Genomic DNA, 243,793 nt, shown 5'->3' with positions numbered 1-243,793 from the left:
ATCACCCACAGATTCAATCGCAAAAGGGGAGGAAGCTTCCCAGCCCGCACCCCTGCACTCTGGAACTCTAGAACGAGCTCTGTGGCCACCTCTGTGAAGAACCATCCAACGGCAACTTCAGGAAGAAGCTTAAAACCTACCTCTTCAACTAAAACTCTTATTGCCCACCTCTGGTGTCCGTTGCCTCCATTTATGTTCTCCCTTCCTAATGTAACCACGCCCTGATGCCCTTGGGCTTGGCACCTTCATATAAATGCCTAATTAAAAATAAATAAAATAATAAATATATGGCATAAGGCCTGACACTCATTTGCTCCATTTGTTAAATATCATATGTTCCCTTTTTATGTCTGCAAGCCCTAATACAGTCATCACCAATATGTTCTCAATAACTACGTAAAGAGTCTTATAATGGGATGCCCACCACTTGCTGTAAAGGACATTTGGTTGAAGAGGATGCTTTAAATAATATAAATACAACGGACCAACAAAAGTAACATGCAGATGGGGGCAAATGGTAATAGCAAAGAAAATGATGTATACACATTTATTTCAGAAATACTTCTGTCATACTTCTGTCATACATATACAAACTATTTCAACCACATAAATAAACTATAACAAATTATACAAAATGCAAAATAAAAGTAGCACATCAAGAACAGGAGATACACATGTATTTGTTAATTAGGCAGCGTAACAAAGACACATAAATATAATATATACACTTTTATATTACATGGGAACCAGTGATGTACACCACAAAGCAACATGTAAGAAGGCTTGACGTATATCAAGCAAAAGAGAAAACATTTAAGAATGTTTGTTTTTATTGCTTTGACCCGTTTCCCTGCCCATGAGGTATTCCCTTGTATTCATCTCTGGTCTTAACAAAATAATGTAACATTTTGGAATAAATATACAGAAAACCAATGCAGAGCTGGAAGTCAAGATGGCAAAGATCTCCATGGCCACCATATATTTTCCCTTTGTGCTGAGATAAGCTGGAATAAAAGAGATCCAGACACTGAGGAAGGCCAGCATGCTGAAGGTGATGAATTTTGCTTCGTTGAAGCTGTCGGGCAATTTTCTGGCAAGGAAGGCCACTATGAAACTAATGGCAGATAAAAGTCCAAGGTACCCAAGCATGCACCAGAATGCAATGGGAGATCCCTCATTGCATTCAAGGATTATCATTCCAGGTTGAGATAGAATATTGTATTGTGAGAAAGGAGGAGAGACACTTAACCAAGAGACACATAGGAGAATCTGAATCAGTGTACCAACACTGGTGACCATGTACGATAATTGTGGTCCCACCCACCTCCTAAGATCACTGTTGGGTTTTGTGGCATTGAAGGCAATTACAACCATGATTGTTTTGGCCAAGATGCAAGAGATGCACTGAGTAAATGTGATTCCAAAGGCCACCTGCTGGATGAGGCACTTCTCTCTTGTTGGATAGCCAATGAAAGCGAATGAGCAGAGAAAGCATAGGGTAAGAGACATGAGCAGGAAGTAACTGAGGGAACGGTTGTTGGCTTTAACAATTGGGGTATTACTGTGATTAATGAAAAGAACCAATATTGCTGCAGGCATCAATGAACACAAAATGCAAATAACGGCTAATATGATGGCTAGAGTCTCCTCATAGGAAAGGTACTCAGTGGTCTTCGGAATACATTTGTCCTGCTGAGCATTGGGCCACCTATCCCATTGGCATTTGAAGCAATCAGCTGCATCTGAAAGACAGAATCAGAAAATAAATACACAGCACACTAAAATAATATTTCATTGATGGAGAGTACCAGTGGGGCATAAAATACAAGAGGCACGCACTGGACACTGGTTTATAAGATAAGAGAACATGGGATTGAATGCATGTGCAGTATAGAGACCAAAGAGAAACTAGTACAACTGATTGCCATTTCAGTGCTTATAATGTCTAACAGGGTTCTTCCTTGTTCCCCTACCACTTAAGTCCCCTCCCCTTTTCCAACAGTCATCTCAAGATGTCCCAACAACCTATTGTCATCTCTTCCCAAGGTGAAACATTTCTAGTCTTCATCTAGAATGATATGGAAGAAACAGACACAAAAAGGTTGAGTTTGTAATCTTCCTCATCTGCCAAATTTTCATGTGGCCGCTGGGATTCCCCACACAGTGTAGAGTGAGTCACAAAGCCAGTGCAATGAGATCAGTCTCTTGCACCATGGGGAAGTTTAATTTCTCTGTAGAAATCAATAAGTACCTTACAGTCACAGACCATCATGGCTGATGCATGCCATGCCCATAGACACACATAGAAGATCACTCCCAATTTAAAGAATGCAGTGTTGGAATGTATATGAACCTCCTATCCACCAAGGTTTTGGCGTCTTTCACTGCAGTATGTAGTTAATCATCAGAATTCAATTGAAAGAGCCTCATCCTGCAGTAGCACTCAGGCTCCATCACCCTGTCTCTCCTGCCCCAATAAAAATGAGGCTATTCATTTACTGCCTATTTATGTATAATCAAATAATGTAGGGCTTGGGCAGACCAACAAATAATGGAACAGTTAGACAGAGTGGTTGAGATTGAGGCACACAATAGACAACCTCTGATTATTATATTGGGAGATCTTAATGCCATGATTTCTTACCCGGAATTAGTTGAACAAGAGATAGCATTGAATACACCATTGACCCAACTAAGGCAAGACAAGAGCAATGGTAATGGACAGAAATGGCTTCATTGTGTCATGAGTCCTGAATTCCTAATGCATAACGGCAGATGTAAGCGGGACATCCCAGGAGGATTTTCTAGGTTACATAGCAGAGTGCATCCACTTGGATTACTGTTTCATACCATCATGATATTTTTCACTTATCACTGCACCAAATATTGTACCCAGAGAAGAAAGCGCCCATCTTCTGTTCATGATATACTGACTATCGGAGGCCATTAATGATGATCAGGAACTTATTGGTTAGTTATATATCAACAAAGGCAGTAATCGAATCATCAGGAAACCAGGCAAGTGAGAGGATGATAACAGATTCTTAGATAATTTGGAAAGGAATTGTGGAAATCTGAAGAACCATCTAAAATCTATCGATATATTACTGTTACTAAGGGTCATTGCATAGCCCAGACAGCAAAAAGACATTAAGTGAATGTGTAGGGAATAAAAGGAGAATTATGAAAATCTCATTGCCACTTTGATCATGGCTTCCTTCCCTAATAAGAAGCCCATAGGCATAGGATTTCAGCATCATGATTGGAATAACAAACAGAATCATAGTAATATCTATGAGAGCTACATCAGAGACAAAATCACATAAAAGTTGGCAGGATTCTTTGCGATCCAGTGCTGCTTCCGGAAGTGGCCAAACATCTTAAAAAACAATATTGTTGCTGGCTACATAAGCACAGAAGTAGCATAAAACTCTAAAGCTGGCAGGCAACCTATCCAGATCTGTAATAGTAATCATGCTTGGACCTTATGGAGACTACTGAATGGAAATGGGGCTTGGCCCAAGCTTGTAGAGTGGGCCACTGAAGAGACATGGGCTAATCATATTAAAGACAGAGTTACTGAACACAGTGGGAAGGGAGGAAATGGAAACAAAAATCTCAACACAAATGAGATGCAAGGAGTAAAAACTCGAAGGCTCCAGGCCCAGATGGTTCATGTAATGTATTCATGAAAAAGAATCCAGAAGTAAGGGGAGGGATACTGTCACTGCTTTTCCCTACTATAAGTTGTAAAGGAGTTCTTCCTGTTCCTTGGACCAAAAGTATAGTAACAGTAAAAGTTACCACATTCTAGCTATGATAGGTGCATTGGCTTAGATCTATGCCATGGTGCTGCTGGTGGAACTGAATGAGTTGGTTAATCAACTAGAGATTCAGCCTTTTAATCAGACTGGGTGTAAAAAAAGCAACTCTGGCCTTCACTACCCTGGTTGAAAGCGCTTGGAACTTTCCGAAACAAGCAGTTTATTTGGCCTATGTGGACATTAGTGCTGCATTCAGCACGGTAAATAGAAAAAAACTCTGGGCCAAGTTCAATGATTGGGGGGATCCAGGAGGTCTGCTCAATGAAATTAGCCCTTTATATAGATATACAACGGTAAAGATAAGACGTAATACCAAAGGTTCCCTTTCAACCTCGTTGTGGACATCACAAGGGTTGAAAAATGGCTGCATCTTGGTTCTGTTACTATTTAATTTATATATGTCAAATCTAACAGCACAAATTGCCAGAACAAAACACATGAATCTAAGCTTGGGAATACGCATATCTCTTGGCTCAGATATGCAGATGATTTAATGTTGATAAATCTAACCCCAAGGGGATTGCAGGCTCCCCTAGATCAATTAACTACTGTCATGATCCTTGCCCCTGGCCCTCACTGGCAAGTCAGCCTTCCAGTTAGGGCCAGGTCAAAGGCCTTAAAACCTCATCCAAGACTCTTTTGGAGTCAGTCCTGGCGCCTTTGGCGCCAGGCTCATAACCATCATAATGACCAACATTATAATGGGACTATTTACTTGGGACTATTTAACTAGGGGGGGTTCAGCCAACATGGAGGCACACACATAGCTCAGTTACAAGGAACTGAGCTATGCGGTCTAGTATTTTTGGTGTGGCAGGCCTGGGACTACTTTACCTGGACTACTTTGGGTGTGGCAGGCCTGAGACTATTTTACCTGGACTACTTTACCTGAGACTATTTAAACCACACCCAAACAGAAGAACATGCTTTGCGTTATTCTGCTGTGGGCAGCGTAACGCCCACCGTGTCCAGTTATTTGATGCCAGCTTAACTGAAACCAAGGACCTGCTGAGAGAGAAAGAACACTACGAAACTCTCATAAACGGACAAAGTTTTGACCTGATCAATGCCCTTAATTCCCACCCCCTCCTCCTCCTCACCTGTAATTGCTTCTTCAGAGGAGCTCTCGGTCGATATCGTTCTTCTTTCTCTCCAGGTGATGACCGGCTGTTTTTTGTGGAGTTTAGGACGGGCTCTACTGGAGGCCACCTTGCCAACTAGCTATATGCTTGGCAGTGGGACCCACAGGGAGTCACCTCACTACCAGGGAAAAGCGTGGCTGAAAAACCCTGGACGACTGGATGTATTACCAGTACTGTTGGTATTTGATGGTGTTGCTTGAATTGAGAACTCCAATTCCCAGAAGGCACTCCAGAAATTCAAAGAATGTTATTCCAGAGAGGGTGTAAAGATTCAAGGATGACATGAAGCCCAAAGAATCACGGAAAGCGAGGATAATTGCTTCAGTGGAGGAGGAGAGAATAGGAAGACTGGAGCCCGCTAACTAATACAGTAAAGCGGACAGAGCCAAAAACCCTGGGAAGGAAGCAAAGGACATTACTGCACGGAAGGGAAGAGCCTGTACTGAGCCGGCAGTAGTGAAGCTCGAAACACGGGGAAAACACAAAACAGGAGACCGGGCTGGAGGGAGGGAAAGGACAGAGAAGGAAACTGCAGCGGAGAGGATACACTTACTTCGGAGCTCGAAGGAAGTAGAACACAGCGTGTTAACCCGTAGAGGAAGCCGCGTTGCAACGCACCGGTGCTACTGATAGACGCGTACTTGTACGCGTCTCTCCGTGCATGCGTCAGAAGACTAGACCGCTGCATTTGCCGATACCAGGTTAGCCCCTCCTCCATCGCCGCCACAGTTTCCATGGCGTGCGTGTCATGACAGTATGACCCCTTCGCCAAGGACCCTGTCCTGGCTTCCCTGGATGAGTTTGATGGAAGAGGCGCAGGAGTCTGGGTGCACTAAGGTTTCTTGCTGGTTCTCATGATCTTTCTGTCCAAGGGTATCCCTTCCAGAGAATGAGATATTGAAGCACTCCGTGTTTGTATCGGGAGTCTAAGATGCGGGATACTTCATACTCTTGGGTGTCATTCAGGCTTGGAATTCTTCTCTTGATCTTCTTTTATAAGGATCGGGTTTGTATTCCTTAAGAAAGGAGGCGTGAAATACTGGATGTATCTTAAGTAGGGAGGGTGGCAGGTTTAACCTGGATTAACTTGTCAATTAATGGTGAAAGGACCAATATATCGTGGAGTGAATTTTCCTGGATTTATTCGCCTGGGTAGGTATTTGGTGGATAGCCAGACCTTATCCCCGATTCTCCATGCTAGGTTTAGCCTTCTGTTTTTGTCTGGCCATTTCTTATAAGCCTGGCGACTGGCAGACAGGGTTTGCTGGGCCTTCTTATGGGTTCGTTTCAGAGAGTTCAACAACTGATCAATGGTGGGAACATTGGTGGATTGAATTGCGGAGAAAGGTATATTTCTGGGTTCGTACCCATAGGTACACGTGAAGGACTCATTCCGATAGCTGAGTGTGTGGTATTATTATAAGAAAACTCAGCCACCGATAAGAGATGACACCAATTGTCCTGTGTTTGATTGCAGTAGCATCTGAGATACTGCTCAAGCGTGGCATTCAGGCGTTCCGTTTGTCCGTTACTCTCTGGATGGAACGCAGATGACAATACCCTCTCGATATGTAATTGTTTACACAACATAGTCCAAAACTTGGAAGTGAATTGTGTTCCTCCATCAGGTACAATCGTGTGTGGTAATCCATGCAGTGGTACAATCTCTTTGATGAATATCTCAGCCGTGACAGTGGCAGATGGAGTACCTTTGAGAGGAGAAAAATATGCTAGTTTACTGAAAGAGTCGATAACTACCATGATTGCTGTGCACCCTTCTGATTCAGGTAGTTCCATAATGAAATCCATTGATAAGTGTTGCCAGGGTCCTGCGGGAGGTTTCTCTTGTTGGAGGAGGCCCAAGGGTCTTGCTGTACTGTACTTGCTCTGTGCGCATGTAGGACAAGAAGAGACGTACTCCAAGGTATCTTTGGCCATTGTTGGCCACCAAAAGTGTTGTCTCAGTAATTCCAGTGTGGCTGAGCGACCTTTGTGTCCCACAAAGGTCGCTCAGCCTCCCAAGCCATTACCTGGTGTCATGACCTACATTGGTAGGTCATGACACCAGGTAATGGCTTGGGACTGCAGGACTTGAGTCGGTAAGTATAGCAAGTTCTCCTTAAACAGGAACTCCCCCTTGTGGATCAAAGACAGTATTTGGGTATTAGATGATGTCTTCTGTGCTTCCAGTACCTGTTGCAGAAAGGTGTTAATGGCCCTGATGAATCTCTTCCCATTTAACAAGTACTCGTGTTCGGAGTATTTTCCTGATTCTTCACCAAAACTTCGTGAGAGGGCATCAGCTAAGTGATGCTCCTTCCCTGGTAAGTATGTGAGTTCAAAATCAAATTGGTAGAAGAAATTTGCCCTTCTGGCATGTTGTGAATTTCTGCATTCCATTTGTCGTAGGATACTGAGATTCCTGTGATCTGTGCGAACCTGAAACGGGTACTTGGCTCCCTGTTGCAGATGTCGCCACTCTTCACAAACTTGTCTGATAGCCAGCAGCTCCTTTTCAATCACTGCATAGTTTTTTTCGCTGGAAGTAAGAGTCCTTGAGTAATAGGCTATTGGATGTTCCAGCTGGTCTTCCTTTCTTTGCAGAAGTGCAGCCCCGATGGCTCCCTGTGAGGCGTCTGTCTCTACAATAAATGGCAAGGCTTGATAGGGTTGCCTGAGGATGGGCGCAGAAGTAAAGGCTTCTTTGAGCTGATTAAAAGCAAGGTCAGCTTCTTGATTCCAGCTAAATTTCGTCCCTTTCTTCAACAGGGTAGTGATAGGTAGGACTATGTTGGAGAATCTGGTGACGAATTTACGATAAACATTGGCTAGGCCTAAGAACCTCTGAATGTCTTTCACTGAGTTGGGAGTAGGCCAGTTATTAATGGCTGCAGTTTTATTGGGGTCCATTTCTATTCGATTTTCTGAAAGAATAAAGCCCAAATAGGGAACCGTAGAAACCTCAAACAGGCATTTTTCTGGTTTTGCCAATAAAGTATGGTTTCAGAGACTTCTGAGTACCTCCCTTACATGTTGACAATGTTGTTCTAATGTCGCTGAATAAATCAAGATGTCATCTAAATATAACACTACAGAGTTGAACAAAAGATCACTAAATCTCTGAAACTGGGCTGGTGCGTTGACTAACCCAAGGGCATTACCTTGTACTCGTAATGGCCTAAGGGAGTCCGAAAGGCGGTTTTCCATTTGTCCCTTTTCCGTATTCTTAGGAGATGGTATGCTCCTCTGAGGTCCAGTTTGGTAAACCACTTTGCTCCTTGTACTGCTTCCATGATATCCTTTATCAAGGGCATAGGGTATCTGTCTCTGATTGTTAGACTATTAAGACCTCGAAAGTCAATGCAAGGTCTGAGTTCCTTCATTCCCTTTTTTGGAATAAAGAACAAGGACGCCCCAGCTGAAGAGGTGGATTCTTGTATAAGGCCGTTCTGAAGATTGGTTGCTAGATATTCTCTTAAGGCTTCCTTCTCCGGAAGGGACAACGGGAACATCCTCCCGAATGGGACCACAGCTTCTGGAATGAGGTTGATTTTGCAATCTTGGGTACGGTGTGGTGGTAGTGGTCTGGACTGTGTGTCAGCAAATACGTCTACAAATTCTTGGTATGCCACTGCAGAGTTGATACTCCTCGCTGGTTTTGCACTCCCTTGGTGGTATTGCTTTTCTTCGTTGGATAGACAGGACTGAAAACAAAGTTCAGATCGGAATTCCACAGTGTTGGTACCCCAGTCTATGCCAGGATGGTGTTTTCTCAGCCACGGGATACCCAGGATCACCGGGAAGTGGGCTGCCTTTATTAAATTGAATACAATTCTTTCATGGTGTGTTTTCATCTTGACCATGACCTCCTGAGTCTCTTGTCTGATAAGACCTGAAGATAGAGGGGTGCCGTCAACACCTTCTACAGGAATCGGTTGTTGCTTTTCTCTTCTTGGAACAGCATGTCCTCTTGCCCATTGGTCGTCCATAAAATTCCCAGCTGCTCCACAATCCAGCATGGCGAGACATTCAACTGTTTGGTTCTTTGTCCATTCCATAACCACCTTAAAGACCATTAACTGGTGGGAGGGATCCAAAGCTACGGGTGGATTAGTAACACAAGGATTGGCCAGTGAAGCCCCTTCCGTGTGCCTGTTCAGGGTCGAGGTCTTTTGTTTCCCGACCTCCTAGGAGGCACTTCGGGACAATCGTGCAGAAGATGTTTCTCAGAGCCACAGTACATAAGTAGACTCAAGTCCTTTCGACATTTTCTTTCAGCAGCAGTCAGGGGACCCCTGGCTGTACCTATTTGCATAGGTTCTTTGGTCTGAGGTTGGAGTCTTTCGGAGGTAACAGGTGGGTAGGAGAGGGGAGCCTGCGGAATGCTTGGTTTGAATTTCCTTCTTTCTGCCCGTCGCTCAGAAATACGGTATTCAATTTGAAGAGCTAAGGCAACCAGTTCTTGAAAGGAAGCTGGTATAGCCACCCTGGAGGGTTCATCTTTTATCTCCTCATGTAATCCTCTTCTGAAGAGCGTTTGCTTGGCCGAATCCGGCCATCCGGTCTCCAGCGCAATTCTCTGGAAGTTTGAGACGTACGTCTGTACGTCCGAAGGACCTTGTTTGTTGTCCAAGAGGTTCTCATATGATGTTTATAACACTTCTGGTCTTTCAAACCTAGTGCGTAATTGTTGTAAGAAGGTTTCATAGTCATTCAAAACAGGGTCTGAATCTGTAACCAGCGGGGTTGCCCCATGCAAGAGCATTACCCCCTAGATTCGAGATGAGAAATCAGACTTTCGCCCGGTCCAACTCATACATCTTTGGGGGGAAAGTAAAGTAAACCCGACATGCGTCGAGGAGTTATTTTATTCTTTTGGGGTTACCCTCGTATTTACCACAGGGTAAAGGCATAGGTAGAAGATCGCCACGAACATCGTCTCTTTGAGTGATCTGTTGCCTCAAGGAAGCGTTGTCTGCTTTAAGCACATTGTTCTCTGCTTTCATCGTCTGAAGTTCGGCAGTGATTCCTTGTATGGCATTGACCAGTTCTTGGTATTGTTCTAGGCTGGCCATCTTGGGTGTTGCAAACTCTCAGAAACTGACAAAGTTTTGACATGATCAATGCCCTTAATTCCCACCTCCTCCTCCTCCTCACCTGTAATTGCTTCTTTAGAGGAGCTCTCGGTCAATATCGTTCTTCTTTCTCTCCAGGTAATGTCCAGCCTTTTTTTGTGGAGTTTAGGACAGGCTCTACTGGAGGCCACCTTGTCAACTAGCTATATGCTTGGCAGTGGGCCCCCCAGGCAGGCCGCCCCACTACCAGGGAAAAGCGTGGCTGAAAAACCCTGGAGGACTGGATGTATTGCCAGTACTGCAGGTGTTTGACGATGTTGCTTGAAGTGAGAACTCCAATTCCCAGAAGGCACTCCAGAAACTCGAAGAATATTATTCCAAAGGATTCGAGGATGACGTGAAGCCCAAAGCATCACGGAAAGCGAGGATAATTGCTTCCGTGGAGGAGGAGCCAATAGGAAGACTGGAGCCCGCTAATTAATACAGTAAAGCGGACGGAGCCAAAAACCCCAGGAAGGAAGCAAAGGACAATACTGCACGGAAGGGAAGAGCCTGTACCGAGCCGGCAGAGGTGAAGCTCGAAACACGGGGGGAAACACAAAACAGGAGAGCGGGCTGGAGGGAGGGAAAGGACAGAGAAAGAAACTGCGGCGGAGAGGATACACTTACTTTGGAGCACGAAAGAAGTAGAACACAGAGTGTTAACCCGTAGAGGAAGCAGGGTTGCAACGCACCGGTGCTACTGATAGACGCATACTTGTACGCGTCTCTGCGTGCGTACGTAAGAAGACTAGACAGCTGCATTTGCCGATACCAGGTTAGCCCCTCTTCCATCGCCTCCACAGTTTCCATGGTGTGCGCGTCATGACAGAAACTTACCTGGAACAGTATCCTGTCTTCAATCCATCTCTGACTTCAGTTCCACTCACCTGAAGGTACGAACTCCATCATCCGGCACCGCATGCATCCTGGAATACCATAACCTGGAAAGAGGAGAAAGAAAAACAGTATTAGTAAGCGTTTACTCACGTTTCCTCCCGAATGAAGAAAGCCACACAATTCTTACCTGGGTAGTCATCTCCTGGTCAGTATCATTGCTGGAACATTACGGCGCTCGGCGAGGAACATCGCAACCTGCAAGGAGAGAAAAGACACAGGTTAGCAATATAAAAGGCGAAACAGCGCCACCCATTGTGCATTACTCACCGGACAGCATCGCGCACACCGCGCTTTCACCTACCGGCCCATGCTCATCTTCAAACTGCATGACAACACCAAAATACCTTTCCATACCTAAAAGGAAAGAAGCAAGACATTATTATTCGAACTAAGAGGAACATAAGAACTGCATATAAAGACTGTAAAGCAGCAAACCTACGGAGTCGCAGCAGGCCTGGATTCCCACAGGGGGGCTTGCACCAGTGAAGTAACTTGCTCGCTGCTCGCCCCACACATCTACGCACTCCTGCCACGTGGAGCAGGACGGAGAATCCACCTTTTACAATATTAAGGTGAGGAGAAGGCCCAAGGGGGGGGAAGGAGTTCAGGCCAAGGGAGGTGGTAAAACATAACAACAATCTGGTATTGAATCCAGCTCTCCTATATTGCAGACCCATCTTTAACCAGAGGCCTTACCAAGGGACCGGGAGAGGGTTCAAGAGTGCAAATCATCCAACCAGGGCTGGGTGGCATCCCTGTGGATACCAGGTGAGCGTAACAACTACATACAGGAGTGAACATAACCTTATCATCAATACCGCAAAAACTAAGGCGATGACCTTCTACCAGGTTGAAGGAGGGTCATAACCAACTACATTTGGAAATGGAATGGTTTGTGCCATAGAACGTGTAAACCAATATCATTATTTGGGAGTGATCATAGATGAAAATTTGACAAGAGTGTGGGTGCCCCTTTACTGAGACCAAACAGGGTTCAAATAACCTCAAACTTGAAATGGGGTCCTCAGTTTGAAAAAAAAGGGAATTACAGCAACAGGTTGGTGTAGTTTAGCAACACAACGTGCTGGCTATACCTTGGTGTCAGTTGTGACCGTGTATAATATGAAGATCATTCCCAAAATGACATATGGCATGGAGGTTTGGGGGAGAAAAAGGGTCAAAGAGTTAGGCAAAATTGAGAGCCATTCCATTAAGAAGATATAAGCATGCCAGTTAGAACACCTTTGGAAAACATAAATGGGGAATTTAACATTTGTTCTTTGGAGGCGCTAATAACAAATCGGCAAGTAATGACTTATTGGAAGATGAATAACTCAAATACGAACACCTTGCTTTACTATACATAGGGAGAAGCACAGAGGATGCAGAACTATTCTAAGCATGCCATTAGTATTGAAATTATCCAAAAGGGAATTAGGTGGGAGCAGCGGCTCAACTTATTTGAGATATCAACTGCCAGGGTTAATTTAAACAAATCATTGAAACTGGCACTAGTAGAACTTGATAGAGCAACATTGGATAAATTTAGCCAGTTAAGCACGTAGTAGAGAACGTATTGGCAACCGAAAACCACCCACCGCCCTTGCAAAGTATTTAAATGAATTCCCGAATTATCTCCCTTGATTCAGCTTTGGCCGATTTCTGCAATCCCTTCTTCGCCACTGGATCTTTCCTGTCACTCCTCATACATTCCCTTGTGCACCCTCTCCTCAAAAAGCCTTTTTCCGACCCTTTCTGTGCAGCTAACTACCACCCTATCTCTATCACCCCCTTCCTGGGCAAACTCTTGGAGAAGCTGGCCCTCTCCCAGCTTACCCACCACACTGAATCTGTTGGTTGTCTCCATGATCACCAGGCTGGTTTCAGAGCTGCAAGAGGCACAGAAACTGCACTTGTGAACACCTGTGAACACTTGCTCTCTAATCTCGATTCCAACTCTGCTTCCGTTCTCATCCTTCTTGACCTTTCCTCTGCCTTTGATATAGTCAATCATGCCACTCTTGTAAATCAGGTTTGTGATACCCTTGGCATCACAGACCTGGCTCTGGACTGGCTGACCTCCTTCCTCTCTGAATGACCTTCCCAGGTTCAACTGGGCCCTTTTCTCTGCTCCATCTCACTCACCACCTGCGGTGTCCCTCAAGGCTCTATTCTCTCACCTTGGCTTCCAGTGTTATGCAGATGACACCCAACTCTCCTTCAAGCTTCCCTCCTCTGCCTCCTCCTCTTACTTTCTCATACCTGACTGTCTGTCTGCTATTCAGGCATGGTGCACAGCTAACAATCTCTGCCATAATGCCAGGAAGACTAGGATCCTTCTCGTTGGGACTCGAGATTCCTCACTTCCCCTTAAATTCTGGCCGCCCTCCATGGGCCCCCTCCCTGCACCCCTTCAGTGAGGCAAACATTCTTGGTGTCATCTTTGACACCTCTCTCTCCTTCTTTCCTCATATCACGGAACTCGCCAAGGAGACTCACTTTCAGCTTCACCTCCTCCCCTTCCCCCAGAAACTCAATGGGCCTCATTACAATAGTGGCGATCCGGAAACAAGAGTTCCGGTAAGACTACCGGCACCCTTTTTTTTCAGACCGCCACATTCTGAGTCTGCTTCCCGGGGTCGCCTGATCCCGACAGGTCGGATCCTGCCGTGTGCAGCGGTCAGAGTAGGCAGACTGATCACGGAAGCACCTACACCATTAGTAATGGTGCCGGTGCTTCAGTGTCCTCACTCCCATAGAGTCCTATGGGACTCTATGGGAATGGGGATTAACAAAATTAATTATTTATGGGTCCGGCTGGAAACACACCGGTAGCACCGGAAGGGTAGACACCAGACCTGTATTGAGGCTCAATGTTTCTAGTGCTCTGGTCCTCTCCAAGCTGGACTACTGTAACAGCCTATTCCTCAACCTTCCTAACTGCTCCCTTGACCCCCTTCAACTAATCCAGAATAAGACTACAAGATTTATCCTTGGCCTCAATCCCAGGGACCGCAAATCTCCAGCCCTAAAATCTCTCCACTGGCTGCCGGTTGCTGAGAGGATCAAATTCAAAACCCTCAGCTTCATCCACAAGATTTTCTGGGACCTGGGACCCCACTACATCCAACTCTCTCTGCATAAATACCTCCCTGCTAGAGCCCTTCGTTCTTCTAGCTCCAACTCTCTACAGATCATACGCTTCTCCAAGCAGAGCATGGGGGCTAGATCTCTCTCCTCTGCAGGTACCTTCCTCTGGAATGGTGTGCCTGACCCTCTCAGACTTCAGCCGGATCTCCTTAAATTCTGGAAGCCTCTCAAGACCCTCCTTTTCTCTTCCTCCTTCCCTCTCCCCCTCCCCTTGTCATTTCCTCTCCCTCTGCCTGGCTGCCTGGTCCCTTCAGATTTGCACAGGGCACCAGACCCTCCCCTACTAGTCTACCCCTTGCCTTCTGGGCTCCTATGCCCTTCACTAGCCTGGCTGGCCCAGCACCCCATTATCCCTTGCATCCCATTGCTCACAATTAGCATGTAGACCTTTCTGCCCTGCAGTCTCTTCTCCCTGGGCTCTGTTCACCTGGCTCCCCTGGCACTCGTGTAACCCTCTGGCACTCCCCCAACCCTCTGGCACTCCCCCCTCCCCTGCACTTCTTTTACTGCACTTTCATGATATGAATGTCACAAGGCCTAGTAGGACTGTATGTCCCCCCTTTCCTGAAACACATTGTGTATAGGCACATTATAAAAACCAATAAATAAAAATACAAAATAAAAGGAACATATCTAAGATATCATTATATGAGAGTTCAGTTTAATTTGGTAGACACTCTAGATGTTATAGGTCCCAGAATGGCTCTTTCCCAAGAGGAGAGATCTTGTAGATTATGTTCAAGAGGGGCTATTGGAACAACTCAACATCCTTTGTGTGCTTGACCTGCATTAAGCGGGATAAGAAACATAATGCTTGAGGCAGTGGGAATCGGAAAGAATGATTTAGGAGAATCAATGAATTGGTGGAACCTGCATATGGATGGCAAATGTATACCCTATGTATACCCTATGTATACCCTATGTATACCCTATGTATACCATATGACAACATTGTAGATGTGCATACACTCATTCTTAGAGGGAAGAGGACAATTATAATGATGAACGCGATTAATGTCAACATGTAGTGCAGGGGGAGTGAATTGTAGGGGAATGAGGGCTCTTTTTAGTGTTGTTTTTAGTGTGATGTATTTTTATTGTGAATGGGGATATTCAACTGAAGATTGAATTGCAATATTATTTATTTGTTGGAAATTTGATTAAAAGCCACTTTATTGGCTGTAAGATAATAATAAAAATAAAAATAAAAGAAATGTGATGCTTTACTCTTGATGTGCCTAAAGGTGTTTTGTTTTGGCATTTGTTGAATGTAATGTTTACACTAATATGCTGAGCTTTAACGTTGGACATTAGCGACATTGTGGAAACAATGATCATTCTTACATTTTGTTTGGCTGCTCTAGTATTAGCTAAAGGAGAAACTCAAAGCTTCTGCACTGCTTACCGGTTTGATTTGAAATCTCCCCTAGTGGGCAAGGGATGCACAGGTAACAGCAGACTGGTTCGCCCTCTCTCACAGCTTTCCTGGAGCCCGGCAGACAGCTTTGGGTGCACACAGAGGCTGGAATCTGCAAGATTTGAATGGATATAGTATAACACTCTAGAATGGATACGATGTGAGTTTAAACATTGCATCATTAAGTCCAGAATGGTTTGATTACTCCCAAATATGAATTTCCAAACACTAGCCAGTTACATAAATCTGTGCTTGACAGGGTATTTGTCCATGTGTGGCTCACAGCTAGCTTTTTGCAGATAATAGCTTGTTGCATAAGCCTACCTAAAATAACAGTTTTCCTTCAGCTGCTTGAGCTTATGGATGAATCTGATATATTGTCTGAGTTGCTAGTACATTTTGGCAAAGTCATTTCGTTAATTCGTTCTGAATTGACATCCCACCATTTTAGGCGATCGCCCTTTGTTGGCTCAACAAAGGCATTTTAGTTATGTGTTTACATATGTATTTTGTAGAGTTATACGATCTGAATGTATTGCAAATGGTACAAACCATAAGAGATATGCTATATTGTGTCCTGTCGCGGGTGGGCAGGGATTTTCAGAGTAAAAGGAACATTAAGGCAGATTTGCTGTTTGGTTTTCAGTGCAGGCATGTGTTTCTTCCAAATGCGTTGTATAAGCATGTACAGTACCAATCTGTCTAGCAAACAGTTTTAGGATCACAGAAAACCCCATTATATTTTTCAAGTTGCCCAACGAATAAGGCTTGAGTCTGGTAATGCACATTTTAGGTCATTTTACGTGGCAGTCCTGCAAAACATTATGCATTTGACCCTTTAAAGGGAACTTGTGATTTTCATTCAACGAATTAGTAATTCAGTATAAACCTTGTCCCTGGTATTTCCAATGTAGACAATACGCCTTTTCCCCGTACCCATTGTATAATGCAATGTGGATAACTGGATCTAGATCGCAGCAACATCCTCCTTGTGATGTTGTGAAAAATTAATGGTCCCCAAAATAGACTAATAATCAATGCAACCCAAGAGGATGTGGTTGAACTTGCAACCTCTATTGGTAAAGGTTATGGAACAAAAATATATGAGCTTCAAATAACTGTGTGGGCATGTAAGGGCATTGCAGCAAAAATGTACAGATGTGATTCCTGGCGTTGCTAGAAGGACATCATGTCTCTGGCTCAAGGCAATAAAAGTCTGCTTTCCACTAGAATCTGACTCTCAGAACAGACGGCAGGCAGATGTAAGAGACCTACTTACGAAAAAGGAGCAGAGCATTTTGAGTAAGCAAAGGTGTCTACATGAGGCCGATATTACCCCAAATTGAGCCTGTTAAACAGCATGAGTCTTAACCCTGCCAATCATGCCACAGAAACAGCACACTCTTTTGGAACACTTGGTGCTGGTACCTGAAGATTGTCCAATGTTCAGTAATGATTTGGCACTTACCTCTTTCTGATCCACAAAAAAATAGAATGCTGACCAGGGTCTAGATATTGGGTTGATTCTGAAATATAAAGGCAATTAGCCTCCTGTTTTGTTGTAACATGGCTAACAACTTTTGCAACATATTTGTCAGGTGAAAGCAGCTTAAGGTTTACCTTGATTTAGAAAGATGGAAACCTTGTGATATTCCTGGTGTTGGTCAACATCCTCAAAGGATTGCACTACTGTATTGTCTAGACTGTCCCCTGATTATTCATGAACATGAATAACTTTTAATTACACTGTGGGCCTCATTACGAGGTGCGTGGTAAGGGATTACCGGCACCGGTAAGGACACCGGTGCCGGTAATCCCTTACCACCCTATTCCGAGGTCCCTTAGCGGGTCCCTTCCTTAACGCCTGGTTTTACCACGCGTTATGGAAGGGACCCGTTAAGGGACTTCAGAGCTAATAACGGGCCCGCTAATAGCGGGTCCGTTATTAGCTCCATCCCCATTCCCATTGAGCCCTATGGGGGCTCAAATGGGAATGGGGAATGGTTCCCGGAAAGGGGACTTACCGGGTCCTCCAAGGTCGGAATGACCCGGTAAGTCCCTATTCCTGGAACACGGACCCGGAATGCGGTAAGGGGGTAGCCATGGCGCTAATAGCGCCATGGCTACCTCCTACCCGTAATGAGGCCCTATGTCTTCTGTTCCCAAATTAGCACAGCTCTCTGTGGGTCACCACCAAACTTCACAGGGAAGATGTATGATAATAAGCCCAAAGATACACATTGCAAGGAGGGGATCACAAACGTGTGCACTTATGGGCATTGTAGGGAGGTTGTGTGCCAATAATCTTGACATATACTAATAGTGCAATACATGTGTATAGATGGGTTACAAACATGAATTACTAACATGGATTACTAACAAAGCCATCTAGTGATAGCCGTGGGTCAAGGCCTTTCACCCTTTCCGCAGCTCTGCTGCGAGCTGCTCTCTCAGATGCCAGTGAAAATGCAGTTGTGAAGAATCCGGGGGCACCGGACTGCTCCCTTTCATCATCAGCGTCTGCTTGCTCCCAGGTTGCCGTAGCAACCAACAACAACATATAGGGAACAACGAGCCTCACCGCCGCGGCCCGGACCCCTGATAGGCTCCCCAGGCCTGCCAGCCCGCCCCTCCTGCCTTAAAGGGAAAGAAAGCAGACCGCTAGACAAAGCTGTCTGGTGAAGGCTGTGGGTCAAGGCCTTTCACCCTCTCCACAGCTCTGTTGCGAGCTGCCCTCTCAGATGCCTGTGAAAATGCAGCCGTGAAGAATCCAGGGGCAACGGAGTGCTCCCTTTCTTCATCAGCGTCATCTTGCTCCCAGAAGGCCATCCCGATGCCTAAAATGGGGGCCACGGTTGCCGTAGCAACCAACAACAACATTCAGGAAACAACGAGCCTCACCGCCGCAGCCCGGAACCCTGACAGGCTCCCCAGGCATGACAGCCTGTCCCCTCCTGCCTTAAAGGGACAGGAGGCAGACCGGCAGGCAAAGCTGTCTGGTGAAGGCCGTGGGTCAAGCCCTTTCACCCTCTCCACAGCTCTCTGCTGCTCACGGCGGCCGACGGCGGTCACTACACAAGGAAACATACCTTCAGCCCACAAAGGTAAGCAGCCTCTATTGTCAGCTGTTTGGCGGCCGGCAGCCATCCCCGTTGTATTCCCAACACTTATCCCTCTCCATGACTTCCTTGCTACCAGAGTTAGACGCCTAAGAGCGCGTACCCCATGTCAGCACCTTTCATCAGAACCCCCCTCCATTCCGGTCAGAAATGCTTGCTTGTGCACTTGCTCCATATGCATTTCAAGGACCCAGCGTCCTGTGCAAAGACACACCTACCACCCAACTTCAGCTGCCCTACACCAGTTGAGACTGTACCCAACACAGTCATATGTGTGCCAAGAAAGGAGAGTGCCCAGGTGCAGGGGCGTAGGAGACACTTCAAATCTGGGGTGGACAGGGGACATCTTGGGGACTTTGTTTTATTTAGTTATTTATTTATTGTGTTTTAGTCAAAGAACTCGACTTTTCACAAAATTAGAATTAAAATAGCAGTACGTATTAAATTACAAATATCACTGTATAAAACAAGAGAAAAGAAGAAAAGAAAACAGAAGAAAATTAAAGGATGCAGCAGCAAAGAACATGTCTTTGTATGTTGCATTTCTGGATTTTTCATCTGACTATGAGCTCAAGGTAAGAGAGAGGAAATAACAATTACTTCCAGTGGGCCACAGCTAGGACACCAGCTCGTTAAGAGGCAGATCACCTGTAAGTGGACTCCTGCCAAATAAAGGAGTTGAAGCCTTTTTCTACCAACTGCAAGTTACTACTTTTTTTGTGTGGGGCAAGGAGACTTGTATGTCTCTTGGAAAGGAAAGATGGGGGTTTCAAAGAAAGAGGAAATCTTGTTTGTACCTCTGAGTAAGCTCTGAGTAAGCCCTGTTATGGGAGTAGAGGGACCAGGTGTGTGATGTTGCTGCTTTGACTGTCCTCGGGGGGGTACAGCAAACAAGGAGGATGAGCGATCGCAAGCCCACCCCCTTATAAGCACTCCCCAGGTCCGCGGCCGGATGTGTCGGACCCGGGAGATGCCTAGTGGGGTGTATGTGGACCCAGGGGGTGGTCAGAAGGTCAGCGTGCTATGTGGGCTGCCCCTTTAGCGCCCCTGCGAGGGCCGGGTTAGCCTCTCACAATGAGTCTGTTCCCTCTTATTCCATCTCATGCTGGCTTCAGAGCCTAGCCTTTCTTTGCCTTTGTTATTCTGAATGCAGAGCTGGACTCTGTTCCTTTCTCGTTTAACATTTGCTGCAAAGCCTGATCGATTTGATTCTCTCATATGTTACTAGGACGGCAGAGCATGGGTCCTCTGCCTTGTTACATTATTCAAAGAGCCCCTCTGGCCTTTCTTTGCATCTCCCTTGTCTCACTGCTTGCTTGATTAATACATACCTCCTTGCTTGAACACTCAACATATTCTCCCTAACACAGCAAAGGCAGCTGCAGTCTTTCTTCACTTCTATTTGTTCCGTGCCTTGAATTGGCACCTTATTTCTGCTTTTCTGTCTGCATGGGAAAGGCAATTGCCAGTCACTGCCCTGATGGTTCTACTTGCCCATAAGAGGGCAACAGCTAGCCAATATTGGAAGAAGATGGGCATATTATGTTCCTAATGCCTAAACAAGACACACAACTCTTGCCTTTGTTTCTAACAGTAATTCAGTGGATGAAGAAACGCAAGAGCACACATATTGCTTATAAAGGAAGGGGATGATGTCACACTTGGTTAAGACATTTTGATCACGCCAGAAGCTAATTTCCAGCTGCAATTAAGCAATTACCCTTTAGACTTCTGGCTTTAAATAATGTTAGTATCACCTGGAAAGCACAGAGGTTGCTAAACAGGGTTGCTGGAGCACGAGGGATACCCTACTCGTGGGAATGGATGATTCGAGGGCATTCTTGCCCTGTTTTGGTGCCTGGCCCCTACAGCCATGATGGGGGGAGGGGCCTATTACTTTTGGTTGTACGTACCCTTTGAGGGTGGGCAGACATTGCCTCCTGCTTTAGCCCACTAACAGCTCGGCTTTGCAACTTTATCACACATACCTGTCAGGTGGCATGTAACTCAATGCTACTAATGTTATCAGCCTCAGAAGTCTTGAATCCTTTGCCACATCAATTAGGGTACAGGCTTGCCACCTGAGACTTACCCATGTCTGAGTCTGCATCTGTCGCCCTGTGGGGAATTCCCAAGAAAACAGCACATACATAGAATCACATTAGAAGTTTCCAAAAGTTTTATATTTGGATAGAATTTAAATTTTTGTATTTTACATTCTGAACATCATATTAAAGAACATGCACATAAGTAAACATAATTTGCATTATCAGAACAAAACGGAAGCTAGATACTGTTCTTGAATAATAATATTGTTGGACAAACGTAATGCAATCACTACTGTCGCTACTGAGAGTAGACGACAGGCGTCGTACAGAGAGTGAACAAATAAATAAACAGGTCAGTAGAGTATATATACATGGGAACAAACAGTTGACATTGGTAATGTTGTGTATTGGTGAAAAGCGTCTACACCAGGTGGTTTGGCCCTATAACCAGGCTAGGTGAGCCATTTATTCCTAGGGCCTTCATCTGTCAAGGGTTTCGACCCATGTTGAATCAATAGACTGGGTAGATGTGGGGATGAGCTGTCGCCGCCCATTATTCTATCCCAGAACAACCTAAATCAATAGACTGGGTGGATGTGGGGATGAGCTGTCGCCGCCCACATTCACGCCAGAATCCAGGAGAACTGCACAGTTGGCACAAGACCACTCCAAAGATACAACCTTCTTATGGGGGGTTCCACATCACCACTCTACTGTAAGGATGCCATCAAAACAATGTTAAGCAAGGGTCCTATTCTATCAAGCAAAAGACCACTCTATTGAAATGCAGTAATTCAAGACAGATCCCAAAAATGGATGCAGTACCGACAAATTCCCCAAGGTGGCGCTAGCGGTCTAAACTCTGACAGGAGAACTGGCTGACAAAGGGACCTGAGTCAACTGGACTTCAAAGGCCTGTTGGTTAATTAAAAAAACCTTAGCCACCTGCTTTTCCCAGAGGCCAAGAGGCTGGGAAACCTTAACACCTGAGAGATTCCCACACCAGGAGGCAGGATATCACATGACCCTGTTGATTGATTGAGGAGAGACTTCCAGGCAGCCTGCTGGAACCCACACAAAAGGCTCTTTCAGTTGAATGGGGTATGTTAATTTTGAGTGTTTCCTGTCAACAGCCCTCTGCCAGCAAGGAGAGACATGTGATCACTGACCCACCCAGACTTCTGGAGGTGGACCCAAGCACTTTGGGGAGTTGAATTGCAACAAATATATATTTTATAGAAACCATGATAACTTATTGTAACCAAATGACAGGAATGTACAACTTTGAGAGTCTTAGTATGGAAAATGCCCTCACGATTTGAGTCCAAACTCCGATGTGTACCATGTTCTGGGGCAAAACCCCGCTAATTATGATTATTGTAGACACTGTATTTAAGCTAGAGACATGGAAAGTTACTGGGATATATGTGGAAGGGAAATACACCTTTGTATAATTTTTGATGAAAACCAATGTTGCAAAACCCACTAAAATCGAAAATAAGTTGGCATTTTTGAATGCAAGCTCCTAGAAACGCCAGAGTCGTGACAGGAGCTATCTTTAGTAATATATGATGTGTGTATGTGATGTCAAACAACTGTGTACCTGGGAAATATGTATTTGGATCAGGAATAGATTTGTGTGCACATTGACCAGGGGAGTGTCATTTCTGCAGGTCATAAAAATGACATCACTCTGACACACTATCCCTTCCCAAATCAGGGACCAAAGAATCTATTGACCTATCAAATCAAGAGAGGGGCAGGCTTAGTGATGCTAGCCTCTCCACTCACTTTTTAAAACACATAAAAAGAGACTGCTGGGACAGGTAGAGACATTCAATTCCATTTTCTGCGGGACGCTCTGCCGGGAGACTCCAGACTTCACATCCATCAATCTCCAAAGACCAGAACTTTACTTCAGAACTTAAAGAAAGTGTCTAAACCCACAAACTGAGAACTCTTCTCAGCAGGCCTCAGCATCCTTAAAATAATTTGCAAACTATTCCACAGCCGGGCGAGCTGTCTGAATTATTTTGCCAAGAACTTTTGCCAGTACCCAGAAAGCAGTGTTACATCCAGAATCCACTTGATCCGGACCGGAAAGCAGAGCAGTATCCAGAACCAGAGGATGTTGTATCCAGAGAGGCTAGACCAGCAGAGCAGAGCTGACCCAGACCACTGTGAGCAGAACCAGAGATCTAGATCGCTGTGAGCAGAACCGGTGCCTGATTGACCAGCCGAGCAGACAAAACCGCCGCCGGACGTGTTGACCAGATCCGTGACGAGGCCTATTTTCAAATTTATATTGTGAGTACCTAGCAGAACTGTGCAGAACCAATCTCTTAGTTAAAATAATCTAATTCAAGGTATTTTAACCTAAGTAGAACTGCCTCCTAGAAATCGTGTCATCTGTCATTTTTAAAGCTGCACAACTGCCACCTGTCAATTCTGCAGCTGCAAGCTGTCACCTGTCATTTTGAGTTTTACTTTAAATCCGAAAATCTACCTTTATTAAATTGTCCGTATCTCTGGAACCGTTTGGGCTAGGAACGACATTTTCATTTTAAAGCTGTGATTCTAGGCTTTCCAACGAACCTAGAACCGACTACTTACTCCCTACACTTTTTCCGCAATTGCGAGTTACGCACTGGCGAAATTTACTGCGATTTGCGATTTTGGCTCAATTTCTCCACTTGTCAACATAGCAGCTCCATTCTTTCCTTTGTTAAAAATCCGTTTGCAACCTGGTAATAACTCATAGAGCATTGCTAAAGTGAGCCTGAACTAATACCAACAAGCATCTCTCACTCACCCTGAATCTCTAGAGGGAGTTAAAATCAGTTAGCACATTTTCCCATCCATTGCCATCACATTTAAAAGCATTTTGGGCCTGTGTTTCAAACTTCTACCTGTTTCCTCTAAGCTTGCTGGGGGGGAACTGGATTCCGTATTGTATTTGATTGTATTCCTGAAGACTGTGTGTGTTACCTCCATCTCCTTGCATTGCATATAGGGGGGTGGTGAATTGCCATCAGGGGAAAAGTGAACATATTATCTCTTGTGAAACCATATCAGTTTATTTTCTGTACTGCATTTATTCCACCTTGCATTTCCTTGAAACCATAAAGCATTTCAGCTACCTCATCCTCTATACTACTTCTAAGTAACCCAAATCAGTTTACCAGTAGAACGTTATCCATTGTTGATCACTGTCATATTTTAAGTGTGATATCCAATATTAATTTATTATAAAAGTGTGATAGATATATATTGTTATATTTCTCAAATAAACCTTTAAATTTGCAAAACAGACCTACTTCTTGGCTCAGTGGGGTCAGGGGGATTCTAAGAGAGGGGTGTTATATAAGGGTTGTCATCCAGAGTACATGAACTGGACCGAAAAATATATCAATAAGGGTTTCCCTCAGCATCCCAGGCTAGGCATTGACTTAGCTGTAGTGTTGAAGTGAAGCCGCTTAACAAAGTGGGGGCTCGTCCGGGATTCTGGGTTAGATCTATCACTTGTGCAGATTAATACAGTGTGCTAACTGACAGGAGACATACATCCCGTCGGATCACCACGCTGTGTTACGCTGTAAAGCACTCCTCAAAGGAACGCTCTAAGGAAACGGTCTGTTTTGCAAAAATAAAATACAAACTTCTGTAAGTCAGGAAGGAACTCAAATTCCAGAATGACGACACTGGTAGACATCAAAATAGCCAGAGAGCACTTCTTACATAAGCTATTTGTGAGAGGTGAGTGGACTCATCAGGACCAAACGGTCTGGTTGCAGGCAATCGCGCAACAGGTCACTGGATCAGGGTCAGATATATGGAGAGATCAGGGTCCCCGACATGTGGCCCTGAGTGAACTATATATGGCCCCTAAAGCCAAAGATGAACATAATAAGATTGCCAGGATAGCGGCATATTTGTACCTATATATGGGAGCCATGCAGGACAAATGTGCTGAAGGCCAAGATCTGGCAAATAGGCAACAGATGGCGTTAGAGAAGGCCCAATCTGATCTAGTCTCTTCTGAGCAGAGGCTGCTCAGGAGTCAGAAAATGACAGCAGACAGTACATCACTAAAATAAAGGAGGATATGGATGTGCTTCAACAGGAAAAGGCGGACCAGGATACCAGATTTCTGGCCTTGCAGAAGGAGTACCAAGAAGGTTTGGACTCCCTACTGCAGAGCCAGAAAAAGCTGGAGCAACAGTTAGACTACATCAGGGCATGGGCTGAGCAGGTAGTCACCCTGCAAAGCCACCTAGATAGGGAGAAGGCAGAGAGCAATAAACTGATTTTGAAAGACCTGGATACCCAGGCAGAGTTTGACCAAGAGCGCCAGAAAGCTGGTGCCTTCCAAAGGCAAAGGGACGGCCTGGTGGCATAGATGCAGGCTCTTAGTCAGGAAAGGGATACCTTAGGACAGGAAGTCGGCCACTTAAAAAGGAAAATGGAAGAAAATCACCTGACCCTCCAGGGACTGGGCGACCTCCAAAAAGAACACCAGAACTTGTTAGAGCACACCAGGAGGGTGGAGGATGCTCTGGCAAGAAAGGAGCATGCCAATAGGGACACAGCTCAGGAGGTAACCCTCCTGCAGCAAAGACTGGCCCAGTACTCCAGGCCCAATCAGGAGGTACAGAGAGAGAATGAGGCTCTCTGCCAGCACAATGATAGGCTCCAGCAACAGGTAGCGATGCAGGAGAGACTGATAGAGTCTAGTAAGGCCTTAACTGAGGAACTGAAAGCGCAGGCTCTTGCATTGCAACAGGGAACAGGGGCTGATAGAGATGAGGTTCGCTGGGAAAGAGAAACCCCTGAGCATAACATCAGGAGCCCTAGTACCAGTGGCCTTCATTTCTCTGAGTCCCTGGACTCTGCCACCCCCATGTCCCCTCGCGCACATGAGCCCAGGGCCATGGGGATGGCAGATTACTATCCAGCTAGAAGTATGGGGCTCATAGGCCAGTACTTCCCAGGAATGGATGGGCGGGCATCCGGGTACGGGCACCCAAGCACAGTGCAATTTAGTGGGGAACCCCAGGAGAGTAGGCCCATTATGGGCATCCTGAAAACCTCTGCCCAGTTAGGTCAGTGGGTGGGGGGTACCCATCAAATCCTGGCAGCAAGGAGGGATCTGAAGACTCCTCTGAGCATTACAGGACACAGGAGACCAGGTCCCCACATTCTGCCAGCCATTCCCAGGCTTGCAGAATCCAGGAAAACCTGGAAGATCAGACGGGCACCTCTGGGAGCAGTGCTTCTGATTCAGAGGATGAATGGACCAGGGTTACCCAAACCAAAAAGGCCAATAAGGTAAAAAGGGCCTTGCTTAAGGACCCATTGAAACAAATAAAGGCAATACAGAGTGTCATCACACCTTATCATAAGAACGCCAAGTATTCTGTTTGGGAACACTTGGAGCTCTATGAGCAAATGATGGAGACTTTCCATTTGAAGGACAGCAGTGGCTGCATCCAGTACGTCAAATGGACCTTCTCACCAGAATACTCCAGTTTCTTTGCAGGGCTGGAGGATCAAAACCATTCAAGGTGGTCCACATACAGGGCGGCCATCTTGAAACATTTTTCTGTGCACAGAAATCCTCAAGAGGCTCGCAAGGCAGCCTACAATTTGCAATGTGGGGAGGATCAGGCCCCACAAGAGTTTGTGCAAGAATTAAAGCGTGCCTTTGCGCAGACCACCAGAAGGGTGCGCACGGACAGCAGAGAATTTGTCAATACTTTTTTCCATGCCTTGCCCAAATACATAATGACCCAGCTCGTGAGAGATTTTCATGAGAAAAGATCTTTAGACTGGGTCATTGAACAGGCTACCCAGATCTATGAGGTGCAGAAGCCCATCGAAAATAAAAATAATGCGCAGAAAAACCCCAAAACCAACAACACCCCTACTGCTGCCAAGGTGGCAGAGGTAAAGGTCACCCCCGTTTTGGATTTGGAGATGGGGGGCCTAAAAAACCTACCTGCACCTAATAATGCCAAGCCCAGAGGGCCCTCGGGCCAGTCACAGACAGGGAGTCGAGGAGGTAGTCCCACAAATGGGGTCCTTCGCTCCCCTGATTATGTAAGTCCCCGCTACAAGGGAAACCGACCCATCCTGGGTTATGTGTGGACTCCTCCAGCCAAAGGGGGGGATCCAGCCAAGCACCTGACCCAGGGAACTTCCCTCCTAACGTCCCCCAGGAGGGCAGAAATTCACCAAATCCTCGGCAGAACTTTTTCCCCAGGTATCCACCCAATTTCCAGCCCCAAAATCATCCATCCTTCTTTCCCCAATTCCCTGAGCCCAGACAACCTAATCCGGGAGAGGGGAGGCCAAGGGTGGAGGGGTACCCAAATCTTCCCAACCCAGGGTATTACCAGAGAAGGGATAGCTACCCTTCCCGGGATCAGCCCAGGGGAGAAAATAGAGCCCCATATCAGCCTGAGCGGGTTTCCCTGTTAGAGCGCCAGGTCCAAAATATGGCACGAGATCTGGGTCACATACTGAGGGCTCAACAAAACACTCAGATGAGCATGCCACCGCAGAATGCCCCAAACTCTGGACCTGGTGCTCCAGAACAATGACGGGGGCAGCACCCCGATAACCCACCGGTTCCCAGGGAGGAGGCACAAGGGGAGGGGGGTGTAAAGCCTTGGAGGAAGCTTCCTTCCCAACTTGTAAACAGCCCCTGGAAAACCAGGAACCGGAAACAAAATCTCCTGCCCCTGAAAGTCTGCCACCGAAGGAGCAGAGGGGGGGTAGGAGAAACAAAGGACCCAAACAGACCCACCTTGTGGAGGAGGTAAAGGTCTTCCAATTTGAGGGAGAGGGATCCCAAGAGGATCCTGGGGAAAGGATCTTCTCCTTCAGAGATGGGGGAACTCCTCCCAAGGAAAAATGGGTCCCAAGGGATGCCAATTCAGACTGGGGAGATGTGGAGACTGAGCTACCGCCGCCCATCATCTCACCCCAGAACCCACAATACCGAAATCCCCTGGTTCAAACCCATCCTGGTGACTGCCTCCAAAAAGGGGGGGGGCGGCGCAGAACCGGAACCAGGGGAACCCAAAATGGCTCTGATCTCCAGTTGACAACGTTTTCTTTCAGATTCCCAAGACGCTCCACAGAATTCTGCCCAAATCTCTTCTCTCACCATGTCCAAAACCAGAAAGTTAGCCCACCAGTTGTCCAAAAATGTGCATTATCTGTGCCCCCTTGAGGAGAAGGAGGGAAGATATTATGCCCCGGTACAAGTACAGGGGCAGGGTACAATTTCGGCTCTGGTGGACACTGGATCCCAAGCTACCATTCTGTCCAAAAGGGCCTTTGATGAACTAAATGCAGGAAGGGGGGAGAATTACCGTATTCCTCTCACCTCTCTTCCTGGACAACTTCAGAACTTTGACGGGAAGGAAATTCCTTTCGAGGGGACTGCAGATTTGGACATCAAAATTGGGCGACACAAGGTGAAACACCCGGTCATAGTAGCGACTCCAGAGGGCACCCCTTGTTTACTAGGGAATGACCTCCTGAGAAGGTTGTCACCCTTAATAGATTGCGTAAACAAGGTCCTCTGGACCCAGACTAGCCGACCAATAAAATTAAAACAGAGTGTCAACCATGTTAGTTTAAACGGCACCTGCCACATGGTTGAACAAAAATCTGATCAAGTAGAATTTCACTTCCAGAACAACCAAATTCCAGACGTGACAGTAATAGCAGTAGGACAACAGACTGGTGATGGGGTGTCCTCTCTACTTCTGAAAATCAACCTTCCTTCCAGTTTAAGGTGGTATTCCACACTGGAAGGAAACACTCTGAAATTCTTTACCAATCCACAATCAGACACTCCCACTCCTATAGTCCAGAAACAGGTGAAATCAGCTCAGAGCCTGGCTGATATTCAGCAAATTGGAGAGCAGTTGTTCATCCCTGTTCAGTTAAATGATGGGAAGGACTCTGTTCTCGCCCGAGTGTGTGTGAACAACGGTAAGAGCTTCATCAGCGAAGCCATGTTCCGCCAACTCCCAAAAGATCCAGCCATTCCCACATTCAAACTGATAGACAAATGGGAAATGGACCTGGAAGCACCCAATTCGAAACATCTCCTGCCAAGCAGGTGTATGCTCAAAATCTCCATTGGCAACAAGAGCATAGTCCATAATTGTAGGGTCGTGCGAGACTTCACTGTCGCCTTTTACTTAGGCAGTGACATTCTCAATCGCTTCGCCATTAGTTTGGACCTAATAAACTTCAAAGCTTGGTCCCGATTAGCGGATAATCCCATGGGCTTTGATGATTCAGAAAAAGCATTTAGGTCAGCTCAATTGCTACCTTATGCAGTTGAAATTCAGATTAAAGAGGAAGTCACCATCCCAGAAAGGACCCGACAATTCTCCCTGGAAGTGAAAGTTAAAAGAGGACAAAAATTCAAAAACCCTGATGCTTATATACATCTAAATGCTTCTCTCCAACAGCAAGGGTTGGGGGTAAACCCAACTCCATTAGTCAACATAGAACATGACACCATTCCAATAGATGTGGATAACAGCGACTTAAAGAGTATTACTCTAGCCGCAGCCACCTTTATTGGAATGGCGGTTGATGACCGACATTTCTCCATTGATTTAGGAAATTAACTGTAAGGACCAATCCCCAAGGACTGTTTTGACAGTGACAGTGATGACAACACAACATCAGACAGGATTTTCACCCGGCACGGGGGGAACTTCCTGGTGTACACTTCTTGCCCTTATTGTAAGGAAGATGTGACTTGTGACTTAAGGAGGGATGAGGTGATTTTTCAGGTCCATGAAGGCTGCCTTACCCACCTGAAGCCGCCAGTCCAAATCAGCACTCTGACCAGGGACTTCTCCACCCAGCTGGAGGAGGCCGCTGAGATAGCCAAACCAGAAGTCTTTCCAGGCTTCAGGCAGATGGTGGAAGAGAGAGTCAACCTAGCTGATGCCTGTGTGACTCTAGAACAGAAGCAAAAGTTGAAACAAGTTTTCTTGGATTTCCAAGATCTCTTTACGGTAGACTCATATGACTGTGATCGCACCGACATCCACACCACAACAATTCCCACGGACCCTGGCATGACTCCAGTGTTTGTGAAGCAATATCGCTTGCCTCTCGCATCCATGGAGTCCCTTACTGAAATAATTAAGAACCTTGAGTCCCGGGGAATAATACGTCCAGTCCACAGCACTTTCAATAATCCGGTGCTGGGAATAGTGAAGCCAAACGGCCAGTGGAGACTCTGTGCCGACCTTAGGGAACTCAACAAACGCATCCATACTTCCCGATGGCCTCTGCCCTACATTGACCAAGGGCTGGCCCAGATTCAGGGGTCACAGGTATTCACAGCAATAGACCTGACCAATGGATACTGGACCGTGCCTGTCAGTAGGGAGGACCAATACAAAGGGGCTTTTACCTTTGGGGGCCAGCAGTACACATGGACCTGGACTCCATTCAGATACCTCAACTCCGGCAATGAATTCAACATTTTTCTACATAAGGCCATGCCCGACCTGGGTGCGAGGGGTAACCTGGCTTATGTAGATGATGTCCTCATCAAAAGTTCATCTGTGGAAGAACACATAGCGGAGATCCGTTATGTTCTGACGCAGTTGAGGGCCGCCGGAGCAAAACTTTCCTTTCAGAAAGCACAGTGGTGTAGAACCCGTGTTAATTTCTTGGGGCATGAGATTACTCCTCAGGGTCTCTGTCCCCAAGAAAAGAAAGTGGAAGCACTTCAGAAACTGAAAGACCCCACAACTCTTGCGGGAACTAAGGAGCCTCCTTGGACTGACTAATTACAGCAGAAAGTTCATTGAAGGCTACGCAGAGATCACCAGACCCCTGATTCATCTTTTGAATGGGGGGTCAAGTGGGAATGGGGTCCAGAACAATCCGAGGCAGTAAGACAACTCAGGAGAAGCCTCTCACAAGCGCCTTGCCTAGCTTACCCTGTTAGAAACAAGGAGTTCTTCCCGGAGACAGGGTTCTCTAATACGTGCTTGACGGCAGTATTATACCAAAAGCATGACAAGGTCAATAAAGTAATCTCCTATGCGAGCAAAACTTTATCCTCTGTGGAGGAAAAATTCAACGATTGTGAGAAGGCACTCCTGGCAACGGTGTGGGCATTGAAGAATTACCGCCCGTTTATCCAGGGGGAACACATCAAAGTGGAGACTCCACACCAGCCTCTGCAATATCTCCAGAGTGACAGAATCCGGGCCGGAAATGTTAGTAATTCAATAATTACTTCCTGGATTCTGTCAATGCAAGGCTTTCCTGTGTAGGTCAGATATGGCCAAAACAAGAAGAGTCCCCTCGCGCAAGGTCTGGCTGACTTGCATGATTGTGCCAGAAAAAACTGTCTCGAGGACGAAAGTCTAAAAATCAAGGACAACATGGAGGCATACCTTAATTCCCCACACAAAGTCTTTGAAGAAGACAAGTGTGAGGGAATGCCAACTGTCTATGTGGATGGATGCTCTTACCATGTTGACAACAATGGGGAGAAAGAACTGGTGGCCGGCGTAGGGAATGCATGGGTGAAGGAGTTTCCAGAACCCTCCGCTGGATACAAAATTGGTCCCCGAAGTAGTCAGGAGGCAGAATTGATGGCTGTGCATCAGGCCATCCTCACTGCTGTCCAGCATCAACTCCACGAACTGGTCATAATCACAGATTCGGATTATGTACGGAACGGGTTCGTGGAGCACCTGGTCAAATGGAAAACCAGAGGCATGTTATGTGCTAATAACAAACCCCTGAAACATGGGAAGCTAATCCAAAATATTGATGATCTGGTCACATCGAATGGGATGACCATCTACTGGAAAAAGATCAAGGGTCATTCCAAAGTAGAGGGACCAAACAAAACTGGAAATGACTTAGCTGATCAGCTGGCCAAAACCGGGGCCATCCAAGGGGATCTAATAGAAATAGAGTCCCTGTTGAGGGAAATCCAGGTCACTGCAATCACTAGGTCCCAGACAAATGCTCACAATGATCTTTCAACTGCACAATGGAGTAAGGAGACCCCTGATGCTGATTTAATTACAGCTCAGAAGGGGGATCCAATTATTGGTAAGTTTTACCAACACCTTGAGGACCCTGACGGATACCGATTACATTGGGAAAGAGGACCTAAGAGTGTTAATGACATGTCCAAAGATGTTCCGAATCCAAGACGGTTTGTTGGTAAGGAAATCCCAAGCTGGCCATGATCAGTGGGTGGTTCCTACCTCATTCCGAAGCCTGATGTTAAGTCACGCCCATGATGCGGCCACCGCCGGTCATAGGGGGTTTCACACAACACTGGAAATATTAAGAGAGGTTGCATACTGGCCACACATGAAGGGGTGTCTTGTGTGTGCACAATTTCAGCCATCATCCCTCACGCACCGTGCTCCTCTCCAAAAGAGGGGGATGACACTGCCATGGTCAGATTTGCAAATTGACTTTGTAGGCCCTGTAATTCGCTCATCTAGAGGAAACATGTACATGTTGACCGTTACATGCGTGTTTACCAAGTGGGTGGAATGTTTCCCAGCCCCAAACTGCAAGGCAGAAACAGCAGCTGCCCTGCTGATTAACCACATCTTTTCCCGTTTTGGTCTACCTCAAAGGATTGAGTCAGACAGAGGTAGCCACTTCACCAGCGAAGTAATGACAAAGATGTGGGAGATACTGGAGGTTAAAAGGAAGCTACACATTGCTTACAGGCCAGCTTTTTCTGGAGCAGTGGAGAGATACAACTGAACCATTGTGAGCATATTAAAAAAGTTTGTGGCAGATTCTGGGCCAAGTTGGGATGTCCGACTACCTCTGGTCCTAATGGCCATCAGATCTACCCCGTCATCTGCAACTAAAATGTCACCATTTGAGTTGATGACTGGACGCAAGATGGTGCTTCCCCAGCATCTGCTCTACAGGACCCAAGAGCAGACACTGATAAATGCCTCCACAACTTATGAGTATGTGGAGAATTTAAGGAAACACCTTCAGCATGCTTTTGCATATTCTCAGCTGAATCTAGAAAGATCAGCTGATAGCATGAAATCCCACTACGACCTGAAGACCACCAGGAAGGAGTATACTGTGGGGGACCGGGTCTATCTATACAATTTCCAAAGGAACCAGGCCAAACAGCGAAAACTTTTGCCTACATGGAAGGGACCGTTTGAAATTATAGACAAGATCTCCCCTGTAGCGTACAAGATCCGCATCCCCAAAGGCAGTTTGGCAGAGGGGGAAGACAAGTGGGTACATATAAATCAGCTAAAGTGTTGCCATCCAAGGCACACCCTGAAGCAACTGGAGGAGTCCTCTGCAATACCAGAGGGGGCTGCTCCAGAGTAAGTCAGTTCAAACTCTAAAATATTCCACATATCAAAAATATAGTAACATAATGCAAATGTTCCCTGTTATATATTGTTTTTAAAATCAGACTGCAAAATGCATTCGGATGTATAAAATGTACATGTTCGCCACACCATTAATATTGGTGGAAAAATGTCTAGGAATGTGTATTGCCGCTTTTGCTTTATCATCCTAGGAGAGAGGAAACCATGGAGACTGACCAAGGAGGACGACGGGGGACCGGGAGGAGAGACCCGAGGGGTCCGGGGTACCGCCCAATATTCCCATCAGGACCGGCGAGGAGAACCGATCGATCCAACTGGGTGGAGGAAAAGATGCTGAACTGTGCCATCCACAGAATTGGAAGAAGATAATGGGGACATACCAGCTCAAGGGCTCAAAACCTCCTTTGCACCCGACTTCCCCTCGACTTGAATCAAAGCGTAGTCGGGCGGGGGGGTTTTGTCAAGGGTTTTGACCCATGTTGAATCAATAGACTGGGTAGATGTGGGGATGAGCTGTCGCCGCCCATTATTCTATCCCAGAACAACCTAAATCAATAGACTGGGTGAATGTGGGGATGAGCTGTCGCCGCCCACATTCACGCCAGAATCCAGGAGAACTGCGCAGTTGGCACAAGACCACTCCAAATATACAACCTTCTTGTGGGGGGTTCCACATCACCACTCTACTGTAAGGATGCCATCAAAACAATGTTAAGCAAGGGTCCTATTCTATCAAGCAAAAGACCACTCTATTGAAATGCAGTAATTCAAGACAGATCCCAAAAATGGATGCAGTACCGACAAATTCCCCAAGGCGGCACTAGCGGTCTAAACTCTGACAGGAGAACTGGCTGACAAAGGGACCTGAGTCAACTGGACTTCAAAGGCCTGTTGGTTAATTAAAAAATCTTAGCCACCTGCTGTTCCCAGAGGCCAAGAGGCTGGGAAACCTTAACACCTCAGGGATTCCCACACCAGGAGGCAGGATATCACATGACCCTGTTGATTGATTGAGGAGAGACTTACAGGCAGCCTGCTGGAGCCCACACAAAAGGCTCTTTCAGTTGAATGGGGTATGTTAATTTTGAGTGTTTCCTGTCAACAGCCCTCTGCCAGCAAGGAGAGACATGTGATCACTGACCCACCTAGACTTCTGGAGGCGGACCCAAACACTTTGGGGAGTTGAATTGTAAAAAATATATATTTTATAGAAACAATTTTAACTTATTGTAACCAAATGACAGGAATGTACAACTTTGAGAGTCTTCGTATGGAAAATGCCCTCACGATTTGAGTCCAAACTCCGATTTGTACCATGTTCTGGGGCAAAACCCCGCTAATTATGATTATTGTAGACACTGTATTTAAGCTAGAGACATGGAAAGTTACTGGGATATATGTGGAAGGGAAATGTACCTTTGTATAATTTTTGATGAAAAACCAATGTTGCAAAACCCACTAAAATCGAAAATAAGTTGGCATTTTTGAATGCAAGCTCCTAGAAACACCAGAGTCATGACAGGGACTATCTTTAGTAATATATGATGTGTGTATGTGATGTCAAACAACTGTGTACCTGGGAAATATGTATTTGGATCAGGAATAGATTTGTGTGCACATTGACCAGGGGAGTGTCATTTCTGCAGGTCATAAAAATGACATCACTCTGAAACACTATCCCTTCCCAAATCAGGGACCAAAGCATCTATTGACCTATCAAATCAAGAGAGGGGCAGGCTTAGTGATGCTAGCCTCTCCACCCACATTTTAAAACACATAAAAAGAGACTGCTGGGACAGGTAGAGACATTCAATTCCATTTTCTGCGGGACGCTCTGCCGGGAGACTCCAGACTTCACATCCATCAATCTCCAAAGACCAGAACTTTAAACCCACAAACTGAGAACTCTTCTCAGCAGGCCTCAGCATCCTTAAAATCATTTGCAAACTATTCCACACCCGGGCGAGCTGTCTGAATTCTTTTGCCCAGAACCTTTGCCAGTACCCAGAAAGCAGTCTTACATCCAGAATCCATTTGATCTGGACCGGAAAGCAGAGCAGTATCCAGAACCAGAGGCCGCTGTATCTAGAGAGGCTAGACCAGCAGAGCAGAGCTGACCCAGACCGCTGTGAGCAGAACCAGAGATCCAGATCGCTGTGAGCAGAACCGGTTCCTGATTGACCCGCCGAGCAGACAGAACCACCGCCGGACGTGTTGACAAGATCCGTGACGAGGCCTATTTCAAATTTATATTGTGAGTACCTAGCAGAACTGTGCAGAACCAATCTCTTAGTTAAAATAATCTAATTCAAGCTATTTTAACCTAAGTAGAACTGCCTCCTATAAATCGTGTCATCTGTCATTTTTAAAGCTGCACAACTGTCACCTGTCAATTCTGCAGCTGCAAGCTGTCACCTGTCATTTTGAGTTTTACTTTAAATCCAAAATCTACCTTTATTAAATCGGCCGTATCTCTGGAACCGTTTGGGCTAGTCCTATACTTTTTCCGCAATCGCGATTTACGCACTTGACAAATTTACCGCGATTTGCGATGTTGGCTCAATTTCTCCACTTGTCAACATAGCAGCTCCATTCTTTCCTTTGTTAAAAATCCGTTTGCAACCTGGTAATAACTCATAGAGCATTGCTAAAGTGAGTCTGAACTAATTCCAACAAGCATCTCTACTCACCCTGAATCTCTAGAGGGAATTAAAATCAGTTAGCACATTTTCCCATCTATTGCCATCACATTTAAAAGGAGTTTGGGCCTGTGTTTCAAACTTCTACCTGTTTCCTCTAAGCTTGCTGGCGGGGAACTGAATTCCGTATTGTATTTGATTGTATTCCTGAAGACTGTGTGTGTTACCTCCATCTCCTTGCATTGCATATAGCGGGGGGGTGAATTGCCACCAGGGGAAAAGTGAACATATTATCTCTTGTGAAACCATATCAGTTTATTTTCTGTACTGTATTTATTCCACCTTGCATTTCCTTGAAACCATAAAGCATTTCAGCTACCTCATCCTCTATACTACTTCTAAGTAACCCAAATCAGTTTACCAGTAGAACGTTATCCATTGTTGATCACTGTCATATTTTAAGTGTGATATCCAATATTAATTTATTATAAAAGTGTGATAGATATATATTGTTATATTTCTCAAATAAACCTTTAAAATTGCAAAACAGACCTACTTCTTGGCTCAGTGGGGTCAGGGGGATTCTAAGAGAGGGGTGTTATATAAGGGTTGTCATCCAGAGTACATGAACTGGACCTAAAAATATATCAATAAGGGTTTCCCTCAGCATCCCAGACTAGGCATTGACTTAGCTGTAGTGTTGAAGTGAAGCCGCTTAACACATCAGGACGAAGGGAAGATAGTGTGGTCAGGATGTTCAGGAAGTGCTGAAACACGAATGGAGGACATTGATAAGGGGAGGCTCAATATAAATTGACTATAGAGAGTGATACAAATCACTGAATGCCTATCAAATAAATAGAACGTCATTGCTTACCTATGGGGACGAGAGTCAAACCACAGGTGGAGGTAACGTAGGTAACCTAATCGGAAAATGGACAATACCGTGTAACTAAATCTGGTATTATAAAGCTCAAGACTAAAAAGTGTGGGTCCACATGACTGTTCTGTGGATTTTACCTATTAATGGTAGCTGTGTATCCAAAATCAACGTAATGGGACAGCTATATCTTCACATGTATTGCTAAACGTAAAGACAAAACAGATATTGCTATAGTCACTTTCAATGTGAGGATTTAAAAATGTATTAGGTGCACTCAGGTTTTGTGGAGCCGTATAGACGTGCTTACCCAGTGCGAAGTCTCAAAGTGGCATCAAATTACGCCCAAAAATATGTCCATCTGAGGGAAAAGATCTGGAATGTGGTCATAAAATAACTCTCGTAATAGCGAAGCGTGAAAATTGCACGGACTACTCTGTGTGGGGAGAGCGTTCGCTTGTTACCTGTGTCTGCGAGCGCTGATCGCAGCTGTAACGCAGTCCACGGAAGACAGGCGCGCGAAAAGTGCTTGCGCGGCTCTGCCAGTAGAGGAGATCTCACAAGAACAACCTCTGACGAGACTGTCCGAGTCGGAAAAGCACATGCGTACAGCGAAGACACCGCTGCTAACCGCTGCATACTGATATAGCGGGCGCCATTTTGGAATGGGAAAAAAATAGTAGCGCAGAAAAACTCGAATGTACAAGACAAACAGGGCATTAAGCACGTATTATTAACAAGGGTTTAATATTGTAACTTCCAAGGAAATTAGGTGAATTAAAAACAGTATGTTGGTGGACGTTGCCATGGCAACCGGGTATTGTAACTTCCAAGGAAATTAGGTGAATTAAAAACAGTATTTTGGTGGACGTTGCCATGGCAACCGGGTCGTGTTGTCAAGTCTGTACAACAGGAGTGAGGCCAGCAAGCTCTAGGTGTGTTGGTCATGTCATGTCACTAGGATGACCAAAGGTGGCTGGATGGACATGAAACTAAAAAGGGTGCTCAATGTCTCAAAAGGACGTAATGGCAATGTGCCTGGTAATCGTCCTGATAACTACTGGTATGTCGATTAGCTCCTATATATAGGGCACCGAGGTAATGATTCGGCATGAACAACATGTGGAAAAATGATGCATATCACAGGGTCATTTAACCTGCTAGTATATATCAATCTATTGAGGGCCAACATTCATATGTACCATTATTTAAATACACATTGCCGTGGTGAATCAATAGCATAGAAAAACATGATAATTCATAAAACCACATTTGGAACAATCCCCTAAGAATTCAGTCCTGATCGAGTAAATCATAACAGAGAGACAGTCTGAATCAAACAGTTTGGCTTCTTACATTGGGACTCGTGGAGGCATCTAGGTGTATACAATACAAACAAAAACTCCATCTTACATGAAAGATTTCCATTCTACGGAAATATTAAGACCAGTTTTGACCGTGTCTAGTCTGTGCACCCAACGTTGCTCCAGCTGGGTGAGGGCTCTATTTTGGTCTCCTTCTCTAACATTTGGTTCAAGTTTTTGGATAATGAACCATCTAAGGTCCACGTCCTTGTGTTTAAAAAGGCAGAAATGATCCACAAGTGGTTTGTCTGGAACACTGTTCTAGATACAGGGCTCTATTTTGGTCTCCTCCTCTAACATTTGGTTCAAGTTTTTGGATAATGAACCATCTAAGGTCCACGTCCTTGTGTTTTAAAAGGCAGAAATGATCCACAAGTGGTTTGTCTGGAACACTGTTCTAGATACAGGAGCGATGTTCGGAGATACGCATTTTTATCGGGCGGATAGTCTTGCTCACATATAAGAGGCCGCATGGGCACTCGATGATGTAGATGACTCCTTTCGAGTTACAATTCGTGTATGTTTTTAAAGTCCATTTCAAGTTCTTGTACTCAAAGACTTTTTTCTGTAGGGTTAAAGGACATACCACACAATGGCCACATTTGTAGTCTCCCACTATAGCTGGTAGGTTCCATAATGTGTTTTCAATCGGTCGTGTTGGTTCCACAAAAGTATGGACAAGGGTGTCCCTCAGATTCGTATTCTTTTTGTATGCAAAACACAGGACTTTGCTGAGCGTCCCTTCTTGTTTGACTAGATGCCAGTTTTTCTTGACCACTTTTTGGATAATGTCACTTAAAGGGCTGAATGTGGTGACACAAATCAATCTTTCTAGTTCTTTTTTAGGTTTGGTCTCGAGGCAGATTTCCCTGGGGGTGTATGTTGCTCTCTTCTTGGCATCCCTTATGGCTTTGCAGGGCTATCCTCTTTCAGTCAATCTTTTGTGTAGATCTTCTGCATGTTTTTTCAACTTGTCGACCTCGGTACAGTTCCTTCGAATTCTCAAAAATTGTCCATAAGGTAAGTTGTATTTTAGACTGTGTGGGTGGTAACTGAGAAAGTGAAGTAAACTATTCTGATCTGTCGGCTTGCGGAATAGTTCCGTCTTGAGTTGGTCTCCTGTTCTGTATATGTGTAAATCTAGAAAATCGATCTGGTGGTGGTCCCACTGAATGGTGAACTTGATGAATTGGTTGTGCTGGTTGATCCAACGGTCAAAGTCCAGAAGAGTGGCTGATGTGCCATTCCAGATCAGGATCACGTCATCAATGTAACGTTACCAAAGGGCAATATGGCCGGGAAAGGGATTGTCCACACAGTAGATGTTGTCCTTTTCATACTGAGCCATATAGAGGTTAGCAATATCGGGGGCAAAGGTAGCCCCCATGCTAACTCCTTGTATCTGTTTATAAATCTGCTTGTGGAAGAGGAAGTGATTTTCTGACATCACTAGCCCGGTACACTCCAAGATGAAATTGGTAGGAGTCGTGGTGGTGTCGTTTCTCTGGTCTAGGACCAGACGGATGGCCTCTAGGCCTTCAGCTTGGGGGATGGAGGTGTAAAGAGCCTCAACATCCACGGTGACAAGGAGGCTATTCTGCTGTAGATCGACATGATTGAGTAGATTGATGGTACTGGTAGTGTCCTTAAGGTAGGATGGCATCTTGATGACGAAAGGTTTAAGGAAAAAATCAGTGTACAAGGACAATGCTTCTAAAAGGGAATCACACGCGGTTATGATGGGTCTACCAGGAGGGTGAGTGGCGTGCTTGTGAATCTTGGGCAAGATGTAAAAGGCTGGAGTCCGGGGGTGTGTTTTGTTGAGGAAACGTTGTTCATCCTCGCAGATCTAGCCTTCCTCAACAGCATGTTTTGTGAGGCTTTTGATTCCTTCTTGTAGAGTAGAGGTGGGATTATGATTAAGTGGTCTGTAGGCTTTTTGGTTCTCGAGCACGTGTAAACATTCCTTATCATAATCTGAGGTGTCTATGATAACAATACCCCCACCTTTGTTTGCCAGTTTTATGGTAATGCTAGTGTCTAGGCGTAGGGTCTCTAAAGCTCTTCTTTCTTCTTTTTCCAGGTTGTCTCTGTAAAAATGTTGTTTATGGAATCCAGTCATCACCGTCTTCAAAACTGTTTTTTCAAAGGCCTCAATTTCACTGGGGATGGTGTGTGGAGGCGGGTAGAACGTGGTTTTTGGTTCCAAGCCAGTCTTGTTGTCTTTTTTATCTTGCTCTGCTCTTCCAGTTTGTCCTTGGTTAGATAGTAGATAGACCTCGAAGAAAAATTTAAGTCGGATGTTTCTAAAAAATCTATGTAGTTCCAGTTCAGTCTTAAATGGTTGTGCATTTTGGGCAGGTACAAACGAAAGGCCTTTACCACTGAGTCTTTCTTCAGCTACCGTGATTAGGCGTTTGGATATGTTGAAGATGGGTATCCGCCTGTTGTCCCTGATTTTGATACCATTGGCGGGTGTGCATCTGCTGATTCGATGGTGTTGGTCCATTTCCCATTAGGTTACCTACGTTACCTCCACCTGTGGTTTGACTCTCGTCCCCATAGGTAAGCAATGTCGTTCTATTTATTTGATAGACATTCAGTGATTTGTATCACTCTCTATAGTCAATTTATATTGAGCCTCCCCTTATCAATGTCCTCCATTCCTGTTTCAGCACTTCCTGAACATCCTGACCACACTATCTTCCCTTTGTCCCGATGAAGGCCCTAGAAAGAAAGGGCACACCTAGCTCGGTTATAGGACCGAAACACCTGGTGTAGATGCTTTTCACCAATACACAACATTACCAATGTCAACAGTTTGTTCCCATGTAGCTATGCACTACTGACCTGTTTGTTTATTTGTTCACTCTTTGTACGACGCCTGTCGTCTACTCTCAGTAGCGACAGTAGTGATTGCATTATGTTTGTCCAACAATATTATTATGCAAGAACAGTATCTTGCTTCCGTTTTGTACTGATAATGGAAATTATGTTTGCTTATGTGCATGTTCTTTAATATGATGTTCAGAATGTAAAATACAGAAATTTAAATTCTATCCAAACATAAAACTTTTGGAAACTTCTAATGTGATTCTATACACATGTATGTGCTGTTTTCTTTGGAATGAAACAGAAGGGAGGAGTTGTCATAGTAAGATTGTTTCCAACCCATTCATTTTTGTTCTAGCAACTTAAGACTTCCTGGGCAGAATAGGGTTGCACCCACCAGGAGCCCTTTTTGATACAATTTAGCCCTGTGGGGAAGACACACACAGAAAGAGCAGGGCACAGTGCCCTTGTGGGTTTTTCACACTTCTTCCTCGGGGTGGGCACAATTCACTCCGCAGAGAAAGTGGCACATGCTGGGCAACATTCTCCCACTTTGACAATGTCACCCAAAGAGCGAAATTGGTCATTTGAAATACCTCTGTCGACTTATTATTGCGCAATCCACACTGATGGGTTTCAGTACCTGCTTAACGCGGGATGGCAATTAGGGGCATTTGACAACGCACTCATGAAGCACAGGACACCCTCTTACCAGCGACATGCCATACTCACTCATTCAGATCACGAATTGGCATTTATCTGGGGTCATGTTAAATGTATTTATTTATTTATTACATGTGTAGCATCACGCAAAACCCCAAGCATCAAGGCGCAAAGTAAACTGCATGGAGTGGACCACTTCCATTGGCACAAATTTTTACTTTTCTGCCACAAAATGGAAGATTTTAGCATAAAAGGCAGGTGAAATCACATTGCATTTCCACTTTGGAACAGTATAAATACCTCACACAATCAGCGATTGCTGGCGTAATTGACAATGGCTTCCTATGGACTCCGCCCGCTTTTACCAGGTTTCATTTCCAAGCAGATCCCAGAGGAATCCCTTTCCTTATTTCCCGCATGAGAATCCATGCTGGCATTAAGGCTGCATTTGTCTGGTGGAGCGGGAAATACAGGGGGTCCTGGTGTGTCCACTCAGCTCCCGAACTCCTCCCAGAAAATGCACGAAAATCTGGCTAATTGGAAAAAGCAACAGTAATAGTGTTTACACCACCTTTACTGAACCAATTGACCGGGAAAATGCTGTGGTGCATTGGAAGCTGAATGCATTCACTCTGCCTATTATCCCACTGGAAGATTAAGCCAGGTGCTGAACACAGGTTTTACCTATTTCTGTGCACAATCTGCATTTGGAGAATTAACTAACTGAGCTACCTTACAAATGATATCTCCTCTGGGGCTTTACCGTCTTAACCCCTTAAATGCCTTGGGTATTTCCCCCCAGTGCTAAGGCCTTTTTTGGTGATTTCGGTATGTCGCCATTCAATCCCTTGTAACTTCTTTGTTACATGAGATATCTCGGCCAAAGTTCGCCCCTTTTTTTCCCACATGGAGGTGGTCATAACGCCACCCAGGAATCCTAGTTTGCTGTAGAGGGGTGAGAGAAAATAACCAAAAAGGAGAAATTTTTTTTTTCTCCAGAAAATGCCAATAAAATGTTGTACAAAGAAGCATGTGGTGTTTTCCTTGTAAGAGCTAGGAACAAATGGTTTGCTGTGCTGGATTTTCCATTTTCCAGGCTTTCAAGAACAGATTGAGTGGAAGCCAAAATAACATATTTTGATATGCTAATCAGCCGTTTTGTGAGTGGTAGGCGTTTTTGGTGTTTTTTGTCCAATAAGACATGCGTGGACGGGATGGAAGAAAAGGGTAGGAAAGCTGAATGGGAAGCTAGAAAGGCATACATTTCTGAAAGGTAGACAATATTCCAAGTTTAGGAAGGGTTGATTTGCACAGGTCAGGCAACAACTGTGTAGGGAAAGATTCCATAGTTTGGGGGGAAATCGGGAAAATGACAGAAAAAACCACAATTTCCGCACATTTCACTCTGGTCACACACCGAAACACGCAGCCAACAACACATGGCCTACCTTCCCACAGGTTTCCCGATGAAAACGGTACCTCACATGTGTGGGTGCACCTACCTGGGTGCAAAGGGAAAAGCCTAAAACACTGGTAACCCCAAGTCTTTTCACACAGCAGACTTTCAGGAATTTTGCTCATGTGAACAACCTACAGATTTGGGCCTAGGGTGTCGAAGCCACGAAGGAAAACATGGAACCCCATGCATTTCCGAAAAGAAGACACCCGTTGGATTCCACAGAGGTTTGACTTGCGCAAATCGCCCCATAATTTATGACCCACAATCCTTGACAAAATCTGAAATTTAGTGGCCCTCTCCCCCCTACCCCACATTCTGGGGCAATTTGCGCAAGTCAGACCTCTGTGGATTCCCACGGGTGTCCTCTTTTTGGAAATGCATGGGGTTCTCTGTTTTCCTTGGTGGCTTGGACTCTGTAGTCCAAAATCTGTATGTTTTCCACATGAGCAAAATCTGATCTGCCGTAAGGCTTGGGGTTACCAGTGGGTTAGCCTTTTCCCTTTGCGCCCAGGTAGGTGCACCCACACATGTGAGGTACCGTTTTTGTTGGGACACCTGTGGGAATGCAGGATGGTAGGACATGTGTTGTTGGCGGCGTGTTTCAGTGGGTGGCCAGAGTGAAATGTCTGAAAATTGTGTTTTTTTCCACTAAATTTCAGAGACATTTCCCTCTGCCCACCCACGAATCACGCTGCCAACAACAGATGTCCTACCTTCCGCGTACCCACAGGTGTCCCGATGAAAACGGTACCTCACATGTGTGGATCCACCTACCTCAGCGCAAAGGGAAAAGGCCAACCCACTGATAACCCCAAGCCTTTCGGCAAAGCAGATTTTGCTCATGTGGACAACCTACAGATTTGGGCCTAGGGTATCGAAGCCACAAAGGAAAACAGAGAACCCCATGCATTTCCTAAAAGAAGACACTCGTGGGCACCCCCCTTTCCACTTATAACATCCATGGCGGTTTAGTGACCCCCACACCCACCCAAAACAAGTTATAATTTTTTTTTATTTTTGTTTTTGTTTTGCTTCTTTCCTAGTCGAAGATTGTGCTAGCAATCTGCCACCAGGGAGGGCTACATAAGATGCCCCCATCCATTTGGGGTGGGGGGAGAGGGCCACCCCCATTTCCACTAAAAACATCCATGGTGCTTCAATGGCCCCCCACACCCACCCAAAACAAGTTATAATTTGTTTTATTTTTGTTTTGCCCCTTTCCTAGGAGCAGATGGGCACATGTGTGTGGCCATCTGCCCCCCAGGGGGGCAAAACGTACTGCCCCAGCTTGGGGGGTGGCTCTGCCAATATTCGCAGTGGCCCTCTCCCCCCACCCCAAATGGATGGGGCATCTCATGTACCCCTTCCTAGGGCCAGAAATCTGACCCCAGGGAAGTCTACATATGGTGCCCCCATCCACTTGGGGTGGGGGGAGAGGGCCACCCCCCTTTCAAACATAAAAAATCCTGGTGGTCTACTGGGCCCCCACCCAAAACAAGTTAACATATATATATATATATATATATATATATATATATCAATATATCAATATATATATATATATATATATACATATATATATATATATATATATATATATATATATGTATATATATATATATATATATATTATTTTTTTGCCCTTACCTAGGGGCAGATGGGCACATGTGTGTGGCCATCTGCCCCCAGGGGGGTGTCAAAACGTACTGCCCCAGGCTTGGGAGGGGTGGCTCTGCAAATATTTGCAGTGGCCTCTCCCCCTCTCCCCAAATGGATGGAAGGCATCTCATGTACCCCTTCCTAGGGGCAGATATCTGCCCCCAGGGAGGGCTACATAAGGTGACCCCCATCCACTTAGGGTGGGAGGAAGAGGGCCACCCCCCTTGCAAAAATCCCTGGTGGCTAGTGGTCCCACCTGCACCCACCCCACCCAAAACTACGTTTTAAAAAAAATAATCTTTTTTTTTGTTTGCCCCCCTTCCCTGGGGGCAGATGATCACCCATCTGCCCCCAGGGTATTGCCCCCATGCTTTCAGGGCCAGGGGGAAAGGGCAGCTTACATAGTAAGCAGCCCCTCCCCTCACTTCAAAAACAGATCCCTGCACGACACACCAAACACATATTCTGGGGGGGATAAAGGACAAATTGTGGGGGGGATTTGTCCCCCCTGTCCCTCCCATGTCCTACGCCCATGCCCAGATGGTCATCGACCAACTCACGTCCGACAACAACGTCTCCACAAGGCACACACATCTTCAATACGACTCGCTTGCTATTCACCATGCAGCGTAATCAGCCATCCCAGAAGAAAGAGTCCACTGACAATCGTTTGTAACATTTCTCCCTCGCCTGCCCTGCTCAAATAACTCCATATATTCTTGATGCCACCAGATCGCCACCCTTTACCCATAATGTTGGCAAAGGTCATCCACAGGCCATAGTATGCCGCAAGATGTCACCAAGGCTGAGACCTTATTACCTACTGAGATTGTATTTCAGGATGTTCATGCAGTGAGTGTAGTTAGTTCTGGTCGGTCTAGTCGATACTTTTCTGGTGAATTTACTTGTTAAATATTTAGGGGCTGCGTTGTTGAGGCACTTGTGGGTGATCATGAGAGTTCTAAAGGTGATCCTATCTTGGATAGGGAGGCAGTTGGTGTTTCGTTGTGTATGTGAGATGTGGTTGTCTCGCAGGATATTAAGGGCACATCTGAACGTGTTATTTTGCAGGGCTTGTAGCTTGTGGAGATTCTTTTGGCTGGTGCCCAGATAGAGCATATTACAATAGTCCAGTTAGAACAATATAAGAGCTTGCCAGGGTGATGCAGGTGCTGGGAGTCAAGAAAGGTCTGTAGGCATTTATCAGTTTTGCTGTGTAGGCATTTGAGGATGAGGTGGCATTGACTTGTCTTTGAAGGGTTAAGGCCAAGTCTAGGTAAAAACCTAGGGTTTTGGCATCTTTGTCTACTGTGATGAGGTTGCCGACAATGTTAAAGGAGGAGTATTTTGGGCCTAGTTTATTGAGTCTTAACTTCGAATCGATGAGTAGGAGTTTGGTTTTGTTGTCATTAAGACTAAGGCCTTGGTAGGCCATCCAGGTATGTATTTCACTGAAAATTTCATTTAGGTAGGTGGAGTCTGATTGGTAGTCGCCTGATAGAGTGATCAATATTTGTCTGTCGTCCGCGTAGTTTGTGTATGATATTTCAAGCTCAGCTAGATGGTCGAATCGGAGCTTGGTGAATATATTGTAGATGGTGGAGGATACACACGAGCCCCTTTGGACTCCGCATGTGATAGGGGAAGGGTTAGCTGCAGCGATAGAGGAGAGAAAACCCTCATGGATCTATCAGCCAAGAAGGAGTGGACTCAAGCTGCAGCTTTGCTGGAGAAGGAGGCGGCTGTAGTGAGGTGGTTCGTTAGGATATTGTGGTCGACTAAATCGAATGCTGCCGATAAGTCTAATAGTAAGAGTAGAGCAGGTTTTCCATTATCCCTAGCCTCAACCATTTGGATTTTTAGGTCCCATGCTTAGCTCTGAAACCCGAATGTGTGAGGCTCAGGAGGTTGCTAGTTTCAAGATGGTTTTGAATTTGGATATATGCAGCTTTATCCAGAATTTTTAGTAGAACAGCACACTGGTGATTGGCCTGAAATTGATGGGGATATTTGGATCAATCTTAGGTTTTTTGATGAGAGGCATGACCCAAGCGTCTTTGAGGTTTTTAGGGACCGTACAGGAGGCAAAGGCCGCATTTATAAAGGAGGTGATAATAGGGGCAAACTTTTTTGCTACTTCTTTTATGATAGAGGCAGGGCAAATGTCACCTTGGCATCTAGATGGTTTAAGACTTCTGATGATGGCTTCAACTTCTAGTGCGGTGACAGAGGAGAATTCAAATGCTTTGATAGTTTTAGAGAGTGACGCAGTTTGGGTGATTGAATTAGTCAGAATAGTGTTTGAGTTTTAAGTTTCGCCGTGGTGGTTAGGCTTGATCTTTTCGCTTTGATTTCCGATTGCAATAGGGTGATTTTATTGAGTAGGGCCTTTTGGGTGCTAGTGCACCAAGGGGCATCCTTTTTGCAAGAGTCCAGAAGGGTGCAGGGAGATTCAAGTTCTTTAAGGATCGTAAAAAGCTCCTTAGTGCTAGATTCAGCGATTTAGATTCTAGTATTGTAATTTAACCTTTTTGTTTCCAAGATGGCCATTTTATAGGTAGTGGAGGCGGTTGTGAATTTAACCTTGTTCTGCATGGAGTTTTTTTTTCTCCAGGACTCCTTTGTGTCTCTTTTGGCTTTGCGAAGTGTTTTTACTTCTTAGGTGAACCATTTGTTAAGGTGTGCTCGGGGTTTAGCTTTCCTTGATTTAAGTGGGTTGTTTGGTCAAGGGACTTCAGTAGACTTTGGTTTAATCTCAATCGTTCTATCGTTCGATAATTCTTTCAGAATTCTATGTTGATGTTTCCTGAGGTTTCGTTGTTTAGTGTCTGCAAACTTCATTGATCTCAGGTCTTTTCTCATTTTGGTTTGGAAAAAATCCAGGGTTGGATTTTTTACATTTGGATAAAAAGTACTCTTTGGTTTCATTTCTAGAGATTCAAATGTCGTTGATCTCTCTTGTGTCGGTGGTATGGAATCAAAAAATAATTTTAATTTTATTTTCCTAATCAATTTAAATAGATTGACTTCTTCTTGAAACAAATTCGTATAGTTGGTTGGAACGAAGGATAATCCTAAACTCAGGAGATCCAATTGTTGTTTAGTGAACGTTTTGTTGGAGATATTTACAATCAAGTTTGAGTTTTCTTTTTGCTCCTTAATTTTCTTCCTTCCCCGTCGCGTTCGACGTCTTCTAAAAAAGGGGCTGCGCCTGATTGATTCTCTTCACTCTGTGGTGTTGGGATAATTCCTGATGTTGTGGGTGGTGATGATGTTGGATGACTAGACGTTGGGTCTCTTCCTTCACTAGAGGCGTACCTTGAGGGATCTGTACTTTTACTACCTCTTCTTGGTGTTTTTGGAGCTGGTGTTCTGGGTCTGAAGTTTTGAAATTGCTGATTCTGTTGGTGATAATATTCCTGCCACGTATAGACTATATCCCTTGAGTAATCCAAAGTGTCTCTGCGGTATTTACGGATTTTCCTCTGTTCGATGTCTTTCTTATAGGCGTCTAATTTCTCATTAGTTAATGCCAAGATATTTTTAAGTTCTTCCACAGAAGTTAATGAGACTAACTGCTCTCTGAATCGCGTTACAACACAGGATTCTGGGAAACGTAGTGCCTCTCGTTGTGAAGGCTAATTCGTTTCATTTAGGTGTTCTTTCCATTATCCCATAGTCAAAACAACATAATTCAAATTGTCCTAATATAGTTCTTGCTAGGATTTTGTTTATATATCCACATTTCACCAGTTTTGAACAGTTCTAAGTATGTAAAGGTCTATGCATATTGGCATGTTTTTTGGCTCCAAGTATTTTGTAAAATCAACAAAAATACCTCTTACCCAAAAATAGGTGTGCAGTCTCTCTCGCATATGTTCCATGGGCTATGGAGTCTCACCCACTCCATGGGCATCATCTTTTTACTGTGTGTCACACAGCACCTTCAGTGCAGTGACACAGGATTGCCTTTTCCGACTTCCCACTTTAAACTACATTTTTTGGGACTGACTACTGTCTCCCAGAACATGTAAAGTTGCCATTGACTTTACTCGTCTTTTTAAATGTACAGACCCAGTACAACCTATCTTTCAATAGAGTACTGGAGGGGTTAATAGTTATCCCCTTTTGTCTGATTCTCATGGGACATTTTATGTTCCCCTTTCTCTATCATTTGGCTGGTGGCAGTGGTATCTACCATTTTCATTCTACCGCAAGCTATGAAAATAGCCTCGGTAACGTTAGAGGCTATGGTAAGCCTCAAACTGTAACCCGCAGGACACCTTTTATTTTTATTTGGTTCCGGTTGGGTTTATTAGCCATTTCTTTTTCTAAAGGTCTTTCTCGTGTTTTACTCTGCGCGCCAAACCAGGTTTGGTTCCTTTGTTCGTCGTCATTTGGCGGGCTTCTGCACAGAAGCCCTCATTAGGCGCCTGAGTATCTAGGTGGACAGGATGTGAGGGAGGGGTTCTACCATGGAGGCGGGGTCTGAATTGGGTGATGCCTGATGATGGGTGATGGGTTGCAGTAGGGAGAGCATGTTTTCTAATGTGATTAGTCGATTATTCCTTGTTAGAGCTGGCAAGGCTAGCAGGCCCTTAGAGGACGCTTGTTTGGTGTCATTGATTTCAAAGGAGATCACATTGTGGTCTGACCATGCACAAGGTGAATTAGCGAGGATTTTAGTATTGCAATTGAGGTCTAATACCCAGTCTAGAATTATGCCTTCGTAGTGTGTTGGGTCAGCAATCCGTAGCGAGAGACCCAATTCTAAGATGGTATTTTGGATGACTGAGGCATTAGTGTCAGAGTTGTCGTGGAGTCCAAGGTTTAAGTCGTCTAAGAGTAGGATTTGTGAATTAGGTTTTGTGTTTAGGGGGAGGAGGCAAGCTATGTCTCCTCGAAGGGGGATAGTGGACCTGGAGGAGGTCTATGTATGGAGTGAATGAGGAATGTCTGCTCTGATGAGAGCGGGCGTTTCACCGAGAGGAGTTCTCCTGAAGGGAAGCTGGTGCTATCTACTTCTCTGAGGGCTAGGGAGTTTTTAGCAATAATGGCTACTCCACCGCCCCTCTTAGTGATTCTATCGGATCTGATGATGTTGTATTCATCAGGGACTGTTAGCATAAGAGCAGGACCTGCTGTGGGGTAGAGCCATGTTTCGGTAATCTCACATCTAAATTGTTGGTGGTGATGAGGTCAGAGATTTCTAGGGTATGCGCAATTAAAGATCTAGCGCTGATAAGGGCCCCCTTGACTGTGGCTACTTCAGGTTGGGGAGGCACAGTAGGGGCATTTGGCGTGAGATTAGGGATGATAGGTAGTTGAAGTCTGTGATGATAGTTAGTGGTTGTGTTAGGTTCGTTGATCTTAGAGGTTATGGATTGGGCACAGCACTTAGTGGCTGTGGTAAAGCTGGAGCCAAGTTTCCTATTTCTATGGGAAGTGGAGCAAGGTGAAAACAAGGTTTTGAGAATGGTATTCATGTTTGGGTTATAGGTGCAGGTCGGGTGAGGCGAAGCAATGCGGTACAGGGCACCTGGACCTGTTAAAGAAATGTAGGTGTGAGTGTACAACTCTTTAAAGGCACTAAGGTAGTACTCGTGCTCAGAAGGATCAAGAGGCCAATATGGAGGATGATGCAGTACATATAGAAAGTATAACAAGGGGTCACCATAGGGATGGACGGACAAAAGTTTTGGTTAACGTGCTGACATAGTGAGTATAACGGTGGAGTAATGTTAAGCAACACCAGAGTTAAATACCAATATGAGGTTGACTATGTTTAAATCACAGTATCCTGTATAAACATACTCAATATGCAGTAGTGATGTGAACTGTGTGTGCTATTCAAAATGACAAACAGTGACGGGCTAACTAGGAGTAGCAGCCTGTGTTGTCAAGCGAAAACTATGAATAATGACCTACCTACGCCTAACACTGCGCAGCCTAACCTGCCCATGTGTAACGCTGCTAATGATGACCTGCCTGTGTTTAATGTTTCTAATTATGATTTAGCCAATATATATCATGATATGTCAGTTGTCAGTACCCCCATTGTGCCTTTGAGTCAAAGTACACCATTGCATGTCCTGCTGCGCCCAAATCCACCAAATGCCATTCTGCCTTCACCCCATACTATGAAGGATGACCTGTCTATGCCTAACACTGCACAGCCTGACCTGCCCATGCCCAATGTTGTTAATGATGACCTGCCTATGCCTAATACCATGCCTAATGTTACCAATGATGACCTGCCTATGCCTAACTCTGTGATTACTGATCTGCCTGAATCAAATTTTGATAGCTCTGTATATAGTCCCTCCAATTATGCCCTACCCTTTGCTCCTCTTAAATGTGCCCTCATTAACGCCCGCTCCCTCCCGGCACATGCTCTTGATGTCCATGATCTAATTTCAAGCTGCGATACTGACATGTTAATAATTACTGAAACATGACTCTCAGAGGTCTCCGGCCCAGCCCTTGCCCTCACCATCCCACCGGGATACAATATCTTTAGGCAAGACCACCCTCTTAAAAAAGGCAGAGGAGTAGCTCTTATTGCCAAGAATATTGCTGTAAGAAAGATGGAAGGGGACCTTGGCCATAACTGTGAGTATCTTCCTCTTAAAGTTAAGGTTTACCCTAACTGCACCATTGCACTCCATATTATTTATGGACCACCAGGGCCGGTCTCAGCCTTCCAGGATGCCCTGATTCATGCTCTGTCTGATAACCTCAAAAAAACCTCCCAATCTATTCTATTGGGAGATCTCAATCTCAGCTTCAATGACTTGAACGACACCGAAGCAGCCTCCCATTGTAAAGCACTATCTACCTTAGGGTTCACTAACGCCGTCAGGGAACCCACCCATAATAAAGGTTGCACCCTTGATTAGGTTGCCTACCACAACTGTTCCCTCAAAGTCACGGACATCTCCCATATCCCGTGGTCTGATCACCACTCCATTCATTTTGAACTTAATGCATCTAGGAGCTCAGTTAAACAACAAACCCCCTCACTTCAGGACAGGCTAGAAGCTTCCGCCAACTCACAAAGGAAAAGCTCACACCGAACCTCCTAGTACCGGCCCTTCAGGCCCCCTTCTCCAGTGACCAAGAAATTCTTGCCAATGCGTTCAAAACCGTCATCACTTATGCAGTTGATGCCATTGCCCCGCTCACCTTGAGAAAAGCCAAGCGTTCCAATCATTCTAACTCCTGGTTTTCCCAAGAACTGCTTGAGCTGCAGGCCAAGAAAAGGACAGCACTCTCCCATTGGAAAGCAAACCCAAATGACTCACCTAAGTTAGTTTTTAAGACTATCTCCAAAGAATATAAAACTGCCATTATCAAAGCAAAATCCTCCTCGTTCAACTCATGGATAGCAAATGCTAATTCAGGAACAAAGGAAATGTTTGCCATCTTCAGGGAGTTGGAAACCCCTACCACCCCCTGCCATCACTCCACAAAGATGAAGACTGGTGTAACACTATCCAAACTGCTATGTGGGACAAACTCAACACGCTCCAGAATAAAATCTTAGCCCCTCAACAGGCCCTTAGCCACCAAATATCTCAATCACAAAATAGCACTGCTGGTAATTCCCCCCTTTTGTGTTCAAGGACTCGAGCGAACAAGAAGTTATCTCCCTCCTAAAATCAATCAAACCATCCTTCTGTAAAGGGAATGCATGCCCGGCTCAACTGATTAAAGATTGTGCCCTTCCCCTTGCCCCATTCCTCACAGCATTCATTAACGCCTCCTTCCAGTCAGGCCAAGTCCATACTGGCCTCAAGGAAGCATGGGTATGTTCTCTCCTCAAAAAGCCAACACTTGACCCAACGGTCCCAGGGAACTACAGACCCATTACAGCAGTCCCATTCCTTGGGACTAACAACTTGCCCGCCCTCTGGCAGTCAGGATTCTGCCCGGGGCACGCTACCGAAACTGCACTCCTAGATTTACAAAATCAAACGGACGATTTCAGAGATGCAGGAAAACCTGCCCCCCTTTTGCTCCTTGATTTGTCTGCAGTGTTTGATTTGGAGGATCATAATACACTATGTCACCATCTCTCCTCCGCTGCCAATTTCTCCCCTACGGCTATTGCTTGGATCACCTTGTTTCTCCGGGAAAGGGTTAAGAAAGTCTTCTCTGACTCAGCCTGTTCCCACTCAAGCTTCATAAAATGAGGAGTCCCACAGGGCTCCTGCATCTCACCCACCCTGTACAGCCTGTTTACCAAGCCTTTTTTCCACATCCTGGACGCTTTGGGCATCACATACACTATTTATGCTGATGATAGACAGGTCTTCATCCCTCTTACCGGTGACTATGAAGCCGATATGGCTACCGTCAAGTCTATATATTCCACCATCCAAACCTGGATGGCAGAAAACTGGTTATGCCTTAACAGTGACAAAACGGAGCTTCTGCTAATTGGATCTCCTGCCACCCTCAAGAAACCGGACAAACAATACAGTTCTTTTACAATTGACAACTTGCCAATCCCTGTATCGCAAGTTGTAAAGACACTGGGGGGGTCTACCTGGACTCTGACCTCTCTATGAACAGGCAGGTCAATGCCATTGCATCAACCTCAGCCTACCACTCTAAATTGATGAACGCAGCCAGACCCTTTCTATCAGAACAGAACTGTCTCACCATCGCAAGAGCAATAATTGGATCTAGGCTGGACTATTGCAATGCCCTCTTTTTGGGGACCTCAACTAAAAACCTTACCAAACTGCAGATAGGTTCCTACCAGACCCACAAGAATGTCCTATACTAATAGGATATCCGTTCTTAAATCCCTTAAAGTGCGGGCAGGAGGATCTAGTGTCCCAGTTTTAGCAGCGACGCACTGGAACTACTTCTCCCTCCAGGTTAGAAATGTTGAGTCACACTTAGCCTTCAGGAAATTAATTAAAACCATGTTGTTTAGCTAACTAATTACCTTCTTCACCACTGTTCCTATGAATACTGCATTCTCCAGACTGACTATTTTTGTACCTTTCACTGTAACTGTAACATTCTCACTGTAACAAAGAGCCAAGTATCCCTATGTAACTAACTCAATATCATGTAACTAAGTAAATTTCATGCAACAGAGCCTCGATGCCCTTGGGCTGCTAGTGCGCTTTACAAATCCAAATAAATAAATAAATAAATAAATAAACAACAGCAGTGGCTGTAGTATTAGGAACTGAAATGGGGGTGATTTCAACCAAACAGCTGATGTAGGGGTTAGATTTGTGGGCTGCAAGCCTTGACATAGTAGCATTGTGTCAGGTATATGAACAAATATGCTGTTTGTGGGTGCCGGTTTCAGAAAATAAAGCGTATATTGAAAACTGCATTTGCAGGTGAGATTCAAAGCTGGTGCTGTGAGATTGCAAAAAAGGGGCATTCATGATGAATGCCTATTGCTCCGAGCAGAAAAGAAGAAGGTAGGAATATGTTACTTTATGGGGTGATGTACCGAATGCTGCCCAAAGGTCGCTTGGAAAATTACACAAGATGGGTGCAAGAAGGGCTGGTAGATTTACGAAGGCTCTGTCACGTGTTGAAGTTAGAAATGACGCAGGAAAGGGGCTGGAGCTTGTTCATTATATCTAATCTTATACTAACTTGACCGGGCTAAAGGACAAGGAGTAAATGGGGATTGAAGCTGTATCTATAGTGCATTTGCCTTCATAGTCAAAGTGCAGATAAGGTATCTTTTAATCTCTTTCCTAACTCAATAATAAGTTGAGGTGGGCACAGCTAAGGCCGTGTTCACTCAATATTAATACATGTCAGTTTGGGTTGTTCCAGAACCTGAAAGAAATGTGTCATTGTGGAATTGCATGTTTTGTTTTCCCTTCTCTCCAACACCATGCACTGATGAAATTTTAGTGTTGCTTGTTCATACATATCACCAATGCGAAAGTCTGAAATGTGTGTCTCTTGTTGCTACAAAGGTAAACAGTTTTCACCTTAAATAGTAAGGCTATGAGCATCTCTGGTGGTTTTGCTATTGTGTGGCCTGCTCAATTCATGGTATAAAGTGTTACTGGAATCTGGTGTGTGCCTGCCACAGTACTAAGTCTTCTGGTGTCTAGCCAAAGAGCCCAACTGTGATGAATATATCTACGAAAACACAGTGATGTCCTCATAATTTTCTGAAGTGCAAGCAATGCATGGTAATCTGGACAGACCCGGGATCCAATTAATTGCACTTAGCAACACAAGCAATTGTTAATCATCTAAAAAGTCCTGGTTAATAAAACGGTATGCATTTTATAAATCAAAAAATAAAAAGTGACCTTCAAAAGGGTTGTTAGTCAGTAAATAATGTATTCATGGTCATGATAGCATTTGTTGTGGAAAATCTTGCAGTTTTCATTTTGGTCTCTTAATAATTGTACTGAGAGGCTAGTAGTTTTGTTTTTAAATATTTGGTACATAGAGATACATAGTCTACAAACGCTATTTATGGAAACATTAGGAATAAAAGTACCTTGACACTAAAAGATGTGTTGTTAATAAAACTGCAAGAGTGGACAGACCCTACAATGATTCCTTATTGGAATTCAGGAAGGACATACACTTCCTTAGCACTTAAGGGGTACACACGTTGAGACCATACTTTGCCTCGTTGAGCCCAACCACAGTACCAGGTAAGACTTCAAGTTCAAAGCCATTCTCTTGCTGATCTAACCGTATCCAGCTGATTTGGCAAATCCACACATTTCAGCTGAATATACCTGATTCATCAACTTTCAAGTTGCTCGTCAACACATTCACGCAATACCAACGTCAACCACCACCTGCAGTGGATCTATCCCCTGCCTTCGACACAGTCAACTATGCCATCCTACTCAATTGTCTGGGTATCTCTGGTCAGGCCCTAGCCTGGTTGACCTATTTTCTCTCAGATCGACTCACTCCGTTCCAACTTGGGTATTTCCTCTCTTCTATCTCTCCCTCTACATGTGTGTTCCCCAGGGGTCTAACCTCTCCCCCTTGCTCTTTAACCACTACCTGGCACCTCTGGCCCACTGTATCTGTACCTTCTGTTCTATCTTTCAGTGTTATATGGATGACACCCAGCTCTCCTTCAGGCTCCTCTCAGCCTCTTCAGATCCTTTTTTCATACCTGACTGTCTGGCCGCAATTCAGGAATGGAGTGCCTCCAACAATCTCTGTCTTAATGCCAGTAAGACTGAGATCCTCCTCATTAAGACACCTGCTCCTGACTTCCCTCTCCCACTCTGGCCGCCCACCCTGGGCCCTCTACCTGCACCTTCCTGTGAGGCTAAGAACCTTGGTGTCATCTTTGACTCAACCCTCTCCTTCTCTCCTCACATCATTGATGTTACTAAGAAGTCGCACTGTCAGCAGCACCTCCTCAAAGGTATTCTTCCTTTTCTCACTTTCCTCCACTGTCTCCAGAGCCCTGGTCCTCTCTAGGCTGGAATACTGCAACAACCTCTTTCTAAATCTGTCTGCCTCTACTCTTCGCCCTTTACAACTAATCCAGAACAGGACTGCAAGACTTGTCCTTGGCCTCAAGCCCAGGAATCGTACCTCTCCAGCCCTGAAATCTCTCCACTGGCTCCCTGTGGCTGCAAGGATCAAGTTCACGACCCTCTGCATTGTCAACAAGGCTTTCTTGGGCCAGGGACCACACTACATCCAACTTTCTCTTCCTAAGCATCTTGCTTCTTGAGCCTTCCGCTCATCCACCTCCAAGTCTCTGAGAGTCAGACGCTTCTCCAGGCAGAGAGTGGGGGGTAGATCTCTGTCCTCTGCTGGTATCTCGCTCTGAAACAGCCTCCCTGCCGTTCTCAAACTTGAGCAGGACCACCTAAGGTTCCGGAAGCAACTCAAGACCTTCCTTATAGCTTCTGCTTTCTCTCTCACTCTCCCTTGCTGATGTCCCTGTCTGCTGCGCATACTAGTTACCTGGCCAACCACTGAACCTACGGGACCAGACTCCTGCACGACCAGTTGCCTTTGCACTGCCTCTGGGCAACTTAACCACTTAGGAACTGTATCGGCAAACCTTAAGTCCCCTGACTCTCTGCATTTATGAGCCACCTCCCTGGCAGCACTTAAGAGTTCCTTTGCACTTTCCCCTCTCCTCTCCACCACACCCCCCTTGGCAATTCCCCCCGACCTCCGCACCTGCACGATCTGTATGACACAAGGCCTAGTAAGACTGTTGTTTTGTCCTCCTTCTGTCTTCCCTTCTTTGTCTTGTCGTGCATAGAAACACTTGTGTACAGGCGTGTTATAAATGACTTATGTCATATTAATAATAGCTTGAAAGTAACCATTTATGTTTTACCATTTTATTAATGTGTGCCTACAATTTTCCTTCCTGCCATATACTTCCAAGAATGTACAATATGTATTATATATATGGACCTACCCAGAATTATCAATGTGCTCTTCTTTACGGAGGTGAGTTTTTAGTATTTTGGTTGTTATCTGTGTTTGGGTAAACAACATAGAATTAAAAGAACCTTGCTTAGACATTCCTTTCAATGTATTATTTACTGAACTATTGTTGACTCCTTCTGCTGACTCACATCTCTGAAGAAGAAATCCTGCTCTCAATCCATGCTACAATTATAAGGGCGACGGAGGGATCCTATTTAATGTCTACCTGTTTTTCCTTTATGTATAACTGAAATACCTTTGAGCCATTTTGTGGTACACATTAGGGCACAGTATGCGGAAGTCTAAGCTTTCCCTTGTACTTCTTCTAGGAAGAATGGGTTGTTATCTCACTCCTGTCCAGAGGGAGGTATCTCTTGATCATTCAGTTTCAGATTTTCTTCCGCTTTAATGTGACCTTCTAGATCAAAATTTGGTGAACCTCTGCTTAGAGTTGGAATTATACAGCAACATATTCTACGAACTTGCAGAGTGTGCTCAATTACTTGTTAAATAACTGTGGGGACAGAGCCGAGGTAAGAACCCGCCAGAATGGGCCTCATTATGACCCTGGCGGCCGCGGTTTGAATGGTGCCGGTAAGGTTCCAGCACGGTTCATTCCGGGCCACCACATTATGAGTTTGCTCGCGGGTGGTGGTATGCATGTCTGGTCCTGCCAGACATGCATAGCGGCACCCGCGAGCAGACCAGGATGCTAACAGCGGACCCATCATTAACGGGTCCTTTGTTAGCATCCTCCCCGTTCCCATTGAGCGCTATGGGAATTCAAATGGGAATGGGGACGTACCGGGTCCGGGTCCCGAAAATGGGAATTACCGGGCCTGCAAAAGTCAGAATGGCCCGGTAATTACCTTTTTTCAGTTCCCGGACACGAGTTTGGAAGTAGCCATGCCGGTAATGACGGCATGGCTACCTCCAAACTCATAATGAGGCCCAATGAGTGGTGGGGCAATCCAGTGACTTGGCCATCACCAACAATGATGACCAGACTGTTGCCTACCGTTTGAGATCCATGGTGGTGCAGGATGGCATTGTGCAAGTGTGCATGCATAGACCCTAATGGAGCACTTTATTACTGTTTAATGCCCGATAATTTGTCTCCTCTAGAACTGGTCAAAATACTCCAAACCAGGCTTCCAAATCTGGACACAGTAATTCAAACTTGACTAGCAGCACTGGAGACAAAGAGTCAGATGAGGTCTCCAGGACTGAACTCAATTCTTCAGGTTTACCAGCTGTTTGATCGTATGACTGGTCATTCATTAACCAAAGAAACTTGCGTTAAAATAATGAAGTGTCGAAACTGTTACATAATAGAAAATTGCAGGAGATCACATAATATCACAGATTCAATCAGGCCACTAGAGATGATCACCAATGGTAAATAATGACTCTATTATTAGTATGCCCCACCCCCCAACTATCCAAACATGCTGCTATAAGTCAACCTATGCATTCATTCACTATCCTCCAAACAACCTCAGAGTCCACACTTCTTCTGTGTTCCGATTGTTGGGGTGTTTCACGAAGATTTCCTGAGCAAAATATGAATTACAAATGCATGAGATATTCATGAATTGTACATTAATCCCATGAGATGTATGAACTCAAGGACTGAACGAATTGGTTGAATTAAGCCCATTGCAAAACCTGTGTGGTCGGAACCTTGCCATTATTATCACCCATCTCTAGAATAATTTAATATACTTTCCTTTCCGTTTACATAATCATGTTTCATGTAAATATTAGTGGTTACAGCAAACATTGTGACAACAAAAGAACAAATGAGTTCACATTTCCTCATATTTCAACAATTCTCATCACATAGAGCACAACGCAATGGTGTCTATCACATGTCTGGGTGTTTTACAATTTGATGGCATGTTTGGAGTAGGAAGGAACAAGAAACCGAGATGGAGTAGGTCTGTGAATACATAGGGATTTTACAAGGCCAATATAATTGAACAAATAAGGGGGAGAGGAAAAACTGCTACACCTAGCCTATCAGACTGAGGGGAGAGTGAGGGAGGGGAGTGAGAGGAGAACGAGGTGAAGCCAGTGGGATTTTGTTCACAGGGAGGAGTGGTGGGTAAAATCGGAACCGGTAAGTGCAGAATTGGGAACAGAAAGTGTAGTGGTATAGCCAACGAGGTTCTGCCTGCAGCATATCAGCTTTAGAGTAAATGCACCCCATTGTAGGTTATCCTTACCTGAGTGATCCCCGAAGCCCATAAGACCTTACTGGCATTGAAGATAAGGGTCTGTCCTTCAGGGGCGCTGGAGTCGTACTTGCCAACTATCACGTGCTTGAGGGAGCCCTCTGCGTTTTGTTGAAAATTGATAATGTCGTACTGAGCAGGAACTTCACCATTTTGATTGAAAAATACTTCACCACCTCCATTCTTTCTAAACCGAACATTCTTCAGATAATGTATGAGCTAGAAACAAAATGGACAAATACAGTTTTGGAACACACCTTGCCAATATCAAGCTACTTTCACTTATTACTTTACAGAAAATGAAGAACTGATCACACCAACTTTAGTCACTCACAATGGGGTACACACTAGCTAGCCTGCAATGTTTAAAATGCTAACTTCTCTATGCCATCTTGTTTTTCCATCACTTTCTTTTATGAAGTGAGTCAGCACCTACAGGCAACTCCTTGCATTACACTACCGATAGAAACACAACAACATTAGCAAAATCAGCAGTTCTGGCTTTTCAGAACTGTTTCAGACACTGATTTTTCCTATCAGCTCAGGGAGCTTTGGTGCAAAGAGACAGGTCCTGATTCTAAGCAAAATCCACCCCAATGTGCCCTGGGAGTGGGTAGGAAGCAAAGTTTGCCTCTGCTATTGGAACACTCCTTCTTCACCTCAATGGACAGGAAGATCAACTCTTCTAAAAGAGGTCCAAGTTAACTCTTCCTTATGTCCTAGACGGTCCAAAAGTGAATGAAAAAAGAGGTTGGACACTCCATTTTATTTTAGACGAGGGACCACAGGAGATTGTGGAAAGCAAGCATACCTAGATTGCCCTTTAGTGCAGTAATTGGAGGGGACAGGAAAGAAAGACAAGCCAGCCAAAAGACAAATAGAGGAACCCTTATCCCAACTTATCTGTGTTTCCTGGTTGTCCGAACACACCCCTTCTCAGCCTGCAACTTTAAATGATCTATGTTGAGCAGCCCCTTTGTGTGATGCAGTCTTTTGTTATGTTATCAGGACTTATTAAGCGCAAATACCCCCAAAGGCATCATGGCACTGGTGGCATGAAAGGAGATTTTAATGATATGTCAGATTCTAGAATATTGTCGTTTTCAGTATCCAGTGCAAGTCAAGATAGTCAGCAGTCCCAAGTAGAGCAAGGGGAAGGTCATTCCAAGCTTTAGCAGCTGCCACAGGGAAGGCTTGCTCCCCGATCGATGCCTGAACCGGGGAACCACTACAAGAAGAGCTGCCTGTGATCGGAGAGAGTGAGTGGGCACATAGTGCAAGAATTTAGCTTGCAGATATTCTGCCCCGAGGCCATGAAAAACCTGATGTAAAATGCACATGGCCTTAACAATGGAGACATATGGTCTCTGAAAAGGGGGGCGAAGAATAGATCTGGCAGCAGCATTCTGGAGTAGTTCTAGACGCTTGATGAAATAGCAAGGCTGTGCCAGATAGAGCGAATTGTAATTGTCCAGTACACTCAAAACCAAAGCTGCGACCACCGGGGCCTCACATGCTATGGGAAAGAATGGGAAGACCTTCCGGAGAATGAAGAGCAATTAGCTATTTGATGCCCTGCTCTCCTTTTTGTCTCGTTGGGAGATCCCAGGCCTGACAAGAGGGTGTTACTTTCCCTTCTACAGAGTCAAGTGATGCCCTTTTGTCTAATTCACAGGAATGCAAAGAGGCAGGATCATGGAATCCACACAGACTCCGAGGGATTTCTGAGCTCACAGGATTGAAACTGGTATGCTATAAATCAGATGTGGCTTTACTAATGATGTGAACCTTCAGCCACCAGACCCTTGTATGGCGTATGATTATAGAGTAAACTGTCACCTGGATAACGGTTCATGATAATTATGTAGGTTTAGAACAGATGTGCGTATCTTCCCTACACCCCCTGTGTTGCAGTGACATTGCTGTCCCATCCGCAGTCAAATTGGGCCCTGCAACCTTTCAGCCTGCTCTGTGCCACTGGAGAGCGGGTGCCACAGATCACGAGACTCATTCAGCAGGGCACACATGTTAGCATGTATTTGGCATGGAGTTTGGCTAAAGGGAGGATCTGGTTAGCAGACCACCCTTTTTGAGCTAGAAATACCTGAATCATTTTATTAGTTATTAAACATCATAACAATCAGGGCTTCTACACTCTTGACATATGTGTATACTTGCCTCTGCGCGACCCTTCCTTTGTGTATGATGCTGAGTGCCTTTGTGTATGATTCGTGTGTGCCCAATGCCTCTGACTTGTACCTGCCTGAATAATAGTGTTAGTGTTAGTGTGCATGTGTGTGTGTGTGTGTCCTGTACTTTTTGGTGTCTCTGTACAGGTCATCCCCTTGTGTGAGTGAGCCTGCCAGTGTGTTTGCCTCTACTTCCTCTACTTGCCCGCATGTGAGGAAGGGGATTGAATACTTGCAGCATTTTTAGGATGTACTTGGCATAAGCGCATCCTGTCCTGAATGGGGAATGTAAGGGAGCTTGGGGGGGGGCGGGTGTTGTTGTCCAAGAGCCTTTGTGAATGAGGCGCTGGTGAGTCCAACCCATGCAAATTAGTTCCAATGTCAGGGCTATTTTACTTTTTCAGACCAAGTGAAAAACTATGCTTTAGGAACATCGATATCAACCCTGTACCAGTCTAGGACTGGGCCACAGTCATTCCCACGTCAGACTTTCCTGGGTCTGCTTTCAACGTTTAGAGAATGTAAGATGTCTATCAGAATATTGGGAATTCATGCAGGCACGTACCTCTAAAGGCTGATACAGCGGGGACAGATTAGCAACATTTTGATATCCTTCTGAGTTGGGCGACATGTGGTAGGAAGGAACATTTACAATAGAGAGTGTTTTTGGCTGCCACACAATTAACTTGGAAAGGCCAATGGGGGTAGAGAAGAGTCAGAAACATGTCAAGTATGCATGATGGAGGTCTTCATCGTTCTGATGCTCCTTACATCATCACTATTGAGGTTTATGAAGAAACTTTCAAAACAAGTTAGTGGCAGGAATTTACTTGCTCACAGACCTGGCAGACGGTGACGCAGGCAGTCACATGCCAAGCATGTAAGAATCAGACATGCATACCTCTGACATCGCTTAAATTGTTACTATTTAACATTTGGATGTGCAATATTGCCATGGTAAGGTTGGATGGCTGTTCTGTACCTTGAACACAAAATAAAACATAACTCACTTCAGGAAGTTTAAAGGATTACGTTTTTACCAGCTGGAAACTAAGTGTTAATTTCCCTTTCTATAACTGTAGACGAGCACTTTCTTTGACTTTACTGTTTACAAAAACTGAAAGTGACAGGCACTTAACCTGAATGTAACACCTGCATTAACTGAAAATTAAGCGACTTGTGTTTCGGGCAACCCGACTCCTCTAAGACACATATGCATAAGTATTGTTAGGGATTTATTTTCTGTGTACTGTTTTCCTGCACTGACTTCTATGGTGGCCCCCAGATTATCTCTTTTTATCTGGATCTAGGATGATTTGAAGTGAGAGTGGGGCCTTTTTGCCTCACTTGCTTCATTTAGTTTAGGGTGCACTGGTAAGTCCCTATATCTATCTATGGGTCAAGTGAATGTGTCTCCTTTACTCTTTCATCTTTGTTTTTACAATCAATCAAACAGCTTTATTTCAGCCATGAAAGCACAAACAATCAAAAACATCATCAGCAATAACATACAAATATGAGGATCTTAAATACATCATGTATGCGGTACAAGTAATCTCTGTTTTAAATTGAGGGCAACATCCCCATCATATGGGTACACAGCATTTAAAGGCAGGTTCCTGAGTTAAAAAAAGCTGGCAGAAGTATTGACATATCACATTAAAACGAACGCATAATAAGATCACCTAATTTCGGAACACATTATCTAATCTACTGAAAACATCATGAGCTTTGTCATAAAGGCCAGATAACATGTTAAGGGCAACCTAGCGGATTGATGGGGCTCATATGTAATGTCAATATAATTTTAGACATCCTCCTCCTCCATGCTCTAGAAATGCTCTAGAAATATTTTAGCCACACGGAGTGAGCCGCTAAGCTGTCTGCGAAGTCACATCAACGTTTCAGTCCTATTCAGCAGTTCGGATTAGTCTTGCCAGAATTAAAGAATTTACAAATGTTATCCTGAGGTCTGAGTATCCTGGGCAGATTAGAATAAAATGAATAGCACTGTCAGGTGTTATTCGACATAGTGGGCATGCATCCATTCCCCAATCATTTCATTTGCCAGTCCATTGCCTTACTGCTGAGATACACAGTCACAATAAAACATATTATGTTCTCAGGTACTTAGGATGCACAACATCAGGGTACTGGTCAAACCCAAAGATGAATTTGCAGTCCCAATAATACCTTAGTCTGGGCTTCTGATTCACCAGATTCAGGAGGCCTCATTTAGCTTTGGTCTTCAGTGCTTATTTGATCAACAGCATGAATAAAGAATTCATCAAATCTGGTTGAGACCAAAAGGCACTTAACCCTATGAATGCAATTGTTTTTCTTGTGTGCTGAGACCATGGTAAGGAGGTCTCTCCTGTGTGGTCGGTGAGGTCCATCACTGCCTCCCTGCATTAAAGCAATCTTTCTGTTGTCCATAGTTTTGCCCAAAACTACATCGGTTTGGACATGCACAGTATATCCAACCTCTGAAGGCCCATCACCATGAAAACTGTCAGGTTAGGGGCACTTGTTGGCAAAACTAATACATTCTTAACAACATTATTTTCAATTACTGAAAGCGAATCACAATTTGCATGCCCCCCAAAGCTCAGCACCGTTCAGAGCTGCCTGCCTCGACTACAGCTCGATGGACACATTAACTGGCCCACTTCCATTCTCATGGGTGAACCTAGCGATCGCACCATTATACCTTGTACCTGGCTATTTGTGAAGCCCATCGCCAATCATCTCACTCTTAAACCAAGTTAATCATAAATAGCCACTTGTTGAATGGGCTCTCCATTCAATTCCAGTTTTATCCTAGATTTGTGCTTGGTTCGATTCCCTTTAACTAGCAAGGTTTTCGACTTGCCTGTGTTAATTGTTGGTCCACTGTCTTGTTAAAATTCACAGACTCAGCTAGTTGCAACTTGAGTCCACCTGGGGAAAGTGAAATAACAAGAGAATCAGAATTTGATCGCCCGCCAGCGATGGGGGTATCCGATGGGAACTCCAGCAACCTCATGCACACCTCATTTATACATAAACAGAACACCTAACCTTTCCTCATGCCCATCTCTGTTGCTATGGGCTTGATGGTACTCCCATCTATCTCCCACCTGACCACCGTCACATTGCCAGTTCAATAGCACAGCGAGTAGAGTGCTCCTTTTGACATCTGTGCTAGAGCCTGCTGAGGCAGGTTCAAATCCCGGCAGGGCCAAACTCAGCCTTTCGTTTTTCTGAGCTCGATAAATGAGCACCACACACCGTGGATAATAATAAGCAGCGCTCAGATGCCTGAGGGTTTGTAGCGCTATATAAATGCTAAATTATTATTATCATTATTATTGTTCTGAGATAAGCCCTGAATGGCTCTTAACAGAGATGGTGGCATGGACATACTCTCCAGCATGTCCCATAGCTTTGCCCTAGGAACTCTGCCATAGGCTGTTTTTAGGACAATAAATACATTTTCTGCAAGGGCAAATATTTACTACATACTAGCCGGAGACTGAGGCTTTGGTGGATTGTGCTTCTACTAGACTGAAACCCTGCTTGCAAATGGTGGATCGCACTGTGCTCATTGATCCAGATCTCCAGAAGCCCTAGTACAGCCATGGCAAAAATGTTCCCATTCGCGTCAGGTAATGATATCAGCCTGTAGTTGCCCGGTAGTTCTCTACACCCCTTCTTGTATATGACATGCATTAATCACTGTAATAGCATTTCTGATGATTATATCTGCTTAGATTCACATGCTGTGCATATAGTCTGACATCCAGTGGTAACCGCAGAGTATTGCATCTTGTCTTTCGAGAATCGAAAGGGGACGTCGACATGGGCGTGCCTCTAACACTATCCCTAACATGACGTGTAGTGTACCCAAAATCCCTCACGTGTCGAGGTGCCTCCGATTGTATTTTTTCTGCCATGAGGGAGCCTAATGACTATTGTGAATACATAAAAGAGAGAAAGTAGTAAGACATCTATGTACCTTCCATCTCAGCGGGGAGGAAGGGTGGGCGCATGTGAATCTAAGCAGATAAAATCATCAGAAATTATTTTACAGTACGTAATGCATGTCTTCTGATGCTTGTTAATCTGCTTAGAACCACATGCTGTTCATAGACTAGCGAGCAGTACCCGGAGCTGGAGGAGGGTTGTGAGAAGGAACAGTAGTGAAAAGATGTCTCAGTACTGCTTGTCCCACCTGAGAATCAGATCTAGAATGAGTGTCTAGGCAATAGTGTTTTGTAAAGGTGTGTACAGAACTCCAGGTTGCCGCTTTGCAAATGGACTTTAGGGGAACATTTGAAATGAATGCTACAGAAGCCCGAGTGCCTCGAGTAGAATGTGCTCTAGGCTTGAAGGGCAGTTCTCTCTTCGCAAGAGTGTAACAAAGTGTGATGCATTTGACTATCCACCTTGAGATAGCTGACTTAGAGACAGGATCCCCTTCTCCGCCAGCTGCCACTGAAACTGAAAATTGGTTTGTTTTTCTCAGTGGTCTAGTTCTTTCAGGTAAAACATGACTGCCCTGCGCACATCTAATGTGTGTAAGCTTCTTTTGGCCCCCTTAGTGGGGTTCTGGAAGAAAGTAGGCAGTTCTATGGGTTTACATGAAACTTGGAAAAAAATGTAGGTGCAAATCTAGGGTGAGTCCTCAGAACCACCTTATCTCTGTGAATTGTAACAAAATGGTCTAGAACTGAAAGGGCCTGTATTTCACAAACTCTCCTTATAGAAGTGATATCCACTAGGAAGGTTGTTTTATAGGTAAGATCTTTGAGACTTGCCTTATGCATAGGCTCAAAAGGAGACCCTATAAGTCTAGTCAATACCACATTTAGGTCCCATCCGGGAGCCGGTTTAGAAATGGGGGGATGAATCCTTTTAACCCCTTCTATGAAAGCCTATATAACTGGTATTTTTCACCACAACACCTTCTGTTGTGACGTAGTCTAGGCTGAGAGAGCAGCTAAGTGAACCTTCAGGGAATTAAAAACCAGGCCTGAGTCTAGTAGATAAGTCAGGTACAATACAATGTGAGTAGGAGAGCAGTCAATTGGATTGACGCCCTTCGAATTGAACCAGATAACAAAGCACTTTCATTTACTTGAGTAGCAATATCAGCTGTTAGGTTTTCACACCTCCCTAAGTATGTCCATGCATCTCTGAGGAAGTTGGAGATGCCCGAAATCTATGACCTCAGGAGCCAGGTCGCTAAATTCAGAGTTTGCGGGCATGGGTGCAGTGTTTCCCCCTTTTCCTGAGATAACATGTTGTATGGGCAAGGCAGTTTCATTGGAGGAGTTAGGGACATCTCCATCAGATGAGAGAACCAGGGTTGGCGGGCCCACACGGGGGCCACCAATATCATGGTGATTGGTTCCTGGTGAATCTAGTGCACGATCTTGTTGAGTAGGGGACTTGGTGGACAGGTGTAAACAAATTTCCCTGACCATGTTATCTAGAGACCGTTCCTCTTGGATCGGTTTGGGGAGTATCTGGAGGCATAATATTGGTATTGAGCATTCTCCAGAAGTGCAAACAAGTCGATCTCTGCGAAACCCCATTGTGCGAAAACTTTGGTGACGATGTCTCCGTGTAGTTGCCATTCGTACTGTACGGGCAGTGGGAAGTCTCTGCTGAGCACGTCCGCTAGAAGATTGAGTTCCCCTGGAACATGTTGAGACAACAGGAATATCCTGTGTTTGAGAGACCATTTCCAAATGTTCTGGGACAGCTTGGATAGCCCTGGAGAGTGTGTGCCCCCTTGCTTGTTTAAGTAGTAAATGGCCGTGGTGCTGTCTGTGAGAATCAAGACTGTCTTCCCCTGTAACTGTGTCTGAAAGGTTTTCAGTGCTTTGAATACGGCTAACAGCTCCAACAGATTTATGTGTTTGGATGCTACTTATGGGGACCACACAGCGTGCGCTGTCTGTTGAAGCAGATGAGCCCCCCACCCCGTGAGAGATGCGTCTGCCATGAGAGTGGCATCCACTGCAGGGGTGGTGAAGGCCTTTCCCTTCAAGAGGTTTTCCCTCGACTACCACTGCCGAGAGAGAATGAGGGCTGGCAAGAGAACTACCAGATCTTCCCATTGTCCGCTGGCCTGACACCACAGGCTGTTGAGCCACTCTTGCATAGGATGCATGCGCAGATGCGCGTGAGGAACTAAATAAATGCAGGACTCCATCATTCCTAACAGTCGCATGGCTTTGTGTACCGTCATCTCTTGAACGGCTACATATTGAAGGACCTGTAACAGCATGTTTAGAACCCTCTCATTGGAGGGGAAGACAATGTTTTATGTTCGAATTAGAGCTCCAAGGAACTGTTTAATTTGAATGGGGTCTAGGCTGGATTTCTTCTCATTGATGGAGAATCCCAGGCTGAATAAGACGTCTATCGTCTTTTGCGTGTTCAACAGGCATGTTGCACAGGAATCCCCTATTATGAGCCAGTCATCGAGGTAAGGGTAAACCGGAATGGATTCTCTGCACAGGTGCGCTGCTGCCACTGCCAGTACCTTTGTAAACACCCTTGGCACTGAGGCAATGCCAAAGGGGAGTACTTTGAACTGATAGTGCTTGTACTCTATCATGAAACTTCAGTATTTTCTGTGTGCTGGCAACATTGAAATAGGAAAGTATGCATCTTTCATATCAAGTGTTGCCTTATAAGCCCCCATGTTTCAGCAGAGGGATTACCTCCTGCAAAGTGACCATAACAAATATTTGAGGTTTGACAAATTTGCTCGCTGGGTGCAAGTCTAGCACAGGGCGTCTGGTGAGATCCTTTTTGGGTACAAGGAAGTACACTGAATAAATACCCTTGTTTAACTGTAGAAGAGGGGCAACTTCTATGGCCTCTTTTCCTGCAGGATCTCAACCTCTAGCAACAGGATGCATAGGTGTTCTGGCATCAGGTGTCTTGATTTTGCCGGCCTGAATTGAGGTAGTCAGCAAAATTCTATGCAGTACCCGTGGACAATGGTCTTGAGCACCCACTGGTCTGTTGTTATCCCCTCCCATGTATGAAGGAATGATGTTAGATGTCCCCCGACCGGGGAGGCATGGAAGGGGACCCGGATTTGAGGGCAATTTCTGACCTGAGGCCGGGGAGCCTCTGGGGGTGGAAATCCGGCCTCTACTTTTTCCACGGCGTTGTCCTCTAGGAGGATACATGGTGGTGGTGTTAGAACCTTGTTCTAATGGCCAGTTGTTTCCTAACCATACTGGTTTTGAGGGGAGCGAGTTTGCCCAAGAAAGGAACGACGAGAGCCGCTCCCCCTCTGTTGTGAAGGCCTTTGGGTAATCTGGTTTAAAGGAATGGTGCAGTCAGAAATATTATTGTCCCTATGGTTCGGCCATGTGCTTTTAACCATAATTCGAACGATCGTACAAACATTTCCTATGCACCTTACCCGAGTTTTCGTCTCTTGAACACAAGCAAAATCAGGCAGCAGGACATGGCCATCTTGTGATAATCTTAGCACTTGCCGCATCGCCCTGGGTGACCTGCGTTTGCAGCACTAAATCATATCCCCCTGACATCACCAAATCATTGATATTTTCCGCCTCTCTCCATGACGTTACTGGGCAGCGTAGCCAAACGCGCCCAGTCGTCATTAACTCGACTAGACTCTGAACCCGGAAAACAACACACATCGTCTCACAGCACAGGGTGTCCCAATTAGGAATATGAAACTGTACTTTAAAAGGAAACAGCAAGACTGTACAATTGGTAAAGTACATTTATTTCACATTAAATGTTTCGATAACATTCGGCGTCTGACATAATCAATGTAAACTGAACTTTTTTCTTTGCTCTCATTCCATAAATCCGCACATGTTTATCGTGAGTCACACGCTGTTCTTTTTGGGTACACAGGGAGTTCGTTTTGTCTAAATGAAGCACTTCGCTCACTCGGTGAATTAAAAAGCTGGTGCATGAACTTGGCACTAGACCACCGTAAAGGTTATGTTGCTCCTAATCGCCGGTACCGTGTACGGGCATATTGGACCTTGTCTGTCGTCTCAAAGTACGGTTAAGTAGATCCAGTGATTGACAAGTAGCTGCAGCTGGCGGTTGGAGAAGCCATCGGTCAGGGTCCGGAATAGATGACAATCGCAGAACAGCAGAGAACAGCGCAGAATGTACCCGTTTGCAAAAGATAAAAATAGAAATGTGTCTCAGTAGCCGATCTTTATTACAATTAATCATTTTCTTTATTAGCGCGGAAGTGACACAATGTGAACCGAGAGAATACAAAGTGGAATATCAAAGTACTCTGCTATTAGCTTCCGAGGATAGTGCGATCGAGAATGTTGAGCTCTAAACGTAATGCGTAAACAGGGACAAGAATTCGAGGTGCAAAAACAATGTAATGATTTATTAGCGTAGGACCAGGGAGAAACGAGTGGTGGTCTACATGCGTCTCAATGCTGGCCTGCTCATGTGCCCGGTAGATAGCCCAAGACACAAAGGTTGTACTAGCACTTCATTGCAATATGCCACACAGAACGAACAAGTACAATGTCACCAAGCAATAACGGACAGCTATTCGTATTTCGAATAGTTCTGGTATGAAATCGTCTAAAGAGAAACTTACATTATATTCGGCATTTCCATTTTCTTGGCGTAATGCAGACCATAATGCAGACTCCTCTCTTCGTGTTAACGATTTTTCATAAACTGAACTTATATGTAACTTGGTCCAGTTTCGGAATGGGCAACCTTATCATATCATATGTTATCACACACCCCCCTTCAATTCAATCCCTTTCGGAATGGTCCCTGTCACTCAAGGTCAAAAAACAATAGAACCTTATACTGTGCGCGGGACGCGTGGGCCTCCCAGCTCCCAAGAAAAAATTTGGTGACCTTCACTCAAAACGAACATACATTCTTACTTTGCAACATCCTGTCAGGCTGAGAGGTCCTGTATCCGCGGAAGCTGCTGAACCCCCGACAATCCCCCTGAAATGTAATTGTCAGAACTAGGTTTCAATTCAGCTCGGCAAACTACACCCCAAAGGGAAAGGGGGAAGTGGATAACAAAACAACACCAGGCTGACTGCGGCAAGGCTAACCAAAGCTGAACCTGCAGAGGATATAAGAAAAGCAGATACAAATCCTTTTATTACTTACTCAACCTTAAGAGTGGAAAGACTTTAAATCCTTAACTAATAATTAAGAATCATACCTGGTTCTTCTCTTGAAATTTCTTAGAGAAGCTTGTAAAGAAGCTGAAAATCTCTCTTACTTGAGACTCTTGAAATTCACAGCAACTTCTTAATTTGAGTAAACCTGGAAAGTTTTGCTCTTTGCCTTTTTTCCAAAATTCACTGGCTGTCCAGTTAAATTGTCTTTATTTTTTCTTTCTTTTCTTTCTAACTTTTCTTTTGTTTTCAAACTTTTTACAATTCAATAAAGTTTGTGAATTCTTGAAGAAACACGTGCAAAACACACACGCGGATAATCTCAATACAGAAGATTTGCACGTTAGAAACTTCCTGCGTTGAAGAACACGCACACTGTAAGGAAAGTCCACGCGCCAAAAAACACACGCGCTTGTAAAAACACGCGAAGCAGAATTCACGTGCAAACGGAATCACGCGCAGATAACACACGCACTTGTAAACTCCACGCTGAATGAATTTCCGCGCCTATACACACGCGCCTTATAACCCACGCGCAAAAGAGTTCACACGCGGTCGAGTACACGCGTTAAAACACACACGCAGGTAACCACACGCGCAATTGAGTTCTCCCGCTGAAGCACACACGCTTGAAAACACACGAGGTATAGAGTTCTCACGCGGCAAATAGATCCTCGCGCTTGGAAGCACACGTGCTAAGAAAATACACGCGCTATAGAGTTCTCACGCGGCAAACAGATCCTCGTGCTTGGAAGCACACGCGCTAAGATAACACACGCGCTATAGAGTTCTCACGCGGCAAGCCGATCCTTGTGCTTGGAAGCACACGCGCTAAGAAAACACACGCGTTATAGAGTTCTCACGCGGAAAGCCGATTCTCGCGCTAGGAATTACACGCGCTGGAAAGCACACGCGCTATAGAGTTCTAACGCGACGAGTCGATTCTCGCGCTACGAATCACACGCGCTGGAAAACACTCGCTCGCGCTAAGTTCAAAAATATAAATTCAAAGGTTAAATTTTACGAGTTCTCACTTAAATGTCATTAAGATAAACAGAGCTGCAGTAAAAACAAAGTCATTTATCTCCAGCACAATTTCTTAAAGATCTTCAGAGTTTCCTGTCTTCAAAACGAATTCCTGCCAGCTGATAGCTTCTCCTGAAACCCCCAAGAAAGTAGCCGCTCAACTGCTAACGCCTGAAGGATAAAATCCACCAGGCCCAAGCCTAAAGCAGGAGCAGCCACTAAACACGTCCTCTCAGCTGGGGTTTAGATGATGAAAGGCAAAGAGTGACAGTTTAGAATGTTCATTGTTGTTCAGCAGTGTTTTCCAACCAATCAGAGCTGTCACTGTGAAACTCCATTTTGCCTTGGGTCAGAACCAGGATTCTGAATCAGGAAGTTAAGGCCAAATCAACTACAATAGAAAACTTCCCACCCACACAAGGCTAATCTAAAAAGGATAATAAAAGAGAAATAATGGGAAAGAAACTTGAATAAGGGAAAATAGCCTGAATAGGGGAAGGAAACCTGACACATCCCGTGTCAACTCATCCATGAGAACATGAATTTTGAAGCATGGGCAGAGGGAATTGGGGGCTATCACTGCTCATTTTTCGTGGCACTGCTGAGCTGTAGGGGAAAAATTGCCAACAACAGAATGTCCCCTATTCCCAAATTATAGTCGATGTAACACATAAAATGAGTCAAAATGTGTCTAGTGATAGGCCCACCTCTGCTTATCTCATGGCCTCGTACCCCATGGCATGTTTGCACAGTCAGTACTTCTTGTGTGCCTAGAATGTTTTGTGACATAGGTCTGATCCCTTTTGTAGGACGAGCAGATATTCAGCTTTTTGCTGAACTTTATTGCAAGGAGACTGCCAAATCCCAAATATTCTTACACACTGTTACCCCTTGGTCATTAACTCGCAAAATGAAGGTCCCACAGTAGCTCGACTAAACTGTGAAATGTGAAAGCAATCATAATAATTGTAATATTGTTTTTAAGAAAAGGAATGAGAGGATAGATTTCAAAAGACAAATTGCATACTTTATTTGTACAGTTTATAGAAACATTTTTTGGAAAAATAAAAACAGACGGTAATCATTTCAACCGGTATTTGAACGATTTAACAAGCTCTGCTTTGGGTGGACATGGAACGCTTGCAATGTTTTGTGGCAATGTATGTGTGCTCTGAACCGATTTGTGCGCAATTCGATGAGTATGCATCTCGACGACATTAACAATAAGATCTTTCACAAAATCGAATTCCATTTTCTCATATACTGGTTTGACAACCCATTTTTTGCTTCTTTTCGTAAAAGGCCATAGTGTAGCGAAGCATCCCTAAGTTTCCTGCAGTCCTAGATTGTTCCCGACCTACATTCTCGTTATGCGCTAATACCTCTAGTAAAGTCCTAGATTTCATCCCTTTGATGCCAAAATGCAATCTCTTTGGCCTGTACTTTAGGCACATATTTTGGAACACCTCCAAATCTCCTGTGTGACAGAATTCTGTGAGTTCCTTAAGATCTCTTGATAGAGTATTATCAAACACAATCTTCTCAAGGGCTTTGTGTGGAGGTGAAAGTGGGATAAACCACTTCTTCTTCCGTGCCTGCTCTGGGGACAAAGGGCCATGTTCACATTGGTGGAAATGTTGGTTTTCTGTTCAGTGGTGAACGTTGGAACAGTGGTGCATTACTGACCACCATTTTTCCAGTAGAATTTCCACAGACCAATCACATGTTTTGGAACTCCACCAAAGATGGTTGCTGAAAGACTGGGACCATTGTGAAATACTTTCCAAACCTTTTTTTTCTCTGCAGTCGAGATTTTTTTATTAATTGATTTGGCAACATGCCATACATCAAATTGATGTTTAATATTTGGATACTGCTCTCTCATTGTCTTGGCTATTGAAATGTGTCTGTCCGTGGCTATGAGGTCGATTTGCATTCCGTTCAACTGTAGATCTTCCAGTGATTTTATAAAACCAAGTTTCTCCATGGCCACCTGCATAACCACCAAACTCACAATTCTCTTACTTTCCTTGTCCTGAAAATGGTAGGTGCAGTACTTAGCAGAAAATCCGGGGCTGTCACACTGTCCATCGTCGGCTAGCCTGAAACGTTTGCCGTGGAATGTACTTTGAATAGCCCATTGTTCAATTTTCCAAGCATCACTAATGGCAGGGAATAGATCATCATGTTGATATTTGTAGTATTGCGTTTTAGAAATGAAATGTAGTCCCACAAACTGAAAGAAACTGGATAACTTCGTGAAAAGTAAAGCTGCTGCACACAGTAGATTGCCCGCTGGCAGTTTCCCCAGCATCGGTTGAGCGGACCATGAAAATGTTGTATGTGACTTTTCACAGGTGGCATGTATTTTGAGGTTACTGCCTTGTGTTAGACGAGTCATGCTCACAAATGGCTTTCCACATACTTCCCCTCCCACTTAACACACACATTTCAGCATCTTTATAATCTCCATCAAGCTGCTGTCGAATACTATGTATTTGGCCTCTTTAATTAAACTGTCATCCGGCAACACTGTTGTTTCGGACTGCACTGTTGTGGACATATCACCCAAACTGGACATACTATAGTCAATATCTTTATCTGTTTCGTTGGTCAATAGTGTTGATGCTTCAGTCTCTGTCATTTCAACATCTATTACTTGACCATGGATTGGAGAAAACATCAATGTGGACTGTTTTTTGCAGGGCATTTTTTTGGCGGGTGTCGATTGTGTCAAGTGCTCATTGAGTAATGTAAAACTATCTACTATAAATTCACTTTCACCTTCATTTTGCGGAGCAGGCGCATTGTAGCAATGGTCCAAAAACACTTTGTTGGATTCGCCGGTCATATTAAATTCATTTTCTGGCCATTGGACATAGGCATCTCGAGTGTAAACACGCCGTGTCTCAATGGTGAAAACAGTTTGGCAAGCAGCATCTGTCATTTGTATCGCTGTATGTGTCTGCATAGTCTGTACTCCATCAGGCAACTATAGGACAGATAGGAAAAGGGATGTTCAGTGTAACTCCAATATACAATGTTGTACAATTTACATTAAAAAAAGCATATAATGAAGGCCTCAGCACAAAAAAATTGCCAAAAATATAAAGTGTTTATAACTAACCTTATTTTTATTTCTTTTCTTTGAAACCTTCAGCAAGCTGGCGCACCGACTCAGATCCACGTGCCTCCGGTTCAATATACGGATCTTGTATACATCCCTATAAAAAAAAGTATCCATTTAAATAAGTCATTTGCATTACACATATAATTAGACCGACTTTCTCTCATTAGATGGTACTGTCAGTATGCATAACTCTGGCTCTGGATCAACTGCAAGGTCTGGTTCCGGAACAACTACAAGGGCTAATGTAATTGTAGAGGACACTGCAGCATCTCCCTGAAACACAGTATTTGCATTAGTAAGGACGAAATGATTGGAAACTGGACACACAATTTGGAAAATGACGACAAAGGTACATATCAACAATTACACGATATGTAAATATGATCAGATTATCTTGTCCTATTGAAATGTGAAGACACATACCTCTGGCACCGGATCTACTACGAGGGATGTTGTAATTGAAGTGGACGCTTCAGCATCTCCCTGAAACACAGTACTTGCATTAGTAATGCAAGTACTTGCATTAGTAATGCCCCCTGTGAGTGTCTGTCTGCCCCCTTTGCCCCCCGTGAGTGTCCGTCTGCCCCTTGCCCCCGTGTATTGCCTGTCAGCCCCATCGCCCCTTGATTTACTGCTGTACCACCTGTCGCCTTGCCCCCTCGTTTAGGTCCGTGTACCCCCCTGCCCCCTTTAAATTGCCTTCCACCCCTCCCCCCTCCACTGCCCCCTTCTATGCCACTTTCCTACTCCTCACCCCTCTTTCTTTCTCCCTCCTCTCCTTCTTCCCCCCACTTAGCACTTACTCCTATCATTTGTTCCCATGACTTCTGATAGCAGCTTGTCTGTCTCTCCTCCTCCTCCTCCCCTTGTCTCCTCCTTTCCTCCCCTCACCCCCTGCTCTACTAATTTGCTGCCAGCAAATTTGTACTGTAGTGTGTCTGTTCATCTCCTTTCTCCCCACTCATATCCCCCCCCAACCCCCTTCCCTCCTCCTGTTTACCTTTTGCACTACATCAATTGTTGTCAGGCATAGTAATGTTACTGCTTGTTTTGTTCTCCTTCTTTCCCTTCCCTCTTTGCCCTATCTGTTCTATGCACTTGCACTATCCGAAATGTCGTCAGGCCTATTACGATAGCTATTTTTCACATTCTGTATTATTTCAAGGACTTTTATTGAATGTAACTATATTTTCCTATGTTCTCTCCCTCCTTGAAGCGCTTTGAAACACTTTGTGTATAGGCGCTATATAAATAAACAATCAATCAATCAATCAATCAAACCTTAATATGACAGTTGAATAGATGTATCACTAAGAGCTCCCCCCCATTAAGCTGAGATGCAGTTCCAAGAGAGCGCCACAGACATTAACAGCACATCTAACAGATGTGAACAATGATGGCTTGACCCAGATCAATCCACCTCCAGCTGGCCTTCCTCCCTTGCCCTGTCGAGCCGGGCAAGAGAAGGTGGCATAGCCCTGAATATGCAGGGGATTTAGAGCCCATGTTTCTTGCATACATATAACATTGTGTGTACAAAAGAAACATAGCCATCCTCATCATGGATATATTTCCCCAACCCTGCAAAATTCCAGGAAATAATATGCCCTATCTCACCTCCAGAAGAGAAAACCTTTATAATGCTTAGGGTTGGGCCCAGAACCAGCATGAACACCTTGTCAGTGAACATCCTCTGTCGCATTTATCATGTCAGGGACTACACAGCTACAAGACTGAATGGATTCCTGCTACCCAATCTTGTCCACAAGCTGTGGCCCTACAATATTCCACTCAGGACCACGACTAATCACCCCCGAATTAACAGCGCCCCGAGGGAACTTGCCACTGAACTGGCATTCGAGGTCCTAAATTGATTGTTGCTAGTTTCACTAGAAATTGGACCATATTCTCCTCCTCTAATCTTGTTGCTCTTCCAGTTGAACTAGCTATTGCAATTGGTGCACTAAACCTAATGGTTTCTTCTAGCCTGCACCGTGGGAGAGATCTCTGTTCCATTTCCAGGAGTCCTTCAACAAGTTCTTTTGCCCTGAATACTATCTAAATAAAGTCCCTCTGCTTATCGGCAGGGCTAGAATAGCGTTCACATGTCAGTATATCCCTATGGATAATCGGGCAGTAGCCTCTCTTAAACCTAAACTAGTGAATCACTTTATTGGTGAGAGCATCCTGGGAATCCCAAAATTTCCTCTCAACCTTGGGTAGATTCACAAGATACACAGAATTCCCTCCTACTGTCTCATGAGACTCCAGAGATTATTTACAAATTCAGTAGCATCCACGCAGCTGTGGGTTCTACTGGCAGTAAACATCTCTGGAAAAATACTGCAGAATATTTGGAGGGAAAAGATATCACAGAGACACTACACTTCTTACTTTGAACTCCGGCTGAGCTGACTGAAGCAGATGTATTTCCGTTAGCCTGTTCCCATTGGTGAAGGATTCTCTATCCCACCCTGGTGATTCCCAGTGAAGGTTTGGCAGAGATGAATGTTAGAGAAATGCTAAAGCGATAATAAAGAGACCTGAGACAGGTCTATTTCAAACTACAAGTGGGAATTAATTATTTGCGTTCCAAGACAAAGCCCATTGCCTTGTAGCATTTTGTTAAGTGCAGAGTGGAACCCTTTAAATTAAAAAAAATCTATTACATTACTGATAAAACAGGCAGGCAAAACAAGGGGTCACTCTCCAACTTTGCAGGGTCACTGAACAAATATTCTGTGATCTCCTACCTGGTGGGGGTTTAGATACAAAATTATCAATCACCCTCTAGATCTTGCTATCTATACTTGCCCCCACATTCTCCTCGGGCCTGGCCAGTATATTAACAGATTCCTTAGTCCCACTGAGCCTTATTTCAGACAGGCCTCCTCAACCATCAATATCTTTAACCTTCTGCCCTAATGCATCTAGGTCACTGCATAGCATCCTGTTTTCTGCTTTAAGCAATGCCATCAGTGGGTATAATGACTTGCATCCCTTGCAATGGACATGGGGTTGCACCCCTCTTGTCATTTATAGGCTTTAGACAATGTTCCCTATGAAGATGCTACCTCAGTTATCCTGCCAACATTAGCCGGACCGCTGGCGCTAATAATTCCCATAAGCGGGTTGAATCTATTTTCAATAATTACCTCAAATGGGTAGATTAGTTGCGTTGTGACTGGTACCAGATATTAAGCCAACTTCAATGTGTGGTGACATTTGCCACAACCCCTCGTGGGGATTACCATTGAAATTGGTGCAAATAATCTCAACAGGTATTTTATGATGGTCCCCACACCCCTCAAACTGGGCTAGTGAATTGGGTACCTCATAACCTGGGAGGATCTGCCCCATGTTAAGGAGAACTGGTAGTGGGACCTTCCTCAATCTAAATGCAAAAATCTCTAATTGGTCATTTGTGAGGTTAGCCACACAATTTGACCCATTTTGCTTTCTATTGTAGATTACCATCTGATTGGTGCCCATACACTTCTATGGAGCTTCAATTTAATGCAATAAACTAGCAAACAAGCTAATCATCATATTAGCCTCATTAATATGTTTGGTAAATTGGAGATACTGCACCTCACTCCCACTAATTGGGGATCTCATTGCTTACCTTTTCACCATAATGCACCATAATGTATTAAACCACCAATGGACTAGTACCAATACAAACAGATTTAAAAAAGGAGTGGGCAAGTAATATTCAATAATTCCAGACACACAATGTTCAATATACTATTATCCAAGACTGGACAAAATCCTAGGCATATTTAGAGATCGAATAGAACACAGACTTAGTTAAAACCGGAACACACAAGATAGAAAATACATAAAAAGCCGGTATGCAATGATTTTAAACCGATTCAAAACTGTGATCTGATATAAAAAAAGGTCATGCATAACTATTATAACACATAAAAATGAAAGGAAGATTTAAAATGTTAGAAATGTGCAAACCGCTGGGGATTAAATTCCAGGAAGTATACAGGATGCCAGTAGAGCTATAAAGCTGCAAGTTAGTTGCTACCTCAAAGCATTACAGCTGGTGAGTACAGTAAAGCCGGCAAGATTACTAAATTGGTCAGAGCAGGGCAAGGTGCAGATAAAGGGTATGTATTCAGTAGAGCCCTGGTACAGGTCACAAAACAAAGCTGATAGCTAATGTCTCGAAAACGTGGATCCAGACACACGGGGCCAGGAAGAGTCTCACAGTTGTGGACCGTTTAACCCATTCTCATTAAGGGGTTAACGGCACCGTAAAAGGTTGCAGCGCCATTAACCCCTTAACACATTACTACGAGGTCCCTTTGCGACCTTGAAGGGACCTTGAAGGTAATTACGGTACCGCAATTTGCCGCCTTCCCCATTCTCATTGAGCCCTATGGGGCAAAAATGGGAATGGGGAAGGGCCAATGGTAAATGGGGAATTACCGGCCGCCAACCTTGGAATGGGGCGGTAATTCCCCATTTACCATTGGCGGAATCGGTAAAATACCGGTGGCAACCATGGCGCAACTAGAGACATGGTTACCGCCTGGGTCGTGATGACCCCATTGTCTTCTACGTCACCAGAAGACCTGATGCCACAATGCCCTGTGGTAGCCAACACAAGCCCTTGCACCATGCAAGCTTTCACTGCTGCGGGCCGGCCTCCACGATTTTACAGCCTGGCGTTAGTGGAACCAGGTCTAGGATCGGTAGATCATAATTTCTACTTTAACGGGTTCAGATATATGTAGAAACCCTGCATCTGGGGGTATAAAGTCTTAATAACGAAAATGTTATGTAGACATGCACATATAACTAAAAATATGACGAAAACGTATGTGGGGTGGCATAAAGGGTTACATCTTGTGGGGAATCGGTTGTGGTGGGTTTTTAGGGGTTGCAAACAGGGGATTAGAGGAACACAAAAAAGTGTTATGTTTTGTCGTTGTAAAATATTCGGTATATGTGCATTCTGCATAAAATGTGTGCATCTGGGGGTCTTGTTAAATAATGGAATGACACACACTGTCACGAGCCCTTACCGGGGATTGTTGCCCTCGGACTGCTAATGTTTTTACATTGTGGCACAAGACCTGCAGCTGAGTACTTTTTAAAATTTCTCCAAGTGGCATCCCAGTTATTTTTGGCTTGTTGAAGTGAACTGATTTCCACTTCTATTTTTTTATTGCACTAATGCTATGTCTTAGTCTAGTGATACAAGACAGATTATTTGTGTCAGACCTTTTTGTTGTAAATCTTCCTTCCTCTTCAGGTGGGAAATTGCCATATAAGGACATGCATTTTCACGGTTGTCACGTCAATGACCAATTGACCTCTTGTTTGTGCTTTGTGTGGGTGAACTGGATGAAACTGGGTGTGAACTTGTCTGGTTCCAAACCACACTCAGCCACAGTATGTCAAGCTGCTGGGAAGATTGTGGGTTGGTGAGCTCCCTCTTTAAAAGTTGCAGGTCTCATGTATTGGTGGGCTAGGATATCCCGTAAACTCGAATTATTGATAAATGCAGAGGACCTGGAGCTATTCAAGTTCATCAACCACAATAGCTAAGCATTTGAAGCCGATAGGCCACTAAAGGCTCTACTTACGACTGCTGCAGCAACCAACATTGACAAGGCCAACCTCCATGTATGAGACCTCGGCCTGCAAGGAATTGCATTCTGGCAAAGGTGCAAAGCCCTGGCTTTTAGATTTTTCCATAAAAAGATGAGGGTGATTACTTCTCCAAAGATGTAATCTGCTAACCAGAAATCACGGTTTTGCAACTCCATGCCAAAGCATAATGTACTTTTGCCTTGCCGCATCAGTAGCCTGAACTGCAGCACCCGCTCAGCTCATGCAGCAGAACATGTTCAAAGGTCACAAGATGTCCACTCGCCCCATGCAGCGGCAGCAAAGTCACTGCAGTACAGGGGCATCATTTAAGATATGTCCCCTGTTCCCAAACTACCCAGTGCTGGTGGCAGGGTGATCTCTAAGAATTTGCTATGCTTGAGTTTAGGCATAGAGCATGGCGATACTTATGCTGATGGCGGACATTACCCAATTCGATTTTGCACATGTGTCATCTCCTGTGAATCTGTGAATCAGCCCTGCTGTGGAAGGGAATGACTATTTTGGTCAGATGGGACGGTACTTCCCCAGAGCAGGACAGACACCCTGAGCATCCAGTCTCTCTTTGTTTCTCTTTGTGAGGGCTGGTAACCCGCTCCTCCAGAGACAGCAGCACTGCAGAAATCATTCCTGGTTTCAGGTATGAAAAGAGAACACCCATTCAGGACGAGTAGCCTCACACCTCGGTGCTGCATATCCAATATTCATTGTTTGTCAATAGGAGGGAAGGGAGCGAGAGTAGGATAGGCAGGGGTGCTGTGGATACTGGAAGAAGACTTCCACCATCTTGTTTCTCACAGTCTCTCTTTCCCTTTCCTGTCTCTCCACTTCCTATGGTGTAAAGCACTTTGGGTTCAAGATCAAAAGGGCAATGTGCAGGATCAGGGATTGGTCCCCTAAAGCCGAGTAGCTTTAGACCAATCACCTTAAGATGTGTGCCCTTAAAAGAAGAATTCTCACACCCTCCTTCAGCAGAATTACCTCAGTTCCCCAAGGATCCATTAGGGCCAAAGAGACGTTCTGAACATTCTCACCTGGAGTACATTTGGGGCAGTTGTACTGCCCAAAGTCCTCTGCCAGAGGTGAAGAAGGAGCCGTCCAAGACAGAAAGAAGATCTGTCCCCTAACCACTCCCAGGGAACCTCGGGAGTGACCAGTGCTGTGGACAAGGACCAAACATTCTGCAACAGATCTACTCTGCTAGAAGAGCAGACCCTGAACTGGCACATCTTTTCTTTGTTTCCTTTGCAAAAGCCTCCAAGCAATTGGAGGGCCAGACCAGCCAAAGCTCCTTGTTCTATCGCACTGAACCGGTCACTCTGTGTTCCCCGCATCTTGAACAATAGGGAAGGTGCTGGTGCTTCCTGCAACCAGCCAAACTATTGCACTGCATCTAAAACAGCTAGACACAGCATCGTATCCTAGAGAAATATGCCAACTTCTTGGCCCGAAGAGACTGCTCTTCGGGCCAAGTCTCTTTGGGCTCAAGAGTTTGGTTGGAACCCAAACCAAATCTCTGGAACATCACTCGCCGACTCCAACTGGGGGTTACAGCACATCTTGGCCCAGCTAGCCTGAGAACCACCGACTTTGACTGTACATCGATGCACCCTCGATCACCACTTCAACGACCATCGCTCACCGACTCGAACTGCTGGAGCGTCACTTGCCGACCTCTCCCAGCAGCCAAAGCAAGACCTAACCTGGCCAACTGTCAATCGTTTTTGGGACTGCCCCGACCTGCATCATTGAACTGCAGCCGTTAATCCGCACAGAGCACTGGCATTCGACCCTCCTCAGTGCCCGCTTGCTGCAAGGTCCTCCACGATCCTAATTGCCCGACTGAGCCCGATCAGCTTGCATCAAAGTTCGATACTGGGCCTGATGCATCAGCCCACCAAGAACTGAATCCAGGTACTATGAAGCTGAACTGCAGCCACAGTCCACTGGAACCCTAGAGAATGATTAGGTCACAATTGCTCTTGTTTTCAACCCAATATCCTTTTAAGGTAGTACCTTACCTACCAACCCAGGAACTACACTCAAAGTGCTACTTTCTTCAGTCTGTTGCAGTTTTTCTGTCCTTCCTTTGTGTGGTTTTTGTATAGTAATCTTGTTTTGTTCGAATTGCAGATGGTGTGTGTTATTAAACAGTTTATATTTTTATAGAACCTTGATTGAACATTCACTTTATTTTGGACTGTGATACTGTGTTGTTTGCATCACTACTTGTTCACCTTCACCCCACTCTTCCCTCGTACTGCATTACCACAAAAGGTGAAGGAGGTATATCTCTTGACTGTCCCTATTTTACCTTTATGATTGTGTTGTGTTTTGATTTGCAGATGTGTGAGGGCTGAAGCTGACTTTAATTCATACGGTGGACTCCCCGTTTCAAGATGTCCTACACTGTTACAAAGCGTAACCATAGAGTCGCTGTTCTGCATTTTTTCTTGTGGAATGAGCCCCTCTATCCATGAGTGTAGCGTTTCCATAGAGAGTGCTGAATTTGTTAAACCCAGCTTCCTGGTGATTGCTCACGTGAGATTTTCATGCAACGGGATGTGATAAACCCACTTTAAAGTGAGCCTTCTAAAATTAGTGGGCAAGTGTGCTTTGAGCTTCGGCTAGAATGTTCGGCGGGTTACCTTGAACGAATTAACACGCATTGTGTTTGTTTATAGCATTGTTCGTTGTGTCAGCTCCAGATCGCAAGTCAAACCAAGGTCATATGTGCATCGGAAAAAGTTACAGCGGTTTTGGGAAATAGAGTTTAAATACTACATAAGTACACTTGCTGAGGGCCATCTTGGATTTCCACCTGTTTAAATGTTTTTGCACTATACGCATCTCCCAGATCTTTTTAGTTGGTGGTTCAAAGTGTATTTGTTGTCTTCTTACTAGTGCTGGCTACAATGGCGTTATGAAATACTGCTGCAAATAGATGATGCATGTTTACTAAATGAAGACACAGCGCTTTAAGAGTCCACCACTGTGTAAGTGTTATTTAGTGTTACCTATCCTTGTTTGTTACCGTGGATCCTGATTCTAAGGAACTAATGTTCTTATTCAAATTGCTAGTCACAGATTGACTAGCCTTGAAAGATACAACAACAAAAATGTACCTCTGGCTAGAGAATTTAGATTTGGTATTAGTATGCAATGATTGAGCGAGGTTTATTTCTTGCTGGAGCTCAATGAGTCTCTATTGTTCTCACTTTTCTAAAGTAAATTCATGTGGTGTTTTTATGAAGAGTGAACAGATTGTGTTCAGATGTGTTGTTATGGGTTTTATGGGGAGTTTGTGGTTCACTCACCACACCATTGTTGCTTCCAATTGTTTACACAGGCCCACGCCTAATTATAAGGCGTCCTGATCCCACCGCAATACACATCATTTAGAGCGTTTGCGGCGAGTACCCTTCAAGTTATGTAATCTCTTGTTGAGTGCAAATTAAAATAAAATAACAGCACTAATTGAAGCTGTTTGCACTGTGTTCTTTAGGTGGGGTACCTCCTAAACATCACAGAATCTGTCTCCTGTACTTCTGTACTTTTGAATAAGGTCATCTGGTTTAAGAGTGTCCGGAGCTGAAAACCAGTCCCGACGTTACTAGAATCTTTTATAGAAGTTATTTTATCGATACATAAATATGTTTAAGAATGAAACATGGTTTCCTTTTATGCAATACTAATTAACAACTACTACTAACTTTGTATTATTGTTGAGTGGCCTGAAAACGGGCTACCATTTTACAAATTGTTTGTTTTAGTAAAGTACTTAGTGGTATTTTGAAGTACTTACTTATTTTGCTATTAACATATTGGTGCATTAATTAGGTTTTACCAAAAGTGCTCCCTGTTAGAAATCCTTTTTATATGTATTTTTAGTTTGATAAAGAGCACTAGTCACTTAAAACTAATTATAAATGTATGTTAACTGTATTTTTATGACTTGGATTTAAACAATAATTTTATTACCTTATATTTGGGATAGACTAGCACCAATGGCTATGAACTACTAACTGAGTTATGGTGGTCGAATCATCAGAATAATTTGTTTAACTGTTGATTTGATGCCACAGATAGAAGTGGGTACAGGAGGTACTAACAGTGCAAGGTTGTTGGGATCTTGTTATGGTTTTTGTACTTTACTCAGGGTGTGATCCCTCTGACCATTACAATACCCTTTGTCTCTTTTGAGTTTTTTTAGGGCTGAGTGGGCAATTCTACCCTTACTGACCCATATACTCCAGCGAGGCAGAATCCAATTTCTCACACTGCCTTCATCTCAGCTGGTGCCTTCCTCTTTTGCAGAGGCCAACCAGCTATAAGCCCTAGTCTACATAGATTGCATCCCTAAGATCAGAGTTGTGCATTTGGCCTGTGCCTGCCTACCCTGCACTGTTGCATGTCCGCCTTCCCGCATAATCACCCAAAACTTTGCTGGCATCTCTACAGCTCTTTTGGGACCCAGGAAAATCTCTGGCCGATGTCATGTCTCAGTGCGTTATACAACAAAGATAGTATAGGATGAGAGGCAGAGAAGCTCAGACTTTCTTTACTTCATTTGGCTATCGCCAAGCACATTTCTATCTGATATGTTGTGTGGATGTGTTAAAGTGTCACTTCACGTAAAGTAAAAACATGTGTTTGGCTTTCTGGTATGTTGTAAATTCTTTGCTTACACAATTTGGGTAGAGGTAGACATTGGAGGAATTCTTCTGCAGAATTCTTACGACTAATTATGCTGAATACCACATGGCCTATGGTCAGGTTGGCAGTAAAACAGCAGTATGTTAAGTACCTCCTGTGCTTACCGTTGTCACCTGACTCCTAATGAGGCATGACATGTCCTCATATTTGAGTTTTGATCAGAATTTCCTGCATTTGAAGTGAAATTACTTACATGTTTATTTTACTGAGAACATACCATAATTTACTCTAAATCTGATGTGAGCAGACTATGCTTTAATTCCTATACATTTTACCTCTTTTTTTTTACCTGTGTAACTAGATCTAATCCATACCAGTTCATTGCAATTCAGCCGCCTCATATATACCTGGCGGCCAGCAATACTGCTTGCTTCCTGCTGGGGTAGGAAAAAGGCGTTGAAACCCAGAACCACTCTGATTCTCCTGCCTTGTTCTCGCCCTTGTAATGAAACTATAACAATTCTACAGAGAGGGCCATGGCCAAATAAGTGTTAAGCGAAGTGGTTGTTTCTTTAGAATGTACAATTATTTAAATGGGACCATATTACTACTTTACTTAAAGTGTGTTATTGCATACATTCATTTGGATTTTCTGAGATTTGGCACAGTTTTCTTAAAATGAATAACATAATCCAGAGAACTGGCATAGTGGAGCCCCTGCAGCCCCCTCGTCGCCCCATATCCTGGGGAGGCCCACCTCAGCCAACACCTTGACTAAAATCAGGGTGAGCGGTGGGCTGGAGAAAACTGCTGGTGGCTGGCCGGAAGGGGGCACACCTTTTCTGGCTTACCTTGTGAGACCTACTCAAGTGTTAAAACAAGGACCAAGAGTAAGTAGAGATGGTGGGCTCACAACCTCATGCCCTTTAGACAAGTAGTAAAATGAAAGAATATATAACTCCCTCATGGATTTGTGTTTGCCTAGTATTGACCACGGTTTTGGTTAGATACTTTTTTCCAGTTAACCTCTCTTTCTACAGAGTCCCCTTCAGCCGTACTTCCTGCCCAATACATACTTGGCGTGAATAAAGAGAGAAGAGTGAACCAAAATATTTGTATTGAGTCATCTATCTATCCCTTGGCCATGACAGTACACATAGTATGACTATGCTCATCAGGTCAAACTCCTAAATTCACACAAATAAACATTCTTACTGTACCTGCCATGGTTGGAAGTTCAACCTATCTGCACACAACAAACTTATAGATGACTGTAACTCCTTTTTGCAGGTGTTCAGATTATGCAGAGTCCATGCACTTGCATACACGGCAGTGTAGGCATTGTACTGTCCCCTTAATTGTGAAACGTCATTGTAGTCAATGTGAAGTGAATCCAGTTTCTCATTACCAGTGCAGAGTTTTGATGTATTATCCCATAGGAGTGTCACATTTTTCTCATCTGGCCATTTACAGCCAAATGCTTCCTCCCAGAACCTCTTTACGAAGACATTGTCTGTTGAACTTGAAGGATGAACACTGTTCAGATGGTTTTCAAAGCCTGGAATCTCTCCACTGTATGTTGCAAACCCAATGGCACCGGCAAGGATCTGAGAATACTTGTCCACTGCTAAGACTGTTGATGTGGACCAACCCTCACTGGCAATCCAGACTCTCCCAGTCAAATTGTGTCTCATCATCTCATCCATCAAAGGGGTAAGTCCAGCATCACTGGAGAAGATGACAATGGCATTGGTAGTTGAGTTCTTTATCACCTGGATAATATGCTTGGCGTTTCTGTCTTTCCGGCTCAGGATGATGTTCTCAGAGAAGGCAATACAAGCCCCAGCATTAGCCAGCTCTTGCTTTAGTGCACTGGCACCTTGTTGACCATAGTCATTGTCTTCAATAAGGAGACCAACCCAAGTCCAGCCGAGGTGCATCAGAAGGTAGGCTAGACCCTTGGACTGGAAGTTATCATTGGGAATAGTGCGGAAGAAGGAAGGGAATTGGATTCTGTCACTCAGAAGTGGGCTGGATGAAACATAGCTGATCTGTAAAGGAGCACAGTTGTATCAAAATATAGTATGCTTTCAAATGTAGAAGTGAAATATGGTAAATCGTTCTTTTTGCAACAGTTTATCATAACAGTTCTCGCATCTACCCCTAGTGCTTCTATTTCTCAGACTCAGCATCACTATCCTTCTACATCAAACTTTCTTTCTATTGCTCTTAGGAATGCACAGTCTGTCTGCAATAAAACCTCCTTTACGTCTGACTTCTTCTTTTCTCATTCTGCTTCCATGGACCTTGTTACACTTACTGAAACCTGCATCCCCCCTCTAACTCTGCAACACTTGCTGCTCTTCATGACCCTGCCTACACCGTCACTGACTTTCCACATTCCACTGGTAGGGGAGGTGGGGTAGGACTGCTTTCATCCTCCAAACCTCCTATCTGTCTCAATCCATCTACCGCTAACTTTCCCACATTTGAATACACTATCTCCACAATCACTGCACCTTATTGCTTATATAGTACCTGTCTCTACTCTACTATCTCTATCAAATATTGGATGGCATCTCATTCATTCATGCTCAACTCCACTAAGACTGAAATTCTCTACTTCACAGCCAAACAGGCTATCTTATCCTCTTCTCACCAGATTAGATTCCTTACTCTGCTTCAGATGGAACTTTGGTGTCATAGTCAACTCATCACAATCTTCTCGCTCTTCATCTACGTATCTGCCATTGCAGCCAGACTCAACTTTCTCAATAGCAGAGAAATCCATCATTTTCATCCTTTCAATACTGCTAAATAGCAAATTTCCTCCTTAGTCCTTTCTATATCTGACTACTGTGCCAGTCTGCTCTATAGCCTTTCCAAGTATGCTTTTTCACCTCTGGACAAACTTCTCAAATTCGTAGTCCGCACACATTTAAACCTTTCTTTCTTTACCTCTACCTCCTCTTCCGGTCGCCAGATCGGCTGGATATCTATGAAACAAAGAGCTTAGTATAAACCTCTTTTCATCATCTTCAAAACGACCCATGGACTTGCCCTATCCTACCCATCTGCTCATCTTACTCCCTACTCTCCTCCTCGCTCATTAAGATCATCCTCAGCTCAACACCTTACCACCACTCGAGCCCCCTGTGCATGCTCTCATTTCCTATCTCTCTCTTCTCAATACCCTACTCTTGAATGCTCTTCCTCTCCCTCTCTGTACTACTCCAAATCTACCACTATTTAAATTCAACTTCAAAGGTCTCCTTCTTTCTGAAGAACCTGTTTCCCAGCACTCTACGCAACTGCATCACCCTGTTTTCCTCTCTCCCCCCCTTCATGGACAACCCTACAGCACTTTTCCATCACCCTTTCATTCAAAATTCAGCAATTTTGGCATCATCCCGTTCCTATGTCATTCTGTCCTGTTCTCATCCCTGGTTTATCTTTCCAAATTCCCCTGCAACATCTGGTCTTCTTGTCACATCCTCTCACCCCTTTGTAAAGGACCCATGTCCTCCACTCTGTTATCAATGGTACATTCAGTAAGCATGTTTGTACCAAAAATGCATTGCTTTCCCTGTGATTTGTATTAATATATTGAATGAAATAAATAAATACAATAAATAATACATTTCGTATTTCTAACAGGAGCACCACAAAACATTTAAAATATCTAAAAAGGGCAATTTTTAAGATAAAATAAAATGGCATTAGGAGTCATTGAAAGATAAAATGAAGAAAAGATAAAAGATAAAGAAAGACATGGGGATCATTTTGTATTGTTCACAGGAAGTAAACCACTTGCCGGTGCTGATCTTCTATGGCTCAGGATTTGATGTCAGTTTACTTGTCAAAAACTGAAATGAGTCTGTGACACTGGAGCAGAGGTACTGAAATACGTTCTATGTTATATGCTCAAAAATAGCTTAAGGGGTGCATTGAGTAATATTCCACAAGATAACTAAATGGGCACTATCATAAAGGCACTTCTGGAAAAAGGAGAAGAGTTCAAGCTTTACTCTATCTCCAAGGAAAACTAGTTGAGGACTCTGTGTTTGAAGTTTAACTTCAGCAATTCATTTAACAAAGATGAACACTTTTTCTCTGGTTTGAAGCATAGGATAAACCTCCAGAAACAAGACATATAAAAAACAATCCTCTAAGGAAAAAGGCCCGGGGGACCTATTTGCAAGTAAATCAAATTTGATTTCGTAATCAAAAAGGAAAAATGTGTTATAAATCCCAATGCCACAGAGCTCTCTGGCTACTTCAAAGGGCACATCTCGTTTTAAGTACAGAAATCATCATCCGCGACGCACACAATATACAGTGTAAATACCTCACCATCATTAGCTACCACCTATATACATACTAACAATTGTGTATATTGCACTGGCCTATTGGCCACAACCTGATCAGCCCCCCACCGTCTAACATGTGGTCATCAACTCTATCACCTTTAATGATAGATCGCTTGATGGGTTTTTAAATGATTACCCTTCCCTGTGGGCCTAATCACGTGATGTACATTTGGTAGGCAACATGAGCTCAGAAGATACCTTCAAGGTCATACTGGTCCTCTGCAATAATGCAATGCATCTCTCCTTCCCAGACACCTAAGCGCCTCCACCATGCCTCCCCATCGCAATCTCGGATTTGTTGGCATCACCTCTTGCTCCTCTGTGGTATAAATCACTGGCTGGTTCACTCTGCTCTCCCCCTTATCAGCTGACCCTCTGTACAGTTTTTTTGGGCCTCTTGGAGGCTGCACTAATCAGCCAAATCATGAAGGATTTAGGTTTTCTGTTTGTAGCATCTGGCAGTTCAAATAGGGTGACCATTATTCTGAGGGGCGCTAGTGTCTTAAATCATGGGTTAGGCTTTTTGGCAGCTCAAGACCTCTGCCCCTCTCCCATGGGTTTGTCCTTCAGGGTCGGCTGCAGCCCTACTCTTACTCGGCCATTCACATTCCTTTCTAGCTTTGCAAGAATCTAACAAGGTACAATTATGTCTCCCACTGGGCCTGAAGGCTCTCATGCTCAGTTTTCCTCCTGGGGCATGGGGTAGGAATGGAATGTCAAACTTGACACCAAGCTGCTCTACTGTTCTCATTGCGGCCTGCAGCTATCCAGGCCTCACTGTAAATATGTCTGTGTTCAGTTTTTTTTATCGCCATGAGGATTGGGGCCTATTTTTGCATTACTATGCAAAGTATACATAGTTGCTGCTATTTCACTACAGTGTCCCCCGTGCCATATACAGGAGCCTACCTAGATTCCTGTAATTACTACAATCCACTTCATCAGCTATCCCCGTGCTATTTCTCTGCCCCCACTGCTGCGCACCTTCATTTTATCGTGTGCACTAACATATTTATCTCAACCTAAATCGTTTGTTATGAATTGGGAGCTGGACATGGATCTCAACATTCCCCCCTTTAGTTAATCCTCCATTAACTAACCCTTCTGATTCCCTTCTTCTATCAGCATCATCCTTGGGGACCCATACTCTGAACATGCCTGTCCTTTATACCAGAGGGAGCCATATCTGCCTCTATCAAGACCATCATCATGGCAGCACTGTTCGTGAGTATAATTTGGTACATACATAACATCACCAACAGGAGTACCATGATAGAAACCGATATTTTCACCACCCTTTTGCTTCCCTTCTTCTGTCAGGATCATCCTTGTGGACCCATATCCTACACACATGATGTAAGCTTCCCCCATCCGGGGGAATACTTCTTAGGAGTACATGTGAGCTAAATACGATCACCATCAAGGTTGGCCCAGTGCTCAGTGTAATTCTCTGGGTCTGGTGGTGGCAAAGTCAATGTCCCAGTGTGATCTGTGGGTCTTCTATTCATACCATCTGTGGCTTTTTGGATCCTCTCTCTGAGCATGCTTGTCCTTTACACCACATCATGGCAGCATTGTTTGGAGTATCATTTGGCGCATACAGAACATCAGCAACAGGAGTATCATGATAGCAACCAATATCTTCACCACCACTCCAAGCTATGTTGGTACCCACGAAAACTTGGTGTCGGACCAATCATCAGCTTCCACCACCACTTAATTCTCCATGTTTATCTTGGACTTCTGAAGGACCCCTATAATATGTGCTAGCGACCCATTATCTGCATCATTTGGGAGGGGTGTATGTGTAACATGACAATCCTATCTTCTTGCATACGCCCCCTTCCATGGCCGTCAGCAAGTCCAACACATATCGGTTTTGCAGGGTCACCAACTGAATAGCACGCAATTCACTCTTGATCACATTCAGTCCTTGATAGGTGTCTTTCGCCAACTGGATAATTTCGCATCTCTTGATCATCAGCCATTTAGCGTTGGCTGCGGCTGGGACCCATGTTAACAGAAGGGAGGCAAACAAAACCTCTGTCTTGGTGTACAGGCAGTGTTTGCCTGGGATTGCTTTCAACAACTTGGAGAAATCTTCGGTTAAATAGTTTGATCACCTCTGCCGTCTTTTTAGTGAGCGCTTCTTTTTTCTTTTCTGTGGGGATTGGGTTGGGGGCTGTTTTTGACTGCTTGGCAAAAGACCTGGGTTCTATCATTAGGTGTCTTCAGGAACCACATGAATAGCTGAGTGCAAAGTTGCTAACGCACATGTAACTCTCCATCATGGTGGGAGATGCAGATATGCTTGCTGACCACACACCCAGTATATATCCATGAGGCCCGTTGTGCCCATGGCGAGATCTGGAAGTTGTCATGGCCACTGGGCAAGGACCACAAGCTCCACTACATAAAAGGTCCAGTTGGACCCACTTTATTCTGGTGCACATGCCTTTTTTTCCCCTGCAGAGACTCCACGTGCCTCCAGGTCGGGCGTGGCCATAGGAATTAACTGGGCTGCACGTGCAGCATATTCTAGGAGTGGCAAGGTGGGGCTACGAGTCAGAACAAATGGGTGTGGTCAGGACCAGGCTATTTAAGCCTGCCCCACCCGCATGCAGGCGCTTTGCGTTAGTCTGCTTCCAGCAGCGTAACGCTCACCGCCGCCTGAAGCGCATCTTTACCTGATTTCAGCAGCTTACCAGATTCCAGCAGCTTACCTGATTTCAGAAGCTTACCTGATTCCAGCAGCATACCTGATTCCAGTAGCTTACGTGATTCCAGCAGCAATCGCAGTCAGAGCGCACACTTACCTGATTCCAGCAGCAACCGCAGTCAGGGCGTATCCTTACCTTAATCCAGAACCCAGCCACAACACTATTCGAAAGTCCACTTTCGGCCAGCTTCATCGCGGATCCAGGCATCCTTCATTCGCCAGCAGATCTCTGGATAACAGCATTCCAGTCTCACTTCGCCAGGCCATCCCTGCAAGAGAAAAGGACAAAATAAGGTTAGAAAAACTACAAAGACATTACGCTAAGGTCGCGCTTGACCTAAGAACCAAACTTACCACCTATTGGGACATCGTGAACTCCCTTTTTCTCCATTGGGGCGCTTCTTGCACTGCAACTACCACTGGGCCTCATATCACATATTGGGGAGAAGGAAAGACATTACAAGAGATACGGAAATTAATCAAGGAAAGAGACATTACAAAAGTATACAGACAATAATCATTATTGAAGGATACTTACCTTTGAAGTGGTTCAGCCACAGCCTGTCTGGGCTGCCACGCACATGGCCAGTGAAGAAACTCGGTCTATCTAAAAGCGCCCCTGCAGTGAGAAGCAGGTCGGAGAGCTTGCCATCATAATTAAACAGGTGAGACTATATGGGTAAGCGCATGCTCACCACGTTCTGGAAAGAAGGGTTCGATGGAGACCACAGGCATATCACAGCATTCTCACGGCCTCTCGTATTTTTGCAAGGGCAGTACCAACAACTAGCGCATTTCACAACACAGGAACAGGGGAAGAAGCCTGACCAAGGGGAGCCAGTTCCAGGGAGGGCTGCAACCGTGCCCCAACATCCCTGCAGAGACCAGGTGAGCGTAACAGAATCTCTGAATCTCTGCCTGGGCATTATGGAAACCTCGGAAGAAGACCAGTCAGCTCAACTACTTGGGGAACTACGGGCAGAAGTGAATTCCTCCAGACAAGAAACCAATGCCTTAAGAAGGGACCTTATTATACCTTGTGAACGATCTGATGACTTGGCAAGATAAATGCTTCAGACCCACACAGGTCAGGTTCCATTACCTGGGGTTGCCCATCCTCCGATGCCACAGCCATCACCACCAGTTCAAGTGGTGCTTCTAGGTGCAGTGCCACTGGCCCCGCCCAAACGTTTTACCGGCGACCCCAATACGTACGCTATATTCATGAACCAATGTCGCCTCCACTTTTTGTGCCGGCATGGGGCTTTTCCTAACGATAGCGCAAGAGTCGCCTTTGTTCTTTCATATTTAGGAGGCAGCACAGCGGACTGGTCGATACCATTAGTAAACCAGGATGATCTTCTACTCCGAAACTTTGGGGAATTCCAGCGAGAGATGGAAAAATTGTTTGCCAGACACACCCAAGGACAAGTTCTGGATAACAAACTATTGTCACTCAGGCAGGGAAACCAAGATCTGCTGACCTATATCGCTACTTTTAATCATCTCATAGCACAGACAAATTGGCCAGCAGAGAAGATGACCACACTGTTTATCGGGGATTGCGTGGGGAACTAAAGGATGTTCTAGCCCAAGTGGTCAATCCTCCTGAAGATTGTGCGGAATACATCAATCTGACTGTGCAGCTTGACCAGAGGTTGCAGAATCGAAAAATGGATCGCACAAGGACTGAACGGAGGTCGGTGTATATATGACCCCGGGACAACCAAACTAAAACCCACAAACCAACCGAGCCAATGCAGATCGGAGGATTACGGGCTCTTATCTCCAAGACTGAGAGAGAAAATAGAAGACAACAACAACTCTGTTTATACTGCAGAAGAGCAGGACATTTCCTCCAGGAATGCCCGGTAAAACCTCCTAAAAATATTGTTGGTGCAACGGACAATGCCAACGATGAAAAGGAAGAAAATCCGGAAAACTCCAATGCCCGACAAACATAGGGGTCCACTTGTCGATGAAAAGAAGGAATCTGTACAGACCTCACATCTGGTCATCCTGGTACTTTTGGTCAACCACCAACAACCGTCAAAGGTACATGCCTTGGAGGCATATATTGATAGCGGAGCAGTAGGAAATTATATTGATCAAGATCTGGCCCCACAAATAGGCCTTCCTCTCCAGCAAAAGCTGATATCAGAAAATGTCACAGCAGTGGATGGTTCTCAGTTGTCATCCGGCCCAGTGACCCAACATACCGAAAAAGTCATGCTGATGTGTCAGGATGGTCATCGGGAAGACATCTCTTTCAATCTCATAGGAGCTCCCCAGTTCCAGATGATCTTAGGAATGCCTTGGCTGGAAACACACAACCCTAGGATTGACTGGCAAAAACGAGTGCTGACCTTCCCTCAAGAACATCTGCTACCACTGAAAATGTGAAGAGCCGGGAACTCAAGGTAAAATCTATCCTGGGGCTCTCTGGTTCCCTACCCCCTGAATACCTGGATTACCAGGATGTGTTCCAGAAGGAGCAAGCGAACACCCTGCCTCCACACAGACCTTACGACTGCCAGATGGATCTGGTGTCTGGAGCACAAATTCCCTGCAGTTGAATTTACGCACTATCAAAGCAAGAAAACCAGCATCTGAGATCTTATCTGGATCAATACCTAGCTAACGGCTTCATCCGCCCATCTAAGTCCCCTGCCTCCTCGGCTCTCTTTTTCATACCAAAGATAGAGGGCAACCTAATAACTTGTATAGATTATAGAGCGCTTAATCAAATCACGGTATAGAACAGATACCCCCTGCCACTCATCCCAGAGCTTCTAGACCAGGTGAAGAATGCTCAAATTTACACTAAACTGGACCTACGAGGAGCCTATCACCTTGTGAGAGTTAATCAAATCACAGTAAATAACAGATACCCCCTGCCACTCATCCCGGAGCTTCTAGACCAGGTGAAGAATGCTCAAATATACACTAAACTGGACCTACAAGGAGCCTATCACCTTGTGAGAGTTAAAAAGGGGGACTAGTGGACGATGCCATTCCGAACCAAATATGGGCTGTTCGAGTATCAGGTCATGCCTTTTGGACTATATAATGCCCCGGCGGCGTTGCAATTCTTTATGAACGATGTGCTTCATGAATTATTGCACATTTGCACCCTTGTCTACATAGATGATATTCTTATTTACTCGGCATCCAAGGAGGACCACGTCGGCCATGTAAGAGCAGTTTTGGAAAAGCTTTGACAGCATTGTGCTGTTTGCCAAATTAGAATAGTGTTTCTTCCATGTTACGGAAGTTGAATTCTTGGGCTTCATGCTCACAGCATGAGGGGTACAAATGGACACACACAAGGTGGATGCTATCCTTCAATGGCCATCACCAACATCCAAAAATGGAGTACAGAGTGTGCTCGGATTTTCCAATGTTTACTGTCGGTTTATTCCAAGGTTTTCGCAAATAGTTCATCCAATAACCTCCCTACTGAGAAAAAATAAGAAATTTATTCTGGTCTCCCGAAGCCGAAAATGTCTTTCAGGAGCTGAAACTTGCCTTCACCACAGCACCAGTTCTTTGACACCCTCAACCAGACCTGCCATATGTGGTCGAAACAGACGCCTCAAACGTAGCCATGGGAGAGGTATTATCGCAAAAGACCCTGACACGGGGCAATTACATCCCATAGCATTTTGGTCCCGTAGGTTTTCTGCGCCAGAATTGAACTATGCAATCACTGACAAGGAACTACTAGTGATTAAGGGAGCCTTTAATACATGGAGACACTATCTTCTGGGAGCAAGACACACAGTCACAGTTATCACAGATCACCGTAATCTACAACACTTGAAGACTGCCAAGGCCCAATCCTCACGTCAGCTTCGCTGGTCTCTCTTCTTTGCCAAATACGATTTTGTCATTACTTACAGACCAGGAGTACGCAATGGAAAAGCAGACGCTCTGCCACTCAAGGGTGAGGACAAGGAACATTTCACCACATCCGAGCCTGTGGCCATCATTCCCAAAGAAGGGATCCAAAACCAAGTTGCTGCAACCGCCTGTTGGGATGACTTAAAAACCAATCTCCAATCTCAGATGAACCAAACAGCACAACAGGAGTGGCTAGCTAGAGGAGACCAATACACCATCAAAAATGATCAACCCTATTTTGAAGGGAGACTGTATATTCCGGACAAGAAATTACAAGAGCAGATAATAGTAAATTACCATGAATCATTAGTGGAAGGACACCCAGTGATTGCCAAGACTCGAGCTACAAAAGGGCTATTGGTGGGCAACCTGGAAAAAAGAAATTGCCCAATTCATTGTGACCTGTGGTGTCGGCGCACAACACAAATCTCAGAAGTTAAGTCCAACAGGGTTACTACGTCCCTTGACTGTACCCCCAGCACCATGACATACCCTGTACATGGACTTTATCACTGATCTTCCTCCCTGCAACGGGTTTACCACTATCCTGGTTATTGTAGACTTATTCTCCAAGATGGCCCATTTTATTCCATTAAAGGGGCTTCCCACTGCTTCTGCCCTTGCCACCATGTTTTTGGAGCAAATTGCCAAGTTACACGGTTCCCCTTCGGTATTGGTCTCAGATCATGGAACACAATTCATCTCAGCACTCTGGAGGGGGTGTTGAAAATAGCCAACATTGATCTCCGGCTATCCACAAGTCATCATCCCCAAACCGATGGCCAAACCGAACAAACCCACCAGACACTCCAGCAATACCTGAGGTGTATGTTACAACAAACTGAAGAGTCCTGGAAAAACATCCTTTGGTTGACCGAATTCACCTACAATAATTCTATCCACACTAGCACCAGACAAACTCCATTCTACACAGTGCATGGTCGACATCCTCGAACGTCCACTTTTGATTCACTTGACAAATTAGAAATGCCAGCAGGTACAACCTTGCACAAAACAATCACTCAAACCCTTACAGAAGCAGTTGAAAACCTGACCAGAGCCAAAGAACAATAGAAAAAGTTTGCAGATCGACACCAAAGAGAGGCTCCAAATTATGAGGTTGGGGATAAAGTTTGGTTGGCATCCAAGAACATTCCCTTGAAAGGACCAAGAGCCTTCCGCCCAAGGAACCTGGGGCCTTATCCCATCAAAGCCATAATTAACCCTGTTGCCATGAAATTAGATTTACCATCTAATATGTGGATCCATCCGAAGTTCCATGTTTCTCTCTTGAAACCGATGAAACCAGGTACTCGGATTGATGTACCACCCAAGCTGGAAATCATAGAAGGAGAACCGGAATAAGAGGTCAAGACTATTCTGGATTCCAAGATAGGACAATCTAAACTGTACTACCTTATAGACTGGAAAGGTTATGTACCTCAAGACCGTACATGGGAACCTAGTGACTTCGTCCATGCTCCACGACTAATCAGACAATTCCATCGCAACAACCCCTCCAAACCAAGACCAGGAGGAAGAGCACCCGTGAGGGGGGCCTTGAGGCTGAGTGCTGTCATGGCCACTGGGCAAGGACCACAAGCTCCACTACATTAAAGGTCTAGTTCATGACTAAGTGTGCTCTGCACACTTTACTCTGATGCACGTGCCTTTTATTTCCCTGCAGGGCCTCCACATGCCTCCAGGTCGGGCGTGGCCATAGAAATTAACTGGGCTGCACTTGCAGCATCCTCTAGGAGTGGCAGGGTGGGGCCACGAGTCGGAACAAATGGGTGTGGCCGGGACCAGGCTATTTAAGCCCACATGCAGGCGCATCACATTAGTCTGCTTCCAGCAGTGTAACGCTCACCACCGCCTGAAGCGCATCCTTACCTGATTCCAGCATCTTACCAGATTCCAGCAGCTTACCTGATTCCAGAAGTTTACCTGAATCTAACAGCTTACCTGATTCCAGCAGCTTACCTGATTCCAGCAGCAATCGCAGTCGGAGCGCATCCTTACCTGATCCCAGCAGCAACCGCAGTAGGAGCGCATCCTTACCTGATTCCAGCAGCAACCGCAGTCAGAGCGCATCCTTACCTTATTCCAGCAGCAGCCGCAGTCGGAGCGCATCCTTAACTGATTCCAACAGCAACCTCAGTGGGAACGCAACCTTACCTGATTCCAGCAGAAACCGCAGTCAGAGCATATCCTTACCTTATTCCGGCTCCCAGCCACAAAACTACTTGGGAGTCCAATCTCAGCCAGCTTCATCGCAGATCCAGGCATCCTTCATACGCCGCAGATCTCCGGATAACAGCATTCCAGTCTGACTTCACCAGGCCTTCCCTGCAAGAGAAAAGGACAAAATAGGTTAGAAAAACTATAAAGACATTAAACTAAGGACGCGCTTAAGCCAATCCTTGCGCTTGACCTAAGAACCAAAGTTACCACCTATTGGGACATCGTGAACTCCCTTTTTCTCCATTGGAGCTTCCCTTCTTGCACCGCAACTACCGCTGGACCTCATATCGCCTATTGGGGAGAAGGAAAGACATGGACAATAATCAAGGAAAAAGACATTACAAAAGGATACAGACAATAATCATTATCGAAGGATACTTACCTTTGAAGTCGTTCAGCCACAGCCAGTCTGGGCTGCCACGCACATGGACCATTGAAGAAACTCGGTCTATCTAAAACCGCCCCTGCAGTTAGAAGCAGGACGGAGAGCTTGCCATCATAATTAAACAGGTGAGACTATATGGGCAGGCGCATGCTCACCACATTCTGGGAAGAAGTGTTTGAGGGAGACCACAGACATATCACAGCATCTCACGGCCTCTCGTAGTCTCAAAGGGGCAGTATCAACAACTAGCGCAGTCCACAACGCAGGCGCAGGGGAAGAAGCCTGACCAAGGGGAGCCAGGTCAAGGGAGGGCTGCAACCGTGCCCCAACGTCCTCGCAGAGGCCAGGTGAGCGTAACAGAAGTAACAATGTCCCATTACATTTGTTGTTTATTCCCACTGGAACAGTACTATGCCCTCGAAAACAGAATTCATATTCTTCAGCTGCTTGACCTTTCACTGGAAGTTCCTTCGGTTCGATCCATGTTAACTTCGGAATGTATATGGTCCGTATGGTGAAACAGTTTTTGTTAATGTTCCATATCACTTTTTCTCCAAACCCTGCCCATCCCCCTGCTGCAGAGCTCACTACTGCCTCTTCCCAACTGTGTGACTGGAAGACAACTCCATTCATTTTCAACAACGGGCATGGCTTGCACCAGTAGTCATTATCGCCTTTTGCAAATTTGTCATCATCTTTATCCATCAGTACTACTTTTACTACGAGCTCCTGGAACAAGCTTTAGACCCGACACAGTGGCATATGAACCAAACACTGGGCATCTAGAGGTGGCATTTCCAGGGGAGCTAGCATTTTAGGTGCCCCTGACATGTGGGGAATAAGGGAGCAGATGTAACAGCTTACATTGGTCCTCTGTTTCCCCACTGATTGCATGTGTCTATACCACAAATGACTGGACTCTGGGGAGTACACATCAGACATGGTATCAAAGACAACCCCTTTGTACTGGTTATATACTTTCTCTTCCTCCACCCTCCACCTCACTCGAACCTTCCATATAATTGTGCCAATCATGCGTGTTCGTTTCATGTCCATTAAGGCATTTGTAGAGATTCATAACAAACAGTACTGTGTTCAAAAATTAATTTTCAAATTCATGTTCAACACATCCTTCTATACTACACCCTCCCCCTTTATATGCCTCAACCATATAACCTGGCGTAGGGAGTACACACATACAACAAAATCAAAACATAGAAATTACATCAACATGATGAGGTGATGATTGTGATGAAAGACCTGTGAGGTGCGAGAAGAATGTGGTAAACATGCAATATCCATAATATTTTACATCTCCTGTGATGTAATCATTAAATGTTGATAGCAGCAAATGGATATTGCAGCAGAAACACTACAATACTATAAGAAAATTAAGGTAGACGTGGATCCAGGCAAATGAACACTAAAAATCAGTTAATGCAGTGCTGTGAACAAAACTTTAAACTAAGGAGGCACATTTAACAAGGAGGAGATGTATGGGGGGCTCCCCTGACATCAGTGAGGTGTACCAAATACCTCAGTTCCTTCACCTTAACCACAAATAGAATGGCATACACTACTGTGTAAGGACTGTTATATCTCTGCTCACTCCACCTGTGGTCAAAATTGCGACCACATATAAGATCTCCAGGCTTCAACTGCAGGGTTGTAAGATTACAGGGTACATTGCAGCACTGTATTCCTCTTCAGCTCTCTGTGACGCTATCTGCTGCGAAAGGCATTTTATGAACTGTGTTAACTCAGACAAATATGGTTTAAACTCGTCACCCAAAATGATGGCAGACCTGTGAACATCTGAAGCCCTTTGTGCTGGCGAAAGTGGTGTGTGCATACGTTGCCCCACCCTTACTCGTTTGAGGCGACAGGTGATGATCCTTATAGGGCTGCATCCGCAAACTGCAATGGGTCAAAGGCAGGCAGTGTACCCAATAATTTTTAATATTAACACACAGTTTTGAGAGCTTTGCTTTGAGAAGGTATTATGCGTACGCCAATGACCCGAGGATGATAAATTGAGTACATTGTATGCTTAATTCGCAAAAGGGCTGCTATTTCTTTAAATAGCTCATTAAAGAAGTGAGTGTCATTATCATATTTAAGTGTTTTGCACACTCGCCAGTGGGAAAACACTTCTCGCACTAGAAATGTAGCTGCAGAGTTAGCGTCTGGATGTGCACATGATCCAGCCTCCACACACCAGGAGAAGGGGCACACAACCACAATCAAATAGCGGAAAGTGTTGCACCGTTCTCCCATGTCAGCAAAGTACATATGCAAATCTCGGAATGGTCTGCTGGGGAGGGGTAGAGTGCCTCGCAGCATTCGCTGGGTCTGCCCTGTATTGTACACTGGTCACACTGTGCAATTAGAGATGTAAACATGTATTAATTTCTGGATGTTAGGAAGATACCAATCCTCCTGTACGTCAGCAGTGATATGCTGCTTGGATACATGTGAGGATTAGTGCAATTGATGAAAGGCAATCATCATTAGTTCTTGACGCATTACCACCTTACCTGTACTGGCCTGCCTCAATACCAGGTCAGTAGGGGATTGTTCACACCCTCTCTTTTACCACAATAATTATTCATTCTTCAGGGCCTGACACTGTAGCTCAACTACTTAGGTAATGAGTAGTGCAGTGTACAGGACCTGCAATAATCTGGCACTGGGAGATAGGCAGCTAATTTGGACGCTCTGTCTGCAACTGTGATACAGAGAGAAATGGGGTTAATATTATGTGTTGGCGCAGCACACTTGATGACTGAGACAATCATAGGCAGCGAAAGGCCATAAATCAGTCTATCAATGAGAGCAGCATGTTGTACTGGAGATCCGATGGCTCTTCTGAATCCTCTCCTTTTCCATCTAGATAATCCTGAATGTACTGTTGTTGTGACATATGCAGTCTGAATAGATGGTCAACCGACACCCTTGAGATGCCTCTAATGCTTCTATTAGGGAAATAAGCTCTGCAGCCTGGCCAGAATAATGTGAAGGTAAACTCTTTTGTACCAACACTTCACACTCCCCATCAACCATCAGAACCACTGCTGCCCCTGTGTTGACCTGTCTCCTGGTCAATAGTTGCTGAACCATCAACAAAGAACTCTTCTCCATCATCAAGTGCACAATCTCTTGACTTTGGTATGTCATTGTCAGGGCCTCCAAAGGTGACGCAGTCATGAACATCGTTAGTGTCAGTGATGGCTTCTGTCAAGATGGTGGCTGGGTTCACCGTCTTACAACGGATGATGCGAATGGAAGGGCTTGACAAAATGTTCTTGTATGCAGACGCCCTTTGAGTTTTCATTGTGGATTTGGACCTTTAAAGGATGGCAAATACAGCGTGTTCCACATATAATGCTACTGAAAACCTCATTGTAACGGTGGCCAACTTCTCGATAGTGAAGGCCACTATAGTCAAAGCTTGTTCACATGGAAGTTGTCCCTGCATGACAGAATCTAGCATACCGCTGTAGTATGCCAGAGGTGTGTGGCCCATAATGCTTTTTTGCGTTAGAACTGCCTTTATCATCTGACCGCCTGAGTGTGAAAATAGAACTCTTGGGTGTAATCAGGTGTTGCTAATACAGGGGCAGAGGCAATAACGTCCTTCAGTTCTTGGAAGCTAGGAGGCATCTAGTCTGTCCACGTGAGGGGGCTCATGTCTTTTGGGCCTCTGAGTGCTTGCAGCAGTGGTCCGGTATATGTCGAGTAGTCAAAGATCCAAGCCCTACAACAATTACACAATCCCAATAACCTTTGCATGTCCTTAACTGTAACTAGTTGGGGCATGATGCACACTGCTGCTGCACGTTCTGGGGTTACTTTTTTGCCATGAACTGAAATCAATTAACCCAAGTACAACACTTCTTGGTGGCAGTACTGCAGTTTTGCTCTGTCCACCTGGTAACCTCTGTCAGCCAGTAACTGTAATAATGTGTCTACACTGCTGCTCAGTACAGCTGAATACCAACAAATCATCTGCAAATTGGATGACGGTAGTTGGTACATGTATATTACCCAATCTGCATCTAACATCCTGTTGAAAAAACTAGGGGACTCACAATACCCGTGTGGGAGCCTAGTATGCTGGAATCGCTTCTCCGACAAATTTAAATGCAGTGAGGTATTGCTAATCGGGGTGCAGTGGGACAGAGAAGACACAGGAGTATATGTCCTTCAAATCGACAACAGTAAAATGGGTTGCCTCTCTAGGCATGTTACATATATTGTAGCAGGGTTGGGATTAGCTGGAAATTCAGCCTTTACTCTATCATTGAGAAGGCGCAAGCCCTGACTCATCCCCCAACTGGAACCCTTTGATTATTTCACGGGATAGATGGCTGTGTTACAAGGGGAATTAGACAGCACTATGACGCATTGGTGCCCGAGGGCCATGATGGTGTCAAAGAGTCCCTGCTCTGCAGCCTTGGACAGGGGTCACTGTTTGACTCTAAGTAACACAACACCTGGCTTAATTGTGATGTGTATTGGTGATACACTATGCTGAAGCCCCACATCATGGGGGTTACTAGTCCACGGACTGTCACACATTTGAGCTAAGTCATCTTAGGCAAAGGGTGGAAAGCTTCCTGGCAGCAGCACGGGACATGCTGACATTGTATGATTATCTCATATGGGACGCATACTGCCAATATTATTTCCCCATCATCGTACTTGTCTTCGAATTAGTCACTTAGCCACTGTCTGTTATTTCCTTTAGAGGTTGTGGTTGGTTCAATGCATAGGACTGTGCACCACTCTTCCATATCCAGCATGATGATGGTCCCCACAATATGTTCTCAGGCCTGGGCAGGTCTGAACAGAAACTCAGATGGCACTCGCTAACACTGATTGGCCACCTGTGGCACCACATTTAACAACTCTGTAATCCCATATATGAACAGGTCCGGTCTGGAAACAGTGAGACTCCTCAGGCTGCTGCTTTGTTCCCCAATGCATGTGCGATCAATATGGCCCACACACAACAGATGCCTTTGGTGAAACATACCACCCCTCGCTCAGTAAACAAGATGGTCATGTTGCGTTTGCTTGGTATTATTATAATTGTTTTTTTGATAAAGTGCTTAATACCGAAGAGGTTTCTAAGTGCGGACCCGGGATTCGAAACTGTGTTCCTCTGCGTCGTCTTTCTTCCAGGATGAGCGCATTGGCACTGGGCCATACTACCTGTGTAGTATGTCACTACCCAACAGGTTGACCGGGGTCACATTTGGTCCACTACTTTAATGGAGATTTCGTTTGTAAATGGAAATGATTGTACTGCCCCACAAAAGCCCTGCATGCCCATAACCTTCCCTGACAAAGGGAAATGTCTCTCACTAATGCAGGATTTTCTTGCACCCGTGTCCACCATGAGCATTAATGGTTTGTCTCCTATCCCCATGCCCATCAAGGGTTCCCCTTATGGTTTGGCGGAGACTGACAGGACTGGGCATGCTAAGGCTCTCTGTGGGCTGTCATATTGTGGGAAGGTATTCATTCCTAGAAAAACAAATGGGTCTCCCCTAACCACCTTGGCCCCTTGATAGTGTGTTACTGTGCCATTGGGTACTGCACAGTTATTCTGCACCTCTGGAGCTTGTGGCTGCACGGGGTGTACTGCATACACACCACCATGTGCTGACACTTGCATTTGGGGAAACTGTGGTGGGGGAGCAGGCGAGGCCACAGGCAATGGTACGCCATACGGACTACTGGAGGACACTTGTGAAGAAGGCTGTGGGTACGGGGCAGGGGTCCTTGCACATACAGGGGGTATCTGTTGCTGGGTGTATGCAGCCACCTGCCTAATAATGCACACTCGTAAAAAATGACCGCACAAGTCCAACATTGCCCGCACCTCCTCCTCTCAGGCCCATACCCCCAAATCCACCCATCCACCATGACACCCTGCAACCCCTCCTCTCCCCCACCGTTACCCACCTGGAGGGCCTCCCTGATATTGCGGCTGATACCTGCCATTCCAGTCATATTAGCCTCCTCATCCAGGCGCTGTCTGTATGCTGGCCTGGACCGCTGTGTGTTCCGGCTGTCCCTCTATCAGTACCGCTACTACCACTCCTTCTACTGCTATTTTAGCTAACTTCTTTTGCACTACTGTTTGCTCCCTCTGTTTGCACCATCTGTGCCAATTCCTCCTCTTTCTCTTTGTCTCTCAACCGTTTACAGTCATGTACAATAACAGACTGTAGGCCTCATTCCGAGTAGAGCGGTAAGGGATACCGGGCACCGTTAAGGAGACCGGTGCCGGTAATCCCTTACCGCCCTACTACGAGGTCTCTTAGCAAGAGCCATAAAGGGACCAGGGAGCAAATAACGGTACCACAAATTGCGGTACCGTTATTAGCTCCCTCCCCATTCCCATTGAGCCCTATGGGGGCTCAAATGGGAATGGGGATTGCCTATTTCAATGGGGACTTACTGGTCTCGCAAACGTCGGACTACACCGGTAAGTCCCCATTGAACCAGGTCAGAGTCGGTACCGGTATGGGAGGTAGTCATGGCGCAAATAGTGCCATGACTACCACCATACTCGGAATGAGGCCCTGTATCTCTGCCCACCCATTTGCTTCGATCCCCACTATCTTGTCAAGTGTCTTCTGCACTTCCTTCGGAAACCCTTTCTTGACCACAAAATAGAAGAACAGAGTCTACCAATCCCATGAGTCCCCTGTCTCCGACGCCTCCCCATTTCTTGAACCTATAAAATGTACTGAGCAGGGTCCTCATCATCCAGCATTGTTCATTTTTATTATCGACTGACGCTCTGGCGTATTGGGGTATATGTGTTGCAGTACCACCCACACTCGGGCCCTGATATTGATAAAGTGAACTCCTTCATGACTGTAATCTCTCAACTTAACTCCCAGATACCCTGACTTAGCCCAAATGCCATCTGATTGGTCTCCCAGTATTGCAACACACTTTTCCTATCACCCACGGCCAGGATAGTATCTTTTATTTGCTTCTCAAAATCATAGATCCCCTTTCCCCGCCCATGCTGTAACGGATGGGAGCGCCTCTATGAAATTGTTCTTATCCGTGTGTGGCCTTGGTATGTACTGTGCCCTCCCGGGCCCTTTGTGCAACAGCAGAAACTGTGCCCTCACTGTCTTTGTCACCTTCTTCTTCCCTGCCTGAGGCACTTTAACCACTGCCATACTTTCACAGTGGTTCTGCAATCTGGGACCCCATAAGCTCTCCACCCGTGGGGAGATCGCTGGTGGAGTCTCATCATCCTCATCTACCGTCTCTTACTCTTCATTCCCATCTCCAACTTCAACCTTGCCAACTCTTACTTTCTTAGTGCCTCTTCTACATCCTTCTTTGGCTTTCTATCTACTGCCCCCTGTGCTTGGGCCCACGCGGCTGTGGACGCTGCAGGGTTAGGTAGATTCTGATACTGGGTTGGTGTCGGAAGGGGAGGGGTATTGGCAGGCTATGGAACATAGGTGCGATTTGTCTATCCTGAGCCCGCTCGAGTCAGGCGGTGGGCATAGGGGGTGCTGGAATACACATTAAAGGGCACCCTCCTGTTACTTTGTGGGGATCAATGGCGATATCCTCTGAATCCTCTACCATCTTCCACACTTCCAACACTTTCTTTCTAATCTTCAATTTCTTCCCCTTATAGTTTTCTGCTAAGAATATATACATGTGACTTAAAACCTTTCTTATTCGTTCCCTGTTCTGGCCATGGTTTGTACATGACCCCTTGTGTCTCTGCAAGCCATTATTTAAGATACTTGAGAATTGTCTCCTGATAAAACGGAAGAGCATACTCATGTATTCAAAGGAGTTTGCCGGCTCCATTGTAGCCGCCCTTGCTCTGATCTTATATAATACGTTTTCTAGTTGGCTTCTGATTCAGCGGGTCCTTACTGTCCTGTTACCCCTCCTCTTACCCGCTACCACCCCGCCCTTCCCTTGGGTTCACCGTCCCACACACACACACACCCTTCACCTGTTCCTCACACCACAAAACCTCAAACCCCCTTATACGCACACCCCTCACACCCACACGTCACAACCCAATCTACTCCTCATTTACAATTAAACCGGGCCCTTCCTCGGTCCCCGCCTCCACAATAAACACACAAGTAAAAAACACAAAACTAATTTCCATTCCCACACCTCCTTTAAATCAGATGGCGAGATCCCAGGTCCCCACAAAGCTTCTACCCAGACTATTGTTTGTTCTCACACCCCTCTTATACTGGTATGAGAGATGCCAGGCCCACTCAATACACAGGGCCTCTACTCCTCTTTTCTTCTTCGTTATACAGAGCTGTTTTCACCCTCCAGTTTGGGAGGATCCCATTACTCTCTTATCCTTTAAACCAACATAAAATATATCTATATACACTGCCATCTGGTCTTCACATTTCCCACTTTCACTACAATTAACACGCCAACACACTTCCCATCAATCCCAATCACGCTGCCCTTTCCTCTCCCGTAGTTTTTCTCTGCAAAAAGGTGCACTTACATGTATGTACTCTCCCGAATTGCTCAGTCACGGGGGCCCATTAACGGTCTGCTCAGTCATGGGCAGTACCCCACTCAAAAAAACAGACAAGAATTCTGGTGACACCGCACTTGTAAACATCTCCAAGGTGTGCACAGGGGATTCGTCGCTGCTGGTGGGTGCAGCCCCTCCAGATGTGCAGCCCAGGAATCACACTTCTCTGTGTAGGGGTCTGTGATCACGTCGGGGTCACCAATTTTGTAGGTCCTCTAAGGAAAAAAGCTTGGTGTACCTCTTTGCAAAAAACACAAGAAATATTTTGTAGTATATATAAAGGAAAAAGGCAACAGGGGGCATTGTATATCCCACTGCCACAAAGCTCTCTGGTTACTTCAAAGCGAACATCTCGTTTTAAGTACACAAATCTTCATCTGTGATGCATATGATATACAGTGTTAAACCTGCCCCCTCACTGAATACCACCTACATACATAGTAATGACAATATAGTTGTAGCAGGATTTGGGTATGGTGTATTGGAAGAGGTCAACTGTGGGTGTTCAAAATAATGCAGGAAATTGCCTAGCAAAAAGGATAACCTATCCACTGAAATGAAACTATAAGATGTCCAAGTTATTTAACAGTATGCCATTGGATAAGGAGGATAGTGTGATTACCACAGGAATCTTTCAAAGGTTCCTTGAAACACTTGGTTTTATAGGCAGTGGAGGTTTTAATCTATTGAGCCCCTGACCTCATTTGTATGACCATGATGTACAAGAGAAAAAGAGAGAGTGAGACAAAATATTAGGTTAATTAGGAAGAGGTGGGGTCTGGTTGCCAAGGATAGGGAGAAAGTGAAAGGTTGAGTCAAAGGTTTAAAAATTGGTGGAAAAATCAAAGGTTCATTCTGATGCAAAATGAAGGGGAAACAATGTTGAAGATCCTGGTTAGGAAGAGTTCCTGTCATTTTTGGGCCCTTATTAAATGTCCAAACCCCAAGCAGTGGTCCAAATGAATCTCTTTCACAAAGCGGAGTGGGTCAAATTCTATAATACCCTTTATAATGAGTCTAGGCAACAACATTTGTTCCCGATGGTGGACCTTTCTTGGGACTTGGATTTTGATGCTACAAGTATTGAGGGCAGCTTCAAATTCTAGGGCGGCTGACCCAAATGGTCTTTCTAATGCAGTAATGAAGTCGGACTCTACTTTATGGGCTCACATTTTTTTATATTCTGTTCAAGAATAAAGTAGAGTAAAGGACCTTCACAACTTCATAGGGTCATTTCATTCTGGTGCCCATATATAAGAAAGGTAATAAGAGTATACAACTTAATTATTGCCTGATTTCTTTACTTGATTCAGAAAGTAAAATGTGAGCATGATTCCACAAGGGCCTCTCAATATTCCAAATGGCCTGATAATTAGTTGGATTTAGGAACACTCCTGGGAGAAGGACACCTCTAAAATGTTTTGCAGCTACGGTTGACTTTTCGCAGGCTTTTGATTCGGTCAAGCGTTCTTTGCTTTGGGGAAAGCTGAGTAGTTGGGATATCCCTGTGTAATTTCTATCCATACTGATTCAGATTCATGAGAATAACTCATTGCAAGTATGGTTGAACAGACACAGCGCCCTGTCTAGTAGTATTTATAGCAGGAGAGGATTGAGACAGGGGTGTGTTTTGCCTCTGTGTCTGTTCAATTTGTATTTGCCAGACTTGGGGGAGCATTTGTGACAATCCCGTCTTGCCCCACCAAAAATTGGTCAGATTGAGGTACTGTACCTCATGTACGCAGATGACGTGGCCCTTTTTGATAAGACCCAGATTGGACTGAACACCAGCTGAACTTAATACAGTGTTTATTGATGCAAATAAATTAATCTTAAACGCCAAGTAAACCAAGGACATCCGCTTTGTAAGAAGTGAGGAAAGAACTTGGATTTAGGAGGCAGGTGAGAGACCCCTTTTGGAGACCTGAACCTTTTATTTTATACCTAGACCTCCAAATAACATCTTTCCCATCAAAGAAAGCGATGTTTGAATGAATTTGGGAGGAGTTGTGCCGGTAAACACTTACCGCCCAATTCCGGGGTCCCTTAGCGGGTCCCAGCAGGAACAGGTGGTCTGACCACACGTTCTCTGCGGTTCCCGTTAAGGGACCTTGGAGCTAATAACGGTACCGCAATTTGAGGTACCGTTATTAGCTCCTTCCCCATTCCCATTGAGCCCTATGGTGCACCCAAACAATACCCAATCTCATTCCAGGTGTAGGCGCAAACCCTCAAATCAATGCAGGCAAGCGAACATACAGACATACGTTCACATATTATTTTCTCCCTGCAGACAGGGTCCAGTCACAATGGCCCACCAGAATCTGCGCAATGTGCAAAAGGAACCAGCAAGCAAAGGGAGCGTCCTGGTTCCCGAGAGCATGCGTAGTGAAGTCAGAGCTCCTCATTCAGGCTGGCTTTGCTCATCCATAATGAGTGGTGGGTAAAACCCCTGTAACCATTATGGATAAGATGCCACCGTATTTACTGGGAAGCGGTTGATGGAGGGGAATGATACAGAGTCATGGTGGGGCTTTAATAATACAAAAATACTGCCATAAAATACTGTCATATTGGCAAGGGGGCAGGTGGGTGTGGGAATGGGAAGAGCTCTCAAATGTGTACGGGTTTTATTTCGGAAAAACAGAGTGAGAGACATCAACAACAAAAAATAATTGGAGGGTTGCAGATAGAATATCATTAGTATTTTAGGAGGTTGCAGTGAGGCATCTGGCAGCACATACAGTTACTCAATTAGTGTTGTGCGGGATGTCAACAGGCATCTTGAGCTGCCCATATTCGAGAACGAGTCAGAAAGAGGTGTTGGTTTGAATATGATCACCATACTATAGGGTCATTAAGCATCAATAGGTGAGGTTATGGTTGCTATCTGCATTCGCCCATAGTGCTTTTAAGAACACGCTATTATTATATTATTCTATATCAGGACTTGGACAGTTGACATGTTTTTATGCTTTTTACCTGTGGAAGTCGAAATAGGCCCAGTATCCGTGCCATAACAATGGAACATGACGAACCAGCATCGCCGATGATGCCCAAGAGGGGCAGGTTCTTCTGGCACCGGAAGTTCGGAGCAGGGTTCTTTTGCCCAGCTAGCATCCAAAGGGTCCCCTCAAGGGAGCGTTGCATCATCCTGCAAGAATCGTAGATCTGGAACCCCAAAGTGATGTTTGGTAAGAGCTGCAGGCTTCTATTGATCTCCTCAACGGCAAAGATCATAGCTTGCAGAGCCTGGTAATTCTGGGTCCGGAAGCTAAAAAAGTAGAAGAATTTAAATGCAAGTGAATGTGATTATCCACACACTACACCTGAAAACATTATCTGGAGTTTTCATCCCAAATCCTAGCAGTGAGCATTATCAGTGGGAATGCATATATTCACATATCAATTCCAACCATGTTTCAATTCTCCAGTCAAGTCTTTCTTGGAACATTGTGTACACATCTGCTGTGGAGTGGCACATTTATTAGGCAAGGAAATCTGGCAAGTTTAATGCGGAACACAATGGGAATTTTTCTCACGCGTAAACACGCCAGACCCATGTTTGGGCGGATCCTTAAATGCAGCGGTAATATCATTACCGCTGCATTTAAGGGTTAATGCCCAACTCGTGATGAGACCCAAAGTGTGTAAAGGAGAATATAGGGCTTATTACGAGTTGGGCAGTTACCACCCGGGCTAATAGCCTTATCGCCAACCGGTCCAGCGCTATTACTGCCGGATCAAGGGTTGGGCAGTAACTGTAATTCCCCATTCCCGTTTGGTTCCTTTGGACCCAATGGGGAATTTTCGGTGCAATTAGCACGTGCTAATAGCTCGTGCTAATAGCGCGGTGCTAATTGCGCCTGAAAATGGGAACACCCTAGACCCATGTTTGGGCAGACCCTTAAATGTGGCAGTAATAGCATTACAGCCGCATTTAAGGGCTACCGCCCAACTCGTGATGAGGAAAATCATTGTTGGAATATAAAGAATAAATGTGGATGAGTCAGCACTCCTCCCCACATTAGACAGCATGAAGTAAGGTGGTCCCTGTAGACAGGATGACACACTCTGGCTCAAGTTCTCAAAACAAAGGCAGTTCAAAAACGTGGATCGAGGATCACCTGGCCTTCCATGTTAAAGTATCTCTTCCCAGCTTTCAAAACACATTTCAACAAAAAGTTCACGCAGTCTCACTTAGTTGGGCTCAGACCTTTCAAAGGAAATCATTCGCATAGGTCTCATTCTGTCGGGCTCTGACCTTTCAAAGCACAACACTTGCAGGGATTCCCTTCCCAAAGCTGAATTCACAACCTCTGGGGGTTCCCTTCCCCTAACTTATCACACTTCCGGTCTCCCTCAATCAGGCTCAGACCTTTTCCCGATGTTGAAAACTTTCAAATGTGCGTGGCTTATACTATAGACCTCCGCAGGACCACTTCGACTTTCCCTTCAGCTCACACTCTCGTGTTATTTGCCCCAGTGTGTCTTGGTCTGGGCAGTTCGATGTCATAAGTACAAAAGCTCAACGTTCACCTTTTTACTCCCACCCCCATTTTCCCGGGTGTTAATTTTGAGCACTTTGCTTTTTCTAGTCAATTCACTTTATCGCTCCATAACAAAATAATTTCACATTTCACAGAGACTTTCGAGTGGGCTACTTCCTTTCACTGGACCACTCTGCTACTTATTATCGCTGGTTTCATAGCTATCAGTAATTCAAGGTTCATTCACAGGTCTGCCTACCTTCGTGTCTTATCCACACGTGTGCAACCTTCAATTGTGCGATATACAGTTGCAACTTCAATCTTTCCTTAAAACACACCAGTCTTTCATGTCACTTGCTAATTCACCAGCTGTATGCATTTCTTTCTTGTCTCTGCAGTTGTTAATCCACGAGTCAAGGTTAATACCACAAGTTTGGCCGCACCTCCCGAACTCTGCTGTTCACCCGGGAAGGTTGCTGGCATCCTTGAAACACAATGCAGTCTTCTTGTCTGGGGTTTGGCCTTCTCCACGTGTCTTTGACAACTTTTGGAGGCAACAACCTCCTGCAGGGAACTCCTGGTGTTGACTACCCTTTTCTCTCGTTCCTTGGTCCGTCGCTCTCCTCCAGTAGATTTTCCTTCGCCCAAAATGTTCTGCTCTTGCTCGTGTTTCACCTTGCTCAAAGTTTCTCTCTATGTTCCACCTTTTATCCGTGTGAGGAGAGCTAATTTGTATCAGATTTATGCACTTAAATTCAAGTGCCTGACTTTGCCTGATCCGATTAACGGGACATGTCCAATGAGATATGTAAGAGATGGCCTCTTTACTCTCAGTCCCCCTCTTCCTCAAACCAGTGTTTGTGTACAAAGGGGGGGGGGTTGGGACATTGGGGAATCCTATAAAATAGGATGGGCTATGTGTACAGGAAATAGGGGAATATTGCATCTCACCATCGGTCGCCTCATTCCAAAGACCCCTCACCCAGGTGATAGTCCCGCACTGGTCCACTCCCAGGGTCTGGATCCAAAGGCGACGGATATGTCCTGGCCACTTGAGAAAGAGATCCCCGGGGACTAGTAGGTGACACACCCTTTGGATTCTCACAATCCTAGCATCCAGCCCTGATCCAAGCTATAACCAAGGCTCCTTAGGGTAAAACAAAATAAAATATGAGATTCAGGATGAATTACTAGGTGTTTTTGTGAAGGGGTTGAGTGTGGCATGGTATTCTTAATGTGGGTGATGGGTATCGAAACAACAGGCCAGATGCTCTCCATTTGAGGGACGTGAACAGACAGGTAATTTAAAGAAGACTGGATATTGATGGCTATGCAACAGGTGTACTTGTCTGATCTTGTGCTCTACAATGAGCCTGACTATTGAGCAGCCACTCTGCAATAGCACGGGCTCATGTGAGTGGTGAGATGCACTGTAAAATCTATTCAGTAGATACATGTCAGAATAAAGTTAAATTAGAGCTTTAGAAAGGTATAGCATTACAAAATCCCAGAAATTCTCAGAAATATCTTAACTGAAAGGATGTTTAGGGTATTTTTAATCTGTCTGGTTCGAACACCAGAAATTGCTTTACACATCTTCAGTTGGAGAAACGTTAACGTTTCTGCTTAATGCATGAAATAAAATGGAAAATTGCTTGTCACAGTAACTATGTGCCATAACTACAGGCCCTCCCTTCCACATATCCTAGCCACAGGCTGGCATCGGATAGTGCACTAGCCATAGCAAAACATTCTATGAATTAAATGAACAAGTTACTTACCCGTGGTAACGTTCTTCTGACTGGAGGTTCCTCCCAAGTATTCCTCATCTTGTGATATGATATCTTCCAGCATCAGCTGCTGCAGAAATGTTTTTCAGCAGAGAGTGGTGTATGTCTATACTGTCGACTCTATGTCCCCCGAGTGCTTCCATCTCAGAGTCGACTTCATATATATAGCACGTGCAGCGCCCGTTGGTTTCATTTCTGTTATTACGCCTTCCTAATGCAGAATTACCAGCATCAGTGAATCTTGGACAGCACCAGACTTTGAAAGTGCGTAAAGTGTAATGGCTGGAAATTCTACATCGGGGTAGGCTGGGAGGGGCGATAAAGAATACATGGGAGGACCATCCGGTCGAAAGAACGTTACCAGGGGTAAGTCACTTGTTCTTTGATTGGATTGTGTCCTCCCACAAATTACTCATCTAATGATACACTCCCAAAGCAGCGTGTTTTTTTGGAGGAGGGAGTATGAGTTTTCAGTTTCAAGATTTGTCATGGATTAAGTACAAGACAGATTTCCCAAATCCTCCTTCCTGGCTAGAGGATGAATCCAGACAGTGATGCTTTGTAAAAGTGTGGATGGTAGAGTAAGTGGCTGCCGCACAAATATCTTTTATAGGCACCCCTCTTTGAAGAGTGGAAGATGTTGTCATGCCCCTTCTGTAATGGGCTCTTAGTCTTTCTGGTAGATCTTTCCCGGCCAATCTGTAACACTCCAAAATGGTGAGAATTATCCTTCTGGATAAAGTCTGTTAAGTAACCGGAAGTCCCAGTTTGTGGTCAGTGTAGCCAATTAATAGTTTGTCAGTTTGATGTATTTTCATCATCCGAGGTATCTAAAAGCTCAAAGCCCTTCTGAGGTAGCGGATACCCTAAGGAAATGTAAAAAATGGCAAATGGTGGCTTACTAGATAAGGCCTGCAGCTCACTCACCCTACGGGCTGATGTTAATGCAAATAAGAGAAGGGTCTTAAATTTAAGTAGTCTTAACGGACATGAGTGGAGTGGCTCAAAAGGAGCACACATCAGAAATTGTAATACTAGATTAAGATTCCGGAGGGAACACGTTAGCAAGCACCTTAAAGAATTGTATAATCAATGGCATCATAAAATAAGATACCTCCTCAGAGGTGCGCTTCAAGATGCAAAGCGCTGCCAAGCATCCTTTAATGGTCCCAATCTGGAGCCCCGATTAGCCAAACATAACAAAAAAGAAAACCCCATAGGTGTATTGCATTGAAAAGGGTCCACATCCTTCTCCCTACACCAGCAGCAGAATTTGCTCCAACAGCACAGTATAAGTAGTTTGTTGTTGGCCTTCTCGCGGGAATGCAAAATATGCATTACGTCATACAGGAGGTACCAATCCTTATAACTCAACCTCTCAGAAACCATGCGTGAAGGTTGAGTGTCTTGCACTATGGATGGATAACCCAACCCAACCCTCCACTCACGAGAGAAGGTCCTCTCATTTGTGGAAGACGCATTGTAGGGCAGATGGACATGTCCAGAAGGTCCGGTTACCACATCCTCCTTGCCAAATCCAGGGCAATTAGCATCATAGATTTCCTGAACATTTTCAACCTCCTGATCACGTGAGGAATGACAGAGACTGGGGGAAACGCGTACAGGAGTAGAAAATCCTAATCCACTACGAACACGTCTCCTAGAGCTCCTCTTGGGGGAACAGTTTGCACTTGGTAAGTACAGATCCACTTAAGGGGTTCCCCAAAGGGTAAAGATCTCTTGAAGGACTTCCTGAGCTAGTTCCCACTCGTGGGAGACTGGGCTCTGCCTGCTCAGAGCGATGACCACTGTGTTCTCCTTTATGGATAGTGAACTGCTCATGGGAGATTCCTTCGTGAACTGCCCAGAACCAGAGCTGCATCGCCTCTCTGCACAGTAGTAGTGAACCTACGTCTCCTCTTTTCTTGAGGTAGTACATGGCCACTGTGTTGTCCGTCATTATATGGAAATTCTTTCCCCATACAGAGGGCAGAAAGGCCTTCAGCACTAGTCTGATTGCACTCAGCTCCAACAGATGGATGTGTAGTTTGGACTTTCATTGAGACCAAATACAGCTGATTGTCAGATTGTTGGCATGGACTCCCCACCTCGCGAGTGAGGCATTGATAACTACTGTTATCTCCTGCTATGGTTACCAAAAACGTTCTCCCTTCAGAATGTTGTGCTTAGGCCCACCACAGGTCTTGCCTGAGAATGGGGAACATTCAGCCCGGAGAGCCCACTGGTGGGATATCATTCTCAGGCGAGCCTCTGGCACCAGAAAATGCAGGATGCCATAAGGCTGAGCAAGCTCAAAAAGTCAAAGGCCGGAAGACGCTGGGCCCTCTTGAATTTGGTGACCATCTGCTGAATGCGCTAAGCCCTTACCTCTGGTGGCAAGGCTTTTCCCAAGGATGCATCCAAAACTGCTCTGATGAAGTGGAGTCTTTGAGATGGTTTCATGTGGGACTTCTTGTAATTGAGGGAGAAGCCCAGTCTGTGGAGAGAGTGGCAGGTGATGCTGTGATGTTCCAGAGCTTGTTCGGGTGAATGGGCCCTGATCACCCAATCATCCAGATAGAGGTAGACGTGAATCCCTTCTCTCTTGAGACTCACGGCCACCCCCGCCATCAACTTGGTGAAAACCCTCGGGGCAGAGTTCAGCCCGGATTGACTCGGGAGGATAGCTCAGGGGCCACGCGGTTGCCTTGAAAGCAAGACGGTGCAGAGCAACACAAGTTCGATCCCCGGGTCCGCGCTTACAAACCTCTGGGTATTAAGCGCATTATAAATAACAAATTACAATTACAATGGCAGAACTAAAACTGATAATGAGAACTGCCAGTGACAAACCTCAGGTACTCTCTGTGCTAGTGAAGGATAGGCACTTGAAAGTAAGCATCCTAAAGGTCCAATGACACCATCCAATCCTGGAGCTGAAGGGCCTGAAGGATCTGAGAAAGTGTGACAATCTTCAACTTGTCCTTTCTGAGGAAACTGTTCAAGCATCTCAAGTCGAGTTGGGTCTCAATCCTCTGTATTTCCTGGGGTTTGGGAGAGAGAGAGTACCACCCTTTGTTCCTCTCCACTACATGTACTGGTTCTATAGCACCTTTCTCTAACAGGCTCAAAATATCCTGAAAAATGAACAGATCTGGAACTTTTGATTGGGTGGCTACCCGGTGGATGGTCCTGAAGCCTTTTTAGAAAAGGCTTATTTGAAGAATTGAACAATATATCTATCACACTTTTATTAATAAAATAATATCTGAATAGCACACTTATGAATAGGAACAGTGAGCAGCAATGGGCAATATTACAATATCAACAATCATTTTAATCAGTCAGGAGTAGGAATAGGAAGGATAACGTAGCAGAGAATACTTTATATGATTCAAGGAAATGCAATGATTGGAAAGAATGCAACACAGAAATAAACTTGATATGATTTCAATCAAAAGATAATATGATCACGTTTTCCCCTGTTATTACTCACTTCCCCCACTATGCAATATGAAGAGATTGAAATGAGGGCACACAGGTTTCAAGAATACAATCAATAATGCAGTTCAATTCCAGTTCCCCCACGAAGCTTAGAGAAAACAGGTAGGATTTTAAAACAGGCAAAAATACTCTTGAATGTGATGGCAGTGGAAGTGAAAATATGCTAAATTGATTTTAATTCACTAAAGGAGATTCAGGACTAGTGAGAATTATTTTAGATTGGTTCAGGTCAACACTAGCAATGATCCATGCATGATTATCAGATTGAAAACAAATAGCAGCAGTTGGAAACAAGAAACAGCTATTTTGACATGTGGTGAAATTGAGCTAAATTGCAATTTGCAGCAACTTTTCTGCGTACGTGAAACGCGATTATGGAAAAACTATAAAGAATTGGAGTGTCGTTTTAGGATCTTAGCTTCAAAATGACATTTAAATTGCGGTTCTAGGACGTGCAGTTCAAAAGTTACAGAGGTTTTTGTGAAGGTAGATTTTTCAGAAATAAAGTCAAGATTTCAAAATGAAAGATTGCGCTTTAATGATTAGGAATCAATATGGACTTATACTAAGGGGCTATGAAGAAGCAAGACACTCAACGGGCAGCCACCAGAACAACGGCGCCTCCGCTCTGACTTCTGTCCGTCAAAACACTTGTCCCTCTTCAGAAAAATATCAGCGCAAAGATGATTATTGCTACAATTATCACAGACAATATAATGAGAAGAATTCAGGATGGACAAAAGATTCTATAAGGCAGTTCTGGATTGGTTGAAATGGTTGGATTGGGTTACTTTAAACTAAGAGATTGGTTATGTACAGTTCTAGACTGAAAAGTCACTCCTATGGCTTTGGAATGGAGTGGAATGGGCCCCGTCAAAGATCTGGTCAACGGTTTGGCTGGGGTTCTCTCGCCACCAGACAGGTCTCAGCACTGGGTTCTGCTCTCAGCACGGAACTGCGGTCTGCACGGCCTCTTGGACTGGATCTGACGGTGTTAGAGAGAATTCTCTTATAAGGCTGAATTCACAAACCTAGTGAGTCCCCCAGCAGCTTTGCTGGATTTTTGGGGTTTGTGTTTTTCTCCTGCTAAGAGTGAGACTCTTTTCCTCCCACTCCTAAGCATTATTTGAGGTATGTCTCTGACTTATTTTGTGCTTATGGGCTATTGGGTCTTTTACTCCATTGGGTATCATCTGTTTTAGTGTATGTGTTACACAGCACCCTCAGTGCAGTAACACAGGGGTGTCATAGTGACCCCCAAACATAGACTCCATACCCTGGGACTGACTACTGACTCCCAGGGCATGCAAAGTCACCATTGACTTTACTAGTCCAAAATTGTGAACAGAACCAGTACAAACCATCATATTGTGGAAGTACTGGAAGGGGTTAATTCGATTGCCCCTGGGCCTGTTTCCAAGGGGGCACTGTCCAGTCCCCCCTTGTCGAGTTTCTGGCTGGTGGCAGTGGTTACCACGCAAAATATTCCACCAGAATATTTCCAATGGGATTTTCCCATTGGTTTTAAATGCACCACTTTTTTGGCACAATGTTAAAGATACCGCCGGTTTATTTATTTAATATAAAATCACCAGTTGGGTCTTTTTGCCAGAACTCTTTTCCAAAATGGCGTTTGTGCCCGTCTCTGTAACTCTAACTAAGGTCGGGCCCTTTGTTCCACTTTTTGGTGGGCTTCTCCACAGAAGCCCTAAAACTGGTGCCACTCTGTCTGGGTTCCACAGGATGTGTAGGAGGGGGAATTGGCACCCTGGACTGCGTTGCCTTAGCAACCCAAGTCACACTCTGTTCTGATTGGCCCAGCGGTGAGCCACCCGGCTCACCACTTAGCATGTATGAGTGACAGCTAGGCTGTTGAATGGGGGTTTTTCTGCATGAAAGCAGGGCTTTGGGGACTGGAACTTCAGAAGTCACCACAGGAGCTAAGAAATCTGAAGAGGGGAAAGCTGAGCCATCTGCAACAATGACACCACCGGTGGAGGCCTGCTGCAATTACCTCACCACTTTCCCGACGACAAGAGAAGATCTTCTGCTATAAGAGTCTTCTCCCTTTGAGCTGAAGGGGACAACCAGTTCACCATTCGCCTTCCAGGACGTCCCTTGGTCGAATCTCCAGTGCCAAGCAACCCGGCGGCCGGATAGCCAAGCTTCACCACAGTGACCGCGAATAAAAGGAACACTCCTTTTTAACCGAACGAACTCCGCGGCTGGTCTCTTCCCTGGGCAGTTCAACGACTCCAAGTTTCCTCCTCGATGAGATCTTCTCTTCCCCTGGTCGAAACCACAAACTGCACCCGCTGCCAGGAACAACTGCCACCGCTGGAGCTTCCTCACTCTTTAAGGTACTGTGTTCCGCCTGGCCTCCCTTTCTGCAGATTGCTAAAGGTGACCCTTAAATCCTTGGCTTTCCAACTGGGTTGGCCCCCAGACCTTCTAACTTTATCTTTCGCATCAAACCAACCTCCTTTGAACATTTCTGCAAAGACTTGAGTGCTTTTTAAACTGTGTGATCTTGGGCACATTTCGCCTTGCTCCATTTAAAGTGGGCCTGGCCTATGAACTTTGACTCTACAGTAGACTCTGCCTTCACTAACTTGCTGTGGTCTTAGAAAAGTGTTGGGAACTGTTTTATTTTCATGACCTGCCTTTTTCTCTCCCTTTAACTTAATTATTGGAGTGCCATCTAAGTTACGCGCTGACATCTGTTTTTAACAAATCGTGGTGTTTTGACCTAGATTTGTCTAATAATTATTAAGGGAGGTGTGTATACTTTTTCTGATTGTGTTTGAACTTGCTTTGATTTATAGTGCTTAGTGTATTTCCTAAAGTGTGTTTTAAAGAAATAATTATATTCTTTTGATACCAAGCTCTGGTCAGTGTTTTCTTGCTCTACTGTGTTTTTAGCCCTATTGTGTATCCTCTGTATACTGCCCTACCCATCTTGAGAGAGGTCTGACTGCTCAGCCACATCTACCAGGTAAATCTGGGTGGTGCAGACTGCTACCAATTGGGTTTACTGCTTACTCCTGTAGTCGTAATCTTCTTGCAGTGTTCCCCAAGGGAACTGCACACGATTCTGCCTAACAGTTGGGTTCTGGATACAGCTCTGCTCTCTGGGTCTGGATCTGGTTTCTAACGCAGGGTTCTTGGCTAGAATAGCAAAACAGCACAGCCCGGCTGTTGAATGTGAGATGCCCCTTGTAAGTTTTAGGGGTTTAATATCAGGTTGCAAAATATTCTGAAGGCCTGCTGAGAAGGGTTCAGCTTTTGGGTTAGGCCTCTATGATTCAAAGTTCTAGAGTTGGTTATAGAGTTTGTTTCTGGATCTATGTCTGGAGCTTTGTCTGGATCTTCTTGCAGGGTGCTTCGCCAAGAAATCAGTTGAGAAGTGGAAAAGTGTGTCTGTCTGTCCTCAGCAGTTCCTATTTATGTATTTCCAAAGTGGGTGGGGAGGCTGATTCTACAATGCTCAACCCTCTAAGGATCTAATAGGTCAGGGAATTTCCTATCCCCTGATTGGAGAAAGGCTCAGCGTGTCATCCTGTGTCATGTCTATGGCTTAGGGGAAGACACTCCCCTTTATCTATGTACAGTATATCTTATTTTTCATAAAACACATATTTACAATATACACAACTTGTTAATACTACATAAGTCACATGACAGATTAACTAAGGTACATTTCTGTTCAACTCTCATCTTCCTAAGAGCTTTGGTTCAGAAATGACCACTTTGTGCGCTTTTGGTGGATTTCTCAATATTAGTTCTGCACCTTTTTTAGACATGCATGCACACCCCATCTGGGCACATTTCTGTAATTTTTTAGGTTCCTGGCATAAACACAGTAGCTACAATATGAATAATTCCGGGGTTTGGTCTCAGAGCATTGCACGGAGTGCAGCTTAGTCTTAAATTATGAGCAAATTTTTCATTTTAACAATCTCAAAGTTTCACATTTTTGTCAGTTTGTTACAATATTTTAGAAGCATTTTCCTTAAACATATATTTAGTCCAATGTTAAATCCACATCCCAGTCTGGTCCGTCCCAGAGCTGGGCTGACTCAGAGGGTCACATGTCCTTCTTCCTGCCAGCAGTTTGTTGTTCGGGTCACACCCGAATTTGCATTTCTATTCAGCCCAAGGACTCCTTTGTCTGCACTCAGAGCAACAGGCCAGGGTGCCCCTCCTAGGTCCTATTCACAACAGCTTGTCAATCTCTTAGCCAAGGGCAGGGGGGAGTTTCCTTTGTCCAGGGAGAAGGTGTGGAATTTGTTTGAAACACAGTGTGGGAAACTTTAACTCTTAACCCAATGTCTAAAAATTGTCTTTTCTTATAATATAACTCACATTTTTAACACATACATTAAACAATTTCTTGCTTCAAGCCTTTTCAGAATATAGTTTTCAATTGTATCCACCTCTTAGTCTTCTGATAGCAAGTCTTTCGTTGGCATAGTTTGAGTTCCATGTTCAACTTTATCCAAAATGGTTTTAAAACGCCGGCTTCTGGTAGAGGTGAGTAACAGTATTACACCCATTTTTGACAGATTTCTTCCAGCAAGCAAACCTCAAAAGTATACTTTGTTCAGATATGGATACACTTCTGTTGACCTTATATTTATGTAGATTCTAGAAGGAGAATGATGTTGACCACCCAACAAGGAGGTTGGATCTTTTTGGGTGGTTTGTAAGCCATGATTTCTATCAATATGACACCAAATAAAAACAGATTTTTGAAACCAGCTCTGTTTCTTTTGCAATGATTTTGCTCTGTGAGCAGCCAAAAGATGGGTTTTGGCAGTGTTCTCCTATGTTACCACTGACATAGGCAAAAGAAGATGGTGGCCTATTTTTCAGGTTTTCACTGCGCTCTTTCTGGTGATTTCCGGCGGGTAGCATGCTTTCTGGCAGCCATTATGATGTTTCTGCTGCCAGCAAAGCACAGTGATTTTGCAGGGCTTGGATTAGTGGGTTAAGACATCCCACATGCTGTGAGAGTATGCCTCCCACTTGGGTTTTGAGGGCTAAGGCCTCAGAGAGATTTTGAGGTGGCTGTATTAACGGCTGATGGTAAAGTAGCCGTTGCTGTGGAGGATTGTGCACCTCTCCCTTGTCCACCATGAGGGAATCTTCTCTGGCCGCTTTAACTAGCCAGTGCTCTCGCCCTTCCAACTGAGGGGTAGAAGCGAAAGGACAAACCCCTCTAAGATGATCCACTTGGATGAGAGGGTTGTGGCTGTCTGATGGCAGCTCCAAAGAATTTGCCTGCCGCTTTTGAGGTCTGCAGTTTCTCTAGGCTTTCATCAGCCTTGATGCCAAATAGCTGGGTGCTGTCAAAGGGCATGTTGAGGAGCCTGACCTGCATGTCTGGTGCAAATCCTGACTTGCTCAACCATGCAAATCTGCATTTTGCCATACTTATTGCCATGGCTCTGCTGATACTGTCAGCAAAGTCCAGTCCTGATTGTCGAGACTCACACATAGCCTCTTTGCCATCTCTTACAATGCTCTGGAAGCCTTCTCTCTCTTCCCCTTCTGGAATATGGTCAGCTGCCATAACTACACAGTCCCACAGGGTGAATGTGAATTCTGCTAAAGCGCAAGTGTCATTTGCAGACTGTGCCTTTCTTGTACAAGCGTTGAAGCGCTCATCATACATATCCGGTGGGATGGTAGGGAATGCCATTTGTTTTGAGGTAGATGACGCTGACTAAACAGGTAGGCTTTCAAGCGTTGGGTATTTTGACAGGTAGCTAGGGTTGCTACTAGATGGCCTGTATTTTTTGGTGAGGTTTTCATTCACAGCTGGACTCGACTCAGGAACCTCCCATTTAGCCATGACCATTCTCTGGAGAGCCTCATGAAAAGGAAGTATGGGATCATTTTGTGGATCTTTGTCCAGAATATCCGTTAGGTTGTCTTGCTAAAACGGTGGAGCAGGTCTGCTACATCCCATGAAATCAATGACTCTAGTCATCAGGTGCACAAGGGAGACATCAGCATGGTATGCGTTTCCTGGCTTGCCAAATTCCATTTCAGGAAAAGTGTAGAGCCCACTAGCTGCAGATTTTCTTACAAATCTTTTAGTCTGGTTTCATCAAAACTAAAACTTTCTTGGTTGTTAGTTCTGTCCAGTTACAATCCAAATGGTGTATTGTCATTGTCTGAGGGCTCATAATCCTCATAAATTGAAGATAAAGACTTAAAGAAGTCCTTTTTTGGTAATGGATTGTAATATTTAGGTAGAGAAGTTGAAGGTGTCGATGACGTTTTCGTGAAAGACGTCAACGCTGAGGTGTCGACATCCTCAACGACTTCTCTGTTGATTTTAACTTCGACAGAGCCCTCGAAGGACGTGACCCTCGACTCGAAAGAGTCTTCGATGATTTCTCGTATTGTCGAGATCTCAAAGTATCTTGAGGGGTCTCCAGCTTGCGTCCCGGGCTCACGGGATTTAGCCTTTTGGCTTTCCTTGTCTGCCTTATGTGGCTTGACAAGAGCATGACTTTTCACGTTTTCCTTCAAGGGGGTTTGGGCCTCTTTCTCGAAGATTTGTAACATTTCCTCTCCAAAATGTTCCCACTCAGCAGGAGTGGAGGATTTAGTTGGACAGGCTATACTTCTCTCCTGAGAGGAATCATTTGAACTCGAAGAAGATGACCTATTATGTCTTTTCTTTGACTTCCTCGAAGAAAACAAGGAATTGTGCGACCCGCTCCTGGAGCATGCCTGTTATTTTGATCTTTTTCTTGGTGGTGATTCAGCTTTCGACTAGTCGGAAGATCGTATTTTCGATGAAGATATCGAAGGAGGTTTAGTAGGGGTCCTACCCGGTGCTAGTTTTCCTTTACACTCTTTCAGAGCATTAACAGTCCCGATCATCAACTGACAGGATTGACAGTCCGTGGTTTATGTTCGACGCCAAGGCACTACAGACACACCCGATGGGATATCTTGGCACAGCAGTTGTAGCACTTCTTGAACCCGGTTTTCAGGGTTGAACGAGCTGAAGATGAGGCCATCTCGGCAAAGTTTTTACAATAAAACATAAGCGTGCCGTAATTCTCGAAGCGAAAGCTCTTGCAGTAAAAAACTGAATCTGAAGCCAATGAGTGCTGCGTGTGCTATATATACCAACAATGGAAGTCCTCGCAGGACATCAAGTCGACTGCCTCGATGCACAGTGCCCTCTCCCAAAATGTTTTTCTGAAGCAGAGGACGCTGGAGTATATCTTATCATGAGAAGAGGAATATGTCACAATCCATTCGAAGGGAGAATTGGAGAGTGCCTCCCTTAACTTCTGGGCTATTATTCAAGTCTATGCAAATAAGACGAGCATACTCGCCTTCTGCACTTAAGAGGTGGGAAAAGGTGGCATCAGGAATGCAGCCAATGAGTGAAAGGCATTGGAAAGACCTCTGACCAAATTCATTGTGTGGTCTCCAATGCACAACACTGCACTGGAGGACACCCATAGTACTCCAAATACATGGGATGGACTGATGAGCACTTGTAAGGGGGAAAATGAATAAGCCCAACCATGACGCTCTCCAAGGGAGAGAATGCCATTGGAGAGTGCTCAGGCTCAGACCATGCACTTTGGATGCCCAGTAGCCACTCTGTCTGTGTCAGGAAATGGCCCTATGTGCTGTACCATTCAGCCATGCCGTGGTTACAGTGACCATACTTGCAGAGTGTGCTGAGCCTTCTCTTAGGCCCAGGACATGACCTTTGACAATTCCAAAATCATCACCATCAGCAGAGGGGCGCTACCTGCAGAGCATGCTGTTTAAGACCTCCAGTCATGTTCTGGTAACCATGCAGCCTCACAAAACATTACAGTAGTTCTACCAGGGATGGTGAACAGCCATGTGTCAAATTATACATAAATGAGTATCCCAAAGACCTGGTGGATGGTACGTTGGTAAGATATACATATACAACTATATCTAGTGACTTATGAGGAGGTACACTTATAAAAGCCTAACACTATCTTATGCCATTTTACTATCAGCCGGTTTCTGTCACTCCTGAAACTCTTTTGTGTATTGCTACGTGGGACATGGGATTCACACACAATAAATGATGGGCAAATCCCCAGAAGCCACTCTGTTCTCTGCATGTAAGTCTTGACACCATCCCACAGGAGCAGGACATAACCACAGGGGATAGGGTGGGGAGGAGTTCTGCAAACACAATGTGGAAGTCACAAAGAAGTGTCTCACCTTCTTGAAAATACCTACGCCACTTCCTTCCTGTGACCCTTCCTAACTTTCTGCAGGCACTTTGGGAGCTCACATGAGAAGACAACATCCGTGTTATAGCAGCAAAGATTGGCCCCTTACTGAAAGCTTGGAATTGGCAAATCCAAAATTACTATTTAAGGTGGTGTGACATCCCCATCCCTCTTAATTGAACCTTCCTTGAATCATCTTCGTTTAAGATTTCAATGTAAACTTTTTGGGGTAAACTGACTTCTACAGCAAAGGGAGTGAACATAAGGAAATCCAAAGAGGGTGTAGACCTACCCCCTAATTGGCCATTTTAGGTGACCTGCTGTTGGGCTTATAATACAACGTCTCAATTTATAGTGTTCAATTTGGACCAATTCAGACTCATCCTTAACTAGACACATTTTGAATAATCTTATGACCAGGGCCGTAGCTATTAGAACGCAGTGGCTGTCTTATAAGGAAAAGGTAGTTAAGATTTGGTTTGGCTCAATGGTCCTCAGAACCACACATACTACCATCAAACTGCAAATGCTTAATCAGAGACATACATTTTGAATTTCATAAAAGATTGATGGGAAAGACTTCTGTCTGACCAAACCTGCAATCAGATGATACCATCCACTTAAAACAAAAGCAGGTGCCCCGAACCCTACCCCGGGTTGAGTCAAATGTGTGTCTTTGCATGCACTTTTGACAAAATGTAGACTCAATATTTGACCACTCTGAAGTGTAAGCTTCTTGGAATGATGGTCATGCACAACATTATTTATGCATATGCACTTTAGCTGTAACAGGGGAATGCATGTTATGTCTTTCTGCCAAAAATACACTAGACTAAGGTGTTGCACAGTGATGCCTATTTTGGGGAAATTTGGTTTGAGGCAGTACCATCCAGCATGTATGTTCCTATAATTACTAAATGAACACCTGGTATGTTTTGCTGTTGAGAGATTTTTATTACGTGCATTGAAAATACGTGATGAAAGATGATTCTGTGTTTGTATTGGTTTTTGTATATCTGATGTTTTACTCTCATACTGACATGGAGTCTTTGCTTTTATGGATACCTTGAGTATTATGAATTATGATTTTGATGACTTGCTTTTGGAAACATCCGGGCTGCTGCTTGGACACTAGCACCAAGAACTCTGCCTGCTGAAATGACAAACCCTGCAAGTGTCCCTGGCAATCTTGACTTGACAGAGCCTCACACCTCTCCAGAATCTACGGATGCTGCCTCTGGCTCTCCCTGCAAGTTCAAGCCGTAGCAAGTCAGTCAAGCACATTCAAGACCCTTTAAGCTGCTGCAAGAACCCACAGGAGTCTCTTTTCTCACCCTATGTTTTCAAACCACTACAAGGCCCTTCGAGCTACGCCAGCTCAATATCGCCTTCCCGTTTCCCAGCTTCTCCGAACATCGAGCCATTTTTGCTGCTGTACCACAATCATATTGCATGACCCAGTCAATCCAGCTCATCGCTGGTGATGAATCATTTTGTAAATGCCTCGAGAAATGTCGAGTTTTGAACTGCGTGTATCTGCGTGTATCTTTGAGCCTCAAGCCATTGCCAAGTCTTGCATTGCACCAGGTTTGCAGAGACCAATACAACTAGCTTAACCATTTCATCTCCTATGGGACCCATAGAAAACACATGGAAGACCGGCGCTACATTGTTGAACTCCTGAAATAAGACATTAAGGTATCTACAGTGGGTCTGTCCCCCTGGCCTTGTTCTATGGGCCCCAGTGAAATGTATGGCTCCAAACTAGCTACAAAGATTTTTCACATACATATCCCCTGCTCTTCACGTCCACAGCGAACCTTTTCTCCAAACCTCTCCATTAGCTGACTCAGTCCTTACATTAGTGTGTCGCTAGGGTTTTCATTACTTAGAATATCGATTTTAAAAGTCTTTGGGCCTCATCATGAGTTGAGCAGTATCCAGACTGGCATACCGGCCAACTTTATTTGCGTTACCGACAACCCGTCTGGTGGCATTACAGCCTGATCACGGATTGGGTGGTAAACGCTATTCCCCATTCCCCAATTGGTCCATTGGATCCATTGGACCCAATGAAGAATTTTCGGCGCAAATACTGCTGGCAGTATTATCGCACAGTAATTACGCCGTAAATCAGCATTTTTCCAGCGTGTTGACCCCCCGCTATTAGCGGGGGGTAAACACTCCATATTTATGATTGGGTGGACCCTTAAATGCAGTGGTAACACCATTTCCACTGCATTTAAGGGATACCGCCCAACTTGTGATGAAGCCCTTACTGTTTATAGAGCCTTGCTTGGACATTGCTTTTATTTTGGTACCACAGTACTATTGATGTGTAGTTGCTTCCTTGTTGGCTCACACCCCTCTTAAAGAAAATATCCTGCCCTCGGCCTATCCTACATTATAGAGGCAAAGGAGGTTTATCTTTTATGTTGTGCCTGTTTCACCTTTACGTTTGACATCACTGCTGAATTTGTAGTAGTGTAGGGTTACGTAGGTATTTAGACACCACTACTCATCCCTGCGCTTCTCTGGAGCAGTAATTATAGTGCACCTGAAGAGTGACAAGAGGAGCCTAGCTATAGTGTTTGGATCTGTTGGAGCTTTCCGAGTTGATAAAAGGGAGGCCGATGCCGGGGTGTTCTGGGAAGGGGGGCAAGGTGGAAATTGCCCCCGAGGCTGGCTGGGCTCTTACCCACTGGGCCAGTGCAGTAAAATAATTGAACAAGACAAAATCCTTGAGAGTTTAGCCTGTCTCAAAGGAAACGAGTGCTGCCAGGCCTGCTGGGCCTCTGTGTAGATGGGGTGAGGCACTTGTCCTGATTTCAGCGTTGTAGATGTACCTCAGTGGCTTCCACACATAGGTCTCCGCATTGAGAGAATATGGGAGAAGGGACTAGGCTGCAGGTGCATGTTCTGACTGATTATGTGACCCTGGATGCAAATGTTGGCACCATTGTGCACCATACTCCATTGGTCTGTTACAATCCACAGCAGCTTATGTTCCCTACGTGCCAAGGTAGTAAATGGTCATATCTTTTTAGAGTTTGCCCTCATTTTCATTCTATACGAATGCTTACCCGATTGTTCTGGTGAATTTCTTGATCACTACTGAGTTGATTACAAAAGAGTGCAATAGCAGCCTCAATAGCAACCCTGTTTGTTTCTTTATGGTGGTTATAGAGAGCGCTTGTCATTGGGCCGGATATTCCTGTATCCGAGTTCCTGCAAAAAAGGTCTCCCCTTCATCTCTCCATCTCTAACACTCTGGATGTCCTTGCCCCTGTCATGAGGATCCGCTTGAAGCCCAAATCCATGTGCAACTCTTGGTATGATTCCAAACTCGTCACTCTTAAACGAAAGTGTAGGGCGGCGGAAAGGAAGTAGAGGGCATCGGGCACACCTCCTGGCAAACTGGCCTGCTGCCTGCTTCAAAGGCTGTACAGACTCCCTGTACTCTCCAAGAAGAGAGCCGCCATCAAAGCCTGCATCTCTGGGGCATCTAACAACTCAGCCAAACTTTTCCAAATCTGCAAGGAGCTGGCAAGTACTGCTGTAGTCTCTACCCCTCCTGCTCCCTCCCAGGCCCTCTGCACAGCCTTGGCCTCTTATTTCACTACTAAAACTCAGGCCACCTTCTCTTCCTCTACCTCCTCTTCCTCCTCCTCTACCACTCCTTGCCCGTCTGAGGCCATCTCCCCTCCTCCCTTCCACTCTTCCGTTTTCACCCCTGTTTCTAGACAAGTCCTATCTATGAAAGCCTTGTCAAATCAGGTTCTCCCATGCGCATACAGAACCATCAAGGACCACATCCACACCCTTGCTCTAGCGTAGGTCGATTTCTGCAATCACACCTTTGCCACTGGAACTTTCCCCTCCCGCCTTAAGTATTCTCTTTTGCACCCCCTTTTAAAGAAACCCTTGGTTGATCCTTCCTCTCTGGCTAACTATCACCCATACTCCATCACTCCTTTCCTGGGAAAACCCTTGGAAAAACTGGCTATCTCCCAGATTAATCTACATACTGAATCTGTTGGTTGCCTCCATGACCACCAGTCTGGCTTCAGAGCTGGCAGAAGCATGGACACTGCTCTCCTGAACACCTGTTACGACTTTCTCTCCAATCTTGACTGTACTCTCACTTCTGTATTGATTCTCCTCAATCCATCCTCTGCTTTTCACACAGTCAATCATGCCATCCTGCTCAATTGCCTCAGTGACAACCTTGGTATTCCTGATCAGGCCATGGCCTGGTAGAACTCCTTTCTCACCGACCGACGCGCTTATGTCCAACTGCGGTCTTTCCTCTCTTCTATCTCTCTCTCTACTTGTGGTGGTCCCCAGGGGTCTAACCTCTGTCCCTGGCTCTTCAACCACTACCAGGAACCTCTTGCCGACCACATCGCTACTTTCTGCTACAATTTTCAATGTTATGCGGATGATACACAGCTCTCTTTCAGGCTCCCCTCACCCACCTCTGCTTCTTCTCTAATACCAGACTGTCTTGCCGCAATTCAGGAATAGTGTGCCGTGTTAGGCAGAATCATATGCAGTACCCTTTGGGAAAACCACACACAATTAAGACTACAAGTGACAGTACAATTTTACCTTTAGTACAAGCCTGTACTACACAGTAAAGTGGTAGCGATGGCTGAGCAGCCAGACTTATCTCAAGAGTAAAGTGAGCAGTATCAGAAGTTACACAAAGCACAGTAATTACATTGGTTTAAACAAACATTGACTCAAGGTTTCTGAGTAAAAGAATATACATTTATTTACACATTCATTTGTAAAACAGTTCAGCAGAAAAATCACCCTCTTAATATACTACACAACACCCAATCAATACTGGACAAGTTAAGCTCAAAATGAAGTGTGAGCAAAATGGCACTCCAACAATTTAAAAAGGGGGGGAAAGGCAAGGTTATACAAAATTAAGCAGCACCAACAAGTAAGTAGCAGGGCAATCTAGAAAAGGCTTGCTACAATGAGGATTCAAATCAATAGGCCTGGGCCAATGTTAATGGTTCAAAGCCTTTGCAGAGGATCACACAGTTCAGAGTAGTTTGTGGTTAAGTCTTTGCCAAGAGTTCGAAACGAAGTTGGTCGGAAGAAAAGTTACTTAACCCCTTAAGTGCCAAGGGTGAGGTATCTCGTCCTTGACAGTGCATACGCAGTGCCAAGGACGAGAAAGCTCGTCCTTTTCAGCACCTTGTTTTGAGCGATCCCTCAAAACTGTAATCCAACCCCCGGGCTATGCTAGGGGGATGGATTACCTTCAGTTTCCCGTCGGCGTGCGTCACGCACGCCAACATGAAACTGAAAGTAATTTTCACTGCAGCAGCCATTTCGGGCTGCTGCAGTGAAAATATAAGGTGAGTCTTCACCTTTCTCCCCCTCGATCTCCGGCTGTATATCAAGCCGGAGATCGAGGTGGGTATCGTTGGAAAGTGGAGATCCTCCCCTTTCCAACGATACCCTGTGTGACAGCATTGCTGCCCGCGGATCTGCGCAGGGCGTTCGATGCACGGGCAGCAATGGCCACTAGACACCAGGGATGTCTTTGAATGCGAGGCAGAGGTGGGGGCCGCTTACAGTAAGCAGCCCTCACCCCCCCGTCCCCCAAAGCATGGGGGCACATATGTGTACAACCCTGGGGGCAGATGGCTGATCATCTGCCCCCAGGGAAGGGGGCAAAATAAAAATAAAAAAATAAATAAATAAAAAAGGGAATTTTGGGTGGGAGTGGGGGGGGCACTAGCCACCAGGGATATATTTTACAGAAAAGGGGGGTGGCCCTCTCCCCCTCACCCCAAGGGGAAATGGGGGCACCCCTTGTAGCCCTCCCTGGGGGCAGATATCTGCTCCTAGGAAGGGGCATCTGACCCCAGGGAGGGCTGAATGAGATGCCCCCCTGTATTTGGTGTGGGGGGGTAGAGGGTCACCCCCCATTACATTAGAAAATTACCTGGCAGTTTAGGGTGCTCCTCAGCCCGCCCTAAACTGTAGTGTACCTTTTTCATTTTTTTCTTTGTTTACAAAACTTGCCTTGGCGCAGAGGGGCACATATCGGCCAATCTGGCGCCGGGGTGCCCAAACCTTACTGCCCCACCCACTGGGGGGTCTGTCCCACCATTTTTGGGGGCCCTCTCCTCCCGCGCCCCAAATGGGTGGTGGGGGCACCTCATGCAGGCCTTCCTGGGCATCCTTCAAACGGCTGCGTGAGGTACACCCCCCCTCCATTTGGGTGGGGCAGTAAGGTTTGGGCACCCTGGCGCCAGATTGGCACACCAATGTGCCTCTCTGTGCCAAGGCAGGTATAGTAAACAAAGAAAATAATTCAAAATGCTTTAGCGCGGGTGGAGGGGCCCCCTACACCGCCGTGGAATTTCCCAATGTGAAGGGGGGTGCACCTTTCTACCCCCACCCCAATTGGAGGGGCAGCCAATCTCATGTAGCCCTCCCCAGGGGCAGATAAGTTGGGGGCTGTCCTGCACTCCTCCCTGGGCTCAGGCATCCCTTCCTAGGAGCAGATATCTGGTCCCACGGAGGGCTGCATGACATGGCACCCAGGCACCCACTCCATTGCGGGTGGGTGATATGGAGTCACGTCTCCGTCCCATTAGAAAATTCCCCGTCCCTTTGGGGTGCCCCACAGCCCCCCCTAAAATGCGTTCCACCATTTTCCATTTTTTTCTTTGTTGACGAAACTTGCCTTGGCGCAGAGGGGCACATTGGTGTGCCAGTCTGGCCCTGGGGTGCCCAAACGTGTCCCAATGAAAACGGTACCTCACATGTGTGGGTGCACCTACAGGGGGCGCAAAAGGAATAGGGTAACCCCAAGCCTTTCGCCACAGCATAATTTTTTCATGTGGAAAACCAACAGATTTGGGCCTAGCGTGTCGAAGCCAGCAAGGAAAACAGGGAACCCCATGCATTTACAAAAAGAGGACACCCGTGGGAATGCACAGAGGTCTGACTTGCGTGAAGCGGCCCAGAATTTGTTACCCAGAACCCCAGACAAAGTGAACATTGTGTTTTTTCCCTACCAAATATCACACTTTGTCGGGGATTGTGGCTAATAAGAACTGGGGCAATTTGCGCAAGGCAGACCTCTGTGGATTCCCAGGAGTGTCCTCTTTTAGGAAATGCATGGGGTTCCCTGTTTTCCTTGCTGGCTTCGACACCCTAGGCCCAAATCTGTAGATTGCCCATATGAACAAAATGGTCAGTGGCGAAAGGCTTGGGGTTACCAGTGGGTTACCCTTTTCCTCTTGCGCCCCTGGTAGGTGCATGTTAAGATGGATTTCTGAACTCTGTCCTGGAGGGGCAGAGGTTCAGAAGGCCAGCCTAGTTTCTTGGAACAGGGTAACCTCTGGACAAGCCAGACCAATCAGGGTAGCGATGGCGGCGTTCAAGACTAGGTCTCAAGAGGGATGAGGGTGACTGAAATCCCGCAATGAGCACACAAAGCAAGGACGCTTACAAATTACTCCAGGCAGGTGTTATATTAAAAATATAGACACATTTATTACAAGGCCTTTGTAACATCGACCATAGTAAAGAATCACAATACAACTCCAGTAATCCAACACATCACAAACAAAACTGTATGTTGCGCTTGTCTGGAGAAAGTGTCAAATTCAGGTTGGAAACAGACTTGGGGTTATCTTTGTTTTAGGCTTTCCCCTTGGCGCCCAGGTAGGTGCACCCACACATGTGAGGTACTGTTTTGATCGGGACACCTGTGGGAACGTGGGGTAGTAGGCCATGTGTTGTTGGTGGCGTGTTTCGATGGGTGAGTCGAGTGAAATGTGCGAAAAATGTGTTTTTTTCCCACATTTCGGACTTTGCGGCGGTGTCTGGGTAATAATTTCTGGGCCGATTTGCCCAAATCATACCTCTGCGGATTCCCACCGCTGTCCTCTTTTCGGGAATGCATGGGGTTCCCTGTTTTCCTTGGTGGCTTGGACACCCGAGGCCCATATCTGTATGTTGCGCTTGTCTGGAGAAAGTGTGAAATTCAGGTGTGAAAACAGACTTGGAGTCACTAGTGTTTTAGGCTTTCCCCTTGGCGCCCAGGTAGGTGCACCCACACATGTGAGGTACCGTTTTCATCGACACACCTATGGGAATGCGGGAAGGTATAACATTTGTTGTGGTTGTGTGGTTTTCTTAATGTTTTGACCCATTTGCTGGTGCCCTTTGTCACACAACCCTTTCATTTCCCAAATGTGGCCTAAATTTAGTCGCTGCTTTAGGCACCATTCACTTTTGTAACCTGCACAAGTCACCTACCCTTGAAAAGGTCTGCCTGTGCTCTTTCAAAAAATGTGTGCTTGCCGTTCCTCATTTAAACATGCAAAGTGCATCTGTTCAGGCCATGAGCGTAAAACTCCTGTGTACCATGGTGTTAAGATGGATTTCTGAACTCTGACCTGGAGGGGCAGAGGTTCAGAAGGCCAGCCTAGTTTCTTGGAACAGGGTAACCTCTGGACAAGCCAGACCAATCAGGGTAGTGATGGATGCGGTCAAGACTAAGTCTCAAGAGGGGTTAGGGTGACTGAAAGCCCGCAATGAGCACACAAAGCAAGGACACTTACAAATTACTCCAGACAGGTGTTATATTAAAAATATAGACACATTTATTACAAGGCCTTTTTAACATCGACCATAGCAAAGAATCACAATAATACTAAAGTAAACCAACACATCGCAATCAATATAATATATATACAAGACCTAGGGGTCTAAGGAGTTAGGAGCACGTAATATGTAGACCACCTAGATGGGGAGGAAAACAGGCAGTGCAAGTAATCATTAGACCCAGTTCGACGTCTGAAATACACCTATCTAGGAGGAGGTCTGAGCCCTACGAAGAGAGGAGCCTTGTGCTCAAAAGTACCTGCACGCACTGGTACCAATAGACAAAAGAGGGCCTCTTCAAGGATATCAGGCAGTTCAGGAAGGTGAATGAAGCGATGCAAAACAAGTCCCCAATACTCAAGCAAGGCCTCCACTTGTGGGCAGAGGCAGGGTGAGAGTGCGGGATAGAGTCGCTATTTCGCAACAGTGGTAGAAAAGAAACAGGCTCCTGCGCAAGGGGCCACCGGTTGAGGTATGGACTACTCACCGGTCCCCGACGCAGGCAGACTCAGACTTCTCCAGTTCAGTTCATGTTGCTGGCAGGTTCAGCTGCGATGATCAGGACGTCTCGACACCAGGTACATTCTGCGTAGCAGGATGCAGGGTAGAGGGTGTCCCAAATGCAGCGGACGTGCACAGGTTGTTAACACGGCAACCACGTTTACTCTGGTCCGGGCACACTCGTCTCACTTTAGACCCGGGAATGCCAAGTGAACGAAATTCGGTGTGAGGGTGCTGTGGACGCAGAGCAAGCAGTAAACCAAGTTTCGAGGGCTTGCCCGAAACAGCGACTGTGACAGAGCAAAGCGTCCTGCGTAAGCTGGTCAGCCCACTGGTTGACCCAGGGACACTTCCGAAGAGGCTTACTTGCAGGGTTTGATGAAGGTGCCGGGATTAGTTGATCCCACTATTCCAATGGGTCGGAGCGCCTTTGCAGACCTTCTAGGACGATCAGATGCAGAGGGGCCTCGCAGGACGACAGCGGCTCAGGGTGCCAAACCTTCAGCGGGTCATCAGCGGTTCCTCGACTCAGCTTCTTGTTGCAGGATACTTGGCTCCTTATCCCTTGTTCGGTGTGAAGATCGACCTGGTAGTGGTGTTTTCAGCATCCTCTTATCCAAAGTTCCCTTCGCGCCAAAAAACGGACATCCCATCCCACATCCTGGAGGCACACACAAGTCATGCATAAGCCTGCAAAAGCTTTGGGGTTTCGCGGGAAAGTGCATGACCGAATAAGGACTGCCCCGGGTCGGCTTGACCTGGGGGAAGGTGAAGGGGCAAGACGGTCAGCGGACAGGACAAAGAACCTCGTGGCATGGCCATTTTGGGAGCCAGGCCACCTATTCTTGCCAAACGTGGTAAGCGCGGATAACATGGCAAAAAAGGGTTCAAAACACAAGAGAAACGATAGCTCCCACCAGTCTCGTCCGTGACACACTTGTACAGTTCATAACAAGTCCATCGAGAGTTTCTAGGGCTTTTGGAATGACTAGAGACTCAAGAGCGCGGTAAAGTAAGTTACAGTGCACTCTTGTTTCATGTTACAGAAAAGCTGCAACATGAGAAAAAAGACTAAGGGAAACGAAGTCTCCCAGTACTGACTGTTTTAAGGGCATGTCAGTTTCCCAATAAGAATTGAGCGAAAGCCCAGAGGAGTGCTGCGGAAGGCTGCGCTTCTCTGGCAAAGTCTAGATCAGGGTGTAAAACAACAGCAAAAAGTTTAGGGGTTGCCACATGGAGGGAAAATTACATACAATATGAAATCTTTCCTAACACTCGGCTCAGTGTTTGGCTTGTGGTATTGCTTGTTTTGTAAAACACTACAAAAAATGTGTGCTTTCCTAACTGCAAGTGTCGGGGAATGTAGCGGAGCATTGCTTTTCTCAAAATTCATAGAAGTCATTGCCGTACCAAGCCAACCATGTCCAACACATACCTTTTTTTCGGTCATTTTACCGATTTTCCCCCAATCTTTGGCATTTTCCCCTACCTAGTGTTTGCCTGACCTACGCAAATCACTGCTTCCTAAACTTGGAATTTTGTCTACTTTTCAGAAATATATGACTTTCTGTCCTCCAATTCGGCTTTCCTACCCTTTTCTCCCATTCCGTCCATGCATGTCCAATTGGCAAAAATGGCCAAAATCGCCTACCTCTCACAAAACAGTTGATAACCACATCAAAATATTTTTTTTCCGTTTCCACTCAACCTGTTCTTGAAAGCCAGGAAATCGGGGAACTCAGCACAGCAAACCATTTGTTCCTAGCTCTTACAAGGAAAAAAACACAGGCTTCTTTGTACATCATTCTATTGGCATTTTTTGAAAAAACCCAACATTTTCGCCCTTTTTGCTTATTTTCTCTCACCACCCTACAGCAACCTAGGATTCCTGGGTGGCGTTACGACCGCCTACATGTGGGAAGAAAAGGAGCCAAATTTGGCCCAGATATCTCATGTAACAGAAAAGTTACAAGGCTTTGAATGGCCACATACCGAAATTACCAAAAAAGGCCCTGGCACTGGGGGGAAATACCCATAGCACTTAAAGGATTAAAAGAATAGGGAAAGACAAGCCCCCGGATTGGTGAAATATTTTAAACACTTTCACTGCGGTCGGACGGAAAGAACAACCGTTCAACAGTACCTTTAGAAGAAGAAGGATGCTGTAGCTGAGGCAGAAGTTCCTGGCAGATCCTGCAGGCTCACGGTTCCTGAAGCGACTGTCGGACTGACACGAAGAGGGAAGACTGGAGGGTCCTGCACTGCTCAGGGAAGAAACCAGCAGCAGAGCAAAGCAACGAATAAAAGCTGTGCTTCTTGAATCCCAAACAGGGTCCGATCCTCCTGGCTATCCGTTTCACTGCAGCTGTGCACAGCAAATTCGACCAGGGAAGGGAGGCCTTGCTTGGTGTTTGGCGAAATGGTTGGTCCCACCAGCTCAAGGGAAGAAGATTCCTTGCAGATCTTATCTGTTGTCAAAGTTTGGAGATTCTGAGCCGTAGCATGGTTTCACCAGGAGATTCAGTCGTGGTAGTGGTCCTCTTCCGTCAGCTTTTCTTCGGTTCTCTCGATCTAGTGGCGACTCTGCCTTCCAAGTCCCAGAGACCTGCTTTTTATGCAGTTTTCCCCCATTCACACAGCCTGGCTGTCAATCACATAGCAGGGTGGCTGTCCTGGCAGGACAGTCACCTAGCCAATCAAACAAGAGTGCGACGTGGGTTTCCAAGGGAACCCTGTGCAGTTGTCCTAAAACCCCTCCCTCACATCCTGTCTACCTAGACTCTCAGGCGCCTAAGGAAGGCTTCTGTGCAGATGCTCGCCAAAGGACGGCGAACAAAGGAACCAAACCTGGTTTGGCGCGCTGAGTAAAACACAAGAAAGACCTTTACAAAAAGAAATGGCGAATAAACCCAGCCGGAACCAAATAAAAGTAAATGGGGTCCAGTGCATTAAAGTTCGAGGCTACTAACATAGCCTAAGGCTATTTTCATAGACCGCGGTAGGAAAACTATGGTAGATACCACTGCCACCAGCCAAATCTTAAAGAAAGGGGAACGAAATAATGTTCCATGAGAGACAGTCAAAAAGGGATAACTATTAACCCTTTCCAGTACTCTATGGAAGATAGTTTGCACTGGGTCTGTGAATTTAAAAAGACTAATAAAGTCAATGGCAACTTTACATGTTCTGGGAGACAGTAGTCAGTCCCAGAAAATGGAGTTTAAAGTGGGAAGTCTGAAAAAGACAACCTTGTGTCACTGCACTAAAGGTGCTGTGTGACACACTGTAAAAAGATGATGCCTATGGAGTAGGTGAGGCTCTACAGTCTTTGAACACAAAAATGTACAACAAACAGCAAAACACATGTAAGAGTGGGAAGAAAGGCTCACACTCTTGCCAGGTGAAAAACAAATCCTAGAAATGCAGCAAAGCTGCTGAGGGACTCAGTAGGTAAGGGAAATTAGCCATTCTGGAGAATTCTCCCTAACACTGCCCCCCCCCCAAATTAAGGGACAGGAGGATCTAATCCCCACGAGGGTGGATCTCCTGTTGCAAGTTGGTTAAAAGGCCTGCTGAGTACACCAGCAACCTTTTGTGACCCTTGCTAGGAAACTTTCTATCAGTGGTTTTCATTTGTAAACTATATGACCTACAAACCTGTTGTGGTACATCTCTCTTTTTTAATGTACAGGGGATCTGATCTAACAGTCCCTCAGAAGTTGTAACAACCGCCGAACCTACAATAGGCTTTTTCAAGGGGTCCTTAGAAAGGATTCTCTTCGATATAGAGGGGCCTCCATGGTTCCTCACCACCTCTCTCACAAGAGCAGGTTGGGTCTCAGGTATCTTGGTTGGAAGGATTGTGGTCAAGCAAGGTACATGCTGCCACTTCCTCTGAGATCTGACCTTACCAATTTTAGAAGTTTCCCTCCTAACACTAGGATTTACATTGGAGTCTTCAGTAGAAGATCCAACAGTCTTAAGGTGTTTAGCCTGAGGCCTATTTTTCCTGGTTTTCCACCAGCTTTGCGAATTTCCAGTTCTCACAGGCCTAGAGAGGCGTCCAATTTGTCTATCCACCTCTTCTTCAGAAGCAGGGGGAGTCAAATACTTTATAATTGGATGGACACTGATGGAGCTTGGTTTGGGCTCCCATTTCCCTACTATACTAGCCTCAGATTTGCCTGGATTAGAGGTCAATTTATGAACACCAGGGCTTGCAGTGGGGTTCTCTGCACAGGCTTGGAGTGGTCTCTTAAGGTTGCCTCTCTAGCCTGTTTGGTTTGGTTCTGTTTTCTCTCACTGGGAGGCCTGGGGGTACTGGATACTACTCCTAGAGTTTTTAAATCATTCCCCAACAGGACTCTCCCAGGCACCTCATTCTGGACACTGACAGGGATCCTCACTGTCATATTATTACACTGAATGAGAGCTGGTAGAATTGGAACCAACTGGACAGGGCCTCCAGAGAATTTAGTGAGACCTTTGGGCGCCTTAGCAACATCCTCAGGCTTGATCACGCTTTCATCCACTACTGCTCTGCTGGCCCCAGGGTCTCTCCTGGCAGGAGTATCCTGGCCATTGACAAGAACACTGTCCATATAATACCCTCTAGAGTTTTCTGGAATGAAGTTGTACACATCCATATTCTGTTTCTTACCCAGACCCATGGACTCTAAGGATACAGTAGCTTGAAGACCCAAGGGTGCTTCAGCAAATAGTTGAAAGTGGGCACTAGCCATTTGTACTTCTTCCTCTGGGGAGAAGGCTAAGGAGGCAGTGCCGATCACTGCAGGTTTACCCTTGCACCGGGGATCTCCTTTCACATGGTCAGTTGACCCACAAACATAGCATTGACCAAATGCTCTCTGGAATGGGTGTTTCTGCTGACCTCCCTCTGGTTGTGCACCAGAGGATTCACTAGCCCTATTTGGTTTCCCATGTGGCTTACCCCGGTTATGTTTGGGGGCCTCTTCTGGATTGGAGGTAATATAATTCGCATTGTTATCTTTCTTTTGCTGCTTTCCTTCATCCTTCTTCTGAGTTGCCCCAGAATCCTTGTGAGAAGCCCTGTTGGCAAACCACAAGTCAGCAGCCTTAGCTAACTTCTTTGGATCTATTTCCTTAGAATCAGCCAAGAGCTGTCTGAGCTCAAGAGAGCAGGCATCATATATTGACGCCAACATAACAATATTTCTCATAACTTCATAAGTGTTAACTCTGTAAACCTTAACCCAACCATCTACGTTTTTCAAACATTCACATACCCAGGTAGTCCAAGGGGTACCATCATGCTTTTTGAGGGTTCTAAACCTCTTAAGGTACTGGGAAGGGGTCTTCCCAAATCTAGCAATTAAAAATAGCTTTACACACTCATAACCCATCCTATCCACCTCCCCCAACTCCATCACAGCATCAGATGCAACAGTGGGGAGCCTAGAGAAGGGCCAAGGAAGCCACTGATTCCCTGTAATGTCTTGAATCCCATGGTCATACTCAAACATTGCTACCCAATCCAAAATATCAAGCGTAGCCTCATACATACCAACAATTTCTTTAGACATACAGGGTCTCTTAGGACTGGAAGACCTAGAAGACTCAGAGAAGCATTTTCAATAGACATTTTCTTCATTTCTAGTGCATGATTCAACTCCATTTCTCTGAGCTTAGGTTCTTGATGCTTTTGTTCAGTTTGAGCATTGATACATTTGAATTCCAATTGAAGCCTCATCTTTTCTAGAGCAATGAATTCAGGACTGAGCGTAGGACCTGATGGGGTACCAGTGGACAAAGATTGAGGTTGCAGAGCAGGTAGAAGAGCAGTAAGGCCTACATTGTGAGACACATCTGCCTCATCTAACTCATCCATAATAACTGACACATTATCATCCCCATCATTTTCCACATTTGCTGGAGGGTCAGGTATTTCAGACCCACTCTCCAGACTTTGTTTCTCTAACAACCTTTCAATTAATTTTGACTTTTTGCCTTTAACAGAGAGATTCCTTTCTCTACACAGATTTTTCAGATAATCTACAGTGTAACTAAGGATGGTCTCCTGACTGTAGCTTTCCATATCAGACATGATTAAAATGTGCTTTTTAGTGATGTTTAGCCTTGTGGTTAGTTGATCCAAGGTAATAGCAGCACTCTAAGTGTAATTACTTTACTTTATCCTCACCACTGTACACCAGTGTTAGGCAGAATTATATGCAGTATCCTTTGGGAACACCACATACAATTAAGACAAGTGCAAGTACAAATTCACCTCTGGTACAAGCCTGTACTACACAGTAAAGTGCTAGCGATGGCTGAGCAAAGTGGTGGAGGGGAGGCACAACAGTGTCATATGATCTATTTCGGTCAGTATTTAAGGGAGGTATAGTAATCAGAGTCCTTATGATTCATTCCAATGGAATTTCAGGTGCAGCGGGGAGAATCACGAGGCCACTCTGGATTCACGAAACAAAAGCACCAAACACACACCAGCTGTTGCCAGCTGGTAAACCTAAGCTGCACTCCTTGTGGGACTTAGTCCCCGTTGTTTTGTTGAAACCTCGTAAGCCCAATCCAACTCCCTGCAGGAGATGTTTAGGCCCACTGGGGTCACTATATTAAGCTTGTTCTCATGCAATCAGAAGTTTCAGAGTTTATGTACTGTTCAATCTATCAACAATATATCAGAAAATCTGTCTATCTGCTCGTCTACAGACAGGAACCACAAGGTTGAGGCAAGACAGAGTTTAGACAGATTAAAGTGTTTTATGTTTTACAAAACGAGTAAACAATTTTGAGACCACACTATTAACTCATAGTGTGGGATAACGTTACAACAAAATACTAGATTCACAAATTATGCAACAATGACAGTGATATAATTGAGCTGAAAACCAGTCCTAACAAACATCGAAATGTGTACCAAGGTTTACAAACATTATAACATAATCATTTAACATAGGAATTCGTTTGTAGCTGAACAACAGAACCACGTTCACGTAATTGTCCTTCTGGGCAGACTAATTCTCCTGCTCAGAGCTTCTTATACACACTCATATTGAATCATGTATGTCGACGCATTTCGGATTAATCAAAATCCATCTTCAGGACAGGGTGTGTTATAGTTTCGACAGAGTTCGTTCAAAATTCCTTATTTCCTGTATACGTAGAATCTAAGGGTAACTACCCGGATGGTAGAACAAATACCTCTCCCCGGCAGTGTGACAGTGACAGGCTGTGATTTCCAGTGTTCAACGCTTTAAATGGGTCAACTCTTATGTTAGGTATAACACTCCATGCCAGAGTTCTGCAGGATTGCAGTTCACGGCAGAAGGCCGTGCTGAATCTCGAACATTGTTTCCAGTGGGCAGCCAGACTTATCTCAAGAGTAAAGTGAGCAGTATCAGAAGGTACACAAAGGACAGCAATTACTATGGTTCAAACAAACACTGACTAAAGGGGCCTCATTACACATCATGCAGTAAACCATGGTGCTATTAGCACCATGGTTGCCGCCGGTACCATACCGGTACTGCCATGGAGAAAAGGGGAATTACCACCCCATTCCAAGGTTGGCGGGGCGGTAATTCCCCCTTTCTCTATGGCCCTTCCCCATTCCCATTTTTGCCCCATAGGGGTCAATGGGAATGGGGAAGGGGCTAATTACGGTACTGCAAATTGCGGTACCGTAATTAGCAGCAAAGTCCCTTTGCGGGTCCCAACTCTAATGGTTGGTCTACACTAGCCGTTAAGGTCAGGTCCCGCAAAGGGACCTCATAGTAAGGCGGTAAGGGTTTAACGGTACCGGTGCCCTTACCAGTACCGGTAAACCCTTACCGCCTACCGTGTAATAAGACCCAAGGTTTCTGATTAAAAGAATATACATTTATTTACACATTCATTTTTAAAACAGTTCACTAAATAAAGCAGCAGAAAAATCACACTCTTAGTGATTGAAACAAGGGTGTGGTGCGCTTAACTTTCTTAAATCTCTTCCGAGTGCAGCACAAACTATACTTGAGGTTCCCCTTGGTGCCTCAAAAGGTAAAGTATAAAGTGGTTGCGTTGTATATTTCAGTTCCGCAAAACAGATTAGTCAGTCATATGCCCTCATTACAACTCAGGCGGTAAGGGGTTTACGGCGCCGTAAACAGCGCCGACCCTTCCCGCCTGAGTACGAGGTCCCTTAGCGCCATGGCGGATTTAACACCTGCTTTTAGCAGGTGTTAAAATCCATGGCGCTAAGGGACCATGTTGTTAATTACGCCACCGTAATTTACGGTGGCGTAATTAACGCCTTCCCCACTCCCATTATGCCCTATGGGGCAAAAATGGGAATGGGGAAGGGTAAATGGGGATTGGGGACTTACCGCCCCGCCAAGGTCGGAATGGGGCGGTAAGTCCGCCAACCACCATAGCGTAAATGTAGTTTACGCCATGGTGGTAAATTCACGGCCCAGGCGGTAACTTACCGCCTGGGTCGTAATGAGGCCCATAGTATCCAATACTCTTTAAGTAGGATTCCCATCTTATAACAAATTCCAAATTCACAGATGAAAAGTGTCCAATATGTGAAAAGTGATCTTTAATTCAGGTACAGCCGACACGTGTTTCGACCATCAGGTCATTTTCAAGGCTGTTAGTGACAAAGTTGTGATAATTCAAACATCCAAAAGTAAAAATAAAACATTTTAACATGTTGGCTGGTGATGAGTTATGCCCACCAAAACATAATTTGAGACATGAGTAGTTATACAAGTGCAATATTGCAGAATTGGTGCAAGTTTTCCAAACAAGAATGCATAGGTTATTAAAATCGGGTGTACATACCCATAATCATGCGGGCACAATCATTGGAGGAGAGGGTAGAGGTGGAGAGACAAAGATGAAGTTAATTGGCGCATGGTCGCTCTTCATTCTTACATTACATTATTCATAGTCTTGATGTATTCGAGTACATGAGAATCATTTCTGGGCTACGTCAAGGTTGCTTATCAAACCAATGGATTAGTTTTTAGTGAGAAAATGTAAAAAGGACAATTGCATGTGTCTAAGTTTTGTTAAGACCCATTACCAATTAAGTATAAACCCATTGGTGAAGGTTAAAAACTATGCATGATAAACATGTTGATAACTCACCCAAGATGATGTTGGGGTTAATCTTAAAAGTTACCAAGAAAAAGTAGGAAATACATTATTATAGAAGGAATCTGCTAGAGAATGCGAATTCATCAGAGTGATGTAGAGCAATGAGCAGTTGGTGACTGATCGCTCATTGCTTGAATGGTCATTTCTTACCCCAGAGAGTTAGTCAAGAAAGCTTCATGGATGAACATTCTTTGTTTGCAGTTCATATGACTGTTGTCAAATACATTATATCGTGGGTAAAGTGCCCACTTCAAATATGGCTCAGAAAAATATACGCAGAAAAAGTAACACATGTAGCAGTATATTAGTGCTGTACTAGTGCTAGGTGTTCACAGAAATATAACAGTCTTGAACCAATTAATAAAGAGATAGGGCCAATAAGGCCAGTTTTCCTCACCTTGAAAAAGAAAAGAATGAGGTACTGCACGTTGGCCTGTTCTTTCAGAGGAAGGGTCTTTCAGTAAGACAAGGTTCCAGTGCCTAAAACGGGAGGATCGGTATTTTTAATTCTATAATGTAGCTAGTTAGAGTCCTCGAGCGTGATTCCCAGGAAATTGCATTGGAAATCAAGAAGCCAGTTAGTGAAGAGCACTCTTACCTATTAGTCAATAATGGGTCGAATCCCTAGTGAAGATTGGCAATGATGGATGGCAGTATGATGTTCCTTGCCAATGGTGGCAAGTAATGCTTGCGGCCTCGCCGAGCGTCTGCGCGCATGCGTATTGGCACTCTGTGACGTCACGCGCATGCGCAATTGTAGAATTAAGCCGCACTAATAACAACTGATGTAAATAACAAGCATGGATGACTGGGTCTTATTGCAAGGTCAAGATATAGAGTTGTATGAAGACTGAAGAGCCTTAGTACTGAGAGTTAGTAAGAAAAGAGAAATAGAGGCAAATGGTGAACAAATGAGCAGTGGATGCGTTGCAATAGTACTGCGGTGCAGATGACTGTAGAACACAAACACCACTACAGCAAAGATGATAAATCAAAACCCTAACATAATAGTAATGAATAGATTAACTAATAAGACATATCGGAGGTGCAGAAATAATGAGCAGTGGATGCATCGTGATAGTACTAAGGTGCAGAGGACTGCGGAACATAAACAAAACTACAGCAAACTATGTTGAAAATAAAGATAAAGTGAAGTTAACGGCTAAGATATAGCCACATTGGGAACAACACCTCACCAGACAAACAAGCCAGAGGCAAAGGAAAAAAAATCCTGCTCATGGTATATTTTGACTCATGCAACAGAACTTGCTGTGTGTTCTTGGAGAGACCAGAATTGCAGTTATTCAACCCCCATCACATGTCACCCCGGGATACATGCACGTGCACAAGAACATGTGCAGGTAATTCACAACAATGAACATAAAGGCTTTTTTGGAGGATTAAGAACAAAACAATAGTGATACATTTCCTAACACCGTAAGAGTTAAGTCTTTTTGTCTGCTGCCAACTAATGACATATGCCCAAAGAAAGTTTAATGTTTGAAAAAGTTTTTACTAAAGAACTCAATAAAATTATGTCTACAAAAATACATAAAATACAACCTTATGAAACCAGAATTTCTGGCTTTACAAAGGTTGAAAGAAGGCCCTTCTCTTAGCTTAAGCTTGCTGGATTCCATGTCTGACAGCATTCTACCTTCTACCCACGGTGCATACATATTTAATTGAGCCCCAGAGAAACCAATAGCTTCTGTATGTGGATCATTCTTAGAGCCTGTGGCAAAACATATTTATTAAGCCGTTGACAATTTTGTTATTGTTTTATCTGCAAGACTCGAGATATGTGATTATTGTAGAAGGGTGGAAGTTTACCCCCCATAAAGACTGGCTTGTGGCTTTAGATACAGAATCTCTGTATACCAACATACCGCAAGCAGATGTTCTGCAAGCATTGCAGAAAAGTCGTAATGCTAGATCTAGATCTCTAGATCTGCAGTAAATACCAAATTCCTAATTGAGTTGGCGACCATAGCATTCATTACATGAAAACTATTTTGTTTTCAAAGGTATGTTCTTTGAACAAATAAAAGGAACCTTGATGGGGCAATGTTTTCCCCGAGTTTGGCAAACCTGTTTGTGGACAACTTCGAATATCAATACATAACCCGTCTCTAGGGATAAAAGAGCGACCAGTGTCAATAGTAGCTTTCCGCTGTTCTTAGGTGGTTTAACAGTGTCGAGTTGGGTTTCGAGCTGTGTGGGGAATCGTGCATGGTCCGGTAGTGAGCTGGAGTCCAGTTGGTCCAAATCGTGATTTCAATGTGGTTCGAAAGAGGCATTCAGGTCATGCAGTTAGGATGGCTCACCAGGGTCGGATCGGGAGTGAAGACAATTTGAGACACGTTTTAACCACTGGTTTGAGTCAGTGAGTGATGCGATGCTCTGTCGATTCGGGTATAAGTCTGTAGGTTTGATGGAGTGACTGTGGTGCTCCGATCCACAGTTCGAAGAGGCAGTGGTTTGAGTTTAGTCTGCATGTGGAAAGCAGGTTCTTGGAGCCGAACATATGACAGGCTCCGCTTGTCATGATTCCTCATCGTGTCAATTCGACAGGTGCCAGTAGCAGTAGTTCAAGTTTGATGGAGTGCCAAAAGCAGTACCAGCGAATAACTCTGGTTCGAGTCTGGTGAACATGTTTTTCTGCTTTAATGCGGCAGAAAAGAGAGCTGATCCTGGAGAAGCTCTGATGCCAATTCTAGGGGCTCTAGGAGAGGATGAATCTGTTCAGTTTCTGCTCTTCCAGCCTAGGGATGTTGGGTGCAGAGAGGTAGGTCCTGGTCCTCCGCAAGAGCCACCATCAATGTGCCATGGGAGCATGTAGGAGGCAGAGCTTGCTTCTGCTTTGAACTTCTTCTTCTTCACCTCAGTGGTTGAGGGTTTTGGAAAGATCAATTCACCCCAAAGTAGTCCAAATTAATACATCCTCATGTTTTTGTTCAAGAGTGATCCAAGAGGTGTGGGAGACTCCACCTTTTCTGGGTAAAAGCCCACAGGTGATTGGACTAAATCGAGCCTGATTGAAAGAGTTTGATCCTTGCCCTTGAGACAAGTGGTATTTGCCTTCAGACATCATACCCAAAGTGCTTTGTGTTAAAGGAAGTGGAGGGGATAGGAAGGAAGGTATGTACGAGTGGCCAAGTCCCTGTTAGCTATCCATGTCGAGCTGGCATGTGGATGGGTGCTTTGAGGTAGCCGGGAGAGTATGCGAGTGCCGGAGACTCATTATGTGTCCAGCTATACCTTATTTTTGAGGTGGGACATATCTGCATACTTATGGAAGAGGTGTTGTGCGGTATGTCTTAAAATAGTGTATGATAGCAGATGCGTGCCGGTGGATGGCTTTTTTTCTTCAACATGGAGTGCAATACATACCTGTATGTTCTGTATGGTTTCGTAGATGTGGCGCGGATTCTGTCCTGTGGTCTGCTGGAGTTTATTGTCTTCTATCAACATGGTGCGCGAGACGTACCTGTGTGTTCTTGCTGGTTTCGTAGGTGTGGCTAGGATTCTATCCTGTGGTCTGCTTGAGTTTATTCTCTCCGTCGCTTAGTAAATTTCACGAGGAGTACATTGCAGCCACGGCCTATCTGGCAGGTGTTTAAATAACCTGAGGATTGGCATGGGTTCACCAGGATGAGGGGGGAGGCAGGTTTGAGAGACTTCCGGATGGTAAGGTGATCCTCTAAGCCACAGATTCTAAAGGGAATTGTGGTCCAGATTGTGGGCACTTGGACGGACAAGGAAGATCCCACTATTCATTTCGATTTGAAAGGGCGGATCACAAGGAGGAGTGTGGTGCCTGATCAGAGGTTTCTATTGGGTTGGTAACGGGCGAGTTTGTGTGGTAGGTATTCTGGGTTTGTCATGTGGAGGGAAGGGACGGTGATACACATGGCTTTGAAAGTGGCCAGACCCCAGACAGAGAACCAGTGCAGGACACAGAGGGCAGGTGTGATGTGCTCTCTGAGGCCAAGGGCCAGGAGGAGCCAAGCCGCAATGTTTAAGATGCGTTGGAGGTAGATATGCAGGGGTGCACAGTTAAAGGGAATTGGTGTTGTCTAGGCAGGACAGGACAATAGCCATGATTGTTGTGACTCTGAGTGTAGGAGAGGTGAGCGAAGATGCGTTTGAGAATGCGGAGGTGTAGATAGCAAGATTTAGACGTGGAGTTGATGTGGTGTGTAAGTGTCAGATCAGCGTCCATGTTGCATCCACGGTTCTTTACTGAGTTGGATGTGATGGGAGGAGGCCTAGGGAGGACGGTGAAGGGGTGGTTTGCGGGAGGAGTGCTGTCTTCCCACAGATCATGATTTCGATTTTTACGTTCTTGAGGAGGAGGTGGATAGCCCTCATCCAGTGGTCGATTTCTGTGAGGCATGAGGCTAGGTCAGGATGATGAATGGCAAAGTTCTCAGGGATCTTGAATATGATCTGGGTGTCATCTGTTTCGTTGTAGCAAGTTAGGTAATGTGAACGAATAAGAGCAAGGAGGGGGTTCAGGTAGAGGTTGAAGAGTATGGGGGGTGGGGAGAAGGTGAAGGTAGGAAAGAGGGTGATTTGTGATCGGTTAGAGAGGAAGGAGGAAATCCGCCTCAGTGCTGCATCCCTAATGCCAAGCGAGTGGAGTGTAGCTGTGAGGATTCTGTGGTCGATACTGTCAAAGGCCTCAGAGAGGTCGAGGAGGATAAGTGCAGTGCAGACTTCTGAGTCTGCAGTTCTTTGAGGTCATCCCAGATGGAGAGCATTCCCCATGTTATAAAATTAAACATGATTAATTCATGATTATTAATTATTGATACAAATTGTATATTTTAATAAAGTCTCTGCATCTGTATTGGACCAATGGAAGGCCCAAGCAATGAGAGATTGTTGAATTAAATCATGCTGCATGGGTGATATTTCACAGCTATTTAAGCCCAAACATATAGAAAAAATAGAGTGAGTTCTTTGATTCTTGGCAAGTGCTGTTGTGGGATTATACCTAGTGATTATACCTAGGGATGATTCAGTTCCTCTGAGGGGTCTGAAGCCGGACTGGGCATGGTCGAAGAGATGGTTGGATTCAGTGAAGAGTCAGACCCTGGAGTGGGCAATTCGGTCAATAGGTTTGGCAATTAACTGGTTATTCGATATAGGTCAGTAAATGTCTGGAAGGAGGGGATCAAGGAAGGGTTTTTTTAAGATGGGATTTTATATGCGATGTCTTGAAGGCTGCTGGGAATATGCCTGAGTTTAGGGAAGAGTTCATGAAAGATCTTGCAATGCTGCCTCTCTGCGATCCTACCTCTTCTCAACTGGTTAATGAAGGTTATTGTAATCACAGATATATGCTGTGTTTCAAATGTTAATTTATTTTTATTGTACCATTTTTGATCTTATGTTCAGTGCTTCGGTGCTATCTAATACCAAATAAATACAAATACAAATGCCTTCACAGGTTTGGGAAAGGATATCCTTAAAGAGGGCATGGATCTCCTGGGGATCTAGATGGGCGGCTTCTAGTGAAGTAACTTCAGGAAGCCAGGTTGAGAGACAGGAGAAAAAGAGGAGATGATAGGGTAGGAGGGGGAAGGGGATCAGGATCAAGCGATTGAGGGGGGTGCTAGTTTAACTCCGATGGTGCAGTTCCTTTCCACGGAAATGTTGTAAAAGTGGTCTGAGAGGGCATCACAGAGTGCATAGGAGTTGAGAGGGAGGGTGCAGTGAGGGGCCTTGTATTCTGAGATGACCTTGTGGAGTTTCCTACTGGTGTTGTGGGATTGGAGATTTGGTTCCAGTAGAAGGATTTTTTGGCATTCCGAATTTCTGCCTGTAGGCTTTGACCTGACTGGCATAACCCATTTGCGCACTAGGGTGTGGTTAAGTGTTTTGAGGGATTTGAAGGAAGGGGTGAACCATCTAGGGGAGGGGGCTTGTCTGTGGGAGGTTGATCTGTTGGGTTGAGTGGTTTGAGGGCAGATCTCCCTGGAGATGCAGAATGGGAATGAGGCAATCATGGACTCAGCCAAGTCCGGTATTACTATGACCTTATTCCACAATGGGAGGTGGTTGGATGGTCCGTTGTTGGTCAAGCAGGGTTGGTGGAAGTCGATAGCACAAAGTGAATGGCTGTGTGTCCCGTCCAGATTAGTGGTTGGGGAGAGCGTGGGAACTGAAGGAGCTGAAAATTGCATCTAGGGTATGGCCAGTGCTCTGCTTGGCACCTGAAATCAGTTGAATCATGTTGAGGGTTTCAAGTCAAGGGCTTATGCGGGGCAACGAACCATATGTTGAGATCTCCAAGCAAGATGAGGGAGTGGTGGGTGTCAAGATTGCCGCTAGTGAGTCACTAAGAGGATCAGCAAGGTTTTTGCTATAGCCCGGCAGTCTGTATATGAGTAAGAAGTTGTAGGTAAGAAAAGGATTGATGAGAAATTTCACTAGGAGGGATTTGCAGTCTGCATTGCAGGCTTGTTCCTCGGAGTGTGCGACGGTGAGGTGTAGTTTGTGGAGGACAGCAATCTTGACGGCTTTGCTAGTTGTGTTGTGTACGATTAGTATGTAGCCTGGGGGAATACCTCATGTGCGATGGGTCAGAAGTCATCTGAGAACCGGGTTTCTGTTATAAAGAGGATATTTGGGTTTTCAGAGGAAATAAAGTCAAATATGCTGTGTCTGTTATGACATTGATTAGGATACATTACATTTGATTAGATGGGCGGGGGCTGTAGGTTCTCGGAGAGGGGGACTGGTGGAGGTCTGATAGGGGTGGTGAGTGGGTGCTTGGGTGGGGCACTTCTGTACGAGTTCCTGTGCGGGGGAGGGCAGTGTGCATCAGGAGAAGGATGGGGAGTGCGGTGAGTGGAGGGATATGGGAGAGTAAAGCATGTGTGATGTTGGATGGGCTGTTGAGCAGTTGCTTTTGAGGGAGACATGATATGGGCAATCTTTGAGTGTGAGAGAAGAGTGCTCGTGATAGATAGTTTCTTAGGAACAGGTCTGGTTTGGGTGCAGGTGGTGAAGGGTGTGTCTGTGAGAGGAAGTTGCAGAGCAGTCCCTCGTCAGAGTTGTGGAGTCAGAGGTGGGAAGTGGGGCTGGAGTGGGTGCAGGGCGGAGACTGGAGTTGCAGAGAGTGGATGCTGAGAGTGGATGTAGATAAATGAGGGGCGATTGGAATGGGGGGGTTTCATGTCAGAGATGACGTTGGGTTGCTGATTTCCAAAGGAGTGACGAGAAGGCTGAGAGGGACCAGAACCGGGGCTGTTGGGGGATGGATTGAAGAGGGATTTTACTGGGTTGGGTGAGGTGGAGGAGGTCATAATGGTGTAAGAGAGGGGTGCAGGCATGGATCTAGAGGGATGATAGGGTGAAGAGTGCAGAGATGAGAGTGTCCTGGTGTTGCGGATTCTTTATTTTATTGGATTTTTGGGCGCCTGTGGCGTGTGTGTAAGGGTGAGCGGGGCAGTCAAGAGACGGATGTTTTCGCAAAGGGTAGCCCGGGCGCCACTTACAGATGTGAAGACTTTGAAGGGAAGTGGATGGGAGGGCACATGGCACAAGAGTCAGCATGGAAGGGCTGGGACCTTTTTGGGGAAGGTCTGTGAGAGGATTCTCGGCAGAGTTGTTAGGGGGTGGGCGGGGGGATATTTATCCCATGGGCTGAAAGAGTGGAGGGTGCGGAGGAGGGAGGGAGGAGTGGGCAGGAAGGGTGGTTGGACAGGTTTCTGGTGTGCCATAGTACCTTGGAGCTCTTGGCATGATGGAGAGTTTGCTGCCTCTGCTCTGATGGCTATGTCCATGATTGTGAGGCTGTAGCACTATCAGCACACTTAAGGGAAGCTGGTTTAAATATGGAGGTAAGATTCAAAGTGCAGCAGGAATCAAAGCAGTGGCTTCATATCAAATGCAGCTAGATTAGGGCAGTGACAGTATTCACAGGGCAGCTAGTTTCTAGACAGTGGCAGTGTTCAAAGCTCAGATGGAATTGAACCTGTGGTTACACTCACAGTGCAACTAGATTCAACGCAGGGTACATTTTGAAGTGCAGTTTGATTATACGCAGTGCCAAAAAATTAAAAGTGCAGTTAGATATAAGGTAGTGGCTGCTCTCACAATGCAACTAGAACGTGTGCTTTACAAGTATGCCTGTTATGTTATGTAAACTGTTAAGCAATTTCATTTTCAATAATTTACCTATTGCTTGTCAGTCCAATCCCCATTTAAAGCCCTATATGGTAAAGCATTTCTGGGGACATATCTGTAACTGCGCATACATGTTTATACTTACTTTTGGGTTTGTCTATTTGAAGACCCAAGATAGGTAGCGCATCTGCAGCTCCAGGAAACCTATCCCAGTCTGCTTCCCACACCCTTCTCTAGTTTTGTTTTAGGGAAAGCTTTCTTCATCAGGCTACCCCAGAACCAAAGGCTTCCATATGGGGATTCTCCAACTTCTTTCACAACAGCACTTCCGTGGGGCAGTGCCCCCCCATCTGCAGACTTGCCAGGAATCTCTATTTTCTCTATGGTTCGGCTTAAATAGTTGTGAAATATCACCCATACAGCATGACTTAATTAAAAAAATCTCTCATTGGTTGGGCCTTCCGTTGATCCAATCCAGTTGCAGAGACTTTATTATAATATACAATGTGTATCAATAATTGATAATCATGAATTAATCATGTTTCATTTTATAACATGGGGAATGCTCTGCTGAATCTGAATCTGTTTTCACTTTTTAAAATGATCAAAGAGTTGCGGACGTAAAAAAGTAAAAATGTAATGTTATCTTTGGTGCAATTTAAATGACGTATTTGTAATTTCATTTCCTATGATTTCGTTTGCCTTGGAGTTCCCCTTTGTTCATTTTTAATAAAAACAGGGCTGTATTAGGCTCCAGACATTTAATAGACACATACAGATAGTATTTTATGAGTCTGCCATAAGTCAAAGCGTTGAGATTTGTGCTGGAACCTAGAGCCTCGTTACAAGTATGGCGTTACATGTTAAAATTGGTGGAGAATCCGTTAACAGCAACTTTACCACTACACCAAATTATGAGGTTGCCCTGGAGTGGAGGATTTCCCCCCAGAAAAATGCTGGAGATAATTCCTCCTAATCAGCGCCAAACAAATCTGCAGAAATACTGTGGCAGAAATTCCACCAAGGTTAATCCGCCCATAAAAGCCCCTTTGAGTCCAATGGAGTAAATAATAATGAGCACTTAACCCGCCACAACCACTCGTAATCAGGCGGTAAATCTGCCAGACCAAGTGCAAGTAACAGTAATTCAGTTTAACTGTATTCTGGCAGATTTACCACCGGGATACCGCCCATCTCGTAATGAGGCCCTTAGTGTTCAATCTAATGTTTCTGCATATGACCAGATCTAGTTGATCTAATAATTGATTTTTATAATGGTTTTATATATTTGTGGCATTTTAATTGCTGAAAATCATTTGTTTGTGTAAAGCTGTGTATGACCTGATTTTAAAAAATTAAGATATTGATTGATTGAAAACAAAACATTAAAATGGGGAGGGGATATGTGACAAATTGACTTCTGTTTTGCAGGAATACAATAATGAGTAGAGGCTAAACCACCGACTCAGCCCTCAAAACCTCTACAAACCAAGAGCCAACCGAATGATAAAGATAAAAAAGGCACAGGTAAGAGATGTACCTCCTTTGCCTTTTATGTTAATGTGGGCCGAGAGAAGGCTATACTCTCAACAGGGGTATACATGTGGTTCACTAGCAACACAAACAGTAAAGTATAATAGACCAAAATAAAGGAAAGTCCAATCAAGGTTCTATAAACCTATATACTTTGATCAAACACAGCTATTTGTGACCTGAATAGATCTCTATAGATTTAAGTCGAAGATAATACAGAGTGAATCTAGCATATTGACATTCATCTTGCAATTCCAACTTTTGACTTTCAAAAAATGGTATTCCACAATCAAGCAGGCAATGTATGACAGTCATCTATTGTGTTTCTTCTCGTGAACCTCCGAGACCTGATCTTGCTGATGCAACTCTCTCTTTGCAGGAAGATCAACTAAACAGAAATAGTAATGCACCTCAGTCTGGCCGACAGACTGCAGTGTTTCTGTTATTCCAGTACATAGACTTGGTAATGTGCTTCCTTTTAATCTAACTTCAATCCAATAGAATTACCTACTATACTGTTCTGCGACTCCACACACCTCTTGTGAATCACCTTCACGCACACTGTTGCACCCCAGCTCTTATCTTTTTTTCTTATTATGTGAACCATTCATAGTTCTAGAGACGTCCCTCCACACACACCTGAGGCATCTCCAGGCAGCAACATTGATAACCCCTACACAGTTTGTTTAATCCACATCATTTCCGCATCGTGTAGACTTTGGTATTACTGACTAGGACCAGCACTGCTCCCTGATCTGTCATGCAGACAGCTGTCTACATAGTGTTCTACTTTAATCCCTAAAATTAAGATAGACCTTGCATTTTTCTACATGGCCTAATGCCTTAATGGGGGAGGAGTGTTTGGATTTCAGCAATCTCATGCACAATTCGTACCCATATTTGAAATGCCAAGTCATCATCATTGGACACAATGGGCCTCATTACGACCCAGATGGTAAGTTACCGCCTGGGTCGTACCTTTACCACCATGGCGTAAACTACGTTTACGCCATGGTGGTTGGCGGACTTACCGCCCCATTCCGAGGTTGGCGGGGCGGTAAGCCCCCAATCCCCATTTACCCTTCCCCATTCCCATTTTTGCCCCATAGGGCATAATGGGAGTGGGGAAGGCGTTAATTACGCCACCGTAAATTACGGTGGCGTAATTAAAAACAAGGTCCCTTAGCGCCATGGATTTTAACACCTGCTAAAAGCAGGTGTTAAATCCTCTATGGCGCTAAGGGACCTCGGAATCAGGCAGTAAGGGTCGGCGCTGTTTACGCCGCCGTAAACCCCTTACCGCCTGGGTCCTAATGAGGCCCAATATGTTACTGAGTCCTTTCCCTGATGCAAACAAGTCCTTGTCACATCTCTCCCACTCACTGCACACAGTTACACATAGGTTGCACGCCACCGTATACATGCGTTTTACCACGGACTGCAAGCTCCACATCAAACAAGTTGATTGGCCCTGTGCACTTTAAAATGTCTTGTGGTTTCAGGTGATGGTGATAGGGAGTACCCCCATGCAGGGTTAGCTAAATCTACCAGCCCACTCACATTGGCGAGGTGATTTTATGAAGGATGAGTATCATTTGTATGGTACTCGATCTTGCTGGGAGTATGGAGATGGTTAAATCCGGTATTTGACATTTACTGTAAACAAACATGTTTTGCAGTAAATGGCAAACAAAAGTTTCAGTGTGTATGACTGGCCTTTGGGTGGCAGCATTGCACGAAATATGAAGTGTGCCTACGGTGATATGCACCATTTTACAGAACGCACTGGAAAATATTGTGTAACCAGTCATGCACGATGGGTCAAGTGCATTTATCTTAGATTGAGTATTTAAACTAAGGTACTCTCCCTGCAGGTCTAGTGGGATTTTTAAGAGTTTGTGAGGCCTGTGAAGGCTATGTTTGTATTGATTGGGTGTAAACAATCTGGTTGTATTCCCCTTCCCCAAATGCATCCATGAATCGATCAATGACAGCTACTGCCAGTCAATCTTGTATAGAAATGAATTTGTTTTTTTTTCTTAAAAATGAATTTGTTAGCTCATCGTTTTTTCTACACTGGATCATCCTCAAAAGCCTGGGTGTAGGATCACTAAACCAGGGCACTTTTTTCTGATACATGGGTTTTGTCTTGCATCTGATTTGAGCAGATACATTGTTTAAGGGGATGTGAATCCTGAAAAATGCTGTGGATGATTTTGTGAAAAAACGTTTCCAGATTGAAGAATACATAATTTAAATTGCTTTGACAATAAGAGTGAGAATCTCATTCATTGAGCACAGCGGGTCATCGGGGAAGGGGAGAAAAGCAAATTTATATCCCTTTTTCATCATTGAAAACAAGATTCCCATCTCTCTAAACACACAATTTGGCACAAGGAACAAGTGTCATGCCAGCTGCCCTGCTACCCCTACACTCTACTTGTAACCCAAGGGTTGCATCACATTTGTACAAAGATCTCTTGCTCTCCAGCTAGTTTTGCACATTAAGCCCATACATACATCACTGAAAACAAGATCCAAACCAATCAGAACAGGCTATATACTAACTAAACAATCCTCATCCAACTTTTGAACACACTGAACAAGCATCGTACAGCTTGACCAAAAAGCATGGCCATTGCAACACACACACTGCTCGAGATTAAACAAGTTCCCTAGCCCTGGCAACAATGTCCACACCACTGGGAAAAGGTGCCTCACCTCTCATAGCAAGCTTCACACCACCCATATCATTCTCTTCCTCGCTTGAAGAAAGTACAATTGCCCTCAGAAGAAGCCACACTAAATGCAGGAACAGCTACACAAAAATCACAACAACAAAAAACAACTGAAAATGTGACATGAGCCACACCATTTGGGGTAGCAACACTCTCAGCATCCCTTGTAACAGGCTCCACACCACTGAGAACATGCACCACACTATTTAAAGAAAACTGGAATGACTTAGATTGTTTTTACACTATTAAGAACATCCTCAACACAACTCAGAACAAGTTACATACACCTTGAATCAGTGGAAATTACTCCAAGAATATCCTCCAGCACAAAATCACTAGGAGTCATAGAAGACACATATCTGTCAACAGACATCTATATAAACAGATATTGGCAACGAAAATAGTTGTGGCTTTAGTGTAGGTATTGGTATGGTGTTTTCCAGGCACTGCAAACAATGGTGTTACCTAGCTATAAGGTGGCAACATCTAGCAGTTGTGTTAGTGTGTGGGATTATGATGTCAGTGGTTTGGACATTAATATCTAATACCCATGCAAGAGGTAAAAACTGTTGGCTTTTCCAAAGATCACGTTTAGTACGAATTCCCTGCAAACAACAAATGCAAGGACACACATATGAAGTAAAAATCAAGTGGCTGAAGGCTCACTTAATTAAGACATGTTTTATTTCACCAGAAGCTGGTTTACAAAAGCAATTAAGCCATTACCTTTCAGAGGACTGCTTAACTATAACATTGGAAATCTTTTAAAAGCACATGTCTAGCTCCAGCAGATCCACGGGGCAATAGAGGGTGGTTGACGGGTTGATCAAAGCAGGATAGGTAGTGGAAGGGAATGGCCATAGGGACTACATTGGCCGTTGGGGCTCAATCGGTGGATACAAATCCAAACAAACAACACCCACAGTCTGTGTGACCCACAGGCTGTGTCTTCCACATCCCACCTCTCTCCTATCTTCACATCCCAGGCCAATCGTTTTGGATTACAAGCAGTGCCTACATTGCCACCTAACAGCCAAAACTAAAAATGGGACAAAATGAGACAGATATGACCATGGTAATGTACCCTTAACTGATCTCCCACAGCGTAGGATGGCTTGTTAAAGACAATAGCCCAGCTGATTGCTGGTTCAAGAAAATATGGCCATTTCACCAGCATTCTGATCTTGATCACTTGGTGTCCCGGTGACATGGGTTACATATTGTAGAAGAAATCCTGACTGACTTACAAAGCCCTACTCCTAATCTGGCCAAAATACCTGGCTGACCCACTTAACATCTTCAGTGGTGCCAGTGTGGCAAAGTGGAGCTCCAACGGGAGGTTTCAAGTTTCAAGATAAAACAAAGTCTAAACCAATCCAGCTTGAACTCTGTCCTCAGAAAATAACTTCTCCTGAAAAGAACTTAGAACCCTTACTTTTTTTGAAAGGGTCTTTTTCAGCCCACCTTTAGAGAAGATAAAAAGATCAATAATAGCCTATGAAAAAGGGTACGCGCACATATCAGTATCAGTATCCTACAAAGTCTTGCTGAAGCCCCCGTTGAGAACTTGCACCACCCAGATCTTAACATGATGGCTGGATGCACGCCTATGCCAGGCCATTCAGCAGTCTGTACATGTGCCACTGGTTCGACAAGCTGAGCCCTTTGTCACTTCCCTCTGCATACACTCCACACGACTGCACGTCATGGAGCCCACTGTGAAGGCTGAACAAGGACCCATTCCTAGCCTAGCTCATCTCCAACCATTCAAGTATTATCTCCCCTTGGATGGTTTCACCTCCTTCCCATTCTGCCCACCACACAATTGTGCATTCTCACTATACAGCACCACATATTAATATAGCCTAATGGTTATCAGCAAATTGTAGCCTGCCCATGATAGTTTAATATGTGCACTAAAAAAGGCCTCCTGAGATGGGCCCAGCCATGTGTCAAACAGTCGTTCAGTGTCTGGACATCATTAACATAAAAGTACAAATTGAAACTGTGAAAGTCTTCATACATCCCTCAAACCACAATGACTCCAGCCAAGTCCTGCTCATACTATTGCATCTATGTGACTGGTGAATATGTGAGGGTCCTTCTCATCCCGAACATCTCGACCATCGCTCCACCACGCCCTAATTCCCCCCTCTAGAGCTTTCACCTTCCCTTTATCCCCCTTTCCGCACCAGCTCATCTGACCGCGACCCCGGACCCTAACATCTATCCCAACTAACTATAGGCCCATCATCACTGTACCCTTCCTACTCAAAATTATCGACAGAGTAGCCTACCTCCAAATTCAAGACTATTTGGAAGCCAACCACTTATTAGGCTCTCGGCAACCGGGCTTCCGTCCCCTCCATGGCACTGAAACAGCCTTGCTAGACCTTAAGACAAAAATTGAGGAGCTAAAGGATAGCGGAAAAACAGCTTTGCTACTCTTACTGGACTTGTCAGCAGCCTTTGACTTGGTGGATCACGCAGTTTTATGCAATCACCTTGGGCTTGCTGCCAACTTCACAGGGGAAGCTATAGCCTGGGTCCAATCCACCTGTGCTGATCCTATCCAAATAACATGTGGAGTCCCACAGTGCTCCTGTGTCTCACCCACCATGTATAACATTTTCTCCAAGCCACTGTTTGACAAGGTGGACAGACTGGGCGTCACCTATACAAATTATGCAGATGACACCCAGATCCTCATACCCCTTTCAGGCAACTATGAAGCGGACCTGGCCTTGGTGAATAAGATATACATCCTCATTCAGTCATGGATGGCCACCCATGGCCTATGCCTGAACGACGATAAAACTGAAATCTTGCTCCTCGAATTTGACCATAACCTAAAAAAACGTACCCCGAACTACGCATCCTTCAATATCGACAACAACATCATTAAGGTTATGCCCGAGGTAAAAACTCTAGGATTCTATTTGGACTCCTCTCTCACCCTTAAGAAGCAAGTTAACTCCCTCTCCTCCACAACAACCTACACTTGCAAACTAATCCGAGCTGCCAGACCCTTCCTGTCCAGCTGCCTCACTCTAGCCAATACTCTTATCATGTCTAGACTATTGCAATGCTCTATACTCAGGAGCCAACAAGTCCGTCACTGACAAACTTCAAAGATTGCAAAATAACGCCCTAAGAGCAGCATTGAACATCCCATGTAGAGAGCATATCTCTAAATACCGGACAGAGGCCCACTGGCTAAAAATAAAGGACAGAATCCTCCTTAAAACTATATCCCTCACTTCTAAATGCCTAAATAATCTAGAACCTCCGTACCTATCTGAGAAAATCACCAGGAGATCCTCAACCCGACCTACGAGATCTGCTAACAGCTTTATGCTTGAAATACCAAGATATAAACTGCCTACGGCAGGAGGAATCAGATTCCCTGTCAAAGCTGCTCAATCATGGAAAACACTCCCATTTGACCTCAGATGCCTACTACCCCACACTAGATTTAGAAGTAACGCTCTCAAATGGCTTCATACCAATGACCTGTAACCTCCCCCCACCCTTTCGACACCTCCCTGACCACTACGGCACTAATATACGCAATGCTAAGCCTGATCCTGCTATGCATATGTTAAGACATCCTTCTATCTTTTGACCCCTGGCAACTGTCTGTACTGTATTATATATTGTAATTTACTCTGTATTTACATGCATGTATTAGCCTGTGGTAGGCACTGTAACTAAGCTTTGAGACTTCTTGTACTGTTGCGCCCTGCTGCCCAAGGGCTTGGTGCGCATTATCAAATAAACAAACAAACAAACAAAACTTGCAACCTATGTGCCCTTACCTTATGAAAAGCACGCCATTGTTTCCCGGCTGGCATTGTGCTCAATAAATCCCATACATAAATAGAAACAGGAGTGTTTATTCTGGAGTTCACCCATTGATAGGCCGACGGGCCAGTCTCTAGACTGTCATGTAAATCGATGTCTCAAACTCACAATAAATGTTCTTGCTCTTTCACAAGTATATTTATATTCACTCTTAACAATCTTCTTTTGTGGCCAGGCAGTATCGTGAGGCGGTATTCATGCTTTTGCAAAACACAAAAGCAAGGCTTGCTGCAAGTCCCACGGCACTTTGCCCGCATGAAACATCTCAAGATCCTGCAACAACCTAAGCAAGCATTGCCAACCGCAATAGGTCTGAACTCATTTCAAGTGTACGTGTTGTGTAGTTAGATACAGGTGAATACGTGCAGAGCGGCTGGTATAGGTGAATACGCACAGAGTGGCTGGTATAGGTGAATACGTGGAGAGTGGCTGGAGTCATATGTTTGGTATTCAGAAAGAATGACCACGTTCTTTAAGGATAGATCCAAAGCATTGTTATCCCTATGCTGGGGCCCCATCAATAAACAATGGACCGATCAGAAGCGTGTTATGCTTCCAGTACTTAATTTGTGGGGGTGTTTGCCAGGGCTCATCCCTGGCACTTATCTTTGAGCCCCGACACTTAATGTCCCTCACTCACTTTAATTATGAAGTGGTGATATAGTCAGTGTATCCATCAATCACAATGAGCAGGTGTGAGCTGTAGTGTAACCCCAAATATGTCGACACTGTGGGGAGCAGCTGTGGGTGGTGGCAGCAGTGGTGGGGAATTACCCTTCCACAGTGTCACAGGAGTAGTAGAAAATATGTGGGCCCTCTCACCTATTGTTTTACAGATTAGGCACTGTATGCATCACACGTCTGATAATTAGGAACAGAGCCCCTAAAACATATACATGAATTATACTACCAATGGGGAAAAGCTCACCACCTGAATCGGTAGGGTTGGCAAGTATGTAGCAGGTACCGGAGAGGGGGGTGCTGCGTTGTGCAGCTATCCTGAAGAAATAGCATATTGCACTTGCAGGCGGGTGGAAGTGGCAAGAAGCGTGCAGGGAGGGGCTGAAACGTGTGGTTTCCCCCTGGCTCCTGGCACAAGCTCACACCTGCCAGAACTCATTAGGAGGAGTGGCTCGCCATTGCTTCAGTGGCTCGCCCCAGCATGTAAAAGACTGGCACCGGGGAGCTGAGGTACGGTGAACCATGTGGCTGTTGATATCCAGAAGTGCTGGAGCAGATTTCACGGGCACCTCTGACAGTCTGGGGAGGTTGCACTGGCACACTGGTCTGCTAACTGCTGCCAGTAAGAACACACCATTATAAAAGCAGCAGCTTGGACACATCCCCACTGAAGAACGTTCCTCGGATTCTGTGTACTTGCGCACCCTGCAACCATGGCTGAACAGGCTGCTAAATCCAGCCCAAAAAAAATAAAAAAATAAAATGTTTTTGCCACTAAATCGGTAGGCGGTAGGACTGCTTAAAAAGCGGTATCCTACCGCCTAAATCGGTAGGTTTGGCAAGTATCTTAACATGCTTGGTACGTGCAGTTGACATACAACATACATGCCATCCCTCCTGATTTAGGCGGAGACTCCCGATTTTACAATTACAAATATTGATATGTTTACCTTTATCCTGCCTAAAATAATGATCTCCCAATGCAAGCCTTTAGGAACATTTATATCTCCCGCTTTCCGTTTCAAAATCCCCCTTCCAGGTGCTTCAGAAAGTTGGCATGTATGCATACAGCACTATATCACTTGCAAAGTGGTGCGGTGGGGCTGCTTGTTCTTGTTGTTATTTACAACATGAAATTCGGGGAAGGGCATTTGACCGAAATCCTTAAATGATTACTGTGAAATGTTGCTTTTTATGCATGCCACAGCCTGTGAAAACAGCACGCTAAGCGCCCCTGCAGAACGTTGCAGCACGTCTCTGGATTAGTTTACTGTACCTCTGGCAGGCAATCGCTGCAGGCTTCACCGTGAACGTGGTCTCCTGGAACGTCGCGTCGTCATGAAGTGGGAATATGCCACCCAGGATGATATCACCAACTCTGGAGAGGCCTGTCACATCGCTAATGGGGAGCCGACATCCTGGTTCCGCCTTTAGAGCAACGGACTCCGGAAGTGCCCACTGAATGAACAGGAAAAGCAAGGACTTTTGAGCGAGAGACTGCTCCAGGGGCCTTCCCGCGAACACCATAATCTCAATGGTCGCAGCGTCCATCTAGCCCTAAGTAAGGAGACTGTAATGCCATTGGCAGGGGACACTGAGTATGCTCCTGGACAAAGCTTATGGTAGGTAGGAATGTGGGCAGGAGACCTTCACCTTCCTTGTAGAGTTACTGATGTTTTCAACGAAAATGTGTACAATTTTATGGTGACCAGATTTAAAAAGTAAAAAACCGGGACAGGGCAAGTAACATAAAAGTAGGACTAACGCTTGAAGTGGCTGCCAAGGCACTACACTTCAGTAACGATTGGAGGAGAAGGGGGTTTAAGTTTTACTCTTCAAATGAACACATAATTAATTTATCACAAACTAACAGTATTTTAGGATAAGAAATGCAGCATTTGTTCTGTGCGAGATTGTGCATTCCTGCCTGCCAGCTATGAAGATCTACTACCAAAAACGGGGTCCACCGCAGTTTCCGATGGAAACATAATCTTGACAAATGGGGACAGAGCTCCAAATTCCGACACAGCCCGGCAAATCCGGGACGTTTGGTCACCCGAGACAATTTGAACTAGATACAAATATGTATAGTAGTATTACGTTTCTACATCACTGTTTCTCTATTCTTCCCAACTGGATTTCGTGCATTGGATGCTTAATACCATTCTACTGGAAAAGAAACAGGCCAAGCTGTTTTTTTTCTGTTTTTCAATTTGCTAAACCCTAACTTTTTTACAAAAGAGTCATAGCACTCGAGTTATTTGCTGTGAAATTCAGGCATGGTACACAGGGTCAGACTTTTAACTAGAGGGGGTGTTTCCTGTCTAATAGTCTAGTTCCCCAGCCGTAGGACGATTTTCAGCCAGCTGGTGTCACCTATCGTTGCTTAAAGTGGCATCGTACTCCTAGGTCAATCAGGAAGGTTTCCTCTTTTATGCAATAACATGGCCCTCCGTGAGTTAGAGGATGGACCATGAGGAACACAGTGTTTAATGTGCGTGCACAATTAAAGAAGATGGCCAATTCCCTTTCATGCAGTTGTCATAATTTCACCCAGGAGACCAACCTATGAGCTGCACTCTTCAGAGAATGGTGCTTTTCTCAGGACATTTCTTGCATCGCTCGCTAACTAGTCCCTTAATGGAGTAGAGGCTTCACAGCACCTGGTCTAAGGTGGAAAAATGTATCTAACTGTTTTTGCATTGCATGCGCGTTGTTTGCTGACCATGCACAGGATCATCTTGGTCCAGTCATGGCATTTAACTTTACCTTACAGTAAATCAGTTTCAGCTGCGTTCGATCTCGTTAACAGAAATTTGTTGTGGAAGAGGCTTGCAAAATGGGGACTCTCTGTCGGATTATTAAACATTGTCGTACATCTTCATAATGGTTCCAATGTCCAAGTGAAACTCAATCATCATGGAGATCTCACTAAGAAAATGACGACTAACTCTGGTCTAAGGCACGGTTGCATGCTGGTGCTCTGCCTGTTTAATCTGTATGTTTCAGACATCGATGAGTACCTAGATAAAGCAGCTTTCATTTCAGCGAAATTAGTTGATTTCTACAATTATATAGCTGGCGTATATGGATGAATTTCAATAGTACCCAAATTGGTTTGCAGAGGCTGATTAATACTTTTAACTACTACGCCTTAGATAATTGCCTCAAAATTAATCAAGTTAATATTATTATTATTATCATGGTAATTATTGTACAGATGGGCCCCTAATTACCTTAACGCAAGCAGGCCCCTCACTCAAGCAACAAGTGCACGTTTGTATGTAAAGTCACTTTATTGTTCAATCATCCGGGGAGGAGCTAGATGACACTATTAAGCAAAACCAACCCAATTCTCGCCGAACCACATAAGTTGACACAGTATATACATTTTTGCAACAGTTAAAACACTCCCATCCATTTTATTAAAATCCACCCCCCCACATGTGATTGTACAAAACCTATACAAAGAAATCCCATCTTTCTCCAATTCTTCCATTCTCATTGGTCATTGAGTATCTTAACTAGCATCTTCAGATCATATTCATAGCACCACCCTTCTTGGGATTCGTCCGTGGTAGGTTGTGACATCATTTGCACAATTAAATATTCATGTACAAACATAATTCTTTACAAGTAACAACTGGCCTGAGCCCTTACTCATAATTACACATGATTCACATGGAAACGTCAACAACATGAGAGAGAGCAAAATAAAAAGGTTCCCATTGAACTATTGCTGGCTATTTCATCTGCCCTCTCTTACTGGTGTCAACATGTTGAGAGAACAATTAAAACACTTTGGGCCTCATTACGACCCAGGCGGTAAGTTACCGCCTGGGTCGTACCTTTACCACCATGGCGTAAACTACGTTTACGCCATGGTGGTTGGCGGACTTACCGCCCCATTCCGAGGTGAGTGGGGCGGTAAGTCCCCATTTACCCTTCCCCATTCCCATTTTTGCCCCATAGGGCATAATGGGAGTGGGGAAGGCGTTAATTACGCCACCGTAAATTACGGTGGCGTAATTAACAACAAGGTCCCTTAGCGCCATGGATTTTAACACCTGCTAAAAGCAGGTGTTAAAACCTCCATGGCGCTAAGGGACCTCGGAATCAGGCGGTAAGGGTCGGCGCTGTTTACGCCACCGTAAACCCCTTACCGCCTGGGTCCTAATGAGGCCCTTTGTATTGGTCACTTTGGCCTCAAGCGTCACTTCACCCCACATTCATTACTAGTTAAAGCAAATGGCAGGACTCCTTGCATCAGCTCTCTGAAGAGATTACAACTGCTTTCTGTGATACTGCCAGGCCATAATCTCTTGCTCAGTTGCTAGCTGCTCATCGGGTCGGTTCAACATTACTCCCCCTCAATCCTGCAGAATTTGATTTTCCCAGCCACTTGGAATTCACTGCTGAACTGCTAGCTGCAGTGTCTAAATGAATTCAGAAAAACCCACTAAATACAGATGTATACATTCCCTTTGTATGTTTCTCAGTGTGCATGCATGTTTAATAAATATTATGGGTCATGTTTTATATATCATTTGGCGTTTTTGGCATTTGTCTTTCTATGTGCATGCAAATCTAATGTGTAACAATATTGAACACAAAGTATCACTTAAGTAACATATCCCATTCACATTTAACTTCACTGAATACATATCAAAGTGCAAAACTGTAAAATCAGATGTATTTCGCATCATAATGTTGGCATAAGCACGTACACATTGAACCGTCGGTTTCTGAAAATGCCATCTTGGCTGCTTTGCTCTCATTTCCGAGTTTTGATTCTGAACGTGGTGAGAACTCTCAAAGTCACCGCTTTGGAAGCTTCCCTAAAACATGCCCCTTCACAGGAATGTTGAAACCGTGGAGCACGCTGAACTCTGAAACAGAGAGCCTTGAAGTACTGGCACAAATGTTGGCTAATCTGTAAATTAGGTGCCATCATGTCTTCCCTGACTGTCTTGATTTCCGCAGATAATTGTGAATGTGCGATCCAGACAATTAAAGAAAAGCATAATTCACAGCATATTCTGTTTCTGAATGATGAAGCCACTGAGTAGAAATACAGACTGACCTTTTAGCCTAGCAGTAACATAGATAAAGTAGCGCAAGGAATGTTACTGGAGAACACAATATCCTCCTACACCGGTCTTCGCTTTGCTTCCCAGACAGCAAATAGTCTGCCAGGTGACATGGAGTGCTCGAGCACATGTAGCCATGTTGCCATGGTAAACTGCCCACGTCCATAGGTCTGTAAGTCCCAAGCCGTTATCCCGTGATGAGCTAGCCGGAATCTGTCATGGTATTCTGAAGGTGCATAAAACACATCTACGGCCAAACATTTTTGCTAACTTTTCCTATGCCTGTAGGCCATGCATTGTCAAAGTTGAGTCCACTCGAGTGAGAATAAACTGTTGTTTATATATTTGTTCCTCATGACTGGTGTGTCTTCATTTCTTTGCAGTAGCCTCCTATTTTTGGTCTAACAGAATGGCACCCGGAACATGGGCTCTTACGATCAGAATCCATCGCTTAGCGAGGACGGAGTGAACGGACTGAGATCAGAGTATCGGGGGCCCCTGCACATCTTGTGAGGCGACTCCTCAGTAGACTGCTGCTTGTGATCTCGGACGCCTCGCTTCGGCCAGTGGTCCTGACGACAAGATACCCGGACTAGAGGCTTTTTGGGAAGACGGCCAGCCATGTCGATTGGTTACATTGATGGGAGATCTCTCTTTTAGATTGGAATCAAATGAGTCTGTTTCAAACCGACAGTGCTGCCTGATGTTGATTTGAGATATTGGAACGCATCCAAATATTGGCTTGGTAGAACTGCTTGTTTAGACATGCCAGGCTTTAGTACATGGTCATCCTGTTGGCAACACTTTGTTGTAGGGGAAGACAATTGAATGACTTGGAACATAGTCAGCCAGTGCCACCACCAGGGTCACCGACATATGATATGTTTATAAAGTGTGGTATAGGAGCTGTAGTATTTAATACTATTTGGCATCGTCAAACCAGACAAGAACCAGAAAGTGGCCGAAATTGGGGAGTTTTGAGATAGCGAGAATTGGGCATTTGGAATGAAAAATTGTTGCAAAAGAAAGCGAGGCCGGCAGCATATGACGTCTTTAGGGGTTGGCAGAAGGAAGCCACCCATTGTCTTAGAAGTAGAGCGAAAAATATGCACATAAACACATTGCACAGGCTGGTAAAGCCTTAGTACATGACCCGCAGAAAGAGGAAGAGGCCATAAGAAGAATGGATAGGGGTTTCCAATAGGAGGTACAGAAAATATACCTGTCAAAAGATGTGCATGCATCTGATGAATTGATAAATAAATTGTTAAATGAGAGGAGAACATCTCCTACCACACCGCATCCATATCTATCGGCACAGCTACAAGCAACACAAGTGCAACCAGCATTGCCTGCACCAGTTACACATTTTGATAGTTTTTATTTCAACCATGTGTCAAAACTGTTTTTCTATAAACATGAATTAGATTGTTTGCACCAAACAGTATTAGACGAAGGCACACGATTACCATCGTATGTGCAGAAGATATTTTTGCCATCGTCGAAAGCAGTTAGCGAAGAAACGCGCATATGTACAAGAGACGCTCTTAGATGGATTTCAGACGCCTCCATTACACCTATTGTAGTCCATGACACATTTCTACAATATTCTTTATCTATGCAGAGAAAGGTATTACAAATTATGGTAGAATATTTACAAATGTTTGAAAACGAATTTGTGTTGTCCTGCTGACATGATGGTAATTTATAAACATGCGTTTTCTGCTGACACCACGCTAATCTCATTGTCACTCGATTTGGCTGTACTCCTTAATAAACATTTGGACATTCCCACTATGCAATTGCCTATGAGGGAAATTCCTCCCACTCTTGTCCCGAAGGTAGAGATACCTGCTGTAGGGGGAGCACCTGCCATGACTATTCCAGCCCATTACATTTCACAATTTGTTCCTGTTCCATTTTCACGACAGGAAGTAAACACCCTAAAAGCAATCGATTCCAGATATTAGAAAGAATCCTTCAGGATTTTACAAAGAATTAGAGTCAGTCACAAATTCGTCAGGTTTCACCTTAGGTGATATCCATTTACTGTTCCCTGTAATATTACCGACAGATTTATGGAAGCAAATTATGACCTTAGATGATCAAGCTGCCATGGGAGATACTTGGGTTGCCCTGGAATTAGCTGATAGATCTAGGAAAGCTGGAGAAAAAACGGTGCAAAGCATATTAATGTTACCCAACTACATAGTGACTAAATTTAAAACTTTAGTGCCTGAGAAGAGAATTATTTGGGATAAATTGACCGCATGTATGCAAGGAAAGACAGAGGGAGCCACTGAGTTTTTAATAGGTTTGAACAAGTGTTTTCAGATTTTAGTGGTCAAGACTTAAGTACAGAGCCTGGAAAGAGATTATTTGTTGACAAATTTGCGCAAGGATTATTGCCAGACATTCAGTCGCAGATCACTGCTTCTGAAAGTACATGGCAGGCGAAATCTCAATCAGACGTTTTACATATGGCTCAGAACTACGAGAATAGAGTTTATAGTGAGAAAGAGAAAATAGAGAAGAAGAAAGGAGATTAAAAAAATAGGGTTCTTCTGCAACAGATTGATAGAGGAGCATGGGGTGGAAATAATGGGAATACACAATGGAAAAGTCAGTTCATGCCACAAACAGGGCCAGTACATATGAACCAATCTGCCTATTGTAGGCAGGAAGGTCACTGGAGGGCACAGTGGCCGACCCTCCAGCACAGAGCAGCGAATGGAATGATCGGTAGAAGATCGACAGCACGCAATGGCATTCCTGGTCTGAGTAGGAATCAGTTTGCTCAGAATCAACAGAACCAACCACAGGATAATAATGCAAGTAATAAGGGGGGTCAGCAAAAGAATGCTGGTAATACAAACGCTTTTGACACCAATTCGCATTCCGATTTTACTGAAGATTTCACTCTGATGATGTTTTGTTTTGCTAGGACAGCCCGAAGCAGAGTCTGGAATCCATTCCTATTCCCGTAGATCAGAAAGGACCCTATGTAGAAATGAAAGTTGGGAATAGACAGCACGTTTTTCTAGTAGAAATAGGGGCACAGACCATTGACCCTCAGCGGGTTCCGGATATCCCACTGTCAGGGCAAAATAATGTTTCCGTAGGGTTTTCTGGTACTCCAGTAGTGAGTCCGGTTTCTCAACCGGTACCAATGGCTTTGGGTCCATTCACCGACTCTTTTTATTGACTACAAATTGTGGTGAGAATCTTCTGGGATTAAATTTGTTGAAGAAATTGAATGCAGTGATTTACTGCTTGCCAGATGGAGTGTATTTGACAATTTCACCCCAGCTGAATTCCACTTCGCAATTTGTGACTTTGCCTTTACAGTGTGAATTACAACAAGTGCCTATGCATTTATGGGCAGTAAACGACATCGATGTAGGGATACTGAATGTTGAACTTGTACGAATAGTATTCAAATCAAGAATTACCTTGCCATGCATTCCACAGTATAAAGTATCTGTAGAAGGTGAACAGGCACTTAAAAGTATTGTTTCGAATTTAATGCATCAAGGTGTTATTGAAGAGATTTCTGATAGTACACGTAATAGTCTGGTTCTGTCTGTTTGATTGTCCTCCCAGTGCCCCACACAAGGGCGGGAGTTATGCCTTGGTCACAGTCCGGATCAGTTGTGGAAATGCCGTAGGGTCCGTTGAGGCGTGCCCGGGGGATCACAGCAACACATGCATCATCCAGCTGGACTGTGGGAAGGTATAGTACGGCCGTACCTGCGGGTAGCGTAGCGGCTTATGAGCGTTTCAGTACGGGGCTTGCCGCAGTCTTGGTTGCGCTCCTATTCAGCAGATCTTCTTGCTATTCCGGGGGTGGGGTGGGCCCCGAATCTCCTGGCCTCCGCCCACGAGCAGGGGGCGGGAGGCGGCAGTGGTTCCTGGTGTGTGCCCCAGCTGCGAGTCATCTTCTCACCCCGAGGTGCAGGAAAAATGGCGCCCAGCCCACCCTGTGCGGGTTCGCCTCGCCGTTGCAACCCTGTCCTGCTCCGATTCTTGTCAGAAAGGGGGCCAATCAATGAAGCATCGCTTCCCAAGTCAAGTAATGGGTTTTTCAGCTACGTGTTGTTCCAGGGGATGAGGATATTATTCAGGATATCTGGCGGCCGCTGGGAGTGATCTCGACCATAATGGTATCCTTAAGAATAAACTAGCAAAAATATGTGCACACAGCAAACTGAAAAGGCCCGATGCTTTACCGTTAGACTTACTATCAATGAGAACAGCGGCACAGTCTAGAACAGGACTTTCTCCTTATGAGATCGACATGGGGAGACCTGCTAATATATGGAATGCACCCAGACCTAAGAAATTAAGTGAAATAGAATATCCACTATTAACAGAATTCTGTGACCAATTAACTCAAAATCTGCGTTTGATTCACCAACAGGTTTGAGCTGCTTTGCCTGAGAAATACGAAGGACCTGGTCATCACATTCGACCTGGGGACTTTGTTTTGGTGAAATACTTCAAGAGGAAGTCCTGCCTTGCAACTCGTTGGAAAGGTGCTACTGACTACTCAGACGGCTGTTCGAGTTGAAGGAAAACACCATTGGATAAATGCAGTGCACCTAAAATGAGTGCCCTTGCCTTTACCCTGCGACATATGGGTTAAGGAGGGGGTTGATGATCCCGATTGCAAAATTGTGCTTTTGAACGAGGGCACCCATTCTGATCCTGGGCAGCATTTTGAGTCCAAACAACTCGAGAATTCTTCACTTTCTTCATATCCGGTTTCTCTATTCATCCATCACACTGTACCTGGTGTCACAAAGTACGTTCTTCGACCACGGAAATAGTTAGGGAATGCCATTTTTGCTAGATTAGGAAAGTGTAGTTTGTATACTGCACCCACAAGAAACCAACGGCTTTCCCTCCAATCCCCCTAAAGATGGTCCGAAGAGTTCCAGAGGGGGGTAGGGCAAGAAGAAGACTACAAGCAAGATGGGCCACATGGTCAAGTGCCCCCTACGGATGAACTTATAAAGCCTGTTTCAGTAAGGCTTCTTAACGGACACTGAAACTATGCCTATCTTTGGGGCACGTAGAAACGAGGATATGGATAGCATTGCTACTGGAAAGCCCATATCTAGAAGGCTATGGTCAATAAAGGAGAAACTAATATTAATCACACTTCCAGCTTGTGCTGTGATACCTGTATTATGGTACTTGGAGAGTTCACATCCATTTAGTATATTACTGCCTACTGCTAGCACCACTTTGTCTCCTCTTTATGTGCATTCTCACACCCTTCGACCACTTGATTTAAAACATCGAGAAGGATACCATAATAACACGCTCATACAGATTATGACTGCTACACATGCGATCTTGAAGAAGACTAATTGCTGGGTATGTTCTAACCTACCACAACACGGTGAGAATGGTATGGGATGGTATATCTATCCACTTCCACTATCGACTTTGTGCTATGCATCCTTTAGAGCTTTATTCTTTGAGAAGTGAAACGATAGTGCCACTGGTAACTTCGATGGGACAAACCTCAATGAATTCGACCGACTAGTTTTGCTACCCTTAGGATGTTCTGTCTTTGCAAATAAGAGTACGACAAATATTGCCTCAACTAAGAACACTGATCAACATGTTAGACCTTATCAATCCATGATCTCATTTAAAATGGCACCAGTAGGAAACAGGGAAGCAGAGCCTCCATCTTCCACCATTAATCATGAAACAGATATATTACCATTTTGTTTAAGAAAAGAAGGTTCCCGATCAATGGGCACATATGATAAATGTGTAAACACTGCTGTTTCGGGGAACAAAAATAGGCCCTTATACATTGGGGGACCCATTTATTTTGTTTGTGGAAAAGAGGCCTATCCATGGTTGCCTAAAGATTGGAAAGGGACTTGTTATCTAGGGATATTGCTGCCAGGGGTTTATATCACATCCACTGTAGACATACTGAAACATTGCTCTAGGAGGGGAATATGATGATACCCCCCTCCAGGTACTGGGTGATATAGCAAAAGCCATGGTTCCTTTTTGGGGCCAAATCATTAATTCACAAGATATTAGGAAATTGGCTAGAGTATTAGAAAACTCTATTAATGAAACTACTGACATCTTATTTAATTTGATGTTGGAGCAAAGAGCAATTAGATTAGTGGCTCTTCAGAATAGAATGGTTTTAGATGTCATGTTAGCTGAATGTGGTGGTGTATGCAAAATGGCTGGGTCCGTGTGTTGTGTGTACACACCTGACTTTTTGCCCACGGTGTTCCAAGCGATAATACGACTGCACATACTTAGTACTGAAGTTCATGTCCCGAAGGGGATTGGAACATAGGCCTGGAATCTCCTAAAAACCATGGGTTGGAAAATCTATTCAGCGCTAGCTATTATCATTGGGGTAATACTATTTTTCTGCTGCTTTATCCAATGTCTGCCCATCTTAGAATCTGCACTAGGTAATTGTTGTTGTAAATCCCTAATGAGACTAAGACCTGGTCCACATCCTCCTGTAAATGTAACTAATGCCTTGATAATGCTAGAAGCCACTATCAAACAGTTTATGTCTATCAATATAGATGATAGTGATGTCTCCGGTTGTTCTGATGATGACGATGATACATGTCACATAATTCTAGCAATGTGTTGACTTAGGCCAAAAGTATGGTTGGTAAAATCAGATGTATTTTGCATCATAATGTTGCCATAAGCACCTACACATTGAACCGTGTCATTGCGGTTTCCGAAAACGCCATCTTGGCTGCTTTGCTCTCATTTCTGAGTTTTCATTCTGAACGTGGTGAGAACTCACAAAGTCACCGCTTCAGAAGCTTCCCTAAAACAGGCCCCTACACAGGAATGTTGAAACCGCTGAGCACGCTGAACTCTACAACAGAGAGCCTTGAAGCACTGGCACGAACATAGCTAATCTGTACATTAGGTGCCATCCTGTCTTCCCTGACTGTCTTGTTTTCCGCAGTTAATTGTGAATGTGCGATAGAGACAATTAAAGCAATACACAATTCACAGCATATTCTGTTTCTGAATGATCAAGCCACTGAGTAGAAATACAGACTGACTTTTTAGCCTAGCAATAACATAGATAAAGTAGTGCAAGGAATGTTACCTTGTGCTGGAGAACATGATATCTTCTTACACCCCTCTTCGCTTTGCTTCCCAGACAGTAAATAGTCTGCTGGGTGACATGGAGTGTTCGAGCACATGTTGCCATGGTAAACTGCCCACGTCCATAGGTCTGTAAGTCCCAAGCCGTTATCACGTGATGAGCTAGCCCAAATCATGGTATTCTGAAGCTGCATAAAACACATCTATGCCCACACATTTTGCACACTTTTCCTATGCCTGTATGCCATGCATTGTCAAAGTCGAGTCCGCTCGAGTGTGAATAAACAGTTGTTTATATGTTTGTTCCTATTGACTGGTGTGTCTTCATTTCTTTGCAGTAGCCTCCTATTTTTGACTAACAACACGGCACCCATTTCGACGCACCCCCAATCACAAAAATGTTGCATGCCACAAGGTCCACTCTTTACCATCGGGACCTTTCATGACCAACCCAGACATTAACCTCTTTAATTAATACTTTTATTTAACAAATCATGATCATCTTCTTGGGAAACAACCCTACAATGATTTCTCATCTCATTCCCAAAAGGGACATACTTCTGTGCTGAACAACCCCAACTCGCCCCCCCTCCATTTCTGCAATTTACATCCTGCTCCACACAATCATCATAACCTAGTGGAGGGCTCAAAACTACTTCGATCTGAGTACTCATGTGAGATGAACTGTAGTGGTTCTAGCTTTAGATAGGGTCACAGTCATCATGGCAGCTGTTTTCGGTACCTGGGCAGAACAAAATCATACAGGCATTTGACAGGAAAAAAAGGTTATAAGAAAAAAAGACAAAAATAGGTAGAATCTTCACAGTGATGCTCATACAAGACAGTGTACAAGAGGGCGGAGTGACCTCTGACGGGCCCATGTGATCAGAGCTCGCCCTCAAGTACTTTTACGACGAGATAGCTGAACCTTAAGGAAAATGGGGTGCAGGACTCTCTTACTCCAACACCAATCAATAAGGACAACTCAATAGTTTGGCAAAGGGAAGTCCGTTTAAGGACAAGTACACAAAATGGGGAAACAATGGAAATCAACAGTGATGTGATCGCCCGTCTCGCTTCAACTCCCAAACTCTTCATTCCGACAGCAATTCTTATAGGCAAAATTTGTCATCATTGAAGTGTAACACTCAAAAGATTGTCATACAATTCTATTGGTTGGGAAAGGTAACTTAAGTATAGGTGCTATATCTGTATATGGTAACAGAGTGTGAGGATTGGATAACTCTTATCGGGTGGGCCTCTACGGCCATCCCTCTACATCACTTGTGATAGACGTCACTTCAAGTATGACGTCTCATTTGTTCTACTAGCTATAGGACCCTAGATTATTTGGTCCATTGTGATTGGGTAGGTTACACCCCTAGACATAAATATCCACTTTAATTAGCAGGATGCAGAATGGACACCCAGGTGCCTTGTGCCCCAAGATTCACCCTGCCTCCCCTCCATCAATGAGTACTTTAGGGCTATGTGTCAATTAGTTGGCTGAGGATGGCCTTGAAACTGTAGTTTCTTATCAGGAAAAGTTATGGCATCCTCGGGTTCTGGGTGACATCAGGCGTTGGAACCTCGTTGCGCTTGGCTGGTCACGTGTCAGTTCACTGTGAATCTGCTTAATTTTCCCTCTATTTGTGTATTTGATTCTTCCTTTAGCCTTGCCAACTACCTGGGCCTCCTTATCTCGACCTTCACGGGCGGTTGCTATGCTCTGAAGTTTCGATTCTTCGAAGTTGCCGCTCTCCTCCCTTCCTTAGGTTGACCTCGAATTCCCAGGCACAAGCTGCTTCTCACTGAGTTTCGATTCCGCTCTCCCTTCTGGCTTCAGCTGGAATATGAATCTCAGACTGTTTGACCCCTTGCAGCCTGTGCTTAATTCTGCTTTTTGTAAAATGGAGTCGCACTTTTATAGTGTGCTTCTTTGAGGTAGATACATAGTTGGCGCTTGCCGCTCTATTCTTCTACTAAGCATTGCAAGCAGTACCATTTTCTTAGCTTCTTGCCTTTCAAGCCTATTTACAGGCGTTAGCTGGTTGAATACTTCCATTCTGCTTTACAGCTACATTTCCTTACATTTCAACAACGCCTCTTCTTCTAAGTCTATTACACCATTATTCCTTATATTTTGTCTTTACGTGTCGTTCTTTGCTTGTCGTTTCGTTCATTTGTGAGCCTGTCGGGGCCCTTGTGTCGTCACCATTCGCCTTCCATTAATGCCCTTTGGGTCTCTTCAGGGATAGACTGTAGGTAATCTTCATTTCGTATCAGCTGCTGGTACGGTTGTCTCAGCGGGTAACGGGCTGCCCATGGTTGTCTGGTGATGGGCACTTCAACAGGTATTGCTTTTCTGATGGGCACTAGGCAGAGTCCAAGTGTTGCTCTCTGTTGGTTTATTTGTTCCTCATACATCACATATCTTGGCGAATATGTTCCTGGTACCTCAGAATGTTTGGCTGGAGTGCAGGCCATATCTGGGACCTCCTCTATACTCCCCCCTCTGGTCGGTTCATTGACCACTTCTGCCTCCTCCTTCGGGTTCGTCTTATTTGGTTCTTCTGTATCTTGTTCATCGTCTTCTGGGTTTGTACATGATGGTGCAAATAACGGTGTCGTTGGAGTCCATATTTGTATCACTCCTTTCAAACTTCCTGTTGTTTTTACATGTTCCAAGTCATAAGCTGGCATAAGCTGGCATTGTCCATTTGGGCTGCAATAGATCCATTTTCCTTCATACTGTCCTTCTGGCGCAAATTCAATGGCTTTAACAAAGTCTCTTATTTCTTCATCAGTCAGGTCTCTGGGCTTTCATCCTGGTTTGGCATTGATCATGATCATCATCCCAATGGCTTTCTTCACAGTTTTCTGGCATTGTGTGATGATTATCTTGATAGCACAAAATCCCAGTAGTATCATCAACAGCAGGGCTCCCAGAAACTTAAATATGTCTGCCATCCATTGTGGGACCCATGAGAATAGTCAGTTTCATTGATCATCTTGTTCTGTAGGTTTGTCAGCATACTTATGGCTTCTGTTAAGGTTCCATTTTCTTCATCATTCGAAGGTATAAATGTGCAACATGATTCTCTGATTTTTGCGCAAACGCCTCCATCCATCGCGGTGATCATGTCAAGTATGTATCTGTTCTGGAGGGTCATCAATCGAATTTCTCTGAGTTCTTCTTTAATCCCATTGAATCCTTTAATGGTAGTGTTGATGGTCTGCAATAACTCCCATCTGGTTATCTGCAACCATTTGGTATTTACTCCAACTTGGATTCTTGATAAAACTGATACTAAACAGCCTGTGTTCGTACGGGATTGCATGAAATGCTTCTTCTGATTTAGCAGAAAAGTAATTCTCTCTCTTTATTCGGGATACCAGTTCCACAGTTCTCCTTTTCCTCAGGTGAGCATCTGCTTTCTGGAAACTGTCAATTTTCAGGTCACTTTTCGGGATCACTAGTGCAGGTACATGGACGTTCACTATTGTGCATATGCCTCCCCAGTTTTTCGGCAGTCTTATGTATGCCTTGGATCAACATGCCCAGTATTGGTCCATAATTACTGTGGTTCCTTGAGTCATTCCGGGAGCTTCAAAGATTCGTCTGCAGTTTTGATTTTCCCCCATCTTCCTCGTGCCGTTGTTCCTGAAGCACAATTTTGGGCTTTCCAGTGGCACTATCGGCAAGGGTGTCCTCTGTTTTCGACCCAAGTTAGTAAATTTACCAATTTTAGCCACAGAGATTTGCACAACCTCTGTGAGTTTTCTATTGCTTCTTGGCAGGCTCCAAGGACCATCCAAGCTCGGCAGATAACCACTCCTTCTTCCCAATGCATTTGGGGAAACCACTGTTCTCCAAATCTGAATTTGGCCTCTGTTTTTCCCAATTTGAACCTCTTCTGCAGTTTTTCCTTGGACGTTCAGTCTCAGGTTTATTTCCCATCTTGTTCCTTTTCCTTTAACTTCAGGCTCTTCTTACCTGATCACGTGATTCTAGGCATGCGCTCTGTTTCTTGTTTTGATGTCCTGGACGTAACTGTCTTCATCCGGGTACTCCGTTTCAGTTGCCCATATCAATGAGGCATCCCTCCCCATGAATTGTCCTCTTGTGTTGCACATTGCTACGTGTGACAGACAGTGTGCTGTTGGAACATCAATCTCTACAGCCACAAAGATTTTGGATTTTCCCATGCTGTACGGTAGAAGTGCACAGACGAAGTATTATCCTTCTGATTTCCTTCTTCCGACCTCTTTCATGTGTTGGTACCAAATGTTGTTTCCTAGATGTGCTGTTCTGTCCAGGTAATCGCATAGTTTGTTGTTATCTTCATGTGGGCTTCTCTTGATTCTGAGTGTCTTTCTGTAGTTAGCTATAACTACATCTTTAAACGCATTTGTGTGACTTTTCCTTGCTGGAGGACACTGAGGCATTTTTCATTATCTGCATCAATTTGGCAGGTGGAGGTTTTGTGATTCTCTTCCTCTCCTCTTGCATTCTTTTGATGAGTGCCTTTAACCACCATCTGTCTGTTATCAGCCCAATGTTTGGCAGCATCGTGGGCCTGGTGCTTGTTCCTTGTGTTGGAACTGGTGTGCTTGTTACTACAGTCTCTGTGGATCTATTTTTCAGTTCCTCTTTCGTTTCCTTGCTCTAGCTATGAACGGGAATAAATGATCTATCAAAATTTGTGTCCTTGCAGTGAATTCTCCCGTTGTCGCTTCTGTCTTCTTGAGGGCTTTTGCTATATTTTCTTTAGTCGGCCTTTCACTTGATTCTTTTCGGTCACCTTTACTATATTCTGGGACTGGTTGTTCGGTAAGCAGTCTCGTACTTTCTATTGTCTTTGTTCGAGGTTCTGTAGCCATTGACACTTGCCCTGGTTCGTATGTATTCAGTGTGTGTGTGCATGTAGTCATCAGTGCTATGTTTTTATTCATTCCGTGCTGACCCTGTCTCCAGCTTTTCTCTTCATTCGTTAGCTCAAGTGTGTATGAATCACTGCTGATTACATTCAATTTTAGTTTGTTTACCTTACCATCAGATTTTCTTGGGACTGGAATAACTATATAGGGTCTGGGTGCTTTTGTGGGACTTATGCGTGCATTATCAGGTGGGTGCACTGAAATTGGAACGCTTCGTGCACCAATAAAGAATGCAGTTCTGATTGTTAATGACAGAAAGACAATGATAATCACTATACATATACACATAATCGTGCGGTAAGACAGGTGGCAGCATTTCCTTCCAGGGAAGCGGGGGTGCCCCTCTGTTTGTGGGAGGACCAGACTACTGTTCTGGGCCCCCATTTCAATCATAGCAAATGTCAAAGTTTTATTCTTTTCACTTACTCAATTATTGTTTCTTCAAAAGTTTGTATCATAAAGTGTTTGGTGCTTTGCAAGTGTCCACCCTCTTGCGGGTGACGATTGTCTCTGGTTATGGGATACAGTTCCCTCGCTAGACTATGGAAAATAGATTAGCCTAACATTTTTGTGAGTCACATTCATTGTGCAAATTCAAAATAGGTAAGTTCCCAGTCCACACCCCAAATCTGCTTCATTCCTGGGGACATGCTGTAACCTGTTCAATGTGAAGAAATGGAAAAATAGCAATCAATCAAAATCAAAATCAAAGAAAATAAAATAAAGCAGTGAAGTTCTCATCTCTACTCTCACGATCTGTTCCTCGGCGGAAAGTTGAAGTGCTTTGACTCTGTCTCCTGGATCTGTCCCTCGGCAGAAAGATGAATTGCTTTGACTCTGTCTCCTGGATCTGTCCCACGGTGGAAGGTTCACTGGAATCTCCTCAGATAGTTTCTTTGAAAGTTGTACAGTTCCACTTGGAGCATGATGCCATGGAGGAGTGTTCCCATATGCGCAACATTAGCTGGATCTCTGATGAAGGTGATGACGTCAACCCCTGCAGGTCTCCCCACCATTTCAGGAAAGTCAGTTACTAGGCGAAAAGGACATTGTGAGCCAATCGGCTGTCCTCCAGGGACAGGGACATCTGTCCTGTTTTGCTGGGTTCAGGATTACAAGCACTTCCCTTGACGTGAATAGTCCTTGCACTTTCCTGCTGCATGGATTGCAACCAGGTAGCTGAGCTTAGCCCACAGCTGGTGCAAATGTTCAGTGTTCCTTGGATCTCTGATGAAGGTAAGAGTGTCAGTGGTTCTCCCGACGATTGCTGGGCACTCCTCTATAATGCGAAAGAAAAGTGTATTCGTGAATTCATATACTATCGCCTGTGGTGGAAGCATCTGTGTCCTTATCACTGGTAACACAATGAGGGCTTCCGCGATGACAGTAAGCAGTTGCCAGATTATTTTCTTGTTGGCAGGATCTTGAATAAAGCCTGTGACACTGGTTACTCTCCTTACTAGTGACGAATATGATATCACTACCAGTTGGAAATAGGCGAGCATATCCCTTGTAAGATTTCTGCCGGGAGATACCATAAATTCTGCAAAACAAAGTCTTGGTGTTTCTTTCTTCAGGACACTGCGTTAAGCTCTTAGAATAAAAGTCCTTGATCACAGTCTATCAGAGTCTTGTTTTTCGAAAATGCTTAAGTGTGGCTTGGTTCAAAAGTTTGTATCATCACGTGTTGTGGCTTAGATGCACAATTCTCTTCTTCACCCTGCAACTATGATACACAGAGTGGCCGTTTTAAGCCCTTACCCCTTTTTCGTTCTTCTTCACCCTGCAACTATTATGCACAGAGTGTCCGTATTATGTCCTTATTTCCCTTTTGTTTGGAGGAAATGTCCAGTTTTAAGCCACAACTTTCAAAAGGAGTTCTTTTGTCTTGGCTTTGCTGCTCATGCGTCCTTCTTCCTCGTCATGGATCTTGTCTGCGCGTGCTGAGGTTCTTCCCCGTTGTCTGTAGCCTCTTCGCGATGGGGTGCAGCTAGAGAGCTCTCTCCGATATAGGGCTTAATGTAATTGAGAAAGATCCATGCCCTCCTGCCTTGCAGTTTGACAGCTGAAGGAGTGCAGTCCTCTACGATGAAGGGGCCATTAAATCTTGGCTCGTCCCACCTTTTTTTCGTGTGGTTTCTTACCAACACAGCATCTCCAGGGAAGATGTGAGGTATACGTAGACCTTGAGCTGCGCTTGTCTCAGTGTCTCCTGCTGTGTCTTGTGCTGCGCTGCACCCTTTTTGTCGTCGCTGTAGTTGGTCTGAAATTACAGTAAGGATGGATGTCATGCAGTTCAGGTACTCCTGTAGCTCAGTTCCCAAGGCCTCTCGGGTTGGCTGGGCATCACATCTAGCTCTATCTAGGGAAGTAATGGGGGTGTTAATTCTCCTTCCCGTAACTATCTCGTGCGGCGTAAGATGATGGTAAGAGCCTGGTTGGTTCCGAAGAGCATACAATGCCAGTGGAGGACAGTGCAACCATCCCCTCTTTAGAGTAAGCTTCAACTTGGCTATCCTTTCCTTAAATAAGCCGTTCAGCCTCTCACAAAATCCATTACCTTATGGATGATACGCTGGCGAGAATTTGGGCCTTATACCAAGCATCAAACTGATCTGCTCGAAGACTGCGTTAACAAAATGTGCCCCGTTGTCTGATCTCATCACCTCGCACCCCCCCCATCTAGGGAACACTTCCCTTACCAGGAATTTGGCAGCACAGATTGAGTCTGGGTGTGTAAAGGGTCCTGCTTCTATCCATCTAGAGAATGGACACACCACTACAATTAAGTACCAGTACCCGTTACACACTTGAATCATTTCAACATAGTCGATATGTAAGTGCTGAAAATGCCCATTAGGTCGGGAGATGACTCCTCTCACTACTTTTAATGTGTGCCCAGCGTGAATTGCTGGCAAATTATGCAGTTAACTAAATTTAGGAGGGAATCCCATATGTACCACCGAGTGGAAGCTCTACCTTATAATGGGTAGTGAAACTTAAAGTAAACAAGAGATAGAGAGCTCTATTCAACAGTTTTCAACATGAAACAAATGATTGTTTCCTAAATATAGAATTCATAGTTTATTAAGTCGTAAAAAATAAATTTTATAAAAACGTCAACATTTTAAAACAGTGCATATAAACAATACAATTCAAAAATTGTGACATACACCGCCTTTTGAACTCGGCTCCAATCCTGGTTGATCAGGGATTTAATTTAGTTTTTGAGGCTCCGATTAGCGTCTCATAAACACAATCGTCAACTTCTTGAATACTCCCGCTATATACAATAACAGTATATCTTGTAGTCGTGTTTTACATATTTAATAGTGACATTACTCCTGACAAAGGTCCCATTAACAGCTTATAGAGGACTGAAACATGTTGAGCATATGATAATGGTTTATGTTTATTGCCATTTCGAACAGTTATATGTAAAGAAGTTGACGATTGTGTTTATGAGACGCTAATCAGAGCCTCAAAAACTAAATTAAATCCCCAATCAACCAGGATTGGAGCCGAGTTCAAAAGGCGGTGTATGTCACAATTTTTGAATTGTATTTTTTATATGCACTGTTTTAAAATGTTGAAGTTTTTACACTATAAACAAAACATCAACACCAAGAGTTCATCCCAACCCCCCCCCTGCGCTCTCCACCCCCCACCCCCGGAAGAACTCGAATCTACATCTGTTTTCCACTTTGGGTTCATTCACGTGCTATACAAGTCTGAAATTTTTATGTTGTGCGGGCACCATTGTTCCATGTAGTCCGAATTCAGGTAGTCCAGCACCATACCCCATTCCTTCATGAAAGAGTTTTGTTGGTCTTGGAGCTGGTGCGTGATCTTTTCCATGGTCATCATGGACCACACCTTTTGCAACCAGGTGAATGCCAGTGGTGGGTCTCGTTTTTTCCAGTTTTGAGCAATCGTTGCCCATGCCGCGATGACCAGGCCCATAAAGCTCCTCCATTGAGCTCTGAGGAGTCTTTTGGCCCGTGGGTCTTTAAATCCGCACAGCCACACCCTCTCCCCCATTTGGTCTGCCTCAGGGTATATTTTTGTCATTTCCGTTTGCACTTCTCTCCAGAAGCCCTTCACTCCCTTACAGTCCCACCACATATGCCTCCATAATGAGTGCTCGACATATAATGTCATGGAACATCCCATTACAATGGTTGTCACCTTCTCTATGGCGAACGCTGCGGCAGCTCAGCATTGTTCGCATGGGAAGTGGCCTCTCATGACTGAGTCCAGGCTCCCACTGTAATACACCAGGGGCTTGTACCCCAATGAGGTTTTCTGAGCGAGTACTGCCGTCATGACACTGCCATCTGTGTATGATAATAGGTAGAATTCCTCTGCATAATTAGGAATCCTGAGAACTGGGGCCATACAGATCGCTCTCTTGAGTTCTGTAAACTCCTTTTCCATTGCCTCAGTCCATTCAATTTTTTCCTTTGTCACCTGGGCCTTCTTTAGAGCCTGGAGCAAGGGCTTTGTATACGTGCTGTAATCTAAAACCCATGCTCTAACACAATTGCACAGACCTAAAAAGCTCTGGATTTGCTTTATCGTGAGTGGCTTAGCCGTGTTCATGATAGCTTCAGCCCTTTCTGGGGTCACCTTTTTCCCATCATGTGAGATTAGCTGGCCTATGTACAGCACCTCTTGTTGACAGTGTTGTAGATTTTCCTTGTCAACCTTATATCCTTTCCCAGCCAGTATAGTCAGGAGCTGGACAGAGTCGCGTCTGCATTGCTCTTCAGTGGTGCTGCAGATTATATTGTGTCCACATACTGCAAGACAACAGTGTCTACTGCAATATTGCTTAGGTCCATTTGTAGGACTCTGTTAAAAATGGACAGGGATTCACAGTACCCCTGTGGCAACCTTGTGCTTTTCAGACACATTTGTCTGAATGTAAATGACGTCGGATCTTGAGAGTCACGGTGCAACAGGATTGAAACAAAGCATTTTTCAGGTTAATCACCGTAAAATATTTTGCCTCGATGGGTATGTTACACAGGATCGTAGATGGATTAGGGACTAGAGGGAACTCGGCTTCAACAATATCATTTAATGCTTTTAAATCTTGGATTAAACACCAACACCCTCCTTTTGATTTCTTGACGGGGTAAATCACTGTATTACAGGGTGATTCTGACGTCCCTAGGATGCCCTGATCCATCATGGCAGAAATTGTCTTTGCTATCCCTTCTTCCGCTTCTCTGGACATGGAATATTGTCGCGTTCTTGGTGGAATTGCTCCTGGTTTCACTTTAATTTTCACTTCTCCTACCCCCTTCAGGAGGCCTATGACATAAGGTCCTGTAGTCCATACTGAGACAGGCACTTGGGCCATGTCATCATCAAAGTATGCTGGACGGATCAGCGCCAACATCATTCTCGGTGGCACTTCTCGTTTGATAATTTTTACCCAAAATATGAGACTTACTTCCACCCTCGTCTCTTCTAAATCAGGGTGTTCTTCAAATAGATCGTCATCGGTGACGTCAGTCACTCGATACCCTTCTTCAATGGCGATAATCGCGCACCATTGTCTGCCTTCATCATTGTACCCTTCGACCAATGCTACTTTCCCTTGCACTGCTGCAGTATGTATCGTTAAGGAAATACTTGTCCCTCTTCTTCATGCATAGGTATTCTTGGTCTGATTAGGAACTCGTCAGGGGTTCTCATAGTTCTATCTGCGAGGCCTGGCAATCCCGCCATAAGCACACGCATGCCATATGCGAAGACTTCTGGTTCTAATGGTATAGCTCTCCTGGTTATGCGTCCTGAGTATGCTCTGATCATTTCGCATACCGTTGAGTAATGCATTCCTGGATTGGAGCATACTATGCCCTCCTCTGTGAACGAGATTGTCATGTTCAATTTTGTCATTAAGTCTCGACCCAAAATGTTCACTGGGGTCTGACGTGAATATAAGGGTACATTCATCTCGCATTTTCCTACGGAGACTGGGAGATTGTCTGTAAAGGGAACTCGACAGTGAGCTCCTGTAAAACTCTGAGTATCTATGGCCTTGCCGGACAAGGAAAACTTGCCTTCTCGTATGCACAAGGGTGTTGCACCCGTGTCAACTAAGAAGGAATATTCTTTCCCCACTATGACGACATTCACCCTTGGTTCCCTGTTAGGGTCTGGTGTCACTGATAGGATAGAGCACATCAGGGTTCCCAGTGAGCTGTCCTAGTTCATATATAAGTTTGGTCCACTGTATACGTGTGGATTTTCTCCATTCCCAGGGTTGCCTCCCCTTCCGGAGTTTGTGCATTGTGACATTTGCGATGATGCCTGTGGAATTGTCCTTGCGGCTAGTTCCCCATGTTCGGGGGCTGAACCCCTTGTTGTGCACCTTGCTGCAAGCCTGGTGCTTGCTGCTGCACTGTGTGATTCTGTGCACAGCCTTGTTGTGAGATTTCAGGCGGATTCACCATGCCTGCTCCCATTCCTTGGCCATTTTGCCACGCGCCTTGGCTTCTGCACGAGCGCACCAAATGCCCTGTCAGCCCACACAGCCAGCACACTGGCGGTGGTCAGGCTATTTGTCCATTTGACGTATCTAGACTGCCCATCTGCACATATTGAAAGCCTCCTTGAGTACTCTGGTAACCTCCTTGATTACTCTGCCATCCTCTTCCTCTAAATGCCCTTCCCCTTGGGTACAATCCCACGTTACCCTGGTTGTTCTGCTGTGGGTTAGCTACCTGTGGTATATTCTGTTCAGCTGGGCTTGTCAGCATGGCTCCTTCAAGAGCATACTTTGATAATTTCCTATGCACCAGCTTCGCTTCCTCACCCTTATGATTTGCCTCCTTTTTCCGATTCTTTTCTTGCAACAATCTACAGTTATGTGCAATAGTCAACTGTATTTCAGCCCAAGGTTTAGCCTCTACCCCCACCAATTTCTTGAGCTGCTTCTGCACTGGTTCTGGCAACCCTTGGCACAATACGTGGTAAAATACTGGTATAGATTTCGTCCAAGATTCATGTGTTTCGAGCACCCACGCGTCTTGGAAATTCTGGATATAAATGAACATCTTCTAAATGATCTTTTGACTCCTTCATTTTCCGAGTCATTATAGCTTCCATATCGGAAGTGTCTGGGTAAAGCACTTGTAGCGCTTTTCATACTGCCGCTCTGCAATTGTTGAATGGTGCTCCGTCATGGGCAGTGTTAATTATGGTAACACCAGGGAACCCAGCCCGTGCCCATACATTGTCTGCTCTCTCACTGAGTATGGCGATCAGGAGACCCTTAATGTCCCCTATAGCTAACGTGACACCCCATGTCATCTTTTCTAACTCGTGTATCCACTTCCCAGCTCCCAATGTCAGCATTGGAAGCTTGTTTTTCAGGTTCTCTCGATCCATGTGTGGCCATGGAATATATTGTGGTCTTACTCCCCCCTCTTCTAGCAGCGGAAATTGGAATGCGCAGTCTTCCTTCTCTTTCCCCATAGCTCTCCTGTCTATCGCTGGAGTAACATTCCCACATCGCTGTCTACCTGGTAATGTCCTCAACCTGTCTACATAGGCGGTTGCTGACACCCCCCTCTGACCATGGGGTGTTCCTTCATGCCGGTCAGGCTGCGTGGCAGACTCTGATATCCTCGGTGCGGACTCGCTAGCGTCTGACCAGCGTACCCCTTTGTCCCTTGGGAGCCGCTTTTCGCGCCGCCTCCCTTCTTCATCTGCCTCGCACTCCATCTCCTCTCCGGAGTTGGACATTGATTGTTCCCAATTCGTGCAACTCCTTGCGTCATCGTCGTTCTTACGGATGTCTAGCCTATCGAGGGACAGCCTTCTGCTCCCACTACTTCGGGTGACATCCTCAGTGTCATAGAGCTCAGTGCTTTCCAAGCGCTGGTCTTCCCTTTCCCTTTGGGATATTTGTTCTAGCACCATTTCATCATATATTTTATCGATCGTTTCCCCGATGCTTCTGGTGTCGAAGTCATCTTCAGTATTTGCCCCACTCGTGCCTGATACTGAGTCGTACGCAGGAAAGAATTCTTGAATGTCTTCCCATTCTACAACAGCATCAGGTTTTTTAACTTCCCGCTCCAGATGCTCGAGATCGCATGCCCTTTGTCTACGCTTATGTTCAGTATCATCATCGAATTCCTTGCGCTTCCTTGCTTCTTCTCTGACCTTCTCTTCTTCCTTTCTCCTTTTGTTTCTACATTCATTTGCCCTTCTAATTTCCTCATCTTCCCATCTCGTTATTTTTTTTCACTTACTCTTTGCTCTTCTTCGAACCTTTGCAGGTGCTGTCTGTACTGGTCATAGGCTGCTATCTGTTTGCAACTGAGCGGCTTTCCTTGCAGTTCGCGATATAGCTTTTCTCGCCTCAGCCTATCTTTCCTTTTTATTCTTTCGTCCCTAATCTCCCTTTCCTTCTCCTTTTCCTTTTTCTGTGTCTCATCAGACTTCTCTCTCGGTCTCACATCATCACTTACTTTACCATCCAGTTTTAACAATATCTGTCCCCCCAGCCATTCGTCTTTTGCGAATGCTATCTCATCCGTTCTGTCTTCACTTCCTTGCCATTTCTATCCCTCTCTCTCTTTACTGAGAGATGCACTAATCTGTGCCTGGTCCTTCCTTTCATCATTGCGTCTCTCCTTGTCCCTCGGGACTGTTGAGGCCAGATGCTTATCCTGCTCTTTCCCTTTATTTTTTCTTCACTCTTGTATTTAGGTGACTCATATGCGGGGTTGATATATCCCGTGGCTCCCTTAAGCTCTCTTAATGGGTAGAGTTCCTCTGACTTACTTCCTTTGGTTTCTGACTCAGGCGGGGCTGGTGGCGCGGTAGGCGTCTCACCCCCCTCCGTGCATACATTCAATATCCAGTCTGCAGGTGGCTCTTCCTCTTACGACTGTTCGAACATTTTCCAAAGTTCTAGAACAGCGAGGCGTTTCGCTAGTTTTTTGCCTGTATACGTGGCATGCAAATAAGTCATCATATGTTGTAAAATGGCTTTAAATAAGGACCCATTCTGTGGCCACGGCATAAACATCTTGTGGGCTGTACTCTTAACCCACACTGTACTGTATTTCGTAAGCTTGGGCGCATGTTTAGGCAATTGTTTACATAAGTGAGCTAGTGGAGTAATATCTTCCATGCTTGAATTTTGTTTCTAACAATACTTTCATGCAATTTCACCACTCCCAACAATATGAGCGAGCACCAAATACTGCAAGCTCTAATCCGATCTTTTCCCGCCAAAATTTTATATCACCAATTTACTCAAGAACATCAATTCAGGTGCGATTCCCTCTCAACTATAGAATCGCGTAAAATCCCTTGATCAATTTCAAACAACACGAAGACACATTTCCGTACGTGTGACACATCAATATAACACGTATGACAAACATCAAACAGACTAGACAGGCACCAGCTGGACACAGATATCTCTGCCTTCTAATCAATATCCCGACATGGAGTTTAAATGAACTCCTTTTATGACATCTTTAATTGTCATAGTAGCCTATTTTTTCCCTATTATGTAGGACTATGAGTTCACTTTTCTTCTGACAGCTATATTAAAGCGCAGGAACAAGGCGTATCGTCTCTCTTCTCGGGTGTCTACCCCGGTATACACTCTCTTCTCAGGTGTCTACCCCGGTATCCTCTCTCTTCTCGGGTGTCTACCCCGGTATCCTCTCTCTTATTCAGTTATTCTAGCGTCATTATCCCCTTATATATATACAGTCTTCTCTACTTTGGACTATTTTGTTTTTCCGCCTCCCTCCGTTACCTTTTCCCTTACTTGTTCTAATGCCAATAAGACATTTGCCAAAGCATTGAATTTTTTGTTTCACCGCTTGCATGGTTCCTCTCTGAATCCTCGGGATCACCGCCTCCTTTACCGCCTTTTTTAGTCTTTCGTCTGATCCACTGCCCGTAGGAATGGAAGGGTTTCTGTTTGTAAAACGGGTACCTTCAAACCCATTGCAGTTTTTTAGGACAAGTTTATGCTATGATTGTCCACGGGAAGCTTCACAGTCTACTCGGCCAAAATGGCAAAGGACTCGTGATATTGCCGAAGACCTAGAGTTACTTTGTGTCGACGGTCAATAGGTGTCTTATCAATAATCGATATTCAATAGTTGATGGTCAAAACCATCCTCACTGCTACCAAGTGTACAAAAGGGCGGAGCGACCTCTGATGGGCCCATGGCATCAGAGCTCGCCCTAAAGTACTTTTAAGATGAGATAGCTGCACCTTGAGGTGAATGGGGTGCAGGACTCTCTTACTCCAACACCACTCAATAAGGACAACTCAGTAGTTTGGAAAAGGGAAGTCTGTTTAATGACAAGTACGAAAAATGGGGAAACAATGGAAATCAACAGTGATGCGATCGCCCGTCTCGCTTCAACTCCCAAACTCTTCATTCCGACAGCAATTCTTATAGGCAAAATTTGTCATCATTGACGTGTAACACTCAAAAGGTTGTCATACAATTCTATTGGTTGGGAAAGGTAACTTAAGTATAGGTGCTATATTTGTATATGGTAACAGAGTGTGAGGATTGGATAACTCTTATCGGGTGGGTGTCTATGCCCATCCCTCTACATCACTTGTGATAGATGTCACTACAAGTATGACGTCTCATTGGTTCTACCAGCTATAGGACCCTAGATTATTTGGTCCATTGTGATTGGGTAGGTTACACCCCTAGACATACATCTCCACTTTAATTAGCAGCATGCAGAATGGACACCCAGGTGCCTTGTGCCCCAAGATTCACCCTGCCTCCCCTCCATAAATCAGTACTTTAGGGCTGTGTGTCAATTAGTTGGCTGAGGATGGCCTCGAAACTGTAGCTTCTTATCAGGAAATGTTATGGCATCCTCGGGTTCTGGGTGACATCAGGCGTTGGTACCTCTTCGCGCTTGGCTGGTCACATGTCAGTTCACTGTGAATCTGCTTCGTTTTCCCTCTGTTTGTGTATTTCATTCCTCCTTTAGCCTTGCCACCTGCCTGCGCCTCCTTATATCGACCTTCACGGGGCAGCTGCTATGCTCTGAAGTTTCGATTCTTCGAAGTTATTGCTCTTCTCCCTTCCTTAGATTGACCTTGAATTCCCAGGCATGAGCTGCTTCTCACTGAGTTTCGATTCCGCTCTCCCTTCTGACTTCAGCTGGAATATGAATCTCGGCCTGTTTGACCCCTTGCAGCCTGGGCTTAATTCTGTTTTTTGTAAAATGAAGTCGCACTTATATGTATAGTGTGCTTCTTTGCGGTAGATACATAGTTGGCGCTTGCCGCTCTATTCTTCTAGTAAGCATTGTAAGCAGTAACGTTTTCTTAGCTTCTTGCGTTTCAAGCCGATTTACAGGCGTTAGCTGGTTGAATAGTTCCATTCTGCTTTACAGCTACTTTTCCTTACATTTCAACATCGCCTCTTCTTCTAAGTCTATTACACCATTATTCCTTATATTTCGTCTTTACGTGTCGTTCTTTGCTTGTCGTTTCGTTCATTTGTGAGCCTATCCGGGCCCTTGTGTCGTCACCATTCACCTTCCATAATGCCCTTTGGGTCTCTTCGGGGTCAGACTGTAGGTAATCTTCATTTCATGTCAGCTGCTGGTACGGTTGTCTCAGCGGGTACCGGGCCGCCCATGGTTGTCTCGTTATGGGCACTTCAACAGGTATTGCTTTCCTGATGGGCACCGGGCAGAGTTCAAGTGCTGCTCTCTGTTGGTTTAATTGTTCCTCATACATCACATATCTTAGCGAGTATGTTCCTGGTACCTCAAAATGGTTGGCTGGAGTGTAGGCCATATCTGGGACCTCCTCTACAACGGCACCCAGAAAACTAAAACAGATCCAACCACAGATCATTTGTAATTCCTGCCTCATTTTCCATGATTACTGTACGCTTGTGTAAGGCAGCGATAGTCTGTGTCAAGGACCCAAAGATGCAGCACGTGCTCCCTATCTTCTGACAAACCACTCCCTCCATAGCTGTTAGAGATTGAGTATGCGCCTATTTTGTAAGGTTATAAGCCGCAGGGCCCGTAGTAATTCTTTGATGGCACTGAACGCTGATTCAGATTAATTGATAACCAGTAAGAGTTCATACCTGGTCACCTGGAGCCACTTGGCATTTGCCACGGTCTGGAATTCAGGTGACAGCAGAGATGAAAAGAACGTCTCTGTGTGACTAAACAGTCGGTACTGCTCAGGAATGTTCATTAAGGCTTTTGATGATGCTGCCTAAAGGTAAATAGAACACTTGGTCTGTCACAAAAGTTCCTGGGTATCATCGCAGGTGACATAGAAAAAGTTAAAGGTACCTCACAGGAGATAGCCGAAGTGAAATTGGTTAATGCGTGCAGTGGGTTGGCCATGGGGATTACATATCTGCCCAGTAAACTGGCCCTGGGGTTTGAAAAATGCTTAGACCTGGTCAATCCCCCTTTGCACGCACCTTGTACCTGGAATTTCAATTTTATCAACTGAACCTGGCTTACCATACTAACAAGTGTGAGTCTGCCGGAAATTAGTTATGTTTGATATGTCGTATCGGCAGGGAATCCAATGGCCAATTTTTGTTCTTTTGTCAGGGCTATCGAGTGGCAAGGTGTAAGTTCCTAAAGGCAGTATGTAATGCACATGGTATACGGCGAACAGGTGATGCTCTTTTGCTCCTCAAGAGCAACAATGACATAAATGTAGTGTTTTTTGTAGCAAGCTACATTCATCAAGCATGGCGCATAAGAGCAAGAATACTGAAAGGTGGCGGACTTGGGAACTAACATGCTACCATATCAATACATTGACCACTATTTATGTAACGTTATAAGCACTTTATTGCTTTTTGCACTCTGATGATGCTGCTAATACATTGACTAATGCACTTTCCTGCACAATTTTTAGGATTTGGCACACTATTTTGAAGGCAGTACTTGTTCTTCCAGGTTTTCCAATGCCTCAGGCACTTGTTTACGTATTAAGGTTCCCCTTTCAAAGTTACTGTAGAACCGCTTTGCCTTTTTTGATTTCCATTTTACATGGTCCCATTACTTGGCAATTGTTTTATATAGGTGGACAACAATTAGGATCAATTGGGATTCCACTTAGGCATATATATTGGTGACTATGAGTACATCCCTATATCTTTTTAGAATGTTGTTTGGTCTGTAAATTATCTTTTGTATAACACAATGGCACATTGACATGTATACCATGACAGACTGTCTTTTATTGTGTGATGTACACTGTGAAGCATAGTATTAATTGATTTCCGAATGTTGCTACATACCTATATTCACTCTCTGCATAATGCAACGGGAACATGAGATGTTTAATATGTGTATTAATTTCTGTATTTAGTTTGTATTATTTTCCTTAACCTTTACTCTTTCTAAAATAACTGTCATATCATTTGTTTTTGGATAATGACACAATGGGCCTCAATGGGTCGTACCCTGGCGCTAAGGGGTTAAGGGTACTCTTTCAGTTGAAATAGGTCGCGAACCTGAGGGGGCCTGAGCTGCTGCTCCAATGTTGTCATGCATATTACAAAGCAAAACACCACAGGCTGACGTTGCAGTGCCCTCAGGTTGTCAGTGCCCATGGGACTTATATTATCCAGCCATGTTCTTATAACCTCCCTGCCTTTTCATACCGGTTTTGACTACATTAACACCTTGCTGACAAAGAGAGCTGTTCAGAGGAATTTCTGGTTTCAGCTCCTCGCTGGCTGCCTTTCTTTGTTTGGGGCAGAGGCTAATAACCCTGTCCTGTCATAATATGCAGCTACTCACCCTCCACACTCCAGTCCTGTATCTCTCCATTATAGTCTATGCACCCCACAGGTACGTCAGACTTGTTTTCCTGGCTTTATGCATGCACCGCCCCCACCCCCCAACAACACCATTTTGAAATGAGCCCCCAGGAGCCCAACACATCTTCAGCTGGCCCTGGACTCAGGGCTGGCCTTAATGGTGGCAGCTCCGGGCAGCAAAATGTGCCCCTTCTGCCCCCCTGGTCCTGTGGGACGGGGAGGGGGGGTTTGGGACACATTTTTTAATAGGCGCTGATGTGAAAGCATCAGCGCCCTATTGTTATGAAACTGCGACTAGCTCCCGAGAGCGCAGCACATTTAATTTGAATAGGGTGCCTGCTATGTCTTCTCCCATCACGCCAGCTAGGGGGAGAACTTGAAATACTCCCCTGTGCTGGCGTGGCGGGGGGCAAATGGCAGGGCGCCCCAGACGGTCACCTGGGGGGCCCCTAAGGCCGGCCCTGCCTGGACTCACCCCACAATATCAGTTCTATGGTTTGCATTCCCTGGCTCCTAGAATGAATCAGGATGTAAGAGAGCAACACACCGGGGGCCCATACGGCAACACAAACCACACATGCCCAACTCACCTAGAATCTCACTGGCACACACACCACGGGTACTTCAGGATCTGCGCCTGACATGCAGGATTTGCACTTCGCGCCTCCTCTTCCCCCCAGTAAAGCCCCTGCCCCACTAAAGCCCCCCAGCCCCTCTTCTACATAATCTAGCGCCAAGAAGTAACCGTAATTGGCCGACGGCTCCCTATATAAGACCAAGTTACATAACAAATGCAGTAAATAACACATTTTGACATTTTAATTTACAAGAAATACAGTATTTTCAATGACTTTGCCTATTGAGCTGCTCTCCCTATATTAACCCAAACCATTATTTAAAAACAGGCTTCATTTTGGGAGGAGTCACTGGGAGCGCTTTAGACGGTGTTTTTTCGCCGTGTTCAATATTCCAGCGCTGCAAAACCTCCTCGCTTCAGTGCGCGCTGTGTTTAACCTGATAGTTTATTTTCTGTCGCTTGCTTTGTGCAAACCTTACAAACGTGGTTTCAGGAAAAGTCTTATGAAGTTTGTACCCATTGTTCATTGGCATACATAGCTACGTGAAGTCGCAAAATCAGAAACATATCATTTTAAGAACACGTCGACTGACCTTAAACCTGAGGTGGGCGTGAACCTTATGTCCGAGCCTCACAACAATGTAATTTATTTTATTTGGAACTATTAAGGAGCTTTGCTTTATTTCCGCTATTCAGCGGCATTAATGTGATCAAAAGTGTTGAGGTCAAATAACATAAAATACATAAGTATTCATTTTGTGAAATTAATAAAAGGGCTCGTCCGGGATCTCTCGCACCCGAATCATACCCCTAGACCAACGAGCCAATGCACAACGACCACTTGCCATCATGTGTCCTTGTCACTCAATATCTAGCTCTTGATGCAACTGGGTTGCTGTTGTTTAAGTTTTAGTCTTAAAGTCTTAGAGCCAGTCAAGCAAAAATATTTTTTTCCATGGGGTTAGTGGTAACAGTTCCCTCCAGTAACAGTACTAGGTTTAGGGCATCACTGCCTTATAGTGAAAGGGTCATTCACAGCCTTTTGCCACAGTGACATGGTCTGTAGCATCAGTTCCTCTGAGTGTGAGTGGTATGATGACCCTGCAATGACCTGGTAAGTGGCATCATTGCCTCTAAGGGGCGTGGCCACCCCTCTTCCGGTGACAGGTCTAGCCACGCCCCTCTTCCAGGTGACAGGTCTAGCCACACCCCTCTTCCCGGTGAAATGAAACAGGCCATTGATCTATTGAGCACATCTGTTCCTGACTCCGGTTAAAAGAGCCATGATTCGCCCGTGGGACGTGGAGCTGAGGCTTTCCTTGATTTCGTGTAAATGATAACACGGGAATGCAGGAATCGTAGTAGTTAATGAGTGAATATAATATCATACTTTTGCTCGTCAAGTTTGCCCGGCCAGAATGCAGCACTATGTTCCACAGCTCAGAGCTTGCTGTGGTGTACAGTAAAAGTAATTCAGGTCCAGTCACACAGGACAGCTCTACTTCACTAATAAAAAGTTAAAGCTTCTGGCGTGTCCTGTGCAGACGAGGTGGCCGAGTGGTTAAGGCGATGGACTGCTAATCCATTGTGCTCTGCACGCGTGGGTCCGAATCCCATCCTCGTCGTCCGTTTTCTTCACACGTTTTAAATATTCGTGGTGGTGTTTACCAAAAAAAAAAATATCTAATTTACTACAATCCTACGGATCTTTCTTTGTCCTTCCCTGATAGATGAAGGCTAATCATTCTGTGATGCCAAAACATACACCAGTGTTCAGGGAGAGGGAACGACTGATACCAGTACAAGCTGCCTCAATTCTCCGAAAATTACCATCCCACTCAATGGAAATTTATTTTCATTATTGGTAATTTCTTAGTGCTTATAATACTACTAATTTGCCTTTACACAGCACTACGAAGCCTCAGGCATCTTCTCACCCACAGTGTTTGGTAAGGATGAAAGGCGGAGTTTGGCCCTGGCCGGATTCAGTACAAGTGTTGCTGACCAGTAATTACAATTAGCATTACTGTTACAATTACAATTAGCAGAATCCCCGAGGATAAATAAGGGCCCTACACATCAGTCACGCTACAAATGCATTCAGACATTTCTTGAATTCGTGGGCATTGCGGAAGGAGCTGCTAATATTGTTTAGGGTTTGTGGGAAGATCAGTTATGTAATTCCACCGAAGTTCCTGGTTATGTAATTACCTGTCGGTGTGCGTTGCTGGTGGGTCATGCCCGACCATCGTCGGAATCGCCAGCGAGGTCCCGCTTGGTGCCGGCACGCGCCCTGAATCCCTGAGTGTGCCACAGCGGATCACATGTGGAAATAAAATGCAGCCCAACAGCAACACGTCGACAACCGCCGGCTCCTCTGGCAACGCCCGCAGTGTTCGGGCGCATGTGACAGGAGGTCCCTGTGCACGATCCAAAAAAAGACACGCATTGGCAAAGCCAATAGTTTTAGAATTTTATTTTTTTATTTTTAACAGGACTTTATTGAAAGGACACACATACTGGTTTAAAGAGTGGCTGAACGCACACTTGTTTAAGACAATCTTATTACACCAGCAGCACAGTTATAGCTACAGTTAAGCAATTAACTCTTAAGAATACTTTGAAATAATGGCAGTCACTCGCATCACCACGTTTGCTGTTACTGCTTGATAAAGAGATCCTAGGATGATGTATATTGGGAGATGAGGGCAGGGAGTGACCCGAATGGCTGCATAGAGATTAGCCTGGCCATGGGCAGTCACTGGGTAGGTAAATAAATAAATAACATCCACAAGCCCTGTATCCCTGCTGACATCGCTCACCTAGCTTTACTCCAATGCAATCAATTCAGGTAATAGGTGGTTCTTCAGTGCACCCAACAGCCAAAACTAAAAATGGCTCAATTCTTAAGATTATTACGCAATGCTTCACCAAGACACAACCAATCTCACAATTGCTCCCTGAAACACCAGGTCTGACTCACATAATGACCCACAAAAACAGTGAGCCAGTGTCACAGAACTGCCTTGTGAATGCTAGAAACACTAGGCCATTCTCATCCGAGCACTGAAGCACAACACAATCAGCAAGTCTCACCTGATCGTTCACCGGACAAATCTCACAAAATGAATTGTAAAAACAAGGCACAATGCACTCTATTTGGAAGAAAGAGGATGTATGTAGAACAGGAACAACACATTCACTTTTCCATACATAGCACCTACATACATAGCAGTCATGCATTTGTATAGCACTGCCCTGTTCAATGCTACTCATTTTAGTGACCCACTTTGGAAAGATAAAAAGCTAAAGGAAGGGGGCGTGGCTACATGGCCACGTAAAAGACCTGTATCTCGGAGCTCCTGCTGATCCGATGAAGATCCGAATGCTGAACAGGTATAATAAACAAGTTATGAACAGTAAAACGGAAGCCACAGCAGCATGAATATGCCGGGCACATAGTGCTGAAAACCCAGATGAGACTTGCATGCAGGCCAGAACACGGAAGAAAAGTTTGGATGGTGTTGCGGGCGAGTGCAACAAAATGGCGCCTAGCCTAGAACAAAGGAAAGGAGAATCCACACAGCGTGTTTGAATCGAAACAGAGCCCTGATCTCAAGGGGAAGCCACACCAGAGCCCACATGAAGAGCCAGCTTCGAGAAACGAATGACGTGGCAAGGAAAGCTGGAAAACAAAGAACAGGGAGCAGATGTGCTGAGTGCCCACAGAGAGTATGCAAACTGAGTACTAATGTACTTAAAGTGCCGAGGAGGGTGAACATTTATATGTCACACGCCAGTAAGACTCACTCAAAGTCGTTTTGGACCCACAACTATTCACTCAACATCGACTAAGGGTGCACAGCAGACCGAAAGGCATTGAGTGTTCTTATGCCCCCGAAAAGAGGATCTAGAGTGTTGTTGGCAACGTCCAATGCGTGGAATAGAGGAGTAGGGGTGCTTAGCCCCAGCCACGTTGGAATACCATAAGGACCATTGTGAGGAAGCCTAACGGAGGGGGCCTTGGAGACTGTCACAGAAGGTCAGAATCAGTTTTAACACCACAAAGCAGTCTTGGGGTGGGGACTCTAATCAGACTCAGCTGCAACAAGGGCTGCAAGGGTCTTAAAGCAGCACACACACCAATGGACAGCCCGCAGACACAATGTATTTGGAGCTGTTGGCACATCACCAAAGTTAGGGGGGGCCACAAGTCTAACACTGCCAAGCCGGAAGCACGGATGGTAAAGGCCCTGGTACACCCACTGCCCAGCAACAATCTGATAAGACAGTAAGGTGCTGGAAAAGACCCTTATACAATCCAGATGAGAAGAGAGGCGAGAATTATAAGGCAAAGGCAACATATACACGTGCCAACTACTTGCTAATTCACCAGACACAGCACTGTGGGCGCTGCTCCGAAGCTGAGGAACAGAGGGTGGCAACACCAGCGGCCCAGAGGCACGGTAAACAAAGCTCCTGAAAATGAATGTATAATAAACTCTGAGGTATTTGGACCCCCAGTAGAGGGCATAAGCAACCCTCAGACCCAGGCAGGCATAGACTACATAGAGAGGAAGAAGGGCAGATTCATATGCAGATCAAGGGGCTAGGAGGAGTACATCATCATTGAGACTCCTCACCAGCCTTTTAAATACCTTTGAAGTGACAGAATATATGTGGGGAATGTGAATAATTCCAGAAATACTTCATGGATTCTGTCCATGCAAGGCTTTCCTGCGGAGGTGAGATATGGCCAAAACAAGAAAAGTCACCTCGCGCAAGGTTTGACTGACTTGCATGATTGTGCTCGAGAAAACTGTCTTGAGGACAAAAGTATCAAAACACAAGACAGCATGGAGGTGTACCTGAATTCCCTGCACAAAGTCTATGAAGAAGACACATGCAAGGGGATGCCCACAGTTTATATGGATGGGTGCTCCTACCATGTTGAGAACAATCAGGAAAAGGAACTGATGGCCAGCGTTGGGCATGGCTGGGTGAATGAGGCCTCGGAGCCCTCAGCCGGATACAAGATCGGTCCTCGAAGTAGTCAGGTGGTGGAGTTGATGGCGGTTCATCAGGCCATCCTCACTGCCATGCAACACTGAATCCACGAACTAATAATAATCATGGATTCAGATTATGTCCCAAACGGGTTCGTTCAGCACCTGATTAATTGGGAAACCAGAGGGATGCTGTGTGCAAACAATAACCCACTCAATCATGGCAAACTAATACAATCTATCAATGATCTGGTCACCTCTAATGAGATATCCATCTACTGGAAGAAAGTCATGGATCATTCCAGAATAGAGGGACCAGACAAATCCGGAAATGACCTGGCTGACCAGCTGGCCAAAACCAGAGCTGTCCATGGTGATCTCACAGAGATTGAGTTCCTGTTGGGGGAAATCCAGGTCGCTGCTGTTACCAGGTCCCAAACATATGCCCAAAATTAACTCTCAACTGCCCAGTAGAGTAAGGAGACGCCAGATGCTAATTTGCTCACGTCACAAAAACGAGATCCGATAATTGGGAAATGTTATCAACACATTGAAGACCCTGTGAATTTTGCTCTGACCGAAAACAATTACACCAGGAAAGAGGATCTCCGGGTGTTGATGAAATTTCCCAAAACATTCAGAATCCAAGACGGTTTGTTGGTACAGAGATCCATCACTGGATGTGACCAGTGGGTGGTGCCTACCTCATTCCGAAGCCATATGCTAATCACGCCCATGACGCAGACACAGCTGGTCATCAGGGGTTTCATACTACTTTGGAAATCTTGCGCGAGGCTGCACACAGGCCACACATGGCTCAGGACCACAACCAATATTTGAAGGGGTGTCTAGTGTGTGCGCAATTTCAGCAAAGTTCACTCACTGTCTGAGCTCCCCTCCAGAAAATAGGAATGACACTGCCCTGGCCACATTTACAAGTAGATTTCATCGGGCCCATGATTCGTTCCTCTAGAGAAATCAAGTACATGTTAATGGTAACATGCTTGTTTACCAAAGGGTGGAATGTCTCCCGGCCCCATGTTGCAAGGCAGAAACAGCAGCTGCCCTGATGATCAATCAAATCTTCGCGCATTTCGGCCTCCTCCAAAGGATTCAGTGTGACCGAGGAAGTCACTTCACCAGCAAGGTGATGACAAAGATGTGGGAGATACTTGGGGTAAAGAGAAAACTCCATATTGCCTACCACCAGCCTCTAGTAGGAGAGTTGAGAGATACAATAAAATGATTGTGAGCATCCTAAAGAAGTTTGTTATGGACTCTGGGCCTAGTTATGACATCCAATCACCACTTGTCCTGATGGCCATCAGGTCTACCCCATCTTCTATGACAAAGCTGTTTCCATTCGAGCTAATGACTGGACAAAAAATGGTGTTACCATAGCATCTGCTCTACAGAACGCAAGAGCAGAACCTGTTTAACGCATCCAGGATACATGAATATAGTGAGAATCTGAGAAGACACCTTCAGCATGATTTTATGTATGCTCAGCGCAATCTGGAAAAATCGGCAGAGGGGATGAAAACCCACTACAATTTAAAGACCACTAAAAAATTATATCAAGTAGGAGACAGGGTCTTCTAGTACAATTTTCAGAGGAACCAGACCTAGGAGCGGAAATTCCTTCCCTCCTGGGGCGACCCCTTTAAAATTGTAGACAAAATCTCACCTGTCACTTATAATTCTGCATTCCTAAAGGAGAACAAACGGAAGAGAAATTGGTGCACATCTATCAGTTGAAGTGCTGCCATCCCAGGCAGAATTTGCGACTGATTGAAGAACCCAGTGAGGGTAGAGCCCAGGAATCCTCCGAAGAGTAAAGATAAGGAACAGGAACCTGAATAAAGAAAATCCTACTATAACAGGGAGTCGAACAATTATACTTATTTTGAAAAGATTACGAAAATGAAAAATGTAAGGAACCACTGTTTGGGAAATATTTGTATGTCGAAAACCAAATGCTTGCTTGAAATGTACACTTCATGCGTATCTCTCCTGCTGCTTTGTTATCTATTGTCAGATCCCTATTGGAAAAATTGTATTGTGTAAAATACTTAATCTCTTTGTTCTTCTTGGCAGATCTATTATCTCCTTGATTCTAAAGGCCAGAGGAGAGCCCCCGGACGGGGAGAGGTCCAGGAACCCCAACCTAATGGAACATTCAAAATCCGAAGAGGGTGAGTACGTACCAGTACACCACTCCATCAGGAGCCAAAATAGGCTATCCCAGAAGGAGCACCCAATTTTCTCCTAGCTCTTCTCTCTCTCAATATAGTTGCTTCAGTGCTAGGAGGGGGGATTTGTGAGGTGAAATAGACCTAAAAAGCCATGATTACAGGCCAGAGTCAGAGGGGGAGATATGCCCCTCAGCAAAAGGCCTGATCTGGAGTACATGCAAAATGATTCTCTTGCTCAAACACGAAGGAGCCAATTTAGGCATCTAGGCACGCGTATGCCTTAAAATATTCCTTGCTACACATGAGGGGAAGACCTCATGATATTGTTGAGAAAGGTCTGGAAAGGATGAGACCCCCTTGGCAAAAATGGCGACATCCAGCATGTAAATGAAAGGGCCAAAATGTGTGCAAGCCTGCACAACAGACTGGGGTTTTACTCCAACAAGAATGATTGTCTTCAGAAATCTGTCTTTCCTCTCATTTTCAATTAAAGACCTACTCTTCAAACTTTGTGTATGAATGCCACCAAAGAACTGCAAGTTTTTTCATCATGAGCCCATCACAGATAATCTTTTATTAACCAGAATTTACAAGGAAATGTGGAACTATAACATCATGAAAGGTTTCACGGCTAAAACTGACCCCAGTGACATTGCGATTGAGTCTTCAAATCAACGCTTTAATTATTCAAATGTACAGCTGAAGTCTTTAAACATATATGTAGCCGTCAGTAATCACTGTTGCAGGAAAGTGCTGTGACAAGGGGTACATGTTAGTTTGTATGCATTTGCTAAAGTTGGATCAAATATAAAATGCTGGGAAAAGGCAACTCTTAAGTTTCACTTCCTAGAAATGAACCCCAGGTGTGAAACCATGCCTTCCCAAGCTGTGTTACCATGTAATTGAGCTGTGGAATTCTGTGGATCTTCAAGTTTTAGGACCAATAGCACCCAGGCCATCGTAAACTTAGTAATTACCCTTTGAAGCTGTAAGCTAACCTAAACAAATTGGTCTCTCTTGAAATCAGGGCTAAGAACCCAATCTCTGCTTACAGAGGGGGAAGAGTGAAGGCAGAGCTTCACACCCATTGCACACAATGGGAGATATGCAATTTTTGGAATACATTGGGAAGTATTAATCATACATTTTTCATGTTCCGATTTAGGAAAAGATGTCAGTGACCTGCTTCTGGTGGTTCCAAAACAGTTTTGGCGATACCAACCTATCAAAAGTTATCAAACAAATATTAATTGTGTTCTCTGTATAAATCTGACAATCATAAACATTTGAGAAAAGGTGTAGTAGGTGATAGGAAATCAGGCCACCAAATGCCATATTTTTCAGTAATGTAGTTTGGGCGTAAACAAGAAAATATGGTAGCTTCGCCCCAATATGTTGCACAGTCATCCAACAAGGTTTTTGCGATTCACCAAAATATCTGAATATGCTGGCATCTGTGGTGTAATCTGATGAGAAAGGGTATTTTTTGAAATGTGAGATTTCTAGGTACAAAAGCCAAATCCAACCCTTGTCCCGTGTGTTAGGGAGAATTCTCTGTTTAGGCTGAATTTCCTAACCTAGTGAGTCCCCCAGCAGCTTTGCTGGATTTCTGGAGTTTGTTTTTTCTATCCTGCCAAGAGTGGGACTCTTTTTCTCCCACTCTTGGACATGAATGTGTGTAATTCCTTTGAATGTCAATGTGTTCTATGGGCTATGGGGTCTTTTACTCCATAGGGTCTCATATGTTTTACTATGTGTGTTACAACGCACGCTCCGTGCCGTAGCACTGGGGCGTCCTAGCGGACCTCCATCATAGACTCCATACCCGGGGACTGACTACTGTCTCCCCGGGCATGTAAAGTCACCATTGGCTTTATTAGACCTAAATTTACTAACAGAACTAGTACAAACCATCCTATTGTGGACGTACTAGTAGGGGTAATTCGATTACTCCTGGGTCTGTTATTCGAGGGGGCACTGTCCCGTCCCCCCTCGTCGAGTTTTGGCTGGTGGCAGTGGAAACTACTTGTTATATTCGACCCCAAATATAACCCTATGGGATTCTTCCCATTGTTGGAGATTGATACTTTTCCTCGTTAATCTCCAACATACCACCGATTTACTTATCTTAAATAAGTCTATCGGATGGTATTTTCTGCCAGAACTCGGTTTTTAAAATGGCGTCTGTGTTCGTCTCTGTGACTCCTAAACCAAAGTTTGAGCCCTTTGTTCCACTTTTGGCGGGCTTCTGTACAGAGACCCTCCAAAGTGGTGCCATTCTGTCTGGGTTACCACAGGGGTGTGGGAGGGGGTTTAGGCACCCTGGACTGAGTTGCCTTGCCAACTCCAGTCTCACTCTGGTGTGATTGGCCCAAGTGGTGAGCCACCCCGCTCACCACTTAGCGTGTTTTGATTTACAGCTAGGCTGAATGAATGGGGGTTTTCTGCATAAAAGCAGGGCTTTTGGGACTGGATCTTCAGAAGTCGCCACAGGACCTAAGAATCCGACGAGGGTAAAGCTGAGCCGACCTGCAACGACGACACCTCCGGTGGAGCCCTGCGGAACCGACTCACCACTTCCCGACGACAGAGGAGATCTCCCAGCCGGAGAATCTCTTCCCCTGACTGGTGGGAACAACCAGTCCCCTTTGCTTTTTCTTCGCTCCAGGACGCAGTGGTCGAATTGCCCATGCAGAGCCCCTCGGCAACCGGATAGCCACTACCCCTGTACCGCGACCAAAAGGTGGTGCCTTGTGACGGAGCACTCCGCGGCTGGTCTCTTCCCTGGTGGTGCACCGGACTTCACTTTTCTTCGACGACGAGATCATCTCTACTCGTGGCAAAAACCCGACGTGCCATCCACTACCAGGAACAACTGCCCCCGCCGGAGCTGTCTCTCCACAAACAAGGTACCGTATCCGCCTGGCTTCCCTTTCTGCCGGATAGAGTGAGGTGTCTTAATCCTCGCCTTTCCATTGGGTCGCCTCCAAGCTTTCTTTAACGTGTTATTCTGAACTGGTCCAATCTTTCCATATCAATTTTGCGATAAAGACTCGAAGCGCATTTCCACTGAGACACTTTTGGGACATATCGCCTTGCCTCTCTCCGAGTGGGCCTGGCCTCTGAACTTTGTGATCTGCAGTAGACCCTGCCTTACTTGCCTTGCATTTGTCCGTAAAGTATTGGTACCGAGTTGATTTCATAACCTGCCTTATTTTTCTCTCCCGTCCTAACGAATACTAGAGTGCCATCTAGGTTAAAGCATACACCTCTGTCTGCAAATAAGTGATGCCGGTAAACCTAGAATTGTCGAACTATTGTTAGGGGGATTGATCTTTTTCTTCGTATAGTAATTGTGATTGAAGTTGCTTGCCGTATTAGTGCCAGAGTGTTTTCTATAGATGTGTTGTTGTAAATAAATACCTTTATATCTTTACACCGAAGCCTTGTTCCGTGTTTGCTTGTTCTACTGTGTTGATTGCCCTATATTGTATACTCCACATACTGCCTAACTCTTCTTGAGGGAAGTCTGACTGTTCAGCCACAGCTACCAAGTAAATCTGTGTGGTACAGACTGCTACCAAGTGGGTTTACTGCCAAACACCTGTAGTCCTAAATCTTTTGCAGTGGTCCCAGAGGGAACTGCACAGGTTTCAGCCTAACACTGTGTCATATGATTGTTGGGGTACCCTCCCCTGATGGCTCACATCACGCCTACTTTCTCTGAGCCTACCAATTCAGGGAGGGGGGAACCCTTGACCATTGCCCAGTCAGTTGTGCGAGGAGGATGACACAGCAGTGATCTCATTTGGTTTATAAATAGGTTACTCCTCCTCAACTGGAGATGCTCTCTACACAATCTAAGCTGTGCAGCTGACAGGAGATCTGGGGCTAAACTTGGAGAAATTGGGTCTAATCCTGGCGTGAAGCAGGGACCTGGAGTATCTGGTTGGGATCACAGAGTGAGGCCTTGATTGACCACGGTGATGGTGCTGGCAGTGGAGCCCTGGCGCCATTTATAACTGTAGAATAATTTTCTTCTGTAAGCATAGATCTCCACAGGCAAAGATTAAACAAGTCCTATCTATGTAAGCGCTAGCCTATAGTGTCTACAAGGGAAACCCCTCTATTCTATCTATTTGGGAAATGTTGTCATTTTTCTATTGAAAAGTATTTTTGTGTGTCTGTGCAATTTGGTAACTATCCCAATGACAAATACTGTGTTCCTCTGTGCATTTAAGTCATTTTTCCCTTGGAACAAAATCATCCCATGTGTATCTGTTGATCATAGTTCTCCTTCCCCTGAAAAGTCCTTTTTTTATTTGGATAATTAAGTAAGTTATTTCCCTAGTATTTTGCTTAGTAAATCAATTAATTCCCACAGTGAAATTCACGGAGCAAGATTGTTGCACTCGAAATCAACCATCTTGTGCCTAGTGAGGTTATTTAGGGGGTAATTCATAGAATTTAGCGCACAAGTGGCGCACGTGGCTGGCGCACAGTGTACTCATGCGATTGTCTGCGCCAGCCGCGTGCGCTGAAATCCATTTCTGCGCACAGAGTATTCCTGGATTTTAGCTACCAAAACCAGCCGTGGCGCACAGTGGCGCAGCAACCCTGCAGCAGCACCAGTTACGCCCCCAAGAACGCCCCTCAAGCAGGGAAAAGCCATCAAAATCCCCAATCCAGCGCAAAGGGCTGCGCTAACCCTATACCAGTATACATGGCCGCCACACAGCACACGGCAAGTGGGGAATGTGTATTACTGGTGTGCGCGGGAAGTTTCACCCACGATTGGCCCTGTGCGAGTGGGGTACATGTATTACTGGGGTTCGCGGGAAGTTTCACATGCGATAGGCACTGTGCGAGTGGGGTACGTGTATTACTGGGGTTCGCAGGATGTTTCACACGTGAAAGGGCCTGTGCCAGTGGGGTACGTGTAGTACTGGGGTTCGCGGGAAGTTTCACACGCGATTGGCCCTGTGCGAGTGGGGTACGTGTATTATTGGGGTTCGCGGGAAGTTTTACACGCCATTGGCCCTGTTCGAGCAGGGTACGTGTATTACTGGGGTTCGTGGGAAGTTTCACACGCGAAAGGGGCTGTGCGAGTGGGGTACATGTATTACTGGGGTTTGCGGGAAGTTTCACACGTGAAAGTGCCTGTGCGAGTGGGGTACATGTATTACTGGGGTTCGCGGGAAGTTTCACACGCGATTGGCCGTGTGCGAGTGGGGTACATGCATAACTGGGGTTTGCGGGAAGTTTCACATCCGAAAGGGCCTGTGCTAGTGGGGTATGTGTATTACTGGGGTTCGCGGGAAGTTTCACACGCGATTGGCCCTGTGCGAGTGGGGTACGTGTATTATTGGGGTTCGCGGGAAGTTTTACACGCCATTGGCCCTGTTCGAGCAGGGTACGTGTATTACTGGGGTTCGTGGGAAGTTTCACACGCGAAAGGGCCTGTGTGAGTGGGGTACTTGTATTACTGGGGTTCGCGGGAAGTTTCACACGCGAAAGGGCCTGTGCAAGTGGGGTACATGTATTACTAGGGTTCGCGGGAAGTTTCACACGCGATAGGCCCTGTGCGAGTGGGGTATGTGTATTACTGGGGTTCGCGGGAAGTTTCTCACGTGAAAGGGCCTGTACGAGTGGGGTACGTCTATTACTGGGGTTTGCGGGAAGTTTCACACGCGAAAGGGCCTGTGCGAGTGGGGTACATGTATTACTGGGGTTCGCGGGAAGTTTCACACGTGATTGGCCCTGTGCGAGTGGGGTACGTGTATTACTGGGGTTCGTGGGAAGTTTCACACGCGATTGGCCCTGTGCGAGTGTATTACTGGGGTTTGAGGGAAGTTTCACATGCGATTTTGCTGTCAGAGTGGGGTACGTGTATCCAGTGTGGTGTGCGGGGAGTACTACACGTGAATTGGCAGTGTGGGTCCTCCCAGGTGTCCCCTCTACCCCCTCCACATCCCCTGCAGGCAGCCCACACCACAGGGGACTACCCTGCACCCCTGGTCATTTCCCGCAGGCAGCCCATCCACCATGGGCATGCCCCCCAGCCAAGCCACATGTCACCTTGCAATATGATCACCATCTCATGTCCCCCTGCACCACCACCCCCCAGCAGTGAGGGGCACCTGCCAGCAGGCCCCCACTAGTGTCCCCCTGCACCCCCATCCCCCAGCAGTGAGGGGCACCTGCCAGCAGGCCCCCACTCATGTCTCCCTGCACCACCAGCTCCCAGCAGTGAGGGGCACCTGCCAGCAGGCCCCCACTCATGTCCCGCTGCACCCCCACCCCCCAGCAGTGAGGGGCACCTGTCAGCAGTCCCCCACTCATGTCCCCCTGCACCCCCACCCCCCAGCAGTGAGGGGCACCTGCCAGCAGGCCCCCACTCATGTCCTCCTGCACCCCCAGCCCCCAGCAGTGAGGGGCACCTGCCAGCAGGCCCACACTCATGCCCCACACATGTCCCCCAGCAGTGAGGGGCACCTGTCAGCAGGCCCCCACTCATGTCCCACTCATGTCCCCCCACCCACTCACCCATCAAGCAGTGACATGCCCATATCATGACACAAACCAAAAGTCAACTATGTACATAAACACATGTCTGTCACACACACACACACACACACACATACACACACACACACACACACACACACACATTGCCATTGATTGAGTGAACGCACATGTCAACATGCATGAACCCAATGAGTGAATCCCACACATTGAAGTAAAAGATCAAAATGTATTAACATGAAAACCAATTGAAAGTACTTAAAGCATAAAATAATGGCAAACATGAAATGAAATGCATGTCCAAAAAAAAATAAATCCTCAAAAAAATCCAAGTAATCGAAAAGAGAAATGGCCAAAACTCTCTGTCCACCAAACCAAATCCAAATGAAACACAAAAAGGTAAATCCATTGATCCATGGTGAAATGAAATTAAAATGTACAAATAAATCCAACTATGTACAATACAATTTTCAAGGGTCCATGATATGATATGATATGATATGATATGGTATTTGTAACGCGCCTATGCATAAGTGTTTCAAGGCGCGACGAGGCAGGGAGGGAGGGAAACAAGGGGAAGACAGACAAACGATCCTACTAGGCCAGGTGTCATTCAGATCGCGCAAGTGCAGTGGTAAGGGGAAAAGGAGAAAGTGCAGGGGGAGGAGGTGGGGGGGAAGTGCAATACAAGGTAAGTAGCGTAATAAAATAAAATAAAATAATAAATTATAAATAAAAAGGGCCAGCTGGTGGCAAGTGCGAGGTAAGTGCAGAGCAAGTGCTGGGAAGGGGGGCTGTAGGGATACAGTGACAGTCCCACAGTGCAGGGGGAGCCAGGGAGGCAGTGCAAGAGGAGAGTGGCTGGGCCCTGGACCGAGGTCGCTGAGAGTGGCCCAGATGCAGGTTTAGTGCAGAATTCAGTGGGGAGTTAAGCAGGTTTAGCATGGGAGAGGGAGAGAGAAGGCAGAAGCGAAGAGGAAGGTTTTGAGGTACTTCCGGAACCGGAGATGGTTCTCCTCAAGTTTCAGGGAGGCAGGAAGGCTGTTCCAAAGGGAGGCCCCTGCTGCGGAGAGAGATCTACCCCCAGCTCGTTGCTTCGAGAAGCGGCTGACCATGAGGGAGTTGGAGACGGATGAGCGAAGGGCTCGTGAAGGAAGATATTTAGGAAGAGAGAGTTGAAGGTATTTAGGCCCCAGGCCCCACAAAACAAATGAAACCTATCTAATAAGCTGCCTAACAAAAAAACTATTTACAAAAGTGTGGGGCATAGTCCAAAAGCTACAAAATAAAAAAAAAGGAACCTAACACTATAAACTATTTACAATGGCGACAGGCAAGTCCTGAGGCTCACTCATTGATGTTTTCGGCCAGGGCATCATCGAACTCCATGTCTATTTGCTGGAGGCGGGCCTCTGTCCTGGCCCCGAGTTCTCGCAGGGAGGCACTCATGGCCTGTTCCAACTCCCTGCGAGTCGCCTTGGGGCACTCTGTCCGTGTCAACGCCCGACGCATGGAGAACTCCGCCCTGACCATGGTGAGCCGTGCCTCTTTTGCCCGCCGCCGCCCCGCACCTATACGCTGGCCCAACCGCAGCCACACGGAAGATACATCCATTCCAGGGTCCTCCTGCCCTCTGGCCGATGCCTGCCCCCCTGATGTTGATGGCCCCGAGCCATCATTGCTCCCACCTAGAGCCTGCTCCTGCTGCTGCTGCTGTCCATGTGCCCTGTCCGATGATGCCTGCACATCCTCCATCAGCTGGTCTCCAGTTGTGGTGTCCACCCCTGCTGGACCGCCGACTCCCGACTGTGGCAGGGATGGGATCTCCACCAAGCTGGCTGTGTTGGTCAGGCCAGGTCCACAGGGGGCCCTGGTGGAATCTGGGCCAGAAGACGGCAGGGAGAACGACTGGCGCATAGTCTCCACAGAGGAGGAGAGGTGCGCCAGAGTGCGCGTCACATGTAGGAACCCACCAACCAGGGCCCCTCCCAACAGTGCCACGTTGCGACGCAGCTGTTCGTGATGGCATGTGTTCTCTGCCCAGGAAGACCGCACGTCATCACGAATGTCACGCGTGCTCAATGCGACACCAATCAGGACGGAGCCCATACATTCATGGGATCCCTCGTCCGCAGGTAGTGGAGAGGCAGATGACATGGCACTCTCCCCTACCTGCGGACGTGCCTGGGACGGGGTATCCCTGCTGGTGCATGGTGGTGCAGTCACAGGGTCAAGGACAGGGACATGCACAGGCCCCTCCATGGTGACCTGTGCTGCCTCCTGACCCTGGCCCTGGACTGCACCACTTGCACCAGTGGTACTACCCCCACCAGGCCCCATGTGCGGCTCAGTAGTGGGCTCCTCCTCCTCCGTGGAGACCACCAACCTGGATGTCTCGGTACCGTCTTCCGCCATTGCAAGCCCCTGTGGGGGCTCACCCGGCCCTTCCGCCACAGCCGTAGTGGCAGAGGCAGCACCACCCCCTCGCTCCCGGATGAATGCAAGTCCTGGGAGGGTGGCTGGGCCTTGCGTCGTCGCCCAGTGGAGGCATCCCCGCCGCTTGGCTCCACAGCGTTGTCTCCGTCCTCTTCTTCACTTGATGCTGCATAGAGGGAGACATAGAACACAAGCATCAGGGTACAGTACAATATTCCCCTAGGCAGGAAGCAATAACACATGAGTGGCAGTGTCTAACGTCACTTCCATCCTGTCCCCCCACAACACATGGGTGAATGCACGCAACACACATGCATAAACAGGCATGGCGCCTGCAATCAACATCAGCATCCATGTACAAGGGCCTCTATTAATCAAAATGTTGCCTTCAAACTCACATGCATCATAGCTCACACTGATCCCATGCACCCATATCACCGGAGGGTCATGCATCATGCCTTGTACACCACAGACACAGTGGATAGACACAGTGCATACAATGGTGACCGCACTGCATGAGTGAATCTACACATCATCACGGACATGTGTCATGAATCCATGGCATATCGAAGTCACAGACACACTTCTCAGACACACACACACATGTGCACCATACATGTACATGACAGCAGCACCCATCCCTCACACCCCCACCATGTGCAAGAACAGACACTGGCATGCTTTCATGTGTGCATTTGCCATACAGCTCCCCATGTAGCATTGGAAATCATGCACAAACCATGTGGTTCGCACATTACTGGTTCACATGCATGACCATGATGTCCCTGCACACACACATCCATACATGGCCCATGTCACACATACAAGCAAGCATCAGACTACCAGCACACTGCAACATGCCCTGTCTCACACACCAATTCTTGGCCACTAACCGCTCAACTCCAGACGGGTCTTCCTCCGAAGGATATGGGCGTGGAGCGCTGGGCATCCGTGTTCCAGGACCCTCATCTGGATGTCACTCATGCTGACCCGGCCCCCTTCCGCGAGGCGCCGGGCCTTGTGGAGGGTCCTGGACCTGAAGTCCTCCCAGCGCTTCTTGGCGTGCTTGATGTCGCGGGTTGCCACCCCCTCCGCGTTAATGGCAACCACTACGTCGTCCCAGATCCTCTCCCGTCCTTCCTTGGTGGCGCGTGATGTTCTGAAGAGGGCATCATAATGCCCCAGGACATGCTCCACCAGGACACCAACTTCTTTCACACTGAAGCTGGTGGCCCTCTGCCTCTCTGGCTGGGGGTCGCCACTGGTCTCAGATGGTGTTTGCCCGACATGGCGACCCCCGAGGCAGGCGTGGGTGGGCAACTGGGTCCTGGGGCTGGGCTGTGGAGCGATGGTATCCCAGTCGGGAGTCTTCTGTTCCAGCAGGGGTGGACACAGCAACTGGAACCCTGGCTGACGTGCAGGCACCAAATAGCAGGGCACGTGGGCAGCAGGCAGTCAGGCAGCAGCAGATTGCAGGTGGGAGCATGCTTGGGGCTCTCGGGGGCAGTAATTCGGCCTTCTGGGCAGGAGCGTGGTCTTCCGTGTGTTTTTGCGTGGCCAGCTTGATACGGAGTGATTTGGCACGTGAAAAAATTGCACGTCAGCGTGTAATTGTAGGAAAGGCCCTTAGCGCGTAAGCGCGTCAGCACATGTATGCGTTTTCATTGGACCAAAGGCCCTTAGCACATAAGCGCTTCTCTGACATTACGCACGGGCGTTTCCCTTGTGACATGGGCATAGTGGTTCAGCGCGCCTGAAAAAACTGCACGTCCGCGTGTGAATGCATGTAATCCAAGGAAAGGGCCTACGTGCATAATTGAAGTGACGCGCGCCAGCGTTTCCCTCAGCACGGGTTAAAGGTGAGCGGGGCCAGAAATTCGCTGTACGTGCCTTTCATGGAGACCGACGTGTGTAGCTGCTTCGTGTTGTTTCGCGCGCCATCACATCTTCACAGGGATCAAGGATGTATCTCTTCTTTTGGCGGGGTTATTGGCTACACGTGTTTTTCATTATCACGCTAGTCAGACGGTGAGTCGCGCACGCTATTTTTCCCACTGCGGGTGCCCCTGTGTATCGCACCCGTTTTCGAGGTCATAGTAGCCTGCGTGTCCCACGCGTACGCATTTTTTGTGTTACTGGGTGCCACTGCGTACTGCGGGAGGTTGATTCCACGCACATAGGCTGCAGGGTTGCGTGCACGGTTTTACTGCAGTTTTGGGGTGCCTGAGCGTAGCGTGACCTGTCACTACATCACCGGGGTCACATACAGCCTTGCAGGTGCAGGGGTGCTGTTAACATCTTGCATCCCACCCCCTTCACCCCAATTGCCCAGGTCAATTGTCGTGTACACCTCCCATTGGCACCATGGTTGGGAGGCCACCAAAGGTGAGGGGCGCCTCAGCTGGGCGTACCCCTCGTGGCGGGCGTGGTCAGGGACGTGGCCGGGGTGACCAGGGACTCGGGGGACTCCAGAGTGTCCAGGGTGGCTGCAGAGGGGGAAGAGGCAGGGGTGCACCACTTGAGCACGATGTTGTGCCATTGGTTGGTGCAGTCATGTCACCACCCCCTGTGGTTCCGGGAGATGCAGCTTCTGCATCTGGCACTGGTGCCCATGTGACCCGGCAGTCCGTTTCATCGACTGCCACGGGCCCAAGGGTAGTGGTAGCTGCAGGTGCAGCTGTGGACACCACCACCAAGGCTCAGGGTCTGCCAGCGCAGGCTGCGTTGGTGATTGAAAAGCCCTTGGAAGATTTCCAACAGGACCGGAGGGAAACCGTAGGGGCATGCAGGGCTGCCCTGACCAAGACACGTGTCCCTGGGGCAGTAATGTCATCTGCTGCCCCGAATTGCCGGGTGTTGGCAAGTGCAGGGACAGATGCAGCCAACAACACCCCGGTTCTGAGTCGGCCAACCAGGACAGTTGCGGTCAATGACCCTGCCACAGCGGATGTTGATGCGCAGGGTCCATTACAGGGCACCCAGCTGCCACTCACACAAGTCAGCCCTTTGGTCATCCCTCCACCTGCCACTCCCTTGGCTCAATCCACCGGTCCCACTGGCCATACTGATCAGGGCGGCATCAGCCAGCCAGGGTCTGCGCCACAATCCAAGAGGAGGAAGGTTGCACCTGCAGCACAGGCTGGAACCCCACACACAGCCATGACCTCCTGCACATCGAAGAAGAAGCCTTTCTGCAACCAAGAACTGTACTTCCTCGTGGTCTACGTGCAGAAACACAGCCGTGACATGCTAGTGGGTGCTAATTTTCAGACTACGGCTGCCCACCGTGATACCCACTGGAAGCAAGTTGCGGAACATGTGAGTGCATTCGGCCATGAGGTGCGCACGGCGCAAGAGTGCAAAAAGCGTTGGAATAACCTCAAACGCAGCGCTAAGGCTAAGCGTGCCTCAAATAACAACTTGACTCTGGTGACTGGCGGTGGGCCTGCACCGGAGGAGGAAGACCTCACTCCGCATGAATCACTCGTTGCAGAGTTCATACCATCTGAATCGGTCGAAGGAGTGGGAGAGATGCCGGACTTTGATGCCCAGTCCGGTGAGTGTTGATGCGTGTTTGTCGAGGACGTGTGTGTTTTACTTGTGTGATGTGTTGTGCATGACTGCCAATACATGTCACGTGTACATGGTTATGATGTGCGAGTAATGCAATGCTTCCCTGATGCATGTCTACTCTGCTGGATGGTGGACATGTGGAGCAGACTGGGACTGTCCACATCATGACTTTTGCACCCTAGTCACATGCTGGTTACCAGTATGCCCCTCCGGTCCATGTTCCAGCTCACTGGCACTTCTGCATGTAGCGTGGGGTGAGCTTCCTCTCAGCCCAGGAACTATGCATAGCATGACTGACGTGCATGTGTCCTCTGCTTGCAAGGGGGTAGCCAATGTAGGCATGCTCCCTTGCCCCTCAACCCCCTGCTCTGAACCCCAATTCCATTTTAGCATTGGTCTGCTACAAAATTGCCCTTGGTTACTTCCCTGGTCATGCCTCCTGTGTACATTCTAACATCCAGTGGCCAATCTGCCAGACATATCTATTGTTGTACATCCTTAGTACTTGATGCAGGGTGTCTCACTTGGACTGTGCAGAGGTCAGATGCCCTGCAGGGACATGAGTGCCCATTCATGATCCATGTGCATTTCACGCATGCCCATATGTGTCCATGACTGGAAGATCACTGTTACACAAGTCCATGATGACCCAAATTGCAGGGCATTTCATCTGCCTTCCCATGTCAACTGTGGCTCAGTACTGTGTTGCACACATGTTTAGGGTCTGACAATCTGTGTGGGTCACAGGCCTCAGCCTGTTTGATGGACAATGACTCTGTCCAACTGGTGTAGTGTCTTCTTCAAACGTGGGTGGACTCCAGAGGTTTCAGCATGTGTCCTGCTTACTGTCCCATCATAATTTGCAGTGTTGTCACTTGACTCACATGAAGCTGTTGATGCTAGTCAACACTGTCTGTCAATACACAGGTCTATGGTGAGCCTTTTGATACCATGCTAGGAATCGCTGCTTTTGCACTTGGGTGGAGGGGTGCTTTGCTTGTAGATATGCTACCCATTGAATGCAAATTGCACGTGATGCCTGAAGTTGAACTTGCACTGCCTTCACATTTTCTGACACACACCATGAAGTCCTTGTACATGTAGGTAGTGAGTGACAAACATATTTGCTGCACTGCATAGACCCACTTCAATGCAAACTGCCACCTTTCAACAGCTCTGATCACAGAAGCAATTTCAAGTTGACCCAGCATGCATGCCAGGTTCTATTTTGTGTGTCACATGTCTGCCTGATGTGCTTGGTATTGGTATGTGTTATGTGCTTCTAACATGTGTAGTGACCTTTTTTCTCTCTATTTTTCAGATGATGACGCAATGGAGCCAGAGAATGGTGTTGTCATGCCAGGCACAGGGTTGTTATCACTACATCAACCCCGCACAAGTGGGGGTAGTGGGGTGGTAGGCCACGAAAACCCCCAAGTGCTACAGTCCATCTTGTGTCTGGCTGCCTATGAATCCAGCCCTGAAGAACACTCTGACGACCATGTCGAGTTGGATTAGCATCAGGTCCATATGTCAGGGGTGAGTGATTCTGATGTGGACACTCCTCTGTCCGCGACACCTGCACTGAGGGGTCAGACAGTCTTGGAACCTCTGCCCGTGGTGGATCGGGATGCAGGGTCACCCTCCACACCAGTCACTTATGTGCCTGGGACATCATGTCGATGGGGGCATGTAGTCGTGCAGCCGCGAGCGGTGCCAACGCAACGAGGACAGCCGGTCCTTGGGTCCCGCAGGGGTCAAGCTCAGCAACGTGGTCGCCGCGCGCAACCACAGTATACTGAGTGGGAGCAAGACATGACTGCCAATTCTGAACGGCAGGGGGCAGCAATGTAGAACATGCCGAGAGCATGGAGCATGTGGCCCAATCTGTGCTCCCCCCTGCTAGGCAGGTGCTTCTCCAGCAGCAGGCGGCACGGTCCACGGGCCGCTCACTCAGGCTGAGCATGGCGGCCTCAGACAGGGCACGCCAGGCTGAAATGTCGTCTCTGCGTCAAGCAATTGCTGCTCACGCAGAGGCACACATGAAGGCCCTGAGGGAGGAGCATGCTTACCTCAGTTCCACTCTGGGTGTCCTTCTGATGTCCCAGAGGGAGCGGGCAGAGGAGAGGTTTGCACAGCTTGAACGTACCATCTCGGCTGAGCTATATGCTTGCCGGGAGTTGCAGCGGTTGTCAAGCCAGGCATTGCAGGGGGAACTCCGTGTTACACGTGCTACCTTGCAAGAGAAAGCACGTGTATCACGGGAGGTTCTGCATGCAGACCTACATGTCATCGCCACACAGAACCAGGCTCACCCATCCGGCAGACTTGCTGCCAACGAGAGGCACGCTGCAGCTCGGCGTGGTCATGCTCCTGTGCCACGTCCTCCTTTCCAGGAAGAGCCAGACTCGGTCGACAATCTATCTCCCACATAGGTCGGGCTGTGCAGGCGTTGAGCCCATGGAGGTTTTTTTTTCCTCAGCTTCATCGAATGTGGGTGTTGAGCAGCACCCTGTACCTCCCCCTCCTGGGTACCTGCCCCCCGGCTCGTATGTCGCCATTTTTGATTTTTCTTTTAGTTTAGTTAGTTAAGTTTCTGTGTGATAGTTAGTTTAAATAGGTAAAGTAGGTTTTTCATAGTTAGTGTGATTAGTTAATATAGTTTAAATTTGCTAGTCTATTGTGCTTTCATGTGACGGTGTGGTGCTTTGTGGCTTTTGAAAGCATCCACTGTCTGTTCCAGCTGGGCCCTTCAAGCTTGTCTTGTGTATGTGTTTGCTGCTTGGGGTCCTTGACTCACATATGCCACTTCTGCTTCCCTTATCCATGAGCTCGCAAGGATGGTTCGGTGTAACAGCCTATTACACAAGGGCAATGGACTGTCATATCTGTGGCATGTCTGCTGCTGTGGAACTTGTGTTAACACCCCTAGAGGGGATGATTGCAGTGTAATTGTCCACTGTTCTTCTTTTGCTAGATGGGGTGTTTAATGATTCATGTGTACATTCATTGCTACGCATTGTGTAGTATGTTTATTATCTTTAATGAACATGTGCTTGTTGTAAATCATGCCGTAGATAGTGTGTTCCACACTGTTGCTGTGAAAGATGGACTGATGGTGTGATTTCTGATGTGCGTCTCTGACATGGTCCAGTCATGTAATGCCTGAAGAGCCACACACAGATGAATATTAAGCATTAATCATGTGTTTCATGCACTTTCTGCAGGGGGATGAGCCTCAAGACAACCTTTGCCAGCAGACATGGGCCATTGGACGTCTGGAATCATGACACGTTTGGTGTTGCCGACATGCGCATGTGTGCGTAAGCAGAGGCACAGGGATTGCGATCATACATCCGAAAATCGATGATGTGTTTCAAGGGACTCCAGAGAAGGTGAGCAGCACGGGGGGGGCACAACACAGCAAACCTTCCACCTGGCCAGTTGAACATGCATGCTTAGTAGCAGCACTGACGGTGAACTTGGACAAATATTGGTGTAGAAGCGCCCAATACAGCTCAGATGTGTTAGTGGACTGATGGCAAGTTGATTTGAAAGTTGTCTGGGGCACCTGCAGGGACAGTGGCACATACCCTCCGGTCCACCATGGTCCATTGAGGCACTTGTATTAGCCATGTAGCGTTCCGAGACATGGAATGAAGCAGCTCACAGGGACAGACAGCAAGGGACAGACTCGGGTGCAGTGCATTTCATTTCCAAGTAGAAATTGCTACATGCACTGGCTACTTTATTTTGGTCATGGTGGTACAGGACTTGTTCTGAAGTCAGACCTTGCTATATGCGTCTGTCTGCTTACACAGGGAACATTGCATGTTGTGTGAATCGTGACACATTGGTGTTCCATTTGCCACAACCCACCGGCGCCTGATTTACTGCATTGACTGTGTATGAACCATCAGAGGGGTAATGTTACGTATGGGTATGAAACATCCACACAAGTTTGTCTGTTTGTAGTGTATTTTGTTACTTTGGGGCATATTTGGTGGTGTGTTTGTGTGTTTTGGGCATGCACAGATTATTAACTGTGGCTCTCTTTGCAGCATTGAAATTCTCCTGCTACCGGACCTGAGAGTGCGCAGGCAGGAGGCCAGCACTCACCCCAGAGATAAGTATCTCTTTGACTTACATTTGAGTAATTTGGTGCTATGTGCATGTGAACAAGTTTGATCTAATTGTGTATGTGTTAATGTGTGTACTACGTTTTGGTGCATTCCCTACTTTCCCGTGTCAATCCTTCTCCCTTCTCCTGCCCCTCATTCCGGTTATCCAGTATGCCAATGCCTGTCCCGACTGCATATCCCTGACCCTCCTTCCCCACCAGGGTCTCAGAGGCCTGTGTGAGTTAGACCTTGCAGGCACCCAGACCACGTTGGGGTTGGTTGTTTCGTGCCACTCCTGCGCCTGTACACGGGAGCTGTGACAGTAGACATCCGTTCGTGGTGCATCATTCTATGTTATGTGCCTCACATGGTTCAGATCCTGTTGTGACATTGTTTTACTGTGCTACCTTGGTTGTTAACATCATTGTGGTAGTACTTGGCCTTTGTGGCGTACTGCTACTTCAAGTCATCTACTGGAGGCTGTTATGGTTTGTTTTACTGCCTGCAGGCTATTTGGTTGGCTTCTGTGTGGTCCTGCTTTGAGTTCTGTTGGATTTTGTGCTTTTGCAAATCTAAGTGGACTCTGAGGATGCTGGCAACTTTTTACACACAAGGTGGGAGATGGTGACAAAGGGGAATGGTGATCCTGTGGCCAGGTGGAATTCAAGGATGTCGGATGAATAACCCAGATGCAGTTGTTCAGTGGGTTGTGGTGATTTGTGAGGGAGGGGGGTGTTTTGTTGTTGATAGTTGCCTTGCCCTGCAGTGTGATGGGCACCCTGAAATTGTAATTGTGCTTTCCTATTTACATGATGTATTCTGCTGATCAATGCCTGTTCATGTGTTGTGTTTACCTTTCAGCTGTGAGAGGATAGTTGTGATTTTACATGCTGGGGTATACACATGGTAAATGTTCACATGTGGTGTGTAGAGGACACTGATGGTCACTTGATTTCACATGCATATGTTGAGTGCATGTCCCTACTGACCCACACACTCGCACTATGATCCACTACATGTACAACCACCTTTCCATGTCCACGTGTACACTCTGTTTGCCTTCTGGTGCCCACTGTGTCCCTGCAGCACATGTTCTATGACCATTTGTGGATCCTGTACATGCCTATTTTGGTTTTTTTATGTAGTTTGTCGCTTAGCTGTGATGCTCAGGGTGTGCATCACACACAATGGCTGTTCACTGTGCTGTGCGCTGAGCAGTGTGTTGCAGGAGGTGGACACGGCACACAGTAGCTGCAGTGTTGATTTTGCAATGCACATTGTGCATGTGGACAGGCATTCATTGTTATGTTTAAAATACAACTTTTGGAATGCATTTGGGTATGACTTATTTTGGATGGGAGGTTGTTGGTCAGTCATTTCATCTGATTCCATGTCAGGCATCATTGTCTGATGCCCATTTGCATTTTTCACATGGCAAAGTGTACCTTTTTGGTACTGTGTTGGTGTATGGCTATTGCTTGCCATGTCATGTTGTGGTTTGGGAGGGTTTGAGTGACATACCAGTGATAGTCATGTCCTGTTATGCAGGTCTGTGTGATTCACACCTTGCATGTGTGCCTTTTGGTCACACAGGATTGCTTGTGTTTAAGTAGCTAGGGATGCACACAATATGGAAATCCATGGGAACAATCGCAGGGTGGTAAGGTTGTGACAGTTGACTGTCTCTTTGTCATCATCGATTGTCACCTGGTATGTGCCAGGCCTGTGTACACTCCACAGGGTTGGGAGTTTAGGTGAAATATCTGGCCACAAGCTGGGTCCGGGCTTCCTCGCCACGTGCCCTATCCCCTCCCATGGGCAGCACCTCTGCCTGTGGTTGGGGATGTGGGGGCACCACCCTGTCCACCGGTACGCCCTGCCGTGTTGCAACATTGTGCAGGACACATGCTGCCACAATGATCCTGCACACTACTGGTGGTGCATAGAGTATCTGCCGGCCAGAGCGGTCAAGGGAGCGGAAGCATGACTTGAGCACTCCGAATGTGCGCTCCACTATGGCCCTGGTTGCAATATGGGCGTTGTATCTTACCTGGGGTGGTGTGGTGGGGTTCAGGATTGGCGTCATCATGTGGTTGCTCAGAGGGTAGGCACTGTCCCCTGGAGAGGTGATAATGGTTGTGATTATTGGGGTTTGTGTATTTGTGTGTGTGTGTGACATGCATGCATGTGCACGGGCATTTGTATTCACCTAGGAGCCATGTGTTGCCATGCTGCCCAGCTTCCAGGGCCCGGCTCAGGGCGTACATTCTGTATATGAAACTGTCATGGGTGGAGCCAGGGTAGTTTGCATAGACAGAGGTGATGATTCCCTTTGCATCGCATACCACCTGTACATTGATGGAATGCCAGTGCTTGCGGTTTCGGTAGATGTGCTCAGTGGCCCTAGGTGGACGTAGGGCCACATGGGTGCAATCTATGGCACCGAGCACTTTGGGGAAGTGTGCCACGCTGTAAAAGTCCTGGACAACGGCCTGCCTTTCTGCGGGTGTTTTGGGCATGTATATGTGCCTGCAGACTGAGGGGCGCGCTGTCATGATTGCAAATATCTGGTGTAGGCATCGTGACTGCGTGGCCTGTGAGACCCCCCCCACTATGGCAGTAGTCCACTGAAAAGACCCAGTGTCCAAAAAATGCAGGACATTGAGCACCTTCTCCAAGGGGCTCAATGCTTGGGAGCAGAGGGTGGGGGATGTTAGGTCATCTTCCAACTCCCTGACCAGATCTAGGATGATATGGGGTGGAATCCTATACCTGCCATAGACCTGGTCGTCAGGCATCCCAAAAAGGCTTGTCCGTGGTGAGAAAATGCGTGCCCTGGCTATTCTCCTCCTCCTGCGGTGTCCCACGATCAGTGCTGCGACAAATGGGGCATTCATCGTAGCTGTATATACGTGTTTGTTGTTTGCGTGCACTTTTATGCTGTGCGCGGGGCGCTTCCGCCTGCCTTCGTGTGGCAGACGCGTTGACACCTGTGCGTGTCTTTTGCCGTGCGCGGGTTTCGCGTATTCAAATCCATGAATACAGGTTGTTTGCGTGCGTGTGGGCGTTCCGTGTAGTTCCCTGCAGTACTTCCCCAGTTACGCCTTCTTTTTCACGCGTTATTCCCCATTTCGCGTGTTATGCCCACTGTTACGCCCACTTTTGTTGTGTGCGCTGCGCTATGTGCGCTTTCGCTGTGTGCTTAGCGCACGCTGTTTGGAGACGCCAGTGGAAAAGTAGCGCAGCGCCTTCCTTGAATCGCACGCATGCGCGTGATCTTGCTTTCTCTCGCTTGCTCCTCCTTGCGCCTGCTTGCGCTGGGATTTTCGGTGCATGTTTGTTCCATGAATCGGCCCCTATATTGTTATAGTCATTAAAGTGTTGCTCCAAAGAATTATTCCCATTATGAGCTAAAACCGAATTTGTCCATGTGTAAATTGTGTGTCTAAAAACAAATCCCCATTTGCATCTGTCATAATAAACCCAAACGTTTGTTCCCAAAGTGAGCATTGCTTTGCCCAAAACATCCCCGTCAGTTTCACTAAAACTGTGGTTCCTGCATGCCTTTTTTATAGCTGAAAATGTGTATGTCATGTTCAGCTCCAGCTATAATGAATGGGATTTGTAATTTTGTTTTTCCAAAACCTTCTCTTCCTCCTTTAAAAGGGTTTTTCCTCCCCAACCCTTCTTCCTCTATCATGTTCTGATTTAGCATAGCACTTTCCTTCATTTTTCTTTTTAGCTTGCTTTTCATTTCCAGCTCCAGTCAAATTCAGTGTGGTTTATCATTTCGTTTTTCCAAAACATTTACCTCCTCCTTTAAAAAGTGATTTCCCTACTCAATCCTTATTCCTCTATAATGTTCTGAGCTCAGATTTAGCATTGCAGTTTCCTTCACTTTTAGGGTTATGAGCTAGCTTGTCCTTTTCAGTTGCAGCCAAATTCAGTTTGATTTACAATTTTGTTTTTCCAAATATTTCTTTGCATCCTTTAAACAGTGATTTTCCTAAAGTAGTTCCCTTCCCCTATCATATTCTGAGCTCGGATTTAGCATTGCCTTTCCTTTATTATATGGGTTTGAGCTTGCCAGTCACTTTCAGCCCCAGTACAACTAAGCTTGATTTGCATTTTCGTTTTTTTAAACTTTTCTTTTCACCTTTGAAAAATAGTTTTTTCCTACTCAATCCTTCTTTCTCTATCATACCCTGATTTCGGATTCAAATTCTATCCTCTTTTATTTTTTACTTTTATTTTTCTTGTGCTGCCTGTGTAAAAAGGGGATTTCCTAGGTGTGCTAGCTACCCTGTTTTGAAGCTCCATTTGTACTCTAGTGTAAGCAGCCCAAAATACCCTTGTATGCTGTCCCATGGTAGTAATAGTGAATCATTGAACAACACAGTTATCCATTGTCACAGGGGAAGCACTTATACTTCCTGCCATTAGTTGAGAGAAATTAGTTGGCATTGCTTTTCACAACACAAATTTGGTGTGGCATTGAAGTCTATCATAATCTGGTGATGTTTTAGAAATCTGTGGATTGTGTTGCCACCTCAATAGTGGCTGCTGTCATATTGTGTTCAGATTGAATATTAAAAAAATAAATTAATAAAGTTATCATTGACAACACACCGGCCTAGTTCTTGGTCTATTTGGACAAAGGGTGCTTGTTAAGGCCACCTGCAAAAGGAAAAGGTCCCTGTCGTGCTGCGTAATATTTCGTGACAGCCCCTTTCCTTTACAGGTTGAGGACTCTTACTGTGTGCCATCCGTTTAGACCCATTGTAAATGTATATATGTTCTATAGTAGTGTTGTGTGAGTTTTAAGTATTGCTGCTGATCTTTGCTTGTGTTTGATTTAAAAGGCCTTTAATAAATGTATATGTATTTTTGATATACACCTGACTGAGAGTCATTTTTAGTGTCCTTGCTGTGTGTGCTCATTGTGGGCTTTCGATCATCCTCACCACTCCTGAGATCTAGTCTTGACTGCCGCCAATGCTACCTTGATTGGTCTGGCTTGTCCAGAAGGTTACCCTGTTCCAAGAAAGTAGGCCCGCCTTCTGAACCTCTACCCACCAGGTCAGAGGTCAGAAATCCATCTGAACAATCATTCAATTTCATTTAAAAATTTCAAAAAAAGCCCAGATGAGCACACACCCACTGTGCTGGTCTACGAATGCCTCACACTTCTGTTGCATTTTTCCTTTAAAAAAGGGGGTTCCCATTCCTTCTTGGATTCACTCTTGGAAAGCACCTTCGGAACAATTGATTTGGACATATTTTTGGAGAGTTGCTCTTCCGAAAGCTCTCAATCACTGAGGCAAGCTCTGTTCCCTACCCACTCCGAGGACTCATTGTGAGTGACTCTTGCTTCAGGTCCTGCCACTCTGCCCTAACCCTCCCAAAGCTGGGAAAGCAGACTCATACTGCTCTAGAGCCCCCAGGGTGGCCCTGCATCGCACTGACAGACATCGACTTGAACCGCTGAAGAATCACATCACGCATTTAACTATACCAGCAATTACCAACATCACAAACCTCCTCAACTCCCAATCTGACTCTGATGAGCCCTCCGAACTGCAAAACCAGAACACCGTATTCGACACACATCAAACTCTCAGTTCCAACTGACACCAGCTCCTGCTTGACCCAACACGACTCACCACACCTGAACCTGGTTTGACCCACACCGCAGCAATGCTGTTGAGCCGCCTAAGGACAATGGAAAGTTACTACTGAACCCTAACTGACCCTGTGGCCCTTCTTTGGGTCCTAGAGACGTGTTAGGTCAATTTTGCACCGGAAAGATATATCCTTTTTGACTCTTTGGTAGTTGCTTTTTGTCTTTTCACCCCTGTTGTATTTACCTAGAGTGATGCATCTTTCTGTCTTTGCATATTCTGTGTTCTCTCTTGCAGGGGTAGGTTTTTATAGTGATTTTTTATAATTATTTTGTAAATTGATGGGTTTAATTTAAGTATATGTATTTTTATAGAACCTTGATTCGACGTTCCTTCCTTTTGGACTGTTATACTTTGCGGTTTATGTCACTACTGGATCTCATTCAACCCATCCTGAGAGTATAGCCTTTCCTCGGCCCACATACCATACAAGGTGTTGGAGGTACATCTCTTGGCTGTTCCTGTTCTACCTTTATGATGGGCTAACTCTTGGTTTGCAGAACTCTGGAAGCTGAGCAGTTGGATTAGCCACTGCCCATCCTCATTCTTCTGCAGAGCAAATGCCATTTTGTCACACTCCTGCATGAAATAGGGAAAACTGGGGGCCCAGTTTCCCACAACAGACATACCCAAGGACGGTGCAACAGCCTTTGTACTCTTTCAGCCTCGAACCTGATAGGGCCTGAGCTGCTGCTCCAATGTTGTCAGGCCCAACGCAAAACTCCACAGGCTGCGGTTGCTAGTGCCCTCAGGTTGTCAGCTCACATGGGCATCTGCAGACCAAACTCGAACAACCTCCTCTTCGAACCCTGCATATGCTCATCAAGTTCACTGCATCACACTGACAGACATCTACTTAAACTGCTGGAGAATTGCATCACTCACTGACTTGAGCAAGCAATTACCAAGATCTCGAACCTCCTCAATTCCCAATCTGACCCTGGTGAGCCATCCGAACTGCACAACCAGAATACCATATTCGACACACATCAAACTCCCGGTTCCAACGGACTAGACACCAGCTCCCGCTTGCCCGAACATGACTCACCGCACCTGAACCTGGTTTGACCCACACCACAGCAATGCTATTGAGCCACCATAGAACAATGGAAAGTTACTACTGATCCCTAACTGACCCTGTGGTCCATCTTTGGGTCCTAGAGACTGGTTAGGTCAATTTTGCACAGGAAAGACATATCCTTTTTGACTCTTTGGTAGTTGCTTTTTGTCTTTTCACCCCTGTTGTATTTACCCAGAGTGCTGCATCTTTCTGTCTTTGATTATTCTGTGTTTTCTCTTGCAGGGTTGGGTTTTTATAGTGATTTCTATAATTATTTTGTACATTGATGGGTTTCATTTAGGTATATGTATTTGCATAGAACCTTGATTCAACATTCCTTCCTTTTGGGCTGTCATACTTTGCTTTTTAGGTCACTACTAGATCACATTCATACCTGCTCTGAGAGTGTAGGTGTCCCTTGGCCCACGAACCATAAAAGGTGTTAGAGGTACATCTCTTGGCTATCTTTGTTCTACCTTTATGATGGGGCTCACTCTTGGTTTGCAGAAGTGTGGACGCTGAGCGTAAAAGTATATTTTGCCTGAATACCGCCTGATAGTAAACATTGGCCTAAACACATTCGCATCACACTGTAAATCGCATTTGAATGAACTGAAATGGGCTGACTATGCCACCATTTTAAGCTATCTGCCATTTTGATTAACTCCTGCTATCTGTCCCATGTTAGAATTTGTGTTTTCGACTCCAGCAGAGCAAAATGAACTTTGTACTGTGTCAACGTAGATAAACATGCTGAAGCTGCTAAGGTGGATTGTTTCTCCTGCACTAAGGAAACCAGGGAGCTAAACAAGAGCTGTGCTAATCAGTAATTTAGATGCCATCTGTACCAACAGTGTCATCCCCGTTCAAATAGCAAAACAGAATGATGAATATATGAACATGTGCTTTTGCAGAAATCTTTGTTTTCGCTCTTGAAACTAAGCTGACTTTAAACTTAAGAAAAAAATGGTAGACAAACATAAGTAAATGAAAAAAGGCCTGTTACATTTGTGTCCAATGTTGGAAAAACATATGAAGTGTTTAACAGAAAACCACAAACTATTCAAAGAATGTATGAACATGTATTAGTTATGTGGAAAGGCTATGTACCCTAGATAAATGTGTTACACGAAGAGGGGCTGGACAATGTCTCTGGGATTGTAAGAAAAATGTATAAATACTCATGTTTTTGAAATGTCCAGCACTCTCTCATCTCACGGTGTCTGCTTGCACAGATTGTGGGTATGCTGAGAGCCAGAAGCTGTTCTATTAAATAAAGTGTACTTGTACATTACTACTTGTGACTGGCATATTCCTATTATTTGGTATTAAGCCTCGATATTCTTTTAATCTTTCAAATGGCGTCCGAATAGGGACACTCAGGATGGAAGTCACATTTCTAGTGGAAGACGAGGCTGCCAGACCGAGATCGGAGAGTGATGGGTGTGAAACGTGATTCCTCTGCAGTCCTGCATACCCGATCCCTGGATGGTGGGCAGCGTTTAGTAGAACATCATGACGAGGGTCCCTGTATCAAGGCCTGTTTTGCGACAACAACAGCCACAATGATTTGTAATCTGATCGGACCCCTTTTAAATTTGAAATCAGGTGAGTCGTGCCCCGATTCTTAAAAGTCCTGATATTGGTTGCAGTTTTGTTTTTGCAAATACGAACAACACCAGGTGACAGTGATTTGATATGCCAGGGAAATTGTCATCCTGTTTCAGGGAATTACTCCACAGAGAGAGACAATCTTTGAAACAAGGCCAACCGGCGCCATCCTATGGGTCGCCGGCTTATGTTATGTATTTTAAGTATGGCCTAGGAACGATAGTATTTAATGAAAATTGGCACAGACAGACCAGACATGTTTGCGAACTTCAGTGTCCAGTCTATGGTAGTTTTGAAATTGCCAGCCTAGAGCATTTAGAATCTGTATTGTTGAGAAAAAAGGCTAGGCCTGCAGTATTTGATGCAGTTAGAGATTGAAGGAGGGAAGCTATGCAGCAACTCAGAAGTAGAGAAAAGTATGCACGTAGACACATGACGAACACTGAGAAAGCATTGTTGCATGATCAGCAAGTACAATCAGAATGCATTAGAAGTATGGATAGGGCTTTTCAACTAGATGTGCAAAAGGTATATCCCTCTCAGGATATTCATACATCAGATGAGTTACTTAATAAATTATTGAATGAACGTAGAACTGTTCCAACTGCACCACCTCCTTATGTGCCTCCTCCGGTTGTTGATCCTCCTCTTCCCATTGTTGTTCCTCTTCCTCCAGTTGTTGTTCCCCCACTTGCACCTCCACCCTTGCTGACAGTTGCCATCTCCGTAGCTCCGTCTGCACTGCCAGCTGTATTACTGCCGCTATCTATTGACTCTTTGCCAGGTGGTTCTGCTCCACCTGTAGTCGTTGAAGGGGCGGGAGCTGATCCAAGAATAGTGACTCGTGACACAGTATCTAAAGGCAGAAAGAGTGAATTGTATACATGGGCTAAAAAGTTCATAGAAGAGGGTTATGAATCATCTGTTTTAGTTGTGATTTCTGATCAAGGGTGTATTCCTGAACAGAATATTTTGATAGAATGGATGGGAACGTATTTAGTTGATATATGGAGAGATTTAATGGGCATAAATGTCCCACAGGGGTTGAGGGATTTGAATGTCCTTGCCCGCTCAAGGGATAATGCGGATAAAGTATATGAGCATGTAGAGAAGGAATTTGAGTTTAAAAGAGAGCTAAATTGATTACAGGAAGATGAAATGGATAGTAATGAATGGCAAGCTTCGTGTGTGCAGAAGCAATTTCTTCCTCCATTGAAAACAATGAGTGAAGAAATGCGCATTTGCACAAGAGATGCTCTTAGATGGATATCGGATGTTTCAATTTCTCCCATCGAAGTGCTTGACCCATTTAGTCAGTATGCTCCGGCAAGAGGCAGGAAAGTGTTACAGGTGATGGTAGCGTATCTACAAGATGAATTTATGGAGAGAAAGGAATTTTTTCCCGCAGATTTTATAGTTACTTGTGAAAGAGCATTTTCGCCTGATACTGTTTGGACTTGATTTAGCTTTGTTGCATAATAGACGTTCAGATTTGCCTATTTTACAATTGCCGATGAGGTAGGTTCCTCCAACATTTGTTCCAAAAATAGAGATTCCAGTTAATGCTGCAGCAGGAACACCTGCCACTACTATTAAAGCACATTATGTCTCACAGTTTGTCCATGTTCCGTTTTCTAGACAGGAAGTGAATACCATTAGGCAATTAATTCCAGATAGTAGAAAGAATCCAACAGGATATCATAAAGAAATTGAATCTGTTTTGCATTTGTTAGTTTTCAAGCTGGGTGATATAGATTTGTATTTTCCCGTGATCCTTCCTGCTGATTTGTGGATGCAGATTAGAACTGTAGACGATCAGGCAGGGATGGGTGATACATGGGATGCCTTAGTATGAGTAGACGGGGAAATGAATGCTGATGAGAAACCGCCACAGGTAATACTGATGTTGCCCGATAGAATAGTGACTAAATTGAAAACTCTGGTTCCTGAAAAAAGAATCACATGGGATAAGCTTACGGCTTGCATGCAATTGAAGTCAGAGGGTGCAACTGAGTATTTTAACAGATCTGAGCAAGTATTTTCAGATTTTAGTGGGCAGGATTTAAGTACAGAGCCAGGAAAGAGGCTGTTCGTTGATAAGTTTGTGCGTGGATTATTGCCTGAAATCCAATCAAAGATCATGATTTCTGAGAGTGCATGGCAAGCAAAATCTCAATCTGAAGTGTTACACATGGCTCGGTACTATGAAAATAGGGTTAATACAGAGAAGGAGAAGGTGCAAAAGAAGAAGGGAGACCTGAAAACTAGACTGTTATTTCAGCAAATAGCTAGAGGAGACAGAGGTTGAAATACATCAATCAGAGATCCATTTACACCACAGGGTGGCACACAACTGGGTCCTGTACATATGAACCAGTGTGCATATTGTGGACAGGAGGGTCATTGGCAAGCACAATGTCCGTTCCTTCAGCAGAGATCAAACAGTACATATGGTGCCAAGGGTAGAAAATCCAGAGGCCGTCCTGGGATAGGGGGTCCTGGTAAAAGTCTGTTTGCACAGAATCAACAGACACCATCACAAGATAATCAGCAATAGACTGTTACTAGTGGGAATAATTTTGATAATCCTTTGAATGTCTATTTTCCTGAGGATTTTGGATCTGACGATATACTGTTCCGTTAGGACAGCCCGAGGCAGGGTCTGGAATCGGTACCTATTCCCATCGATCATAAAGGGCCCTTCGTTGAAATGAAGGTTGGGACTATGGAACATCTCTTTTTGATAGATACAGGAGCACAGAAGTGTTCTATTGATCATTCATGGGTTCCAGATATTCCACTGTCAGGGAAGAACAACATTTCTGTAGGGTTCTCTGGTACGCCAGAGGTAAATCCGGTCTCTCTGCCGAAACCAATTTCACTGGGACCATTCACTGATTCTTGTCCATTTCTATTGACAACAAATTGTGGCGAAAATTTGTTGGGATTGAATTTATTGAAGGAATTGTATGCTGTGATTTACTGTTCTCCAGATGGAGTGTACTTAACGATTTCACCCAAACAAACTTCCGTTCCACAATTTCTGTCTATGCCTTTACCAATTGAATTGAATAAGGTTTCGACATGTTTATGGGCAGTTAATGATAATGACGTTGGAAAAATTGTGTTGAAACCAGGTGTTAAATTGGTGCATATTCCACAGTATAAGATTCCAGTTGAAGGTAAACAGGCTTTAAAGAGTATTATTTCTGATTTCGTACACCGAGGTGTATTTGGGGAAATTTCAGGAAGCGCGTTTAATAGTCAAAATTTACCAGTTTACAAGAAAGGGGATAATGCGATTCCATTTCGTATTACTATTGATTTGCGTGCAATCCATAAGGTTGTTGCTCAGCAGTTTCCAATTGTGCCTGATGTTACCACAATTCTGACTATGATTCCAGCCACGGCTACACATTTTAGTGTTGTGGATTTGAAAAACGCTTTCTTTAGTATCCCTGTGCATGTTGATAGCAGATATTTGTTTGCATTCACCCAAGGGGGACGCTCGTTCACATTCACTCATGTGCCGCAAGGGTACACTGAGTGTCAAAGCTTCTTTAGTAGAGCGATGAAAGAACAGTTCGATACGCTACCTTCCACTTGCACATTGTTGCAATATGTTGATGATTTACTTCTAGCTGCTGATTCTGAAGTTGCTTGCAAAGAGGGCACTGTATTGCTGCTTATTCATTTAGCAGAGCATGGGCATAAGGCTTTGTTGAAGAAGTTTCAGTATTGTCGACAGGAGGTCGCCTATTTGGCTATCTCCTGTTAAAGGAGGGAAGGCGACTGACACCTGAATGGATACAAAGCATCGCTGATATATCTGTTCCAAATACACAGAGAGTGGTCAGAGCTTTAAAAGGCATGGCCTCATATTGTAAACAGTGGATCCCAAATTTTTCATTGTTGATAAAACCTATGTTGGCACTGACAAAAAAGGACATTTCTTTGCCTTTACCGTGGAACATGGATTGCCAGAAAACTTTTGATCTGCTGAAGGCTGCGCTGTGTTCAGTGCCAGTTTTGGGCACACCTAATTATGAAAAAGGCTTTGTTTTGTATGTGAATGAATGTGATGGATGTGCTTCGGCTGTTTTGACACAGGAACATGGGGCAAGAATAGACTGTGCGGCCATTTTTCCTCCATGTTAGACCCTGTTGCATGTGCTTTGCAAAGATGTTTGAGAGCTGTAGCTGCTGCTGCTGCATCTGTAAAACAAAGTGAGGGTATGGTTTTAGGTCATTCTTTAACCGTGATAGTACCTAACTACGTAGACATTCTATTAAACAGAACGCAGACACAACATCTCACATCAGCCCAATTTCAAGAAACGGGCTGATTCTATTTGCTCCACATATCCAAATTAAGAGATATTGTTCATTGAATACGGCTGAATTATTGCCTTCTCCACAAGAGAAGGATCGCAGTGACGAAATGTTGCATGATTGCCTCTTTATTACAGAACAAGAAACAAAGGGCAGAATTGATTTAATTGATACACCCTTAACGAATCCACAAGGGGAGCTATTCTGTGATGGCTCCTGTTCTAAACTTCAAGATGGTACATCCACCATTGCTTATGCAATCACCACGTTAAGCACTATTGTGGAGACTAAACGCATTCTGCATAATTTTGCGCAGGCCGCAGAGATTATTGCACAAACCAGATCTTGTGAAATTTCAGAAGGGCTTAGTGTAAATATATATACACATAGTACGCATTTGGGGTGGTTAATAATTTTGGTCAACTATGGGCTGAGAGAGGATTCTTGACCTCACATGGATCAAAATTTCTACATGGCACTCTGATAGTCTGGTTGCTGTCAGCACTTGCGCTTCCTACGCAACTAGCAATAATGAAGTGTGCCGCACACCAGAAAGTGACGGACGATGTGGGAAAAGGCAACGTTTTTGCTGACAGAATAGCCAAAAGAGACTGCTATTGATTTGCACTCAAAGATGTACGTGCTCGATCCAACAAGATGGGTTACTGAGACTTGTATGATAAATGAGGGGATTAGCTGTATAAAAGAAATTCAGGCTGAAGCTACCCCAGAAGAAATCAAACAGTGGGCTGAGGGTCTAGATGATGAGGGTTGTTGGGTGGCTAATGAGAAGCAAAGATGGGTGCTACACAATAACTATGTAACTGCTATGGTCACCATGGCTCATGGCCCAACACACATATGTGCCAAAAAGATTTGCCGACAGTTAAATCCTGTCTGGTATAACACTAATATCCAGAAAAGTGCTGAATGTCTGGTCCAGCATTGCATGATATGCTTTCAACATAACATTGGGAGGGGAACACCGACACCGAAGGGCAGTTTTGGTCCCCTCTTCCATGCCTTTTGAGGTGATCCATTTCGATTATATTGAGATGCAACGTTGTCAAAACTACAAATATGTCCTAGTTGTGATATGTGTCTTTAGCAAATTGGTTGAGGCTTTCCCACTGAAAGATGCCACAGCAATGTCAACAGCAAAGACCATGCTTAAGGCATATTTTCCTAGGTTTAGCTTGCCTAGAGTACTTGGTCTGATAATGGTCCACATTTTATCGCTTATGTCATTCTTCAAGTATGTGCGGGATTACAGATTGATAAACGGTTACACTCGGCCAGACATGCTCAGAGTGCCGGCCTTGTGGAACGCCATAATGGTATTCTAAAGAACAAAATTGCCAAGGTGTGTGCGCACGGCAACATGAAATAGCCTGGCGCTTTGCCAATAGCCTTACTATCAATGTGGACGACCTCACAATCAAAGACAGGGCTCTCCCCCTATCAGATTGTCATGGGGAGACCAGCCAATGTATGGAATCCAACGACGCCCAAGCATTTGAAAGAAATTGAGTATCCGTTTTTGTCTGACTATTGTGGTCAGTTGGCTCAAAACTTGCATTTGATTCACCAACAGGTCTGAGCAGACCTCCCTGTAAAATACGAGGGTCCAGGTCATCGACTCCGACCTGGTTAGTGGATTCTGGAGAAGAATTTCAAGAAAGGGACCTGCCTTGCACCTCGTTGGAAAGGACCACACCAGATCCTTTTGGATACGCAAACCGCAGTACGAGTGACCGGAAAGAAACAGTGGATCCATGCGACATATGTGAAGTGGATTCCTTTTCCTCTACCCTATGATGAGGGGGAGGAGAAGGGAATTGATGATCCCGATGCACACAACAAGCCTGCTTTGATCGACACCAAGGGTGTCAAAAAAGTCCTTCTTGAGCCCATGGCACCTGGGGTGATTGCTGCTTCTTCATTTTCCTCTTCACTGTCGATTGATCTTGTTTCTGATTCTTCATCTTCTTCAGGAAACGACGACGCTTTGTTCACTGATCATTCAGTACTTGGAGTTGTAAGGTACAATCTGTGATCACGGAACATGATTTAGATTTAGGGCGTGCTGACATTACATTAATGTAATAGAATAGGAAAGTACAGCTAGGATTCTGTGCCCACAAGAATTCCACAAGAAACCACTGTTCAGCCAGTCCCTCGTCATTCCTCTGCTGCATACAATAAGCGGGAAGGACTGGCAAAGTTACCTTCAATCAAGATAGGCCACGTGGTCAAGTGCCACCCATGGATGAACTAAAAAAGCCTAACAGTGAGGCTTCTTAACGGATGCTGAGAAACTATGCCTATTTTAGAGGCCACTTGTACTGGAAAGGATATTGATAATTTTGCTGATAATGAGTCTGCCCATCGAGGGTCATGGTCCCGAAGGTCCAAATGTATACTGATCACAATAACAGCTTGTAAGTGTCTTCACTGTGTCTCCACGAAACGTGCATTCGCACACGCTGCATCCTCGAAACCTCCAACATAGAGGGGGTTATCATAACAACACCTTCTTGAGTGCTTTGGATTAAGGAACTATATAAATAACACATCATTATCATTGATGATCATGAACGCAACCCATGCCATTCTGAATAAGACCAATTTTTGGATATGTTAACATCTGCCACAACATGGGGAAAAGAGATAGGGCTGGTATATACATACTCTCCCTCTAACTACTGCTTGTAATGCTTCGCTTAGGGCATTATTCTTTGGCCGATGGAACGACAGTGTCACTGGGTATTTTGATGCGACTTGTCTCAATGAGTTTGAAAAACGAGTTTTAGCACCTGTAGGATGTTCTCTGTTCACGAATAGGAGCAAGCTAAATGTTGCTTCTATTAGGCCTTCTGATAGACTTTCCAGACCTTTGCAATCAATGATTACCTTTAAAATGGCTCCCATAGGTAAAAGGGATGCCATGCCTCTTTTCTATACTGTTAACCATAGTCCAAACTCTGTTCCATTTGCATACAAAGAGAGTGTTCCCAACCAATGGGTACATTTAAGAGATGTACAAACGTTGCTGTGCTAACCAGTGAAGATAGACCTCTATATGTAGGAGATTACGTTTACTTTGTTTGCGGTAATGAGGCATATCTTGGTTGCCAAGAGATTGGGAGAGTACTTGTTATTTATGTATACTATTACCAGGCGTATATGTTGCCACCACTGCTGAGGTTTCTAGAACTCGTCCCAGGCAGGATGAGGATGGTGACACTCCCTCACAGATTCTGGGTGACATTGCTAAATCCTTTGTGCCATTTTGAGGACAGATAATAAACTCCAAGATATTAGAAAATTGGCGAGGGTTTTAGACAAAATCATCAATGAAACCAATGACATCCTATACAACATGACACTACAGAAAAAGGCTATTAGATTAGTGGCTCTTCAAAATATGATGGTGCTAGACATCATTCTAGCTGAGCGTGGTGGTCTTGTGCAAAATAGTGGAATCTGCTTGTTGTGTTTTTGTACCTGATTCCTCCCCAACTATATTTAAGGCAATTAAGAAATTGTACACCTTAAGTACTGAAGTACACGTTCTAGAGGAAAGCTGGGATATTGGCACATGGTTCTGGGACTTGTTACAATCTTGGGGCTGGAAAGTCTTTTCAGTTCTAAGGGTGATCCTTGGCATTGTACTGTTTTGCTGCTGTTGCATACAGTGTCTTCCTGTCATTTGTTCTATGATAGAGGGAAGGTGTACACAAGTGGTTGGTAAACGAGAACCTAAAACACATATGCCTGGAAAGATTAATAATGCCTTGGTAATGCAGGACATCACTATAAAGGAGTTAATGGCGATCAATGTTTTTGAGGATAGCGATTCAAGATGTTCTGATGATGATACATGGATTTTGAATTATGCTAATGTTTGAGTAATGCTCTTGGTGTAGGCCAAAAGGAGGGTTTGTTAAAGTATATTTTGCATGAATACCGCCTGATAGTAAACATTGGCCTAAGCACATTCGTATCGCACTGTAAAATACATTTGAATGAACCTGAAATCGGCTGACTACACTGCCATTTTAAGTTATCCGCCATTTTGATTAACTCCTGCTTTCTGTCCCATATTAGAATTTGTGTTTTCGGCTCCAGCAGAGCAAAATGAACTTTGTACTGTGTCAACGTAGATAAACATGCTGAAGCTGCTAAGGTGGTTTGTTTATCCTGCACTAAGGAAACCAGAGAGCTAAACAAGAGCCGTGCTAATCAGTAATTCAGATGCCATCTGTATCAACAGTGTCTTCCCCATTCAAATAGCAAAACAGAATGATGAATAGTTGAACATGTGCTTTTGCAGAAATCTCTGTTTTCGCTCCTTGAAACTAAGCTGACTTTAAACTTAACAACAAATGGTAGACAAACATAAGTAAATGAAATAAGGACTGTTATCTTTGTGTCCAATCTTTGAAACACATATGAAGTGTTTAACAGGAAACAATAAACTATTCAAATAATGTTTGAACATCTATTAGTTATGTGGAAAGGCTATGTACCCTAGGTAAATGTGTTACACGAAGAGGGGCTGGACGATGTGTAACATCAATTGTAAGAAAAATGTATAAATACTCAGGTTTTCGTTTATTTAAGTTTATTAAGATTTTCAAAACAAGCAAACGTACATTGCATAGCAGTATTAGGGAGTTATCAAAGTGACAAACATACAACCAAATCTTTTTCCCCAACAGTTTATGCATAATGCATTCAAGGAGTTTTCCCTCCCACACCTAGCCCCCGCAGAACAGTGTTTCCTCCTTCAATGAAAAATGTATGTGTCTCTGAAGGTTGTGATTAGTGCATGGTGAAAGTTCTTTAGTAACAACAATATGACTGGTTGCCTTCTTGGGTCCTTTTCTTGGCCGTGACATAGGTCTCTTTCATTAGTACATTTAGCATGTTTTCACTGGTTGAGTGGGTAAGATTATTTACTCCTCTTTCTGACAGTCATCACATATTCTCAGACATATATTTATGGACAAAGTCACCCCAAAGCAGGTAACAGTACATAGATTTTCCACGTAGGGTTGCAGTGATTTTTTCTGTTACACATATATTCAAGGCAACATTAACCCTTTCACCCTTACTTGGCAAACTGTGACATTTCCACCTCATTACCAATGCGGCGCATGCCGCTAACAAGAGGTGGGCTGCCAGGCCCTAATCCTTCTCCATTCCTCTTCACATCTTTCAAAACCAAATAGAATAAGGAAGGGGTCTGCGGCTCTCTGAATTCCATCGAGATCTTTGATCCACCCCAGGACCTTGTCCCAGTAAACCCTGATCTGGGGGCAGCCCCACCACATGTGCCAGTAGTCCGCTTTTTCTCTGCATTCACTCGAACACAGCGGGCTTATTGACTGAGTCATCTGGGAGAGCCTTCTCGGATCATATTGCCACCTGTGTAATAATTCCATCACGTGGAGCTTATATTGACTGGATATTGAGAACAGGGAAGCGGCCCTGCACATTCTTCCCCACATGTCCAAGCCAATTTCATCACTGAGATCTCTCTCCCATCTGGTCTTCAAGTGCAAAGTAGATCCCCTCCTGGCCTCGATCAGTTCCCTATACATGGCTGATATCAATCCCTTGATTTCCATTCTGCAGTTTAGCAACTTCTCGAACGGGGTGAGATCTCTACTGATGCTATCTTTCCACTTATCCCTTGTCAGAGTACCTTTGAGCTGCAGGAATTGGAAAACAGACAGGGGGCCAGAGGCGTTGCTAGGGGGAGTAAGGGGGGCTATAGCCCTGGGTCTTTTGGTTGTAGCCCTGAATAGAAGCTCAGGGGCTACAACCAAAAGGCTATAGCTAGCCCTGAGTCCTGCCAGTCCCGTGATTAGCTTAGCCCTTGATCTTTTTCAGACCTAGCAACACCCCTGCAGGGAGCCCAGCCTCAAAGCTTCTTCCAATTCCGAGATTGTGATGAAGAAAATGTCCCTCCACAGCTGACCTACTTTCTGCAGCCAAGCCTCAAACCAGGATTGAAAGCTCTCCAGGTTGGGAATGTCTTCTCTGATGCCCGGAGCCCATAATTCGCTCAGGGGGGACGGCCACAATGTGATCTTTTGCATGTCACTCCTCTCCCTCCATATAACCCACATAGTCCCCTGTATCGGGTGATCCCTTAGTCTTTGTAACAATTTGTTTCTCGGTACCCAAAGCCACTTGGAGACAGTTGCTGGGACCAAATAATAATTATCTGATGCAATCCATTGGGGTTCTTTCTGATTCCTTCGGTGGGGAATCAGAATTCATAATTGGGCAGCTTCATAATATTTCCTCAGGTCTGGCAACCACACTCCACCCTTGTCTTTGGGTAATGTCAGGGTGTCATTGGCCACCCTTGTTTTCTTTCCCTTCCAGAGGAACCTTACAATAGCTCTTTTGACCTCATCGAAGAACAGCTTCGGCATTTTAATGGGGAGTATCTGAAACGGGTAAAGTAATCAGGGAAGACATACTATTTTAACCACATTGAGCCTTCCCAACCATGATATTGTGAGTTTCTCCCACCTGGCCAGGTCAGCGTGGAATCTCACAAGGAGGGGGAGGGGGGGGGGAATTGGCATCATATAGTTTATATATGTCCCTCGCAACGTATATTCTCAGGTATTTTCAACGTGACATTTTCTACCATGGGCCCCAATGGGGAGAGTCTTTCCATGTCTGTTGGTGTGGTTTCATGCAGGTGGAACAGAATTGACCTAGCTTTATTTATTTTGAAGCCTGAGAGCTCCCCATAGTCTTCGATTAATTGGACTGGTCTAGGTATGGAAGACATGAGGTTCAAAATGTGTAGAAGTAGGTGAATGGCATATAGAGCCACCTCGTGTTCGTTCCCTCCCAGTTGGAGTCCTTCTACCTGTTGGTCTTTCCTCAATGTCTGGGCTAGGAGTGCTAGTGAGAGTGCAAAAACTATCGCTGAGAGGGGACACCCCTGGCATGTTCCCCTACCCAGCTCAAACCACCGGGAGTATTCCCCATTCACGAAGACCGAGGCTTTGGGGGATGTATAGACGGCTTTGGTCCCACTCCTAAATTTCGCGCCTATTCCACTTTTCGGAGGACCGCCATCAGAAATCCCCATTCAACCATGCCAAAGGCCTTCTCGTAATCCACCGATAGTAGAACAGGGTCATTGGCCATTTTTCGGGACTCATTAATCAAGTGTAGGGTCTTCCGCATGGTATCGGCGCCCTGTCTGTCCAGTATGAAACTGACTTGATCGGCGTGTATCAGGCGAGGCATGAGTGTTTCCAGCCTGGTGGCAAGAGGTCTGGAGTAAATCTTAGTGTCCACATTCAATTAAAGATATCGGATGATAAGAAGCACACTGCTTGGGTCGGTTTATGGTCATTTCATCTAAAACCATTTCATCTAATGTCCTTCCATCGAAATGTTTCCATCTAAAAACTTTCCATCTAATGCATTTTCTTTCCTTTTTTTTTTTCTTTTTTTTGGGGAGGTTCCGAAACCAGGGATCAGACAAAGGAATCCGGGGTTCTCCCAGTATCAAGGATCTTGTTAAAGAGATCCACCATGAAAGGGAGAAGGGGGGAGAGAAAGGATCTATAAAACCCGGCGGTGTGGCCGTGTTCCACAGGAGCTTTTCCAAGTGACAAGCTCTTGACTGCATTTCTGATTTCCTCTTCATTTATCAGGGCCTCTAAGTTAAGGGATTCATCGTAAGAGAGTTTCTGCATTTCAACAGAAGCCAAATAATCTTCAGTTCCCAGCTGACCGGGATCTTGCTCTGATCGGTACAAAATCTCATAAAAAGAGGCAACTGCTTCTGAGATAGCTCCATTCATTGTACTTTGGGGGCTCCCTCCATCTCTATTTCTACAACTCTACGTTCCACCCATTGTTCCCTTAATCTGGCGGTCAACAGTGCATCTGCCTTGTACCCTTTTTCATAGGACTTCTGTCTCAGAAATTGCAGCTTACACACTATTTGCCCATTTTCTAGTAGTCAGAGCTCTTACCTCTTTTATTTTACATCCAGAATCTTGTCGGCTCTTCCTTCCCCAGCTCTCATCACTTCCCCATCCAGAAGGCAAATCTCTTTCCTGAGTTTATTTTCAACCAGGTCCCTTTCCCTCTTCTTGCTCAAGCCCTCTCTGATTAGAACACCCCACCGTGTAGCCTTCCCTGCCTCCCACACCATCAGTTTGGAGATCTCACCTTTATTGTTTATCTTGAAATATTCATTAATCTCATTTTCCATCTCCGTCTTAAAGACGGTCTTTCCAGAGAGATACGTTACATCGCCATCGACACCCTTTCATGGGTAAGTTGTCCCAGTGCATGTGAACCGTGACCATTTCATGGTCGGACCATGAGACCGGGACAATCTCTGATCTCGTCATAGCATTATTTAGTTCTTCAGACAGATATATATAGTCAATCCTAGTGAATGTATTGTGGGGGGCAGAATAAAAGGTATAGCCCGATTTGTGAGGATGAAGCCCCCTCCATGCATCTCGCAGCCTGCATAATTTCAACATTTCCGCAACCTCAGTACAGCCCTCATCGGCCGGTTCCCTTGCATCAGGGTTACCTGCTTTCCTGTCCAGGCTGTGGTCAGCCCATAAGTTAAAGTCACCTCCAAGAAGGAAATGACCCATTGCTTCCAACATAATTTTGGGAATTGTCTTAGCAAGAAACCGGGATTGTCCCGAGATGGGGGGAGTACAATGTGGCAAATGTGATGCACACCTTCTTTATAGAGCCCCTCTATGTCTGCCCATATCTTGGTGGCTGTGAAGTCTAATCCTTTCCTAATGAGTATACCAACACCCCCTTTCTTAGAGGCCTGACCCCCAGTATTTTTGTCCCCATACGCACACCTGGAACCTTTCGCTCTTCCCCTCAGGTGTATTTTGTTTCTTGCAGAAGGAGGACTTCAAGACCTGACCTGCGGAATTCCCGACATACCAGGGATCTTTCGGTCAGAGATTTGAGTCCCTTAAAATTTACTGTTCCTACCCTGAGGAACACTCTCGTCCGTGAATCATAATTAACCACCATTACTACTTACATATGTCAAGTGACCCCTCAATGGAGATCGGCAACCTAGCAAACCGTGAAACAACATCATATGCACCAATCTGTAACCTAATGAGGATTTTGTTCTCACCCCTTCACCCCCTCACTGGGCTAGTGAGCTCAACTGGAAACAGTAACTGTGAGGTAATGGCCAGACCACTATCGGAGGCCGTTACCTCACAGCCCCATGCATAGAATAAAAAATCACAATAACATTTGAGCCGCCAGTTCCCCCCTAACCCCTCCACGTGACTCATACTGTAACACTGTGATAAACATATGTTTCTCATACAAATTCAGTCACTATATCCTGCACTCCTCCTCTGTTCAGTGTGGGATGCATCAACCCACTCATCCAAGCCCTGCCACATCACTGTGCATTGCTGGCAGCAGAAACATCATAATGGCCGCCAGAAATCCCCAGAAATAGCGCAGTGAAAACCTGAAAAATAGGCCACCATCCACTTTTGCCTATCTTAGTGAGCACAGGAGATCACTGCCAAAAACCACCATTTGGCTACCCACAAATAGCCTTAAACCACTTGGAAATAGCAATGCTGATTGAGAAAGAAACACAGAGCTATTTGAAAATCCGTTTTCTTGATTGTCAAAAATTGCTAAAATCATGGCTCACAAATCACCTAAAAGATCCAACCTCTTTGTTGGGTTTTCCACATAATTTATTGCAAGAATCCACACAAATACCATGTCAGCAAAAATCATATGTTCTCAGAAGAACATCCTATTTTAAAGATACTTGATGGAAAGACAGCTGTCAAAAATGGGTGTAATACCGTTGCTCACCTCTACCAGAAAGCCGGTGTTTTAAAACCATTTGTGTAAAGTTGAACAATTGAACTCAAACTATGCCAAAGAAGAGAATTCCATCAAAATGCCATATAATAGTGCCACACAGTGATTTCATGTTGAAAAAGACTTAATTTAAAAATATGTTGCTTACTTTAAGTTTACAAATGTTATATTGTTTCACAAGGAACTATGTTACAATTGATCAGAAAGTAACCTGATGCAGTTAAAACTCCAAAAGGCTTGCTTCCCCTGAGAACCCTTCACACCTTGTCATTCCCACCAGAAGGAGGATGTCGCATTGGCATGCTAATCAAGAGGGGAGGAGATTTGCTCTGCAACCCAGAGAAAGGAACAATAGATGCCTTGGACTGAATAGGGAATGCTAACTTGGGGTGTAACTGACAACAAACTGCTGCAGGAAACAAGACATGTGACCCCCTGAGTTAGCCCAGCTCTGGGGGCGGAAAATGTGAAACTTTGAGATTGTGAAAATGAAAAATTCACTCAAAGTTAAAGACTAAGCTGGACTTTGTACGATGTTCTGAGACTAAACCCCGGAATTATTTGATATTGTTGCTGCAGTGTTTTTGCAATAAACATGGAAACTTACATTAATATGCTCAGAGAGGTTATGCATGTGTAGTGATAAGCAGTACCCGCACCTCCCTGGGATCCAGCCCTTTGTGCAAAGTAAATCACTCCTAATTACCTTCCCACACAAATAAGGTTTAAGACGCACAATGATCTCAGTCTGGAAAAAAGCCAATCACACAGAATATATGATGCTTGCATTTATTATCTACAGTGGCTAATGAAAACTAAGCAGCAATTTATAATAATGTGGAAATAGAAAGTGCAAGCTATATAATGCCAATTATCAATCACAGATGAATATGCAATTATTTGGTCTTACGCTCCTAATGAAATGTAGATGAAGGTACGATCTGATCACACCCAGGACCCTCGCCGCTACAGGTGCCCGGCACTCCTCAGAAGAGGAGGGGAGGACTGGCCAAGCCCCCACAGTCCTACACCAGAGCGGGGATGTGATGTTAGGAGTCTCGGCCCTGATAGTGCACAGCTGGTCGTCCAGGCACTGTTCTTCTTGATACGCGCGTCTTTCCAACAGCCCAGGATGAGTCCCCCTTCCCTGGTCCAAGTATAGTTCTCTTATTAGGAGCTGCACGTCAATCATCATGACGTGTCAGCTCTTCGAGAAGCTTCTAGGCTCTCCCTTCCCGGCAGTAAACATGTTTTTTGCTTGGAAAATTACAAGACTGGAAACAGCCAGTCTTGGCTCCCAGGCTTCGGGCACTGTGTTTTGAAAAGATCAGACATTCTTGCCTTATCAGTGCACCTGACTCACAGAGCGAAGACGAGCAAAGCTGTGCCTGGCTCCCAAGGGCTGCATAGAGCCTCTTGCAAATGCTAGATGTTTTATGTCTTCAGAAAAGGCCTTCGCAATTAACCCCTTGCAAGCATGCAGGCTCACCCAGTTCGAGAGTCCTGGTTGATGTCAGCATTTTCCTCCACGCTTCGAATAGGCTCTAATACACACAAGATAGCTCAGTGGGTTAGTGCAAATGCAGGTTACTGCAAGCGCCTAGCAGCTTATCACGACATTCCACCCCTTTCGAAGTGAGGCCTGAAAATGCTGACTCAGTTCCATGATCTGGAAGCATGCACAGTGTGCTGTAGGCCAATGAAGCGTTTCTCTAGCGCAGTAATTCTAGTATAAAGGAAAGACATTCTGCGCAAGAGCCCAATGAAGACGATAAGTATGAATATTAGGGAAATCAGCAACCACAGCAATGGGTGCAGTATTATATTAAGCAGCTTAGTGGAGGAGGGAGACCATCCAGTGAATATATCCCACCAGTGGTGAGTAGTAACTGATTGCAGATGGTCAGCAGTTTTGATCAATTGGTTTCTGTCTATTATTAGCTTGTACTCTGCAGAAATAACTGAGGTAGCTAGCGTCTGGAAATCTTTCCAAGCAGTTTGAGCAAACTGTCTAATAGCTTGAAGCCGGGCAGTAATCACTCCATAGGATAGAGTACAGTGAAGCAAATGCGTGAGCTCAGCATGCAGAGTAGTGTGAGACCACTGGGTTAAAGAATATAGGGTATGAGTAACAATGTCTAAGATAGTCACAACTTGATCTACGCAAAATACTTGAGGATTCCCTAATATCCTATAATTGTTAATAAGCAAGGAATGATTAGTGACTACGCAAGCTTTATGCTGATCTATCTGGAAGATGTCAGTCCCATTTATGTGGTATTGCATCCAGGTGCACTCACCTGCTACGGGATGTATGCATGGGTCCGGAACCCTCCCAGTTAGGGGACACACCCACCTCTGATCCCAGGGCATGCAGGTGTGACTGTGGATGGTGTAGTTTTGGCTGTCTAACCATTCCCCTCGTATTTGCGGAACCCACCAGGAACCATTGATTTTCATAGGCAATACTATAAAAGGGCACCATATTTCTAGAGCATAAGCGGTCCTACTAACTTGCATTAACGCATGGCAGGTGTTATTCATGCAATCAAAAGCAAGCGGCTTAATCCATATGTTTGCTGGTAACTGTAGCTCTGTGTGCCAGTGGGTTGAAGATAGTCGCCCCCATTCGAAGCGGAAAGCCAACACCTGCTGATTTAGCAAAGTTTGCCATAAAATGCATCGTGTGTCTTTAGCAGTTTCTTTGACCTGTCCTATGGCAGAGAAAATGTCTTCATAGCTGAAATTCTGCCACTTCCAATGGTTGCCAATACTTGTAGCAGTGTTGCGCAGGGTAGGACTTATCAATGGGCCCCACTGGGCCAGAAGTTTTATAGCGCCGCTGGCATCAGAACCCATAGTGGCTAACTTGTTGCGCACAGTTTCTATGTCAAAAGCTTTTAAAGCCCCCGTTCCCACTCCCGCTGCACCCGCAATCAATGAATCTAAACCCCTAGCTACGTGCAATTTGGTGATGGGCCATAGAAATCGACTCCATTTATAGCAGCTTGGTAGTACTAAGGAGACATTGCCCCGTGACAAGTCTATGTCTAAGTGTACCTCTGAAATGATGGAAGCGTGCATCACATGTCTGCAATTTAAATGTTGTCTTACTACTGGAAAATCTAGCATGTTCACAGTTTCTACTTTGTGTGATTTGAAAAACACCATCCTCCAAGTGGGATGCCTACCATATACAATATTGGTTTTTGATACAAACACCATACTACCATCTGGTAGAGGCTGTTTCAACGTACAATTGTATGAAAGGCATTTGGTCAAGTTATAGTCCAGAAAATCTTGGCGAGTACACTCATTGCAGTTCATGGGGCAAAAGAAACATGAAACATCAAACAAATGATTTGATCCATTCACTGAAACCTTTGGACCTAAGATTTCATAAGCGCCAGTCATATGAGTTAGTGATAAAAGGTGTCCGACAATGTGCCAATCTAGAACTCTTACAGTTCCATTTGGATACTCATTTGTAACGCTTTTCTCACAGGTTACGGTGCGGTTGTAGTTATCACGCAGGACTGGAGCATCAGGTGTAGTGCATGCGATTCTCAGAGTCCATGTAGTGTCTTGCAATAACCCACTCTTTACAGAGAAAGCGTTGGTTTGGCAGGCCAGGAGCACCCACAGCAAGGCAAGTCCCATCCCCTTCATACTGCTCTACGTTCATGGTGTGAGCCTAGTAGCGGGAATATAAATAGGCACATCAGAATTATGCAAAAGTACAACATAAGTACTTCCAACACCTTGACTTAACACTTCCCCAGCCTCAGGCTTTTTGTTAGGATGGTGCACCCACACCTTTTTTCCCGTGCTACCGAAGCCTCCTTCCCCCCTCAATGTAGTGTCTGGGGATTGCTTGCTTTCTACTACTAGGGGGACAACTGCTCGTTCACAAATCAATTGTGCAATTCGGTCATATTTGGTTAATGGTACTGCAGATGCACCAGCATTATGTAAAAGTACCGAAACAGTCCCTCTATAATCAGGATCAATCACACCTCCAATATGTCAATGCCTTGTTTTGCCAGGCTGGATCGTGCAGCAATGCGTCCATAAGTGCCAGCCGGCAATTTGATGCCAATACCCAGCGAGATGGATTTGGTTTGCCCCGCCGGTATAACATCATCTTCACAGGTAGATAGATCAAGTCCAATGCTGCCTGCAGTCGCTTGCACAGGCAGCTTAGCTTCTTTGTCGGTTTTCCACACAACAAGAGTCTTTGTAGATTCCACTTTCGCACTTGTCAGTCTCACAAAGGGTGTCTGGCGATTTCCCAGTTGAACGATTGTTCAGTTCAAACAGTGCTTGTGCCAGATGTTTGGACCACCCCTTGAGAGTGTGAGTCTTAGTCAGCTTCTTTATTTGTTGCTTGAGCAGCCCATTGCTACGTTCCACCAGAGCAGATGATTCTGGGTATCGGCTGATGTGCAGTGTCCATTTTATGCCTTGCTCTAGTGCCCAGTCTTGCACTTTGTGTCCAGCAAAATGGCTGCCTTGGTCTGATTGGATTTCATCCGGGATGCCATAGTGTCTGATGAGGTATTCCATGCCTTGCAAGGTAGCCCGTTGATCTGCATAGGCGACTGGATAAGCTAACAGCAGTCCAGAGTATGTGTCTACCATGGTCAACACATAATGCTTTCCATTCTCGGGCGGTAAAGGGCCAATGTAGTCAACTTGCCATACGCTAGCAGCTCTTTCACCTCTTCTCAAAGGGCCTTGAGGCTTCCTCTCCAGAGGGTAGTGCTTCACTTCACTGCACACAGAACATTGGGAGGCAGCTTGTATGGCTTGATCCATGGTAATGGGCAATTGTCTCTTTTTTGCCCATTGATAAGTTCCTGTTTGCCCTAGATGCCCTGAGGTTTGGTGTGCCCAATCCGCCATCCCTTGCAGCACCTCAGCTTCTTGCGGTGTTGTCACTGGGCGAATCTTTGCCATTTGGTCCACTTCATTGTTGAACAGGGCAGCCAGTGAGGTGTCAGGGGGCATGTGTGCATCGACATGCCCAATGCAGATTTTGCACCTCTCACCTTTGCACCACATCTCTTCCCAGATGTCTGGCCCTCCCCAGATCGGTGTGTTCTTGATCTGCCAACCATCTCTTCTCCATGCCGGTGCCCAATGTGTCCGGCCTTGATATGTGGCCCAACTGTCTGTGTAAATGTATGCAGTCTCTGTTTCCTTCA

The 243,793-nt window shown here is 45.3% G+C and overlaps 1 protein-coding gene and 1 non-coding gene across 2 annotated transcripts; one reads left to right on the top strand and one right to left on the bottom strand.

Annotated features, from left to right (window-relative positions):
* Positions 1-813: 813 nt before the first annotated feature.
* On the bottom strand, positions 814-122,739 carry LOC138469060 (vomeronasal type-2 receptor 1-like). The gene is made up of 13 exons (XM_069609026.1): positions 122,346-122,739; positions 112,028-112,094; positions 110,261-110,552; positions 101,797-101,968; positions 98,704-98,785; positions 98,376-98,426; positions 92,429-92,443; positions 87,745-87,895; positions 86,347-87,136; positions 64,345-64,412; positions 59,275-59,502; positions 15,536-15,659; positions 814-1,742 (listed from the first exon to the last, which is right to left on the bottom strand). The coding sequence occupies exons 1-13, from the start codon at positions 122,737-122,739 to the stop codon at positions 814-816; spliced, it is 3,363 nt and encodes a 1,120-aa protein (XP_069465127.1).
* Positions 122,740-193,689: 70,950 nt separating this feature from the next.
* On the top strand, positions 193,690-193,771 carry TRNAS-GCU (transfer RNA serine (anticodon GCU)). Its single transcript has one exon. It is a non-coding gene; the product is annotated as a tRNA-Ser (tRNA).
* The last annotated feature ends 50,022 nt before the right edge of the window (positions 193,772-243,793 follow it).

The sequence above is a fragment of the Ambystoma mexicanum genome, chromosome 1p, assembly GCF_040938575.1.
Source record: "Ambystoma mexicanum isolate Mex_15411 chromosome 1p, UKY_AmexF1_1, whole genome shotgun sequence".
Classification (NCBI taxonomy): domain Eukaryota; kingdom Metazoa; phylum Chordata; class Amphibia; order Caudata; family Ambystomatidae; genus Ambystoma; species Ambystoma mexicanum.
This window is presented reverse-complemented; position numbering and strand designations above follow the sequence as displayed.

Excerpts from the sequence above, each read along its gene's own strand:
- LOC138469060 (XM_069609026.1), bottom strand. The coding sequence starts at position 122,739 with ATGTATGATGAGCGCTTCAACGCTTGTACAAGAAAGGCACAGTCTGCA. Across the intron at positions 101,969-110,260 it reads GCCTATTTCGACTTCCACAG|ACGGTGAACCCAGCCACCAT; the intron begins GTAAAAAGCATA and ends ATCCGTTGTAAG. Across the intron at positions 98,427-98,703 it reads GTGGCTGAACGACTTCAAAG|GGAAGGCCTGGTGAAGTCAG; the intron begins GTAAGTATCCTT and ends TTTCTCTTGCAG.